This window comes from Falco biarmicus, chromosome 15 (genome assembly GCF_023638135.1).
Source record: "Falco biarmicus isolate bFalBia1 chromosome 15, bFalBia1.pri, whole genome shotgun sequence".
Taxonomy (NCBI): domain Eukaryota; kingdom Metazoa; phylum Chordata; class Aves; order Falconiformes; family Falconidae; genus Falco; species Falco biarmicus.
This window is the reverse complement of record NC_079302.1, coordinates 23,167,255-23,437,969: the sequence shown is the minus strand read 5'-3', so window position 1 is coordinate 23,437,969 and position 270,715 is coordinate 23,167,255. Positions and strand designations below refer to the sequence as shown.

At 50.4% G+C, this 270,715-nt stretch overlaps 12 protein-coding genes and 3 non-coding genes across 44 annotated transcripts; 5 read left to right on the top strand and 10 right to left on the bottom strand.

The window, feature by feature from the left end:
* The first annotated feature begins 5,788 nt into the window (after nt 1–5,788).
* On the top strand, nt 5,789–15,908 carry FHOD1 (formin homology 2 domain containing 1). Of its 3 annotated transcripts, XM_056360996.1 has the most exons (21): nt 5,789–5,944; nt 6,074–6,138; nt 7,513–7,580; nt 7,678–7,783; nt 8,021–8,115; nt 8,534–8,645; nt 8,737–8,831; nt 8,927–9,070; nt 9,190–9,404; nt 9,549–9,659; nt 10,988–11,154; nt 11,416–12,422; nt 12,685–12,837; nt 12,991–13,173; nt 13,424–13,543; nt 13,746–13,907; nt 14,008–14,198; nt 14,279–14,471; nt 14,551–14,704; nt 14,790–14,966; nt 15,485–15,908. In XM_056360996.1, the coding sequence occupies exons 5-21, from the start codon at nt 8,035–8,037 to the stop codon at nt 15,565–15,567; spliced, it is 3,348 nt and encodes a 1,115-aa protein (XP_056216971.1). In that variant the 5' UTR covers nt 5,789–5,944; nt 6,074–6,138; nt 7,513–7,580; nt 7,678–7,783; nt 8,021–8,034; the 3' UTR covers nt 15,568–15,908. The 3 variants fall into 3 exon arrangements, with proteins under 3 accessions (XP_056216971.1, XP_056216968.1, XP_056216969.1); XM_056360993.1 differs by lacking the exons at nt 5,789–5,944; nt 6,074–6,138 and having other exon boundaries at nt 7,553–7,580; nt 12,688–12,837; XM_056360994.1 differs by lacking the exons at nt 5,789–5,944; nt 6,074–6,138; nt 13,746–13,907 and having other exon boundaries at nt 7,553–7,580.
* Nucleotides 15,909–29,079: 13,171 nt separating this feature from the next.
* Nucleotides 29,080–46,483, top strand: HSD11B2 (hydroxysteroid 11-beta dehydrogenase 2). 4 transcript variants are annotated; one of them, XM_056360998.1, is made up of 5 exons: nt 29,080–29,359; nt 43,359–43,571; nt 43,829–44,014; nt 44,518–44,655; nt 45,133–46,482. In XM_056360998.1, the coding sequence occupies exons 1-5, from the start codon at nt 29,089–29,091 to the stop codon at nt 46,086–46,088; spliced, it is 1,764 nt and encodes a 587-aa protein (XP_056216973.1). In that variant the 5' UTR covers nt 29,080–29,088; the 3' UTR covers nt 46,089–46,482. The 4 variants fall into 4 exon arrangements, with proteins under 4 accessions (XP_056216973.1, XP_056216976.1, XP_056216975.1 ...); XM_056361001.1 differs by having other exon boundaries at nt 45,098–45,662; XM_056361000.1 differs by lacking the exon at nt 29,080–29,359 and adding an exon at nt 29,909–30,245 and having other exon boundaries at nt 45,133–46,481.
* A 108-nt stretch (nt 46,484–46,591) lies between these two features.
* On the bottom strand, nt 46,592–83,639 carry ATP6V0D1 (ATPase H+ transporting V0 subunit d1). Its single transcript, XM_056361002.1, has 8 exons — nt 83,443–83,639; nt 73,488–73,659; nt 58,250–58,428; nt 55,070–55,149; nt 50,311–50,388; nt 49,515–49,691; nt 48,563–48,640; nt 46,592–48,023 (listed from the first exon to the last, which is right to left on the bottom strand). Exons 1-8 carry the CDS (start codon nt 83,570–83,572, stop codon nt 47,862–47,864), a joined length of 1,056 nt encoding a protein of 351 aa, XP_056216977.1. The 5' UTR covers nt 83,573–83,639; the 3' UTR covers nt 46,592–47,861.
* Nucleotides 83,640–83,879: 240 nt separating this feature from the next.
* Nucleotides 83,880–88,279, bottom strand: AGRP (agouti related neuropeptide). Of its 2 annotated transcripts, none has more exons than XM_056360917.1 (4): nt 88,081–88,279; nt 85,576–85,766; nt 85,206–85,300; nt 83,880–84,575 (listed from the first exon to the last, which is right to left on the bottom strand). In XM_056360917.1, the coding sequence occupies exons 2-4, from the start codon at nt 85,748–85,750 to the stop codon at nt 84,384–84,386; spliced, it is 462 nt and encodes a 153-aa protein (XP_056216892.1). In that variant the 5' UTR covers nt 85,751–85,766; nt 88,081–88,279; the 3' UTR covers nt 83,880–84,383. The 2 variants fall into 2 exon arrangements, with proteins under 2 accessions (XP_056216892.1, XP_056216891.1); XM_056360916.1 differs by lacking the exon at nt 88,081–88,279 and adding an exon at nt 87,492–87,935.
* A 1,259-nt stretch (nt 88,280–89,538) lies between these two features.
* Nucleotides 89,539–95,392, top strand: LOC130159484 (SNF-related serine/threonine-protein kinase-like). 2 transcript variants are annotated; one of them, XM_056361185.1, is made up of 7 exons: nt 89,539–90,001; nt 90,825–90,993; nt 91,306–91,447; nt 92,954–93,095; nt 93,276–93,488; nt 93,596–93,733; nt 93,877–95,392. In XM_056361185.1, the coding sequence occupies exons 2-7, from the start codon at nt 90,859–90,861 to the stop codon at nt 94,742–94,744; spliced, it is 1,638 nt and encodes a 545-aa protein (XP_056217160.1). In that variant the 5' UTR covers nt 89,539–90,001; nt 90,825–90,858; the 3' UTR covers nt 94,745–95,392. The 2 variants fall into 2 exon arrangements, with proteins under 2 accessions (XP_056217160.1, XP_056217159.1); XM_056361184.1 differs by having other exon boundaries at nt 89,540–90,001; nt 90,825–91,447.
* Nucleotides 95,393–96,402: 1,010 nt separating this feature from the next.
* On the bottom strand, nt 96,403–96,475 carry TRNAK-UUU (transfer RNA lysine (anticodon UUU)). Its single transcript has one exon. It is a non-coding gene; the product is annotated as a tRNA-Lys (tRNA).
* An 871-nt stretch (nt 96,476–97,346) lies between these two features.
* On the top strand, nt 97,347–102,180 carry SETD6 (SET domain containing 6, protein lysine methyltransferase). 5 transcript variants are annotated; one of them, XM_056361099.1, is made up of 9 exons: nt 97,347–97,416; nt 97,513–97,611; nt 97,692–97,836; nt 98,816–98,957; nt 99,247–99,441; nt 99,599–99,722; nt 99,994–100,174; nt 100,388–100,530; nt 101,056–102,180. In XM_056361099.1, the coding sequence occupies exons 1-9, from the start codon at nt 97,390–97,392 to the stop codon at nt 101,365–101,367; spliced, it is 1,368 nt and encodes a 455-aa protein (XP_056217074.1). In that variant the 5' UTR covers nt 97,347–97,389; the 3' UTR covers nt 101,368–102,180. The 5 variants fall into 5 exon arrangements, with proteins under 5 accessions (XP_056217074.1, XP_056217073.1, XP_056217072.1 ...); XM_056361098.1 differs by having other exon boundaries at nt 99,599–99,746; XM_056361097.1 differs by having other exon boundaries at nt 97,357–97,611.
* Nucleotides 102,181–103,782: 1,602 nt separating this feature from the next.
* Nucleotides 103,783–165,352, bottom strand: CNOT1 (CCR4-NOT transcription complex subunit 1). Of its 11 annotated transcripts, none has more exons than XM_056361084.1 (49): nt 165,196–165,352; nt 158,758–159,034; nt 154,441–154,548; nt 153,651–153,749; nt 153,041–153,109; nt 152,891–152,945; nt 152,257–152,460; nt 150,783–150,951; nt 148,604–148,730; nt 148,198–148,308; nt 146,865–147,035; nt 146,225–146,352; nt 145,002–145,242; nt 143,097–143,216; nt 141,997–142,119; nt 141,618–141,769; nt 136,057–136,207; nt 134,503–134,704; nt 133,941–134,087; nt 132,659–132,783; nt 131,514–131,800; nt 130,166–130,244; nt 128,700–128,930; nt 127,270–127,410; nt 126,209–126,388; nt 125,010–125,126; nt 124,497–124,607; nt 123,838–123,915; nt 123,350–123,527; nt 122,725–122,855; nt 121,874–122,170; nt 118,908–119,048; nt 118,705–118,809; nt 117,995–118,114; nt 117,241–117,435; nt 115,381–115,523; nt 114,664–114,772; nt 114,390–114,559; nt 113,044–113,296; nt 110,706–110,954; nt 109,912–110,075; nt 109,517–109,634; nt 108,948–109,049; nt 108,519–108,692; nt 107,050–107,199; nt 105,771–105,951; nt 105,268–105,400; nt 105,030–105,164; nt 103,783–104,885 (listed from the first exon to the last, which is right to left on the bottom strand). In XM_056361084.1, exons 2-49 carry the CDS (start codon nt 158,857–158,859, stop codon nt 104,807–104,809), a joined length of 7,155 nt encoding a protein of 2,384 aa, XP_056217059.1. In that variant the 5' UTR covers nt 158,860–159,034; nt 165,196–165,352; the 3' UTR covers nt 103,783–104,806. The 11 variants fall into 11 exon arrangements, with proteins under 11 accessions (XP_056217059.1, XP_056217065.1, XP_056217061.1 ...); XM_056361090.1 differs by having other exon boundaries at nt 113,065–113,296; XM_056361086.1 differs by having other exon boundaries at nt 117,241–117,432.
* LOC130159545 (small nucleolar RNA SNORA46) lies at nt 125,544–125,680 on the bottom strand. The gene has a single exon (XR_008825786.1). It is a non-coding gene; the product is annotated as a small nucleolar RNA SNORA46 (small nucleolar RNA).
* LOC130159546 (small nucleolar RNA SNORA50) lies at nt 135,594–135,732 on the bottom strand. The gene has a single exon (XR_008825787.1). It is a non-coding gene; the product is annotated as a small nucleolar RNA SNORA50 (small nucleolar RNA).
* Nucleotides 165,353–166,431: 1,079 nt separating the features above from the next.
* SLC38A7 (solute carrier family 38 member 7) lies at nt 166,432–172,901 on the bottom strand. 2 transcript variants are annotated; one of them, XM_056361101.1, is made up of 10 exons: nt 172,463–172,901; nt 172,033–172,231; nt 171,800–171,944; nt 170,986–171,084; nt 170,181–170,238; nt 169,708–169,822; nt 169,334–169,481; nt 169,050–169,249; nt 168,730–168,784; nt 166,432–168,636 (listed from the first exon to the last, which is right to left on the bottom strand). In XM_056361101.1, exons 1-10 carry the CDS (start codon nt 172,727–172,729, stop codon nt 168,534–168,536), a joined length of 1,389 nt encoding a protein of 462 aa, XP_056217076.1. In that variant the 5' UTR covers nt 172,730–172,901; the 3' UTR covers nt 166,432–168,533. The 2 variants fall into 2 exon arrangements, with proteins under 2 accessions (XP_056217076.1, XP_056217078.1); XM_056361103.1 differs by having other exon boundaries at nt 171,800–171,923.
* A 2,013-nt stretch (nt 172,902–174,914) lies between these two features.
* On the bottom strand, nt 174,915–187,547 carry GOT2 (glutamic-oxaloacetic transaminase 2). Of its 2 annotated transcripts, none has more exons than XM_056361077.1 (10): nt 187,392–187,547; nt 181,841–181,997; nt 180,242–180,370; nt 179,815–179,874; nt 179,534–179,695; nt 179,210–179,314; nt 178,143–178,293; nt 177,733–177,898; nt 176,613–176,763; nt 174,915–176,122 (listed from the first exon to the last, which is right to left on the bottom strand). In XM_056361077.1, the coding sequence occupies exons 1-10, from the start codon at nt 187,448–187,450 to the stop codon at nt 176,000–176,002; spliced, it is 1,263 nt and encodes a 420-aa protein (XP_056217052.1). In that variant the 5' UTR covers nt 187,451–187,547; the 3' UTR covers nt 174,915–175,999. The 2 variants fall into 2 exon arrangements, with proteins under 2 accessions (XP_056217052.1, XP_056217053.1); XM_056361078.1 differs by lacking the exon at nt 187,392–187,547 and adding an exon at nt 184,568–184,586.
* A 1,031-nt stretch (nt 187,548–188,578) lies between these two features.
* CALB2 (calbindin 2) lies at nt 188,579–194,849 on the bottom strand. Of its 4 annotated transcripts, none has more exons than XM_056361079.1 (11): nt 194,716–194,849; nt 191,677–191,753; nt 191,395–191,487; nt 191,219–191,299; nt 190,312–190,368; nt 190,137–190,214; nt 189,950–190,005; nt 189,702–189,741; nt 189,544–189,597; nt 189,240–189,315; nt 188,579–188,997 (listed from the first exon to the last, which is right to left on the bottom strand). In XM_056361079.1, the coding sequence occupies exons 1-11, from the start codon at nt 194,804–194,806 to the stop codon at nt 188,849–188,851; spliced, it is 852 nt and encodes a 283-aa protein (XP_056217054.1). In that variant the 5' UTR covers nt 194,807–194,849; the 3' UTR covers nt 188,579–188,848. The 4 variants fall into 4 exon arrangements, with proteins under 4 accessions (XP_056217054.1, XP_056217057.1, XP_056217055.1 ...); XM_056361082.1 differs by having other exon boundaries at nt 188,579–189,000; nt 189,244–189,315; XM_056361080.1 differs by having other exon boundaries at nt 191,395–191,484.
* Nucleotides 194,850–197,396: 2,547 nt separating this feature from the next.
* PNP (purine nucleoside phosphorylase) lies at nt 197,397–213,220 on the bottom strand. Its single transcript, XM_056360561.1, has 6 exons — nt 211,724–213,220; nt 208,256–208,425; nt 207,806–207,909; nt 206,245–206,420; nt 202,584–202,774; nt 197,397–201,684 (listed from the first exon to the last, which is right to left on the bottom strand). The coding sequence occupies exons 1-6, from the start codon at nt 211,744–211,746 to the stop codon at nt 201,467–201,469; spliced, it is 882 nt and encodes a 293-aa protein (XP_056216536.1). The 5' UTR covers nt 211,747–213,220; the 3' UTR covers nt 197,397–201,466.
* A 5,699-nt stretch (nt 213,221–218,919) lies between these two features.
* Nucleotides 218,920–236,645, top strand: CMTR2 (cap methyltransferase 2). Of its 4 annotated transcripts, XR_008825659.1 has the most exons (3): nt 220,871–221,180; nt 222,044–229,706; nt 231,896–236,645. XR_008825659.1 is itself a non-coding variant. In XM_056360560.1 (2 exons), exon 2 carries the CDS (start codon nt 222,063–222,065, stop codon nt 224,361–224,363), a length of 2,301 nt encoding a protein of 766 aa, XP_056216535.1. In that variant the 5' UTR covers nt 218,920–220,698; nt 222,044–222,062; the 3' UTR covers nt 224,364–228,970. The 4 variants fall into 4 exon arrangements, 3 of the variants coding, with proteins under 3 accessions (XP_056216535.1, XP_056216534.1, XP_056216533.1); XM_056360560.1 differs by lacking the exons at nt 220,871–221,180; nt 231,896–236,645 and adding an exon at nt 218,920–220,698 and having other exon boundaries at nt 222,044–228,970; XM_056360559.1 differs by lacking the exons at nt 220,871–221,180; nt 231,896–236,645 and adding an exon at nt 220,713–220,840 and having other exon boundaries at nt 222,044–228,970.
* The last annotated feature ends 34,070 nt before the right edge of the window (nt 236,646–270,715 follow it).

Sequence of the window (270,715 nt, the reverse complement as noted above, 5' to 3'; positions counted from 1 at the left end):
GCACGGAAACTCATGCTGAGCAATTTCCTCAGCCGGGAGGAAGGCAGAGGCTGAAGCTGAAGTGCCTTCTTGTGTGCGTGCCTTGAAGCCCGACCCAGGCTGGGGAGCAGAGGAGACCAGGGACCCTCCCTCCTGGGTGTCTTCTCTTGGCATGATGCTTTCAGAGCACCCTTCACAGGGTGAGAATGGGCTTGTTTTCCTCCTTACGAATGTGGGACCCAGCAGAGCTTTGGCAAGGGTCTGAGTATCTCTGTCTTGCAGCACAGCGGGAGTGCAAGCAAGGGAGGCACGAACCCGGGCAGGCAGGGGGAATGTGCCCTGCCCCGACCTGGACAGGAGAGGTGGGGGCAGCAGGAGGGGGAAACGAGCTCAGCGTGCCTGGCACCAGGCTCGCTGGCCTGCCAGGGGAGGGGGATCACTGCAAGACCTTTGCCTGTACCCAAAAAAACTTCCCTTTTATTCCCCTTTTCATTTTTCTTGGAGCAAAGTGGCAGCGTCTCATGTCATTGCCGTCATGGGATTTTTAGGTGGTGACTAAACGGAGTTTGTTTGGGAGCAACAGCCAAGACATGACAAATGGAGCAAACTCAAATTTCAGACGTGCTCTCCTCCCTGGGCAGGAGCTGGCTCTAACGGGATTGCCAGCCTGGGGTGGTGGCACGGGGGAATGGGGGGCTAGAGGTGGCATTCCCGAGGGCAGGAGCATTGCAAGGAGGTCCTGCACCCAGCAGAGGTGTATTGATCCTGGGATTTCAGGCTCTGTTCTCTGCCTAAGCCAGGCTCTGGATGTTTCTTTCTGTAGTTTCCCTGCATGACCCCTGTTAAAATCACAAGTGAGCAGCTAGGAGCCTGCTCTGGGCTTACGAGCCAGATTCCTGGTTTATATAGGTTATAAACCATGCTGCTTTTATTACACAGAGCTTTCTGAGGCAGCGAAGGCTGTGGTACATCCCAGCCTGACACACTGAGATACTGGCTGGCGTTTCTATGAGCTGATGTATGTGTTCATCAGGACCCTCCTGCAGCAGGATTTACACCCTGTGGAGAGAGACTGGTCTCCCGAACCACCCGGGTCAGTCCAAATTCAGAGCTACCCCAAAGCCACGCAGGCGTCGTTACCCTGGCACCACCAGCTGAAACCTCCTTGGTGCCCTTTGTGCCAGGTAGTACTCAGCTCCATTACTTGCTGTTCTAAAATTAGTAAATGAACAGTCAGATTTTTCCCAAGGAACGGGCTGTAAAAAAATTCAGCTGAGGTTGCCCGGTGCCAGGCTTGTCCTGCCAGGCAGCGTGCCTGGAGCTGCAAAGCACCAAGAGGAAGAGGATGCAATGGCTGGGAGGCAGCTGGACTGGGGGTCCCCACCTTGTCAGAGGACTGAACCGCAGGCACCCAGAGGATGAGCTGCTATGGGGAACCAGCCAGGTCCTGCTTCCCTGGGCACAGCAAAGCTTCTCCCTGAGCCAGGAGCAGCCTAGAGATGATGAGCAGGAGGTTTCTCATGCTGACATTGCTGCCTTGAACAGCCTGTCCTGCCCTGTGACACTGTCGGTGCTTCCTCTCCCCAAGCACAACCCGCTGCTGATGACTTTTTCATGCTGTCCGGAAAGCATGTTTGTGCTTGAAAATACCTTCCTGCTTTGTTTGCTGCTACAGCATTGTTCAGCTCCAGGCCGATACTATCTTCTCCTGCTTTCCAGCATTTTTTGAGTACCCTTGGGTGATGCTCATGCTGGGTGTGGGGGTTTTCTGAACCTCTGCAGGCAGGTTTTGACAGTGCAAACTTTTTTGGCTGACCCTTCAGTCCCCAAAGGCCACTGTGCTCCCTTGCCCCCGGCACTATCTCACCTCTGAATCTAGGGTTTTTTCTAAACAATTGCAAAACCCAGTGGCCTGGAGCTTTGCTTTTCCCTTCCTCCCCTGGAAACCTGGGGAAAAGCAAACAGCTTGTTGGCCTCAGTGCCATAAGCTGTCTGTGAGCTCTTGGGCTTGATAAAGGAAAGCTGCTGGGGTGACCTCGGTGCACACATGAAGTGCACAAGCCCCATCCCACCAGCCCTGTTGCCAAACTGCCTCGAGGGGGGCTTCACTGAGGTTCTTTGCCCCACTTAACCTCTGGCAGGCATGAAAGCAGTCAGATGGGTCCTCAGCAGCACTGCGGTCCCCCCAGCTTAACCGCTTCTCAATTCTGCTGTCTGCTGCTTGCCAGGCTTAGAGCCGAGTGCCTGTGCTCAGCAGCCTCTGGTGCTCCCCAGCACCATCCTTGTGTGGGTCCCTGGGTAGGAGCTGCAGCCAGGTGTTTGTGCTGTGGCTTTGCTGGGACACCAGCTGCTCACTGGGACTGGGGTCCTCCCACTGCCATGGGGCTGTTGGTGAGAAATGAGAGATCTCTTAATGAACAACAAGGGGGACGTGTGCGAGCGAGTGTGCAGTTCTGGGCCAGCTCTGGGTGACCTCCAGAGATCCCTCCTGGCCTGGGTATTTTTTCCCCCCATGATAAGGCAATGGCAGTGCTCCCATCCACTTGCTGCCATCTGTCAGGCAGGAGTGGGCAGGAGGCAGCAACCGAGTGCCCTGGCAATGAACACCCCTCTGAGCCCTGAAACCGAACCGCAGCGAAGGCACTGGTTGCTGACTGGGGTTCCTCTTGTGGCATAGCTCTATAAACCATCAGTCCCCATGTGTTTGGAGCAGGGGGGGGCGGTGAGAAGAGGCTTGAGATGCCGGGCATTTCTGACCCACCAGTGCCTTGTGTTTAACTGCTGAAGCAGAAGCAAATAATGTATTTTTTCTGTAATTTCCCCATAGCCTTCCTAGAAGAGCTTCAGCAACGTTGGGAAATTGTTACCACAGAAAGGGTTAGAGGAGGTTGAAAAGTGTTTCCTCTGCTGGCAGATAAAGCAGCTATTCAGTGCCCAGCCTCGGTGCATCCTCCTGCGTGGGGATGCCGTGATAGGGGTGAGCAGGAAAATGTGATGGGTACTGTGGTGGGTGGCATGAGTTCAGCTGTGGATGGAGGATCTCTCAAACTCAGAGGTGAACATGTCTCCATCACACCCCCATGGTTGCGGGGGGCAGTCCCACTCCGGGGGGAGCCAGCTTTCCCTGGAGTCTTGCTTGCCTGGCACGTGCGTTCTTGCTGAGCTTCAGAGACAGTCACTGCTGATGGGTGTTAGTAGGATCAGGGAGATCCATGTGTTCCCACCTTCCCCATATCTCACGTTTGAGGCATCAGGGTAGATAGTGGCGGGGGTTAACACAGGCAGGGAAAAGCTTTCTGGGCCCTGGGGTCCTTGTCTCTGACTGAGGGTGGCATCAGCATCTACTCCTCAGCAAGACCCCGGAACCTCCCCATGCAGGGGATGAAGGACATCAGTGCTGCTGTGAGGCGGCTGGGGCTCCCGGGAGCCATGGGCGGGAGGTGTGAGCGTGGGATGCTCTCCTCCGTCAGCTCTGCTTTGCCTGCAAGTCCCCATGGCCCGTGAAGCCCAGCTCATTTTAAAATGGTTTTACAGGCAGGAGGCAGATGGATCACAGCTGCCCCGCGGCGGGAGCTGTCAGTGCCCTGTGACCCCAATGTGCCATCCCCAGCAGCACAGCCCCCAGGTCCCGGCTCAGATCCTGCATGGTGTAAACCCCTCATACGAATAACCAGTGTTAAACCCCTCATCCGAATAACCAGAGTAACCCCTGTGCTGGGGCCGTACGTGCTCCCTGGCACAGAAGTGCCACCCTGGGATGTTTGGCAGGGCAGCGCGAGCCTGGGACATCCTGTCTCCATCCCCGGGGGCTCGTGCTCACCAGGGGGGTCACAGCCAAACCCGGGCCCAGTGCTCCGAGCATCCCTCATGGGGAGCGCTGCCAAGCTCACATGGGAAACACAAGGGGTCGAGTCCCAGGGGCTTGACCTCCCCACCAGCTGGGACATGTCACCAGCCCCCTGGTAGGAGCTGGGGGTGTTAACTCCGGCTTGCTGGGGCTCTGGCAGCCCAGAGGAGGCAAAGCTTTTGTGCTGGAGCTGTGAGTTGCTCTTTGCCGTGTTTGAGTGCCCAGGAGGATGTAAGGATGCCCGGGCAGATGCAGGGGTGCCTGGGTACATGCAGATGCCCAGGCGGATGCAGGGATGCTCAGGAAAGCCTGTTCCTGTGGAGGAATTGAGGCTTTTCCCCAGCAAACAAACTCTGCGTGGGGTCAGCATTAGCAACACCCGCTGTGGAGGCAGAGCTGGCAGCCAGGAGTGCTTGCCCGGTGCCAGCAGCCTGTGTTTGGTGCATGTTGCCATGGCCGGCTGGTGTGGCCAGCAACTACTGGAGATAGACAGGATACTAAAAACATTGACAAGGGAGTCCAGCCCAACAGCAGTACCCTGCCAAATTGCCTGTTATCCCGAGGCTTAGTCAGGGTCGTTAATTATTTTAGTGCACGTGGCATTTTTCCTTTGCCCTCTGGTTTTAACATCACGCTCACTGTGAAGTCGTACATGCGAGCTCTTGCACTATGTTCTGACTTGAAGACATGGGGCTTTCATTGAAAGTGACCCCAGTAAGATGCAGGTGCCGTACCCAGTGTTGTTGTGGGTCTCCAGCCTGCTGGAGGATGGCCAGGGCCACGGCACTGAACAGCATCAGTGGTAAAGGCAGAGGAGCTGTGACTGTCCCCACCTGAGCTCCTCAGCCACCGAGTATTTCTGCACTCAGCTCGAAGTTTTTTGCAATTTGGGGCTGAAATTGAGGTAGGTTTTTAGATGGCTGGTGAGTCCCACTTCTCTTCCCCTGTTGCTGTTTTTGCTGCTTGCTTTTTTTTGCATCAGTAGCAGCAATAATAATGGGGGTTTACGCCCAGTCCTCAGCTCCCCAGGTGATTACACAGCACTGCTGTGCAGGTTTGGGAAGGAGCATCAGTTCTTTGGAGGTGAGGTGAGCTGGGGGTGTGGGGGTGTGGGGTGTGGGGGGATGGCTGCAAATGCTTTAGGAACGGTCCAGATGCGCTGGAGTGGCAGGGGTGCTGGCGAGACCAGGCAGGCGCTGCCCTCCCTCTGCCTCTGCACATGCCTGGAGGGTGAACTGCTGGGTCCCATCCAGAGCTCATGCAGGAGACCTGTCTGGGTGCTGTGGGGCACTGCTGGGTCCCAGGTGACTCAGGGGCTTTGCAGCAGCTGTGCCTGGACCACCTTGGGGTGCCGTGCCTACCAGCTGGGGTGCGCCATGGGTGCTGTATGTGGACTTTCAGGGGAGATGCCCTCACCCCAGCCTTGCCTTGGGATGTGCTTTTCCCTGTCCTGCTGGAAGCTGCTACGGGACTGTGGGCTGAGCCAGAGGCTCCATCAGCCAGGGCACATCCCTGTGGGATATGCTCTGGTTTGGGGTGTCCCTGGCCAGCTGGGGGCCTTGGCAGTTCCTACAGACCTAATTGTCACAGACAAAGGTGATTCATCTGCCCAGGCAAAGGCAGCAGGCCTGGGAGGAGGCAGATCCTGCCCTGGGCGCACCCGGCTGACTAAGGGGAGCCCCAGGGAGTGGATCAGCCTCTTGCCGTGGCTCCCACCCAAGGGATGGCTGAGGAGCCCGGCGGCGGTGGGGCCGCCCTCACTCTGCCTTTTCGCAGCCTGAGGCTCCATGTTTCGCCCCAATCTGCTGCCAGGCTTGGGCACAGGGTGCTAGGGCGTCTCGCTACAGGACCAGTGCTTGGGGACAGGGTGGGACCTGCCACCCTGCTCGGGGATGTGGCTGCCTGGTGGGTTTGACATGGGCGGGAGGGTGACCCAGGGATGTAGCAACCTCCAGGAGCTGGGGGGGCTGTGGTGGGCACGGGGGCTCAGCCAGGCTTTCTGCTTCCCCAGCTGGAGGACTGCACACTGCAGGTCTCACCCTCTGGACACTACCTGGACCTTGACTTATCCCTGCTTGAGCAGAAGGATGATCTGGAGGGTTTCTACGAGGAGGTCAGGTGAGGCACGTGGGGTGGCTGAGCCCTCCAGAGATGGGACACAGGGGCCCCACCTGTGTGTGAGCGCAGCAGGCAAGGGGCCGTGGGGGTCCCACTGCAGGTGCTCACACAGCATTTCCCCCACCCTAGGAAGGGGAGACGGCCGACCCTGATCCTGCGCACGCAGCTCTCCGTCCGAGTCCATGCCATCATTGGTGAGTTTGGGCTGCTCCCTCCTCCAGGCTGGTTTAGGTCCAGCAGCTCGGCCCCCCCCAGATGAGGGGGGTCAGCCTCCACAATGAGTTCTGGCCGGGCTTTTTGTGATGGAGAGAGGGAGCAATACGGCTCAGGGCTGCTCCCACCCGATAACCCCTGCCAGAGATGCAGGGGACATGGTCCCCGTGAGGCTGGTGGGGACCCACTGGGTTAATCCCCTCCATCCTCAGATATTGGAGACTTCTGCCTCTTCAGCTGGGAGCCCACCACCCACTGAAGATATTCTGGGTCATTCAAACAAGCTCTAAATATAGCTTTGCAGGATACAAATAGCTCTTGCGCAGCAGAAACTGCTGCCATGGCTTCTGACAGCCTGCTTGGAGGTTCTGCAAGATATTCAGGAGTCTCAAGCCTTTTTTCCCCTTAGCAGGGGGAAAAGAAGTGCTGAGCAGAGCAATGCTGGCCGGGCATCAGCTGGCCGTGCAGGGCTGCAGCCGAGTAATGCAGGAAGGCTGGGGTTGGGGTCATGCTCTTTGCCGGCTGTTCCCAGGCTCCGGCTGAGCCCTGTGCTGCTCTGCTTTCCCTCTCGGCTGCTCTGACAAGCAGATGATAAGCTGGTGGAGGAAGCTGCCAGGACCTTGTGTTTTACAGAGCTCTCATCAGCATGTCTGGAGGGCTCCTTGGACAGCTTGGTTTTGGCTTGTTATAGCTCTAAGCCTGACCCAAATAACTTGTGATGCTCAGTTAACTTGTTTTGGGGATGCAGGAAGTGCTGATTCCCAATGGCTCTGGCCTCTCTGTTTGCTTAGGTGGGGCTTTCCAGCTTCCCATTGCCCCAGTTGCTCTGTGCTGGCTCCTGCCCACAGGCACCATCCCTGTAAGCACATAGTCTCTAGCCTGGTGACTGTCCTTCTGTCCCTGAGCAGCCAGTGTCACACTGCCGTCCTTCATGTCCCCATCCTGCAGCTCTTCCCAAAGCCGTGGGGCTGCTGGGGGCTCTGGGACCATGGCAGGGCTCTGCCCACAGAGGGATGGCTAAAAGTAGCTCAGCCTCCTGCCCGTGTTCCTGTTTCAGTTCTGCACAGGAAACCAAGCGGGATATTTATGTCATTTCTGGGCAGAAAAAAAAAAAAAGCAAAAAAAAAAGTAAATAGGAAAGTGGCAGGGCTGAAATAAGTAGCTGTGGCACTGCAGCTGCTTCCACCTCTGCATGTCGCACAGCCAGGGGCAATGCCAGCATCCTGGGGTGATGGCACCGGGGTTGAGTTGAGATGTGGGGCTTTCCCAGGCAGCTGGGAGCATTTCAGAGCCCCAGGTCAGCAGAGAGCCCTTGTGGGTGAGGCCGTTGTGCCCCATCTCTCCTTCCCTTCCAGAGAAGCTGTACAACTCGCAGGGGCCAGAGCTGCGGCGATCACTCTTCTCCCTCAAGCAGCTCTTCCAGGTATGGTGATGCTGGTGCAGTGGGGGGGGGGCAGGGGGGCTCCCCCAGGGCTGGCTGCCTCCCCACACCAGGGTAACGCCTGGCCTTCGCCCCGCAGGAGGACAAGGACCTGGTGCCGGAGTTCGTGAACCTGGATGGGTTGACGTGCCTGATCAAAGTGGGAGCAGAGGCTGACCAGAACTACCAGAACTACATCCTCCGGGGTTGGTATTTGGGTACAGGGCACCTCTTGTCCCCAGGGAGGAAGGCTGGCACTCAGGAGGGCTAAGCCAGAAAGTTTTCCTGGGCAAGCTTACGGGCAGCTGCCAGAGCTTGCCCTTGGCATGGCGATGCTGTGCGGGGATAGGAAAGCCCTGCCCGCTGCAGCCCTGCCCGCTGCAGCCCTGCCCGCTGCAGCCCTGCCCGCTGCGCTCTGACCCTGCCCGTTCTCTGCCTTGCAGCCCTGAGCCAGATCATGCTCTTTGTGGATGGGATGCAGGGTGTCATCAACCACAACGAGACCATCCAGTGGTTGTACACGCTGTCGGGAAGCCCGGTAAGCCCCTGCTGCCCCTCTGGTCTGCCTGTGCCCCTGCTGCATCCCCCTTCCCCGCCTGGGGCTGTCCCCTCGCACTGTCCCTCAGGGGACTTACCCCACCCTCTGCCTTTGGGCTTGGTGCCCTGGTACCTTTGCATGTGTTGGGTCCTGCTCCCATCCATCTGGAAATCACTCAGGGTCCCCAGAGCTCCCTGTCCTCATGCGCTCCTGGGTGCAGAGCTTGAGTGAGAGGGTCCTGCTCCAGGTCCTTTCCCAGTGCCCCTTAGCCATCAGCATCACAGCTGCAGGCTGGTCCTTAGCCCCATGGCAAAGCCCCCAGCCCCAGGGTATGGGCATGGCCACCCCACAGTGCCGCGGCATCGCGCTGGCAGCCTCCTGCCACTGCTGCCATCCCAGCCGCCATCCCTTGTCCCAGTTCCGCTTGGTGGTGAAGATGGCACTGAAGCTGCTGCTGGTGTTTGTGGAGTACACAGAGCCCAACGCCCTGCTCCTCATTCGCGCCGTCAACACCGTGGACCAGGCGAGAGGTGGGTGCAGCCCCAGCCTCCTGCGAGGTCCCTGCTTGGGGATGGCATGTCCCCCAGCCTGTGTGTCACCTGCATGTGCCGCTTTTCCCAGGCACCTGTCCGTGGTCCAGCCTGATGGCCATCCTGGAACAACGCAATGGGGCTGACACGGAGCTGCTGGTGTTCGCCATGACGCTGATCAACAAGGTCTGGGAGGGTGGCAGGTGTCCCTGTAGTGCCATGCTGGCAGGGCTCAGTGTGGGTCACCCCAGTCCCAGCAGTGTCCATCTGGTCCTGCTCAGACGCTGGCAGCCCTCCCGGACCAGGACACCTTCTACGACGTGACGGACTGCCTGGAGAAGCAGGGCATGGAGCGAGTGGTGCAGCAGTACCTGGGCAGCAAGGGCACTGACCTCGACTTGAAGCAGCAGTTCACGCTCTACGAAGTGAGTGGGGCTCCCGCAGCGTCTGGCCATGTGCCACATCCCATGGCATCAGGGAGAGTGGGTGCATGGGGTGGCAGGGGTGCTGTGCCGGGTGCCATGCCCTCCCTGCCCCTCCACAGAGCGCACTCAAGCTGGAGGATGATGTGGAAGAGCCGCCCTCGGGGGGACGCAAGGAGCGGAGGAGGACAGAAGAGGGCCGGCGTGGGTGGCGATCCCAGGGCAGCTGCACGGAGCCCAGCCCTGGTGCCCCGCCGCTGCCAGGGTCCCCTGGCACCCCAGAGGAGCCCCCCACCCAGGACACCCTGGCTGTCCCTGCGCCAAGCAGCCCAGCAGAGTGAGTGCGGCTGGAGGCAGCCCATGGGGATGCTGTCATGACAGTGGAGGTGCAGCATGAGCAGCACTTGAGTCCATTGCTGGTGCCAGGGTGGAGGGTGGCCCTGTGGGACCTGCTCTCAGCTCATGTCACCTCTTCTTCCAGGCCCTGTCCCAGCACCATCTGCAACAGTGCATCCAGCATACAGCTGGCCCTGGCCTCCCCCCAGGCCAAGAAGGAACAGTCCCCAGGCTCAGGCGAGCGCAGCATCTACAAGTAAGGAGCCAGGAGAGGCTGGGTGCATGGGGGGGGGTCCCCCTGGAGTGGCAGGAGGAGGCTCCCAGGAGCGTGGGGTGCGCCTAGTCCCAGGGGGAAGGAAGGTCTGGGGCTGGAGGGAAGTGTGACAGGGGAGCGGGCAATTGAGAGGGTCTGGCCAGGGGTTCCACAGGGCATCTTTCGGGCATGCATATCTCTGCTCTAGCTCCTCCTCACTCCTCCTCTACCCACGCTTGCCCTCTCCTCTGCCCACTCTTTCTATCTTTCCTTTTGCAGGCTGTGCCAAACTGCCCCTGTCTGGTAAGTGCCTGGTTTCTGCATCTGTGTGCTTCCTCCCAGCGTGGTGCTCTGGTGGGAGCAGGCACTGCCCTGGCCCGCTCGCTGCCCCCTGCACCCATCTCACTGCCCCCATCCCTCGTCTCTTCCCTCCGAACCCTGCCTGGCGGACCCCAGTCTGCTCCCCCATCACCAGCAACCCCCACGGAGTGATGGCACCCTCTGATCCCCGGCTTCTGGGGTGAGGTGTCCCTGCTGGGGGTGGCACAGCCCACCTGGGGGCTGGCAGGGGGCTGGCATTGCCATCCTGGTGGCAGACCAGGTGGCTCTGGTCGGGGGGGATGGTGCCCCGTCTCACCAGCACCCGGTGCTATGCAGGTGGGGACTTGCTGGGGCTCCCCTGGCTCCCCATGAACCCCAGGGCCGTGGGGTAACAGCAGGGCGAGGGTCGCACACTGGAGGGCTGCCAGGCAGGTGTGTGCAGGAGCCACAAGCCCCAGGGGGCTGCCAGCAGTGGGGGCTAACCCCTGTTTTCCCTCAGGCGGGAGGATGCCCCCTCCTTGCATGGGGACAAGCCTATTTTGAGGAAGTTTGAGTAAGTAGAGGCATGCGTGTGTCTCCAGGCATGCGCTTCCTCGGGCTGGTGCCTGGCCAGAGACATCTGGGCTCCGGCCACACAGGGCATGAGGAGCAGGAGGGCCCCCCCCAGTCTGTGCCCCGGTGCCCTCCTGGGTTTTGCAGCTTTTTGGACAAGGGTTGCAGTGAGCACCAGGTCCATTGGGACCAACAGGTGATGGTGGCACCCTGACAGCACGAGCCTTTGGCTCCCATGGGGCTGCCGCATCCTTGTCCCCAAGCCACGGTGGCATCACCTGTCTCTGCAGGGCTCAGAGGAGGTTGAATCCTCCCGGTGCTGTATGCAGTGTGGCCAGTGCAGGGGGTTTCGGTGTTGTGGGGCTGGCTGTGCAGTGTGGCATGGCATGGTTTGCCCATCATCTCTGTCATCCCCATCCCTTCATTGCTCCCAGCCAACACCCGCCCCTGTCTTGCAGAGCTCGCTTCTTGGAGAACCTGGCTGCAGCCCAGAAGGAGAAGATCTCTTCTATGGCCAAGGGACGGCTCGATGTCCTTGGTGATGCTGCGCTGGAGCATCCCACTGTTCCTGCATGGGACAGGGACAGCAGCACCCCTGAGCCCAGGATGGAGCCACCCAGCATAAGTAGGTGCTGCTGGGGTGTGTGTTGCTGGCTCTGGGCTCGTCGGGGTGCCTGGGGTGGGTGTTAGTGGCCCCTCCGTCCCCAGCCCATGCCTGTGATACCCAGAGCCACAGAGGAGCTGGGTGGTACCTGCCTGTGCCAACTCCCTACGCCAGTGTCCGAGCACACCCTGCTGGGGAGCGGGACCCCAACCCTACGTGCAGCCCAGCAGCACCTGCCCCACTCCGAGCAGGCTGTCTCAGCCTCTCCCCCTCTCCCTGCAGGGTCCCGCCTGGCTCAGATGGACACCACTGACTCCTGTGGCACCATCTCCTCCGACACCAAGTTTATGCTGGACATGCTCTACGCCAAGGGCTCCTCGGAGCCGAGGAAGGAGAAGGTCTTCCCTGAGGTCTTGTCATCCCCCATGGTCCAGGGTGAGGTGGAGATGGATGCCAAGGGAGGTGGCAGCCAGGAGCAGGAGGGTGCCTGGCTCCATGGCAGGGCTCCTGATGGGCCTGTGTCCAGTGCCCATGCCAAGCTGGCACGTGCCATGTCTAGCATAGATGCCGAGACCCACACGCAGAAGCTGGAGAACACTGGGATGATGCCCATCAAGAAGGACATGGAGCTGACGTGGGAGCGCCTGGAGGCCAGCCCCGTGCAGCTGAAGATCAAGGACCTGGACTTCACTGATTTGGGGGAAGAAGAAGACTTTGACATCCTGGACATGGGGCCCATGGCCAACGGCTCCTTTCTCCCTCCCAGCATTAAAGCAACAAGTGCTGGAGCATGCATGGCTCCACCTCCACCTCCTGCGATCCCTGGCTGCCCACCACCTCCACCTCCACCTCCTGCGATCCCTGGCTGCCCACCACCTCCACCTCCTGCGATCCCTGGCTGCCCACCACCTCCACCTCCACCTCCTGCGATCCCTGGCTGCCCACCACCTCCACCTCCACCTCCTGCGATCCCTGGCTGCCCACCACCTCCACCTCCACCTCCAGCGGTCCCCGGCTGCCCACCACCTCCACCTCCACCTCCTGCAGTCCCCGGCTGTCCACCCCCACCAGGACTGTCAGGCCCCTCAGCAACAGATGGTCCCTCCCAGGCCAAGAAGAAGAGGACAGTGAAGCTCTTCTGGAAGGAGCTGAAGCAGCTGGATGGCACTGTGGGGCCAGGCAGGTTCGGCCAGGTGACCCTGTGGGCGTCCCTGCAGAACGTTGAAGTCAATGCTGCCAAACTGGAGCATCTCTTTGAGTCACGGTCAAAGGAAGTGTCGACTTCAAAGGTACCAGTGGGCTGGCACCCATCAGCCGAGGGGACTTGAGGGGTGGGAGGAAGGATGTTGGCTCCTGTGGGGACACGCAGCATGCACTGTCACCCCTACCCTATGCTGAGGATGGGTACCTGCAGCCCAGAGCCTTGGTGGGGATGGTGATGGGCAGGTTTGGCTCACCACCAGGTCCCTGATCAGCTCCCCATGTCCATGGTGTTTTCATGAAGGGGAGCCCTTTGCCTGGCTGTCCCCATCCATCCTGCCCTCTTTGCAGAAGGCCATGGATGGGAAGAAGGTGGTGGTGGTGCTGGATCCCAAGAGGAGCAATGCCATCAACATTGGCCTCACGGTGCTGCCACCCGTGCACATCATCAAGACAGCTGTGCTCAACTTTGACGAGTTTGCAGTCAATAAGGAAGGGATTGAGGTGAGCACCACAGAAGCTCGGTTCCTCTGAGGTCCTCATGTGGGTCATTTCCCCTGGTCAGGAGGCCTCCATGCCATGATGCCACTGCCAGCCCTGGGGTGACATGTCCCATGGTGACATGTCTGGAGTCTGACACATCTCTGCCTGCTCTAGAAAATCCTGACCATGGTCCCGACTGAGGAGGAGAAGCAGAAGATCCAGGAGGCCCAACTGGCCAACCCTGATGTGCCCTTGGGCTCTGCAGAGCAGTTTCTGCTCGCCCTGTCTTCCATCAGTGACCTCACGGCCAGGCTCCAGCTCTGGGCCTTCAAGCTGGACTACGAGAGCCTGGAGCAGGTACGGAGCCATGCACCCCCTCTGCCAGCCTCACCAGTGCTGAGCACTGAGTCAAGTGTGTGCCTGGTGGGGACCAGCCATGTCCAAGTACAGGAGGTGCCGTCCTGGCTGGGGACGAGCTGCAGGTCCCCAAGGCAAGCATGGGCTTGGGTTGACCTTGAGGTGGCTGTCCTCATGGGCAAGGGCAAATGCTGAACCTCCCAGGAGAGAGGGTGGCCAAGGAGTCTCACCTGCCTCTCAACTCACCCAGGAGATTGCAGAGCCACTCTTTGATCTGAAGGTGGGCATGGAGCAGCTGGCCAGAAATCACACCTTCAAATGCATCCTGGCCACACTGCTGGCCATGGGCAACTTCCTGAATGGCTCCCAGGTGAGGAGCAGAGCATGGAGGGACGTGGTCTGTGCTGCAAAGGCAGGACCAGCCATGGTGCATGGGTACCCAGGAGGGATTGTGGGAAGCCTGGGGTGGTGCCTGGGGCTGGGTGGTGCTGGTGGGTGCCTAGTGGGTCTGCAGACTGGAGGTCTGCTGGAAGAGGGATGGAGAGGCCCTGCTGAGTCAATTGGGGTTTCAGAGCAAAGGCTTTGAGCTGGGCTACCTGGAGAAAGTCTCAGAAGTGAAGGACACGGTGCACCGGCAGTCCCTGCTCCACCATCTCTGCCAGATGGTAGTAGAGAAGTTCCCAGAAACCACTGACCTCTACTCAGAGATTGCCTCCATCACCCGCTCTGCCAAGGTGAGGCAAGGGAGATGACACCTGGGCAAGGTAAGGGTGTGAGTCCCATGGCTGCCCAGCTCCACCAACATGGCCAAGGGCTGACATCTTGCTCTTCCAGGTTGACTTTGATGAGCTGGCCAACAGCCTGGTGCAGCTGGAGCGGAGGTGCAGGGCCTCCTGGGACAACCTGAAGGTGATTGCCAAGCATGAGACCAAGCCAGTGCTGAAGAGCAAGCTGACAGACTTCCTTAAGGACAGCACCCAGCGCATTATCGTGTTAAAGGTGGTGCACAGGCGCGTCCTCAACAGGTTGGTGGTCTGAGGTTCTGGGGATATGGTGGAAACCCCACAGTCCCATTGGTGGCTCGCCATGACCAACATCCCCACAGGTTTCACTCTTTCCTGCTCTACCTGGGGTACCCGGCGAGCACAGCCCGGGATGTGAAGGTGATGCCCATCTGCAAGCTCCTGCGGGAGTTTGCCCTGGAGTACCGTACCTGCCGGGAGCGTGTCCTGCTGCAACAGAAGAAACGGGCTGCCCACCGTGAGCGCAACAAGACCCGGGGACGGCTCATCACTGAGGTATGGGGATGCTCAGCTGGCTGCCACCAGCAGGTGATGCCCCTCAGGTCCCTGATGCCTGCCTCTCCTCCCACTGCAGACCGAGAAGTTCTCCGGCGTTGCTGAGGTTGCTTCGCCACCCGCCGTGGTGTCCAGTGGCCCCGAGGAGCAGATGGAAGCAGGTCACGAGAGCATGAAGAACCTGCTGACCTCCCCCACAGATGCCCCTGCCCGCCGCAGCCGAGCCAGCCGGGGTAGGAGCTGGGTGGCAGAGACACTCAAGGCATGCCTAGCTGGCTGGACATGGCTGATGCCAGCATCTCTGTTGTCCCCATGCAGGGACAGGGCACACCACCCCGACCCAGGGCTCTCCTGCTCAGGAGGACATTCCCAGCTCCCCAGATGATGCTTCGGATGAAATTATGGACCGGCTTGTGAAATCGGTGACTCACAACACTAACCCCCGGCCCTGCGCCAACAAGGAGCGTAGGAGGTCCCGTGGCAATAGGAAGTCCTGTAAGTCCCACCCCTGTCCCTGTGCCCTGTCCCATCTCTGTCCCCATGCTCTGCCCCTCTACTCTGTCCCACTTCTATGTTCCTGCCTCCCTGCCCTGTCCCATCCCTGCACATCTCTGCCCATACTCTTCCCAGTCCCTGTATTCTGTCCCATCTCAGTGTCTCTGTCCCACCTCCATGGCCCCGTCCCTGTACTCTGTCCTGGTCCCTGCCCAGATGCTTTTTTCCATCTCTGTGTCCCTGTTCCATCTCTGTCTCTGTTCCCATGCTCTGTCCCCATGCCTTGTCCCATCTCTGTCCCGTTGTCCCCGTGCCCTGCCTGGCTCCTTCCCCACTGTTGAGCCCATCAGGCCACAGCAGGATGTCCCCCGAGACCAGACCATGCCACTGCACCCCATTGCACCCCTCCCCTCCCCAGCATGCCAGGGGCCACCATGTCTGGGCAGGCACCTGGTGGGTGGGATCCTGGCAGCCAGTGCTGCCTGTGCTGCCAGTGCCACCCTCTCCTCTCCCCACAGTGCGACGGACGCTGAAGAGCGGGCTCAGCGATGAGCTGGTGCAGGCGCTGGGCCTGGGGCAGGCGCCGGGCATGGAGGTTTGAGGGGGCTGAGGGGGCTCGTGCTGCTCCCCACCGCCAGCAGCCCCCAGGGCAGGACATGGTGGCAGCCCCTGCTGCTCCAGGATTGGTGTGCTCTGCACCCTTGGTCTCACCTTGCTTTTCCCTGCTGGCCTCCAGCTCCTGGAGGTGCAGGCAGCAGGATGGGAGCGATGTCCCAGAGCTGCTCCATGGTGGCCAGGATGAAGGATGCTCAGCACCCGTGCGTGGACACTTGTGGTTCATCTCTACAACAGTATTAGAGGGGTCGAGGGGCTGGACCCAGACCCCCGCTGGGAACTGGGTCTGGCCCGTGGCCGCTGTGGCAATAAAGTGATCTGACACACTGCTGGTGTCCCTTGTCCCTGTGCCTGAGAGGCTGGGGTGATGTGGTACCCACCAGGCCAAGCCAGCATCCCTCCTACTGCATCCCCAGCCCTGTTGCCTGGGGCAGGTGCTCAGCCTGCAGCAGCCAGCCCTGAGGCTTGCAGGCACCGTAGTCATTCCCGGGAACAGTGCGATCCCCTCCGTACAGGGACACCCAGGGGGGACCCTGCCAGAAGGAGTGAGGACTGCTGCTAGGCTCAAGGCTGCACGCTCAAGGGCAGGAGCAGTGGCTGGAGCGCAAGGCCATAGCGTGGTAAAATCAAGAGTATGTGCCCTGTTTGTGACTAATTCTTTAAGAGATCAAAATCACTGGTCCATGACAGTGTCTTCAACCCTACCTGTCCCTTACAAAGCTCTCCTGGGGGATTTCAGCCAGACCTGTCTGGGGTCCGAGGCAGGGCTGCTCCCCTCCTGGAGCAGGTCCAGGGCACAGCAGCCACGTGTCCCTCTGCAAATCTGGCCCTTGCCAGGCTGTGAGCCTGGGAACCAGCTCCCTGTGCTTGTCGGGGACAGGCTGCCTCATGATGTGAAGGCAGCAAGGGCAGAACCTGGCTGCCCCCATGGGCACTGGGAGATGTCCAGGCAGGAACGTGCCACCTCCTGGCCTAGTGTGGCTCACACCATCCCAGGCACAGATTAAAAGCCACCGTGGGCGCTGGTTGCGGTGCTCCCACAGGTGCTAGATGGTGGGTGGGTACTGTTTCTGAGCGTCCCCCTCTGGCAGCTGCAGTGCATTTGGCACCATCACCCATGGTAGAGGCATTTCGGAATGGTGTCACCATCCATCACGGCAGCTCCACCTCGGCACTGCCCCGGCGCTGCCTCCAGCCCCGAATCCCGCGCAGCAGGTCTCTGTGGCTTTCAAGGAATGAAGAAAAACTCCACTGGGCAGGGCAACTTCTTCCTCCTGGCTAACCTCTGCCCAGGGTTGTCCCTCTCCCACAGGGCTGGACACACTGGTGGCCTCGGAGGAGCCAGGCAGCGTCAGCCTGCCCCAGCTTGCGACATGCCTGAGATGTTCCCAGGTGGCTCTGGGGACAGCAAGATACCATGCTAAGAGCTGCAGGTGTCCCAGAGGTGCCCCAAGACGTGGTCTGGCTCTCCTCCCCTCTGGGTGCTTGACTTGGATCTGCACAGAGAGGACAAAGAGGTCGTGACAGGCAATGCTGAGCTGCTCAGATGCACAGCAGAAAGAAGAAAGGGGCAGGAAAGCATCTTCCTGGCTCCCTGCACGTGCCCCAGGTACCCAAAGTGACATTACACAGGTGACAACCCCAGGACTGTTGCTCCTGACGGCTTGCTGGGGGAAACCGAGGCAGGGTGCTGGGAAACGCCACCCCTCCCCTGAGTGGTTTGGCAGCACTTGGGGCAGCCAAGGCCTCTGCCAACCTCTGTTTATTTTTTTCCAGTTGGGTTTTGTCTGCAGCCTTGGTGATATGTCCAGGATTCCCGGTCCAGCCCTGGGCACACGCTGCCCTTGAGTGGGCCTGATGTGCTTGGCTTGGCCACCGCACAAGTGGCTTATGCCAAAAAACCACCTGGCAGGTGTGGCCCCCGCAGGAAGGAGATGGGGCAGTAGGATGCTGGAGGCTCCTTTGAGCATGGAGGCAGGTTCCTGGGCAGTCACAAGAGATTTGCTGGGGACCTGGGGCACACGTAGCCTCGGGGAGCATCAGCAGAGCTGGGCTTGGGGGTACCACGCTTCCAGGAGAATGCTGGCGGGGGATGAGGTGATCCCGCCGGAGCACCCTGTGGTCCCCGGCACCTCCATCCCTGCCTGCAGCCGGGCTCAGCCCCTGCGTGGCTCCTGCCCACGCCAGCCCTGGGGCCACCAGCTGTGTCCTGCTGCCACGAGGGGGCACGGCGGCCACGCACACGGCGAGGCCACCCCAAACGATGCTTCGCTTAGAGTCGTGCCGCTCTCTGGGCGCTCACCGCCGGCCTTCGCTTGGCTGTTCCCCTCCCTGGCACCCGGGGGGCTGCACCCTGCTCCCCCCCGCAGTGACATGTCCCGCCGCTTCCGTGCCTCCGGTGGAAAGACAGCCGTGTCCTTGGTCCAGGCCGTTCATCTGGCTGGCGGGGACAGACTCCTGTCCCCCTGTGCTTGGCTGCCTCTCCGGTGCCTGTCCCTGGCCCCCATCTTGTCCTGGCCCCCTTCCAGGCAGTGGGGAGGAGCAGGGGACAGCAGGGATGAGCCCGGCTACGCTTGCTGTCCCGTTTACCCTCTTCTGTAGCAGCCTGTCAGCAGAGACCCGCTCCCAGAGCCTGCGCTGGCAAACGTCCCCTGCCACCTCCTTTCCACGCTGCCAGCCTTTCCATGGGACTGTCCCAGCGGAGGGTCCTCTTTGCTGCCACGCTCTGAGGTTGGCTCCAGCCTCCTGCCACATGGGCACATCCCCACCACTGTCCCTGAGCTCCAGGGGGTCCACCCTCAGTCCTGGGCTTGTGGTTGCCGTGAAGCCCCACCACCTTGCATGAGAAGCACAGTTCCCCCAAGGACAGCACAACCTCACTTTTATTCACAGTTTGGAACCATCCAGAGCGTTCCTTGCAAGCACTGGTGTGCCCTGGCCACTTTCCAGGAGCATCGTGATCACCTGCTCCCCTCAAAATTCCTCCCACTGTGTCACCTGGAGGACTCCTCCTCTACCTGCCAGCCACAACCCTCTTAAGCAACCTCAGGCTGGCAACATGCTCTGGTTCTGGAACCACCTTCCCCGGCAGGACAGAGGCGTGGGACGGGATCTAGGTCACAGCTGCTGTGACCCACTGCCCTCTCCCCTGAGGGCAGAGGTGGCAGGATGTCACCTGCAGCGTGGCCTAGCCAGCTTTCCTGGCATCTGTCTTGTGGCCAAAGGGGAGCCACATTTCCCCTGTCCCCATCACCCTAACATCAAGGTAGAAGCCCTGTGGCAAGATGGGAGGGCAATGCTGGGCTGGCAATCAAGCCTGGCAGGGGCACCGCACATGGCCCAGGAGATGGGGGATGCAGGGCGTATGGGCATTGGCGGAGCTGGGAGCACTTTGGAGTGTCACCAGTACTTCCCAGCCACCCTGAAGGAGTAAGGTCCCTGCAGCCCAAAAGCAGGTCTTGATTAGAGACCCACGGTGCAGAAAGCCCGGCTGGTGAAGGGGCTGCCAAGGCCACGTGGGTGAGCAGGCACAGTGACCTGGCGTCCTCACTGGGGTGGAAAAGCTCAAGCTCAGGCTGAGGAGCAGCTTCCCAGAAGGTGAAACCTCTCCCGAAGCCTTGAATGCAGCTGAAAGCAGAGCAGTGTTTTGTAAATACCTGGGGATCCTGTGCAACCTGGAAAAAACAAGTCAGAGGCAGGAATTATCCGAAGATGGGGGGATCTGCCAAGAGCCCGATCTGGGGTCAGCGCTCAGCTGGATACTCCGTGCTGCCAGCAACGCGGGCCTATGGAGCAGCTCTGGTACTCCCAAAGGAGCTGCTCCAGCCGCAGCACCCCAGGAGCAGAGAGGTCCTGCCAGGAGCTGGGGAGAGGTTTGGGCTGTGCTCACCATCCAGCCAAGGTGCGTGGAAACCCCCTGCAGATGGAGGGTCAAAGCCTGGGACTCAGGCTGATCCCACCAACGTGGCTTCAGATGCAGGGGGTGATGGGCACAAATTAGCACCTGTGTTTTACAGCAGCGAAATGTAAGGAAAGCCCCCCAAAACAGCCTTCGGTCATGGCCCAAAGTTGGAAAGTCCTGGGGGGGAGAAGGAGGAGAAGATCTCTATGGGTGGCTGTGGCTCAGCCATGGGAATTCCCTCCAGGCTGGGCTTTGGTAGACCCGGTTTCCATGCCCTGGGCTTGGGAAAGGACTACAGGGACATTAAAAGCACTGGGTGCACAAAAGGCTTCCTGAAGCTGAGCCTGACTTAGCTGAATCACAGCCACCTGAGAATCTGCCCTCCCTGGAGAAGAAAGTCACAACGACAGAAAGCAGAAAAGTCCAACCAGAACGAGCAGAACCACACAAGCCCTGTGGGAGCATTATTCCAAATCCAGGTCTCCCCCGGCACACAAGAGTGGATCCCCGCAGAGCCCAGGGGCTCATTCCTTGCATCCCTGCCCAGAGATGGGTGCTAGGCGGTAAATCCACACAGCTGCCACCCCAGTTCACACCTGGTAAAACCTTTCAGAGCTCTGAGCCACTGTTGCCAGTGCTTCTACACGCACGCTCAGTCACCCGGACTCTCATGGGTTCTCGCCAGCCGAGCCCCCATTCAAGCACACAGTGCTCCCACTGCCCATGTCCTGTGGGGAGGGGGCTTTGTTAGGAGGGGGCTTGCTTTGCCCCAGGGTGGACCTTTTAGTATGCTAATTAGGATGGGTCACACACAGCTCCAGGAATTTTCTGTTTGGCTTTATTAACCATTTGGTTCTCCTTGAGCTTATCTCGTTATTTCTTAGCTTGACATATTTATGGTGTCTATTCCTTCTCCCAAGGTCGTGGCTTGGTAACTATTCGTGGGGGTTGATTAATATCCTTTGGTTTTTAAAATTCTTTTCACCTCTTGTTTTTCACTATAGATATTTACATATTTCTTTTAAGTAAATAGTTCTTGCATCAAATCCCCTCTTTGAGACTGTATAAGGGAAGAATTTGTATTTTTCCCTTGTATTAGTCTCATCTTTTCATTGGTTGGCTCACTGAAAACTAAACATCTCCATGTGCACTGAATTATATATAATATATACTCACAAATATTAGAATTCCTACAATCACAATGTAGAATCACTTTCTTTATGTCTGAACCTAAATCTGGTACCCAAGAAGTCAGCCGTTTCCAATTTTCAGCAAAGCCAGTAGAAGTGTCATCCTTTTGTACCTCATGTAAAATTTTAGTTTGTTTCCAAATCTCATGAAGGTCAGTAGATATCCTACTGCTTTGGTCCACTATTTGCCTCATTTTCTGTATTAATTCAAAATATGCATTTTCCTGCCAAGGATCCTTCCAAGGCTGCCTCTTAGGGTTCCTGCACTGTCCTATCACTACAACTGAGCAAAGGGCAGCAATTTTCAGTATCGTTCCTCGCTACAAGGTTAGTATTTCTCCAGATACACTCTGTTACTACTACAGCTCCTATTAGTAGCATATGACAATATAAAATTAATCCTTGAGTACAGCCTAATTCAAGATATGATTTCCCAGAATTCCAAGTACAGTTCATTAAACTTTAGAAAATTTTAATTTGCAGTTCCCGGGTTGCTCAGTGGTCCACTGTTTTGCCACAGGCGCTTTCCTTGCTTGGGTATGATGCACTCGGGAGCCGACTCGTCCCGATGGCACTGCTGTGCAGGCAGTCAGTAGAGCAGCGTACGGTCCTTTCCACTTTTCTTTCAGTGGTTTATCTTTTCAAATTTGGAGGAAATTCGAACCTCCTAGTCGAAACCGACACACTGGCGAATCCAAAGGCAAACAAGCAATTTGAGTCGCATTTCTTAATGACTTCCCTCGCCTGGTTGGTGGTTGATTCCTGGCCATCCTGAAAAGGTGTCTGCTAAAACAGGCAAACACGCTGATTGCACCTCTGTAACTCAGGAAACCTTCTTTGCCAGTGTTCCCCAGGAGCAAGTCCTCTTTCTGTCCAAAGTGCTCCATGAGCATGAATAGCTCCAAACACACACTTAGAATCTGTAGGCACCTTAATCCCTTCTGCTTTTCTGTAGAGGAATTGTAGAGGAATGAAGGCAGGTTAATTAACATTGATAACACACAGCTGTGGGCTGGCTTCAGGGGTGGCGTGTTGGCTGACATGGATAATGTGCAGCTGTGGCTGGTTCCTGCTAAGTAGTTAAATACCTCTGAGGGATATGGAAGAGGAGCACTGGATGAAGGGAGACCTGGAAGAACCAGAGGGAGGAGAGAGAACACCTGGGATGGAGGAGAGGCTGTGGGAGAAGCAGAGAGAAGAAGGGGGCCTGGATGAGGAGAGGCTGGCTGGAAGAGGAGCCGGAGAAGGAAGGATCCAGATGCAGCAGAGGCAAGAAGCAGGGTGGACTGGCCTGAAAGAGGGTGAAGAAACCATCCGAACAGTAGATGAACTTTTGAAACCTTGTGGAGGATAGGTGGCTGTGCTGGGGCAAGGCGCAGGAACTACTTACTGAAGTTAACCTGGTATGGGATGGTAAAAGCCTTGTTGTAGCCAGCCAGTTTTGATAGTGCTGTGACACTTTTCCAATTTCTAATGCTCAGGTCAAAGCCATTACCTCTGCCTCTTGGGGCCGGTGTATTGGGAGCTTCAGCCTGAGCCACCACCACACGTCCTGCCCGTCTTACTCTGTTATGTATAAGCTTCTCCCATCTGCAAACAATTCCATGTCAGGGCTCTCCAAGGGTCTGTCTTTCAAGTCTGGTGTGCTAGCAAAAACTCGCTCAACAGTAATCAAACAGCCACATTGCAGAGGTTCTTGCTTTGGCAGAGGCAGTAGGGTGGCAGGGTTCAGGGACGTCACCAGTTTAAGAGCATCTTGTCCTGGCCACACTGCCTGGTCTCTCGCTGGTGGACTCAGAGATGCAGTGAAGTCCTTCTGGTTCTGGAACGGCTGTTACTGCAAGAGGCACTAGGACAGTTATTGGCTGTCCTAAAGCTGATTTTTGGGCGCTTTTTTTTTTTTTGATGGGCAGTGCTGCAGTGACTCCAGCTCATAGGCAAGCAGGCTAGCCTTTACCTGCTTCATCTAACTGCTTATAAAAGGAAGGGACTGGCCGCTTCCAGTGCCCCAACAGCTGAGATAACACTCCCAGCGCTACCTGCTGCCTTTTGCACATGTAGAGCTGAAAATGTGTAGTCACGTTAGGCAAGCCCAGAGCTGGAGCTGCCATCAACTTCCTTTTTCAACTCATCACAACCTTTCCAACGTTCTGGAGCCTGTTCTAACAGCTCTCCAGGACCCTTTTACAGGGTCATATAAAGGCTTAGCCAGTAGTCCAACATCCAGTGACCATGTTCTGCACCACCTTGCCCTTCCCAAAACCCCTCGCAGCTCTCATTTGGCACTGCTGTCTGGCCAACAGCCTCTTCCCAATCGGTTCCAAGTTCTCCCTGTCACCTTGAAGCCTCAAACCCTAAGCATTGAGCTTTGACCTGAGCTCTTTGTGCTTTCCTCTTTGAAACCCACTGACCTGCAATTCCCAGTAGGCTGACTAGACCAACCATTGGTTCCAAACAGCTCACTCTGTATCGGCTCTGACCAATGTGTCATTGATACACATACACACTGAAGCGGGGTAATCCCAGGGCGTCCACCTTGCCGTGGCTCCGGTTCCTTTGCCAGAACATTACCAGAGCGGGGCTGGTCTTGAAGCCTTATGGGAGCATGATCCAGCACAAAGGCACTTCTCTTCCAGCGGCTGGGCTCTCCCATTCAAAGGTGAAGAGGGTCTGACTCTGCTCAGCAACAGGTATGCAGAAGAAAGCATCTTTCAAATCCAGAACTGAAATAAACGTTTGTCTCTGGCACAGTGGTTAAAAGTGTGTATGGCTTTGGCATCACAGGATGAACATCTACAGTGATCCGATTTATTTCCTTTAAGTCTCAGACCAACCTGTACTCATGAGTCTTGGGTTTCTTTACAGCCGACATAGAAATATTATATTTGGACTGGCACTCTCACAACAGTCCATGTTCTAGCTAGGCAGTAATTACTGATTCCAACCCTTCCATTTTGACAGCGTGTTGTCTTCTTCCTGTCAGTTTTGCCCAGGCTTCAGCTCAATTTTGATAGGAGACACATACTTTGCTTTTCCCTGTTTCTTAGATCCCCAGCCCAAGGGAATTACCTCACTCAATACCATGTCCAGGATGTTGTCTTCAGAAGTTTTTTTTGTAGAGTAAAACTAAAGTTTTCTCTGACAGCAAGCAAATCTGTGCTTTCCAAGCCATAGCAGGTGGGATGCAGAGCTGTACAGACTGCTCAGAGAAAGTTGTGCGAGCCTTCAGTTTGCATAACAAGTCTCGTCCTGGTAGAGGAAGGGGGCATTCTGGCATATATAGAAATCCATGAGATAATTTAGTATTTCCAGTTGTGCATTCCATTGGTTTTAAGAAAGGCTGTGTTGTTTGTTTTCCCAGTGCCCTAGCAATTGGGATTGTCATTTTACTTGAAGGTCCTTTACAACTAGCAATTACCAAATGAGTTGCTCCCCTATCAAAAACTCAATAGCCTCATCCCCCAGCTTCACTGGAACCAGGGGATCAGCTGGAGAAACTTCAGTTTTCTCCCCCGGCACACAAGAGTGGATCCCCGCAGAGCCCAGGGGCTCATTCCTTGCATCCCTGCCCAGAGATGGGTGCTAGGCGGTAAATCCACACAGCTGCCACCCCAGTTCACACCTGGTAAAACCTTTCAGAGCTCTGAGCCACTGTTGCCAGTGCTTCTACACGCACGCTCAGTCACCCGGACTCTCATGGGTTCTCGCCAGCCGAGCCCCCATTCAAGCACACAGTGCTCCCACTGCCCATGTCCTGTGGGGAGGGGGCTTTGTTAGGAGGGGGCTTGCTTTGCCCCAGGGTGGACCTTTTAGTATGCTAATTAGGATGGGTCACACACAGCTCCAGGAATTTTCTGTTTGGCTTTATTAACCATTTGGTTCTCCTTGAGCTTATCTCGTTATTTCTTAGCTTGACATATTTATGGTGTCTATTCCTTCTCCCAAGGTCGTGGCTTGGTAACTATTCGTGGGGGTTGATTAATATCCTTTGGTTTTTAAAATTCTTTTCACCTCTTGTTTTTCACTATAGATATTTACATATTTCTTTTAAGTAAATAGTTCTTGTGTCAGTAGGACACAAATACTTGATGCTGGGAGCAATTAATCACTGTCTTCTGCAAGACACTTTGGGTCAAAATGAGGGTTAATTTCAGGCAGCACAATGGCCTTTGTCACCCCTGAACTGTCTCTGGCCCCAGACAGCAACACACTGCAGTGTCCCACATCTTCACTTCAAAGAAGGATGGACCCACGTCCATCCCTTTGAGGACGTGGTGTGGGAGAGGAGTCCCAGCTGCTTTAGGTAGTGAGGGATGTTTCCAGCATCCCCCTTCCTGTGGGCTTGATGGCCCATGGCAGGTACCCACCATGGTAGGTAGCCAGAAGCGACATCCAAGAGGGTCCCAGACCCATGGTCTCCTCTCCATAAGTGGCTGCTCCTAGAGAAGGGCTGTGCTCCTGGTCTGTGCAAGGAAGCAAGCACCGGTACTAGTCTCCATCAGCGCCCAGACAGACAGAAGTGCCCTGCTGGGCGCTTGCCTGGGTAGTGTTTACTAAGGAGATAATAGCCATGGAAGAAGGACTTGCTGTTTGGAAGATTAAGTACCTATGGGAGCAACGTGGATGAATCACATCCCTCATGGGCTTAGAGCCCCTGGAAATGGCTCATGGCACTTTGAAAACAATGTCGTGTATCTTCTGCAGATGAGATTAGGGAGTGGAACAATTATCTCAAAACCTGTTAGTCATGGGAGGCTCCTCGGAGCTGGAGAAACAGCCTAGGGCAAAGGGAGCACTAGGAAGATGTGGCGTGTGTGTCCCCTACCCGGGGAGCTGTGTAAGCAGCCCCAGAAAGGGTGTGCGAGATGGCTGCGGTAGAACCAGCCCCGCTTCCCCCGACAAAGATGAGCTGTAATTAGCAGAACGGGTACGGAAGAGCTCAAGTAGGTCAAAAGGTAATGGGGCTATCGCCAGCGTTTCCTAACAGCACGGCTGGGACCCACCCTCCTGTGTTGAGCAACAACGGGAAGATGAAGAAGACCAGGTGCTGTCTTCAAGGGAATAGCCCCCAAGGTCACCCTAACTGCACGCCAGCCTTTCTGGGGACACCTGGGGAACAGCCAGGGCTATCAAAGGGTACCAGTGATCCAGTCGCACCCCAGAGGACCTCTTGGTGAAGGCATCCATGGAAAGCCCTAACTGCAGCTGACAGAGCGCATCATGGTTATCCACAGCCCATGCTGGGATGTCCCACAAGAAGGGCATCCCAAGACCATGCATGAAGAGCTCTGGAAGGGATGGATGGATGGACACCCAAGTCAGCTCTCAGGGGCATGCACAAATTCATGTTGCAGTTTGGGAATGGCCACATCTACCCTTCATGAAACGCTGTCGTCAGTATGGACTCCACGTCCTGACTGCCTCCGTAAAGCACCGTATCCCTGACCCCACTCCCTGGCACACCCTGGCAGCTCTGGCACAGCCTGTGCGGCAGTGAATGCTCTCCCTGGAGACCATGGCTTTGGGAAACAACCCTTCTCCAACAGGATTTTTCAAGCCCTGGTGCTGTGACAGGTGGGAATGTTTAACTGGGTTCTCCTCAGAGCCCAAGTGCCCCGAGGTTCTGCCTTGTGGTCACCTCCATCATTTTCACTGAAGTCAGTGGCTCAGTGCCGCAAGAAAGCGGATTCCTGTGGGTGAGCCTGCGGCCATGCTGTCAGGAACATCCCTCCTCCTCTACCTGGCCAGCATTCCCGACATTCCCCTGCCTGGAAGAGCAGGGCTGCGAACCCAGCCGGGTCCCACCACCACACCCCGGCAAAACCACCCCAGCCTGTTTGACGCTGCACTTCAGCAGCGCTGCCATCACTGCTGATGAAATGTGGTTTTCCACCGGTACCAGGAGGGCTGTTTCCAAGAAGGGTGGCACAGACATCTGCTGCCACTGCCACCACCACGGCAGGGCTCGCGGTGGCTGGCAGGGGTGGCTGGCACAGCAGCAGCCCAGCTGGCAGAGCCTGGCTCCTCCGGCATCGGGGAGCAGTGTGGATGCTGGCAAGCAAAAGCTGCTTGCCCTCCACACGGAGGGCACCGAGGGTCAGGCCCACGGCAGGGACACACGAAGGATCACCAAGTACGGAGGCTTGGTGAAATATTAAAGCAGGCGCTTAATAAAGCGAGCCCAGTGGCAGCAATTACCCCATGTAATAAACCTGGAAAGGGGAGGACTTTGCCCCCCCGAGCCGGGGCAGTGCAGGGAGCTCCTGCCGGCACCCGCCGGAGGCGGCAGGGTCCCGGTGCCCGGATGGGGCTTGCCTCGAGCCTTGCCGCAGCAGCCAGGGCAAGCCAGGAGCCAGACCGCCAGCATGGCTCGCCATGCCGCAGCCCCGGAATAACGCTGGGTATGGCTGGCAGCGTGCTGCCCACTCCGGGTGGCAAACAAACAGCGGGGTGCTGCGAAATGGTGGGGGATCACCCAGGGGTCATTGCCCCGCATCACAGGGAGCAGCAGGGCAGGGATTCCCACCATTCCTGCCTGCTCTGGGCACCAGAAGATTGCTGAGTGTGGCTGCCCACTGGCACCGGGGGGGCATGTGGCCCAGCTCCCCCAGCAGACAAGCAGGTACTGGGGGCAGCACCCTGTGAGGGGAGATGCCAATGGAGGGGTGGCCCTGGGGGGAGGCCGTGGCCTGCGCCCCCCCTGTCCCAGTGGGACGTGGGTGCTGGTGGCACTGGGTCTGGCTCTGGCAGTGGGCAGGGGACTCACTCTCCCACACAGCAGGCCTGAACACTGCTGCCTGCCAGGAAGCGCCACACGGCACCGGCACTGAGCCAAGCCGTGCCGGGCCAAACCAAGCCGTGTCAAGCTGTGCTGAGCCGAGCTGAGTCAAGCTGAGCTGTACCTACCCAGGTGGTATGATGTCCTGAGGCGTGCTGGACTGAGCCGAGCCATGCTGTGTCAAGCTGAGCTGTGCTGAACTGAGCTGAGCTGAGCCGAGCTGATCCTGCTGAGGTGACATGACATCCGGAGCCACACTGAACTGAGCCAAGCAGAGATGAGCTGTGTACTTAGATGGCACAATGTCCTGAGCCCTGCTGAACCGAGCCGAACTGTGCTGTGTCAAGCCAGGTTGTGCTGAGCTGTGCTGTGTCAAGCCGTGCTGAACTGAGCTGAGCCAAGCTGAGCTGTGCTCACCCAGGTGGCATGATGTTCTAAGCTGTGCTGAGCTGAGGCAGGCTGCTGATGACATGGCGTCCTGAGCTGTGCTGAACTGAGTCATGCTGAGCCATGCCGAGCCGTGCTGAGCCATGCCGAGCCGTGCTGAGCTAAGCTATGCTGTGCTGAGCTTAGCTATGCTTACCTAGATTACATGGTGTCTTGAGCTGTGCTGAACCAAGCCAAGCTGAGCTGTGCCTACTTGAGCTGTGCCTGCGTAGGTGACATGTCCCGAGCTGAGCTGAGTCACACCTGCCTAGGTGGCACAGTGTCCCGAGCTGCGTTGAGCTGAGCTGACCTGTGCCTGCCTAGGTGGCATGACATCCTGAGCTGCACTGTGCTGAGCTGAGCCATGCTGAGCCGTGCTGAGCTGAGCTCAGCAGAGCCATAGGTGCAGCGCCACAGTGTCCCACTGGGCTCCAATGCCACTGGCCTGAGCCAAGCTCAGCCGGTGAGGAGCTGGTGTGGGTGCCAGCACCTGATGTGGGTGCTGGTGGGGAGCCGGTGGGGAGCCAGTGTAAGTGCTGGTGTGGGAGCAGGTGTGGGAGGTGGTGTTGGTGCCAGTGCGGGTGCTGGTAAGGAGCCGGTGTGGTGCCGGTGTGGGAGCCTGTGTGGGGGCCAGTGTTGGTGCCATCGTGGGTGCCGGTGGCGAGCTAGTGTGGGTGCCGGTGTGGAAGCCGGTGTTGGTGCCGGGGTGGGTGCCGGCAGGGAGCTCATGTGGGTGCTGGTGTGGGAGCCAGCCGGGAGCCAGCGTGAGTGCCGGTGGGGAGCCTGTGTGGGTGCCAGTGTGGCAGCCAGCAGGGAGCCAGTGTGGGTGGCGGTAAGTAGCCAGGGTCGGTGCCAGTGTGGGAGCTGGGGTAAAGGCCGGTGTGGGAGCCGGTGGGGAGCCTCTGTGGGTGCCGGTGTGGGTACCGGTGCCCGGTGCCAGTGCGGGTGCCGGTGCAGGAGCCGGCGAGGAGCCAGTGCCCGGGGCCAGTGCGGGTGCCGGCGCGGAGCCGGTGCGGGTGCCGGTGCAGGAGCCGGCGGGGAGCCGGTGCCCGGTGCCGGTGCGGGAGCCGGTTCGGTCCCGGCGGTGCCCGGTGCCCGATCGTCTTCCATTGGCGGGGGCGGGCGCGGCCCCGCCCCTTTCCCACCGCCGGGGCGGTTATAAAGGGGCGCGGCGGGGCCGGGCGCGGCGGCAGCGGCGGGGCCGGGCCCGGGATGGAGCCGGGGCTGGAGCGCTGGGCGTACGGCGCGCTGTGGGCGGCCTTGGCCGGCAGCCTGGCGCTGCGGGCGGCTCGCCGGGCGCTGGGGCCGGGCCGGGGGCTGGTGCTGCCCCTGGCGCTGCTGGCCGGGCTGCAGAGCCTGTGCCGCGCCTGCCTGCCGCTGCCCCTGGGGCTCGCCCTGGCCGCCGCCGCCGCCTGCCTGCTGCTGTGGCGGGCATCGCCCCGCAGGCTGCTGCCGGTGGCGGGCAGAGCCGTCCTCGTCACAGGTGAGTGCGGGGCCGCACGGCCTCGACGCCCCGACGGCCCCGGTGTGGGGGCGGCGGGGAGCGGGGCGGCCCCCCGGGCCGTGCCCGCGCATCCCTGCTCCAAGCCCCGGCAGGACCGGCCGGGCTGTTGCTGCCCTTGCCCCTGCCCCGGAGCAGGGGGGCTGTGGGGGGATGCATTTGGTCCCTGTGAGCAGCCTCCTGGCTCCAGGACTCCAGTGTTGCCCCCGAGTTGCAGTGTGATGCTTCCTCCAGGAGTGGGGACGTCAGATGGGATGTGGCGGGGCTGGTTCAGGAGCCCCTCGGCTGGCCCAGGGGCTGCCCTCACCTCCCACCTGGAGCCGTTCTGCTCCCTAAAAAGCTTCTCATGGCATCTCTACAGGCTACAGTGAGGCCGAGCACTCCACTTCACCCAGAGCCCTGTCCTGGGAGCTGTGGGGGGCAAGTGGGATTGTGCCCCCTCTTTGTGGGGTCACCCTTGGGAAGTGCTGCCCAGCACAGAGCTCCTCTGTGGGGAAGGCGGCTCTGCAGGGATGTGCTGCTCTCCCAGGCTTTGCCCAGCTAAGCTTGGTGGCTGAATCTCTTTAGGATACCTTGGTATGTAAGTGCATTCCCCTCTCCTTCCTCCTGGCAGTGAGGCTGGAGGATGATGAAGGTAGCTGGGGTCAGCAGGTGCTTTGCTGCGAGATGATGGCAGCAGACATGGCGTGAGGAGGAAGTGCTGGAGCCAGCATGGGTGTTGCTGGGAGGGTGCTGTGGGCTCCACGTGGATGCAGAGGGGAAGGAAACCCATGGGCATGACCTTGGTGGTTCTCCCAAGGACGGGAGCCTGCATCCTGATGGGAACGGCTGGGCTGGCCTTGGCTTGGAGACTCCCAGGCTGGAGGAGGTTTGTGTGTTTCCCAGAAAACTGGATCTTGTGATGGGGCATCCTTGGGAAGGAGAGGTGGGTCCCCCATCCAGCTTCAAGGGCTCTGTGGCACCAGTGGGAAGCGGAGGGAGGCCTCTCCGGAGGAGGAGGAAGCTTGGAGGAGCAAGTCAGTAGATGAATGAATGATTCAACGAAGTGAAGGTCAAAGCTGCAGCGGGGCAGGGCTGCCTGGAGAGGACATGTCTGACAGCCACGTGCTTGCAGGTACCCTGTGGCACACCAGGTCTGGCCAGCCCTGGCTCTGTGGCATTGCCTGTATAATTAGTGAGTCAGTGGGTGGAACAAGGTGTTCTTGCCCTGGTGCATTGATGTGACACCTCTGCAGCTCTGGTGTGTTTGCTCTTGGCTGTAAATACTTTGTGGTTTTACAGGTTTGAGGCACAGCCTGTGGTGCAGGATCAGGGTTTCCTTACTGCTGCTCCAGCAGGTGCCTGCCAAGGGGCAGATGGAGGGCTGCTCTGCCTGGGATGGCATCCCTCACTTGAGTATTTGCATAGTAATTAGCCTGATTCTTTTGCGGATTAATTCCGGACACTTCCTGGCAACTGGGTATTGAGTTGCTGTTGGTGTCTCCTGTGGGAGCAGCCAGGGAGGATCAATGCAGGGGTGAGCTCCTGGAGAAAGGCAGCCTGGCCTTCCTCTTCTTGCCCGTGGGAAGCAAAACACAGCAGAGGGAGAAGTGTGGAGTTGGGTGCTGGGTATCGGTGAAGGTGTGCGAGGTCAGGGACAGGGCTCCTGCCACGCTGAGTGTAACGCTGGACCCTGCAGGCCAACTAAGAAATGCAACACAGTCCCCTCCCGATGGCTGCAGTGGAGCGGCGCAGGTCCCAGCCTGAAAAGCTTTGGGCATTGTTTCCTCTTATATATGCTCCTTGATCACTGGCTTAATCCTGCAGCAGGGAGTTGCACAGGTTCAGTGATGCTTACCTGGAGCAAGGGAATGTGGCTGTGGTGCTGTTGTATCTCCTGGCTGAGGTGTCCCAGGTCTTCCAGCTGCCCGCTCTCCCATGACCCCTGGGAACAACCCCAAGCTGAGCTCTGCATGTGATGCTCCAGCCTCATGTGCTGGTCTGGACATCGCTGGCTAATCAAAACTTAGTTTATGGGAGGGGTTGATGGAAAACTAACTATGCAGCTCGGTGGGAAAGTAGCAGAGCAGATGTGGAGCTGCTGCAGATCAAAGCTGCTGACCCTGCAGTAGCAGCAGGGACTAGAAAGTTACGGTGTTTCCCATCTGTTGTGGGTTTGCATTTCAGGTGTTGCACATGGGGCTGGGGTTTGGCTGGAGCAGGGATGGGCAGCTGCCTGCTGCTGGTGAGGAGTGAGGAATGCTGTGGTCTCCCTGGTGCATCCCCTGGGTTAGCAAAGTAGGTGGCTAGTCCCTGTGGTGCTATATTTATCCATGGCTGTGGCCTTGGGGCTCTTGCTCTGCATCCCAATTGTCTGGCTCCTCCAGGAGTGCTGCTCCAGTGTATGCAGCCTGGCAGGGAGTGAGGAAAGCGTTAATCCTGCCTTCCTAGGGGAGGTCACAGTTGTTTGCAGTGAGGAGAATGCCCTTCTGTGCAGCTGGGCTGGGAGAGGTCAGCCCCAGGAGGACTGGCAGGATGAGGAGGGGAGCAGAGATCAGCTGCTCCAGCCCTGGGCTGGGAGGGGGACAGCAGCCATCTCCACGCTGCCCTCGACGTGCTGTCCTGAGCTTGCCTGTGAGCCCAAACCTGCCTTGAAGACAAGCCCATGGTCTGGCACAGGCTTTGGCCAAGCGTGGGGAGCTGCAGGGACCCTGGGACACGTGGAGTGGGGGCAGGCTGCGTACAGGGGCTGATCCCACACCAGCAAGCTGCAAGGTAGCTGGTACCTGGCATCCCTTGCCACCGGTGTGTGGTCAGGGCGCCCCGGGGTGCTTATGCTGTTGGTGGGTACCTGTGGGCCAGCGGTGCAGACATGTGCTGGTTGCTCACTGGGAGCAGCCTTGCTCCAAGCATCAGGCAGCTGGCTTCTGTGTGTGCGCCCCTTCCTACATCTGAAAATGGTGCTCTTGGGTGTGCTTAGGTGCCTTGGACTCCCCTGAGCTGTGTGAGCAAAGAGGAGGGGTGTTTTCTTGTATCCCCTAGCTCCTTCCTATCAGGAGTCGTTACAAAAAGCAGTCCAGCCTCTGTAGCCTGTGCAAAGGTGATGGTCTGCGAGAGCAGCCTTGGAGGGAGGTGAATGAACTGCCATTTCTCTGCCTCTCTAGGTCCAAGCTGACAGCACTTCATGCCAGGTTGGTTTTGACCTGACTTAATTTAGATGTGAGCCTTGATCATCCTTTGGTCCCTGTGGATGTCTGTGAAATTGGGTGAGTCCACAGAAACTGCCCAGTACAGCTGGGTTTAGTGTCTGGAAGTGGTGGAAGGATGGCTGTGAACATCCCGGGGCTCTGCTGTGCAGCTGGGGTGGTTGTGAGCCCCTTGCTGTTGTGTAGCTCTGTGGTGTGTGACTGCTTGGGGGTCGTTTTTCAGGCAATAGCCAATTACCCAATTTACTACAGATCCTTGAGAAGGACCAAATGCAAACCAGCCTGTAGGTCCTGCCTGCAGGGTTCTGCCAGAGCAGAGGGAAGGTACGAGTTGAGTTGCAAGGTACTGATTCTTCAGCTTGGATGAGAAGTTGAAAACGGTGAATTGTTGCTCTGCCTGTGAAGGTTGCACCTGAATTACACAGCTCTGAAATAACCCAAACCCATAGGGTGGCTGCCTGGGGGAGGAAATCTGGGGGTCTCGCATCCTTGTTCCTCCCTGGTATAGCCTGCAAAGCCAGGAGGCACCTGCAGACCGGTCTGTTTCCTCAACAAATCATCTTTGCGAACAAAACCGGTTGGCAGGTCAGGCTGTTCCAGAGCCAAACCTGCCATGTTCTCCTCCCTTCCCCTTCCTCGCTGCAGGGAAAGTCAGTTTTCCTGGTGAGGCTCTCTTGTTACAATTGCATGCCCCATTAACAATCTGAAATGGGGCAGAGATTCAGATTGTGTTCAAGGTTAACAGAGGTTTTGCAACTTGATCATGGTCGAGTGGAGCTTAGTTTCCCATGGACTCAACAGATGTTGAAGCATCTGGTGACTGCAGCAGGGTGAAATGATTCAATCCAGATGTCAGGACTCTCGCTGTTCTGCCACGAAGGTGAATTGCTTTCCTCTGTAAAACAGCATCACTCCTGTCCAGAATTTGATGTTGTCTTAGACACATTTTCCAGCTGAACTGGGTCATTAAGAGATGTCAGGAGGCTGAGACTTCAGGGCTGTCGAGTAATCCAGGATAGACACTTCTGCTCCAGGGCACGGCTAGAGCACCAGCAGGGCTAGAGCACCAGCACGGCATGCTTGCAGCCTGCATGTGGTGCTGAGCCTTCCAGCAGCCTCATGATAAACAAAGCTTCATGTAAAGACACCATAGCTCCCACAGGCAACTTCCACCCTGCTGCTGGAGCCAGTGCGTCAGCTCAGAGATACCTGTGGTCTTCCCCAGGTTAAATGGAGGCTGAAAATCAGCTTGCTCTCAGGAATTGCTGTTTTCCAGGATCTATTAAAAATTAACAGCAGAGACAACTGCTCTTCCAATCTGAGGCAGGGACAGGACCAAAACCAAACACTCAAACTGGAACCCTGGTGTAAAGCGATACCTTGCGTATTTAAGGGAGGAAAAAAGCAACATTTAACTCTAGTTATAAGGTTTGCTGCTGGTTTCTGGGAGCAGCGGAGGAAACCTGCTTTCTCTGCCTCTCTTTGCAGGGCTGAAGCTCTCCCTGACGTTGTCAGCAGCCCTCCACAGACTTCAGAGTCACCTTCCCCTCACTAGGTTTCTTCAGAAATAGATAACTGCCCCTGATCACCGCAGACGTGTAGATACATACAGTCAGCTTTCTCACTTATTTAATAAATAAGCACTTTCAAAGCCTGCGAAGGACACAGGCTCTTTGGGGTGTTTTTTTAGCACCGTTAACCAAAAATGATGAGCACAGCTAATTAGAAGGAAAAGCATGTAAAGTTGCATGCTGTGGGAGAACAGAGTTGATAGAGAAACCCAAGCTGGCTTGATTAGCACCCGGGGTTATGCGGGGACATGAGAGCAACAAAGCAGAGACTTCCCTGCAGAAATGAGATTGTCAGATGGGAACGGATGCTTCGGGAGAAGTGTAGGCAGTTGCTGCCCTCTAGTCCAATGAACAGCACATCTTTAATGAGGTCTGGGATTGTGTTACCCACTGTTGAGTCTAGCTCCCCTTAAGCCAGGATCTGGTTTCAGAGGAGCCGTGCTGCTTTTACTACTGGTAGCATGGGGGTGGTGGACTTGCCCAGCCAGGCTTTTACTGGAGGGGGAATGGGGTGGGGAGCTGTATTTAAGGTGCCTCCACCAAGCCTGGGCAAGTATTTCCCTTCTCCCTACAGCTGTCTTTCAGTGCTGGTCCAAAACCCCAGCTGGGGGAGGACCTCTGCTTGCCCAGCTGACCTGTGCAGGAGGCTACAGGGCTTTCATACCTCTTCACCTCTTGATGTCCCTCCTGCAGTGTCAGATCTGAGAGACTGCTGTAGAGCCTGCAAGGTGGAAAGTGTCCAAGACCGTTGCCCTCATGCTGTCAGTGTGTTGCCATAGGTATAGTTTGGGACTTTTTGTTGTTAACCTTGCGCAGCACATGCCTGTTACGTCCTCCGGTTCCCCCTGACTGCTACGGTCCATCCACAGTCTCCAATCCCCGTTCTTCTGTCCCAGCCTCTGTGCTTCACAGGCAGCATACCACTTATGCTTCCTTCTCCCCTGGAGAGCTGCCAGCCCCTGAGCTTTATCAGCTTCCCTGTTGGGAGCTGGCTTCGCCATTGCATGTGGTGCTGTCCTGGGATTTGCTGTCTCTAAGGCTGTAATCTTGAAAAGCAGTTTTTGGCTTTACAGGCTTTGTGGTGGCACAGCCTCTTGCTGGGTGGGTGACCCTGGGGAGCCAGACGGTGGGTGCTCCCCAGGCAGGCTGGGGATGGAGAGGAGGGATGGGCTGGTGAGCTGAGGTCCTGGAGGAGGTACCTGCCCAAGGGCTTTGAATGTCTGGCTGCTGCTTTCAAGCCTCCCTCTGTTTCTCCTGGTGGTGATCTTCTAACGTTGTGTGTCTCGGCTTCCACCAGACGTACCCTTGAACAGATTTGTGATCCCTCTCTACCCCGTTTCACCACTCTGGTGGCCATACATTTGGCATAAACCTCATGCTGTGCACATCTGCTTCTCATGACCCTGCCAATGACACTGTGACCAATGCTTGTTCCTTCCCAGGGTCCCAGTTACCAGGTGGGTAACTGGGGTGTGCAGCTGTCCTGTGGTGACTCCTGTCCATGCTTCAGCTGGTGTGCTGGGCTTTGCCTGTGCTGTCCCAAGCCAGTTGGCATGTGTGGGTGCTGCCCTGTGCATCACTGTTCAGCCTGGCTCGGCACAACTATGTCCAAGCACATCAGCCTGGAGGGCTACTTGCTTGTGTTCCGGTAAAATGTGCCAGATTAGTCTTGTGATCCTCAAACTCTGATGAGCTGCAAGTGGAGGGTGAGGAGGGGACAACTTAAATCAGGTGCAGAAGGGGCTGGTGTGGCTTGAGGTGGCCATGGGGTAGGGATCTTAGCCTGGGGGCCTAAGTGGCTATTTCAAAGGCTGTCTTGGCTGAAGAGCAATTGGTGCTCGCTCAGTTGCTAAAAAATAAACCCCCCAAAACACAAACCTGAGCTCTAGGTGGATCAGGAAGCTGCAACAGAAAAGATAGTTGGTGCAACTGCAGAGACCATCTTGATATGGAGATGGGCAGGGCTTGCACCCATTTTTCTGCTTGCCTGAACTTGTGGCATGTGGTGAGACTTTATTCTTGTGACAGGGGGAGTGATGGGATGGCACCTGATAAGCAAAGTGGAATATCATCACCAAAATACCCCAGAGCTGATAAGACTCCATTCAAACAGCTGTAGTTTTGTTGTGGTGCTGCAAGCTCTGAGCTGCTTAATGTGGTGATCCCCTGGGCTTGCTTGGGAGTGACTGCTTTGGTCAGCGCTGCCCCAGCCTGGCTCTGTCCCTGCTGACGCTGCCTGTCCCAGCCCTGTGTGCCTTGTCCACCTCCATGGTGCGGTGGGTGGAGTGGCACCCAGTCTTGGGTGGCAGTTCAGGGTCCTTCCGTGGCTCACCCAACCCACCACATGGCCAGAGGCTCTCCCAGTCCTGTGGTGGCTGCGGTGCTTTGCTGTGCTGGCTAGAGATACCTTCTGTGCGATGTCCTGGGGTGTGGATGGCTAATGGTGGTCCACATAGAAGATCTGGTCTTCCCTTCTGCTGCTTGCGGATGGCTTAGCCCTGCCTGTAGCAGACCTTAGGCATGACCTTCCACCTCTCCTTGCTGGCTCCTGGGGACTGATGCAGTATCATGTGAGATAGATAAGGGTCTTGGCTGGTGTTTCCCCAGCCTGCTGGGGGTCCCTGGGGAGCCCTTGTGTGGCCTGGGGGTGCTTCCCAGCAGGTGCCCAGCTGTGGCTTTGCTCCCACCACCTCGTTCCCCAGAGCATCTTCAGTGCCACATCCCAGCTGTGGCTGGTGGAGCTTTCCAGCTTCCCAGCCTGATTCCCACCCGGCCTCTCCCTAAGAGCCCAGGCAAATGTGTCACCAGTGCCAGTTTGGCATTGGCACTGATCTGGCCAAGCTGTCCCTGGGCCATGGGTGTCCTTCCCAGCAACAGCTCTTGCTGATGGATGGCTTTTGCAGCTCGCCAGCTCCATGTTCCCGGTTCACCGTGTTCCCTCTGAAGGTGATTATTAACCCGGTTATCACCGCAGCTCTTCACAACTTCCTCTTCTCAGCAGACATCCATCCATCCCCGATTAGCCCTGATGTATGGGCTGCACCCTTTTGCAGGCAATGTCCTGGCTGCTGCCTCCTGCCCATCCCTGCCCACAGGACACTCAAATCCTTGACCATGAGAGTCCAGCTGCTCCTTTTGAAGAGAGGATCTCCCCTCAGTGGAGACAGTGGCTGCTGGAAGATGCCGTCCAGCCCCGGGGATGCGGTGAGCGGCTGCTTCTAGGAAATTCCTGTGCCCTTTTTCTGTGAAACCTGAAGCACCACAGCGTTGCTGGGAGGAGAGGCACTTCCTCCACCCTGCCTGTTTGCAAGCCCTGGCTCAGTCCTTGCCAGCAGCACCCCTGTTGTGTCAGGGCTGGGTTATCTGCCGGGCTCTCCTGCACTTGCTGCTCCATCTGAGGAAATCTCTGGTGCTTTTGCATCTGCTGACCCTGCTGGTGCAAGCCCTTAGGCTGAGCTCAGCAGGTCTGGGTGCCAGGCTGCCCTCCTGAGAGCTTAAAGCCTGTGCCAAGGCTGACTGCAAGCTTGTGGATGGATCCTGATCTCCAGCACCTCGCCAGGCACTGGCCTTGTGCAGGGGAAGGTGGCTGAGCTCATTTCTGCCATGTGCGATGTAACAAGCTTCTGGCTTTGTCAGCCCCACTGGTGGTGAGCAGCATCTGCTGCCCTCGGCTTTGGTGGGGAGGGATAAGGCGTCTGCGTGGCTTGTAGTGATAGGGAGGGCTGTGGCTCCCGACACTGATTTATTCTGTGGCTGCTTTTGTGCTGTTGGGGTGCTCAATACTGATGCACCAGTGCCTGCTCCTGAAAAATGGGCTTTAATTCAGGAGTGTATCCACACCGGCCTCAGGGCTCCTCGTCATCTCGGCCCAGCTGCTTTGGGTTGTCTAGGCAGAAAATCAGGTTTTCCCATTTCTCTTTGGTTTGTTAAGTGAAAGATGCCTCCCCAGGTGGAGGTGATGGTGTGTGAGGCTTCAGAAACACTCAGCTAATCCGTTGTAATTCATACCATCTGGCTGTTGTCCCTGGTGTGGTGGGGTGTGTGGTGTGTGTGTCACCCCTGTACCCCTGCAGTGATGGGCATCCCCAGCTCTGCCTTCTGCTGTGGTCTACGGGCCTCCCTGGGGGGCTGAGGGTCTGCCTGGCCCCTGCCCTGACCCTTAGGACCTGCTGGAGGGATACAGATGTGGCACTTCATCCTGGGCTGCAGGAGCTGTCAGCACCCTGGCTCGTAATTTCCCTCTGGCTGCCTACGCTGGCTGCACTAGGGGGGGTGGGGGGGTGTCCTGGGGAGTGGGGAGCAGCACATGCTCCCTTTGGCTCGGGTCCTGCCTGGGGAAGGGGGGTAAGGCTTTGCAGGGATGTCCACCCAGGCCGTTTGGGGTAGGGGGGGTGGGGCTTGCATGTTGTCCCCTTGCTGGGGATTTGGGGATGGGATTTGGCTCATCCCTGAAGGCATCTCCCTGGGTTTAATGCAATTTAATTATTGTATGTAATATATATTAATTAGTTATTACAAATTAATAATGCAAAACTGGGTGCGGAGGACCTGCAGCAGCATCACAGGGCTGCTGCCACCCTGGCCCCATCCACCAGTACCGGGGCATGGGGGCTGCTCCTGGGGGGCTCCATGGGGAGCAGGGACACTCACTGCCAGTGTGGCATGCTGCCCTGTGAGCCACCAGCAGGGGTGTGGTTTCCTGTTGATGGTGATGCCACCGGCTGCAGTGGGGTGGGGGGCTGCTGCTGGCCCTGCTGGCCTGGCAGGACCTCGGCTGTGGGCAGGTGGCTCCTGGGGGGGCTGGACCCAGTGGGCAGCTGTGGCAGCTCAGCTGCCGTGGGCACAGGTGCTCCTGCTGTCCCCACCCTCCCCAGTGCCCTGCCAAGAATTTGTTCCCTCTTGCCTGGGGCTGACATCACCCCTTTATCGCTCCTCACTCCAAACGTGCACGGCATCCAGGAGGTTGGCCGCAGGGCTCTGCTCTTCCCCTGTGGGCTTTTGCTGGGTGCTTTGTCCTGCCTGGACCTGCCCTGTGCAGGGACCCCCTCCCCAAGTCCCTTTTGGGGAGCCCCATCCCTTCCAGTGGCACCATCCCTGCTGCATACTGCTCTGGCCTCACTGCTCAGTGCCACATCATCCATGAGGTCCCCATGGTGCTGCCAGGATGAAGCCAGGATCAGTCCCTGCCATGCCCCCCAGATGCCCAGCTGAGTGTCCCCGCAGCGCAGCCAGACTCAACCCCATCCTGTGCCTGGAGGAGCTGGATCTGAGGTGGCAGCGGCAAATCCTGCTGGGGCCAGAAGGCCGTGTTTAGCTTGGCATCCCAGGCAGGATTTGAGCTTGAGCCTATGGAAACAAGCAGCTCAGCCTGTTAATCCGCTTGGCCTTGGCGCCTCGGCTCCCCTCCACTGACGGGTCCTTCAGCCCAGCGCCATCTCAGGGCTGGGAGGCTGGTGACAATGGTGACAGCTCCATCTTGGTGAGGCATCTCAGAGTGGTGGAACACATAGCTCAAAAGCTCTGTGTGGTGAGAGAGGTGAGGTTGATGTCCTGGGATTTGGGGAGCAGTGGCAGGGCTGTGAGGGGCACATGGGGCACCCAGGTGATGGCCTGCAGAGCTGGGGAGGAAGTGATGCTGCTCTGGGTGCCCAACCCAGTGGCAAGCACCCAGCTGCCTCCAGGCTTGGTGGAAGATGGAACATCCTTGAGGGATGCCCTGCTGCCTGCCCTCGCTGCGTGCCTGGGGAGCAGCCCCTGGGGATGCTGCCGCTCACGCTGCCAGGACTAACCCTGAGGGAGCTCAGTCCTGGGGCAATCCCTCACCAGCTTCCATGCTGGGATCCCAGGCTGGGGTGGCCCTGGAGGGAACAGCTTCTGGGGAGCTGCCACTGTGCTCAGGGCTCTGCGCAGCTGCACAGGGCTTCTTCAGCCAAGCTGTGCTTCTGCCTGCTGAGGTTTTGCAGGTCTGTGCTGCTCTTCTCCCTTTGTACATGGCTCAGGGATGCAGATGTACATAGCTTGTGGTTCAGGCACGCGAAGGTACACAGCTTGGGGGTGAGGATTCACAGCTCAGGTGGGGAAGCGTTGCATCGGGGTGAGCACTGTGGACCTGTGCCACCAGCCCTCCCTCAGGTACTGTGCTGATGGTGGGCACGGGGGCAGGGGGTGCTTGTGGTTTGGCAGCTCCTGGACGGTAGCTCCGCTCAGCAAACTGCAGCATTGATTTTGAGCATGTGTCCGTGCATGGCTGCAGGAGCAGGGTGAATACCTGAGATAGCAAAAAGCCAGCGCCGTGCCACGCCCGACTCACCCGAAAGAAATGTGTCCGCACCAAATCGGGACTGTGGTTTCAGCCAGCGCCGTGTGAGCTCTGCTTTCACCGGCGAGGGGCATCTCCGGGCGGTGAGCACACAGTGCTGCATGGTTGGTCGTCTTTGTCCTCCCTGAGTGGGTGGGAGGGCACCCCAGTGGTGATGCTGGAGGCCAAACCTCTCTGCTTGCTCAAGACAGGTAAAGCCAGGGCTCAGTGTGTCGAAATCCCGGTGGCAGCCGGCATGCTCTGCTCCTGGGGGAGCCGGTGCAGTGGCTGGAGCTTTTGCAGAGTCCCCAGAAATTGCTGCTGACCTGCTGCTCCGGCAAAAGGCCAGCCGGCCCCCAGAGCGGGCATTTGCCCCCGCTTGCTGAGACTGTGGAGCTCTGCCAGATTTTGCAGCCTGGGCTCGGGTGCTGCTCCTGCTGCAGCAGAAACCTCTGGCTGTTGGCCTGGGACCCATGGGGGGACACAATGGGGGGCTTCAAGCTGCCTGCCCTCCTCTACCGTGCTCCCTATGCTGGGCTTCTCCTGTGCTCGGTCCGACCGCGGTCCCTTCTGCCGGCACGGATGCAGAACTGGTTGGCAAGCAGGGAGCCAGGGCGGGGGGAGCTGGCGCCAGCATCTCCTCGTCATCCTCGGAGGGCAGCACGCCCAGGGCCAGCCTCGCCGGGGCCGCACAGACTGACCGGCTCCAGCACTCCCGGTGGGGCCAAGCCAGCGGTGGCGGGTCCCACGCCAGCCCCGGCAGTGCCGATGGCTTGTGTGCTGGTAGCCACGGGGAATGAGCATGGCCCTGGGCAAGCTGCTGTGCTTTGGGGCCACGTGCTATGGCCCCAGAGGTTTTATTGTCCCTCCCTGCACTCTTGGCCATGCCTGAGCATAGCAGCCAGGAAGCTGAGCAGTGCTGGAGACCTTAAATAACACCAGAACATCCTTGCCTCCTGGCCCTGGGCCTCCCGCCAGCCTCCCAGGCAGGTTGTTTTTTGTTGGGTGTTTTTGTGTGTGTGTGTGTGAATAAATTAAAACTTCCGAAACAAATCCTCTGACAGTCCCACTCCTCTAAGGCAAAACAAACCCTGGCTGGCTTGGATGGCATGCGGCTGTGTTTGCTCCCTCCTTGCCAGGCTTGCCTGAAACAAGCCAGCAAACCTGTGTCTCTTGGGTTTTTGGGAAGTTTCCCAGTGTTTTGAGGCTCAGGAGGTGAGACACAGCTTTGTGTTCGGACTGGAAGCTTTTCTTGCTGGCTGGGGTGGGAGCAGTGCAGGTAACTCTGTCCTGGCGGTGACGGTGTGCAGGGCACTGGCTGCGGCATGGTGAGGCTGTGGCCACAAGCACTTTTATTTTTAAACCTTATCTTTATTGCAGTTTTCTCCTGCTGTGTTGGGAAAGGTGAAATGCACCTTATCTGGCTGGCTGTTGGCAGCACGACCTGTTCCCAGGGAGGGGAGAGGTCGATGTGCTGCTCCAGCAGCCCACAGCACATTCAGCATCCCCTATAGCACTGGGGGGATGCCAGGAGTGATGCTGAGCCAGCCCGGCATGCACCCATGATGGGTGCTGGGTGTTGCATGACAAAGTGGGGGGGTCCCTGCAGCCCCTTCCTGCCAGCGGAGCACCTCTGGGGTGTGTTATCACTCTGGCCTCTGGCCAGGGACTTTGCATTTCTGATGCAGCAATAAAGTAAAGCGGAGCTGGGGACCAGAGCGCAGACGCTGAGCCAAGGGTGGTTTAGCTGGCACTGAGAGTTGGAGCTGGCAGCACCCCCATCCTGGCCTGAGGGGGCAGGAGCAGGGAGCTGAGGGGGGCAGCTGGTCTCCGTGTCCACCCCAGCACAGGCAGGAGAGGTGCTGGGAGGGGTCTGGGCTCTCCTAGGGGCCTGCAGAGCAGGTACCAGTGCCCAGGGCCACTGTCGTGTCCATGCTGGGGTGGCTCCAGGTGCTGGATAGGGCCCTTTCTCAGGGATGTCCTAAGGAGCACCCAAGGGTGCTAGGCCGGAGGGTGCAGGGGTGATGGGGCTGTCCCTGCAGCGCTCCCCTGTTAATGGTTAATGTGCCTGGGCAGCCGCAGTGACGTGGGCTCCCTGGAGCTATCGGTGCGGTGCTGCCGGCAGCCCCAGGAACAAGCTGTACCTTGCCACTGCTGTTTGTTTGCATCCTGGCTGCTGTGGTCCACAACACCTGGCTCCTGCCCGGGCCGTCCCCCAGCCACCCCAGCAGTGGCTTTGTGGGTGAGCCGAGATAGAGGAGAGGAGGCTGGGACCATGCATGGCAGCACCCAGTGCTTTCCTGGGCGGGACAGCCCAGCTGGATGCTCCCTTGAAGGATGCGGGTGACAGGAGCAGACCAGGATCCTTCTTTTCCTTCTCTCCCTTTTTAATCTCCTTAGTACTTCAGCCAGGCAAGGGGTTGCTGTGCTTCTTGCCCACCATTTTTGGGAGGCAGCAAACATTTGGGGAAAGGCGTCATCTCCCACGGAGCCTTGTGCCAGCTCCAAATGGTGCCCGATGGAGCTTTTGGAGGCTATTTTGGGGGTTGATGGCTCCCGCTCCACATCGTGGCAGGGCTCTTGGCTGTCCTTGTGACTTGCTGTGCTGGTGGTTTTACCTGTGCCTCGCATCAGAGGCACTCGGGGTGATGAGGTTGCAGATAAGAGTGTTTTCTTCCTGCGTGTGTGACAGAGAGAAAACAGCAGCTCCATGACCTGTGAATGCTCCAAGGCAAGGTCATGTCTCCAGCAGGATGGGAGCTGGAGCTGTGTGATGAGGCAAGGGTGGTCCCGAGGTGGGGGACCAATGTCAGGGGGTGTTTGGTCCCTGGGGATGGAGAGGCAGAGCTAGGGGGATCCCTGAGGGCTGGGGACAGCCAGCCGGTGGCTGTCACCGGGCACTGCAGGGCTCCTCTTGGCTCTTGCAGGCTGTGACTCGGGCTTTGGGCAGGCGACAGCACGGCACCTGGATGCCCTGGGCTTTCAAGTGTTTGCCAGTGTACTGGACCCGCAGGGTCCCGGTGCCCAGGAGCTCCGCAAGAGCTGCTCGCCGAGGCTGACGCTGCTGCAGATGGACCTGACCAAGCCAGAAGACATCCAGCGTGTCCTGCAACACATCCAGGCCAACACCAACAGCACAGGTAGTACCCCCTGGGGACCCCACACAGCTCCCCAGGACCTCAGCTTGCAACTAGTGTGGCAGTGCCAAGTCTCCATGTGCTCCCTGCTGTGGGCTGCATCCCTGCGGCCACCCACACCAACAGCCTCTGCTAACAGGGCTTGTCTCAGGGCACACCAAAATTCCTTTGCGGGACCCCCATGAGCCAGGGAGCAGCTGGGATCCCCAGGGTGGGGGTCCCCCATTCAGGTCCCTTCTTCAAGCATTCCATTCCCACAGGGCTCTGGGGCCTGGTGAACAATGCTGGCTTCAACGACACCATTGCCGATGCCGAGCTCTCGCCGCTGGGCAGGTTTCGCACCTGCATGGAGGTGAACTTCTTCGGCTCGCTGGAGCTCACCAAGGGACTGCTGCCCCTGCTGCGCTCCACCGGTGGCCGCATCGTCACCGTGAGCAGCCCTGCAGGTGAGCAGCCTGCCTTCAGCATGGCCTGCCAGACCCCTGGCACCCCCAGCTCGGCTGTGGGTCCAGCATCCCCATGGTGCGGTGTGGCTCCCACCCCACTGAGCACCTCCGCTTCCCCCGCCAGCTGCATCAGACTGCCACCAGGCACCCTGGGATGAGCCAGTGGCATCGCTGGGCCCTGCAGCAGGCACTCAAGAGATGGGGAGCCATGGGGCTGTATGTGCATCCTGGGGGCAGGCAGGGTGGGCAACCCCAGGGAAGCTGTCTTGTGCCCCCAGTGGGAATGACAACCCCCAGCTTTGACTGGCTGGGGAAGGAAGAGCAGCTGCCTTCCCCGCCCCGCCCCCCCCTTAAAACAATTGCTTTGAAGCAAATTCCAGTTACTTTCTCAGCAAAACAAAAGCTAAGCCCTTTCCTTGTGCAGGGGCCGGGAGCACAGCCCTACATAAGCCCTCCTGGTCCCTGCCTGAGAGCCCACTCACTCATCCTTTCGCTCCTGCAAGGTGACCTGCCCTTCCCCTGCCTGGCAGCCTACGGGGCCTCCAAGGCAGCCCTCAGCCTGCTCATGGACACCTTCCGGAGTGAGCTCCAGCCTTGGGGTGTCAAAGTCAGCCTCATCCTGCCTGGATACTACAAAACAGGTAAGAGGGTCTGTGCCCGCCTTCTGCCTGCACCTGCAGGCAAAGGGCAGGTACGCCTGGGGGCAAAGGTGGAGCAATGGCAGGAGCAGCTGGTGGTGCAGGATGCAGCTTCCGAGCATCCCCAGGCACCTCCTGGGGACGGTGCCCATCCTGTGGCCTTTGGGCTCTGGCTGGTGACGCAGGGTCAGGATCGAGCCCTGCCAGTAGCTCCTCTGCCATGTTAGTGGTAGCACTGTCTCCACTGCAGGGACAGTCCGAGACCTCTGGTTCAGTCCCAAGAGCCACTGTGGTGCTCCCACCACGCCTCTCACACGACAAGTCTGCCAAGGTTTCAGCAGGACCTTCCCAGGAGGCTGGGGGGGACTGGGGGCTGCTGGCACCCATGCCAGGGGGGCTGGAGGAGGGGGGCCACGCAGCTTACGGGGGGGCCGCGTCCTTGCAGGGTCAACGTGCGACCCTGCCTTCTGGAACCTGCAGAAGCAGCGGCTGGTGGCCAGCCTGCCCCGGGAGCTGCTGCAGGCCTACGGCGAGGACTACGTCGAGGAGATCAACCGCCAGTTCATCCAGTTCATGAAGGTGGCAGTGGAGGACCTCAGCGCAGTGGTGAACAGCATCACGGACGGGCTCCTGGCTGCCAACCCAGCTGTGCGCTACTACCCAGGGCAGGGCCTTGGGCTCATGTATTTCATACACCGCTACCTGCCCTATTTTGTCCAAGACTTGTTCCTGAAAGGATTCTTCATCAATCCCAAGCTGCCCCGAGCGCTGAGGCGAGAGCACCACAACGACGTGAAGAAGGCCTGACCTCGGCCCGCATGCGGTCGCGGGGCAGGAGCGAGCCTTCTCCTGGGATTTCCAGGCACACCAGCCCCCGGGCGCGTGCGCAGATGCTGGCATCACCCTCCTGCGCTGCAGGGGAACAATCAGCACTAGACGTTAAAAACCAAATTGCTTTCCAAAATCAGACAGATCTATTTTCTATTGTGCGAGAATCACCATTTTCTAGAGACCTTGGTTTTGTATGTTTTCTAACCGCGCATCCTCCAAGGGGGCCGCCCTTGCCTGACTCAGCAGCTCTGCACCATGGGCTGGGATGTACCTCGGCCATTTCTCAGCTGCCCGACATCCTCCTCACTGCTGTTGGAGCTGTGTTTGGCTCCATCACCTCTTGGCTGGGTCAGACCTGGGACCCTGTGGCCACTGCCATTCCAGCCCCTGCCTCCCTGCTGTTTATGACACTCCACGTGCTTCTGGCAAGCGCAGGAGCAAAGCCCAGGCTGCCAGTGCCGCTGAGCTCTTCACGAGATGAACTACGTGATTGTCACTTTTTAAATAAATCTGTTCTTGACATGCCACCCGCCTCTGGCAATCTGCTTTGGCGGTGCAGTGCTGTAATGCCTGGTCAGGGATGCTGTGCCTGGGGGCCGAGCTGAGCTGAGTCGCCACTGGCACCGCATCAAGCACTGCAGCAGGAGCCTTGTGTGGGGCTGCAGGTGCCACAGGCGGCCCCAGAGAAGAGGTTGGCCAGGAAAAGCTCGCACCCCCTCCCTGCTACTCCCCACCCCTACCCCACAGGCTTCCTCTTGCCCACAGCCCTGCTAGGGTGAGGAGGGAAGGGGTGACGGTGCCCCAGGGGGACAGCCCCCCGCAGGAAGCCCAGATGCAGGGGGACAAGCCATGCAGCTCCCCATCAGCATGGCTCACTCCCCTGGCACCCATCAGCTCATCACCCAGATGCACCCACAGAGCAGGCAGCACCTGCTGTGTGGGCTGGATCCAGGGCCCAAGGGCTGGTAGAAACAAGCGGTCCCAAGTCATGCAGGAGCCACACCAGCACACACCCGCCCCCCGCCCCCCCCCCCAATACCATATTCCCTGTGCTAATAGCTCTTAGGGATGTGGGAACAGGTGCCCAAGTAAGCAGGGAAGAGCATGGTGCAGTAGGCAGATATTTATTGGTGTAGAGAGAAGGGGATCACAGGATAATAAACACTGCAGAGGTGACCACAGCACAAGCTGGGACAGAGCTGCTCTCCGTCGATCCCTCCCAGCAGCAGCAGCACTGAGCATGCGTTTCCCACCAGTGAGGCTTCTTTGCTACCACACTACTGCAGGGCATCTCCCAGACCTTGAGAGCAAGTGGAGCTAGCCTGGCTGCAGAGCAGCAAGGAACAGGGCTGCCACACCATGCCCAGGGCTTAGCTCTCACCCCCTAACCCCAGAGGGGCGGCTGCTCTGCCAGCAGCTGCCCTCTGCACACCTCAGGGTGACCAAGTAGAGCCAGACCCAAGGGCTGCTCTTCCCAACAGCCAGCTGTGCCCACGCGGCTCCGCAGCAGTGCCAGCTTGGACACCCTGCACCAGCCTTGATGTCTGCTCTGGGGTGGTGCAGGGGTCCAGCACCTTCCACAGAGCACAGGACCTTCCTGCCTCTTGCACGGTTGTGACTGTAAACCCCCAAGCCGTGGGTCTTCAGGGGAGGAAGGAGCTCAGCCAGCTTATGGAGCAGTTTCAAGCCGCAAGGCAGGAGGGAGCCTGAGAGCTGCTTCTGAGGACATGGGGAGGCTGTGCTAGTGCAAATGCTGCCAGAGCAGGGAAGAGTGTGCTCCACACACACTCTGGCTCTGCCCTCCTGTTCCCACAGGCTCCGTCCCTGTCCCAGCCAGGGCTGCCCAGTCTCTCCCAGGTCAGGGTTAGCTACAGAGAGATGCAGGGATTGCACAGCAGCATGGGCTACACTACAAATGATAGTCAAACTAAATCTCACAGGAACAACACCGACGAGGAGGTGTGCAGAGCACTGACAGAGAGGATCCCCCAGCCATGGCAGACCTGACGTGTTCCTCCGCAGTGCTGGGAACCCCTCACAGGCAGCAACCCCCCAGCTGGTGCTTGCTCTACGAGCATAAGCGCATACAGCAGATTAGTACAGTAACACAGGGACTATTAGATACACAACAGGAGGTGTCTCTCCTGATACACAGGGCCAAGCCTGTGCCGCTGGTCCCTCCAGATGCCTCACAGTACACACAACTCAAACTTCAGCTTGTGAATAATTTAACTAGCAACTGTACAATTTCCTCATCTGAGCCAGTTCCACAGACGGGACATCCCTGGAGTCTGGAGAAGGGATAACTCAGGGTGTTAGTTAGATAGGGGTCCCTCCGGACTCCAGGGGCAGGAAGGTCAGACAGGAACAGAGCAGGGTTAGAAGATAGGAATGTAGTTGTCAATCTTGGTCCTGTGCCGCTGGGCAATGCACTCTGCGATCCACACAATGTTGCGACATTCCTGCTCCTTCAGCTTCACAAAGGCATAGAAGACTCCAAAGTGGAACTGGTTGAGGAAGGCCAGCTTATTCAGCTTCACCTAGGGAAAGCCCAGAGGAGGACATGTCACTTGTCCACCTCAGATGGGAGGAGCTGGCCAAGTGTGTGGCCTGAAGCAGTGTGGGAGGTCCCATGACTTCCCCAGCAGGCTGGAAGGCCCAGCACAGGTATTCTGTCTGCTCTGCAGGTCCTTGGGACAGCTCTAACCTACAGCACATGGCTGAGGACAGGCTCTAACATTTGAAGGAGGAAATATTTATACCCTCAGGTACTCTGAAAATCCTTCTTTCCCATGTAATTACACTCTGGTTTTGCTACCAACGGACCAGATACCCACCAGCAGCCCCAGACTTGTCTCTCACACTGCTCTAATCTGCCTGGGTGAGAATACGGAATGATCACCATGCTGGGCCCCCCCTTCCCTCGCTGGAGCAAAGGGCTGGCATCCTCTTCCTTCCCCCAAACCCTGTTCATCCACAGCGCCGCTGACAGGGCGGCAGACAAGCTTGCTGCTATACCTGGAGCTCTGCAAATGGCACAGGGAGGTACAGGCAGAGAAGCGTCTCGGGGCTCACTCACCTCATGCTCAAAGAACCTGTCTTCAAGGGTCTTGTCTCCAGGATTGCTACCAGCCCCTTCAAACAGCAGCTTGTACTCCTGCAGGAAGACGTTACAAAAGGATATACCCAAACCTCAAAGCCCTCCAAGCTCAGCAGCGTTTGGGGACTCCGTGTCAAACAGACACCCCAGCCACCACATCAGGTCAACAGAAAACACAGAAAAGCCAAGAGTCTGCCCCATGCACACATGAACATTGCCAATGGGATACTGCTGAGGCTGCACTGCACACACGCTAGCTGAAGGCAATCCCCAGGAAGGCAGAGAAAGCCTTTATTTCATCTGTGAGCTTGTCCAGCCAGAGATCCTACCACCTCTCTGAAACTGTATTGGTGCTTTGAGCCTGCAGGGAAGATGCAGCAGGTACAGACCCCTCCAAGTCAAAACTGGAGTGTTTGGGCCAGGCCCCTGTGCCCACAAACACTGGCACATGCTCCAGCTGCTTCAGTAAGGCAACACTGAGCTGACTCCAAACAGGTCCCCAGCCATGCACAAGGGCAGCTTAAGGAATCCAGACATATCCAACCATGTCCTCCCAGGTCAGTGCCGCCCCTGTGGACTGAACCAGAGCTCAGAACAAACCACTAAGGGCTGGAGATGCAGCACACCACTTCTCGCTGAAGATGTGTTTCCAAGCCCAACCAGCCAAAGACAGACTGCCATTGCTGCCTGTCCCCACAACCCGGGATGGGATGCAGGGCACACACTTCCCTATCACTACTGCAATGACAGCCATGACTAACAAGCTAATGGCATCCTGGCCAAGCAGAGCGCAGGTCCAACAGTAGCAGCAGAAGACCAGCACCCCTCTCCACAGGCTGTCAATCCACAGGTTTTCCCAGACCCCCAAGAAGCTCTGATCCAGAGCAGGTCCTTGCACCAGTCCCCACAGCCCTCACCCCAAAGCACTCACAGGGTAGTAGTCAGCAACGTTTTTGACTTGTTCGTAGTCATCTGCTCTGGCCAGCTGAGCCAGGCCCTCAGGGTAGAGCTTGCCACAGTGTGGGAACAGCTTTGCTCGGTCCTCCTTGGACAGCTCAGTACCAAATGAGTTGATGGTGATAATGAAGGCCCTCCGGTCAGCTTCAAACTGTGGGAGAAGAGCAGTTCACCTTGGGATGCAGCACCTTTGTCAGAGGCCAGCAGGTAACAACACTGCTCTGAGTAGAGCCACATCAGAAGGCAGCATGAGCAAGCTGCCTGGGACACAAACAGCTATCCAGTGTTCAGCCAGGGCAGGCTACACATGCAGGCTCCCAGTACGCCCAGCAGCTGACGCCTGGGAAGCAGTCAGGTGAGGATATCCCCATCCCAGGCACAAGCCAAACCACAGAGCAGAACCCTGCGCAGGTCAAGGAGTCTCTCTCACCTACTGGCCCCATCCCACAGCTAGCCTTGGCACGGAGACAGGCCATGCACTGAACAGCTCTGGTTGTTCTCCTGCTTGTTATCTATGTGAGAGGATGAAGATGTTGCCACGAAGGCGACAGATGTGTCGGCACCTGGCAAGATCAGGACTGGGGAACCAAACCTGTTCAAAGTCATGTGCAGGCAGTGCTTTCCTAGGCCCCCAGTAAACAGGCAGAGCACACATGGGGGTGCTGAAGAATATCTTGAGCGTCCTTAATGCTGGCAGGCAAGCTGGGTCTGAGCACAGAGCAATGAATATCACTGCAATACTGCCCAGCTACAGGGGTTTCCAGACCTACCTCCAGTATTGGGCACATGGCATCTGCTGTGGTACCTCCCAGCACCTTGCAGAACTTGTAGAAGGACTCCAGGTAAGCCTGGAAGAGAGAGGGCAGATGAGCACTCTTCTACACAGCTTCACCTATTGCCCCACAGGGCCATTCAGCAGAGGACAGACAGCAAGCAGAGATGCTCCCAGACACTTTGTAACACAGTACAGGCATTCTCACCCCATGTGAACTTGGATGCCAAGCCCACACAAGGGACAGCACTTCCCCAGGGGCTGGAGACATGAAAGGTTGTGGTTGGGTTTAAGTGACTGCAGGAGCTTACAGCAGGCAAGATCCCCAGGCAGCAAGGTTAAAGTCTATTTTGCTCCTTTGTGTCATCTAACTCAAACGGATTTACTGAAGTCTCATGTGGTTTCTTGACCCTGCTCTGGCCTCCACAAACATGCCAAGCCACACAACTATAGCTGCAAGACCTACACTCAGAAAGCATGGCTGTGTAAGCAGAGGCAAGAGATGAGACAGGACATCTGTGAAGGGAACTAGCCATTCTCTGTAATTCTCTTTTCACACTGCAACCGCTTGGTCTCCATCCCAACCAGAGCACTGGAGAAAACATACAAGGCTAGGCACAGTTACACTGCCTCCAGGAAATGTAATCCTTTGTGGAGATGTACTGTAATCCAGCTGGAAGATGACTGTATCTCCCAGGGGGAGCCTATGAAAGCTGTGCACGGCTAAAAGTGCTGTTCAGCAAAAACTTTCTCAGAAGAAGTCATCATGTGATAAAACACCTCCTTGGACAGAGCGCTGCAACCAGAATCACTTAAAAGCAAAGGAGTAAAATGATGCTGAGACATCACAAATTGCTGCTTTGTCACAACTCCAGGACTGAAGACAGACCAAGAACGCCCGTGTTGGACACCCTCAGCCTCTGCACTAGGAAAGCACCTGCATTACTGCATTCTGTAAATATTTGTTACCACAAAGTGCAAGAGGACACGGCTGGGTAAGCATAACACATCAAAGAAACACAGTCTCCAGCACTTGCCACTCCTGAAACGCAGAAAAGCACAGAGCATCAGTCTGCAGAGCTACCACAAGAACAAGGACACCGGGAGCAGCCTTTGCTTGAGGCTGACAGAAGAGGGAACCTGGACAAGAGGGTCAGTCACTGCCTCTGCTCTTCTCAGAGTTCATGCACAAAACTAAGACTTCAGAAGCAAAAATAGGTGAACTCAAACATCCAGCACTGACTGAGGATCCAGCACCGCAGGCACTATGAAAACACAAAACTGGGTACCTGCCCCTATGAGACACTCTGCAGATGACAGCAATTTATAGAAACTCTCCAGTGTCCCAAAACCCTTATCCCAGAAATGGTGGTGTCTTTACATATAACATTCCTTAATGGACTTTTACTTTCATGAACCCACACATTTATCCCCTGCCTCCTGCTAGCCTCATTTGTCTGTCACGACCAGCCTAAAGGGAAACCTCTGGCCTGTCCATCCACATTAACTTTTCCAACACTACCTGCAGTTACCACCACAGCTCAGATTCACTCCTCTTCCAGGTGAGGAATTTTGGTGGTTGGATCCTGGCTGAATGCCATGTGTTCACCAAAACTGCTCTATCACTCCCCTCCTCAACTGGACACCGGAGAGAAAATATAACAAAAGGCTTGTGCGTCAAGATAAGGACAGGGAGATCACTCAGCAATTACCGTCACTGGCAAAACAGACTTGACTTGGGGAAAATTGGTTTAATTTATTACCATTCACGTCAGAAAAACACTTCCCCCTACCCCTCCCTTATTGCTGGGCTTAACTTAATTCCCCATTTCTCTACCTCTTCCCCTCAAGCAGCACAGAACAGGGAATGGGGGTTACAGTCAGTTCATCACACATTGTCTCTGCCACTCCTGCCGCATACTCTTCCCCTGCTCCAGCGTGGCATCAAGCTGCTTCAGCCTGGCCTCTTCTTGCCACAGGTTCACAAGTCCTGCCAGCAAACCTGGGCTCTCCATGGGGTCACAGCCTCCTTGGGGCACATCCACCTGCTCCAGCATGGGGACCTCCAGGGGCTGCAGGTGGATATCTGCTCCACCATGGACCTCTGTGGGCTACAGGGGGACAGCCTGCCTTGCCATGGGCTTCACCATGGGCTGCAGGAGAATTTCTGCTCTGGTGCCTGGAGCACCTCCTCCCCCTCCTTCTTCACTGACTTTGGTGTCTGCAGGGCTGTTGTTCTCACATAATCTCACTCCTCTCTCTCACTGGTACAGATTTTGTTGGGGTTTTGTTTTGGTTTTTTCCTTCTTAATATGCAATCACAGAGGTGCTGCCACTGTCACTGACTAGCTCAGCCTTGGCCAGCAGCAGGTCTGTCTTGGAGCCGGCTGGCATGGGCTCCATTGGTCATGGGGGAAGCTTCTAGTATCTTCTCACAGATGCCACCTCTGTAGCCCCCCACTACCAAAACCTTGCCGTGCAAACCCACCACAGGAACCCTAACTTTTTTGTAGTTTCCCATACAGAAGTCATTGTACCCAAACCTTTAAACATGTCCTCCTTAGCTGCTTTGCCTTTTCTGCTGTTCATATTCAGAGAGGAGAGGAATGAGACAGTATTAGGACAAACGCACTACAGATATATACAGTACAGTGATATTTGTGCAGTTCTCTCCTACTGCCAGGAACAGAGGACCTTGTAGAGACACACTTGCTTAGGTCAAGATTTCATTCAGTAGTAGAAAGGAACAAGGAGACCCTCGCTGTAAAGGCAGAATTAGGATTGCTTCCTTGCCTCTCCCATACATCACATTTATCCACATTGATTTGTCCAGTCAAAGCTCCTTCAGCTGATTCCCACAAGACAGTGGCCAGCAACGGCCAACAGTCAGCCAGCTTCACTTCAACATTATCTGCTGAAGATGTGGAAAAAAAAGGGAGTAAGCGAAGAAGATGATAATGCCAGCCCGCCTCCATTGCAGGACTCCACTGCTGACTGCCCTCTACACCAAGAGCTGACCACTTACTTTCAATTAATCTCTGCTCCCCATCTTAACCGTATTTCCATTTGAGAACCTTCTCACTTGTTATTGCTAACAAGAAACCTTTGTAATTGCTTTCCTCCTACGAATCCCACTCAAACCTTCTGTCTACATGCTCAGATTCCTTCATAAAACCTCCAGTAGGTCTGGGAGGCAGCACTTCCCATGCAAACTCCTCCCGGACACAGGCACCTATCCCAGGCACCTGCCTGCTGTGTTCCTCAGAGCAGCTCTGTGCAGATTTCAGACCTGATTTTACTTCCTTCATTTGCCTATGCAGACCATTTGCATTATATTATACATTTTCCAGTCCCTGGGGAGAGAAGTGCCTTCAAGCGAGAGCCTGTAAGTGGCAGTTACTTTTTCCACCCTTGGATCCCAGTGATTTGTTACTGACAGAGCCCCTATGTTCCCTGGGGGCTGCTCGTTAGCAAAAGCCAGTCCCAGCACACACCAAGGGACACCAGGCATCTACATTTCAGTTTGGGGGTAAGAAGAGCAGAATGCAAAGCAGAATCAGGCCTCAAAAGGAGACAGGAAAGGATGTGGCAGCTGGGAAGCAAGGAGACACCCCACACCCCATGTGCCCCATGCTCACACTGCTCCCTGCCTTCCCCCACCTGCCTTGTCTCAACAGAGGTCTGCACCCTGCAAGGGTGCTGGTATTTATGCATACAGGCACACCTCCCCCCCGTTACAGCAAAAGACCAGTACATGCCAGAGGCCACACGCAGCTGGGCATGACTGCCGACTCACAGCTCCTTCTCGCCTCCCTTTGTCTTCTTCCCTTCACACCTGACTTGTTCTCTGCCTCTCCAAACAGGCCACGGTTTCCTTGGGAAGCAGAGGTCACACCAACTGCAGGCTGGCTGTGACCAGCCAAAACAGGGTTGGCAGATACAATCTGTATCCCACCCTTAATCCGCAGAGTCGAGATGGAGCGATAGCCACAGCCTGCACATAAACACGTGCTTTGATACTGCCAGCTAAAACCAGACAGGGCCTGCAGAGGAGATGACGGCTCCCCATGCAGGCTCAGGACAGGTTGATCCTTAGCCCCTCCACATCCCTGTGCCGGTAACTCTCCCCAGCCTGCAGGACTCCTCCAGCCTAGCTGCACCTTTCACACTGCTCTACCAAGAGCATCTAACGCCAACCACAGCCACTGAGGGCTTGAGCAGACTATTGGAGCTTCTTCTGAAAGAGCTCAAGACAGAGAGCCAAGCCCTCTGAAGTCCTTCAATCAAGCTTAAGATCTGAATGCAGTTAACTACACATCTAAATTCGTGTGATTAAAAGGAACAGCCTTCTCCTGCCTGTTTGGGGCCTGAGGAAATTTATTCAAAGGCATAACCTCTGAAAATCTCTTGCACAGACTCTTGACACCTCCAAGAAAACCATACTCTGCCTAGCTCTGGTGCCCTGACTGCAGAGCCGAGTGATCAGATGTCAGGACCCTCCAAGAACACTATCTTTACTTTCCAATGTATACAACTAGTTCTTGGTCACATTTACTCTACCACCACTCCAGGGAAGAAAAAAAAGATAGAGAAAGCACAATTATTTTTTAAGTCTACACCAAGAAGAAAATACCCTTTCATCTTTGGTTGAAGAAAGCCAGCCTACGTTGGAGGTCCTGACCCAAAACAGAGCTGTAGTCACACTAGGAGTAAACAGGGAAGTTAACATCTCCTTCCCTTCCCAGAGACTCACTTACCTTATACAGTGTGTTTCGAATTATTTCAATGTTCATTTCATCCAGGTCCTGTTCAGATATGCAGTCTTGGAAGAAAGCAGCTGAAACAGAGCCACAGAGTTAGCATTGCCCTAACCAGACCCATGCCCAGCAATTTCCAGGGTCCTCAACAATACCAGGCAGAAGCACACCCTATGTTGAACTTCTCTCTTCTAGGCCTAGCCCTTATCTTCAGCAGCCACCAAACTGCCATGACTCAAAACCTCAGGCTCCAGCATGGTTCCCCAAGCCACAATCATTCTGGGGGCTTTCACATGAAAATCTTTGTTCACCCCTTAGTCCTATGGTTTGGTTAACAACCTAGTCTCGGCAGAAATTCTCAGCTCTAGCCCCCAGCATCAGTGCCAGAGCAGCCTGTATTTAAAAATAAGCAAAACCCAAACTGTTCCCAGATGCAGGCCTACATGGTACAGCATGGCGGCAGCACTTAAGCATTTGTGAGACAGCAGCTAGTGAGTCCTGAGAAAGCCAGTGCCTCTCCCTCCTCCTCCAATATCTCAGTTGGATTAAGGAGGCATGGGGATGACAGCTCCTCCAGCCCATGATACTCTGTGACTGGAGTCAAGAGCCATTTCCCTTGGTCAGGTCTATCAGTCCCATTTTCCACTTCTTCTAAGGACTTCTATTTCTCTAGCTGGAGGTAAGTAACAGGAGACAGAATGAAGTAGTCTTTTTTGATAGGATGCCCAGCCCTCTGTACCTTGCCAGAGTATCTCTGGGAGGGAGTCTGAGAAATTTTTGCCACCTAAAGAACACAGATTTCAAACCTAACACAGGGTATTGCAAGCTGCAGATAAACACAAGTCTTGTACATCTACTGTAACATAAGGCTGTCGTACCACTCGATTGTTAGAAAAAGCACAATAAAACCCATTGACAGGACTTTTATGACTTTTTCAACTCTCACTCAGCAACCAACTTTGCTGAATTTGCTACATAGAGAAATACGATCTTTCTCAGCTTATGCAGTCCAGCTGCGGGTAAAGGACACTGCACTCATGCTGAGAACTGACCAGTGCTCTCCTTTGTGCAACAAACCATGTACAATGTAGGCTCCCACCTTTGGCATGCCCCACTTTTACAGCACAAGCTCCCTGGCATGGGCAGCAGCCACACTGTGTGTGTAGAGAGTCCTGAATAGGGGTTAACCCCAACCCCCCCCCCAAGGGTTTCTTTGCAACGGCATCAGAGACCAATGCCACGTAGCCAGAGAAGCACTGCTCCCTATGGTTGGCAAAAACGAAAACAGAGTGTGCCAGGACTGGTTTTCACTGCAGGACTCACTGGCTAGCCTAGATAGCTAAGCAGTGGCTACTTCAGAGTAGCAGAGGAATGAGAACACAGCTATTTCAGTTCTTGGCCCTCCAATATCCGAAATTAGGCTAACAGCAAGTCTTATTTTGCCCTGCTAACCTATGAAAGCCATTTGGGGTTAGGCATTCCTACCAAGCCACGTAGCTACTCAAGTACTTTTAGGAGATAGAGCTGCTGTTTCTTTGCGTGTGGTCACTGGAAAGCATGCAAGTTAAACAACTGGAGCCTACATGCCTGCTTGTTTAGGCAACACAGCTACTCCCCACGTTCTCCTGCTGAAGAAACGCCACACTAGATGGTACACAGCCTCAAGGGTATGGCCAGGGCAAAGGTCTGAAGAAGTCAGCCTAGCCAGGGCAGAAGCAGGCAAAACTGACTCATGTACAAGTACATGAACACAAGAGGCAAAGACCCTCAGCTGCCAGCCATGTTCTCCAGAACCACCTCACCACTGTAACAGGACATTTTCACTCCATACACAGGCTAGAAGCTCTAAGGTCTCTAAGAGCAAGTATCTTTGAAACACTCCGTTCTCTCTTATTCCCCAAATGGGAAGGTTCCTGCTTATGTATGAGGAGGATTTTCTTCCTACACATCACCCCTACAGCAGGCTCAGCTCAGCTGTGTGCAGAGCCTCTGTTCTCCTGCTGCGTTGTTGCCCTACCTTGCATCCCGGACCTCTTGAGACTTGTTTTCCCTCCTTTGCTGGGTTCTAACTGGCAAGTCATTTTTCCATGACGACTGCTCCACTTGCCTCATTATCACACAGAGCATTTGCAAAAGCACTTTCCATTCCAAACCCAACTATTTCTATCAAATACAATATGATGATTTAAGAGTGTTTTGTTCTTTCTAGCAACCCTAAAAGAATGATTAATCACTGACTCAGGCATACCTCATTATGTTTTTGCCCACAGTGGCTAAACTAGCAAGTCACCTGTGACTACCTCTCCTACTACTGCAAAAAGATGTATGTCTTTTCTCCAGAACCTCTTCCTATGCCTTTTATCTTTAAGGAACATATCTGTCTGACTAGCTGTTCATAAGACACTTGGGTTTAGCATTATGTGCCTCCTGGTCAAGGCCCTGAGACAGTATACCCCACTGTAGGATCCTGCTACACTACGAGCTTAAAAAGGTTTTTGGAGATTTCTTTTTCTGCTGTTGTTGTTTGGGGGATTTTTGTATATAAAGAGCTTTCCTTGATCTAGAGCTAATTTTATCAGTCTCAGAACAAGACTAGGCATGTGCAGATCTCTATAATTATCTACAAAAACTGCCTACAAGAAGTTGCCCAATGGTCCAACTAAAAGTGCTGGAAATTAAAGTGACTCACTCCAGCAGAGGACCTGATAGACTAAGGAAGTATGTGTGCCATGTGTCTATGACAATTATTAAGAAGATCACATTGTGTAAGACCGCTCCAACTTTCTCCTTCCTTCCTAATTTCAGGTGACTATTCCCCGAAAAGCTAGTAAATGGACAGATCTAGCAGATCAGGTCTAACTATACCTGTACTACCATGACAGCTCAAGGCCTGGCTTACACAATCCAAACACTCCAGCAGTCTGCACTGCCAGTGTCCTGGTTTGGATGTTTGTTGAAAAGAACAGAGAGCTAGCTGGTCCTCCAAAGGAAAAACTAGCAAGGGGCAGGCATAAACCTGAAATCAAGCCCAGCCACCACAGGCAGTAGGGCCACAGCTGTGCATTATCGACCACTTTGTCTTCCAACTAAACTTAGGCTTAGTTGGACCTAGTTAGACTAGGAGAGAAAGGGACATCTGCTCCCCACAAGCTGAGAGGTATTTTGAAAGGCTCCACTCACCCAGGGGAGTGTCCACCAGGATTGCATTGTAGAGCTCCGCAGGCGTCTGAGCAATGTTCACAGCTTCCATCTGCTCGAAACTCCCCAAAGGATGGCACTTGGGCACCAGTTCAGAGATCGAACGCTGGTGCAGAGTCCCAGTGATCAGCAGAATAACATTGTCAATCATGTAGCTGTACCTGGAGGAATGCAAAAGGAAGCCTGTTATAGTAAGAATACAAACCCTAGCACCAGCTGGGCACATATCTTCAGTCTCTGTGAACATCTCTAGAAAGATGTACCCTCCCCACAAAGAATTAGTAAAGCACCTCCTTAACGTTTCCTTCTCATGCCAGCCTAGGAAGGGGGAGGGGGAGGTCAAGCAAAGTCCCAAGCTGTGATTTATGCTACAGCTGAACACCACCACCTGGGCATCTCCATTGGAGTATTAGATTGAAAGGGACTTCTGGATGTCTCTGGCCCAATGTCCTGCTCCGAACATGGCCAGCTCCAGCTGCTCAGGGCTTTGTCCAGCTGAACTCCCAAATTATTTGCAAGGAGGTGAATATCACAACCTCTCTGGGGCTCCGCTTCAGTGTCTGACCACACACACAATGAAAAGTCTTTTGCTAGTCTTTCCCTAACAGCTAATCAGAATTTCAATTTGACTATTTGTCTACTGTCTCTCATCCTAACCCTTCAAATCTCCAAGAGAAGCCTGGCTCCAGCTTCCCCACACGGTAGCTGGGAACATTCGTCCTTCCAGCATTCCCACTGCTCTCCTTGTATTGCTTTACTCTGAGAGAGCAGGAGAAAAAGCGTACATGGTAGGACACCAGCAAAGGGGAATGTGCAGCTAGCCTGACTCAAGCTCAGCTTCAGTGCCAGCAGCACTGCTCCATCTTGCCCAGACTACAGAGAAAGGGTCACGTTTCTGCAGCCCCGCTCCCTTCCAAAACCAACAGGACTGGCAGCTTTGACACAACCTTCACTCACAGCCTCATGAAACTACACACAAGGTTTTTCACACCTCTACCATCAAAAGCTAGAAACGTCTTTGCATGAGTGTATTTGGCCTGGCTGAGCCCTGTAGCAGCCCTCGTGCTGCTGTGCTTATATCAGTAGCTAGAAAGGTGGTGGTAACACACCAGTGCTGTGGCTGCTGCTGAGCAGCGCTGGCACAGCATCAAGGCTGTGTCTCCAGCCTCCCCACCAGCACCAGTAGGGCTGTGGGTGGGCAAGATCTCAGATGGGGACGTAGCCAGGATGGCTGGCCCAAAGTGTCCAATGGCATATTCCATACCGTATGACATCTGCTCAGATATAAAAGCTAAGAGAAAGGAGGAAAGGAGGAGGAAGGGGGGGGGGCATTCGTTATTTATGATGTTTGTCTTCTGCAGCAACCGCTACTGAAGCCCTGCTTCCTGGGAAGTGGCCAAACATCATCTGCCAATGGGAAGTAGAGAATAACATCTTTTGTTTTCCTTCACTTCCATGTGTATGACTTTTGCTACTGTTTAATGAAACTGCCTTTATCTTGACCCACAAGATTTTTTTCTATCTTGTTTTCTTCTTGCCCCATTCTGCTGAGGAGGAGAATGATAAAGCGGCTTGGTGGACACCTGGCATCCAGCCAAGGTCAACCCACCACAATGAGCTTATGTTATGATGTCCCTAACCAAGTTCTCCGCTTGTGTTACCCAGGATTAGCAGATTCAGTCTCTGGCGCTGCACTAATGGGACATTCAATCTGGGTCCATGGCACTCAGCACAAGTTCCACCAACACAAGCCTTTTCTGGCCCTTCTCTCTGTATGTCCATGTTTCTCTTGCACTGAGGAGCCCAGAACTAGCCACAGCACTCCTGGTAAGGCCTCCATCAGTGCCAAGCAGAGTGGAAAGATCACCTCCCAGTTCTCCCAGTCCAGCCAGAAAAGGGAAAGACAGCTGGCCTGAAGACTGGGAACACAGGAAAGGCTAGCAGCCTTCTCCAAGTAGAGGATCCAAGTAAGCAATCAAGGTACCATGTAAATACAAGGAGTTGAGAGGAAAAGTGTCTCCAGCAAGAACAGGAGTGGTGCTCCAGGCACCTTCACCACCAGCTGAGCCATAAAAGCCAACCAAGCTGAGAACCTGAAAAACATCAGGCAAGATGAGGGTTTTTTTCAGTCAGCAGATGCCTTTGCAAATGTCCCTCTGCAGCACAGGGAAGAGGCAGAGATGCTGGAAGAGCAGGATATCTGGGATTTTACACTCCCTTGCTCTCACTATTAGAGCTCTAACTCTAAAAAGTTAGATGATGGAAAAGACCTGAAGAGGCTCCTTGGCAGGAGCTGCTCCAGAACAAATTAAATCAGGCCTGAACCCGAATGGCAGAAGGAGCCATGCACATCAAAGTTGGAGCTCTCTTGAGGTTCAGGCTTCCCGCACGTACTTGAGTACTGAAGGAAGGGAACTTCAGGCCAGTACACTGGGACTGGGGCAAGGGCAGGGACGCCAAGGCTTTGCAAGCATTTATCAGACAGGCACTGGGATGCTGCTGGTCTTTATATTTCTGAGCTATCATGGACATAATGCAGCCCTGTTTCCCTTTGAACCACATCAAAGGCAGGGAAGCAGAGCCAGTTAAAGGCAGATTGCAGTAGTTTTTATTAGATGGGCTTTACTGCCTCTCAAATATACTCAGCGGGTATATACATGAACAAATCCACACCTTAGTTCCTCAAATGTGCTGCTTTTTTCTCCACACTGCAGGGTTGGGTAATGCACCTCCTGGCCCTACCACTTTTGCAGAGAGCTTTTCTGTGTTTGCAGCCTACCTTTCCAGGGACATTCAATCTAGAACCAGTTCAATCAGCACAAGCGTCATGAACTAGCAAACCTCCTTTTGCCCTTTAATCCACAAGGTCATTATCCTCCCTTCTGTTTGTGCACCTCTTACCATGGAGATGATTGCAATCTCCAGGACAGCAAGAAGGGCCTGTTTATGAGAACTGTGGGTAAGTCCCTTGCAGTAAGCAGCTGGTTGCTGGTAAATACAAGCACCTGCACCCTAACACAGATTCACCTCTGTGAGGTCTGCCAGACCAAGGATACAAAAGAGAGTTTCCCAGCTCCACCATCTGCCCTCAAATGTGCAAGTTTGCTTAGTACAACACAGATAGCTTTCAGGAAAGAGGATACACAGGACTGCTCTCACCAAAGCAACAACATTGGACCAGACCAAATTTGTTTCTTCAGCTCAGCCTGCAGTGCAGAGCCCGCAAGGAAATACAGTCATTGCGCAGTATGCTAGCACACCTCTTTCCTATTCCCAGTTTACCACAGATCTTGCTCTCTGCAAGATATTTGTGACTTGCAAGGAGTCTGGCCAAAGTCAACCATACAAGAGGAACTGAGGGAAAAAGTCTGGAGCCCTTTCTGTTCATAGGTCTTCAAAGCACCTTAGCTTCTGGCTTACTGGGGTCACACCAAGCTCATCCATGCCCTCCCAGTCCAGCTCAGCCTGAAAGCCACAGCCAGGTTTGGGGAGAATAACCCAAGTCACACCCTCTTCACGCATGAGATGCTTCTGCTTTCAGACTGATGGTCCCATGAAAGACAACATAGCTGGCTTCCACTGCCTGAGTGCAAAGCATGACTCTTCCTGTTTCATTTATATTCCTTAACTTTCTTGTTTCCTTGTCCTTCAGGAGAAGTCTGGGGAAATGCACAGTCTATAGACCAAATACCAAGGTCTCTAAGGAGGCCCAGCACCAATTATTTAAAAGAGTGTACTTTAAATTGAGACAACTTAAATCTCCTGTCAGAGAAGGATTCATCCCTACAGGAGGAGGAGTTACCATGTGCAAGACAGAGGGGAAACTTCTCATTTAAATTTCCACTGTGACAGCATTTCAAACCTTTATGATAACAAGAGAGCTGCAGCAGGACAAAGGTCTTCTTGTGCCTGCTGAGGCCAGGCAGACACCAGCACCATTACCTAATCCTTCCAGATACTTCCCATTTCCCTCAAGCTAGCCCTGACCACGCTTACTCTCATTCAGTCCCTGCTTCATCCCAGTAAAAGCAGTCATGGCTTAGCCAATGATGACTGCAAGGCAAGTTTTCTAGTGCCAGGGCAGCCAGAAAAGCCTTCTCTCGTCTGTGGAAGGGGCAATGCTTGCTGTCCTGTGCCAGGTCCCAACAAGAATGCATCTGCCTCCATTAGCACAGCTGTACTAAGACCATAGCAGAAGTCCTGGCTACACTGGCATTTCCTCCCAGGCCCAAAGGATTTGATTTATTACAGTGGCAGCAGTTTTTCCTAGGAACCTCCAACTACTCGTTTAATAGAGCAGCTTTTATCATCATTTTTCTCACCTCCTATTAGGTTCTGAACAGCTTCAAATATTTCAATTTTCATGGTTAATTGCATGGTCAGACCCCTCCAAAAGCATTTTAACCTTCACTAGCTCTCAGAGCAGCTAATAAGAGGACCAGACTATGGGACACATCAGAAAACAGGAGTCGATGGTCACCTGCAACACCATGAAGTCTTACTGCAGCCTGCTTTGCACAGAAAAAAGGTTAGGATGTGGGATGCTCTGGTTGGAGACTGGAAACAGGTAGAAGGACTGACAAGCTCCTCACTGAGGATGAACCTCTGCACTAGCTCACTGGGAACACAAACAGCTCTGAGAAGGCACTATGTGGAGGCGCTGTATAAGCTACAGCAAGTGACAGGGGGTGGGAGGGTTTTAATTAATGGCACCTTATGCCAAGCTTCCAATCTTGCCTCCAAAAGACCATGACAAAACTCTGTTGGGCAAGAATGTGGTTTAAGCTCTGCTTCAAGCTGCTACCTGCCCACGCAGGGAGATGGACACAAAAAGAGTGTATGTTCAAGCCAGAGTTTCACATGGACAATTATACAATGCCTTGCTCTTCCTCTCACCCACTGAATTGAGCTGTGGTATATTCCAAAAATTCACACTCACAGAAATACAATTTTAGTTGACACTGAGAAGCATCAGTAACATCTCACGTGAGAGCAGAATTTCTTCAAGGACAAAAAAAAGAGTCTGGAAGCACAGAAATACCATCCACAGCAGGAGAGAGATGATGGTGTATGGCTTCCTGAAGTCCGAGACAAGCGGAGCCAGTTATCTTCACTCCTCCAGCAACACCCAGTTCAGCACAATACACACTGGGTGACACTCACATAGCAAGAATAAGGGGTGGGGGTGGGGGGCCGCGGTGGAATGGGATGACACATGTTCCTTCCACCAGCAGCAGGTCAGAGAGATGGTTCTTACTGCTGGTTTTGGGAGGTGCAGTCTCAGACAGGTACAGCAGAGGCCTCTCAGAGAAAACAGGTGAGCCAGGCCCCAGAAGCTAACTTAGCTAACTTCTGGGGTAGTCATCCACAGACAGCTAGCAAGTAGAACCGAGGAGGAGCAGAGCACACATGCGAAAGCCATGTGCAGGTACTGTGACAACGAATGTTTTCCTCCTGGAGTTACGTAAGTATAGCCACTGATAAATGAGACATGCAAAAAAAGATTGCAATGGCCCACTGAATACTGGGAAAGGCTTTTTAGCAGAGGAGCACATGAAATATATGAAAACTCATCACATGGGGTTCTTACAACTTGGCCTGCAGTCACTCAGGCAGAGCCCTGCAAGGCAGGACCGCCAGGACAGTTAGGGCTTCTCCCTCCCTGGTTTAGGTTTACTAATCTAATCTGATCTAATCATAAAGAGTCATTGTCTTACAGCAGATAGGTTGGTTTTTTTATTGCTTTCTGCTCCAGGATACTAAAGAAACCGTAAACAATACTGCAAGTGGTCACAAAGCGTGACTAATGACGGATGCATTTCTCAGGGATCCTCTGAAAAGCCTTGCCAAACTGTAGCTTAACAGCTGCCGGGCAAGGGGTGATGAGGACAGTCCTCCGTGTCAATAGCAAACAGAGCAGTGGGCTGATGCAGAAGTGCATGGCACGGAAGAACCGGGTTGCAGCTCAGGGTTTTTTCTGGGATGGGTTAATGTATTGCTCAGGCAACTTTAATGCTTTCCAAAACCAGCATTAGACTTCAATTCAGACTAATGCTAGCAAGGTAAAAGTCACTATGTGACTGCATTGGGCAGTTGCTCAGATTATTGTAGAAGCATGTGTTTATTTTGGGATGAAAAAGGGAAATCTCCAGTGGGATCAGAGCAGTGCTCCGAACTCAGCATGAATTCTAGAGACAGCTTTAAATGAAGATGAAGTTGTTTTGACTATAGTCACTTTAGCATCTGCTGCTTCCCTCTCGCAGCTCATCCAGTTCAGGTATTCAGAGGGCTGGTGGGGGAAGTAACCTAAGGAAACAGTTGTGGGCTGGTTGTACTGCTGCTTCCTGGGGTTTGTGCATAAGTACACAGACCCACCTCTATATCCCACTGGGTTCAAGACCTGAGCAAAGGTGCTGGTACACAGAGCCACTTGTCACACCTCTCAAGCTTCAAATACAAGCTAGTCACGGGGCAAAGCAATGCACAGACTTCAAAGCACAAAAGAGCAGTAGCTGATGCTCAGAATAGCACCAACAGCTGAGATGCTTATATCTGGAGTGTCATTTTAAGATCATTAGTAAGTAACTGTACAGCTGTCCTGAACTGGAAAGGAGAGGGATGCTGCACAACAGGAAGACCTCAGTGCCTCACTGAGGCTCCTCTGAGTAATAGACAGTGCATGAACTGAGTCAAATCCTTAAATCAGTTTTTCAGTTCAGACTGGAACATGTCAGACCAGCGGCTTCTGGCCAGGAGCAGTTCTACTCTTCTCTAGCTGAAGCTCAGGCAGTTCAGGGAACAACAGCAAGAGCAAATGCAGCATGTGACAGTCTCCACACAAGTGAGCTGATCTCTTCCTGTCTTTGCACACTGTCTTTCCTAGAGTCACACCAATAAAAAGCCACACCTAAGCAGCAAGTTCGTGAACCTGCCAAAGAGAAAGCTGAGAATTTCATGCTTGCCACCACAAACCAAGGGCACTCAGCCAATAAGTGGGTGCCCTGCTAAACTCAGATAAACGAGACCATTTCACAGCAAAGTTCTAACTTCACAGTACTACAGAGGCCGTGGCAGCCTTTCAAATGCAAGTATCCAGGAATGTTCTCAGCATTAATCTATATTTAGCTGCATCTCCTCATGCTTTTTACCATCTTCTAATGAGTCTAGGTCTCTTGGGATACTGACCTCAATTTTCCAGTGGTATCATCTGGTAACTCATAAGCAGTCATATAGTGTTAGCTGCATTAAAGACTAGTAAGAAAAAGGCTACATGAAATACTTTTAATTTTGAGGCTTTATGAATATGACATCGTGTTCTAAACATGTACAAACCCCTTGAAACACCAGGGAATGTTTTGAACACCTCGCAGCCTCACGCAAGAATCTCTGGTTGCCTAAACTTGATGTCTCAAAGCATGAGAAACACTACGCTGATAGACAAGGCTGAGTCCTGGCACTCTGTGCTGGGCAGACTTCAGCACTAATTACATTTTAAATATTGACCATAAACATCTAATCATGCTGATTTCACACAGACCAGCTGCAAAAGCCAAATTTACATAAACTGTTTGCTTACCTTCTCTACATGTAAAGCACTAAAAGAAAAAAAAAAAAAAAAAACCACCCCAAAAGACTCAAAAAACATTTCAAGGGCACAAGGTAAGAGTAAAGGCTGCAGTGCAATCTCACATTATCCCCAATTGCCCCTAGTAGCTAAGAAAGCTGAATGAGTTTAATGGCCTAAAAGCCTTTACCTGCTTCTCAGTGAATGTGTGATCTGCACTGAGCTAACACGCAGAATATTACTGCGCATACAGACCTGCTGCCAGCAAAAGACAAGCAAAATCATCATCCCACTTGACATATGCAGTAAACCACACAGGGTAGACACAAGATTTAGCTCAGCCTCTAAATACTGTGGTACTTATGCAAAGCTCTATGTAGGTGTTTGTTAGACTTCAAACTAGCATACAGAATGGATCTAGGAGAGGGGACTAGGATCCATGATGTCCCCAAGAAGCCTTCAGAAGCAGTGCCCTTGGCCTTCAGGCCTTCTCTGGGTGGAACTTGTCAGTTAGAGCATTGGGCGAGGCAAGTCAATGGAAAGGTAAAAGGAAAATGAAGGTAGCTAAGATCTAGCACGAGACCTTGATAACAGTGTCAATCAAGGAGTGAACACGTTACATGGGAACAGAAGTGTTCAGTGAACATTCATCCAACTGAAGGCACTGCACACAGGTTATCTTCTGGAAAAGTTGCAGGCACACATAAATTGATCAGAGGAGCACTGATAACCTCCTAACACACTCCCCTATCTGTTTTATGCCTCTAACACATGCTGTTTAGTCTGTAGAGGGAAAGACTGCAAGAAGGAACATGAGGGAAGTGCAAGGACTATTCCTGCAAGCTGCAGAATCACCCGAGGGATTCAACTTTAGACAGAGCTCAAGAAGACAGCTAAGTCCACATACTACCTCTGGATGAAACAGCATGACAGGGGCGATATGTTCTCACCTAATCACCCACAGCTTGCATGCTAGAGCCTGTTCTCAGGGCTGCAGAGTTTCATTAAAGATTTCTCTTAGTGAAACATGGGCTCACATCTGGAGCTCGTAACTCACCTTTTGCTACATCTTTACTGCCATCGATAACATTTTGCTAGCTTTTCCCATCTTTACCATGGCTCACTGTGTTTGTGGGGCACTGCGCTAAGGCCCTCCAAATGAAGAGCAGTGCTGGTCTGTACGAGGTGCCTTATGCTGTTCCAGGTCAAATCCACTGGCCAAATGAAGCGTTTCCCAGGCACATGAGGTTTGGGGAAAAAGCATCTCCTCAATGTAATATACAAGGAAATCCACCTTTCAAAGACTCCCTTTCCAATGAGGGCACCTGCAGTCACACAGTTTTGAAAGTGGACTTCTATGGCCACCACTTAGGCATGCAACCCAGTCCATTTTCATAGACGTTGATTCTGGGAAACTGGTATGAGGTCTGTGCCCTTTGGATATGCAGGAGAACAGACGCAGTTCTGATGCCACCATACAGAGGACACAAGTCTGTGATCATTTCCAGACCATTAGTTACATGCCCTCTTATTTTGAAGATTGCATAATCCCTCCAAGAACTTGGCTTATCAGTTCAACTTTGCACTCCCTGCAAACAGGGAAGCTGTTTGTCAGAAACCTGTGCTCTTCTGCCAAAACTGTCTCTGCCAGAAAAGGCTCATAAACCTTTTATTGCAGGATCCCCAGGAGCCACTACAGTACTTTTTGGTTCCCAATTCCACTTCCACCAAGGAGTCAACAACTAATTGAAAATAGTAGAGCATAGTCTTAACTACAGCAGCATTAGGAAAGATCCTTCAGATTGTTGCATTTGCCCAAATAAACTGCAAGTGTCTAAGTAAAGCATTTGGAGTGTTTTCTTCTGCAAGAAAGGACTTCAGACAGATGCAGTCACATTTTGTAACCTCTGCAGTTATGCCAGGATGCGCACTCCAGTACATTTAGAATAAAGACAGGCAACTTCCTACTCCAGAGCAGAGCTGCTTTTCAGCTCAAGTAGCAATTGAAACAATTTGGCTCTAGAAAAGCCACTGCGGCAAGACTAAGTTTGAACTCAAAGTCATGCAGCAGAAACTAGATCTATCCAGCGCAGGAGAGAGGCTGGGTCAGGGAGAAGGTAATAGAGGGAAGTGTCAGCTAAGAAAAAAAGACATGCACAAGGGGAAAAGGTCTATGCAGTCTCATCAAAAACATGTTGTGTGACCACAAAAACATACTGAAAGCCAAGTTCCCAGCTGCATCCTCAGGGCCAAAAAGAACTCAGTTCCCAGCCCTAGCAGAATGGTAAGGTAAAGAAAAAAGATGACGTAGTCTGTCCTCTGATGACAGGCTGTATCACGGATTTGGAAACCATGTTCAGACCCAGCTCGCCTCAAGACCTCACTGCCACAGCAGACTCAGTTTCTGCAGTTACCAGCAGCTCCCTGACCTGAGCACAAGATGAAACCCTTCTCTGCCCACCAGCTTGCTGCAAGGGCTCAAGGGGCCAAACAGCCAGAGCCCTGCATGTCAGGCTGCTGAGAAGAGACTTTTCAAAGCAGGGAAGAGACTGTGCTGAAGCAAGGGCAAGAGAAAAAAAAAACTGCACGACCACCACACACCCTACCCCACCCCCAGAATAAAAATACAGCTGACAATCCAATCAGGCTACAGTCAGGAGCAACACTACCATAAAGAATCCCATCTAAACCATATACAGGAACACTGAAAAGAAGGACAGACAGGACGTGGCACCATGTCGGGCTAACACAAAGAACAAAGCCTTATACAGAAAGGCAGAGCAGCACATCACCAAGAAGAACCTAAAACCCACTTCCATCCCACAAGTCAATATGTGCTTGTTGAACTCAGGAAGTGGGTTTTGCTGTTTCAAGTACACTTAATACCTGTTTGTTGCTGCCCTACAGAACATCGCTGCATTCCCTCAGCCAGTCAATTGTTTGTGTTGGAGCAGAGATAGTAACAACCAGCTTGTGCCTATCAGCGAGAATCTACTGTGATTGGCTGAAAGGCACAGGGAAGCATGAGCAGTCTCCAGTGAGGAGCTCCATGACAAGATACAGAACTAGCAGGTGTTTTATAGAGATGGTGGCAGGCACAACAAGCTGAGCTTTTCCTTGCTGCAACACACAGTGGCACACACTGCCAGCTACAGCCACCACTTGGAAAAAAAAAAAAATCAAAAGGGAAATCAGCCAACTTCCTCAATATTTTGGTACTAACAATGCAACACTTGCCACAGAAGAGTTCCTGGAGAGGACTGGAGCCAGGAAAGGGTCAGCGTGGTGCCAGGAGAGGAGCACACTAGGACAAAAATCAGTGGCAGCAAATGACTTGGGAAACACAGACCTTGCTTTTTGGGTTGCTGCCTAGCTGCGGTCTTGGGTCAGTTTCGTGTGGTTTTAAACACTGTCCTTTCCCCTAAGCTCAAGGGACAAGTTAACTCCTGGCCCACCTCCACAGGTGACCATCCTTACCTATGGCAGGCTGTGCACCTGGGGCAGGCAGCCACGGGGCTGGAGTGCCACCTCCTGGCAAGTCACAAGCAGCGCTGCCTTGCCTCCCCGGAGCCGGGCACGGAGAGACCACCAGGAACATATCCTCCTGGTGCCCCAGGGCCCCCACACTCTCCCCGTTGCTGCTTCTCCTTCCTGTGGCCTCACCCAGTTCATGGGCCGCTTAGAAGAGGCAAGAGAAATGACACAGCATAATCCCCCGTGGGGACGAACGGCATGGCTTTTGGCAGGGTGGCTCTGGAGCAATCAGAGGGGACAAGGACTACAGCTGCTCCTTATATCAGGCCGCTCCCCAGATCTTTTCAGCAGTGCACCCTGGGTCAAGCTCTGAGCATCCTCCAAAAACTAACAGAACAGTCACCTGTTAATAGACTCAAAGCCACCCCAGAGGTCCAGTAGGACATTCATGAAGGAGAAAGCCTGACTGTGTGGTTTTTAAATGCTTGATCCACCTCCTGGCATCAGCCATCTACATACACCCTGGCCACCCTCAGCAAGATGGTACCCAAGCGCTTAACAGGCCTCAATGGGCCTGTCTTGTGTGAGGTTATCCAGTATTTCTAAGGCCAAAAATGTAAGTACGTTCAAATGCATCTGGCAGCAGTGAGTTTCAGAGCTGCACCGGACACGCTACAAAACATTTCCTTCCAATTTAAGCCAGACACACCTCCTACAATCACACTTGATTTCAAAAATCTCCGTTTACAACTCAGTGCCTCCGTGTCTCTCATGAGAGTCCCAATGAACTCAAGCTTTCTTCCTGCAGAAGCCAGACCTGCTCAAACTTTCCATCTTTCTACCATTTTCTATTTCAATTCAGCCTGTACAGTTTTAGCACATGGACACATTCAGTTGAGCACAATTTCTTCTTCTGACCACCTGGTGCCTCACTTGCCCTGTCTACCAGGACCAGTCTTTACCATTTCCTGCTCAAGTTTCATTAACTACCCTAAAAGAAAGGAGTGGAAACAGTCATGTTCAAAAGCCAAAGACAAATCGCCCTACTACGCCTATCTGTGTGCACAGCCAGAGCAGAAGATAAAGCGGTACAGGCTTGTCCCAGTGTCACCAGGTAGGCAGGATGACACAGTAGCTCTGTGTGCACAGGCACAACATCTCCAGCACTGCCAACATCCTCTGGCCGAACATTTCTATCGGGCTGCCTACATACATGCCTGGGTAAATGAAGGCTATTGGCACAAGTCTGTGCTGCCAGCCTCCTAACAGAGCTGTCCTCCACTCCAGCTATTTGGGATGTGCATTGGGAAGCTTCACACTGTCAGCAGACAGAATCTCTGAAACTTCTGCACCCTGCCCCAAACCAAGACCTACCCATGGGACAGTTTCAGGGAACAAAACACAGCCTGAAAGGCAGCCCCACAAGTCATGTCTAGTCTACACTCTTTTCTACTGGCCCAGTCATTAAGTACGTTAGGATTATCAACAGAAGATATTAAGACCCACCAGGCAAAACCAGCATCCTCTCCAAACTCCCTTCCGTTTCACTGTTCTCATTCTTCCATTTTAACTTGTCTGTAGTGTCATCAGAAGTTATTAAAGCTTCTAATACACTGATAGTGACTCCCACCTTGGACCAGCGGAAGCTGATAACACCTTCTCTATTTCATTAATACTCCGTTGGTATGATGAGTGCACACCCAGAGGAAACTCCTCCATCAGCGGTGCAGCAGCACCACAACACCACACAGCTGAACACTTGGACTCCTTGCTCTGCAAGAGAGTGGAGACATTTCCCCTGCTTCCCCTTTTGCCTCCCTCTAGGCAGCACGCACTGCAGAAAATCTTGTGGGTAAAAAGGAAAAGAGATGAGAGTGAAGACAACTCAAGGAAGAACATTGTGTGCCAAATGGAACCAATATATTCAAGAAGAGAATACACAGTAGGCAAGAGATACAGGTATCTGCATAGAATTATGTTTTGCTATAGAGAACTCATCAAAATCAGAGACAGAAGCAGAACAAGGTCAAAGTTAAATCAAGTTGAGTGCCGAGTATCAGTTTTAAAATTAAGTCATTCCAATAGCTGGCAAGAACCAGCCTCTCAGATTACACGAGAGGTTTAAGGTCTTCTGCACAACAGCTCAAGCTGGATGTAGACACTGGGTAAAGGCCAACAGGACTGGTGTAACAGGAAGCTGGATTTCCACAGCCATTCACAGTTTTCCTACCAAGTCACGCAGTGTGTAGGCAGAGCAGGCATGGTCTGAGAACTTTCAGTTCATCTTTCCCATGCACTGGTTTTCCAAGTGAGACTGTTATGGAACAGCAAAGTTTTAAAGCCTGCAATATACTCATGTGCCCTGCCCAGACTATTGCCTTTAAACATATATGACAGAAGCTAAAAGACCGTTAGTGCTTACTCTGATACTTCCATAGAGACTAGGCACTTCCATAAACCTGTAGGGCAGCAAAGGAAAAGCACCACTGGAGGACAAACGCCAGGCTCAAACAGTACTGATGTTTTTACAAGACGTTTGAGAGAATAGAAGAGATTGCTCCATACAGCTAACATGAGCTAGAAACCGCTTCATCCATTGCGAACACTGCTGCAAAATGAGGATTTAGTAATGTCTTGCTGATGAGTTGTTATGTCTTGCCCTGTATTTGGAGCCAAATATGAAAACTCTGAGTTTCAGTGTCAGGTATATAAGGAAAAATTATTGCTTAGAAAATAGGAAAGGCTTAAGAGACAGGCAGCTCTAGCACAGTGACCCAGAAAATAATAGCTATCAGCCACAAGGTTAGAAAAACAAGATAGTGGTAGTGTCCAGATATAAAAAGGACAGAACAGGAAGGAATGTGGCAGAGAAGCAGGTCTTTAATCAATATTTGCACATGCAGAAAATGCCACAAATAGAACAGAATTTAAAAATCTTTGAATCAGCCACAAAGGCCTTTCTACATCAGCCTGCCTCAATCAAAAATCTCTAGGTGGTAAGCAAGATAACACACAGAACTGCCAAAAATCAAGATTAAACAACACTTGTCAGAGTGCCTGTGATTAGCCCAAGCTCACTGTATCAAATAAACAAATGCTGATTTATTAAGTTCCTACCCAAGAACAGAGTGCAATCTTCTTCTCAGAGATGCAAGTTAAAGTCATGTTCTGCTGAACCAGAAATTCACTTTTGTCCATGAGGTATCTCCTTGATGGTTAGAGAAGGCAGTCATCGGCTATGCAGTTTGCAAAACAAACTAGAGCTTACAGGAAAGTAGACTAAAGAAAGGAAAAAGGGCAATTTTACTTCCATGTTTCAGATGCAAACTAGCACAACTGGCATCGCATTGAGGCTAGCAATTTCATTTCATTACCAACTGAAACAAGAGCAGCACACAGGGAAGCAGCGGGTTGTGCAAAACTGCTAGGAGAACACACCTGAGAGAACACTATGCTATTTCAAGCTTCTCACATCAGTTGAACCTGCTGTGGAAGCGCACACACCCCAGGTCTTTTCATGCTCTGGCAGAGACATGCTGAGGCTGTGGCAGCCCTGTCTTTCCCTGCTGTGCATTCTAGACCCTTCCTTCCCCTAGTGCCAGCATTTGTTGGATCCCGCTGAGCTGCCTAAGAAAAACAAATTAGTCAAATATTAACCCCAAAAGGGAAAAACTGTTCAATTTTTGGCCAGCTCAACTCCCTGAACCAGTCTGTGACAGGGTCAGAGGAAAGCCTACAGCCCCTGGCATGGGACAGCAGGATCACAACAGTCCTGACAAAGGCTGATCGACCTCAGTGGGTCAGAACCAGCATGCAACTGCTGTCAGGCATGTGCACAGCATGCATATATTTTGCAGCAGGATCACATTTTAAAAAAAACCTGTAACACAAGTGACAAGGGTAAGTAACAGCTTTAATAAAGATGGAACCAATTCTGCAAGAAAAGGCAGCTAAGTAGCTGCACCAATGAAGCATACACAGCCTGGGAGCAAAAGCCTTTAACAGTGTAGCAATACTCTGCTGCTGGTTTGAGACCTCCAGATACAACCAAAACAGTTTCATTCCAGAAGCCGCAGAAAACACAGCAGCTGCTGGGCTAAGTGTAGAAGGCTGTTCAGAGAGCCCTCAAGTCAGTAAGAACACCAGTGTTTCAAATGTTGTTCATGAACGGGTGGTACTCACGTGATGAAGTCCAAAAAACTTGCTAGGGGTTCATATGCATGGTTCCTCATGTGACGAAACTCCACCACCATCTTCTCCTTCAGCTTGTCATCTATGACTGAGACAGTGAGTGGGGAGGCTTCGTTGGCCAGGAAGTTTCCATAGTCTGTGCTCTGGAGGTGCAGTTTCAAGTCTAAAAAGGAAAGAAATATTCCACTCTGTTGGGTTTGCGTTGTTATGGGTTTTTTAAAGCACACCCAAGACAGCTGTTGCTCAGCACTTTTTATGGCATTCTCTTCTGTGAAAGATCATTTAGATAAACCCCATGTATTTAGTCATACACTCAGATTTGTGCTCAGTTTTACCATGGACTATCCAAACACTGGAAAAGATCAGTGTTTCAGCATACCAGCCTTGCCCCATCTTAAAGATGAAACCGTAACATTGTCTGTGTAACTGAGCACACACCTGTACCAGCTGTCCACTGTACTTGATCAAGGTGAAAGATTACTATTTTTCTAAGAAGTATTTGCTAGAAATCTAGAAAAAAGAAACAATTTAAGCACTTCCTCTAGCCAAAAGGGCTCTGGTTGCAGGCTTCTCTGAAGCAATCACTGCTGAGAACCTACCTGCACCTACAAGCAAGTTTCCTCAGATACTAGTGATGTGGAGGCATCTGAAAAGCTTTCAAAGCCAAAGACACAAACAGCAATCTTGACATTATAAAAAAAGCTAGGTATTACATCATCAAGTCAGTCCAGCTAATTGCACTGGTAAAGAGAAGTGAGGGACTGGTGAAGAGGAAGGGCTTTTAACTCTGTCTTGTAAGGTAGGCAACCCCTGCCTAGGATGGAGGAACATGCTCAGAAGCCTTCCCCTCCTCCAGTGTCAAGTAGAGGAAACCTTTGTTTCCTCTGCTACCCTTACTGCAGGTCAGGTGCCCAACCAAGCTGCAGTTCTGGCCAACAAGCAACCACAACATGCTGAGCTCTGTGAAGATAAAAGTCCTATCTGAGCCAAAAGCATTTAAGCGTCTCTATGGAAAAACTGAATCCAGAACTGAGGAACGTCATATAATCCTACTCCTGAAAGCACTACTAGTTGCACTGGTACATAATGTTCATCTCTCCTCAGCTTCACCTCAGAAAGCCAGTTAGGTAAGCACCCTCACAAGGATTCAAGACCTTTATGGGCGAAGGAGAGTAGCTGGAAGAGTTTAGTCAAACCAGATGTGAACACATTGTCCAGAGAAAACAAAAAAAAAAAAAACAAAAAAGACATTTCTCCCTGGTTTCTCTGAAGCAGGAGCACTGAGGCTGCCTTTCACTGAACCACGAAGTCCTCAGCATTATGGCGTTAGCATCCACAGCACCGAGGACAGACCAAGGACTCAGCCAAGCTTGAGTTTGATCTTTTGATGTTATACCCACCTACAGGCACAAGCTGGAGAGCATCCTCCGCATCGGGCTGCAAACCAAGCTTGCACTGTACAGTGCAATACTGTCCTCAGCCTGAGGGATGGAAGGGTCAAATGGCTTTCAAGCTGACTTCAGCTCTTCTGGGTATTTCCAAAGGAATCTAGTGAAGATGTTTTTGATCCAGCACTTTTTAATTCCTAAGACTTACCACTGCTAAGTCTCACAGGTAACACAGTGGTTATAGAGACAGGGTGGAAAAGGACAGAGACTTAACAGCACTCAGTTTCTGCCATGTTTATCAGTGGTTTACAGGCGAGTTTGGTGGTACTTTTAGTAAGGAATCCTGGATGCAGCAGAATGAGCTACCATTCTACCAAACATTATCAACTTACACTCACACTTTCGAGGCAGGAAAACATTGGATAACTTGGACAATGGAGTTTTCAACATGAACCTTGCCACAAACACTGGATCATGCCAAAATCCAGAATGCCGCTCACCTCCACACAGCCTGCACAGGACTGTTATTGATGGTAATCACTTCCTAAACCCTGCAAAAAGCCCAGCTCACAGGCAGCACCCGGCACACAAAGAGTTCTCACCCATCTGTTTTGCAATTGCTTGATTTTTGAAAGCTAAGATACAGTTACAGAGGGGAAATCTACCAGAATTACATCTTAACGAGCTTCAGACCCTCTTTTGAAAGCTCTGGGATGATGATCTTTGGAGTCCTAGTGGAAATTAAGTTTCACTATCAGGGCTTTACTCCTTTACTTGTAGCAAGAGGCTAGAGAAAGCATGGAGCAAAGTTCAGCAGCTGCTCAGTGAATATGAGGGAGAGGGTCCTGGTGAGAGTATTACACCCATAAAAAAATCAGACTGTTAGGAGAAGGCACAGGGGACTGCTGTAGCTACATTCATACACCTCTACTTGCAGTCCTCTGTAATTGTGCAGAGCTCCAATGAAAACTAAGCCTGCCCAAAAGGTTGTTTTGCAGCTATACAGGACCTTGGAGAGGAAGCAGCTATTGCAATCCTACCAGGTCGTAAGGAAGCTGCCAGAAATTTCACCTTGTTTCCTCAACTCCCATTCTGCTACTTCAAAACCATCGGCTCCTTTTGGTGTCATCACAACCTGCAACTCTGCTCTTACTTTTGAGACTGCAAGAAGCCACCTTGCTACCAGGTGGCACAAAACAGAGTTTGCAGTACCATCCACTTCCAGGAATTCAGAGCTGCATTGCATTTAGACCAGAGTCACACAAAGCTGCATGCTGTGCCTTGCAGCCTCTGCCTCAAACAGCTCTGAGCAAGCTCCCATGAGCTGCTTGGCTAGAGCATTTTGTCCTGCTTGATGAGGAGGGTGCCCCCCCCAACTCCACAGCACAAGAGCCAACACAACATTATGTTGCAACTGGAATAAGGGCCACATTTATATAACTCTTGGAATTCATTTTTATGGGAAGGCCAGCCACGAACTGTAGGAACTAAACTCTTCTGAATCTCCTAGCATCCAAGCAGACAGAACAGAACAGTATTTTCCAAAAATTGGACTGGATTTATAAACCCTGACTCAATGCATCCTATGGCGTACCAGTGCCTTACATGAGCCTATCCTCCTCCAGCTGCTGGGCCAGTCACTGAGCCCCTACCAAGAGGGTGTGGGAGTTTTTAATAGGACTATTCACATGCCAGGCTTTTCAGTTAAGAACGAACTAATCCCGTGGTTTCACAAATCCCCTGCCAGAAGAGCTGTCCCAGTAGCATGGTGACTAATAAATAGACCCACTGCTGAGCAAGCCCCAAGCTCTCCAAAAGCTCAAGTTCCTATTTCCTAACGCAAGTTCAGACAGAGCTGGAGTTGGCCTCTGGCAGCAATAGCAGCACCTCAGCAGGGGCGGCTGCTAGAGATCCCACACGCTGCATGTCGACAAGACACTGGCTGCTGCGAGTCTTCTACCATGCCTCCTCCCCAGCTGCCTGCTGAAAAGCAGAGATCTGCACCAAGAGCCCAGCAGCACCCGATGAGCTCCTCCAGATGCTAACAGCAGCACACTGCCTCAACCCTGCAACCAGTTTTGAGAGGTACATTTGCCTGTTTCGGCATTTTTTCAAGTGGTTCACACACTTAAAGAAAGTGACTGAGCCAGCATTTGGCAAGGGTGTGCCTGAATTACCACAACTTTTGTTCTCTCTCCTCCCCCGCAAAAGCTAGTAAACTATGGCCAGGTCACAATTCCCAGAAAGCTGCCTCATGCAAGAACACAACAGCCTGTCAGAACAACAGCCTTTTTCTGCTGAGTATTCAAGTAGGGTAGCGCTAGAGATTACAGTGACATGTACTTACAGCCACCTCCTTTCAACACTTGGATCGGGCCCTCTGTTTTTGATGCAGCTGGCTGTACATGAGGCATAAACACGACTGAAGCTTTATTCAACATACCACTGTGCCAACACCTCAACATTTCAGATGACATTTTCTTGTGAGACTTCAGATCCACAGTAATATGACTATTCTCTCCTGCAAGTTTGCTTTGTCATAACAAGGAATCGAGCCTTTACTGTCTTTCAGACAACTGTCAGCTATCAAAGCCCAGCCTGTACACCCTACTCAGAGTGACTCATGGCCCCACCAGCTTGTACTTCCACCCCTTCCTTCTTCAGCATCCTCCCATAACTCCATTGGAGAATTTTGAATCAAGTTAAAGGCTCAAGCACTTCCAGGCAAGGAGAGATCTCTCTTCTTGCACCCAGGCACAGAACTAGCTTTCGCAACTTCCAAGCTGAACTGATGCTTTCACACAATTATCTGCTGTAACCCTGACATCTCACTCCAAAGCACCCGGGGCCATCACCGCATATATAAAAATTAAAGTATCATTTGCCATCTCCCAGGCCTGAGGCAGTAAAGCAGCTGAGGGATTACACAGCAGTCTGCAGATACCTACATCGCCCACATCTCCCTTCAGATGACTGCAGCCATTACCACCTGGCTTGTTGCTGTCTGTTTGGTCTCTTTATAGCCCCCAACCAGACACTCCTGAAGCCGATTCTCTGAAATCTCACCCAAGAAGCACCCAGAGACCCTTCATTCCTTGCAGAATTTAGGACCTTTTCCATGGTTGCATACCACCAGCAGTGATATGCCCCCTTTCCCCTGCTGTCAGGCAGCAAATTCCTCTGGGCCACAGCTAGACACAGAGAAGCATCATCTTTGGCCCCTTCCCCTATCAGTCTCACCTCTAGCTCTTCACCTTGCCATTTGAGATGTCCTCAGCACCAAACAGCAGCCTGTATTTCTAGCCTAGCCTTTCCTGGAGTTGAACTCAACCTCCCCAGAACTTCCAACCCAGCACAGCCAGGTTTTGTTTCCTTAGAAGCCCCTCAACAAGGTAGCCCTCTCCAGATCCTTCCAAAAGGTGAGGTAACCCCTCCTAATCTGCCTGCACCTCCAGTAAGCTTCACCTCTACGTACTGTTCCCCCCCACCCTTCAAGCGCAAGCTGCACTAAGTCAGCTGTAACCTCAGAGGTCCCGCACACTGACAGGACATCAGCCTGGCCCCTAGGCAGCAGTTTAACAGAGAGGCAACGAGTCATTCAGAATCAAAGAGAAACAGAGCAGAAAGCAGTCTCACACTGCAATAGCCGAGAGCAGAGGAAAAACAAGACGAAAGCACTGACAGGCTGCCGAGCAGTAGTACTTGCCAGGAAACCCAGACAGCATCATCTTCTGATGAGGGGCAGGACCCAAACAAGGGCTGAAGCTCCAGCAGCGCTGAGAAGCTGACCTCAGCTGCTGCTTGAAGTTTAGCTAGCAGAAGCTATGAAGCAGGTCTCTGCCCAGTAAAGGAGGCCAGAACAAACACCAAAGAGCCTCTGCTGAACCCTGCAGGAAGCCAGAGACCACAGGGCTTGTTTGCCACCATGATTTAGCAGGCTGTGGAAGTGCCATCTTTCTTCCAATAAATCATGTTTTCCTTGAGCTTGTTTTAATAGGACAGCTGATTTAACCAGTTACAGCCTGTGGTTACACTGGGGGACACAGGACAAAGCACCAAGATTAGCAGGACAGCCTTTTGACTACTGCTCTGTTGCTGCATGAGCAGCCAGCATTCACAGGACAGGAATGGTCTACACCTTCCTTGGGTCTCACTGTTCCCATATGCCCTGCCTTACCTGGCAAGTGAAAGCTCCTGGGGACAGGGCTAGTCCTCCTGCACAGTCCCAGCATGCAAGGGTCAGCTTTTCACAAGGGGCTTCTAGATGTCAGGAGCCAGAGAGCATCATCATCGTGCTTTTGAAAGCTCCCGACCACATTATGGCTTGGTTTCTATATCCACCCAGTTTGGGGTTCAGACTGAACCATTCAGAGTTGAAGATAGATCCAAGCATGTCCACACTTCAGGACCATCAAGTGGCTTCTCCTTGCTTGGTCATACAGCAAAGGAGACGCATAGGAAAGGATCCCCACACACCCAGGAGAACATCATGAGCTTCACCATGGAATGAAGCGCCAAAAGCACTCTTGGAAGTAATCTATAGCCCTCACAGCAATGCAACTTCTCTACACAAGAGAAGGCACGCTGCCCATGTCGTTAAGCTGAAAGAGAAGCCCAGCTCCAGCCTTTAGGGGCCCAAATTCCAGGACCACAGTGATAAAATGGAAGAGAGAAGGGTAGCACAGCTTTTCCCACTCCTCTCAGCGAAAGATGTGGTGAACACCCTGTACATAACACCATAAAGCAAAGGCAGCCTCCAGGGGAAAAAAAAGGACCCTTGGGACCATGAAAACAAAAGCATACACTGCACTTGGCAGAAGCCTGGTACACAGAGGACACGCTCCCCAACATGCATCTGCTGGAGGTAAGAGTCCACAGCCCTGCTTAGGCAGGCCATTGCTTTGGTTCTGTGGTCAGACAACAGGAAGACAGACACACATCACCCTGCAGTGGCTCAAACATGTGCTCAGTATACTTCCAGATATTTCATCACCACTCCTCTGCATGGAGAAAGACAGAAGAGGAGAAAGTGGGGGAGAAGTGCATGTCTTTATATAGAAGAGGCATTTAAGACAGCAAATCTTATCAATCCACTCCTGAGCTGGCTGAAAGCAGCACATCCTTTCTGGGTAGCAAAGACTACACAGAACAGCTCTGGAAATACTCTTCAAGACTCAAAAACAACCAATCAACCTGTCCAGTCGTGGTTTACTCCATGCCATCCACCCTAAATTGAGAGTTTAGTGCTCACTATGTATTGCTACAGATGCATTTGACAGGAAACACAGGTCCAGCACACATGAGGATACCATTCAGGCAGACCACCGTGGACTCCAGCTGGCATGGAGCCAGGCAGTCTAGGGTGACCTACTTGCTTCAAGCTCTCCAATTTCACTGTTGAAGCCTGTGGACCAAACCAAGGAGATGAGAGAACCCCGGTCTTGGAAATCCCTTCTTTCTAAAAGGGGCACATTTATTTTCTTCTGCTAGCCACCCTTTGTCTCCTAAACACATCTTTGGGGGTCAGACAGTTACTCTGCTCTTCCCCAAGCTGATGTGACACACCACCACTACTTTGGGGTTACAAGGACTGAAAACTGAAGAGTTTTCACAGGACAAGTCCACACCAGACCAATACCTGCAGGCTGAGATGCACAAATAAAACACGACAAATTCCTGTGGGGCATGAGACTAGTTCCACATACAGCTTAAGCCAAAGACAGGACACATTCCATCCTCCCATGCGCACACCACTGTTTCCATAAGAGGTACAAGTCCCCAGCTGAGCCAACTGCACGGACAGCAGCACTAGGACCCCCAGAGTGGTGGTGGAAACACACAGCCTCTGAAAAGCCTCTCCCAACAGAGGCCCACACTAACAAGCTTGAGCCAACTACCTGCCACTTCTCAGCTGGCCATTCTGCAGCCTTGTTACCCAGCGAGAAGGCAACACAGCCTGCTGCTGGATTTCACCATACCAATCACATTCATAGCATCAGCAGGTCAGAAAGAAATCTGTTTCTACACTGCTGCCGTGGAAGCAAGAGGAATATTAGCAACAGCAGACTCATGACCACTCACCCAAAGGTCAAGAAATTCCTATTTCTAAAGAAGATGCTTTTGTGGACTTCCCGGGTTCCACATACTTTCTGCAGTACAAAGCAGTGCAGACCAAGAGTAAAGCCTGTCAGTCACTTACATTCCAGGCCCAGCCTGAACTCTGCTGCTTAGAAGCAGCACTACTGTCCAACAGCTCTTTATTCTCCAGAGGTGATACCAGACCTCTAACAGGCTACCACAGCTTTTAGGAGCTAGAGACAGCTCACCACCCTTTTGACAGTAGACATCTGGGTGACTCATAAATTTGGTAAGCCAAGACAGATTCCATTCAAGAACACATCCATGCTCACACCTCTGAAGCAGAGGAAAGCAGCTCCAAGTCCTTCACTGACACCTTGTGTCAGAAGCAGGAATTGGCTGCAACAGAGAGAGCTAAGCATGTTCCAAGCGATACCCAGCACAGGTGTAAGCACACAAGGACCTCTGGCTGAGAAACAACCAGAGCACCAGGACTTTTGGGGCTGAAAGAAGGGATTAAGCATATTATCGTGGAGGGTTTCAAGACAAAACTTAAGCCAAAACAGCACTGTCACCCTGCCCTTGGTCCTTGTCATGTTTTCCTGCCCTTTCTTAAAGCCAGCTCAGGAGCCTGCCTGACCACAGCAAGCCTGTTTGGCTCTGTGTATGATTATCAAGCAGCAAGAGCTGGAATCGGCTTACTTTGTGATCAGACAAGCAGAAATGACGAGGATCATGCAGAAAAGCATGATCTCCTCCTTCCAGCAGCACTAAGCTGTCAGCTCAAGTCCTGAAGCAGAGAATTTAATTCCTTTGTGCTTCCAGACTGATCCAAGCACACCAGAGGGAGCAGCCTTTCAGACCTGGAAGCACAACATCCTCCAAACAATGCCAATACCCGTGACCAGCCAGATACCCGATTCCCAGGGCCAGTCCCAGAACAGCCTGGGTCCTTCGTGACTTCTCCATGGCCAAGGTGAGTATTCACTCCAGGACTGGGACTAACTGCAGAACCAGACTTGCAGGCAGGACACGGTGGCAAAGACAGAACAGAAACAGTGGAGAAGAATGTATGAGTAGTTTATGCCCAGGCACGTATTTTGGCTGCTAATAAGCTAGCCACTGCCTGGATTTAGTGCAGACAAGCATCTGGTTGAGAAAAAATGCATGTTAAAAAGTCCATGGAGCACAGAAAATGAGTACTGTAACAGGAAAATCAGAACTAAAGGGACAGAGAAAAGAAATGGTCTGACCACAGACCTATGTAAGTGATCAAGAACAATGTTCCTTTGAAGCAAAATCCCTCTACAAGGGCACACTAGTCAGGGGCACAGAAAGCAAAGTGGTGGAGGAAGGAGATTGGCAGCGAAATTCGGACAGCCTTCAGACTCTGAATGAAGCTCAAGAAGTAGGACAGCAGCAGCCATCACCAGAGAGCTGTCAGGGACAAGACAGTAACAATACCAAGACATATAGGAACCCCAAACTAACTCATTTCAAACGCATAAAACACCACTCCAAGCTAGGTTTATGCAACTTGGTTCAGAAGGCAAGTAGGGGCTGGGGGGGGCGGAGGAGCAAGCTATTTGGTGCAGAAAGACTCCCTCTTTCAGGCCCCAGGCTCCAAAGCAAGAATGACAGAGACTGCTGCAAGCAAAGAGCTGCAAAGAAGTCTAGCCAAAAAGGGGCTTCAGTCCTAAGTAAAAGCACCCTGGGTATTTTTAAGGTAGAGACTGAGGTACAGGACAGCACTCTGCTCCCATTCTGTTGCTTAGCATTTGAGTGAGCAGCTTCAGGTAACTTCCATCATGGTTCAGCCAGCCATGGATCCCTCTAGGTAGTCAGTATTAATTTAAATCACTCATCAATGATCATCAAGATAAAGCTGATGCATAACTAGCATTTTTAGAAGAAAGCATTATCCAATAATTACCATCCCATTGACCAAAACAACCATCTCTAGATACATATGTTTCCAGCCTGTTTCAACAGAGACTTAGTTTTGATCTTCATGTTTTGCGGTCCAAGTTCTGGATGCCAATGAGTGAAAACTGTTAAGCAGGTCACTGATACAGGAGAAAAAAATTTAGCCTGACAGACCCGCCAGGCTCCCAACAACCGCAGGACATGCACCACAGCTACAGGGCCACCTCAAGAAAGCACTGGGAACTCAAGCTTCCTTAAATGGCTGTATCAACTGTTGCAATCACACGGCCGGGCTGACCGGGAAACTGAGTCAGCTGAGCTCAGAGTGAGCAGCCGGGGGGGACGGAGGACGCGACCAAGTGCCTGCTCAGCTAAGGGGTGAAGAAGGAACAGCGCCTCCAAAACGCCGCTATCGGCTCTTTTCCTCAGTGCCACACAGCCCCTCACCTCCCCCTCACTCTCACGCCGACCGAGTTTCCCCCTCAGCCTGGCGGCCAGGCCTTCCCCTTAATATGGGGGGTCCCCGCCCGCCTCAGAGCGCCGTCGCCACTCACCCTCTAGGCTCTCACACTGCACCAGGTTCACGTAGTCACCTTGCCGGAGCACTCCCGCCTTAAAACCACGTACCAACCCTTCCAGGTAACCGTTATCCACGTTAAAATACAACTCGGGAAAAGACGACATGGCGGCGACAGACAACACGGGTGAACAACCCCCCAGCGCCTCACGTGACCTGCCCGGCGCTCACGTGACGCTACGCGCGCGCCTGTTCCCGCCCCTTTCCCAGCAGGCAGTGCGAGGGCGGGAAGTGCCTCCGGTGGGGGTGGGGCGGGGCTGTGAGGAGCGGAATGGCGGCTGCTGGCAGCGCCGCGCCCCGCAGTAACGCCTCTTCCATCCCCACAACCACACCTTCCCCCAGCAGCAGGCCTGAGGCTGGCCTCCAGCACGCCTGAAAGCCTTTGTGTGGGGTTTGTAGGGCTTTTCACAGTCTCCACGGACACATTTTATCCTCTTAGTGCAGCTGTGGTGGAGGCGGTGGTGGTGGTCTGTGCTGGTTGCAGCCACGCTGCAGGTACTTGGTCACTGATTCCTTGGGGCTGATGGCTTGCAGGTGTAAAGCACCCTGGGGCCACTATGATCGATACTGGCAAAAGAACACAAGTAAAGCCTCCAGCGCAAGTGAAACGTCACATCCTGGAGCACCTTCCAGCCTTGAGATCGCTCACCTAGCCAGGAGGGGCCCTGCAGAAGCTGCTCGGGGGGGAAAAAAGCTCATTTGGTTTGATATGGGGGTCACCCTTGGCTGTTTGGACATGGTGCCCACCTGGATGCAGGAGCCCTGACCTTGCCGCTACCCCTCTTCCCCAAGATCCCAAGCAGACACATGGAATCATTCCCACTCAACAACAGCTGTTGCTAATGGCTGGTTTATTAGAGCTGCAGAGGAGGAGGCAGCATGCGTGGGCAAGGAGCAGGCAGCCCCACGGCACAGGCACTAGTTCTTGCCACAGGGGAAGCTGGTGCTGATTTTCCTGCAATAGCAAAAGGCATTGAAGAAGCGGCAGTAGCAGGTGGCACAGGGGTCGCAGCAGGGGACCTGATGCCCAAGGCAGGACTCCAGCAGGCGGACACAGCGGCGAGGTGAGCGCTCTTCGCGACCTGCAGCTTGCGGTTCTGTGGATGATGCCTGCCAGAAAGAGAGGAAGAGGAGGGAAAGATTTGGTGCTGGACCACTATGCTAGCGATAAAGAACTGCATGGGAGAGAGCCAACAGTGGCTGCTGAAACCTGCTGCTGCCAGCAGTGGAGTGTTCTGTCATGCTCAAGCCCAGGCTCGAGCTGTTGGAGATCACCACTGAGCCCCGTGGGCTCCCTGTGGGTGCCACTGCCTCACCTAGCATGTCTCAAGGCCTTTAGGCACGCATTTATTTTGAAACACAGCTTTGATTTTAGTGAAGGGTGCTGCGCCTTCTGCCTGAACAGAGGCACTGGGGGCCAATCCAGGCAAGTTACAGCACTGCCCAGTGAACTCTGGCTCTGCAGAGGCTTCCTGGGCTGTGCTTGAGGTTAATTAAACAGATTGCAGGAGTCTGGTCCCTCAAACCACTCTCCTTTGAGTGCTGGAGCCCCTCGCAGCTCTGGACAGCCCCAGCCCAGCCCTGGCTGCTCCCTAGCAGGAGATGAACAGGTACTCCCTTCCCAGGCAGCACCATGGTGGGCTCCAAACCACTCCTGGCCCCAGGGGCACAGAGAAGGCTGCTGTGGCCGGAGGCTGCCCACTCTTTCAGGTGTCTGTAGGACAGCTCCAGGAGTGTTACCTGCGGTTCCAGCACACCACCTCTCTGCATGAGGTCACCGTTGGCTTCTTGGACCTCCAGGGCCATCTGCTCAAACCCCAGCCTGGGGAGAGTTCCTGTGAGATACGGAGAGGATGGAGGAGGAAGCTGCTGGGGGGGTCAGCTCTTATTCTGCTACCCATGGATGTATATCCCCAGAAAAAAAAGGCCCCATTCCCTGTGGCTGCCAGGCTGCTTTCGCTAGCCAGCAATAGGAGAAGCTACATAGTTTTAAGGGGATCCCCTGCATCTGACCCTGGACATGGGGTCCCCACTTCAATTTTGGGGCCCTGGACATGCTAGCAAGCAGCTGGTGGGGGACTGCTGGAGAGTGGGGGGCCACAGGACTCACCTGCCGGCTCTGCAGACACCTCCTTGACTTTCCGCAGCAGGCTGGAGTACCGGGCTCTGTCTGCCCCTTCCAGCCCACAGCTCACCTTCTGCAGGTGGCCACAGCTGAGGTCAGCAGTGAGGATGGCCTGGATCCCCTGCAGCAGCCCACAGCACACCAGCAGCACGTTCAGCATGGTCCTGGGGGACAACCTGCGCAGAGGGGTCCTGGCCAATGTCAGCCCGCCCATTGGCAGCCTGGCCCTCGCCTCCACCCCACCACCATCACCCCCGAAGCAGCAACGCATCTGTGAGGGGCAGCCTCAGCCACTGTGCCAGGCTATTTGCTGTCTTGGACTTGAGAGCCTTTCTCGGGCCACCACACATGTGGCAGCTTCATGTGGACCCTCCAGAGCTGTAGGGCACCCTACATGAGGGCACATTCATGATCTCACCGCGGAGAGGGGTGAGCAGCAGAGGACAGACTGAGGCTCGATCTTTTTTGCGGCAGTTCATGGTCTCCCTGCCCCACACACAGCCTTCAGCATCTGCCAGACCATCGCGGTGCTGTGTGTTCACCACCTGCACGTGCACAGATGTGGCTAAAACATCCAACATGGCTCCTGCCAGCCACTTGTGCTCGCAGGGTGTGGAAATGCCACTAGTTTTAAAGATCAGAAGCTAATACTCACTGCCTAGTCTGCATCTGGGCTTGGGCATGCAACCAGGGCCTTGCAGGCAACAGCCAGGACTGGGATCTCACGAGGCCCCTGAGTACTACCACAGAGGCAGCTGTGTACCCAGCAGCAGTTCGCTCTGTGCCCTTTTCCACAGCAGTGCCGAGGGCTGCACAACTCACAGCCCAGCACCTCCCTGCTTCTCGCCCCACTCCTCTGTAACACCTCCCCCTCCCAGTTTCTCCCACAGCTATCCAGCTGCCAGCCCCTGAGCCATGTTTCTGCACACAGCCTTATGGGCAGGTTTGCAACGCATTGGTCAGGAGCAACATTATATGGTTGAAACATGAGAGACCTTCTGCACGTTGCAGCTGGAGCAGCTGCAACAGAAATCTCCCTGAGAGTCCCTGGGAATTTACAAACTGCTTTGCTACAGCTCCTTTTTCAACAAAACAACAGGATTTGGGCATAATAAACAATGTGAGGCTCCGAGAAGATAAAGTGTGACACGGAGGCTGGCAGAGCAAGCAGGTATGGATGAGATTTTGCTTAAGGACCATGGCAATGGGCTGGATGTCACAACCAAGGCCCTTGCAGGGGACTCCAGCCCCTCCGTGCCACCGTTACCTGAAAAACCCGCTGACACTCGACTGTGTGGCTTCTGTGTGGGAAGCGTTTGGATGCTAAGCCCCCTCAGCCTGGGTCGTGGACACCATCATCAAGAGATGTCCCCCCAGTTGGACCAGCCTGCAGTTTTCACCTGCCCCCAGTGCAGTGTTTGCTTCCCCCTCCCTGCTTGTGGGAGGTCCAGCAGAAGGGAGGAAGGTGAAGGTATCATGCTGGGCAGAGAGCGAGGCTGGGCTGGAGGGGGCTTGGTGGGGAAGAGGGCCACACCAGGCACAGTGGGGGGAAGACTGGGCGAGCTGAGCTGGGGCAGAGCAGATGCAGGGCTGGGCTGTGGGCTTTGGGGGCCTCAAAGTTGTAAAAAGTGGGGAGGCTTTTAGGGAGCAAAAGAAAAGGGGCTGGGGAGGGCACCCCCAGTCACTGCCAGCAGCCTAGTCCCATGAAACCCCACGCCTGCTGCTTTGGTAGCCTTGGGGCTCCAGCACCCCAGAGCTGTGCGGGCCACTCCTCACCTCCCCATCCCCACAAAACCTCCCAGCTCTTTGCCAGGAGCGACCCCTCCGCACCGTGGGGAGCCCCACAGCCATGGGTATCATGCCCTGAATGCCCCCAGACCCTTCCCATTGTAAGCACTGACCTCTCCAAGCAGAGAGGGGGCTTGCCGCTCGCTGCTCCACCGAGCTCGCTGGGAGCGCTGCTCCTGCTTTCTGCCTCAGTATCCTCCTCCCCACATGCTTACTGGAACTTATATTGGCTTTTAATTAATTAAGTGCTGTGGCCACATGACTCTGCTAACTACCAGGTAGGTGGGCTTCTCTGGGAACCAGGCTTTGTCTGAAAGGAGAGGCAGCTGGCAGGGCGATGCGCAGGAGGGAGGGCTCCTGCTCTGCACCCTGCACAACTGCGGGGAGGAACAGATCCCCACAGGCCCCAAACTCCCCAGTTTCTGTGTGGCGGTCCCTACCACCCTTCCAGGCCACTTCTCTTTCCAGCTGTGTCTGAGCAGAGCCACTGAGCCTGCAGGCTGGGAACACCTCCTAGTTCCCAGCTAGACAAATACCAGGGCTACAGGCTCCTTGCCAAAGACCGCTGAGCTCTCTGCTGGTTCTCAAATGGAATATTGCCCTCCCCCCCAGCTCCTAACAGGCACCCTGCCATAGCCCAGAACCTCCAGAAGCCCTCCAATGGTTGACCATTTGCCATCTGCTGATTTTTCAGGCTCCCACCTGTGCTAGCTGCATCCCATTGATGTATCCTTTGGAAAACATGTGGTTCCCCGAAGCCAGGCGCTCTCAGACGAGCTCCCTTGTGCGTCCCAGGCTCGACTCCACTGTGGGAAGGGAGGAACCAGCCACTCGGTTCTCCCCAGCCCCTGTGCTGGCTTTCACAGCCACCACATGTGTCTCCTTGAGCTTCTCAGTACAGAGACCTTCAAGGGCCGCTCCAAAACCCAAAGGGAGCTGCAGCCAGCCCGATGCAGCCTCAGTCACAGGGCCAGGCACTGGTGGAGGTGGCACCTCTGCAGTCTCTCACCGGCCAGGGCTGCAGGGGACATGTGTTACAGATGCAGCATCACAGCACACCACATGCCTGTCCTTGCTTTTTCAACTGAGGGCTTCAAAGCAGCATTGGCACATGTACAACAGGCAATTGGCTAAAGGATACAGACCTGCAGCACCCAGCACCCCGTCAGGAGGAGGACCCAGCCCTGACACACATGAACTTTTCATTAGGGGAGAGGAATGGATAGTCAGCCAAAAGAGGTGGTGGGAGATGCTGCTCACAGAGCCTCCACCGTCCCCTCCGGTACTGACGGCAGCAGATCTGAGAGCTGTTTGCTAGAAACCCCAGTGCCAGAAAGGAATCGCCTTTCTCTGTGGATCCCCAAACTCACACACAGGGTGGCTAATTGCCCAGACAGCCAGCGTCCAGGGGCTGCCAGCTCCTGCCTCCAGCCCCCCGCAGACTGCCCGCTACCAGGGCGGCAGCGCAGCCGGGCTCCTCTTGGAAAGGCCTCTGCCCTTGGGTGGCTTCAGCCCCCGGGGAAAGGGGGCGATAAGACACGAGAGGGGTTCAATGGGCTGTGACGTGCGCACCCGGGGAGGCCAATGGCCCGTGCCAGGCAGCTCCTGAGCCCTGTGCCGCCAGGGAGCACCCCCAGCCTCCCAGCAGGTCCCCGGGGGAGTGTGAGCCGCCGCTCCCGGCTGCGGTGGCAGGCCCCTCGGCACCAGCTGATTCCCGGCACAGGGGATGCTTCAGAAGAGGCACAGGACCGGCAAAGGGCTCATCTGCTGTGCTTCTTCTCCGGCCGCTGGAAATGCTCAGCACCCACCCGGGCCCCTCAGTGCACAGGACCCCCCGCTCAGCACCCTGCTGCCTCCTGCGCCCTGTGTGCCCGAGTAAAGCCTCGGCTTGGCCGTCCCCCTCCTGCCACTCCCGAAGCCGGGGGGGTTGCTGCGCGCCCCATCCCGATGGCAGCTCCGTCCTCTCGGCTCCCCCAGCCCCCTGGCCCGTGTTGCTCCCAGCTGCCGCCCCCCAGCCCGGCCCATCAGGGCCCATTTGCAGCCCGCGGGCGGGGGCTGCCGGGCAGGCATTAGCGGTGCCGGGGGCGGCCGCGCCGAGCTCGTTAGCCACCGGCGCACCGCCTGCCTTGTGCGCGGCCCCGCGGCCGGTAACGAGCTAAATGAGGCAGCCGGCCGCTCGCCGGGCCGCTTCCAGGAAAGCGGGCTCACGGCGGGGGGGCGGCCCCAGGGCTGCGCCCCCGGCCCCGGGCGGAGCGGCTCGGCGGAGATCCCCGTGAGCGGGTGCCCCGGGCAGGAGGGCGGCGAGGCGGACGCCCGGCCCACGGCGCGACCCTCGGGAGCCCGGGCGGGGCGGGGGGCTCTTCCTGGAAGCGGGTGGGCGGCTCGTTTAGCTCATTAGCGGCCTCGCCACCGCTGATGCCAGCCCAGCCGCCCCCCCGGGCACTACTGAGCCGCGCAGAAGGCCCAAGCCCGTGGCCGCTCCGGGAGATGCGATGAGCATCGCCCCAGCCTCAGCCCCGGCGGACGGGGCCCTTTAAGGCGCGAGCCCGGAGCCGCCCTGACGTCAGCGGGGCGGGCGCGCCCGGGCAGCCGCAGCCCCGGCGGCCCCAGCTCCGCCGCCCCGGTGAGTGCGGGGGGCCGGGGGGGCCGAGCCCCGTCTGCCGGGGGTATGGGGGTGCTACTGGGGGACCCGTGGTGACGGGGACTAGGGGTGGGGCAAGGGGGTGCCCAGGCAGTGGGAGTGGGAATATGGGGGTGCCCAGGGTGCTGGAGACAGGGGGGCTAGAGATAGGGGGGTGTCCCGGGGGCTAGAGACAGGGGGGGTGCGCTATGGGGGTACCCGGCGTGCCAGGGTATGGAGGGGGGAATACGGGGGTGATGAGGGTGCTGGAGATCTGGAGGAAGGGGTGTGGGGGTGTCCAGGGTGCTGGGGTGTGGAAGTGAGGGTGTTGGGGTGCCCAGAGTGCTGGGGTTACGGGGACCTGGTGGTGGGATATGGGGGAGCCCATGGTGATGGGAAATTGGAGGTGAGGGTGTTGGGGTACCCAGGGTGTTGAGAACCTGGAGGTGGGGTATGGGGATGTCCAGGGTGCTGAGGAGTAAAGGTTGGTGTATGGGGGTGCCCAGGGTGCTGGGGACTGAAAATTAGGGTATTGGAGTGTACAGGGTGCTGGGGACCTGGATGTGGGAGTACTGGGGTACCCTAGGGTGCTGAGGAGTGGATCCCAATAGGAGTATTGGGATGTCTGGGGTGTTGGGGACTGGAGGCCAGGGTACAGATGGGTGCCCCAGTCCTGGGATGCTGGAGACTGCGAGATGGGGTGTCAGGGGTGCCCAGAGTGCTGGAACCCTGATGTCCTCCTGGTGTCCCCAGTGCTGCGGGACTTGATATTTGGGGGTGCCCCATCCCTTACCCCACATTGCTCAGTGGCTCCTCCATACCACAGCGCCTGATGCCTGTCCCTGCCTGACATTGCCACCATGGCTGGGACGCAGGGCTGCGGCGAGGGGAAGATCGCGGGGCTGTATGACCTGGAGCGCACACTGGGCAAGGGCCACTTTGCGGTGGTGAAACTGGCACGGCATGTCTTCACCGGGCAGCGGGTGGCCGTCAAGGTGATTGACAAGAGTAAGCTGGCGGGGGAGGCAGCGGGGCAGCTCCTGCAAGAGGTGCGCTGCATGAAGCTGGTCCAGCACCCCAATGTGGTGCGCCTTTACGAGGTCATCGACACCCATGCCAAGCTCTACCTCATCCTGGAGCTGGGTGACGGTGGGGACATGTTTGACCACATCATGCGACATGAGGGCGGGCTGGCTGAGCCACGGGCCAAGCACTACTTCGCCCAGATCGTCCACGCCATCTCCTACTGCCACAAGCTCCACGTGGTGCATCGCGACCTCAAGCCCGAGAATGTGGTCTTCTTCCAGGAGCAGGGGGTGGTCAAACTCACCGACTTCGGCTTCAGCAACCGCTTCCAGCCTGGCAAGATGCTCACCACCAGCTGTGGTTCACTGGCTTACTCGGCACCTGAGATCCTGCTTGGGGATGAGTATGATGCCCCGGCTGTCGGTAAGGTTGGTGGGGTGCAGCCACAGCTGGCACTTACCCTGGGGACCTGCTGCCCTTGTGTCCCTTGTGGGGAGTGTGGTCCTACCGGCGCTGTACCACCTTGCTTTTGCCCCCTTACACTGGGAGCACCCATGCTCCCCCGGTAGCACTGCTGTCTCTGCGGGGAGCAAGCCTGTCCCTTGGGTGCTTGGCTGCCCAGCTCTGCCCTGGCACAGGGTGGTCCTCCCTGTGGAGGCTGTCCCCACACCCACCCAGATGCCACAGAATGATGGCTCATACCAGGAAGAGGAAAAAGCCCAAGCACGCTGTGAGCCTGATGTGGCATCCTCCAGTGCTCGGGAGGAGCAGCACGAGGGTGCAGCCACCAGTAAGCCAGCACTAGTGGTTATTTGGGGGTGTGATGCCGGAAGGAAACCTGCTGGGGATGCTGCTGTTTGGGCGGAGGAGCTCCCAAAGTTTCCTTTACTCCATCCCCACCCTGAAAAACGCTTCCTCTCTGTGGCTTCCAGCACCCTTCCTCCCCTGGCCGGGTGCAGGGGTCTGGGGAGACCATCCCGGGGCTAGGAGAGCCGGGCTGAGGGCACCAAGAGGCTCTGCTGGGACAGAGGGGACATGGCAGGGAAGCAGGACCTGAGCCAGTTCTGCTGGAATTTGGAGCAGGAGGATTTAGCAAAGCAAAACATGAGAGCTTAAAGGAAAAAGCCCAGCGTTGGCTCAGGGAAAGGTGGCTCCACAGTTGAGAACGGGCATAGCTTGTGGAGCTGGTAGAAGAATAAGCTGGTGGCTCTGCGAAGGGAAATGAAGGGAGAAAACCGTCACAGATGAGACATTTTCAAACACAGGCACTTGGCTTAAGCTGAAGGTATTAACGGGGAGCCCTGGGGCATGCTCAGCATCCTAAAAAAAGCACTTTTGCAGACAGTTTGTGTACTCGTCAGGAGGAGCAGGTGAAGATACTGCTGCTTCTGTCCCTGTCCCTGGGTTAGGGCAGCAGTCCCACTCTGGCTGGTGCCCACGTGGCTACAGGCAGCTGGAGAGCCTGGATGGCGGCTGTGTCCCTGTCCCGTGGCTGTGGTGTCCCCTCCAGCACAGTCTTGTACTGGGGTGGTCACAGTGGGGTCTGTTTGGCAGCTGGGAAGCTGAGTAATGACACGAAATAGTGCCATGGGTGGGTGACCTGGGGGGGAACAGAGCTTGGGGCTGGCCTCCCTGTCCCCACCTGGGAAAGGGGGTAAGACCTCAACTGCTTTGGTGAAGCCCCTTGAGGCCTGCTTGGATGTGGGGATGGAGAAGGTCCTTCCCTGCCTTGGTGGGGCTGTGGTCTCCCCATCTGTGGGGCAGGACCTGAGAACTGTTACTTCCAAGGAGCATCCCAGTGAGCACTGGTCTCTGCCGGATTGGCATTGGGGGCTGGTAGGGTGGGCTCCCCCCCCCAGGGTCCCTGGGGTTGGGGGCTTTCTCCTGGGCCATGGTGATTGCAACCTGAACCATTGCTGCTTCTTGCAGACATCTGGAGCCTGGGGGTCATCCTGTACATGCTGGTGTGTGGTCACCCCCCCTTCCAGGAGGCCAATGACAGCGAGACCCTCACTATGATAATGGACTGCCGCTACACCGTCCCCCCGCACGTCTCTGCACAGTGCGCTGAGTAAGCATCTCTCTCCCCCTGTAACTGGACTCCCCCAGACCCCAACTCACTGTCCCTGGGGGTGGGTGTGCCATCCCTGGGGGATGCCTAGGAGCTGAGGTGGGAAAAGGGAGGAAAAGCAGCTGAATTAGGGGTTCGTGTGCTGCTGCGGGATTGCAGCATCACCCCTTCCCCCCACAGTCTCATCTCCAGGATGCTGCAGCGGGACCCGAAGCAGCGAGCCTCCCTGGAGCAGATCGAGGGCCACGCGTGGCTGCAGGGGGTAGACCCATCCCCCGCCAGCCGCTGCCTGCTGCCCCTCACCTCCCACAAGCGCGTGTCTGGGGAGGAGCACGAAATCATCCTCCAGGCCATGACGTGCGGAAACATTGCGGATCGGGACACCATCCAGGAGTGAGTGATGGGGCAGGATGCCGAGGCAGGAGCCCCTGTGAAGGGCTCTGGGAGTCCCGCTGAGTGCATCCCTTGCACGCTGATGTGGGTCCTTTGGTCCCGCACAGGGCGCTGGAAGCCAACCGCTACAACCACATCACAGCCACGTATTTCCTGCTGGCGGAGAGGATGCTGCGGGAGAAGCAGGAGAAGCAGGGCCACTGCCTCAGCCTTGTCTACAACCTGGCCAAGGAGGTACAAAGCAGGTGAGCCCCTCTGCTGCCCCCTGTCCCCCCAAACCACCCCAGGTCCCCAGTGCAGAGTCCCAGCTGGTCCCTTGTCCCCTTACTTACTACAGTCCTCACGATGCCCGGCGGGGTAGTGACACCTGCATCCCCCCCTTTCTCAGGACCAACTTATCGGACACATTCAGCCCCGTGGGCAGCACCAGCAGCCTCTTGCCCTTCACAGAGGTGCCAGGCAGCCTTGCTGTGGGCTCCCGGCTGCCCCCCCTGCCTGCTGGAGGGGACACAAGTGGCCGGCAGCCCCCCAGGACCCTGCTGAAGGTCCCTGCTGTTGACACCACCATCACCAAGAGCACCCCCGCCCTGCAGCAGATCTGTGAGGAGGAAGAGGAGGAGGAGGAGGAGGAGGAGGGGAGGCCCAGCACCATGGAGAGGAAGAGCAGTTCACTGAACCAGGAGCAGATGCGAGCTTTCCTGCATGCCCGCCGCCGCCCATCTGGCTGCGGGGAGGTGTGGGGGCCAGGGGCCGAGCTGGGGAGCTGGGGCGGGCGCTCGGGGGTGGCCTGGGCTGGGAAGGGAGCGAGCGGGGGCTGGGGTCCCCCAGCACTTCGGGGGACCGGAGCCAAGCCCCCTAGGAGGGAGGACATAGAGCCTAGGGGCTCCTTGGCAGAGCCCCCCAGGGAAAAGGGAGCCATCCTGTCCCCCCGGAGTGGCTGTGCTGAGCTTCCCGAGGTGCTGGGGGCAGAGACAACAACCCCTGCTGCCCTCCCAAGCCCTGCAGACAAGTCCCCAGGGCAGGGGGCACCCAGCAGCCCAGCCCAGCGGTCAGGGGAGAGCTCGGACCTGGGGGGCATCGAGGGGGGCGCAGAGAGCGTGATCAAGCTGGACCCAGGCAAAAGCAAGGGGGGCAGCCTGCGGGACAGGCTCCTGCAGTTCCCGCTCTGTGAGAAAGCCCTGGCCTTCAAAATCCGGCCGGGCTCCAAGGAAAGCCTCCTCTCGCTGGGGCAGTTCAACTGCTGCCACGTCATTTAAGCCCCTGGGGCGGGGGTCCGGCCCCACCGCAGGGGCAGGGAGCATGCCTGCTCTGCGTTTGGTCTGCCTGTGACCTGCAGAGCAGTAGCTGTGGGGCTGGCGGGGGGCACGGTGCCCCTGCTTTGTCACCTGCGGTGGCCACCCTGCTAGCATCCGCCCCTGGCGCCCGCCGTGCCGGACCCCCCAGGACGGGGCTGCCCGGGGGGCGAGGTGAGCTGGGTCTGTCCCGAGTGCTGGGGCAGCCCCATGGACCACGACACATTTTTTTAACTACTAGAAATAATTTTTTTAAATAGTCTATTTTAATGTAATTAAATAGAGATTGCTATATCCCCCCCACCCCCTCCCCGTGACAGCGGCTCCCCCAGCCCCGCAGCCCGCGTGGCCCCAGGACCAGGCTGTCCTGCCCGTGGCGGCTGTGGGGCAATCGCTTGCCTGCCTGCAGCCCCCCTGCCGCCGTCCCCCCCCCGACCGGGGCCAGGCACAGGCTGTCCCCTGGGCCTCCCCCCACAAATAAGCTTCCTATTTATTATCGCTTTGTTTTCTTGCTGGCAAGAAATGAGTGACGACTGAGGCGCGCACGCGGAAGGGATTGGAGCTGCTGGGAAGCAAAGTTAATCGGGCCAATAAAACGCACTCGTGGGTTGATACGGGTGCCGTGTCTCTTGCTGCGAAGCCACCACGGCTGCCCTGCAGCCCCGCGCGGGCCTGGCACCAGTGATGGCTGCCCCAGGCGGGCAGCAGCGGGGTCGATCTGGGGGTGCACCGTGGGCGTGGGGTGCAGCGGGCACAGGCTTTCCCTCCCCAGGGCTGGTGCTGGGCCGGCTGCTGCAGTTTAACCGCAGCCGGTGCCTCAGCCCCGCGCCGCCGCTTGCTCGTTGCTTGCCTGCCCCGGTGCAACGGGGGAGAGAAGCAGAAGGGTAAAAGCGAGGCAACTCATGGGCCGAGGTAGAGCCAGTTTAAGGGGAAAAGCAAAAGCTGCGCACATGGGCAAAGCGAAGCGAGGGATTCGTTCACCCCTGCCCACTGGCCAGCCGGGCTCCATCACACGTAACAGGGGCTGGGGAAGACAAACGCCATCGCTCTGAAGGTTCTCCCCTTCCTTGTTCCTCCAGCTTAACTGAGCAGGGCATCACATGGTACGGAACAGCCCTTTGGCCCGTTCGGGCCAGGTGTCCCAGCCATGCCCCCTCCCCATTTCCCGTGCCCCCCTCAGGAACCCGAGAGGGCCCGACTCGGTGTGAGCTACCGAGAAAATGAACCATCCCAGCCGAAACCGGGACACTGATGATGTGCCTGTCCCTGGGAGGAGGGGAGCCACTGTACCCGCCCACCCCCCCCCAGCCCCCAAGAGCTAGGCTTGGGGCGGGGGAGGGAGGGAAGGGGGGCGGCTGCAGCTGTGCCTCGAGGGGAGCGAGGCTTTGGGGGCTCCGTAGGGCACAGGGCCCCCTCTCTGCGGCAATGGGTGGCTGGAATACGCGAGTGGTGCCGTGTGGGTGTCAGATGGGATGGAACCGGCCCCAGAAAGATCCCTGGGGATGGGATGGTGCGGAAAAGAAACAGGGGGTGGGGGGTGGGTAGGGGGCTGTCTGGCAGCAGGGAGAGGGGCTGCTGCCGCCCGCGGGAGACCCTGCCGTGCTGCTAAAGGATAACGCCTTCGCCTGAACAGGGGCTTGAACCCTGGACCCTCAGATTAAAAGTCTGATGCTCTCCCAGCTGAGCTATCCAGGCTCCCGCCCGGGGGGGGCGGGACGCTCCGCACGGACCCCGCGGACCCCCCCTCGCTGGGGCACGGGGGGACAACGCGGGACACACCCGGCCCGCCCCGAGGGACCCACCGCAGCGGGGGGCGGCCTTGCAAGACAGGGACCCCCGGGACCCCCGCCCTGCCCCGGCGCGTACCAGCACCGGGTGCGGAGGCTGCTGGGGCCTCTTCAGGCGCCTCTTGCGCTAATTGGCTTCATCAAGAGCCACCAGTGAGGCACCTGCCCGCCCTCCGCCAGGGTTAGTTACCGGGGGGCAGAGGGGTGACCCCGCGCTGCGGGAAGGGTCTGGGCGGGAGGTCAGAGCTCGGCACATGCGGGTGGGGGGTGCCGACTGAAAAAAGCTTAATGATCCTGATTAATTAGAACCCGCTGCTTTTAACCCGCGCCTGGCGGCGCGACCCCGCCGGCGCCCCACAGCTGCCACAGAGGCACCGGAGCCCGCCGAGGCGGCTGCAGCAGGACCCTGCTGGGGACACCCGGGCTTTGGGGAAATGCCCCCGGAGGCGGCCGCGGGGTGGAAAAGGGGCCGGGAGCTCAGAGAGAGGCCCCCAGGCCCTGCCAAAGGTCATTTGCTGGTGCCTGGATCCCCCCCCGGAGAGGCCCTACAAGCCCCTCCGAGTGTCACAGAGAGGGACTCTGAGGCCCCCCCGACCCCGCAGAGAGGGGCTGAGAGGCCCCCCAAGGCTCCCGGCCCCACAGAGATGACCCAGACCCCACAAGAGGGCTTGGACCCCCCCAGCGAGGAGCTCAGAGCCCCCCAGACAGGGAGGGGCTGGACGAGGCACCCAGTGCCCCCCCTTCTGCCACCCCCACCGGGGGGCGGAGCCGAGCCCCGCCCCGCCCACCCCCACGTAGGGGGCACCACGTGTCCGCAGCGCCATGGCGTCGGTGCCCAAGAGGCCCAAGGTGCCGCGGCGGCGGGGTGGGAGGGACACGGGACACCCCGATCCGGGCTCGGGGCTCCGGGGGCACCCCCGCTTCACCCCGGCTTCTCACCCGCAGGCGGCTGCCGGAGGCAGCGCCCGGGGACAGCGCAGCGCCGATCCGCTCTCCGGCTTCCTGGCGTGGTGCGGGCGGGCCGGCGTGCAGCTCAGCCCCAAGGTGAGGCAGCCGGTGGGGAGGGGGGGACCGGGCCCACCCCAACAGCCCCCTGACTGTCCCCGCTGCCCTCTCGCCCCCAGGTGCGCCTGAGCCGGGCGGGCGCGGTGGCGGGGTACGGGATGCTGGCGGCGGCCGAGCTGCAGGCCGGGGAGGTGCTGTGCAGCGTCCCGCGCGCCGCGCTGCTCTCCCAGCACACCAGCGCCATCCGCGGGCTGCTGCGCGACGGTGAGGCGGCCCGGGGCGGGCGGGGGGCGGGGCTGTCGGGCACCAGGGGGAAGGGGGGGGCTGGGGACCCCGCGGCCGCTCTGCAGCATCTGCGACCTTGGAGGGAGCGCCCGGCGGTGCCCTCGCCCCGTGCGGGGAAGGATCGGCTCCTGCCCCCCCCCCCCCCCCCTCCCCGTGCGGGGAAGGATCGGCTCCTGCCCCCCCCCCCCCCTCCCCGTGCGGGGAAGGATCGGCTCCTGCCCCCCCCCCCCGTGCGGGGAAGGATCGGCTCCTGCCCCCCCCCCCCGTGCGGGGAAGGATCGGCTCCTGCCCCCCCCCCCCCCGTGCGGGGAAGGATCGGCTCCTGCCCCCCCCCCCCCTCCCCGTGCGGGGAAGGATCGGCTCCTGCCCCCCCCCCCCCCGTGCGGGGAAGGATCGGCTCCTGCCCCCCCCCCCCCGTGCGGGGAAGGATCGGCTCCTGCCCCCCCCCCCCCCGTGCGAGGAAGGATCGGCTCCTGCCCCCCCCCCCCCCCCCCCCCCGTGCGGGGAAGGATCGGCTCCTGCCCCCCCCCCCCCCCCCCCCCGTGCGGGGAAGGATCGGCTCCTGCCCCCCCCCCCCCCCCCCCCGTGCGGGGAAGGATCGGCTCCTGCCCCCCCCCCCCCCCCTCCCCGTGCGGGGAAGGATCGGCTCCTGCCCCCCCCCCCCCCCCCGTGCGGGGAAGGATCGGCTCCTGCCCCCCCCCCCGTGCGGGGAAGGATCGGCTCCTGCCCCCCCCCCGTGCGGGGAAGGATCGGCTCCTGCCCTGCTTCCTTCGGGGCGAGGACAGGGGCAGGGGCCTGGGCGGCTTCAGTGCTGCTGCAGCCCGGGGCAAACCGGAGCAAGGGCAGAACTTGGCCGCGCTGCCCCAGGCCGAGGCCAGGGGACGAGGCTGGTGGTGTCGGCCTTCGGAAGACGCGTACCTCGGCTCACTTACACTTTCCCCACGCGCTGGTTGCTCAGCCCAGGAGTCCCTGCAGAGCCAGTCAGGCTGGGTGCCGCTCCTGCTGGCCCTGCTGCACGAGTACACAGCCAGCAGCTCTCCCTGGCAGCCGTACTTCTCCCTCTGGCAGGACTTCAGGAGCCTGGATCACCCCATGTTCTGGTAAGGTGAAGGCCATCCAGGCTGGGGGGTGGCCCCGTTTGACAGCTGAATGTGGTGGCACAGACTGGGGGGCCCGGGGGTAGGTAGGGATGATCCCACCCCTCTGTTCTCACCCTGTGCTGCTGATGGCAGGAGCCTGAGGGACGCTCTCAGGCACCACTCGGGTTGGAGCCAGCTACAGGCTGGGGCTGTTGGGAGCACCAGGAAGCAGGGAGGCTGAAGAAGGGAGCTTACAGACCCCTGCGCCCCAGGGCACAGAGGGATGACCCTGCTGGTTTCCTTGCCACAGGCCTGAAGAAGAGCGAACAAGACTCCTGCAGGGCACAGGCATCCCAGAAGCTGTGGACAAGGACCTGGCTAACATCCACCTGGAGTACAGCTCCATCATCCTGCCCTTCATGAAGGCCCACCCGAAAATCTTTGACCCCAAGCTGCACACGCTAGAGCTGTACAAGGAGCTGGTGGCTTTTGTCATGGCCTACAGGTAAGGAGCAAGGACTTTGCTTTGGCAAGGAGCAGGATCACGGGACAGGTTACAGGCTGTGTTAGGGTAGCAGTTGCACAAGAACACGAGGAAAAGGTAAAGCTGGTCCTGTGCCACAGAGCGTCCAGCTGCCTGGTCTTCATCTCCCCCATCTTAGCTTTCAGGAACCTTTGGAAGAGGAAGATGAGGATGAGAAGGGGCCCAACCCTCCGATGATGGTGCCTGTAGCAGATATTTTGAACCATGTGGCCAACCACAACGCCAACCTGGAATACTCTCCCGTGAGTGCAAAGCCACTGGGCCAGGTATCATCACGGTCACATTCCTCAGCACCACAAGGCCTTCGGGAGTGGTGCACAGCAAGGCACCAGCACTGCTCACCTGCTTTGTCTGGTCTCAACCTCATTAATACGAAGCTGTTTTGCTGAACATACTTCCCTGGTGCCTGCTTGGCTTTAGCTGGGGAGAGCTTAATCTGAGCCTCTTAGAAACCTCTTTTCCAAGCATTAGCACCACTGCAGCTCTAAGCCCCTCTTCTCTCCCTGCTTGCAGCAATGTTTACGAATGGTTACCACACAGCCCATCAGCAAAGGACAAGAGATCTTCAACACCTACGGGCAGATGGCCAACTGGCAGCTCCTGCACATGTATGGCTTCGCAGAGCCGTACCCTGGCAACAGCAACGACACAGCTGACATCCAGATGGTGACAGTTCGCAAGGCAGCACTGCAGCGTGAGTGACTGTAGCCACTCTCGGAAAGGCTGGGGCAGGGATCTCTGTTCAGTAGTCACGTAATGAAACAGGGATGGAGAAGAATGTGAAAAATAAGCCTGTTGTACAGTGTGCTGGGGTTACATCCTGGGTTGCTGCCTGCCATCTGCCCTTCCCTGGTCACCCACCCCCACAACCCGAGTTGGGCTGGCAGCTCTGCTGTCTTCAAAACAGGTGCCAGCAGCGAGGCACAGCAGCAGCTGGTCGCAGAGCAGTGGGACTTCTTGTGCCAGCTGGAGATGGTGGGGGAGGAAGGTGCCTTTGTACTCGGCTGGGATGAGGTGCTGACAGAGGAAGAGCTGTCCACAACCCTGAAGGTAAGCACTGCAAGTGGTGGAAGAGCTAGGCAAGGAAGAGCACAGGCTACGTGTACTGCAGCGGTGCAAACCAGCACGTGGAATGGCTCAAGTGAAGGAGGACAAGCATGCGAAGGCATTTTGGTACCAACACTCCTGTGTGAAAAGCAGTGGGGTGGGGTGGCGGATGCCCAGCTCCCAGGCTTCAGGTACTTCCTTTCCTGACCCAGCCACCCGCAGGTAATTACAGACCAGGCTGGAACAGCTCCATGGCTACTGCTGTTCTAGAGAGCTGCTGCACCTCTGCAGGCAGCAGCCAAATGTCCTTTTAAGACTGTTGCCAACACACAGGTTTGCTGTCTGAAGGCTCTTCTAACCCCCAGGTCACTTGCAATGAGGTGTCTACACCAGTTTTGCACACTCATGTTTAGTGCAGCTGAGCAAGAACACACCTGCTCCGTGCAGCTCCAAGCCCACACTTCTGTAGAGAAGAGAGCCCGATGTACTGGCACTGCCAGTGACTTGTCTCTGCCTGCGTCATTACAGGTGCTGTGCATGTCAGAAGAAGAATTTAAGGAGTATAAGGAACAAGACGGCTGGGAGGACAACAGTGAGGAAGAAGAAAACTCCACCCTTTCAAACGAGGCTCTCTCCAGACTTAAAACCCCTTGCAAGAAGCTCCTTTATGACAGCGTGTTGCTGACCCTGGAGTCCTACGGGTCAGACTTGAAAGCAGAGCAGGACTTGCTAAATAACAAAGAGGCTTATGAGAAACTGAGTCGAAGGGAGCAGCAAGCGTTGCATGTGCGCTATGGACAGAAAAGGATCTTGCATCAGCTGCTAGAGCTGGTACACTAGAAACCTCGCTGCCCCTGGAAACAAACTGCCTGGAACTGTGCTTGGGAAAGGAAGGCCAGCCTTGGGCAGTCTCCTCTGCAGCTCTGAGAGCAGATGGTGAGATTGAATATAGGCCCACTTGTCCCTCCTACGGCATCTGGCTTTTCAGCTACCTCTACATAAACAAAAGTATCTTCCACCGCACAGAAGTGGTTTGGGGTGGCCTTATCTTACAATGAGCACTCTGGAGCACAACTACCGCCTTCTTCTAGACAACTTAAGAAAACCCAGGCCTCCGCAGGGCTGTTTTAGGAACACAGACATATGTTATCAGAACAGCAAGTGGGTTCCCTCATTTAGCATCAGAAATGTCAGGCAAGAACTGCTCCTTAATCAGATGAAGAGGGCAGAAATGCAGCTGGTGGCTCTCACCTTACAGAGGTGCAGAGTAAACACCTGGCAGGCAGAGATGCTGACAGTATAGGTGAAGAGTTCAGTGCTGAGTTAATACTGCGCATTTGAAAGAGTACAAGCCCATCCATCTGGGTTTCATGGAGGCTCGGTAGAGCAAGGTATTTCCTTTTCCCTCTCTAAAAGGCAGTTCTGTATGGGCTCGAGTACTCTTTAACAGAGCATGTCACAGTTCTGCAGCTGTTGTAGGCCAAGCATTTGATACATGTGCTTCAGTGGATACAGTTCTCCCCTGAGCTCAGGCACTGCTCTGCATCGTGTTTATATTACTGTTTTTCCCCTCAGCAGTTTTTGCGTGACAGAACACTGGAGGTTTGCAGGCCAAGCTATATTTAATAAAGAGAATGTTTCTTACCCAGCCAACACTGTCTGCTTCAACAGGGTGCAAAGCCCCATGTGAGAGGAGAGAATCTTTGCTGCTGCAGTTAGAAGTAGTGCAAAGCAGCAAAACCCAGGCTGTACTCATGGAGGTAAAGGTCAGCTACAGCCCCACCAGCGCTACTGGGGGCCAGGGTGGTGCAACAGTACCTACGGTAGCTTTTTTAGTTCCCCTTTTTACAGTGGTGTAATGCAGTGGCTGTTCAGAGTCCAGCCTGCCATCTTGGCACTTCCCTCCCTACAGCAGACTAGATTTCAAACTAGGCACACTGGTTCAAAAGGTTAGTCTTTGTTCCTTAAACATGAAGTGCATTATACCAGGGCCTCTGCTGGCAAGGACACCAGTTATCCCTGGGGAACTGACACCAGCACCATTTACTTGGACAGTACCAGCTGCAGGTTCCTCACCTGCCAAGAGAGGATACAATGTGTAGTGGCTTCCATCATACCAGCCCAGCTTGCGTTACTGGGATCTTGGCCAAGTGCTGTCCACCTTCCACCCCCTCTTTACAGCAGTCTAACAGTTTTTAAAGCCTAAAGGGATCCAGTCATGTACAGCAGCGTTAGTACAGAACCAGAGACACCTTTGAGCTTCCAGTCCTTAGGACAAGTCAATAAGCTCTGCATATGGTTTGTTAGTTAGATGGCAGAAAAAAAATCCCATGGCATCTGGACTAGATGAAGAAAAACCTGGTTGCTGGTCATTCTCTGTATCCTAACCCAATACAGGAGGAAGAGTAAGCTGGAGTTGCCAACACCAGGACCAAAAACTTCCAACTTCAAAAGGCTCGGCCTTCAGTACAACTGCTGGCCTGCCAAAGAAATGGCAGGGAACTGCAGGAGCTGGCAAAGGACTACTGCTTGACTGAAAAACGCTGCCTAGAAACAGGTCACAAACAGAGGATTCCCTGTGAGCCGCAGTCCACTGGCACAGCTGGCTCCATGGTCCCTCAAAACTAGTTTTTGCTTTGTGCAGCAAAACCACAGCCAGGTACACAATCCCTTAAACCTGAGTGGGAAATCCTGACCTCCTCATCCATAGAACAGCAGTCAACTAGCTTCAACAAACTAGTACTGCTTCTAAAAAGCAAGCAGTGAAGCTTTATTTCCTAGTATTTTGCTAGGTTGCAAGGCAGAGGCTAAAGGATTTTGCAGTATTGGCCACACTGAAGCCACAGACCAACTTCGCAGATACCAACACCCTTCAGCAAGGATCTGTGCAAGGCATTATCACAGCAGGGTACAAATTGTTAAGAATTAAGCTGATCTGCTGTCTGCTCTGTATCCCTCCACTGCAAGCAATTTCCTTTCTAGCACAAGTTTGTCAGACAAACTCTGCTCATGAACTTGCAACTGTGGTATTTCAGTCTCCACAGAGTTGTCCTTCTGCACATCAAAGCAAAACCCTACCTAGTCATAGTAATTCTCCCCTCTAACCTCAAGCTAGAAAACAAACCCCGTTGCTTGCAATAGGCAGTGCCCAAAACATGCTGGAAAACTCCTGGTTTGGGATGAGTGGAACACTTTAAAAGACATGAACTGGCCAGGCAGGATGGAACTGGAGAGAATAAGCACAGTGGCACGTGCTGCATGTCATGACTTTAATGTGTAACTACAGTATGCATACATACAAGAAGTGGGAGAACTAAAGCCCAAGAACTAGAAAGGCTACAAAATACAACACATGGACCAATACTTTACAAAACATTCAAAATCCTTACAAAATGGGCTGTATTGGTCCTTTGGGTTTTTTCTTTTGTTTTTTTTTCTTTTGGTTTTTTTATTTTTTTTTTTTTACAAACTTATACTGTGTGGTCACAGGGTGGGGGGTGGGTGGGAAAAGGTCTAGATTTTACCCCCCACCTTCCAAAATTTGCAAGTGTCAAAAAAAAAAAAAGCTATAGGCCTGGTCTCTGGTTTCTTTACTAAAAACAGCTGGCCCTCTCCCAAAGGGCCTGAGGTGTGTCTTCTCCAACAGAAAGGAGGCATTCTGACTGCCACTCCACTTGCTGTCTGTCAGCACCCGATGAGGGTAGGGGAAAAGCAACACTGCACCTTAACCCCTCCCTCACCCCTCCCATACTCCATAGTATTCCCATATTCCGAACACATCCATCTTTTTTTTTTTTTGTAAAACAACTTAAGTGATTTAAAGGTCCCCCATCCACATAAAGAAAAATAAGTTACATATAATATTATAACTGGCTTTTCAATATTCTTTGGGAGTCTGGGAATGTCAGGACAAGGAGGTCTGCCCCAGACAAGTGCTTGGCATCAGCAGCTGCCCCTTTATTACAAGCTGGACAGGCACCAGTTACCCACCTGCCTTTTACACAGTTTGCACAAACCCAAAAGTCCAGACAAACGTTTCTGTTCCTTGTATTTACACTAGTTCAAAATGATATTCACAGCATCTTCTGAATTTTGGCCAAAAGTCAAAAATTTGTTTCGAACTTTGGAACGTGCCCACATAAGACTTTCACCCAGGGTCTGTTGCGTCTACCCAATCAAGGGGGCTGGGAAGGTCAGGAGGAGCCTTACAGAGTCTTCTGTCAGCCGATGGGATAAGGACCTCCTGGCTGGCACACTTACAATGCAAGATGCAGCTCATCTAACTGGCACCAGTCCCTTCCATTACTTGCTGGGCCTGCTTCTGCCCCATGCAGCACTGTGCAACTGACTGGAACAACCTGAACACAGAAGCAAAGCAGCGTTAGGTGCATTTAGGGCAGCAAATGGCACTTCCACTATGAAGCACCAAAAACTCAGGGTGCAACTCCGGCCCTGCTTCAGATACACTGCTTTAGTGATTTTTGTGGTGAAGTTATACTCACTTCTCTATTTCTGGAGCGCAGTGAACAAACTCATGGTTCCAGAATTTAAATGCTGGATTTTTTATCAGCTCAATGAAAGTAATAAGGAGACCCCAGGGATGAGGCCTATTTACAATCAGTCGTTCCAAGAGAACCCTGAAATCCAAAAGTAATGACAGTTACAGCTCAAAGACCTGAAATACACAAGGAAGGAAAGCAAAAAGCTGAACGCTGGCAAGTTAAATGCCTTCCCTCTCACCTAGTGATCTGCTCCTGGATAGCCTCAGTGTTGGCCTCTGCAAACAGGTACAGCATGGTGCAACTGAAGTAGTGGGTGTGACTGTTGGGGTATCGCAGCTGATTGGCAATTGCATTCAGGAAAAGGTACCGGCCTGCAGAAAAGGAACAGTGGGTACGTATGGTTTCCCTTACACACAAAAAGGGATAAAGAAGGAACAGTGTTTAAGATAAAGGTTTGCAAGCCTGGCTTGTGAAGGTACAAGAAACAAAGCCAACTGAAAATATGAAAAAGCCTTATCTAAACTGATGGAGCAGTAAGAATTAAATTCCTCTTCATTAATTTCTTATTCCCCTGAATAGCTTGAACATAAGATTTTATAATGCTCTTGTATTTGGAGTTTAATATTCTAACGTAGCATTACTTATTCCTGTGAGTTCACTAGCAGCTATGTGAAATGATCCTCTGTATTTCTCAGAGCTCAAACAGACCATCTGCACAGACCAGAAATGTTTCCAGCTCACCTTCAGTGTCCAGGTCTACTGCCAAATTCTGGAAGATGTCCATGTGAGCTGAATGTGTAATAGTGCTCATAGAGGGTGTGCTGCCTTTGTTGTGAATGTGCGCAATAGCTTGAGTACCTACGTAGAGCACCAGTGCATTAATCAGCTGGATGTTGTAGCGGTTGCCAGGTTCGTTTGATACCTAATAGCAAGGATAGGAAAAACATTAGCATTCTATACTCCTTCAGCAATCAAAGGTACAGCATGTACAACAACAGCATCCAAATATCTTCTTGATTACACAGAAGACACCAGTCAGACATCTGCAAACTCAATTTCACATTTACCCTTCTGTAATACAGCAGCTGTAAATATATATGCATCAGCAAAGCACTGACAGACCCAACAGACAATTTTTGTACTCCCTACCTCAAAGAAACAAACATCAGGTGAAGGCAATCTGAATTCACCAGCAGTGCCAGGGGCTGGCTGAAGTGCACAGCACCTGTGGGAATGCTTCAGTCTGAGCAATTCTCTGAGAAAGTCCAGCTTCAGTCCTGAAGTCTGCTGCAAGCCAAGCCATGTGATGTATGAAATGTGGCTGGCCAACAATTCTGAATTGAGCTTTAGACAATTTGTCTTTTGCCTTTTTTTTTTTTTAACCCCTAAAGCATTAGCATGCAGATGCATAGATTTCTCTAACAATGAATCCATTTGGAGTCAAAAAGTTAATCAGATGCTAAAGAACAGCAGTCAAATTCAATAAAACCCGTTCAATCTCAGACAATGCAGGGGTAAACAGTGCTGAAGTCATGTGATGGAAGCCACAAGACTCTACATCGCCCAATGGTTGAGGACAAAAAAGAGGCAAGCCTGACGCAATCAGCTCTGACTTTTCTGACATTGTTCACTAATGACTACCAAGGTTGTGCACTGCAGAAATGTGAACAGAAGAGTCAAAGTTTTAGATAACCTTACATTTTCACTATAAGCATTTGGCAGTTCATGAAGATAACACCAACTGCTTTTAAATTAGATCATTTTAGGGTCACTAAAGTAAACATTCCTTTTTCCTTAAATTCCACCTGGTTGAAACTACTTAACACACTTAGTCATCCTGCCAAGGAGCAGCAGCAGAATTATTCAGAGAAGTATGCATTTTCACAGGCTCTTCGACTGCCTGGAACACATCCCTGCTACACACCAACAAAACTCCTTCAACAAAGGAAGGCAACATAGCTAGTGAGACCTTTTTTCCTACACCATTTAAATTCAGCATCCTCAGAAACCAGCCACTCACTTGTAGGTTACTGCGCAAGTCAGACAAAAAAGTGACTGGAGAACGGGTTTTGAGATAGGAATCCAAGTCTTTCTTGAACTGTGGGGGCATCACTCCAGTGAAATTCGTGAGTATTCGTGGAGCGATATTAATCTCACTTAACATGTCCACCTGTGGAGAGAAAACCCAGTCAGCTAAGCCATAAGCAATCTCTGAAGGAACAAAATGCAAGAGCAGATCTGTAAGTGATATTACATCAACTACTGCTGTCAACCACTTTTTCCTACCAGCAATGAAAAGGAAACACTAGACTTTTGCAGAAATCAGAAGAAACTTGGTCTCTAATGTGCAAACTTAATAACTATCTCACAGAACTGAGACTAGAGGATAAAAGAGTTCAAGGGCAAAGGCCATAGGGGAATTCAGTCATCACCTTTGACATCTCCTATCTACACTCAAGACAGTTTTGTAGTTTTAAAGGATGAACATCCATGCACTGAATGAGTATTGCAGCTTCACTGCCATCACCCTGCAGAGCTCAGGCAAGAAAGAGTAGTAAGACAATGCTTTAGCAGTGTGAGAAAGTTTTGCTTCTAATCGTTCCTCAATTAGGAGGCTGGCATATGCCCAAAGATTTAATTAGATAATGTTAACACTTCTTAAAGTCTCATCATGTTATGCCAAATGCTTGCTTCAGAATGGTGGTTTATCTCCTTATTTGCAAGATAAGATGGTGTCTGTGTTTCTCCTCAAAAACTGTTTACAATACTTTGATACCAGCTCTTCAACGATTAGTTAACCGAACACAATCATCACGCATCCTGCGGAACAGGAACTGTACAATTCGGCACGCGCTGAATAAAACTGAGACAAGAACCATTGGCTGAACTTTCAAAGAGCAAAGCCACAAAGACAGCTTAAGAGTGTTTTTCAGTAACAAATGAGACTAAAATGATAAAGATGCCCTTGCTCCAGCACCGCATGCCAGTCAGATCTAGGGACACCATCAAGTCAGTATCCCTTTGGAAAAAGAAAAGCCCTCTGGTTTTCCCTGTGCAAGAGCTGGGTTCTCAAAGCAGTTCTCATGTAACACTAGCCCTGACAGCCTGTCCTTCCAGGTTGAACCCGCACAGACTCTGTAAGCAAGCCAAGCAAGTATGGGTGCCAACAAAGCCATACAGACCAGAAGCAAGCTCTGTGCTTCCAACTGCCACAAAACCCATACGGGACAAGGACTGTATCCTGCTCTGTATGGAATACATCAAACAGCATTATGAACACAACTGAAATCTACCTGCTTTAAAAAAAAAAGCTAATGCTTCTGCTAGCTGCTGTGTCACTTAAGTTTTGAGTTACCTGTTAAGTTTTGAATGGTTGCATTAATCCAAGTATCAGTTAAACTGCTCCCAAAATTGCAGTCTCTGCCAAAAAACTGGATAAGGAGTATTTGGAGCATTAAAGTTTCCCATTATCAAACTCATAAGTTCTACCTTTAGATTGGGGGTGAAAGGGTCTGGAAGCCTCATGTTCCGTGGGAAGGCACTCAGGATCAGATTCCTTAGCTGAATACAGTTAGGTGGGATCACATCACAGAACCCATAGTGGTAGTCACAAAGAAATTCTGGGAAATCATGCAACAAGACCAGCAACACTCGCAGAGTGCCCTGTGAAATAAAATATAATATAAAATGAATGTGTTAACTAGAAACTGCCCAGAAGCTTGCAAAGCCACCTTCTATGTCACAGGATTAGTTTCTTCCTGTTAATGTTAATCTGGGAAGGTAGCCCGTTTCTGTCCCACACCAGATTTGCATTTAACTTAAGATATAAAACCAGTAAATCCCACTTTGCTACCAGAACACCACTACTTGCAGACAACTTTGGTTGGAAGTACCATATATTGGCTGACTTATTTTTACCTTGTAAAGAATTTGCATAGGTTTGGTGAGTTCCACATTTCTAAGGAAAGGAGCCAAGTACTTGAAAAGATCAATCAATAACTGGGCATACATAGGCCAACCCTGTCAAGAAATAAACAGCAGGTGGAAAACATGCAATGAAGAGCAGTTATCTTGGCTTCAAAACTATAATTAGATTAGTCTTCATATAAACCTGGATCAAAGTTATGTCCTACTGCTAGCTCTAGCAGCAAGTGCAGCACAGCTCACATCACAGGCTTTAGCTGCATATCGCATCCTATAGGTGTTTCCAGAACACTCAACATGCTATACCAGGTTGACAGTATTTAGTCTAGACTACAGCTCTTCCACACTTCGACAAAGGCATGTTTATTAAATTCAATTCACCTTATAACCCATAGTTTATTGACACAAAGACTCTGCTCCATGCAGTTAGGTTACTGTGAATACGGAAAACAAAAACAGAACAGCCATGCTACTAGTGCACTTCTAGAGATGTGAAACAGCACCACACCAGATAAGCATCCGTGTGAGCTTTTTAACTCAGAAGAGATAAACTGCAGCCACACCTTCTGCTGTGGTGTATGTGCCAGCATTCTTGCAATAAATATCCGATGGGAGATCAGTTCCAGCCAGGCATAAACAAAACCTGGAGCTTTTGTAGGCCTCAGGATGTGAAATGTGTTACTGAAAGAAAAGTTAGAGCAGGTTAGAAGTGCACAGCAATAAGATTGCTTTTCGTAACATTGAGGGAAAACATACACGGCCCCCAAAAGCAAGGCATTTTAGCATCTTGGTTTTACCAGTCATCTTCCTTAACAAAAGGAAGTGGACAGTCTATAGGAGAACCAGTTATTCCAAATGTGATTAAGCCACCACAAAGGAACAGTCTGACAGCCTTTAGGTGAAAACCCTTGATCCTACTGGGAAAGGATGAGCATTGTGGCCAATCTCAAATACATACCAGAAAGCGGTGAGTGTTTGGAAGTTGATGGTCTCCAGCACATGCTCAGGAGCATTTAATTCCAACAGCAACATGATGAAAATGCGATGGTAAGGAAGCTGCTGAAACTCACTCTGCCGAACATCATGGTCTTGCAGAAGAACTCCCACCACAATACCAAGAACCTAAAGAGATCAAGGCACTTCAGCAGTGACAGCAAGAACTGCTTTGCAAGTCAGCCTACAGGTAATACTTTTACCATCAGTAAAAGAAAATCAGTAGATTCTAACAAGAACCAAAAATTCTAGTTACGGGAAGCATTCCATAAATTAATATTATAATCTATATCAGCAACTCCCAGCCAGTGTAATTTTCTCCCCCCGTCCCACAGATCACAGTCAGAATGACTGACTAGGCAGCATTAGAAGGTTTTAAGTAATTAAGACCATACAGCCATAAACCAAGTAGCTTAAAGAGTACAGGCAAGGCCCTCACAAAATCAAGGCAGACACCCAGGAATCACCAGTGTTAAACCACACTTTCTAATGCCTCAAAACAACAGCAGTTGACTTTTTCATTTCAAAACACAAAGGTGAATTTCAGGAGTGTTTGATATTAAATCCTTGTGAACAGGAAAGCCACTTGGCATCCTGATGCTCCACTCAACAGTTTATCATTTCAGTAAACCAACCCATTAAAAGCCTCATCTGGTTCTTCAGCAGCAGCCTGTATTGAAGTCTACATTGCACAGCTCTCAGCAAAGGCACACCCGCTTATTCACTTGAAATGCAACAAGTACAAAAAGGGCTCCCAACCTTATTCAGGAGGTTGATCTTTGTAACTGTGTTGGTGGCCTCCCCAGAGTGCTTCACTAGCAGTGCAATAAGTCGCACAAAGGCATCCAGATTGTGGTAGCACTTGGCTCTAATCATAGTGGGGTTGGCAGCAGGATTATGCTGTTGCTCAGCCTGAGCACGATAGCTGATTTCAACACACATTTCGGTGCAAAGGCGGAAAAAGCGGGTGATGAGGTCATCTGTCTTCAGGATTCCTTGCTGGTGCATCTACCCAGGAAAGGAAAAAAAAAACCTCAGAACTGTAACCACAGAAAGTTTATTTTACAACTTATTTCAAACAACGCATACTCTATAAAGCGCCCACCTTGCCTGGCACAATTTTTAGCACACTTTCAAGAGATGAGTAGCAAGATCTCTGCGCTACTTTTCCACAAGATTAATATTTTCAAAGTAGCTTGAGGATGACAACACAATTTTAGTACATTTACTCCCAAACAGTCTTTTGATCCTACTTCTTTTCAAGCATCAGCATAGCTGAGGAGGCTGTTTTGGTATTAGTTCTGCCACCACCACTCCACCTTGCATGAAGGACAGCAAGAGGCAGAAGCAGTTCAGTTTGTCGGGCCTTTTGGAGCCCACACAGCGGGTACAAGCTCTGGGAAGGGCAGACCTTGTGCTACTAGCTCAGAACCATCACTACTTTGCAGCAACATTCTGTAGAAGCCAACTGCATCTGAATGGTAAATTCTCCTTACAGGAACATCGCATGCACAGAAAGACTCTGTGGGCTTTTTTGTTTTGCATTGGGGTAGTATTTTTCATAATATACATACAAAAAGAGACCTACTTTCATTTATTATCCACAGTATGAAAGCCATCAAAATGAAACCAATTACAGTGCAGGAAACCTCTGGGTTTTGAAAAAGCATGTAACTTCTAAACTCCTGCACAGACATTAAACTATATAAACACCATGATCGCTAACTCTTTGGTAACTTCCAGCAGTTCTGGACAAATGTTTGGTTTTTTTTTAAAGTAATACATTTAACTGCCTTCAAAGTTCTATGCTCCTTGTCCTAAAGACCAGTGGAAAGAAAGCAATGCTTAATTCAAGCAACCAAAATTACAATCACTTAAGTTCAGTAATAAAACCTTTTTAATACAGTTGTTACAAAATACTCCTTTAAAACCCATGGCTAAAACCTGTACAGAAAAAACCAACACAAACCACTGCACTTTGATATATTTCAATTGCTATTTCAAATTGATCAAATGTGAACAAAAAGGTAAGCAAACAAGTGTGGTAAACGTGAATCAATGTCAAAAGTGCATTGAGTATGAGTGTACTACACCAAAGTACACTTTCTAAGAATACTTTAAGGTATCAAAAAAAAAGTAAGGGCACGTGAAGCGGTAAGTTACTTTTTTAAAAAAAGTGGGTTTAACACAAGACCTGTTAACATCATTCAAAAAGATGCTGTACAGTAGAAACCTAACCAAAACAAAGATGGCTACAAGCCAGTACACAAGGACACTAAAGTTGCATGAAAAATCACTGCATCAGTCAAGATCTTTATGCATACTTTGTAGCTTGAACTTCTTTTCCTTAGTAGCTGCAAAATCTGTAGCATCTCTGTGGTATTAACACAGGTATTTTAAGAGAACACAATACAAATAGACTAAATCAGCAGCTTCCTTGCAGCCACAGTCAAGAAGCTGCCAGAAACACAGTTTGAGGAAGATGACTGCAGATTCAAGAGTTTGTTGCCACACATGCTGGGCTACTAAGGGCATCTCTCTTCTCAATCATACTTGAAGGCAGACATGTGCTGTTTGTAACCCCTGTTAAGGTGCCCTGAAGCACTGGAAGCTGTTTAAATCTAGACACCACTTTAGCTAATAAAGTTGCCAGTTTTTCTTCATTCTAATGGTTCCAGTTAGAAAAAGGATTCCATTGCTCACATGGTCCAAAACAATTCACCCACATCTCTAAGACATTTCCTCCTGTAGGCTGTCAAGAGCTTTTACTGTTACCCGTAAGGAGCACCACTAGTCAAGCTTCATTACATAGAGCATGTCAGAACTATTCCCAACAGTGCGCTCAGCTGAAGTTCTCTTCCCACCAAACCTATCCCAAAACTCATGATCTGAACTGACAGCTTGTTCCTACAGTAGCTGAAGAACATGATTTGGTGAAGGATAAGGGTTTCTACAGAACTTTACCATCAAAACCAGACAAAATTTTGTTAGTCAACTGCTATACACCTGTAAGTTTCAAAAGGATGCCTAACATGGGTTATAACACTGCTTTAAAAATGGAGGGCATCACACCCTACTTATGTTGAATAAAAAGCACCTTTCTTTCCAAAAGCTCTACCTGTCCAACAAACGCAGAGAATGCTTTGGTACTGTCACGGCCCGCTGCAGCGGAATGGTAGAGGTTCACCCACTCCCTCAGGAGGTATTCTGCCTTCTCCCTCAGACCTGGAGGATCATCATACTCAGAGGCTTGAGAAATTCCTGAATGCATCATGAAATTGGGACCTCCATGAGCACGATCAATCATTGCTTCATAGTTTGACCGGACCACTTCCATCAGCTGAGGTAATCTAATGCAAGAAACCAGAGCAAGAGCTGGGTTAGAATTTCTCCTCCCCGTGCTGGAAGCTCAGTCAACACAGCTGAAAGCAAGCAAATTATTTCTTATGCTAAATCTTCCTATCTTCCAGTCCTCACCAGAAAAGCAGAAGTTAGTCATGAAAGCAGATGCATTTATGATGAAAGAAGGAACACTGAAATCACACCAACTTTGAAGTTCCACTCCAATTCATGCAGTAAATGTGCTGCAACAAAGTATCACAAGTACTGGAAACAGCTTCACTTTGCAGACTTCGGAAGCCCTAAAATGCTCCCAGACAGTGAGACGCCAGTGCTGAACAGCCTGACTTGGGGCACTAGATTTTGCTGCAGTGAAATTCAAGTCATACAGCAACGACAGTCTACCCACACCAACTGCAGACAAAAGGAATTCAGTTTTGGGACCTCCCACTAGCAGTTGTGTTGGTAGTGGCAGCCGCTGCCACCACCACCAGCCAGCTGCTGGTTGCTCTCACAGTAATCCAGGAGTTCTCCAAGCTCCAATCCACGTCTTTCTCAAATCCAGCAGCAGCTGCTTCCACCCTATTACTAAGAGGCCTGCAAGTCCCATAGGTATTGCCAGATGCTGTCACATTTGCTACCCAATTATCTGCTCATGGATACACAAACCATGTGAGATCGGTGGATGATTGCTTCTAAACAAAATTGTCTAAAAAAACCAGGAAGGATTGTCTAATTTGATGAATTGCTTTTGATTAAGATTTTAACACCTAGATAGTTACAATTTAAACAGGTAAGAATACTGCCTAAATTTCAGATAAAGTAGGAACTCAAGCAAGCTTCTCACATGGTACCATGGTATTTTTGGAGCACAGTGCAAAGATTTTCCTGCTAAAGCATTCAGTTTGCCATTATACTGCAACTGCCTGTATTTTGGCATAAAATCAGCATCATTACATCAGAGTGACAGTTTAAACTTACACAGGATTGCAGCCCTAAAGTTTAACACTGTATGATTGAATGATGTGAGACATTGCCTATATAAAGTTCTAATCATAAGTGAGCACGAGAGAAGTAATATATTGCACAGTATTTCAATCTCACCCTTCCGGGGCGTTTCCTCTGGAATGAGCATTAATCCTCATGAGTGTCTCAATGGTGTGAAACAGATCTGCCTCTGTTACGTGAGCAACACTTCTCTCATCCACCAACAGGATCTTTACCAACTGCATGGCAAATGCCACAGCCATGTAGTTCAAACCATTCTCCATTGACTGTCAACATGAAAAAGGCAATTAAAAATGAAAGTTCAACCACGAGTCTTACAGTGGACTGACCGTAACTTTTCTCCAAAGAGCAGGATCTCTGTTCTCTTTACCTGAGCCAAGTGAAGGTCATACTGCTGCATGTTAACAAGGTGATTGCGGATTAGCAGCTCCACAGCTTCCACGTTGTACTTATATTCATCTCTGCATTCAATCAGGCACCTGAAGGATTGAACTTCTTTTAAAAAGTGTACTTAAACACAATTGAAGTGAAGCAACTTAAATCTAACACTTAAGAAACTGCCATTCACTGTGATTCATCACTTAGCTCCAACAGATGCTTCTTGTAGAGCATTCTCTAAGGTAATGTTTTTGTTCAGAACAGTCATCAGCCTCAAGCATTTGTTGCCCTGCACAACTGGTCCAACAGCCCTTCAAGATTGATGTTGATGAAGATTCAGTTGATGAAGTATAAGAAGCCTTTCTTCTAAGGACAAAGTGGCACGTCTGCCTAGATGAAGCACTAGCGCTTCTGCTGCAGGCATATGCCATGTCATATCATTTGTGACAGCCTATAGAGACATTCTCTATAAAGTGAGGAAGAGACTCCCAGATCATCTCTAATGCCTAATTCCACTAAAGATACCCATCATGTTCTAGGATGAAGCAGCATTATCAGAAGATCTAGTTGCTTTTGACAAGAGCTAGTTATTTTGTCTGTCCAAACTGAAGCAATGCAAAATATTAACTGGCAAGTGATTCAGAGTAACACAGTAACTCCCCAAAGGTGATGAAAGCTACTTCAATATTCCTGTTGTCTCATAACTGACCTAGTAATCTGTTTATTACACCATGGAGATCCATATGCACGGCCATCCTGCAGAGCCTTCAGCACAAGCAGATGACACTCACGATAGCGAAGCAGAAGGTCAGCATCTGCCCCACTGGTGGCATCCAGTAAGCCCTCTACAGCCTAGAACAGATGCAACCTGTTAGCAGAGGAAAAAACAAGTCCTCTTCCAAATCTTCTGCAAATTACATCAGCAAGAGTTAACACCAGAAGACTCAGCAGACATGCAAAAACCAAATCAGTTATCATGCTCTTTGGTAAGTCTGTGTGGGATTTTACCAGCTACTATGGCACCTACACATTCACTGTACACAGCTGTCCTACCACAATCAAGCCTATGGTCTCTCTACACCCCACTGGCTTTATATACACACACCAAACTGTATGAAAGACTGCATTCGTTCATGCTTCCGTAAGTCAGTGCCTCCTCACAAGCAATTCTGCATACGAGTCATGAAAAACTACATGAAAGAAAATTTACAGACCTGCCAGAGGTCAGCTATCAGGTTCTTTAGAAAAAGAGCTGCAGCACTCAGATGCATCTGTACTGGTCTATAGCAAAAGGGAAGGAGTCTTGCAGTGGCAGTCCAATTTACCTAGTCAAGTCCTCATCAGGCCTGGATCCTTTAACAGCACTATCTGTCAAGAACAAAGACTTTCCTTCTAGCTTTCAGCTACTTTTGTTTTGCCACTGTTCTTGGATCCTTCCACTATACTCAAATGGATTTTTCTCCGCATCTGTCACTACACTCTGCACTACTACACAGGCACTGACACCAGCTAAGCTCACAGAGCCTGCTGTAACACTCCCCACCTGGTATAGTCTATAGTTCTGGCTGGGATGGAGTTAATTTTCTTCGTAGCAGCCCATATGGTGCTGAGCTTTGGATGTGCGCTGAAACAGTGTTTGACAACACACCAGCATTTCACTAGTTGCTGAACAGCACTTGCACAGCATTAAGACTTTCTTTCCTGCTCTGCCTCCCCCACCAGTGGGTAGGCTGGGGAATCAGCAAGAGGTTGGGAAGCAGCACAGCCAGGACAGCTGACCCAAACAATAAAGGAATATTCCGTATCATATGACATCATGCTCAGCAATAAAAGCTCAGGGAAAGGAGGATGAAAGGGGCATTCATAGTAATGTTTGCCTTCCCAAGCAAATGCTGAAGCCCTGCTTTCTAAGCACTGGCTAGACACCTGCATGCTGATGGGAAGCAGTGATTTTGGTTTATTTTTTTAATTTATTTGTGCACAGAGCTTTTGCTTTCCATAGCAAACTATCAGAATCTGAATGAACAAGTCATCTTGCTTTCCCTCTTCTTTTCTCCCTGTCCTGCAGGAAAGCAAAATGAGCAAGGAGCTGGATGGATGCTTGGCTATTGGCCAGGGTCAACCCACCATGCATACTAATTTATCAGTTACTGCAAAATATAATCCCCAGGTGTGCCACTAAATCCAGGACTACGCTCAAAACTATCTACCTACAAGGGCAGTTCAAACATTGTCTTAGCCTACAAGTCATCCTGAAATCAAAGACCATTCTGGAGTGCAACAGCTCTCTACTTGCCACATCTGAACAAAACTCCCCTAAGCCCTAGGATTCTCTACCTGCTTTCTTCCACAGCAGCGTGGCCACCAGGAGTAGGATAAACCAAGTGAACAACACAGCCCTCTAATTTTATTTACCGAATTTCCAAAGATAGCAGTTGTACAGTATTGTTCACCGAGCAAGTTCCACAGGATGCATGAAGATACACAGTCACCAGCAAGACAATCCACGAACCAGATGAGAAATAAACTCTAGGCAAGTTGTTACAGGAGAAGAGTTGTTAACACTCACCTTCTGCAGTAGTCCAAGTGCAGCAATAGCATCACGGGAGTTACGAGCCACCACCACTGCCTCCAAGAGGCTGCGCAACGCTTGAGCTTGAGGATTCATGGCCAGGGTGTGTGGAATGGACTGCAGGTGCTGCTCCAGTTCTGTCATACATTTGTCATAGATTTGTGCTACATCATCTGTAGCCCAAGCTTGCTGCTTAAGAGAAAGTGGGAATGAACGATTTTTGCAAGGATTACATTTGTGAAACTCCAATACTGATTGGCTCTTCTGCTTCAGAAATCATAGCATCTGGAATTTAAACTTCTACAGTACTGTGGTTATTTAAGCTGGCATTTTAAATACACAAATATGAGCCGATTAAGCTATGGAAGTAACCAGCAAGCAATTCCTGCAGTCCTTAAGACCAAGTATGCATACAAAAACCTGTTCATTGTCTCAAAATCCATGCTTGCCATCCACAATCTTCCTGCAGAAGTAATCTGAGATTTGAATAAAATGTTTCGGTGCTGCTAGAGCTACACATAGGAATTATAACTTGCAGATCTCATCCCAGTTTGGGTTACAAATCCCCAAGGACTCGATATAAGCGGTGTTGCCATTAGTTTGACATTGAAATGAACACAACTTTCAATCACTATTCCCAAGCAATACAAATGTTTGATTCTTACTAGTTTTCTAGCAAAGGATGAGAGTTCCGCCACATTCACCAAAAGTGCTATAGTACTCTCAAGCAGATTAATTCAGAAATCTCTACCTTCATAGGCTGAGCCAAGAATCCTGTAGGCTGAGTTAAGTCATTGGTAGGCAAGAAGCCAGGGACATTGCGTGCAAACTCTTCATAAACAGCCAGCTGTTTTGGGTCCACACCTCCAACCTTTGCAAGGAAAAGAACATTAAGTTCGTTAAGCACTGTGGCAGTCAGAAATGAGGGCAGTTTATGTAACAGGTAACTTGCTCAGTCACATTCTTTGAAACAGAGGCCTAGACATCAAGAAGTTTGAATCAGCTGATGTGCACTGAGGTTCTCCCTCCTGCCACACTTCCTAATAGGTGGCTTTTGCTCTACAACTGCAACGCACATTCCCAGAAACAGGAATAACTGAATAATGGCTTCATGCATGTCTGATGCACAAGAGAAGTACTCTGAGAGCACATGGTATATCCTTTAAGAAAAGAAAATATAAAGGAGACAAGACAACAAAACAGACCAGTCGCCTTTCAGTGAAAGGAACAGCACAGAACAAGGGAGAGGACTTCTAATGTCCTCAAGCAATTGCAGAAAACTATATCAACACCCATTTTGGAAAACCATATTCATGCATTTCATGACTAATCAAGCTAACAGCAGTTGCACTGTTAGACAAAACTAACAATATAGGGGATTGCTCAGCTGAAGCTGCGCCATCCACTTAGCAGAAGGTGGAGAAGAGCAGCATCAGAACGAAGCTCAGTTAATATCCTCACCTTTAACCTGATCTGTTCCGGCATCCGCTCAGCCTGGTAAGTTAACACAACAGGATCACAGTACCGACGACCTTCTTGTCTAGCATGTTTTCTGAGCTCAAATTCCTGGGGAAAACACCCAAAAACCACACTGAATTTTAGACTGAGTCTGGATGTATATGAGCACTTATAATACATTTAAAACACAGCAGTCCCATACTTACAGTTGCCAGCCTCTTATCCATCTCGGGGCCTGCCTTTTCCACAGCAGTCTTCTGGATAAAGCAGCATGCTAGCTCACAGTTATCCTGTGCTAACTGGGCAGCTGCCTGTTCCATCATGTCCCTCTGTTGTGGGGAGGCTGCCTATTGAAAACCACAACAAACAGTGAAGGCTGTACGTTTTCCCAGTATATCACCGGCCTTAAAATCAGCACCACTGCCTCTACAGAACATCAGCAATAAAAAAAAGAATGCTCTTAGTAATGTGCTCTCTTTGCATGGAACATACAACAATAAATTTAATTTTGCATAGCTTTGAATAAAACATGTAGGCAAGATGACAGTGAAGACTCTCAACAACGAACAAAACAGCTGGAGATTCTCCATCTTCTCCACCAACCTATCTCCAGGCATAGAAATAAAGCCCTGCTTTAGACCGATGCACATACAACAGATGCTGATGCAGGAAAAGCAAGCCTCTCATCACAGTGTAAAAGTTTCTCCACTTCCTAGGTTGTAATCAGAAGATATAAAGGTGCATCAATAATTATGCAAAACAGTAGTCCTAGGCCTTTTTCAGCAGGTTCCCTTTCTGGTTCAAGTTTTCTGCTTTATGAGTACCCTGAACAGACAGACTTACTTTCCAGGGTGCAAAGCAGCAACTCCCACTGGAAATGGAATACACATATGAAGGCAAACATTCCAATCTACCCCTCTTTCATTAATTCCTGAGTACTACACTACTTCTCTCAAATAAAATAGTTACCCCACTTCATACAGTAAGCCAGTCGTCAAGTTTTTAGATGTCTTGTACAGCATTCTGCAACTCATTGTTTCTACAACTACCCCTCAAGAAAACTTCCTTCAATTACAACTGATCCTGTATCAATGCTGTACATCTTCAGGAATACAAGAAAAACTACTATTGTGTTAGATTTTCAGAGCATTTACGACATTTTGCAAACACCGCAATACACAGCACTAAGTCTTCCACAAAACTGGAATAACTGTTGCTTAGGCACGTTCTTCAGTGGTACATCATACCTTGGTCGATAGGCACAGCTGGAACACCAGTCTGTGTTCACCCTGCCTCCACAACTCAGGTGTCACATCTCTACCTTCTCGTACCACCCAAAAGGTAACCTGCATTTCTCCCACTACCTCCCTACATGAACCGTAGTAATTATCTGATGAACCACAGCAAGACTGTATACCAAAGGGGCACCTGTGCCCCTTTTATTAAACAGAGGATAACGATGCTTTCTCTTACAGTTATTAGCTTGACATCCAAACTCTGAATCATAATTAGCACAGCCAAGAGTGGTCACTGGCTCAGCTCACACATTCACAAAGCAGCACTACAACTGTTCACTCCCATCCTTGTGTTTAAGACTGACAGAACAAGATGTATTTGTATGCTTTTCCTGCTCTTCATCTCTGTAATCAAGTTACTTTAAGTTCTGTATACGAAGGGTCAACAGCAGCTGAGGCCTGGGGGTTACACCATGGTCCTACCCATCCCATACATGCAGATGCAGTTCTTGCTCACATTTTGTGCTCCCTTTGGACCATTAAATCCTGCCCTTGAGCCAGCTACCATGCAAGAGAAACCCCAATGCAAAAGGGCCTTTGCACTATTGCTCGCCACCGATGGGAAATGATGACAGGCAACAGGTAGGCACTCCTTAATTTTTTTTTTTAATTCCTGAAAGGACAGCCTTGTGTCAGTTGCCAACATTGACGGTAAGCACAGGAAGTAGTCTGGGTAGCAGCCGCTGTTCTGCCCAGCAGTTTGTGAATTGTTCTACTTAATCAAGAAGGGAAAGCTACCACTTTAGCTGAAACTTTGTTCGCTAAGAGACTGTATTTCACCTGGCTGAGCCCTGTAGCAGCCCTTGTGCTGCTGTGCTTGTATCAGTAGCTAGAAAGGTGGTGGTAACACACCAGTGCTGTGGCTGCTGCTGAGCAGCGCTGGCACAGCATCAAGGCTGTGTCTCCAGCCTCCCCACCAGCACCAGTAGGGCTGTGGGCGGGCAAAATCTTGGGGATGATGACACACAGACTGACAGGACAGGGACATAACCAGGATGGCTGGCCCAAAGTGTCCAATGGCATATTCCATACCATACGACATCTGCTCTGATATAAAAGCTAGGAGAAAGGAGGAGGAAGGGGAGGCATTTGTTATTTATGACATTTGTCTTCTGGAGCAACTGCTACACATCCTGAGAAGCAGGGCTTCAGTAAGTGGTCGAATATCACCTGCCGATGGGAAGTAGTTTTTTTGGGTTGTGTGTGTGACTTTTGCTACCTTTTAATGAAATTGTCTTTTTCTTGACCCACAAGTTGGATTTTTTTTCCATCTTATTTTCTCTCCCCTGTTCTGCTGAGGATGGTTGTGATAGAGCAGTTTGCTAGGCACCTGGTGTCCAGCCAAGGTCAACCCACCAGAGACCTGAAAACAGCCTCTAGAAAACTCAATGAATTCAGAAACTGAACAGTAGTCTCAACTATGTAACTGCTAGCAAGTAAAATAAAATCTGCCTGAAGCATGCATGCTGAACCAATCCAAGACATCACCACAAAGACCCAGAATCAATTCATTCCTCACCACTCTAGCTTTCCTACCTCAAAACCCACAGAAAGATAAGCACTCGAAGGCTTTCATGATGTGATCAAACTGGAGATAATGTCAGGGCAAAATAAAAAAGGTAGTCAACAAGTTTGTGTGCAACATAGTAAGATCCACCTTACAAGCTTAAGTATTTGACATAAAGCTGTAATCTCAGCACAGTTTTTTCACTGTAATTCTGCAAGACTCATGAGACTTTTGTCCACTAAACTAACCTTCATGCTAGTTAAGCTATGTAATTAATCAACAAGTCAACAGTGTGGAGCACTTATTTGCTAATGCTGGATGTCTACAGTCCTAGAAGCTAGAAATAAGCTTCAGATGATGCGACTCTTACCCTCAGCGCAGTAGCAAAACTATTTTTCAAGTTGGTAGCTATGCTCATCAGCAAAGGTTCCCTGCAGGTAATCATGGCCATCCCAGCAGTCAGGTTCCGCATCATATGGTGTGCAGCCACACGCATTCGTGACTCCTCTGAATCCAGTGCAAAATCCTTCCTGACTATCTGCTCACAAGTAGTCATGGCAATCTTAATGGATCGATCGACCACCGGATGGACAAGCTCTTGCACTGCTCGCTCGATCGCCTGCCGCACACACTGCTTCAACTGCGGGTGGGCTTGAAACAGTGGAATCTGGAGGAGGAGTAGGGAAAGTTAAGTGAGAATAAAGTAAACTAGAATCCCATCTACCCTAGACATTTACACTTTCTGAACAATTAAGCTTACTGTTACAGCTCGACTACAGCGCAGTACTCCTGCATTCCATGTGCAGCCATCACAACGTTTGGTAATTCTGAAACTGAGACACGACCATTTTTCTTCCAAAGTCTCAGCTGAACACAATGGACAGACTAACTTAGGAGCTAAGCTGCTGACTGGAGTACAGAAGCTCCTTATAAACTTAAGTCCCAATAGCAACTATCCCAACTGACACTTATTGCCAGAAATTAATTGGTTACTCATGTCACAGTGAAGATCACTTGACCATCTAACATTCCTAATGCAATGACTAATGACCCCTGAAGTCCTCCATTTGATTACTTGTTAGCATTCACTCTCCCCATTGCTTTTGAGAAGTGGCTCTTCAGTAACTTCAACTTATAAAATGCTGCTCCCACCAGCTGAGATCTGTGCCAACACTGGTGGCAAGAATTCTTTTAGCAAACCAAACCAGGTCTAAAACTTACCGTTGGATTTAAGGTAATATGTGGAGCCAACCCTCCTAAAGAATAGACATTGATGTCGTGATAACTGTACTGGGGCTGTGGAGGAACCGTGGCTGTACAAGTGGTGCTGGTAGCTGGAGTTGTAGAAGCAGCTGTGGAATACAAGAGTGTTTGTATTGAACCATTACTGAAAAGCAAATACTTACACTGGAAGCATATAACTGTCACTTAAACCAGCAAGTGACCAAGAAACAAAGGTTTTGCAGTCTGATCATGAAGCCTCCTAGGCTTATCAAGCCATTTTTATTCTCTTTTCCCAATGATTAGTACCAAACCAGCCTCAGAGATGTGTGTTATGACACAGTTTAGCCCCCGATGTCTTGTTAATAGATCATCCTGCTTCACTCCCTTTTAAGTAGCAGCTACACACAGCATATGTAGATTTAGCTCTCTGGATGGCTTCCATTCCTGTCCCATCTCCAAACTCGGTACACCTACTTCTACTACAAAATTATTCAAGTGCTCCCAAGCATTCAGCAATGTTAACAACAGTGTATGTAGCTTCACATTCTTCTTTGCAATAGCATAACCCATCTTACTTGAACTTCTGTAGTGTGGGTCTGGATTTTATATGAAATGGACTTACTAGTTGTTGTGATGGGTGGCAGCTCTTCTGACTGCTTCACATCCTTCTTTGGAGCAGACAGCTGTTCATCCAGATTTTTCAGACGATCCTTATCTTTCAGGAGACTTCCAGGTTTCAGCTCATTGATGTCTAGTGCAAGATTCTTGCAGAGCACCTCAATCTCAAACTTCAGATTCAGCTGCACAACAATTCTAGTTTAGGTTATGTGACAAGGAAAATACCCGAAACATTTACTGGGCCACTGGATTCCCAAGCTTCCCATTCTTAACCCCATGCCTTTTAGAGACTTTAATAGTGACTAAGGATTAGACAAGTATCTTGCATGCTGACCTCACACAAGAAAAGTTCCATCCAAGTTCTATCAAATTAAGCAATGCCCAATTCTCCCCATAAGTAGTGAAATTTGGTCTTTCGCAACATCCTTCTTGACTGGTATGTCAGGAAAATCTCATATTCAGTAGGTATAGAAAAGAAAAATAGAAGTTTACTTTTAGATCGTGTTCTTGATGTAGCTCAGCTAAAACATTCATAATGGCCATTGTCCATGGGTTTGGAGGCCTGAAGACCTACAAGAGAAAGAGGAAAGCAGTATTATATAGACTTCTTGAACCATCTAGATAACTTATGACTGGAAAATTTTGAAAGATGAACAGCTATGTGTGCATACAGCTGTGGAAAAGTTTGTACAGCTGCAATTAGGGTTAAAATGACTATTGTTTGACTGGAAATGGATTAGGAAGCTAGCTGACCATTGAACTGGAAACACAATGACCTGGTCCTTTCAAGAGATCAGTTCTGTCAAGAGGAACTGACAAGAGCTGATCAAAGAGGAGTAGGGGGAATTTAAAAGAAATAGTGAAGAATATATCCTAGCACATCTTCAGTAGCACCCTTTCCTTTTCTCAACAGAGTTCTGATCGGGGATACCACAGCACAGTTCAGCTGACACCACCTATTTAGACTGCAAAAATGCATGGGCCATGTACTTTTCCCAAAACCTCACTCCCTCACTTTTAAGTCCTTACACCCCTTTTCATTCCCTCCATGAAATTAATTCAATTTTCAATTTGTGAAAAAAGCTAATTACTTTCTGCAATACTGATTTTGCCACTTTTTGCTGACAGAAGTTATTGTTCAAGTCACTTACCACACTCCTGACACTGGATTCTAAGACTTTGGCAACAAATGGAACTACATAAAGCAATTCCTGCTGTCCCTTAACGTATGCTTCCAGTAGTAGCGATTTCACATCCAAATCCTGAAAAATACCATCAACAATTGAAAAGGGGAAGAGGATGGAGAAAACAGCAAGCACACTACAAAAATTCTACTTACACACTATTTCCTTATTGGACATAAAGGCCAGGTTAAGCCAAGAGAGTCCTTGAATTTTACTGACTGCTAAGCAGCAGTTACTTTCTGAACAAATATTTACAGATATACAATTTTACAAGAGACGTTTATTTTGGCAAGAATTACTAACTCTTCTCATATAAAAAAATATTTAGAAGCCTTAAATTAATGACCAACTGTGGAATCATACTTTGTAGTTCGCACACAAAGAGGCACCAGTAAGGGATAAAATTTCCCAAACATCCTATGCTACCTCATAACAGCATACCAATTCATGCTCAACAAATCTGTAAGGACAGAAGCTCACCGTGTGCAAGATAGGCTTATTTTTAGCCAGCGTAATCATTCCCAGCCAGTGGCCAAGGTTCTTTAACAAGGAACGGTCTGAGAAGTTGGCTGCAGCTTTATCTGATGTCAGTAGTACCTAATGAAAAAAAACAAGAAAAGCAACTCAAGCAACAGCTAGAAGATAATGAGACTGAAAACCAAATCCAACAACTGATCTGAATGAAGACTGTAAGTTTTAGAACATTAAGTTCTGAGCTTCAGTCACATTAGATAGTCTCAAGAGCAGCCTTCACTAGAAGGCAGCGACCTGTAACAATTTCAAAACGCCTTTCTCTCAAGACTATTAAAAAGAAAAAGAGGATTAAACTTTCCCAGACCTTACCACTTATTCTGTCAAAACTGTTATGACTACTCACTTAGTGAAGTATAACTTGCAAAGGCAATATTCCTCTTAATGCTTCATCACAGACCTGAAGGCAACAGTTTGCACTTCTTGGGAAACACTCAACTCTCATTTCAAGACTTAAATTGTGTCCAAGTATTCTGCTGTGAGTTCTGTTCCTGTTTCAGAGTAGCATCAGCTGAACAGAGCAAGGTCAGCTGTGCTATAAAGAGCCAGGAGATTCTTTTGCACTATAGCGTAACCCATGGTGGTCAGGAAATTCCACCAATAGGTTTAAAAATAGTGCTTGACAAACCTGTTTCATCTACTCATCTCTTCTGGGCTACCACTTCTCCCTCCTCCTCCTCCCCTTCACATTTCCTTAGACCTCTAGTAAATTTTGGTTGTCACACACCCACTTTCTAAACCATCCCCTTCTCTTCATTCTTCTTTGAACAACAAAACAGCAGAGTGTGGTCTTCTTATCTACATATTTTCCCTGCACAAAAAGAACTAGACCATAAGCAATTTCCCCCTAGGTTATAATTTGCAAGCTTCACACAGATTTAAGAGTCCACCTACATATATGAATTCAAATGCAGATTTGCCCTCTCATTACACAATCTGAATTAAGTCTTTGGCACACTCCTAACTGAAAGTTGAAAAACCCTAGTATTCATGAAGGTAACCTGTTAGCTTAGTTGTATTCTAGCAAGTAGATTTTTGAATGATATTCTGTATTTGAAGATCAGCAATACAGTAAGCAAACAGCATGAGAACAGCACACTCCTGAATCTTTAAAGCTACCTAAGTATTAGAAAACTTGCACTACTCACCTTGATATTTCTGTAGGTTTCATTCAAAACCATTTTATTAAACTCCGGATTCTTAAGTGTGTCAAGGAAGTTTGAATATAAGCTGTGGAAATTAGGCTCAATACTGACTCTCTTCATCACAAGATACTGTGACACCCAAGGCATGAACTCTTCTTTCACCGTTTCCTTCAATTCTTCAACCTATCTCCAACCAAAGAAAAAAGTATGCACAGAAGACATGAGAAGATGACCAAGAATTTCTGAGGTCAGCTCTGACAGCCACAGTCATGGTCAGTTAATCGCTTTTAACACTAACATAGGGGTTTTTTTTGTTTAAAAAAGAAATCCTCTGAAATCAGTGTCTCTTTATCCAAGTATCTTGTCAACCAGTAAGGACTTAATCATAACAAAAAAAATCAGCAAGGCATAAGAGTTTACCTTTCCCCTACTTCTCAGCTTTTTACCAGCTGAGTGCAAAATAAGTATCAGTACCTTACATGAACGCCATCTGTCCACAAGGCAGATAGCACAGGTGGCAGCAGTACTGCCAATTTCCACTAGTTCAGAAAAAACTCCCTGAATTTCAGCTTGAAATATAGAAGTCCATCAGCATAACCTTGCACTATTAAATGATACCCAGCCCATTTGTGATGTGAATGTTCAAACGTGCATTAATTTTTCTCAGAAACTTGCAGTAATATTTTCCAGTTCTTTCAAATGAAAAAACACATCAGAAAGGACTGTCCAGCAATTATGCTAGGCATCTGCTAGAAGTGCTTTCCTGAAAGCAAAGTGTTATGGACATACTTCAGTACAAAGGATCTGGCTATACAGAAGCAAGGAAAGTTGCAGGAGAAAGCAAGATTAAAACCAAGTATATTTTATCCACCTCTTCTTTCCCTGAAAAATTGTATCTCCAAACAGGTTGAGGCAGAAAGTGTTGAAAGCTACTACTTCTTTACAGTGTGCACCCTCCTAATTTTTAGCAAGTTGGAATTTTTGTAGAAACATCATCACCCACCACTTTAGAATGGATTTCCGGAAGTAAAAAATTTATCTCACTGCTGTTCTTCCATACTTGCCTTCTGTGTCATATTTGACTGGGACAGATTATTGAAGATGAAAGCAATTTTTTCCTGGACATTTTCTGGAGGTTCCACAATTCTCTCAGTTTGATCTGTTGCTACTAACAGCGTATCAATGTTGGTAGTATTAATGGAAGGCTGGAAGAAAAACAAGTAGTTAAGAATAGATAGTATCCAGAGGGAACGTAAGAAGAAACTTTTGCTCTGTTCTGTCAAGCAAAAAAAGAACTGAGCTTTATCAGCTGACATCTACTGTCTCAGATTCATTTTCAGCAGCACTCTAATGGAGCCAAGTGGTTGGGCTTTTTTTCATTCCACAAACTGTGATCAATACTCAGCAGAGGAATGCTGCTGTACAAAAACCACTCCAGCTTACATTCATATATAATAGCTGCCACTGCAATGGCACACATTAGCCTAACAGCCCGCATATGCATACACTCTTAGCCTGGAGAAAAATCACCATACAATTATGAGCAGTACTGCATCCAGCAGTGAGCCTCCAGGAGCACTTCAGTGCTGATCTGGGAAGGAGAAATCCCAGAGGTTTGTTACTGTGAGAGCACACCAACTGCAAGTCAACAGGATGTGATCCATGTCCCTACAGCTGCAGGTCTGAACCCAATGGTTTTAGCACCTGGTATGTTGCAATTAAGGGGAAAGGGGATACAGATTTAAACATCAATTATGACTTGAGCTTAAAGCAGGAAAAATATAACCACCTCAATTATGTCATCTACATGGCAATCAGGCACACTGAACTGTGTCCCACTTCACAGCACTTTCAGCTACCTTTGGCTTTTACCTCCTTTAGTTTGAAGAGCTGCTTTTAAGAGAACCATACAGAAACAGTACCAGGAAGCAAGACAGGCTTGACTTTACGGTACATCAGTTATCACACAGTAACAGCTCTACACATCCTCAGCATACACATGGGATCAAGTGTGGCCCAACACTTTCTGTGAAGTAGCCAATACCATCAATCTGCCAACCCTGTAATAACTCTGACTAGCAGTTCAGAGATCTGTTTACCCAAGTGACAAAAGATTTAAACAACTTAATGCAGTTAGAACTGCTAGGACAAATGTCATTTAGTGTGCAGTAAGTGTTCAAGCCCCAAGAGTCCTATTGCAAGTCATTAATAGAAATGACAGTTCCGTAATTGTCCTAGTAATTAAAGCCTTAATAAACATATTTCTGCTTGACGGCATAGTAATTCTATAGTTTATACTCCCTCTACGAAAGTGCTGGTCATATTTTAGAAGGTTCTATACTTTACACAAAATACAGATCACAGTCTGAAAACCTGTAGTATAGAAATTAAATCGAATTTTGTCTATACACACTCAGTCCAGACCAATGACTCAATCTAGAGAAGCAACTCCTTTGCTTCTCCAGTAAGAGCACGACAGTGACAGAACGCTTACTGGCACATCTTTCTTGAAGCTGACTCCAGTTGGTCGGGTGATTGTAATGGTTTTTGCAACAGTGGTGGTGGTTGAGGTGGTTACTATAGTGCTGACTTGGCCAGCAAGAGGAGCTTTTGCTGGAACCTGGGCCTGGGCTTGAGCCTGGGCAAGTGCAATACTTCCAGGGGTGGTGATTGAACCCTGCATCTTCACAGGAGGATCTCTGGATTGCTGTCCATATTCTATGTACTAGAACAGGGTGAACAAGCACATACATAAGTTTACACGCAACAACAGAACTACAGGTTGAATTTTAGCATGAGCAGTATACAGGTTTGCCAACAAACTTGAAAAATACCTGACACTAATGCTGTTAAGGGAATCTGCAAACCACAATTGCGTACCCTTATAAAGCACATCTTGTCACTACTTACTTTCTTACTGGAGAGGAGCCTCAGGCTCTACCTCTGACCTCAATAGGTTTATGCCAAGCATCAAGAGACATGACATCCTTAAAATTTTACAGAGAGCTACCCAAAACCCCCCATCCCTGCAGGCCTGGGATAGCAGAGCAGAAGAGGGGAAAGAGCCCGAGAACTGCGTATCAAGTAACTGGCTACAATGCAGGTAAGAAGTCTTGCCCAAGGACTCCTACAGCCACATAGAAACAGTGAAGTCTGAAGTTCAGAATTAATAAGCAAAACCATAGTTCTGAAACTGCCAACTTCAAAATTTTACATCTTCTAAACTAGCTGCACAGTAGAAAATGGGTTTCTTCCCTGCTGTAATACATTTACCCAGAAACTGGTAACATTAGACAACATGCTGTCATTTAACAGATACAATCTGAAACCTGTTAGTGTAACTGAGACTGCTACTGGACTTTGCAGCTTTGGGTAGGTGGCCTACCTACCTTAAGAGCTGAACATTTTTCATCATTTACATGATGCTCTCAAGCTCTGCCACTCCCATTAGCTTTTCTGCACTTCTACCAATGAAAGCAATCAACACTGCTTTGGACTACAGGGTATTCCTATTATCCTGACCAGACCTTCAGAAGCAAAATCTCTCTCACCTTTTTCTGGATTATTTTAGCAGGCAGGTCTGAGTAAGAAACTGTATTAACCCAGCTGAATGCCCTCCATTTTAGAGGAAAACTCCAAATCCTTAAGGGACTGGAATATGAATCCACTGAAGCACTTCAAAACCTTTGTGCATAGCCTTGTGCACTGGCTGATAACACTTATATTCAGGCAGCTATTTCAACATAAGGAACCCAAACAGATTTGTGGAAACAGAAGAGGTACCAGATAACCACCTTCACCTGCCCACTCTATCCCACAGCAAAACCTTTAAAAGGCATTTGATTTGGTGGATGTACACTGCCTAAAATTGTGACAGGTGACTTTTTCCAAAGGAAAACAGGAATTTGCTCAAAAGAATTTAAAATCATAGAAAGCTAGTGTGCTAATGTGAACACTCACCTCCTGTAAATGATGTGGGAACTGTATAAAGTGACTAATAGAAGCCAAGTGCTGACAATACTGGGGATAGTCCTTCAATCTGTCAAACAAAATACACATTAGTCAGAACCACAAGCCCAGATCAGAAACAGTATTAGAGAGAAATACAAATAACACTGATATGTCATTCCCATACAGAATCACAGAATTACTTCTGGACTCCTTACAGCAGTTGTACTACAAACAAAGCATTTTCCACAAAGTACTTTTTGTTGCAAAACTCATTTGAAATTAACAGCAAAATAAAAGGTTTATTTGCAGTAACTCATCCTACATCTCTTATACTTCTGACTGAGCACAAGATTGCATTTATATTCTGTATTTGCAGTAAGATTATTGGGTAAGTAATTTGTAGTTTGGCTCAGTGCATTTTAAACAACAAACCAGAGTGCCCCTAACACCCAAGACAGAAGCTTCTTCACCTACGCACACCAATTGTTATAGTTCTACTTACGAACGCTAGATGCTACCACTGATTGACAGTAAAATCTTTATGTTCCACTTAAAATGGTTCTTAAGAAGAGTAAGATGGTGGCTAGGACTCAAGTATGTCAGCCTTAAGTGTCTTCCATGAATGACGCAAGCAACAGCTTTTATTACAGATTAAATACTGCAGGGCAGATGAATGTTGAAAGGAGAATAAGGACAGAAGATAATGTGCTCCTTGCTTATGAGTCCACACATTTCTAGTCATTAAATAATTCCAAGAAGCTTTATAACACCTTTCAAGTTCAACTATCTTCCCCCAGAACAAAGCCTTTTCTGACAGGTGTATAATCCTGCCTACTATAGCAGCCTGCCTTGAGAGTTTCCTTTACCTGCAATCTATTACAAGCTTTGAGAAAGCTTTTCTTGAGACACTTTTTGCTATTCTTGAGATTTGTGTACAACCAAAGTCCTAGAGCTTAGTTCCTAGCCAGTCTTTCAGTAATGAATCACATAAATAGCACTTCAGTAGAAAGCACCTGTAACTACATTCACCCCATTTCTAACAAGCTAACAACTTCATCTAACAACCCATCACCAAATTGTTTTTATAAACAAAGTCCACCAAGTAGTTTCAGCATCCCAGTTTGTCCCACGTTTATGCAGGTACTGCACTGAACATTCTGATTTAAATTAAGTCACCCTTTAACTAACACATTAGCATATTTTGTTTCAGCTCATCATATCTTTAAAGTAATCCTGACATTGAGACCTGTAAATATCAAACACATATAAGCAATCTTGTACTGCATAATCAGAGCAGGTTCAAGGTTATCAAGACATTACAGGCACTGCTACAAGTATTACCAAAACCCACACTCACCTATTTTTAAATCTATCTAGTGCAGCAATACCAAAATAGTACATTTTGGATGCAAAAGGCTTTCGTAAGGCTTCAAGAACATAGCGTAGGGCCAGGCCCAATGCCATATAAGTAACCAGTCCTTTCTCTATTATCCCACCGAAGAGGCAGGCTGTTATGTGCAGCTCTTTATCTGGGTACTGGGGAAAGAAACGGTATTCCTCAAACAAGTTCCTCAGCATACAGTTAAACACTTCTCGTTCCCGTTTAATGTTGGAGTCCTTAAACCTCTGCAGCATTTCCAAGACCTACAAAGAAATTGGAAATTGTTACTAACAGATTTGCTTTGTTTCAGCCCTTCCACACCTTCAGGTTTCAACAGTGCTTGTAACTAAGGTAAACTGCACTCCCACAAGCTAGACTGCAAAATAACTGCTTCAAGAAAACCTCTTTTCAGCCAGAAGACACTACATTACCACAATAAGCTTCTACCTCAGACTTTAGCTTTTTTCCCTTTAAGTAACTGTCTTCACATAAAACTTTGTGACCGCCTACTCCATTGCTTTAAAATTAGAAAAATGAAAATTAATGTTCAGTGTCTTCCATAATTTATAACCACATAAATCTATTAAATTATATTTGAAGTACTTCAAAGAGCAAGAACATCAGAGTGATAATTACTCTCATAGAGACTAACCAAAATAATTATCAAAGCTCAGAAGGTAGAACTTAGGATACCTTTATATATTTGGATGTTGTAGTAATTTTTAGATACTTGAAAAGCAAATATATTCATTATAAGAATAATTTATATAGACTGTTGAAAAACATACTTTAGCACTTATTTTGAACGCAAAAGCTTCCACTCCACATTGAACTCTTCCCACTCAGCATCATTTTAGGAGTGTTAATTAGACATCTTTAGATGAAGACTTTAGTCTTCAGTCCACAGAAGTCAAAAGTTGAATGTAATGATCAAAAGCAAGTTTAATGTGAAAGCACGCTGTCTTAGAAATACACCATTTCAACCATGCAAAAAACCCAATGCTGCCAGCATCTACCACTAGCCCTTTGTTATTTTCCAGTAAAACATGAAGGAATAATTGCTACTAACTTTATAGCAAGTCTTTGGACAGGTGATGCAACTGCTACAGAACAGAACTCACCTCATCTACAGACATGGTCGGATGTGGTGGATGGTTGTAAATACGCTGAAAGTAGCTGTTTGCCTCATCATCTATTTCTTTGCTAAAGTGCTGATTAGCCTCTGGCCACACCTGAGATAAGTCAGCTGTTAAAGGGAAGAGGTATCATGCTCAGAACAACTTCAGGCAGTCAGGATTTGCACCTAGTCCTTTTCAGCTCTTCCACCAATCTACACAGAACCTGCTAGTTCTCCTGAAAAGCAGGGTATTGATCCTTTCCAGTAGACAGGAATTGTTATTTTAAAAGAAAAATATCTCTGTTTTCCATACATAGTACTTATGTAAAAGAACTTAATTCTAAGATAGAATTAACTCCTGCTGTTGTATTCCTAGAACCCACTGCATCCCTAGCTAACCTCAACTGACACTTAAACTAAATGAATGCAAAACGGACTGGAATAAATAAAGCATGATACACAACACTAACATGCAGACAAACTTTCACACAAGCTTTCAGGCCAGCCAGTGAGCTTCAAGCAAGTTTATACTGAGTGTTCAAGCCCAAAAATATTAACCAATGGTCACCACAGCCGCCTGCACTGTGTATCTGTCAAGATCAGGAACTTTGCTTTTATAGAGGAGCTGTGAAAGGAGACATATGTACCAACAGCAGCATGGAAGGTTTAGCATATGGCTATGATTCCTAAAGGCAAGATGTGATTGCTTCAACATTTCATTGTGAGCATACTTCAGAGACATAAACGAGTTAAGTATAAATAGCTCAGTGTTAAGAACCAAATTACTTGTTCCAAAAACCACCTTCCCACCAACTTTTGTTAAGTCTTATTTGCATCCAGTGTTGCAGTCTAATTCGCTGCTTTACCTGTCAAATTCTTTGCTGCAACAGGACCTTACCGAGGTAGCTTTGCTTAACCATGTCACAAACAAAACAAAAAACCCTCTTACCCGATGCATACAATTCTCCATAAGGAGCAGGATGACACTTTTGTTGACAACACAGCACAACAAAAAAGGACACCAACACTGTTCATGCAGATCTGTAACGTCACATTTTTACACTAACAGGTTTTTTTTAAAAAAAAAAAGCCACCCCCACTCCCCCAGCCACTCGGAAAGCTTTTAGTATAGAAGTTTAGAAGCACCTTTTTCAGACTAATGCCATCATACAAGAGTCTTATTTCTTACATTTACCACCTACAGATCTAAGCCTCCCTTGAAATAAATGCAGATTAACTGCAGACCACAGTCACACTTCACAGGCACAGACAACACTACCACTTACAAGGTTTCATCTTACTCTGCTGGAATGTAGGCTGGTTCAGTCCAGACGTGCTCAGCTTCCTTTGCACGAATGGGTCATTGTTCACCGCAGGAAGGCCCAGGGCTCCAGTTCCTATGCCAGTCAGGCTACCCGTAGTAAGACCACCTACTGAAGATCAAACCCGTAGTAAGACCACCCACTGAAGATCAAACTGATCATCTCAGTTGCACCCTTCACAGGATGCACTTAACACTCCCAGCACTCAATTTCCAAGAACTGAGCTATATAGCTTCATAACTGCCTAATACCAAGCAGTTTTATCTCAAGTGATTCTTAATCTGTCCCAACCTAACATAACGCTGCTAAAATCTTTCAGAACACTCACCCTCTTGACTCTCAAACTTTTTACCTACTGCAGTTGCAACATTCTGCACTGCTATTTCAGCAGGAACCTAGAAGCAAGGACTGTTTAATTCCCCGCCACATGACACAGCTGTTTGTCCAGTATTCCCAGTGATGGCAGTAACACTGCCTTAGCTCCGATACATCAAAAATACAAACCACTCCATGTGGATAGCAGTACCTGGAAGCTGTGAAGAGAGTCCTCCAATGCCACTGAAACCTGTTGTCTGGTTTTGGGTGGAAAGAGGGGGGAATGCTTTTGCTGGTGACTGAGGAGTGCTGAATGCAGAGCCCAGGTTTGGAGGGAAGCCTTGCATGCTCTGGGTATGAGGAGCAGCCGAGCCACCTAGACTAAGAGATGCCATTCCTGCAAGCGAGTCGATCTGAATGAAGAAAGGAAGATTATACACAGATATCCATAAACCATGATCAAGCTGATTTTTGGCAGGTTTTGTATAAAGAAGCTACATATCAAAATATTCCTGAAAAGAGCTTTTGTGGAGTTACTTTAAATTCTGAAGTCATCCAGATCACCCCAGATTAGTTTGTCTACAGAATGCGATTTCACTTTTTCTTCTACGATCCCCAAAATCCTATTCTACCAGAGGTTTTAGAGAAAGGCTGATTATTCTATAGTCTCTAGTTAAGTGTTACACAACAGTAAGTGCTTGTAAGCAGCACAGATTTTTATGCTAGTTTATGCTCTGCAGTCTGCGACCTCAGACCCCACCTCAAGACTTAAAAGTTATTTAGTACCAAGCTCACAGAGTATCTTTAACTGTCTACAGGATGCCATTATGCCCGCTTTTCACAGGTAAATGCCTGAAAGCAGTCTTCGATAAAAAGCATTAAGATCTGGGTGATGAGGAGGAGGGAAGGCACAACACTGCCTGACAGAGCAGTAACTTAAGAGCTCCTGATGAGGAACAGCAGAAAACTGCTATCTGCCCAAAAGACAGCATGACTACAGACTAACATCTGCTGCTCTATTTGTTCACATCGGTTATTTGCAGCAGGTTGCCAAGATATTTGGTACATGTGACAAGCAACTTCAATAAAGCAACAATTTACAAGGAAACTGCTCTCTGTATTTAGTTCATGAACCTACTCATGTTTCAGACATTCTTAAATGCTAAACTGCCACTATTTCATGTGAAAAAAACTTGTCACCACTTTTAAATCTGCCATTGAATGTAATTGCTAGAAGCAAAACCTGTCTGTAATGGGTTGCTCCCAGAGGAGGAAGGGATGATGAGTGACAGGGAGCAACTTAAATGTACCTTGTTTTTAAGAGCATTCAGTTGAGAGCTGAAGAGCCCCAGTTCTAACAAAGTCCTTACACTCTAGCACAGCACTGTTGCTTGGCCCGTGAGGCTACAAACAAGACAGATCAGGTTCAAAGACAGTGCTTAATTCTCAAAAGTCTTAGTAAATTTTAGCACTTTAAAAGAAACCCTCAGTTATTTTAAATAAACCAAATCTCTAACCCTCTTCAGTGCTCCCATCCTGCTATCCTTCAGTTACTTCTTACCAACATTTGTGAAATTAAAGACATTTCTGAACTACAAACCTCAGGCTTTATTCTGTAGTTACAGGTTATCTAGACATGCAAGCATAAAACTAAGGGAGCCAGATGATGTTTTACTGAGTCCTGCTGAAAAAGCTCAAACAGTGCAGCAGAACTAATGTTAAATCAACAGTAACTCCTAAAAAACGCAGCACGTTTTTTGTCTACCTGTACAGGAGAGATGGCATCCAAGCTACTAGCACTGGGTGGGCGTCCTTTTGGCATGACTCCAGGTGGTGGCTGTCTAGCCTTGTTCATGACATTACTGCAGTTAGCTACCATGGTGAGGATCGTCTCTGACAGCTCCTGAGAAACACTCCTAGAACAGAGAAGCAGGCTAGTGAGCCATATAACATGCGTGAAACTAAGGCCCCTATCTTACATGGTCTTCCTAGAGAAACTGGGGCCACATTTCACAAATAGAAGCTGTAAAACAACTCCAGCAGAAGGTACATTTTGTTATTTGCAAAACTTAGAGCACATCCCAAAAGAAATGAAAACAGAAAAATTTAACCTGTAGTTCTAAAAATTAGTCTCCAATAGTATACTCCTTTGTTTTCAGTAATTCAAGTAGTGCTTCACAGTTACCCCAGCAAGTAATGACTTATAGAAATCTGGGATATGCATCTACATCACTAACGGTCCTTGGAACAACAGACTACCTACAACAGTCTTTGTATGCTGTCATCCACATTTTGGGCTATATACAGCTCAGCCTCATAAATTAACACACACAATCACTGATGCTAACAATCCCTCATTCAAATCTGCTCCTCAGGGCTCCTTCCTGTCCTCAAGACTTCACTCATTATTATTCCCACTCTGAATCTTGTTACACATGAGGTCTCTCCAAAAGGGGAGATATAACAAGACTAAAGCTTGGGCTACACACTCAAAGGACAAAAAAGGATGAGAGGTAAATACCACCACCTGCTTCACTAAAACTCATCTGTCTGTGCACTGAAAGACATGCTTCACACACTAACATTAAACCAAAACAGAGACAGCAAACCTAACTATTCAAGATTATAATAATCAAAAGCCAACTGAAAACTGAAACTTAGGCACAAAGTCATTGCACAATCAAGAGCAGCTTGTACCTCTTTCCAAAGTATTCCATGTCTGACTGCCAGGTTCCGAAACTGGAAGGAAAGCCAGCTCTGCTGCTGACATACCTAACCACAAACATATTAACACAACACTAACATTTTCCTTTTGGAAAATACAGCCAATTATTAACAGCGTGCCTGAACTTTTTAGTTCTACCTTCTTGGGGAAGACAGCTAAAGCAGCAGATACCTTCCTGTAATGGGGCAGCTATACCAATACAGCTTTGTTGTTTTGTTAAAATGAGGAATCTCCACACAAGGCTAACTCGATTTTCACAAGCTTTTACTGCACAGCTGTTGGCATGAGGTGAAAAAGACAGAAGAACAATCCTGACAATTAAGGCAGGAAAAAAAAGTGCAGATCAGCCTTTAGCATTACAGGCTACACAGAGATAAGGGCTTCCAGTTGTTCTCCAAAGACAGTGATCCACTATGTAGTGTGGATAAAAGCTCACCCGTGACAGATGGGGGGTGGGGGAGATAGTATGGGTGAGCAGGTTTCCATACAGGGCAACAAACATTTTATCAACCATTTCCAGGGCCTCGTGTCAAAGGCCTTAGAAGCAATGGGCTTGGGGGCATGTATCAAAAAGCAATCAGAAACTTAACACCCAAAGGGACTTCTGTTTTGGAAAAGTGCAACCAGACCTGAAGACCACACTCTGAGCACGGAACACTGTAGGTTCAGTATCTACAACATGTACTTGCTTACACTGCAATGCCAGAGTCTCAGAAATATCAACATTTAAATGTATGTATGACCAATTAGCAGGCAGCAGAGTTTTTTTCCTTGATGCAGGAGGCATTCCAAGATCATACAGTGCTGCCCTAACTAGGAAATGGGACTAAGGACCTAAGAGCCAAGTTCACACATTGTTACCACCCTCAGTCTTCTGCCCTCCCCTTTTGTAGCAGTTAAGACTTGCAGTCTTCATGCTTAAATACTGTAGCACACTTCAGCAAAACAAACTGCAACCTGCTGTAGATAGATAATATGTCAGCCCACAACAAAGACTAATTACAGTGCTAGAATTTTGTATTTATGGTGACCAGTTACGTCACTTGTGCTTTGGAGCAATCCACTAACACTACGTCCCACCACCTAGAGAGACTGAAGGTTAACTTTGTTATCATACCAAAAGATATACTGCTGTATCAAGTACAAAACTGCAGGTTTTCACAAAAAAACTGCATTTGAGGCAAAGGTTATGAAGAAGTAGGTGGGCATGAACTGGTTGAATGGTCGCAAAGAGTTGTGGTCAACGGCTCGATGTCCAAGTGGAGACCAGTGACAAGTGGCATTCCTCAGGGGTCAGTACTGGGACTGGTGCTGTTCAATACCTTTGTTGGTAGCATGAACAGTGGGATCAAGTGCACCCTCAACTAGTCTGCTGATGACACAACGTACATGGTGCAGTTGACACGCTGAAGGGAAGGGATGCCATCCAGAGGCATCTTGACAGGACTGAGATGTGGGCTCTAGTGAACCTCACAAGGTTCAACAAGGCCAAGTACAAGGTGGTGTGTGTGGGTTGGGGCAACCCCCAGAATCAATACAGGCTGGGTGGAGAATGGATTAAGAGCAGTCCTGAGCAGAAGAGCTTGGGGATGCTAGCAGACTGAAAGCTCAACAATGTGCACTTGCAGCCCAGAAAGCTGACCAAATCCTGGGCTGCTTGCAAAGCAGTATGACCAGCAGGTCAAGGGAGGCAATTCTCCCCCTCTGCTCTGCTCTCATGAGATCCCACCTGGAATACTGCATCCAGCTCTGGAGCCCCCAACATAAGAAGGACATGGACCTGTTGAATTGAGTCCAGAGGAAGCCACAAAGATGATCAGAGGGCTGGAACACCTCTCCTGTGAAGACAGGCTGAGGGTGTTGGGGTTGTTAAGCCTGGAGAAGAGAAGGCTCCAAGGAGACCTCATAGCAGCTTTCCAGTATTTAAAGGGGGCCTACAAGAAAGCTGGAGAGGAGCTTTTTACAAGGGCATGTAGTGACAGGACAGGGGGAAATGGCTCTAAACTGGAAAAAATTAGCTATTAGGAAGAAATTCTTCACTGTGAAGGTGGTGAGGCACTGGCAGAGGTTTTCCAGAGCAGCTGTGGATGCCCCATCCCTGGAAGTGTTCAAGGCCAGAGTGCATGGGGCTTGGAACAACCTGGGCTGGGGGTTGGAACTAGATGTCTTTAAGGTCCCTTCCAACCCAAACTGTTCTACGATTTATGATTCTATGGTAACAAGCTCTTAAAGAAAATGTCAGTATTTTCAAGTTCTATGTAAAAATATATTCAGGCATCTATCCTAATCAGTGCTATTCCCAGAAAAGAGCTATGGGATAACTACAGTAAGGTGAACTTTGGAACATAATAAGGAGGAAAAGCCAAAAACCACAGGCAGCCAGCTCTAGAGGAAAAACCGTCAGCTTAAGGGAAGCCCCAGCTTGCTGACATAAAAGTTCACCTCTTCCATAAATTTTTTTAACCCATTTTTACAGAGCAGGGAAAGGCCTTTTCATTCCCCTAGGCACAGGTAGCCAGAAGCCTCTTCCGTTCTTCAAGCAGGGACTGAGAAAGAGTGACCATGCCTCCAGCTGACACGCTTGACCTATGCTGGACACAGCTGCATGGGGAGAGGCACTGCTTGCTGCCCCTCTCAACTCACTGCAGCTCAAGAAGCAGCCTTCTCATAAGCAGTTTGTTACCAAATCACATGCTTGGTCAGCCTGTGGTGCCTGCAACCACTCTGAATTCATTTTAAGAACACAGTAATAAAAGGAGCACTTATTTCTTTTTGAAGCCTCACTGCTACACAATGCCACAACTGCGGTGCCCACCAGTGACAAACAAGCTGCACCAAAAATGAAGTGTCTCAAAACATGCAGGGTCCTGGTGGCTAAAAAAAAGTGTCTCCCATTTTGTGTCCAGGGACAAGAAATAATTACAGCCTAATTAAAGAGCAGGGTCCTAAATCAACAGATTTAAGAAACAGCAGACTTCAGCTTGTGAAGTCAAACTACCCTTCCAGGCGTATTTAATATTTACTGCGATTTTCCTTCGTGACTGAAACTTAAGCTAATCAAAGCAATTGCTTCATGAAAGAAAGCCAAGCATTTTCTTTTTAAAGCTCAAAGAGAATAAGTAATGGAAAATGACTGCAAGTAGGTCACATTCTTGCATAAAAGGGAATACAAGTAGCTATAAAAAGAAACCAAAAACAGAGAGAATTGTGCCAGTAGAGAACTAGTGGCTTTTGGAATTAATTAAATAAATATTGGTAACACATTAAGATTCAGAACACAGTGACATTAGATGCAAGTCAAGCCTACAGTTAACTATTAAACCTCTGAAATCTGGACACAGTAGCAATGCAAAATAATGAATGTAATTTAATTTGTGAACTATAGCCTCAGAAGACGCACTTTGAGTTGAAAAATAACAGCCATCTTTTCAGCCCAAGAAGTGTGCTAGACCATTATATTTCAACAGCATTTCGAAGTTTAATTGCACAGGTCCCAGCAGAAGTCAGGAGAATCCTTTCTCTCAAAATATAGGTACCTCAAATTCCCTCCCAGTTCAAATACCCATCATGACAATTCTATGTCAATACTCACTTCCTAGCATCTACATGACAGCCACAAACCATCCTGGACACCTTTAAAGATGTTGTGTCTTTCACAACAACACTGGTGAAGCTAAGGGACACAATATAGGCCTTCAATCAGGTAATGTGCAGACACACCAGCCTCTTTTGGTGTCAAAATTGAATACTCAAAACTAGCACTGTCTCCAGCTTTCAGTCTCTCTGGCACATACACCATGCTATGCTACACTTAGTTATCTTTGAAATACTGCTGTCAAAAGCAGTTAAATACCATCTTGATCTGACAGCACAGAGAAGTGACACCACAAATATTTAACAACATTCAGTCATTTTTAAGAAAATGTGAACACAGTACTTAAAAACTCATTTGTCCTTTCTGTTGTCTACCTGTCTCCTCTAGCAAATGAAACTGCTCCCTAGGACCCACACTTTTCTTCTGGACTTCAGCTAAGCAATCTGATCTGCAAGAGGCTATTTTCCACCCTTACACTACTTTGAGACTGTCTCAAATGAAGACAACATAAGTTGCACATCTAGTTTCAGTCCCAGTTACATTACAATCACCACTTACCACTTCAGCACACAAGGACTGCATTAGCCCCTTCTGCTAGGGTAGTAATCACACAGAGCCATTTGCCTAACACAATCACAAAAGCCTTTATGCAGTCACTGTTTTCCAAGATGCTGTCCCACTCTGTAGTTACACCTGTATTCCTTTCTGTGCAAATTACAGCCCTGTATTTAGTCATTAACAACCCAGGATCTCACCAAGCAGCCATCCCCCAGTTACCAAGATCACCTCACTTGTTTAATTATAAAGACAAGAACACTCAAGCTCTTGTGACCTAACTTCAGAAGCTTCAGTGCAAAATTAAACCTACTACTGAATCCACCCCTGCAAGCTTATATACTTTTGTTAACCCCATTCTCCCTGTGAAATTCCAAACCAGCTGTGACCATGTGCCAGCAAACAAGTTGCAAACAGATTACACATTCAGCATAAGCAATATAATCCTTACCCAGCACAAGCTTGCAGACATGCCAACATAGTCGCCAAGGTTTCTGGAGGAAGCTGAGCACTTTTGGGCTGATCTTTTTCTGGAGCAAGGCCACCCAGGATAGAGGGACATCTTCTCTTTAAGAAGGTCATACAGGCCTGGATGAAAGGCTCCTGAGGAAAAAATGTTATCTTAATCTCCCAAACTGCATCCAAGCCACTATTTCAAACTTGGCAATTGCACTGTGGAAACAACTGCGCTAAGCTATTATAGTTCAGTGAAAATGTACTATCAGACCATAGACACTTTCCACAACTTTAAAACTACTTATAAAATTTATGAAGTGACTTAAGTTAGTCACTGATAGAGTGCAGAAATAGAAAGAAAAATCCTGCTTTACCCCATGCTCCCGAATTTTATCTGTGAGCCATTTGTCAAGTTTGAGGTATTCCCGTCGAGAGGCAAGTGCAGCAAGGTCAATAACAAAGGCAAATGGAGTACCATTTAGCAGCATTGACAAGGCCTAAAGAAAAAAAATAATCAGAAGACTAGTAGTGAAGACACAAATATACCCTTTCTCCTTTCTTTTCCTTCTTATCCCCATATACTTTTTAGTACAGAAGTCTTGCGATCACATGCTGCTATGCTTTCTCTGTCAACGAAAAGACTGGTACTATGAGCTTCACTCACTTACAGCTTGCCCGTGAGACAAATAAGCAAGAGCTCTCATTTGAAATCATGACCCTATCTTCTTTGAAGCGACCTTGTGCTGACAGTTTTAAATTCCTCTATATGAAAACCCACCAGCAAATGGCTGAGAGCTACCAAGTCGGTATCACAGCAAAATTAATCACCAGGGTCCAGCACCTCCCTGCAAAGAGACCTCAACCCCTTCAGAGCCACTCTGAATACATTTGCTCTAAGTGTTCATCTTTGAGCACAGGAACTGCTACAACAAAACTGACTTCAAGCAGCAGTTTGCGCTCTTGCGCTTTGGAGACACCCAATTATTCTGCATCTAACTTTAGGAAGCAATAAAGTCCTCAAAGAATCTTCTACATTCCCATTTCAATGGTATTCAAGTTTAAAATAGTCAAAGCCCTTCCTGGATTTACAGTCCATTCCCATAGCAAGCAGTCCTATTATACTCCTTCCCAAGTTACTTGTCAGCTAAGCCATGATAACCAGCCCTACTATGAATGCCAAGGAGAACCGCCTTTAGTTCACAACTGGAGAGGTAGAAAGCATCTGTAGTCAGACACCACAACTCAGCTGAAGAGCACTGGTTTTTCAATTTTTATTTTTTTTTTTTTTGCGGGGGGGGGAGGTTGTTTTTTTTAAAATGAGGTACAGCAGCAACAAATGAATTCAGACATGCTTAAACAAAGTAATCCTGACTAAATTAGCCACATCTAAATTAAGCTTGGCCTTTGTTAAAAGATAAGCGAATCTGCATAAGACACCAGAGAGAAAATAACAGCAGTACTTTGAAAAACTCACCTTCAAGTCTTGCGCCACATCAAGAATACGTGACAATTTTGCCTGGTCATACTGCTCCCCTCTCATGTACCATTCTGCCATTGCATGCATGATAAGCTGACGAATTGAAGGAGACTGACCCTGAGAAGAATTAAATTAGGATAATTAGGATTTTACTTCATGCCTCTAGGACAGGGGTCCTCAAACTATGGCCCACAGGCTGGATATGGCCCCCCAGGGTCCTCAATTTGGCCCCCAGTATTTACAGAAGCCCCCCTGCCCCCACCCGGGGGGTTGGGGGGGTGGGGCGGGGAGGGGAACCAAGCAGCCATAAATGACCTCCTGCCACTTCATCCATGTGCTGGCCCCGTTTAAAAAGTTTGAGGACCGCTGCTCTAGGAAAAGGATCAACCATGTGAACATTAAATAGGATATTTGACCTCTAAAGCTTAACATGCAAACATATTTACTCTAACTTCAGAACTTGACTTCTGAGTTGGGTTTTTTGTGCAATAAACTATCCAGGAACTACAACTGAAAGATGTAGGATGACTATGAAAAGGATGTACATCTCTGTCTCTTTCCTACCACTGTACAGGTCTAGTTCCTCTCAACTGTACAGAAACTGCTCTTGGAACGTGCAAATTTACAAAATGTTATGCCTGATGTGATGTCTTGAAGTGAGACCTGAAATGTCACACCTTAACATGGAAAACACAGTATCTAGCTCTTTGCTCACACAGGGGCAATTTTAAACTACAACACATTAAGATTTTGATGACAGCAAGGTTTTTGCTTAAAGACTCCCTCAGCTGGGGAAGTGAAATATCCTCAAGTTGTGGATCAGCACCATGATGGCTGCCACGTGACATTCTGTACTTTATTCTGAAGCCTGCCCTGTGGAAAAGTCACATATTCTGCCAGTTCAATACCGTATGCAGAAAGCGTATCACTTCTATCCCCCCATTCTTCAATTTAAAGACTTTTGTCAGGGGAAAAAAACCCCCAAACATTCATAGTACTTCAGCTAGAAAACAGCCATAATTTTGCAGTGAATGTAGACCGAGACTTAAGAGGTAAAGCTTCTTATCAACTCTACTGTATTTGAACAAGGCAAGATATTTCCTAATGCATTCTCCTACCCCAGAGACTTCCTCTGCTGTTAAGTTTCCTCTTATGACTCTTACTTGCTTAACTACCAGTGGACACAATGACAAAGGCCATACCAAAAGGGCAATACATAAAAGCCTACCTGTTTGTCCACTGAAAGCATGGGATTTGCACGCATAATTACCCTGTCTCTGCATGGAAGCTCTCTGTGTAAAGGGTAGCAGCCAGTCCCAAGTTTTCAGAAAACACCCTAGAGGCTCCTAAAACTTACACTGTAAGTAGCTTCTTTATACATGGAATAGTTTCTATCTTTTAGCAGAGTACTTTGGTTTAAACCGCCTCATCTCTTACTGCTTCAGGTTTCTACACTTCAAAAAGTGTAAATTTGAGAGTTTGGGGAGGGGGGTGGCGTCTACTGTTCTGAGAGTGGAGGGGGTTGTTACTGTTGTGAGCGTTTGGTGTTCTTTTGTTTTCAAAAAAAAAAATAAAAATCAAACTTTGGTTAAAACTGGAAGGAAAAAAAAACAAGTCAAGTTTGACTTTGGTCTCTCTACTTCTCCAGGAATATTTTCTCAGTGAACATGATTTCTTTGCTCTGAATATATTTCCACAAAGAAAATCAAATCACAACAGTTTGCTTCAAGACAGGGATGAGATAACTCATACTATTTCCGATAAGCCACTGCTAATTTACCCCTTTGGTTTTAAATTACCCAGTTCATAAACCAATATAAGCATTGTTTTAACTGTTCAACCCACTTAACAAGCTTTCAGTTCCATGAACAAACTACAGGCACACTTATTAAAAATACTTACCTGCCCATGCCATGCATAGTGCAAAATGATAGCAGAGTTGGGATGGTTGCCAAGGAAAATTGGCATGAGCGTGGAGATGAGTTCATGGCGCAAGGTATGCCAGGACGTGTTGATCTGCAGTAAGGCCAATACCAACATATCTGGGCAATGCTTGATAGGAAAACTGAAGAGCTGCTTGACCTGCTCATACTGTCCCACTTCTGCCAGTCGTAACAGAGATTCAATCAAATCCAGGCTCTTCCTAACAAAAGGAAAAAAACCAAATAGAAACAACCCCCCAGAAGTTACAAAGTAGTTGGCTTACAGGATCCTGGATTCACACATTTTGCAGCAACAACTGAAAGACTACATATAGAGCAATGCCTACTGCAAACAACCGGTCCCCGCAGCTCTTACCACATACAATTAAGCCTACAAGACCATTACAACTTTTTTTTTTAAAAAAACACCATTTAAGAGCTTTTTCTGATTTTGTTAGGGAAGAGAGAGAATTGAAAGCTGATGCTGGAAAAAATCAGCTTGAGGTGGGTCACTTTGATAACTTGGCTTGAAACATACTTCCAGAAATGGAATACACCTTTCAAAACACCTGAGGTTCCCACCTGTGAAACTTAGTGAATATATTCTACTTGTTTTGTCTGCCTTACAGACAAGTAATCATTGCCACCTCCCCCAATTTACCCATTATCCTCTCCATCTTCCCATTCACTATTTTGGGCCATACAGTGGAAATAGAAGTAAATACCTTCACTGAAATCAGCTACAGAGCTGCATCAGAAGGGGTGTAAAGGTCAGCTTGAAGTCAAACTAGTCAGCTTTATGCAATAACGCAGCAATAGCTGTATAAATTTACTATTTAAATCCCAGGATTCCTTTCATACAAGTAGAGGAAGTTTTTCTAAGGTCATCCTGGGAAAGATAAATTTAAATTCATACCTCCAAGCTCACAGTATCTGCCAAAATACATCAGCAGAAATTCTCCAGACAACCAGAAGACTCCAATAAAAGCAAGAACTGGCAGTACCTTTTCAGGTATTATGGAAGTACACAGGATTTTCTGATATGAGAGTTTTCACTGATCAAACACGGAACAAATACTAATGGCTGATCTATTGGGATGTACACACAGCTACAAAGAAATCTGGTTGCATAAAGACAAAGCCACATTTGACTATACAAGCAAGTTAACTCTAGGTACAAAAAGAAGTTGAGAGCAGGTTTACCATGTAGCAATTTCTCGATTGTCATCCTCCGGTGGTGCTTTCAGGATGTCTGTGGCAACAGTATGACAAGGGTAGTCAGCAAAACAGAAGATGTCAGGGTTTATGAGGGAATGTTGAATGAAAGAGAGCTGGAATAAAAGACATTAGAAGTAGTTTAGATATTTGGAGTTTGAGGTTCCTTCCACTTTATTAACTGCCACATTTCTGAGAATGACATAAATCAAAGCCAAGATGAGCCAAGATTTACTATCAATGTGTTTTACATAACTGATCATCTCACACATTTCCTCCCTGGATTTCCAGAAGTGACAGACACACACATGCTGAGGGTACTTGTTTGCACAAAGCTGTAGCCTTTTTGTGCAACCAGGTAAAAACAGTTCTACAGTCAGCTGCATCACCCATCAGAACTCTGCCAAAACCAGGTGTTGCCACACACATACAGCAAGTGACCATCTCCTCCCAAACAATGCAGACCCCGTTCAATTAACAGACTGTACTTCAACATACCCGAGGCCTGTGCCTTACAGGCCAAGTTCTCAAGTGGGACTTGTCTAAAAATTCATGTCACAAATCCACATTTGGAATTCAAGAAATTCAGGAAATTTGCAAGATGCAACAGAAATGCTGGTAAACCTACCTGGCCCTCCGCGTGCTTCCAAGGTCTGTATATGGCATTAACTGGAAAAACTTCCATGCCCAGCCCTCTCTGGATGCCAAACACTACAATATGCAGGCCCTTGCTGTCACGAATCTGAAATCCCGGATGGTCCAATTCATAGGTTACTACTTTGAAGTCCAGGCTAGGATTCTGCAATCAGAAAACCAAGAGTAGTCATCCATCAACATTACTATCTTCAGTACTGTCTTGTAAGAACCCCTATTCATCAGTATTTTAACCAGCTTCACATTCACCTGACTTGTAGTTGAAAGCAAGGTTTTTGTTTTAACAGAACCAGGATTTAGACAGCTGTGTGAACTTGATGCAAGTTAATGTTTGAAACTAGCCTGTGAGACTGCACTTCCCCCAGCACTACAGGCAGTAGCTATCTATCCTTCCAAACATTTGACTAACAAGCCTTCAAAAACAAAAAAAAAACACCCCAACACATAGCTCCTTTCTTAGCATGCTGACTCAATTCTTTTGTAGGCTTCCATACAACTTCCAACAGAAGGCAGAAGGGTCTGACCTGCTGGCAAGAACAACTTGCTTTTCCTTTTGTAAAATGTACACTGCAAGTACTTGCAAAGCATCTATTAGACTTGCAGATATTTCACAAGGATGAGGGAGCTTGGAGGGAACTATGGGCCACCATGGAACACAGACCACTCATTTCAGAGATAGCTGAGCAAAGGTAGTTATGTGTTCCAAGGCTTATAAAAACAACACAGTGAGTCCTGCACAGATTAGAAGGAACATATAAGAAAAAAAATCACCCAATATAAGGCAGGCAAAAGAAACTGTACTCATGTTTCACTGAGTTAATTACAAAAATTGCTGCTTTAAGTGGTGGAAAGATTTTCCATTTCTGAAGCATCATCATATGCAAAAAGCATTTCGTTTTGGAATCAATAGCTACAAAAATATTTTGTTTAATTTTCATCATTAATGCCTACAGTGAGCAGCTTTTCAAAACAAGGTGCCTGACGCACAAAACTTTCCACTGTCAGAAATAATTTCAAACACAAAAATGCTCAGAGAACGAATGCTGGAGTATGTGGGAGCAGTGTGGAATAAAACCTCAAGTTGCACCCAAGTTAGCCATTCAGGCAGCTTTTAATTCCCACAATTCCTCAGAATTTTCTTGTTCATGAGGAAAAACACTAATCATTTAAGTATAGCAGTGCTATCACTTTAGTGAGATTCAAAGCCATTCAGACTGCTAGGAGCTTAAAAAGATTAATACACTCATTGAGATATGCTCTTCTTCCAGATACTCCACATAAAAGACCACGACACTCACGAAACTTACCAGCTCTTTAAGAACATCAATTAAGACCTCCACATTCCAGGTATGGGCTTGTGCTCCATCACTTTTATCTTTCCCGTCACTCCAAATCCCACTGCCAGGAGCCGAAATAGACTGCAAGTTAAATACACTCAATCAAATACTAGTTAAAAATAAAGCAGCCTCAAAAGCCACTAGCTACAGAACTAGCTACACCAAGCAGAAGTTCAGACCAGTAGACCAGTCAGACCAGTAATGACACCAGTTGCACACTTTGAGAATCCTTCATTCAGGAGTGTACTACAGAATTTACAGCAGAGTAAGTGTTGAAAGATAAACACAATTCTTAAATTACGACAGGCTAGCATTTCAACTCCTTATTTTCTGCCAATTAAAACATATCTAATGCCCACCCCGGTAGGCCACTCACTTGTAATGGAATACCATCCGTCAACCCCGAATGAGTTCGAGCCATCATCCCCAAAACCCTGGCAACCTGGGCAGCCGTGACTTCCCGAACACCAAACTGCATGATTATGTTGCGACATTCTTCGACACTAAGATGCAACAGAACAGAGAGATCTTAATACAAAAACAGGCTTCACTGTGGCACAAGATAAGACAGAGACCAAAACAAGAACTGAGACTACAGCTGGGACAGCACACAGATTGCTGGGAGAAACTAACTGCAGACTGTAAAATATGACCATTCACTCAACTTCAGTTATGTTCATCAAATGATCCAACATAACAAAGTTCCAGGACAAGCAAGAGAAATCCAGTAGAAAGCGCATGCAATTATTTCCATGAAACATACTGTGCCACCTATTCAGTTCAAAGCTAGATCTACTTAAGCAACAGTGAGAGACATTTCACAGGCTACGCTCTGTCAAAGTAAAAGCACAGGGTAAGTTTAGCACTGTTCTCTGTTAAAAGCACTTCCACATATTGACCTGTGATACAGAGCTTCAAAGACTGACATTTTCTGCCAGCTAAAAGTGAATAAAGGCCTTGACAATGCACATTTCAAAACGATGACGTGCACTGTTCAAAAGGTGAAAGTATGCCTTTTAGCCTGATGCAAGCCACAGTGTCTCTGATTAAGGTCACCAGCAAAAACATTCAAGGAGCCAAAAGAGCAAAGAATGAGCATATGCTTAAGTTTCAATTTTAGAACTGAAGGCCTGTTTTGCAGTTTTCCCTTTCATTTTGTTAACACTTCATAATTAGGCAAACAAGATTTATACAGCATCAGTATAGATATAAACGATGTTTTATTAACAGGCACATCTTAACAGAGGGAATAACTTTCAGTATCTTCCAACACATTTATATTGTGCATCTCCTTACTCCACTGTTGAAACAGAAACTTGTGTTAGCATCTTTGATATTTGATCACCTCCCCAAAGTAGTCAACAGTCTTCTTTTAAAATACAGAATTGTTTACTTCTCTTAGCTTATGCTTAATACATCTTCTTTTTAAAAAAGAACCAACACATTAGGTTCATACTGAGGGCTAAAGAATAAGGCCTGCCTCAAAACCAGCCACATGCTTGCAGGCTCCTGTAACACTATCCTAAATCCTTAAAAACTGCATTCAAAAACTGAGCTGGATTTGTGCAGGTAAGTGCAGACAGCAAATAAACAGCAAGAAGCAACTTTAATATATGCAAATGTATTCCTCAACAGACAGCTTCTGACTCAAGTCTAGCTTCATCTTCCACTCTGCTAGTAACTATTTCAATTCACACAAGTGTATAAACAAATAGCCCATGTAATACAGTACTTGTGCTGGGTGCTATAAGCAAGATCTTTAGTCTGCTGCTCCCCCAACCCCATACAGCTCTACAGCTGACAGCCCGTTCACGTGGCTCCAGCAAGTCGAGTTAACAGAGCTGCCCATCTAACATTTCAGAGTAGGGGCAGTGAGCAAGCATATGGAACACTGCTGAAGACGTGGGTAATGCATGTCTATGAATGCATACACAAACCCAGGATGCGTTTAAGACAGCTGTATTTTTACCAAAACAAGCCTAAGCAGGCGATGACTGACACAGCTGTTAAAGTACTTCAACAATTCACTATCATAATTTCTAGAAATTATCTCAAATACACTGTGTACCACACCAATCTAAACCCAATGCAACAAAAAGAAAGCTACTGCTGGTCAATTCTCTTGAAGTGAGACTATTACCTTCAGTTCTTCTGTAGCCTATTTCATGTGAACAGTGAGCTAACAGGAGTCTGTCACAAGAGCAAAGTTCTTCCAATAACAGAGTAGGATGTAGCTGGAATTTATGCCTACCTAGCCAATTTGGTTTTGCTTAAAAAAAAAAAAAAAGGGTGGTGGTCAAATACTTATACACCCTTCACAAGGAATTTGAAAAGCTTTAGTTAACACTTCTTACCATGATAACATCCTATACCATCTCAACAGACATGCTATACACAACAGAAGAAAGCAAAATACAAAACCGGAATCAGAACAAATGACCTTATAATATTTAACGAGGTTCTAGTTATTTTAGTACTTTCAAGTGTTCTTAACCTTTTGCCTCAAGAAAATGACTGCCACCCAAAATGCTTGAAAATTACATTTTCCTACAAACCTTGTACAAAAGCCATAACCAACTTCTTGCATGAAATCTGCCAAAGAACTCTCCATCATGGTTTTGGCTATCCCTCCAGAATCAGGCAGGATCCTGTCCATTAGAATGTCCCGTTTTTCAGGGTATAGAAGTGGTGCAAGCACCACAGGGCAACGCTCCTGGGGAAAATCTAAAGGCAAGAGTAAACAGAATTGTCAAAAACCACAGAATACCAGTTGTACGCAAGCAACTATTCAAAATAACATGACTGCTGGGCTGGAGTTTCCCTGCTGCTGTAGAAATCAAGAGGCTAATCGTGTGACAGCCCTCCACCCCACCTCCCAGTCCTCCATTGGCACTTGGATAATGCTAGCAAACAAGAATGTGGAATAGACTAGGTTCATACAGGTTTACTGCAGCTGCCCAAACAGACTAACAGCTGTGCTAGTGGTAAGTTTAAAACTAAACTGTCACTAACAGTCATCCAAAAAAAAGCACAGAGCAGGAAACAATACAGCAGTACCACAAAATCCTCTCCTCCAACTCAGGAAGCATTAAGAAACCAAGGATCTGCTATTGAGTCTAAGTAGTCTAGCAAATCTAAACCAGGCACCTGGGGCATGGAACAAAAGCATACTCCCTTCTTCCTTCCAGGGAAGCAAAGTTTAAGAGAGACACAGTGTGTGGACGGAGTTCTGCTCACAGTGGAAAGCAGCAAAGACACCTCATGGGCAGGCTTTCCTGAGAAAACATTATCTTTAAGATGATGCATAATGTCTCCGTACCCCCTGAGGGCCATTCAGAGAAGAGTTCCCAATATGAACTAAGTAGTTATACTTAAACATTGTTCTTGTATAAAAGGTGCTTTCCTCTAGGTCAGCACAGAACCAAGGAATTGGTTGAGTTAAATTCAGTTAGCTTTGAGAACAAATCCTCCTTACTCTGATGGGTTTACAGCAAACACTGTTTTGGAGGAGACTACCATAATGATGACATTCCCTGCCGTCACACAAGGACCACGGTAGTTTTCAGGCAACGAACTGGCATTTGATCCAAAAGAACTTCCCTTGCTGTGCTAGTGTTTCCTCATAGAACTGCAGCGCATATCAACAACCCAGTGCTTAAAAGCTAGTAAAGAGTTCAAGTTTTTCAATGACAGTGCACCGAGTTGCTTTAGTTAAATCCACAAATATGACCCTACGCAAGCAAGCATACACAGACTAATAATAACCCCTAACTTTATACTCATTTATCACAACTTCTCACAAAACCCAAACACAAGACTGTGTTACTGCTCATTCAAGAAAAAACAGTATATTATGGCCTAGTGCCAGAACAGTGGTATTTTTCTGCCGTTTAGGATTACAAAAATTTGCTGAGTCCTACCTCACCAAGCTCCCCACCAATTCATCAGCAGTCTGCACTGATAGTAAGTTAGGAAAATCCACTTCAGAGTCTGCGTTTAGACAGGCTTCCTGAACACCACCACACTTACCTCTACGTAATGTTTTGAGGAAAGCTTCAATCTGTTCCTGTCCTACCCCAAAGGCTCCCTTCTGCCCAAAAAGGAGATGGGAGAGCAGAAGGTGCAGGACCTCTATTGCAATATCTTGGAAGCCACCTTCTTGATTTCCACTGACGTCCGCGTCAATGTAAGAGCGCAAAAGATCCGGGAGTTTCTGTTTGATAAACTGGGCAGCTTTTGAAAACAAAAGAGGCTGGAGTCAAAACCTGACATTTCTTTTTAAATATGAACATTCTTTTTAGCTAGGTACCATTCCCTTAGTCAGTTTACCACAAGCCACAACAGTTCAGACTTAAACAGAAATCTCATAATCCATAGTCAGTACTCAAATTTATGGACCTCTAGAAGATAAGATACCAAACTACCTCAATTTGATTCATTATCTACCAAGTCATTCATGGAAGGGACCTTCAACTTCATATAAGAAAAGAATACTGTGCTACCTACTGCCCCTCTGAAAACTGTGCTAGACTTCATTGGCACCATTAATTGCAAGGTCTTGTATTACTCTGGTCATACAGGTACACCTCTATCCATCTAGAAAGCCCACTGCTTAAAAAGAAAAAAAGTGTGCCTGCTGCAGTACTATGGAAGCTTCACTTACCAAAACCTCGTAGATCTGAGCTGAAAGAGTTCAGTAAAGCGAGACCAAAAATCACCTACAAACAAGAGCAAACATCATAGTGAGGGAACATCGTCCTTTCTAACAAGCTTACTAAAAAAATCTTTATTTTTGAAATAAGCTTTCACCTACCTCTTGAACTTTACTTAATTTGATGACTTTACTCAATTGGGCAAATAAATGGGGTGAAGGCTTTAGACTCTGAAACGGGTAAGAAGAGTTAAATAGAAGCTGTTAAGGGATTAGTCTCATTGGTAATGTGGCAAGCTATCTAGAGTCTGTTTGCAGGTCTGGAATATTAGTAACTATTCTGCTGTAGGTTAACACAAAGCTACACAAACATCTTTGGAACTATTTTTGGATACATCTAAATTAAATGTTTCTTCTGCCTGTCCCACTTTCATTATTAAACCACTATCATGGCTTTCATACTGAATTCAACAGGAGTGCCGGTAATTTATTTTGGTTCTGGCTGCCACAAACAAGCCATAAAGTACTACCATTAGGTTAAGCTTTAAAATTAGTTTGCAGTCATTCTGAGTGATCAAATAACTTCCTCACTTTAACAAAAAAACCCAACCCCCCCAACTTCTGGGGAAGCTCAGTTTTTGAAGCCTTTAATACACCCAATCTTAGCCATAAAAAACGCCCAGGAAAAATGCAAGGGAAAACCAGCTGGCTTCCTACAGACCAACGCACTGCAGTTTCTGACACTGGGATCCCCTGCAAGAAGCATACAAACCTTCTGATAGTGCAAAGGATTGTCAATGGCGTAGGACAGCGTCGAGATAAAGTTTGGTTTTGTAATCAGCGACGCACACTCCTGGATCAGAAATTGAGTCTGAAAAGAACAAGGTAACTTGAACACTCATTGTTTTGCAACAGGAAAATAAACCAAAACTCTGTCCACTGTGTGCAGTAAATGTGAACAAAGATAAGGTGCTTAAGTCTTTTAAGTGCCCAAATTCTCATTAACATTAACTATCTTCATTCAAGTTTTTATCAGGTTTCATTTGGGTATTCTTTTAATATTTAGAAAGCAATCAAGTATTCTCTATCATATGTGCAAAGTTTTGTTTTCTGTAAGCATCCTCACACATTGCAACAGACAATCTAAGAACACGTCATTGCTGTTTATGAGCAAAAAAGTCTGTGGCAAAATTGCTTAAGGATGAAAACACTCTTGAGAATAGACATAGCCAGCACCAGAAGTGTTAGTGGGTCTGGACAAAGTTTTAAAAGACAAAGAAAGACTTTCAAAATAGAGCACTGTGTGTGGTAGAAAGAGCAATTGTACTGAAGCTATCTGTTTTTCCAGATCAAGCAATTATAATGAGTCAGATATCCACAATTTGTTGTCTTTTGACTTCAGGACTGGCAAAAGGTGCTTGCAATTGAATGGCCATATACCAGAAGAGAGTTTGCTTGAAGCTACTACCTCTCACCTGCCTCTGTGCTTAAAACAGGTCAATCCCTACTGCAGATTTTTAACAACGAAAACTAGTAAGTAGATGCCTCAGTGCAAACCATACCTGATGAAAATCTTTGCCACTGCTTTTACCATCGCCACTGAAATCCACGTGCGAGAATAGACAGCGTAGTAAATGCCTGTCTGCCTCGGGACCGTGCCTATTCACAATCTGGAAAAAAAATAAATCCAAAAACCTTCTTGGTAGCAAATAGTCATTACAGAGCAAGATCTGAATCTAATACCATGGATACAGCAGTACTTCTGGGGGTTAAGTCATCTACAATTTTAGCTATTAAGAATGTTCCTTTTTAATCAGTAACCTAGAAACTAAGTCATTAACCATATTTGCAAATGTAAAGTATAAACCAAGAGAGAAAGAATCTAGACATGTCAGTGACACAAGCCACACATTTCATGGGTAGTATTTTTAAAAAGCTATGTAAAAAGGGGTTTTCAAGTCACCTAGAAGATGATTTCAAGTTGCTCTGCCGCTAAAGCTGCCCAGAATCCACACAGTGCCACAGCCTCACTTCTCCCCACAGCTACAGTGCTTAACTCTGCAAGAGTACAGCCCTGGGACAGCTTGCACCTCTGTGCTATGCCTATGTAGCAGGAATTCATCCCAGCGACAAGCCATCATACAGCACCTTCACTGATCTTGCAGGCAGCTTCTACGTTGTCTACTGGTCCTAACTGTCATTATTCCAGTGTTTGTTAAGACACAAGGGCATACTATACAGGAAGTTTTTTCTGCCATCTAAAGAAAAAAAGATCATCTCAAAATTGCTTATTAGCAAGATTTAAACTCAAATAGCATATGCTGAACACCTGCAGCTGAAACCTTTTATCAAGTCTTTCCCCTGTCATTAGAGCTCATTCAACTGAATTCTACAGCTCAGTCATAGGTGATCTGCATTTGTGAATTTGCAATACCTATCACTCATTACTAAATCTTAACAACAATATTAAACTTAAGTCAAATGATAGGGGATTCTAACAAAAATGTAACTCTTGGCTACATCCCAGCTCATCAGCTTGCTGTCTGAAATACCTTCAGGTTGTTTCAGCACTTACTCTTTCCTTTAAACCTCATCTAACTGGACATCATTATTTGTTTTTGGTAAAATCCATACTGGCAGAAATTTGAAGTCCATTAATAACCAATAGCTTGCCTCTTTTGTTCACATAGTAGTAGCTAACATCAAATCCAACCTTCACCTTTTGGCAGAAGTTTTGCCATTGTTTCCCCATTTCTCACTGCAGGACGGACAACGTGCCAGTACAAACCAGCAGCTCTGCCTAAGCTCTGACTGCCTCCACCAAGCTGACAGCTTCCCTGTGTCTTAAATATCCTTGTTTGCCAGTAGTTTCTTTGTCCAAAAAGACAAACAGCATTGCTTTAGGCTGCATCCACTCTGGTTCTGCTGTTCCTGATCATTCTCATTTCAATTTTTCTACCATTACATGACACCATGCTTCCCTTTCCTTCACAGCCTGCTAATGCCAGTGGCTGTCAAGTTTTGATCTGCTGGAAAGAAACATTCAACTCTGATATAGCTCTGCTCCTTGACCAGAGGGCTAGAATATACATGCTCATGGTATGTCAGTGCAGAGTAAATAGCCTGCTCCAGTTCTGTTGACAGCACTGTTTTCATAGGCAGCCATCCCCCCATGATTAGGTAGCAAGATGCTCAAACTGGTGCAAAAGGCAGTGAAACTGAATTGACAGCTAGTTCTACTAGTTAGCTCAGGCTTCAGAAAACAGGCAATTCATTGAAGCAATCCCAATATGTAGATTTAGATATGGTAACAAGACTGGCATGAAGCTGGACCCATCTCCTAGGGTGCTACTTGTTGCCATGACCAAGATGAATTCATCAAAGCAGATGGACACAGGTATGTACTTAAAGCCATCGACACAACTTCTCTGCATCTGAATTAGATTGCTTCCTTGCACACAAGTAACTTCAAAAGGTAAATCATTTGAAAATTTAACATATGGGGAGGAGGGGATGAGAAGGCTAGAAGTGTAGCGTAACATCTTTCAACTTTAACTGCATTCACATAAGAGCTTTTCTAGGGAGCAGGGAATGAGAATTGCTTGTTTTCCTGTAGAAAGAGTAGAAACAAAGCTTTGTATTGGCAGCCTTCATAAAAATTTACAGGACAGTCTACCCAATCATAAAATACCCTGTAAAGACTTTTTTTTTCTTACCACGAGGGTGATCAAGCACTGACACAGGCTGCCCTGAGAGGTTGTGGAGTCTCCATCCATATTGGTACTCAAAAGCTGTCTGGACACATTCCTGGGTAACCACCTTTAGGGGACCCTGTTTGAGCAGGAGGCTGGACCAGATGACATCCAAAGGTCCCTTCCAACCTCAACCACTCTGTGATTCAGGATAAAAGTTTGAGCCACCCATATTTAGATTTATCATACAGAGAATAGGTGGATTTTGTTTAGGCAAACACAGGCTTAGATTGAAAATAACTCCGGTTTTTGGGATCCAGAAAGTTTTGTTTTCCTAGATGAATGCCGGCAAAGCCCTTCCCTCCTCTCCAACCAGGTTCCCCTTACCACAGAGTTCAGGAAAAGGAGACCATGAAAACTCACTTCAGAGGATGCCATTCTTTAGAATTTGTCTGACAAATGCACAGGAGATTTGGTGGCTTTTTTTTTAAAACATATATTCTATTTTTTTAAAGCAGTCTTAAAAGCATCACCTATGTTAAACTGACTACTGAAAATATGTTTAAGCAGAAATTAGTTCAAATTTACCATGTTATGCTCTTAAGCTATGTACGTAAATACAAGTGTAATTTTGATTAGTTGGGACAAGAACAACTCCAAATACAGTTTTCCACATACTCAGTATACTTAGATATAAGCTTTGTAACATTGAGTGAACCACACCAAAAATTTATACCAAGCAGTGTACCGAGAGACAAAGAGTTAAAGCATGCACATATAATCTCTCAACAATCTAAGGAAAAACTGTACCAGCAACTACAACAGTGAAGTTCATACCAGGAAGTTAAAAAAAAAGACAAGTGATCATGGGCATTTTTGGCATTTAGTCTTGAAATCCTAGATCTGTCTTATCACCAAACACACAAAGCAGCCGTTTCCAGTCTCTCACCACAGTGAGTCTAAGAGGCCTGCCATAAAGCATAAGGAACTATCTGTCCCCGTTTTAGAGATCTATCTTCCAACTGCATGGCACATCAACTTTATCTTCTCCCAAATCAAAGAAATGTTTATTAACCTTTACATAAGTGTTGCTCATGACAGACCTGCAAGTCATGCCTCAGTCACACCTTGCTGCAAGAAACATCTACGGAAATGACAGTGATCAAAAGGACAACACAACCTCAGACGAACCCTCTGCAAGTAGTAAACTTGCAAAACGACAAGAACCTTACAAAAGCTACAAGAAATGTATTCCACCTCCATGGCTTATGAGATCATTTTAATGTGTGAATTTCAGCAGCAAATACTATTGAAATCACCCTCTCTCACCTCAAGGCAAGTAGTGAGCGCACTTTTAAAGTCAGCTGTTACCAGAAACTCACCCTGCTTAAGCCCTCCAGCCTCCTAATCGGATTCAAATCACTGCAGGACTGCACTAGTGCAAGAAAAAACCCCAACATCTAACTGGCCCAGCTGTCTGCTGGGAACTGAACTAAACCAGTTTCTAGAACTGGCTCAGTAACATTCACTTCCTCCTAAGAACTCCTCGGCAGATAATGCTTTTCAGTCCATCCTGCTAGTCAGAGCTATTTTTAAAAGAGTCAGTTAAACCAGAATTCTTGCCCAGATCTTCGGTATTTGGGTTTCAATCTGCAGTTACTTTGCCTGCCTTCTGAAAACCCAGGGCCAAGGAAGTCAGCTTGGCTTTACCACCAAGCCACATTTCAGCAAATGAGATGAAGAGGAAAAATCTTCTATATGAGGCAAGTGAAAGCATTCAGATGTGTACTCAGGTTTTCAGCGCAACAACTCTGAACAGTAAATGTATAATGTTTCCCTCCTTCTCCCAATCAGTGTTCTACAGGATGTCCACAAGTTGAAAGATATAACCTGAAGGAGTCTGGAAAGCTTTGCATACCACTCTTCAAGAGCAGCAGTGAAATCCTAATATACAGCTACAAAGTTAATACTGGCCTCAGCTCTGAGCTGCTGTATTCCATGACCTGACAGATGAAACCAACAGGAGTATCAAGACACAAGCTGCGATTCTCAACACCGCAGGGAACAGAGTAAGGCACATGAAAGCACTGTGGAGCACAATTCAAATGGTAAGGAAGAAAACCTCCATCTGACACTAGCATATTTTTATTTCCAAAGTTTATTTTGTAGCATCATTAGTTTACTTACATGCTGTATTTCCTGCTGGCTGGCTCGGTAGTTTTTCTTGGTTAAATTGTCCACCAGGTAGCTGATTTGAGACAAGGCCAGCGAGAGCGAGTCAAGATTCATTGCTGGTCGGGGCGGAAGCAGGCGGCCGAGCCCGGCGCAAAATCACCATTATTCCCCTTTAGTCACCTCAGAGACAGGTTAATTTTTTTTCCCCCAATTAGCCTGTATCTGGTTCTGTGTTACTTTCTTCAGCTCTTCTTTCTCAGTTGTCTTCCTCTGTTCTGAAACATGGCACCTGAAAGACAGTATTACATTAGATTTGTTAAATTTCTGTAGCAACTTCACAGCTCCATTCTAGGCACTGCTGTTAACTTGCTATGAAACACTACCAATTAATTTAAAAGTTTTTTGAATTTTTTCTTTTAATTTTTTTTTTTAAATATCTTTAAGCTCAAGTTTATGTGGCGTTAAAAATGATTAGTGGTTTCTTTTTCTACTTCCACCAGAACACTACAGGGTACAAAGTCGAATCTTAGAGGAATTCAACATTATGCCTCTGAGCTTTTATTATTTTTTTTCCCCCCTTACAAGGCAACTTGGTAAAACGAGGAAAAAAATAAAAGTTTAACAAAGACATTGATAATATGGACATATTCGATAGCTTAACTTACATAAACCATTTGACATAACTACATGCACAAGTAAAAAGTACTATTAAGTTTTCACAACACTAGCTTAGTTGTTTTCACAGTGTCCAACCACATTTATCCATTTCTGCATTTTGTCAGTCTGAAAGAGCCAGCTAACAGCTCACTCAGAAGAATAACTACGCCTTCAGCACTGTGAGAAAGAAGAAAATCAGATGCATAATGAATTAGATACCACACAGCAACAATCCGAGGTCAGATTCATTCAAAGCATCAATCACAAGTTTATAAAAAAAAAGTGCTTTTTAACCATCTCTGCAATATTTTGCTTCACTGCCATTAAATTTGTATTGCACTCAACCAAGCACACCAAAACAAGCAATTGTGAATGAGCAACACACACAAAGAACTGCAATAAACTAACCCTAACATTTGGCTTATACTGAAACAGCTTTCCAGCGAGCTACAACAGCAGAGCTTGCCAGCTTAATAAATTTCTATGACAACACAAAACTTGGCACTTGACATCTCATCTGTTAAATTACAGATTGCCAATGTGATAAAATTGCATCCCAAAGCAAGTCCTACACAACCAACAGTCTGAGGAGTCTCAAAGGAAATCGTAAGCTGCTCTGAGAAGCAGCACTGTAATTTATCAGAGGTAGAATCAAGCTGGAGATTTTGTTTTGAAGCTCTACTTGATCAAGACACCAAGGTCAACAGGCTTTGCGCCAAGAGTCTGAAGATTCCCTTTTTCAGACTAAAAACTACTGCCTTACTGTCTTGGCTATAAGGCCAGAACCATGAGTATGGGATTTCTCCTGATCGAGATGAATTGTACAGGTGATGCATTAACTTGGCACACACAACGCTCAGAGCAAATCTGTTCAGAAAGCAACCCTGCAGCAACACGGCTTGACATGTTGGCTGTCCTTCTGCAAGAACTGAACAGGAACAGCACCGAGGCAAGCTGAGAAGGCTCTGCTGGGTACAGCTAGAACTCTTCCCCCATCTCCCTTTTACAAAGGTTTTCACTCACTTAGAACTACAGGTTATTAAACATTGCCAACACTTTAAAACATCGAACAACTCCTATCAAGGCAACGAAGATCATTCTGCTCCTCAGAAAAGTTTACTGGATTAAATAAAAATGTGGGTAAACTATTTGTAAGGAAAGTCAAATCATCAACAGACTTTCAGTATGCCACAGAAAACCCTGTGTACTCCTATAAGCTATGTAAGCTCTTACTTGCATAAGAAAACTTACATCTCATGAAACAAAAATTTTCAAGCGGTAATATTGAAAGCATTCCTCAATGACAAGGCAGTTGTGCTCTGAGAAAAATTCAGAGCATGTTTAAAACTGCAGCAGTTTAAAATTGCAGAAAACTTCCATTTCTTTTTTGTGCATCTGACAAGCTGTGATTCACTAGCTTTATGCGCAGGTTTAAAAGCCCCCTGACTGTGAAACAGCTCTGAACTAAGGAAGACAGGCACGAAAGGTAACAAGTTTTCTTGGTAGCCCAGTACCTCTGGGTTTTGGTTTTCTTTTTTAAAAAACTCTATTCCTCTTTTGGAATAATCCAGAAAGCATCACTGGGCTTGGGAAGCACACACTTCCCAAGACACTCTTACTGGCAAGGTTTAACATACCGAACCACTACAAAGCTTCTGAAAAACATTTGTTAAAAATAATCAGACAGATCACCATGCCACAGTACCTACACAAGCCACAGCAAGCAGCTACCAGGGGAAATTCAGTCCCTGTCAGAGCACCAGATTTCAGCAGCCAGTTTGAAGAACTCGTGGCCTGGTTGAACTCAGGACTTGAGAAAAGACACAAACCAAAAATGACCACATTGGAGTTCTAAGACAATAACAAGTTTTAGAGTTTGACTTCTAGGCCCCTAGGAAGAAAAAAAAGGTTTATCTGGGTGTTGTTCCTCAGACCAATACAAACAGCACAGCAAATGCACTTACTTCACCCCAAAATCAAGCTTTTCTGTACTGGAACTCTTAGAGTTGGGCTCAGTCATAAATCTGATCCTCCCTGCTGCCACGCAGCATCCTGCAGAACACTGACAGTGACCATCCCACCCGACTAATAGCATCCCCGTTTTCTCCCCAGAAAAGCAGGGACTGCCACCTTGCGTGCTTTAACTGAGGGAAGCACAACAAGCTTTACCACTTCCTAACTGCAGAATCTGGTAGTGCCACCAGAGAACCCAAGCTAGAGTCAAAATGGAATTCTTCCCTTTCGAAGAAGAACAGCAGCCTGAGCAGACACTGCAGCTCAAGGACAGAACACAATAGCTGAAGGAAGCAGCTTCCTATTTATGTTCTAAATACATAGTTTGCACATTATGTATCCTGATGCACAGAAAAAAACCTGACAGCTCTCGCAAGCACCATTAATAGCATTTCACAGGTTCAAATAACACAACCTAACTTACAACAGTATACAAAATTTAAGTACTTAAGGGAGCTCTGCCCAGAAAGCAGAAATGCACAGGTACCTCTCTCATCATTCAATGTAGGGCTAAAATTCAATTACTACCACACTGATTAAGAAAGCTATGAATGCTATGCAACACAGACTTTATTTTTAGATGCATATATTCTTAGTGGGAATGAATCTCCCTACACCGGCCTCAACAATTCAAGAAGCTTTCAGCCCATGGGGCAAGCCTGCCATCTTTACAGGTTCCGAGAAGTCAGGCCTCAGCCAGAGTTTACAAAAAAATGTTAAGATTTGCTGACAAAATTAACTACTTACAATTACAGATCCTACGATACAGTTACAGATTAAACCATGAGACACAGGACTCAGGAGGTCTTACCATGTTACCATTTTATATTATGCAACACAGCTGATTTTTAAAAGGCAGAAAATATTACCAAAATCTACAGTATTACACAGCCTTGAGACTTTCTAAGACCATCAGCAAAACATTTGGCATCTATTTCAGTAGATTCTTTTCAACAGCAGAGTTCTATTGGGTTATCAAAACATAAATACAATGAAGTTTTAGGCAAAAATTCAAAGCCCACAAAATCGAGAGGCCCAATATGTAACATCTGACAAAAATACTCCCTACTAACCTGAAGCAGATCACTAGGAGTAACTAAGCCTTGCTGCTGAAGATTACAAACCTGAAATCTTCCACAAATCTGCAAGCAGCCTTACAAAGAAAGTAATTTCAAAATTACTTGAAGCTGAACTGTGGATATTATTTTTTTTTTTTTTTTAGTATTTTACAGAGGTAACTACTCCCACTGGGTTTCGAGAGCTGTAAAGATTTTAGGCCATGTGTACTGCATGTGGAGGATACAACAGCTAGAGTGAAAAACAGCAAAATGTTTGCTCATTAGGTTAACTCCTGTCAGAAAACATCATAGAAAACATACTAAAAGTGCCACTGTTAAACCTGTTCTTCAGAACACAGTCTCTTACCCACTTCTCAAACCCATGAGCAAAAGAACATAAGGAAGAGCAGCACACCTCTCAGAAGGCCCCCATGAGAAGTGCTCCAAGGGGAAAAGGAGGTTTTGAATCATACTATGGTCCAGTCAGATTTCAGAATGTCTACCATTTTGAAATCAACAGAGTGAAAACCCTTACAGTGTAAGTCACATTAATAGTAAAATAAGCTCCTGATTAATTCAACCAGTTCAAATTTATATGTTTACACATAGAAAAGCCACCTGAACTTTCCACCTACTGGAAAACTGCACACAATTACTGTAAACCAGAAGCCACAATGATGATTAGAGACAGTAGCTTCAGTTTAGAGAGAGCAGCTGAACTAAGCACACGTGTTTGTTCCCATATGCTAAGGCCAGTTAAATTTCAGGTTTGGAATGTACCTCAAATGTATCAGGCATGCATCAATCATGACACCACCAGTACAGATGTATTCACATTTCAACTAGGATGGACTACAAAAAAAATGCAAGAAACTCTTACTTCCCACTTTCAGTCAAACACCGCAGGACAATTTCTGTTGGGGGGAAGTGAATGAAATACAGGGACTTGTTCTCAAGGGCTTCATTCTGCTTTCCCATCCAAAACATGTTTTGTAACAGTTTAATGATATTTCAAAGGGCAAAGGAGAACTGCAATATTCATATAGAAGAGATGGTTACAGAACAAAAGAAAAATCTGGCTAAAATCACAGTGTCCTCAACCCTGATTCTCAGCGATAAGAATTCCCATCACGATTTAATGATGACCCATCACAGGGTCACAAAACATCCCTGTTCACTTTACCCAAGTTACATTTGTACAGTTTCTCTTCCACTTACTCAACTGAACACCAACAGTACCCACTTCAGCATCAATCAAAATGAACTAAATATCAAGGAGCGCTATGCTAAAAGCATAAACAGTACTAGGTGTTTCTCTAATGAGGAGAGACAGGTAGATAGCAAGCTTGCTACGAGTTTGGTTTGGAGACACCAGGCCAAGAGGATCAGCCGTTAACAGCAAACTCAAAAGCAAAAGGGCAGAAAAAATAAGACACTAACAAGTCTACAAAGTGCAAACAAGCCTATTACCAACTAAATTTGTTTCCTGTTTATAAGACAGTCACCTCACCTGGACACATCCTGCCTATAATTTTTGTCAATGGCAGTGTAGTTACCTTAGAAACAGGAAACACTTAAGCTGTGTGTGCAAGAGTGACTTGTCAAGTGTCATACCTGTTTTGTTACCAGCTTAAAAAAGAAAGATCCACCGAGAACAGATGGCATGCTTCCTTCCAGCAAGTGAGATTTGGAAACAGTCAGTCTAAGCGTAAGACTTATCAACAGACCAAAGCACTGTATTTTTTAGTATTATCTCACTTCTGCTGTAAACAGTCCAAGCTGTTTGTGGTTTGTTGGAATGAAACTATGAGTGCTGACTAGCCTTACTGTATGAAGTGAACATGGTACTTCTCCAAGTTAAGAGAACAATTGCGAAGGAGCTATTTCTAACAATACAGCATCTGTCAAAACAGCCAACTGTTGCTATTTCTAGTTTCGAAATAAGCAAGTCCATTTTACTGGGCAGCGTGTTCTTCACTGGAGGACAGCGCTGAGAAGCATTCTTCCATGTAGTCTGCAAGAAGGTAATACCACTGGATTATTTACTACAACTCATTTGTTATAGGTTACTTGTTTCTTTTGGGCAAGTCACAACAAGGCCTTCTGAAGGGGCCACCGAGCCAAGCACTGGGCTAGGCCCGGCACCAGCCGCTTCCCGAGTCTCTCAGAGCTCCACCTATCACCATCAACGCTACAAAACCGGACGAGGAAGAGAAGCGAGAACAGCTCGGGAGCTGAGGGCTGCCGCGCCGCCTCGGAGCGATCAGCGGGCAGCCAGCCGCCTCAGAGCTTCCCCCTGCACCCACCGCCGCCGCCGGCAACCCGCGGCCCTGCAAACACCCGCGGCTCCCGCCCCAAGCCGCCACCGACGCGCACAGCGCGGGCCGGCCTGAGGCGAAGCCCCTCAAACTTTGCCGGGCTGCTCCTCCCGCCGAGCGGACGCCAGCTGAAGAGGCAGGCAGCGGCGAAGGGGAGCGGGCCGGGGAAGCGGCGCAGCCAGGGGCAGGCTGCGGGGCCCCACAGCCCGGCCCACACGCACCGCGGGAACACCGTGCCGGGCGGGCTCCCTCTGCCGGGCCCACCACCGGGCACCACCGGGCCCCGCCGCGGCCTACACCGCCGGGCCCGCGACCCCCGCCGCCCCGGGACCCCCACACCCCCACCCGCAGGGCGGCCGGAAAGCCAACCGAGGCGGCGCTGGGCACGGCAAAGCGACACTCACCTCAGGGGGTGTAGGGAGGCCGAAGCGGGACGCCGGGCTGTGGCCGCTTACGCTTTTATCCTCTCGCCTCCGCCGTTTCGCTACAAAATGGCGGACGGGGTCGCGCGCTCACGTCGCGGCCTTTCCCCTCCCCCGTCCCCTCGCGGCACGCCAGCGGGAGGGGGGCAGCGGGGGCGCGAGTGGGCGGGGCGCCGGCTGAATGGCACGCCCCCTCGCCTGGCGCATCCCCAATCAGAGCGCGGGGCAGCGCGCCTCTTGCCCAATCAGCGCAGCGCGACCTCTGAGGGACGTTCGCCCGTCCTCCCCCCGCCCTAGCCCGGCCCTCCGCGAGGCGCCACAGCTGCGAGCCTATTGGCCGAGACCGAACGGAGGCGTTCTTCCTACTGTTTTGGCCAATCAGTGCTTGCAGGCCTCTCGAGCTACGCATGCGCATGCCGACCAATGAGCGCGGGGCGCTGCGCTGAGGCGGGGAAGTGGCGGTGAGTGCCACGGTGCGCCCCTCCCCGAATGGTACCGCCCCAAGGATCGCGCCCCCCTCCCCGCGGTGGTACTGGCTGAGGCACTGAAGCGCGTCCCCCCGCGCTACCTTGGTACGGCCCGGGAGATTCCGCTCCTCGCGGCCCCCGTCCCGTCCCCCCCCCCCGGCAGTGCGGTGGTACGGCCGTACGGCCCAGGGCGCGCATCATGGCGGCGGGAGGATAGGCCGGGCCTCCCACAGAGCATCAGATGCGCTGCAGCGTCGCAGCCCTCCCCCTCCAGGCCACCGCGGGGGCCATTCTGCCCTTCTGGCAAAATCCCCCCGCCGTTTGCACGCTCCCGGCTTGCCGGCCGCCATCCCCGAAACCGGTTGAGGCCCACAGCTCCCCGGGGCCGCCCCTCCGGAAGCCCAGAACGGCCCCTTCCCGCCCGCCTCCCGGCGCTGGGGTCAGCCCCGCGGTGCCAACACCGGGCTCGGGACCACCAGGCCCTCCCCTGGCAGCCCACGGGCCCGGCTAGGAGGGGACCCCGTGGTGCGAGGGCCTGCGGGAGGCCATAAGGCCCCGCCTCTGGCTGGGGGACCCCACCCCACCCCCACCCCACAGCCACCAGCGGATCAGCACTGAAAGCCACACTGGTCCCACACTGGCCCCCCCAAAGCTTGGAGAGCTGGGATGGTGGTCTCGGGACACGGCTTCATCCCTGCATCCTGCCTCGGAGCATCTTCCTCCCCCAGCTCCACAAAAACCACCTCATGCCTGCCTGGCACACGCACCACAATGTCACTTTTATTGAGTCGAGGTCCCTCCGCTTTCTGCACATATAAAATAAATTTAAAAAGGCCAGTGTTTGTAAACAGTCGGGAGTGGTAAGGCAAACAGAAACGGCCACAGCACCTCTGTACCCACCCTGCCCTCAGCCATGCAGACCCTCCTGGGGGGACCAAGGCTCCCCAGGTGACAACCAAAGACATGGGACACCCTGTCTGCATCCAATTGAGCCGTGGGACCTCCTCATGCCCATCACACTTGGGAAAGCCAGAGCTACAAAACCCACCAGGTACCAAACCCCTCCCATCTTGATGGGGAGCAGGCACTGAAAGGCATCTCAGCATTGGCATCTGCTGAGCCTCCAGCATCTCTGCTGAGCTCCACGGGAGGTGGCTCTGTGCTCCCTGCATCCAGGAGTGGTCTTCAGGGGCGGGGGGGGTGAGGGGGTGAGCATCCTCTTCTTTATGCCAAAGGGTCCCCCAAGCCCCAGCGCCTGCTCTGAGGCAGGAGGGGGGTGAAGGGGCTCAGGAGGCAGCCAGGGCCATACGAGTGGGGAGTTTGCTGGAGCCTGCTTTTGTCAAAAGTTGAGGGCATGGAGGCTGGAGGTACCCTGAGGGAGGTCCTTCACAGGGTCCCTCAAACATTCATGCTACACTTGGGGCTTTTCTTCCTCCTTCTCCACTTGGGTCTCCCCATCTCATCCCATGGAGCAGCGAGGGGGGCTGCTTTTACATGCAGCAAGCATGGGTAGAGAGAGACCAAATGTTTCCACATGGGGAAGTGCCCACGTGCTGTCCTCCCACCCACAGCCATTGGCTGCAGTGGGAGAAAGCCACAGTGAGAAGTACAGAAGCATGCCACGATTCACCTTCCCACCATGCCAGCCTGGGCTGCTGCCCGAAGATGCAGGAGGAGTGAAGCTGGGTTTTGCACAAAGCTGGGCTGGACCTTCTCCACAGATGCAGCAATAGATATGCGTGAATTCCTCCCTCCCCGGGGTTTTAGAAGCCAAAGGAGGAACAAGGAAACTCAAAGACTGAACAAGAGCAGTTTGCTGCTGAGGTTTAACTTCCCCCAGCTGCAGATTTGGCTGGGGGAACTGCTCAAGCCAATGAAAGCAGAAGTGAAACTCCCAGACAGGCAACGGAGGGACAGCCCAGAGCAACACCAGCCACAAAGTGTAAACGACCAAGGAAACAATATAAAACGGATAAATACTGACTGCTTTATCCCCAAAGCATCCCTTAAAATCTCTATCTGGCCCAGTCCCATTCCGTGAAAGAACAGGATCTGAAATTTGTAGAAGAGCTGTGCTTTAGCATAGTGTCTCCAGGAGGTCACTGTAGCCACAGCACTTCTCTAGTGAGTGAGCAACTCCTGGCAAGGAAAACATTGCATAGGCACATCCCTACCCTGGGGTCACCCTGATCCTCAGAAATAAATTAAAAAAAAAACACAACAAAAAACAGGCTGAAGGCAATGGTCCCACTTCGTAACAGAAAGTGCAGCCCAGGCGGAGGGAGATGTAAGAGTAAAGGCAGGAGACAGGCGATGTAAGCCACAGGAGAGCAGAGTTCAAACCAAACCAAACACTGACACAGAAGAGGACTATGGGGATGTCACCCTGTCTAATAAACATGATTACCGGTTCCCTTTATGCAAGACGCACTGTCTCCCTGCAATGTTAGGAGAGGAAGGAGTTTAAGCTATGGAGAAGAGCTCCATCAGCACGGGGGTACGTGGATGAGCAGCATGCCTTCACAAACCCCAACCGTGACCCCTTAGTGATGTCTAAGGTAGCGATGTGTGCCCCAGAGGGGCAGAAAGGGCTTGACCTGGACTACAGGTCCCCTTGTAGTGATGCTCTGGCTTCACCAGGGAGTCAGGGCTGAGAGGAGAAGCCTGACTGCCTGGTGCGTTAAGACAATGAGATACAAACCACCACAGGGCTCTTTCAGCCAAGGCCTGGATAACAACACTCCTCTTGGATCTTCCCAACATGCCAATGTGTTTTCTCCCTGCTTCCCTTTGGTCCTAGGGGAAACCTGCACCCCCTTGGCAGCAACAGTGTGGTCCAGCCTGGAGGAGGAGTCAGGCTGTGAGATCCACGAAGATGGCATTGGCAGTGGTCTGTCCAAAGATGAAGGCTCCAAGGGTGACCATGAACACCCCATAGCTGACCTGGGCCCACCAGCTGCGGATGCAGGAGGACAGGGCGCGTTTATAGGGGATCTTCGCCCCGATATCCACAGGGGAGGTGGGGAGAGAGGAAGCATGTTTCAGTTACCTGATTGCCCTGGTTTCTTGGATCTCAGAGAGCTTGGCTTGAATCAGGCAGAGTCCTGAAAGGCAGGGGAGGCAAATTAGACCCCAATGAGGACTGTCCTCTGGGGACTCAGCAGACACCCCACAAACCAGGGAGCCATACTCCCCGTTATGGAGCAGAGAGTGCAGCCAAAATAGTTGGGCTGCTGACCGACCTCAAGCCACACTTTTGTCCTTCTCTAAAGACCTCCTGGTTCCTGCGTCTCCATCCCACTCCCCCCCTCTTTGAGACAGAAGGCCAGGAGACCTCCGTCGGCCCCTGAGCATCCTGGAATGTCCTACCTGGGAAGACAAAGATGAAGCAGGCGGCCAAGCCCCCAATGACAGAGATGACTTTGCCAATGTCAGGGATGAAGAGAGCCAGGAGAAGGGTCAAGAGGAACCAGCTGATGGTCTGAAGCAGGCGCCTCCTCCTCTCCCGAACCACGTCCTCCTCCACCGTCACTCCAGTGTAGCGGAGCCAGAGACCTTCCAAGACAGCCCTGCAGGCACAGATCCAGGGCAGGGGGGTTTCCCTGCGCTGTCCCTCCTTCCCATACCAGCCCTTGCCTTCTCCCAGCACTCACCGGCCACAGAAGTGCAGGATGGGGTAGGATGTCAGCACACAGAGGATGATGAAGGCCCGGGCGAGGGCAACAGGGACGTCATTGGAGGGGTAGGACAGCAAGACATCCTGCTCCACGCCGGCTCCAAAGGTCAGGAAGCCACAGACACCTGCCAGGAAGGGAACAGTCAGTGGGGAACAGAGACAAGCCTCCTGCACGTGTATTTGAGGGACGGGACTTGGATGGATATGGCACAGGGCGCATCGCAGGGGGAGTTAGATTGACTCCCCTCCCTTCCCACTCGGTCTTTCTGCTGACCAGAGGGTCCCTGTACTCTAGAAGCTCACAGCCCCTCCAAGGACTGTGCCATTCTCACGCAGCATCCCCTCGCTTACCAGTGCCCGTGTAGACAAAAAGAGCTATCACCATGGCCGCTGTCACCACCGCTCCCCAGGTCTTCACCTCTGGCTGCTTCATGCTGTTAAAGACGGGCACGCTGCTCACATGGCACTGCCGGGGACACAGAGAGAGAGCAGGGACATGCGATGGCCTGAGCCAGAGTCACAGGGAGGCACGTGGAATCCCACTTGTGATATCCCCGGGTTTGTTGAGATATTGCATTCTCCCCAGGTTTGTTGCTGGGGGTGGGGGACAGGCTGCCCTGCACTTCCCAGCTAGGGTAAAATTGATCCATCTCCATCCAGGGGTGGTGAGATGTTAAACTGGCTTCAGCCCCCGCACAAAGCCGTGCAGCAAGCACATGGGGAAAGTTTTGGCCAATTGCCCAGGGGAGCATCCCTGCACCATGCTGGTCCCCAACCCAGGCGGCCACAGAATGGGAAGGGGAGCACCCAGCTCATGACCTTACCTGGAACCCAAAGCAGATGGTGGGCACAGCATTGAAGACAGCTGTCCAGGTGGAGGGGCTGGCAGGAGAGAAACACCCACCAGTCAGATCAGGGCGCCCCCGCCCCCCCCCCCCCCCCAGTGCCTTGGGGGAGGACGAGCTGGGGGTGCTCCGTGATGGGCTTGCTCCTCTGCTGTTACTGCGTCCCCCACCCAGGGCAACGCCTTTGCATGGAGCATGCTTTTCCTGAGACCCCAGCACTCCCTGAGGACTAGGGCTTTTCACTGAGACAGAACTAGCCCAAACTGAAGACTTAAAAAAACCCAAAACATCAGTAAAAAAATAAGGATCTGCTTAGGCAATGCCAAAAACTGGTCTAAACCTTGCTCTGTCCTAAAATTCCCACTACCCACAACGGGTCCAGAAACATCCCCACACAGCACAGGCACTGTGCTGGCCAACGAAATAACCAAAAGCATCCTAAAATAGATACAGCCTTTGTTGCTGGGCGAGCAGAAGCACTGCATGGGGAACTCTGGGCCTGGATGTATCAGAGCTAAAAGTCCATCAGTGCTCCTCAACACTTGTGATGGAGCCACATGGACCTCCCAGAGGTCTTTTTCCTCTCCTTCACCACCTGCCCCTCTGAAACATGCAGAGATATAGCCACTTGGGAGCTTCTGGCAGCACCACGCAGCATCCCCAGACCCAGGGATGGGACTGGTGAAGGATCTGTCCCCAGCCTTTGCAGCCCTCAGTACCACACCCCTGCTTGCCTCTGCAGTGCTGCGATGGTCACTGTCAACATCACGTCTCTTGCACTCACCTGGTGGGGATCTCCACAGGCACCAACTCCTTGTCAGGCCAGATGTACTTGATGATAATGACTGCTGTGACATACCAGGTGCCGATCACACTTAGGGAGCTGCAAGAGGGGACAGGAGGCCATCAGTGTGCTGCCTCCCCACTCCACGGAGGGTGTCCTCCCAGCCTCTCCAGCCCCATCCTCCTCCCTGCACAGCCCAAGCCACCCCACTCCTCTCCATCAGGACTACCCCTGATCTCCCTTCCCATGGGAACATGCCAGGCACTGTCACCCACTGTCCCCAGAACAGATGCCGATGCAATCCTGCTCCGCTCAGGGGCTGTCCCATGCCGCTGTGAGCGGCAAATCTGCCAGCAAGGGGACGCGCTGAGTTTGGGCAGGAGGAAGAGGTGAACATTAAAGAAGTGACACTCTTCGGTAGCCCTGGCCCAGCTCCAGCAGCCAGCTTACGCCAAGGTGCCTGGTGGGGCAGGGCTGGCCCGCAGACCACCTGGTCTGGGGACCCTTACGGGCTGTCCTTTCTGCTGGATGGCCAACTCCAAAGACAGGGGACAACAGAGTTGAAAGCAGCTCTTCCCGCTTCCTCCAGCAAGTAGAAAGGAGGGACACAAGCCCTGGAGTACGACACTGTGGCCTCACCTTGTTCAGCAGCTCCTCTGCTTCCCGGATGGGGAAACTGAGGCACAGACAGCAGAGGGGGAGATGTCCAACCCCTTCAGCAGGCAGATACAGCACTAGAACCATGGCATTTCCACTCCCCATCCCGAGACTGTGGGTGCTGGCTGGCCCACACCCGAGGACTCTCCCCACCCACCTGGCATATTTTTGGAAGCCGATCTCCTTGGGGATGGAGAGGGGCAGAATAAGGAGGAAGGCGGTGATGCTGATGGTGAACTTGCGGTCTGTGTACCAGTGGCTGCTTCCAGCTTCCTCGGGCTCTGTCACCAGAGCAGCAATGACTGTGGGGACAGCCGAAGTGGTCAGGTTGTTCCCTTCCAGCCGAAGGAACAGCAACTGGTTAATTTTTTCCCTTGTGGACACACTTACTCTTGTCCTCCTGGTCTCCAATGATGATGAGGAAAGCGATGCAGGTGCCAAAGGTGTAGACGGCGATGGCAACCTCACACAGCACACCAGGCACCTTCCCGCAGACAGCCCACACAACCTCCTGGTAGGTCCGTTCGTTGCTGGCCTGCGAGCAGTATGCCAGGATGACCAAGCCTCCGATGATGAAGATCAACATGCACTGAGGTGGGGAAGGGACAGGGAGGGGACACTGAGGCAACAGTGCAACAAGGTCCCCAAAGCCACCCCGGGCGGCCACCCCTGAACACACTGAGCATCTCTGGTGCACCTCACCCAAGAGGGCTTCTGCCCAGGAGCTGGTCCTCCCCAAGCCCCTTCTGGGGCTCCATACATCTCCCCCACGCCCCCTCCCAGGGTGGGACAGGGGACTGACCCTTCTGCACCCTCTCACCATTTGCAGCGCAATGCCCGCAGCCACGCCACCAGCCATGTTGAAGGCGGCAGGGAAATTGAGCAGCCCAGCCCCAAGGGCAGCATTGACCACGATGAAGACGGCTCCCAAAGCCGACGTGGCCCCCAGACTGTTTCCCTGGCTCTCTCCGCTCTTCGGCACCGTCTCCACACTGGGGCTCTGCAGGAGCCTGGCCCGTTCCCCAGCATCAGCGCTCCACTCCCAGTCCTTGTAGTCACTGTTGATGCTCCCGGTCCCCTGAGCCATTGTCCCTCCTGGGCTGGCGCATGCCACTGTCCACGTCCCACTAGCACTCCTGCACCAGGCTGAGCTGGCCGCCTCGAGGAGGGTCCTCTGCCAGCGCTGGCTCCATCAGGCAGGGGGGCAGCAAATGCACAAGGCTGGGATGGCAGCAGCACGGGGGTGAGGCACTTCACTGCTCATAGAAGAGGATGAAGAAGGACACGGTTAGTGTTAATTATGGTATAATTAACAAGGGACAATCTGGGCATTGGATAGAGCCACAGAAGATATGAGTTCCCTGGGTCTTGGCTTGGGGGTGACAGCACGCAGGTGTCCTCAGGCCAGCAGAGATGCAGCAGGAGAACTCACCTCTTGCCCCCCACATCCAGGGCAAGGACACTGCTGTGGTCGGATGGGGCCTGAGCCCCGGCCACAGGGCTGGGGAGCGGCGGCCTCACGGCAGGACTCGCCTTTCTGTGGGCACGAGCCCCAGCGTCAGGCCTTGCTTCCTGATCTGCAGCCCTAAATCCTGCAAACTCTGCAAACACCGCTGAGCCCAGTGCTCCAGTAAAGGTCAAGGCTGGGCTCAGCAGAATGACCCCAGGCACGCAGCAGGAACACCGTGTCACTGGGAAAAGCAGGACTGGCCCTTTCCAGTACACCCACAGGGTGACCACCAGCACCAGATGTCTCAGAAGCTTTTGGACTTTGAGGACCTGATGTTTCCAGCCCTGCAGCCCTTGCAGGCTGGACAGCCCAGTGCCTCTGATCTGAAGGAGATCAACCCTCACAGCCTGGCAGGGACCTGCACACTAAAGGGAAACCTCCTCTTTCCAAGGGAAACCTCTTTTTCTGCTAAGCGGTGTCTGCAGAGGCTACTCCTGGCCAGCCCCCCTTCGCTTCTCGGCCTTTTACACCCCACGCTCCTGCCGTGAATCCCCTCCAAAGGTTTCTGCGGGATGGGATAAACCCTGCGGGCCTGCGCGGGGGAGGGGGCAGCCCACTCCCCGGGGGTAGGGGCGCCGGGGGGCCAGGCCCCAGCTCCCCAGGCCGTGCCTTCACCCCACGCAAAGCCCCCGTGCTGGTGACAACCGGCCACCCTGAGCGCAGACGTTCCCCAGCCCCCCGCGGCCCCCCAGCCCTCCGGCCCCGCGTGGTCCCCGGCGGCACCCCACGCCCGCCCCACCGAGGCCCGCAGAGCGTGGCAGCCACCCCGCCATGGCGGTGGGTGCCCTCGGCGACACAACACGGCCCCAGCGGGTCGTTGTGCCCCCCCCCCCCGCCCCGGTGCCCCCCGCCCCGCTCACCGGGCGGTGGGAGCCCGCTCGGCCCCAGCCGCGGCCCCAGCCGCGCTCCGCAGCGGCGCAGCCCCGCACCGCGCCGCCCGCTGCACGCCGGGGCTTGTAGTCCGCCCCCGGCCCGCCCCGCCCCCGGGAGAGCGCGTCCGCCCCGGGACAGCCCAGCCCGCCGCCACCCGCGGGGAGAGCGGGCAGGCAGCCCCCGGGCTCGGCTGTCACTGTAACCCAGAGGGGGCTGACGCCAGGGGAAGGGGGGCGGCTCTCGAGCCGTGCGGGGCCCGGGGGGCACCGCGGGACAGCGCCCGGCGCCGCGGGGCAGCACCGGCAGCCGGGCGAAAGCGCTTTATTGCGCAAACGGGAGCAGGCGGCGGCGGCGGGCGCGGGGCCGGGCCGGCACCCTCGGGCAAGTGCGAACCGGCCGCCGGGAGCAGCGTCAGCCCCCGCAGCCTGCGGGCCCGGAGGGACACACGGCTGCTCCGCCAAACGCCCCACTACGGCTGCCACGGGGACCGGCGGGGAAGGATGGAGGAGGCTCGTGCAGCCCCACGGGTGATCGACCGCGCCCCCCGCCCCGCCCGAGGAAGGGCCCTGGGCTGAGCCACTGGGATGCTCCGCCGTGCCGCAGTGGCCGAGCTGGGGGAAGGGGGGGACGGACAAAGGACCCTTGGGGGAACTCGCCCACCCCCAGCGACACCCACATCTCAGGTCGCTGCCACGGGCTGCCTCAGCCCGCACACCCCGCCGCCCTCGGGACACACAGGTGGGAGCTGCCCCCTCCCCACGCAGGTTCTCGGATCAGGGTTGTGCTGGCCATACATGATGCCCTGTGCCGGAACATCCCCCAGAGGGAACATTCGGTGCACAGAAGGGACTGGATCCACCCGCACAAGGGACAGGATGAAGTTCCCAGCTTGACACAGCCATGCACCAGTTTATTTGGATTAAAAACCATAGTCCGGTGAGTCACAGGGCCTCAAGGACACCCAGTTTAGGAGGACAGAATGTCTCTCAAGTTGCCAGTTCTCAGACCGCCTTCAGGATCTTTCCCTCCTGCTTTCTGGCAGCACCAGAAATTTGGCTGCATAGAGCAGATGAAAGGGAGACCCTGCACACCCCCACTGAGAGGGGACACAGCAGGGCCCACCACTCGGCTCATGGCTTTGGGACACACAAAGCCTCTCCCGTGCAAGGAGGGTGCTGGGGGGGGAACAGGGCCAAGCTGCTGGGCTTGTGACAGGAATGGGGAGAGGCACAGACCAACAGAGAGCAGCTTTCAGAGAACATTCTTATTGGGGGGGAGTGAGAAATTGCTTCACCTCAGGATACAGGAGTGAAGTCAGAACCAGGCAGGTTTAGAGGAGGGACGCTGGTCTGCCCCACACAGCAATGCCACTGTGAACTACACCTGAAAGGAGATTCCCAGATGGAAAGAGCGAAGCCAACAATGGAGCAGATTTTCTTAGCAGTGATAAGTCCTCAGAGCTGGCTGCCAGAGGGCAGCTTGGCACTGCCTAGCCCCAGGCTAGGAGGATGGAGCCTGCTGGAAGCAAGGACCAGCTGACAAGGTCAGAGGAGTGCACCTGAGTAGCCTCCCCCTTGGCCCACCCAGCTCTTCACCTGCTGCTGCTTGGGCCAGTGGCCAACAGCCTCCCAAAGCCCTCTCATGGAGGAATGAGTGTGGGGAAGCCTTTGGTGCCTACGCCGGTAGGATGGCAGTGCTAAGCATTTGATTCCTCCAGCACAGATGGGTGCTGGGGCTGACGGATGAAGGATGGACAGCAGGGGAGAATGGCTTGACGAGCAGGAGCCAGCAATGATGCCCTGCTCCGCAGCGCAGGGCAGATTTGACTAGGCTTCTACAATAACTCATCTACAAGATACATTCAGCAGCGGCGTCAAGTGCTGTGGTTGAACGTATTCTGCTTGTTTCCTTTCCTTCCCCATCTTTGACTGGTGAGGAAGGGAAAGCCACCAGCTCCAGAGCACACCTTTGTCTTTACTTTGTGACCTGATGGATGGCATGAGCCAGGTAACCCACATTGCCAGATGTAACTCCCGCCACAGAGATTCGTCCATCCTTTGTCATATAGATGGAGAACTCCTTGGTCAGCCGCTCCACCTGCGGTGAAGGAGCAGAGTTTAAACAACAGGCCAACCTCTACACTGTTAGCAGAGTGCAAATTTGCCCAACTTTTCAGAACTGAAAGCAAACTGGGTGCCAGCAGACACAGCATCCCACTACCCGCAGAGCCAGCAGTGCACCCTAGGAGCCAAGAGAGACACTGCTCAGCTCTCAGGCAACACACAAACACTGCAGGTGTTCAGCTAAGAGTCACCTCACTTGAGCTGACCTTTAAGGTCACCTCAGAGCAGCACCAAATGACTGCTTCCTTTGACAGATTAGCAAGCTACATTTGCTTTCAACCTCCACAAGCACAGCAGGGAACAGAGCAAGACCTGGGTCTCCAGGATGCTCCAGCACTGAGGGCGTGGAGGATGCTCCTCCTGGAGGAACAACTGCTTATAAAGGCTCATTTTGGCACCTGCAGTCAAGATATTATTGACAGGGACCACAATCAACACCTTGAGACTGGAGGAACTGTGTTTACCTGCTCTGGTTTCAGCCCTGTGAAGCAGAACATGCCGATCTGATCAGTGATGTGCTGCCAGCTGTGGGAGGATCCCTCTTTCTTGAGGTTGGACACCAGCTGAGTCCGCATGCTTATGATCCGGTCGGCCATGCCCTTCACCTCCACAAGCCTGAAAAGCCAACACAGGAACCGCTCAGAGCAGGGCTGGGATGCACTGACACTGCTGCCCCCTGCAACTACCAGGAATCAATTCTCTCAGGCTGGAAGGGCCTCATTCAGGGATGCAGATGAGCACAAACCAGGGAGCATGAATCTGTAGCTCCAGCTGGGGACCTGCTTTTTTTCTCCTGGTACCTGAAGTTGACTGCTACCTACTTATTCCATAGCTGTTGGACGCCACTACCAGAGCATAGGCATCTCTCATTTCTGAAAGCCAAAGGTCAGTAGGAGGCCTCATGGCAGCACTGCCTAAACCTAGATAAAATAAATCTGCAGATAAACAAAGAGCGCAGGGGTACCTCCCAGTGCAGGCAGACGTCCCCTGCTCTAAGGCAGCACAACTAGGAGACATCTCTGCTGGGCCCTGGCTCAGGCACAAGCATCAGCTTGCCAAAGGAGCACAGCTCCCGGCGAGGCCACAGCACGCTGCCAGCCTTTGTTCTGCCAGGCCAGCTGCCGGCAGGGACTCGACACCGAGGGGCTGGGAGAACAGCACAGGCTGATGCCAGGAAGCAGGCTTAGGGCACAAGGGTTACATTCCTGGCTCTTATTCTCAGGGGGCTTACACTTACCCCGTGTGAGACATACTACAAGGATACAACGCCTCAGTCAATCATTCCCATTCGTTGGACAGGCAGCTTCAGCAGCCTTCAGTCCTAGGGGAGCTTTATCCCCTCCTTTACAGCATTTTCTGCCTTGGTAACACAAGCGATACCCACCTGTGTCAGCCTGGGCTGATACCAGCTGATACCAAGACACGAGCAGGGATTTCTCCAGAGGAAAGGGGTGGCACACAGTTCTGACTGTACTCCTGAAGCTAAGAGCGGCCCGTGACAGCAGCAGGCAGCAAGCACAGCACAGGGCTGCCACAAAGACACCTCACACCTCATCGTCATGAGCATTGGGAGTTCCCCCTTACCACTCCTTCCGCAGGTCAGGGGTGTTCAGGATGATAGAGGCAATGCGGGCTCCGTTCAGGGGTGGGTTGGAGTACATGGGGCGGATGAGGATCTTCAGCTGTGACTCGACCCTCTTGGCTTCCTCTGCATCACTGCAGATCACCGTGAAGGCGCCTGCACGCTCTCCTGAAAGAGGGGCAATCAGGTCTCAGCCTCTGCCCTCGGGCTAGGGCAGGACTTATCCAAATGCCACGTAGCTTTAGTGGAGCCCTGTTCCCCAGAAGGGTCTCCACCAGCCCCCAGTGGGTTATCTCCTGCCCCCCAGGCAGTACCGCAGGCAGCAGAAAGACACGGGCTGCTAAACCCCAGAGGCAGCAGAGTCCCTCCAGCAGCCTGGACGAAACCATTTCCACATCACCCGCCTACTCACCGTACAGCCCCATGTTCTTGGCATAGGACTGCGACAAGACAACGTTGATACCCTGGTCGATGAAATACCGCACAGCCCAGGCATCCCGGTTGATGTCCCCGCTGGCAAAGCCCTGGTAGGCCATGTCAAAGTACACGAGGAGATTTCGTTTCTGCCAGCAAAGAGGGGAAGAGTGTCACAGGAGCTGCGCACCCCTCCAGGGAGCAGGGCAGCAGGCTGAAAAGAGCCATGCAGGCAGCAGCCTGCTCAATTGCAACTGTTCTCCTCCAGAAGTAGAGCCATGGAAAGGCAGCTCAGAAACCACAGCTACCCTCCACACATCAAAACAGCAGGTAAAGACCCTCCCCATACATTTATGGGATGTGCAGTCTGGCCCAGGAGGCAGAGTTGGATTCAGCAGTAATAAATTCTTCTATTTCAGCCTCTCCTCTGTCTTCAGTTTTCAGGAAAACCACCTGGGAACTCTCTAGGCAGGCACCAGCCCTTCCAACACCTCCAGGCAGACAATCCAGCTGCACTGCCCAGGTCAGGAGGCCCACAGCCATCAGCAGGCCCCAGAAGCTTCTCTGCTATCGACCAGCTCTCAGGACGCTATTAAAGCCAGGCATCCCCAAGCCAAATTTAACTACCTACAGCTTGTGGGGGAGCAGCAGGGAGGAGGAAGAGGAGAAGGATGAAGGTAGAACTGCCCCTGTCCGTTTCCAGCTGAAGCTTGTGAGGAGACACCAGGCACGTGAAAGATCATCTAGCATTTTTTATACACCAGCACTGGGAGCCCCCCCTTCCAGCTATCACAGCTCATTCTTTCAACCCTGCTGCTCCTTCCTTTCAGGTCTCCCTACCCCAGCTTCCTGGGAAGGTGCCAGGAGAAAGTCTGATGGTCAGCTAGAAGCTTTAGGGGTGCATTTGTCTGGCTCCCATCTTCAGTACAGGACTACGACACCCATCCAGGCTTCAGGGAAGGGAGTAACCTTTAGCGCAGTGAAGGCCAGATGCCACCCATGAAAGCCCAGAGACGAGGTTTTCTCAGGAACAGCACTGTACCCCTGCAACACTCTGCTGCTCACCTTCACTGTAGCTGCCAGCTCCTTCCATTGTTCCTGGCGGGGATCCACCCCGGTGGGGTTGTGAGCACAAGCATGCAAGAGGATGATGCTCTTCTCTGGAATTTTCTAAGGAAGATGTTACAGAGGAAGCGTTATTAGTAACATCTGCGCACTCTCCTCAGAAGCTGAGATGAGACTCCTGCCCTCACAGCTTAGATAAGCTCTGCAAGGCTTCTAGCCTTGATTTGGTGCCTTAAGGCATCATATTTAGGCTAAAGCAAGAAGGTCACTCATGTCCCCGCATCACCTTCCTGCTTCCAGGCATTTTCATGGCAGGCAACTCACAGAAATGTCATCCATGGCTCCAGAGAAGTCAAGGCTGCATGTCTTGGGGTCATAGTAGCGGTAAGCCTGAAGCTGCAGGCCAGCATCACGGAAAATGGGTGTATGATTGCCCCAGGATGGTTTGGGTAGATACACATCACGGCTAGACTTGAAGAACCGTTGCTGATCAAGAGAAAGAGAGTATTCGAACAGGTTAAACAGATTCAAGCACTCTGAAAACCCCAAATACTCATCTCTGGTCAAAATATGTCCTTTCCTTCCTCCACCAGCCAAAGGCTCACCAAAAAGTTGGCTCCAATTCGCAGAGATCCAGTTCCAGAAATACCCTGCACAGTGACATACTGCAAGGGAAGAAACAAAAACATGAGTCTGAGCAGCCATGGTATGATACAGGGAAAGCTAAGTCACTGCATCAGCATTGGCACAAGCACACCAGAACAGGAGCATGGGGCTGGAGGGGACTGCATGGGTCAGCAACTCCAGCTCTGCAGGGCAGCGAGTGCGACCCCGGCAAGGTCAGATCCCCTCCTTGGAAAGGGCTGTTTCACCCCAGCCCTCAGAGGGAAGCAGTTATCCTTGGGCCCAGCTAGCCCACAACTCAAGAGGCACAAGTACTTCTGCCAGTTCTTCCACTTTTGCTGGGCACCCACGTACCAACCGTGCGTCAGATGGCACTGCCCACCCCCCGCTTCCCAGCCTGCTCCTTACCCGACCGCTCTTGAAAGCCTCGCTGTTTTCACCCAGAGCCAGTTCTGCAGACGCCCGGGTGAAATCCGCTAGCCCCGCAATGGGCAAGTACTCCTTGTCCATCTTCTTGGATGCTATCATGGCCTCCGCCTGGGAAGGAGACCACACGTTCAGCAAGGCAGGCATCACCATGGGGAGGATGGTGGACAGCTCAAGGCCACTTTGTGTTTGCTCACTCAAAAGGGACAAAGGCTGGTTTACAGGAGTTTCCCTCCAGAGCTCGGTGCTCATTCCAAGCAAGGGGCAGCAGTGAACGTTTCAGATGAAATCCCAGCGGCCACCAGAGCCCACAGTGGGTGCCAGCATCGATATAGCAGAGCCAGGGAACTGGTGCCAAAGGAAAGCACTGCTCCAGCCCATTACAAGTCAGTGTCGCTGCACAAGAACAGATGTTTCTTTGCCCAAGTGGGCACTGCCCTGCAGGAAGACGAGACCTGACTGTCACTGAAAGGCAGAGACTGTCCCTACATGGGAGACATCCCAAAACCAGGTGGGCTAGCGAGCCCTTTGCAAGCCCTCATCATGCTGGGAGCGTTACTGAACTAGGCGGAGCAGGTTAAAAAAAAGATTAAAATAAAATCCAGAAGCCCCAGGTGATTTTGAAAGCAGCCTGTCTGAAAGCTAGCTCACCCAACCCTTAAACACAGCACCCCCCAGTTTTGGTATTCTCTTACTTTTGAACAGACCCACCATCAGAAATCAGTCCAAGTCGTTACCTAACACTGGATCAGAGAGTGGAAGCAAGAACAGCAGACAAGGAGCCATGGTCAGGAAAAATACGGCAAAGGAGACACACGGATCCCTCTGGGAACCCTATCCATGCTCCCGGAGCAGTGGGACAGACCCTGGCAGCATTCACATACCACCAGGAAACTTCCTGCAACGCTACCCAGGCTCCCCGGTTGTGATCCGTGCTAACACAGGGAAAGCGAGGGCAAGAGATGGTTTTAAACCCCACACTGATGAGAAACATGGACAATGTGTCCTCCCTGCGCCAAGGAGACTAGCCAGTCAATGTGTGTCAGCTGGCAGCTATTTAACAGCCTATTTCTACCCTTACAGCCCTGGAGGGCTCCGTAATCCCCTCAAGGGCAGTGTCCACATCCAGCTCCTTGGACTGGAGTTTTAGACTGGCTTATGGAGAAACTGGTAACAATGGCTTAGCAGAATTTCTAAGACTAATCCATTAAGGGGACAATGTCAGCTCTTTCCTCCCATGTGGGCTGGCCCAGGGAACACCAGCCTATTCAAGAAACACCTTGAAGTTCAGAGGACAGCTGGCTTGGAGAGCTTGTGAAAGTCAGCAACAAATTAAATTTACCTGGATGGGAACAGGACACGCATTCCTCATGTTACCCCCTACTACTTAACAGTTCTGTTGTGTCTCAAAAGCATTAGTACTGCCAAGAGAGACATCCGGAATACAGTTGTGCTTCATTAGAGACAAAGCTTATTCTAAAGACCAAGAGGAAACCTTGCTTAGAGGCCTTCCCCTCCCTGACACCCCAGGGTGCCCAACACCTGGGTCCAGCCCTGCCCAGCAGCCAGCACCAGGCTCACCTTGCGAACACAGTTCAGGACGTATGGCTTCCCGTTGTCATCTCGGTATGCTCCCACACCCAGGTTCATCTTCTTGGAGTTGGTGTCGCGCTTGAAAGCTTCTGTCACCCCCAGGATGGGGTCGGGGGGACCCATCTCCACGTGGGACCACCATGAGCTGAAGGGGGGAAAAAAAAGAAGCTAAACATTAGGTTTGAAAACTGCGCAGAGACGTGAACCAACATGGCTGGAGAGAAAACCGCAAGGGAAATCCTGTCTTTCAACCACTGGAAAAGGTACAAGCAGCACTAACAGAATTATCCAGGGGAAAAAGGACACAACTCCTTTACGCTCCATGATCTGACACTGCATCGTACATTACAGAACGGGCAAAGGGCATCAGTTCACTGTGGCTGAAAACAACCAACTCCCTCCAAGTAAGCCATTAACATATGGAAATGGTTTGCCTGTTGTGCTGATAGTAAAGGCCCCTTGGAACAGAAGCCACCTTATGCTCTGGGCCAGTGCTGTCCCTCCACAGCCTACAGGCAAGAGGGTGTAGGTGAGCCCCCTCCCGGGAACCTTGGCCAGACCCAGACAACTGCACAAAGCATGAACACAGAACCTCTTCCAAATTCCTGGAAGGGCTCTTCTGCATGAAAACTGACCCGCTTTTCCCACAACGCTGGCTGACCTCACAAAGGTATTTCCCTTCCCTAGCCTACAAACTCTGCCTCACTCGAAAAGCAATGTTGTAGCCAAATGCTGTTTTCCTGGAAATTGCAGAGGATGTTTTCTTCCCAGTGTGACAAGTGACAAGCTCTTGATGCAAAGGTTCCTTCCCTTGCTGTCAAGCACAAAACCTCCCTCTGTCAGAAGGAGCTGTGTGCCCCATTCCCTCAAGCCACCTGCCTCTGCCCTGTTGGCAGGACACCCTGAAGACATAGAGGCTCTCTTAATGTCAAGGGCAGACAAGACCATACTATAAAAAGAAACACATTACTCTCTTTGGCCACAGCCTCTGCCCAGTCCCACGTCCAGGCTTTGCAGTTCTGCAGATCATGGAATCATTGAATGGTTTAGGTTGGAAAAGACCTTTAAGATCATCAAGTCCAACTGTTAACCCAGCACTGCCAAGTCCAACACTAAACCACATTTCTAAGCACCGCATCTACACGTCTTTTAAAAACCTCCGGGGACAGTGACTCAACCACTTGCCTGTCCCAATGCTTGACCACCCTTTCGGTGACAAAATTTTTCCTAATATCCAATCTAAACCTCCCCTGGTGCAACCTAAGGCCGTTTCCTCCTGTCCTACTGCTTGTTACTTGGGAGAAGAGACCAACCGCCACCTCGCTACAACCTCCCTTCTGGTAGTTGCAGAGAGCAATAAGGTCTCCTTTAGCGCAAGCGAAGCAGTGTGGTGGTTTTTAACGTGCCAACGTGCCCGGCAGAGGGCTACGGCTGTAACAGCCCCCTCCCGAAGGCAGGATTACTGAAGACAAGGACTCCAAGCAGCTCTGAGCATCCTGACTCACAGCATCACGCAAGCGCCCACCCAGATCCCCTAGCTGGGTGTGGGACAAAGCATGCAGCACAGGGCTTGTTTCCTCCAGGGCAGGAGTCAGTCTCAATTGCTAAAGGAGAAGCACACAGTGAGATGGCTGCCACGTATCAGCTTTACAAGCTTTGCAGCCCAGGGAGGGCAACCTTACCTGAAGATAACAACCTTTTCTAATTTGGAAATGCCACCCTGGGGCTGGATCCTGCCCCAGGCAATGCAAGCAGCCTGGAGCCACCCCAAAAGCCAGCCAGAACCCCTGCAGAGCACTCAGTGTGGTGACAGCTGCCTTCAGCTGTGAGGTACGAGGGCCAGGAGGGTTAAGGAAGCTCTAACGCTTAACGTGATCAGCAGAACTCACAAAATCATCTTCCCCCTCCGCTCTCTCCCTGTTTTGGGTCCATTTAGACCCAAGTTTATTCGATACATCCTTTGCACTATCACCTGTATGAAGATTGCATCTCCTGGAACCCCAAACATTGTTTGCCCTCTTCAGACTTTACTCTTCCCATCAGTACAGCTTTTCCAAATAAAAAGCCTCCATTTCTCCTCCTGGCAGGCTCTGTGGAAAAAAGTGCAGCAAACACATACGAGATAGAGCCAACTGGGCTAGTTTAAAATTGGAAGATGTGTTTAGCATTTTCTGGACCACTAACAAGTCTTAATTACCTCTCCAGTTAAGTACAGGATCAACTTAGAAAAACAGATGAGTCAGTGATGCCAGCAAGACCTGCCCTCCACAGAGGGATCCTGGCTGCAGCTGGCAGGGATGGAGTGACCGGTGCAGCCAGCCTGAGCAGGACACACCGAGGGGCTGTCAGGGCACAAACCCACCGCAGGTTCAGGCAGCACACAGCGCTGCTTTGGAAAACCTCTCCCAACGCCTTCCCAGCAACAGAGAGGCAGGGGAATAGAGAAACACACTCTGCACAGGAGCGTCCGCAGGTCCCTCCACAGCTCACCTGGTCCAGGATTATTTTGGTATCGAGGGCTACGGACGCCCAGCCATCTAATTCTAAGGAGCTGCTGCTTCAGGGACAGTGACAGCACCTTCCTTCTGCCGGGCTTTTCACCAAGCAGCTTACTGTTTGGGGTATTTAGGGCCCAATCCTGCAGACACTTAAGCAGGTCACTGGGCTCTAACATACTACGCTGCTGCAATTAATGCTGATCCTGCAGGCGTTTACCTAAGCTGTAGCACTCCGGAGAGTTAAGCACGTTTGTTCTGAGCTGGTCTTTCTATCGGCTTAAAGCAGCGAAGGGTAGGTTTAGGACTGATTTTCCTGTTCTCAGCCTGGAGGTTTTCAGGTGAAGGCCAAAGGAAGACTCCTCTGTCGTTTCCAGGGAGGTGAGCTTGCAGGGAGACAGGAGAAAAAAGGCCAGGCTGAGTTCACATCAGGATGCCCAAGAAATCAAAGAGGCAAAGCTTTCTAGACAGGGATTTGGGAAAAGAGATCTACTAGAGATCTGAGGCCACATGTCCCAACACACCACTACCCCTACGTTACCATAATGTTGTCATCTCTGCACTGCATTATATTTTATTTTGAGCAATTAACAAGAGCATTGCTCTTGAATAAAGGGCAAAGTTATAAACTGCACATCAACTCTGCCAGGCTGGAGGCATTTCAGTGTGGAAAACTAGATGAAGGCAAGTTTAAGCTGGTGTTGAACTACCTGAGGGATACCTGACGTAAGCCAAAGCAAGCACATTCTCCGGCTATATGACCTGAACACAGGTGGCCCGAGTCAGAGTTTAGATGCTGATCAGAGCCCATATTCAAGTAGTTTCCGTCCTCTTCAGCTAGGCTGGTCTCCCGAGCCCATTTAACACACAGCTGCAAGTGCAGTGTGACAGACGGGACAGAGGGCAGGAAAATGCACCTGGAACCGTGTAAATCAGCAACACCTTTCAAAAACGTATGTGGAACTTGTGGCCTGAGCTGCAGAGACCTAGGAGCATGCTTACGGACTCAAGCCAAGCCCAAAAAGCAGGTTTTCCTCTAGGCAAGCAAGCCATTTACAAGTCCAATGAAGGTTTCCATTGTGAAGAGACCAGTCCATGTTCCCTGAGGCAGAGCCACATAAAATACTGGATTTCAAAACCTCTGCCAAAGCCCCTGCGGCAGTTCTGCAAGCCAAGGCAGAGCGGAGGGGCCAGGAGGGGCCAAAGGCGCTGCTGTCCGGATACCACAGCTAAAGCAAATATTTGCATAAGAACAATGCCAGCAGGCTGCTGACTACCACCATCCTTTCAAGCCTAAACCTTAACTGCCCCAGTCAGCAGCAGTAAGCTTCCCACCAAGAAAAGCATTTAAAATAGCTGTCTCCTGATACATCAGAGCAGCAGGCTGTTATCGTCTTAATTACCATTTGTGTGTCAAGGCAACATTTTAACCATTTCTTATCTCTTTAGCTCTGTGCTGATTTCAGAAAGACCATTCTGGGCACTGAGCAATGGTAACAGCACCACGTGAAGTTGCTTAAGATTAAGGAAACAAACTGCTAGTCACTGCTTGGCAACCCCTGCGGTGGGATAAGGAGCCACTCATGGGAACAGCCCGGGCTGTGCAGGAAGGCTCTTTCCTTACAAAGGGGATGGTCTCTTTTAGGTGACCTCAATTCAGTTTGGTAATTTGTGGTTTGCTGTGTAACAAGCTTGAGAAAAACAAAGCCAGTGGGCTGGCATACCTACCACAGGCCTGCTACAGGCCGAGGGCACAAAGCACGAGTTCCTGGCAGCTGCTGGTCTGAACCTGCCCAAGAAGAGCCAGAGGGGCGGCCTCGGAAGCAGCAGGGACCGGGAGCGTTTGTCTCAAGGCAGCGAAGGGCCGTGCTGGACAGAACGCGGTTAATCAATATCTAATACGTCTTCTTTATCTGCTGGAATGGGGAAATAAAAAACCCCACTGCTCTCCTGTTCTGACAAGGGCCGGGAGCCGTTCCTTAAAGCTTCCAAGGCAGCGTGGGCCGGGAGTCGCAGGGCTCTGGAGGGCGGCGAGGCCGTACCCGCCCGGCTCCGCTTCCCAGCCCACCGCCGTGGCTCCCGGCCATCCTCCGTGGAGCTGTCGGGGGGGCTTCGCAGGGCCCGGGCTGCACCTGCACCCCGCGGCCCACCCTGCGCTGGCCTCCGACAGCCGGACCCAGAGCTGCCGGCCTCGCAGCCACTCCGGGGGCACCGGGCTTCACAGGCCTGAAGGTCCCGCATGGCTCCGGCACGGCGGCCCCGTGCCAGGGTGCAGGGCTGGCCGCACGGCGCCGGGGGCCCTGCTGGCCCCGCTACACAGGGCAGGCCAGGCGGCACGACCCCTGCCCCGTTTCGCAGGGCAACTGGTCCCCCCGGCCGCATTGCACAAGGCACCCCGGACCCGTTTCACAGCATATGCAGTCCTTCGTGCCCTGCTGCACGGTGCACGCCACCAGCAGCACCCCGGCTCCACTGCACCGTGCACAGGGTCCTACCGGCCACGCTGCACGGTGCGCACCGCCAGCAGCACCATGCCCTCGTTTCTCGGTGCACAGGGTCCCGCCAGCCCCACTGCACGGTGGACATGGTCCCGCCAGCGCCGCTGCACGGTGCGCACCGCCAGCAGCACTCCGGCCCGGCTGCACGGCACACAGGGCCCCGCCGCACACCCCCGAGCACGCCGGCCCGGCTGCACGGTACCGGCGGCGCACGTGCCCACGCGCCCTCCACGGCGGTCCCTCAAGGGCAGGCCGGGGGCGCCGGGTCCGGCCGCAGCCAATGGGAGAGCGGAGAAGCACCGCGCGACCCCCGCCGCACAGCGCTCCCCAGCCAATCCGCGCACCGTTCCCCCGGCAACCCCCTTCCCCAGCGCCGCGTCACCCGCGGCCCCTACGGGCGCCACCGAGGGACCCGCTTCCTCCCGGCGAAGGGCCCGCGGCCCCCCGGCTCGCAGCGCCGCCCGGCACCCGACTCGGCAGCGGCGAAGCCCCTCCGCCAGCAGAGAAGGGCAGCCCCGAGGGGCCGAGCCGCCCCTCAGCCCTCACCTGGCGCGGGCGGCGAGACGCGGGGCAGCGAGGAGCCGGCGTGTGTGCAGCAGAGCCATGGCGGCGGCGAGCGGGCTGGCGGGCGGGCACCTCACACCACGGCCCCGCGCCCCGCCCCGCGCATGCGCCGCCCCGCGCCCGCCGCCGCCCCCTGGCGGACGGGGAGGGCCGCTGCAGCCGCCCGCCCCGTCCTGCGCCGCGCTGGGACACGGAGGGCTCGGCTGGGACGCGGTGGGACGCGCGGGGCCGTACTGGGCTGTGCTGTGCTACGGGGGACTCAGGACACGGTGGGTTTGTACCGGGCTGTACGGGGCCATCTTGTACCTGGCTAGCCATACTAGGCCATACAGGACTGTACTGCACCATACTGGGCTGCACTGGGATAAGGAGGACTGGACTAGGATGCAGTGGGCCACACTGGGCTGTACTGGGCCAGACTGGACTATACAGGACTGGACTGTGCTCTGCTGGGCTGCACTGGACTATACAGGACAGGACTGTACTGCACTATACTGGACTGCACTGGGTTGTACTGGACTATACTGGGCTGCACTGGGATGTGGAGGACTGGACTGGGATGCAGTGGGCCACACCAGGCTGTACTGGGCCAGACTGGACTATACAGGACTGGACTGTGCTCTACTTGGCTGCACTGGACTATATGGGACTGGACTGCGCTCTACTGGGCTGCACTGGACTATACAGGACTGGGCTGTACTGGGCTATAGTGGGATATGGAGGGCTCAACTAGGATGCCGTGGGCTGCACTGGGCTGTACTGGGATACAAAGGACTTAGCTAGGATGTGGTGGGCTGTATGAGGCCATACAAGACTGTTCTGTGCCATACTGGGCTGTACTGGGTTGCACTGCGCCATATGGGGACATATAGAACTGTACTGAGACGTACAGGACTGCACTGCACCATACTGGGCTGTATAGGGTTGTACTGGGCCCTACTGGGCGGTGGAGGGCTGTGCTTGGCCATTCAGGACTATACTGCACCATACTGGGCTATACAGGTCTGAACTGGGCCATACTGGGGTACTGGGAGGTGTGCTGTCCTGGAGGTCACCAAGCCTGTGCTCTGCTCCCCAGGGACACCCCCACCCCCCATTCTATAGGGGCTTCCCAAAAGCTCCAGCTCTCCCCCCAGCCAGGCCCCCCAACAGGACGGGGAAACAGGGGCTCCAGTCTAGCAGTACTTGAATTTATTTGTAAACTATTCTTTGGTAAACAATAACAACTCAAAAAGAGACCAATCAAATGAAAATGCTCCCCCCCAAAAAAAACCCCAACCTAACACCAACTTAAATCAGCCAGGTGGGTGGGGTAAAAAATAAAATAAGGGCTTTTCCCCCTCCGAAGTGGGATTTTAATGACCTACAGCAGATCCAAGGGGCGCTGGGGGAGCGCTGGCGGGGGGGCAGTAGTGGGTGCTCCCCCCTTGTGCTTGTTTTCAGGGAGGAGGAGTGTGGGGTGGCGTGGGGGGTCCTACATGGGGGGCTCGTTGCAGAGCACGATCTCCAGCTCCTTGCGGTACAGTTTGCCCCCATCGGAGAGGTTCATGATGCTCTTCCTGTAGTTGGTGAGCTGCTGGATGTTCATCTCCTGCAAGGTGGGGGTGGGGTGAGGGGGTGGGGCTAGGCACCCCCTTTCTCCCTGGGGAGCACCCCCAGGCTGGGAACCCCCCCCAGCTCCGGTCCCACAGGGACACGGGCTTGGCACCTGGACCAGCATCTCTCCATGTCCCCGGGGAGTGTGGATGCAGCAGATGGAAGATGCTGCTGGGAGAGGGGAGGAGGGGCAGGGGGGGTCCAGGGGGGGGGGCACCTGGGCTCTGCCCCCACTTACTTTCTTATTTTTTTCATACAGGTCCTTCAAAAGCGCGTCCAGCTCGTTCTCGTCAATGAAGCCGCTCCCGTCCTGCATAGCACGAGTGGGACATCAGCGGGGGAAGGACACGAGCCCCCCTGGGCATGGGTGTGGGGGGCACCCCCAAACCCTTACCCAGCACAGCCAGGGGTAAACCCAGTGCTCGCACCCCAGGTCAGAGCGGGGAATTGACCCTCCCCAAAACGCCTGGGTCTGGACTTTTTTTTTTTGGCCAGGTTATATTTGTTTGGGGCAGTTCCCACGGAGGCGGCTCCCTACCTTGTCATAGAAGGCGAAGATGGCATTGAACTCCTCCGAGGACAGCTTCATCCCCTGGGCAGCAGCAAGCGACACTGTGGCGTGAGGGGGGGGCACAGAGGCGCAAGCAGGGAATGGGAACGTTTTGGGGGGTTATTTAATTATTATTTTTATTTTACCTGAAACTTCAGAAGGAAGTTTTCTTGCACAGGCAAAAGTCTGAAAAACAAGAAGGGCAGGGATGAGCAGGAAGCAGCTGGGAAAAGACGCTATTTTTAAACCAAAATGACTTTTTGCTCAGAAATGTGAGCAAATTAAAGAGAAAAAACCGTTTTCTGGGAAGGTGGAGCAGAGTCCAGGAAGAGTCTGAGTGTTTCAGGCCACCTCTCCCTCCCCAGCACCTCCTTCTCACCGCCCATGACCTTACCGGGACATCTCCGAGAGGCCCAGCTTTCCGTCACCGTTCAAGTCGAACATCCGCAGCTGCCAGGACACAAGCAGCACCCAGTCACCCACCGCCTCCTCCCCTCCCTCCCTCCCACTTGCCGTGGGGTGCCAAGACCCCGGGGCGGGGGCAACCTGCCGTGCCGGCACCAGCCCCAGGTCCCACTTACGATGGTCTGTGTGTACTCCTGCAGCTTGGGCTCATCGTAGGGCCGGTTTGCCTTCTTCAGCAGGTCTGACAAGAAGCCCTGGAAGGAGGGGACATTGCTGGCTGACCCTGGCCCCCCCAGCGGGGGTGCCCCCCCAGCAGGGCCCACCTCAGCCCACCCCGTGCCCACAGCCCACCTTGAGCTCGTTGGCTTCGATGTAGCCGCTTCGGTCCGTGTCGTACCTGCGCCAAGCCTGCGGAGCAGCCGCCCAGCGTTAGGGTGGGCTTGTGTCCCGTGTTTCCCCCCCTGCTGACACGTGTGCGCCCCGTAACCCCCCCGGAGCATCCCTCACCACCCTGGCAGGGATGGGGTCACCTCACGGCTCCGGTCCTGAATCGTGGTGGCCTCACTGGTGCCACACGCTCTCCCTTGGGGCTGGCTGCTTGTGTTCAGCCCCATGCCACGAGCTCAGGTGCTATTATCCTCACTCTGGCATGCAAGGCCGGGCTTTAATATTTGATTGCATCCCCCAATTAAACAATAGTCCCTGTTTACCCCCCCACCATGCCATGGGGTGCTCCTCTTTCAGCCATCACCTCCACGCTGGTGGGTCCTTGCCAAGCACAAGCTCTCCCCGACCGCGGGATGCTGCACATCCCCCTCCACCCCCAGCCACATGTCGGTCCCCATCAGCGATTTCTCTCCTGTTATGCGGACAGGTTCACCCCATGCATGACAAGGTTTTTGGGGTGGCCCAGAGCAGTGCTGTCTGCTTCAGCACATCCTTTGGGCACTAAGGACCAACCACCGCGGAGGGGGAATTTACAGAAATGGCTCCAAATCCCACAGCTCACCTCACCTGGAGACTGGGACAAGGCACCCGGCTGCCCTAAGAGGTGCCCAAGGGGGGCTGAGGACTAGGAAAACTCACACCACACTCCCACTCACCCCCAAACCAGCACCACTTGCTGAGTTAAAGCCAAGAGTCTGGGGCAGACCAGGGAGGTGTGGGCGATGCCAGCTCCCAGTTGTTTCTCCATGGTGGAGCCAGGCACCGGGGAATGAATCCCGTGGGGAGCCCCAGCACAGCCAGCCCTGCTCACCTCCATGAACTCCGAGCTGGAGCCTACGTGCTGGCGGAAACACAGCAGGAAATTCTCCTCCGTGGGCAGGATCTGGGCTAGCTGCAGGGAACACGGGCATCATCGGGGTGAACATGAGCATCATTGGGGGGAGGACTGCAAGCATCCCGGGGGTCTGCAGGTCCAGCACCACTCACCTCTGCCATCTCGATTTTCCCATCTGCATTTTTGTCATACTTGTGCATGAATTCCTTCATTTTGTCACCTAAGTTGTCATTCTTTGAGTCCTGCTGGCAAAGAGAGGGGATGGGAGCATCTGCCTCGGTCCCTGCGCTGGTGTTCCCCCAGCTTCCCGCCCGGAGATGCCCCGACCCTACCCGTCAGTGCCGTTCCCAAAGGAGATGGGGCTGATGTGAGACTGAACTTTGGGGCAGGAGGGAATGGGGGAAGGAAGGAGCAAAACCAGGAGCGGCCCTTACCACACCCGCCCCCTTCCTTGCGCTTTCCAGCTCCTGGAAGAAGTTTTCCAGCTCTTTGCCTTCAATGTAGCCATTCCCTAGGGAAGGAAAAAGACACAATATGACCCCCCTGATGTCAGAAGGCAGGAGGCAAGGGAGGGATCTCCTGGGGGACATAGCGCCTGTCCCCCTCTGCACAGGGACATGGCTCCGAGATGACTGTGGCAGCAAAGAAACACCAGCCGACGCGGAGTGTTGCACAAACCCAGTGGTGCCTGAATTTGCAGGGAGCCTGGGGGGACATAGCCCTGGACTTGTACCCTGCACCCACTTGTAGGGCACAGGGGACTTGGTCCCCATCCCATCCTGGGGATGCATTTTCTGCATCTGATGCTTTAACCGGGGGGTTTAATTCAACCTCTGAGCACCCCCAGACCAGGACTGTCTCCTCTTGACGCATTGCGAGGGCCAGTGAGGGCAAATGTGGAGCAGAGGCAAAGCTCCTGGCACAGCCTCAGCCCCGGGGTGGGCTCAGCTCAGCGCCGGGACCCCAGGTGACTGGGGGCTCAGAAAGGTCCCTGTGCATGTACCCGCTGCCCCTCGCTGCTGGGATCTGTGCTGGGATGTGGCACCCGGGTACCCACGGCCCTGGCTGCCCGCGGGATGCTTGGCGGCAGCACAGCTCAGCCAGGCCCCAGCCGTGCATCGCTCCCGCGGCACCTGCCCGCGGTGGGTCCGGGTGGTGACTGGCATGCCTCGAAGCAGCAGGGTGACGCCACGGCTGGGGGTGCTGTGGCTCTGCCGTGCTACCAGGCAAGGTGTCACCTCCCTGCCAGAAATCCTCCCTCCCACCAACATCTGGGCACAGCTGGGCAACGCTGCCCTTTCCTCTGGAGTGCCTGATGGAGGGATAACCAGGGCTCTTCCTTGGGGGCATCCCCCCGCAACCCCTCCCTACACCGCCTTCAGCACCATCACCTGCAGGCCCCCCAACAGCATCTTCTCCCCATTGCAATTGTGGTGGCTGGGAATAACCCACCCACATCCCAGATGGAAGCGCCTGGGGAGGTCCCAGGGCACCTTCCTCTATGGCAGCTGCATCCTGACGGATGAGCAGCATCCCTCCCAGGAGGGGAGAGGGGGCTGGGGTGATGTCGGGGTGCTGGTGTGAGCTGCTGAACTTGGCCTTCCATGCCTTTCTCATGGGCTTTGCTCTTACAGGAAACACCCCAAGCTCCCTTGAATTCAGCTAGGGGGGAAAAAAAACCACATCAGGAAGAGTTTTGAGCCGTGAAAAAGAATAATGACAAGACAAGCCATGGCCGGCAGCTTGGTTTCCCCCAAGCAGCAGCTTGGCCAGGTCTGAGCTGTGTCTGCAGGGGAGCAGGGTGCAGAGCGGCATGGAAAATCCCCTCCGGAGAGCCACAGCCAGCCTGTGCAGCTGTACCTTGGAGCCGCCCTGCGCCGCGGAGCCACAGGACAGCAGTGGCTGGCAAGGCAAGGGCATCAAAGACACCCAAGGGGAAGCGGGTGAACGCCCCGTCAGAGGGGTTTAAGCGCAGGGAAGAGCTTTGGTGAGACAGCCCTGTCCACAGGGGGATGAACCCAGGGTCCCTCCATCACCCTGTGCCCATCGGCAGAGGGGAGCGGCCAGGGCTGTCACAGCCCCCACCCAGCGTTGCTGAGCATCATCCTTGTCATGGCCACCATCTCCCTGGACACCCAAGTCCCTCCTCTCTTGGGCACCAGCCGTGCCACAGCCTGATGGCCTTGCCCTGCCTGGGGGCCACAGGCCAAGCTGGATCCATGCCTGCTTTGATGTTTCAGAGGTGATGGAGCACACCCAAAGGCGCAGCAGGAGGCAGCCAGGACACCCCCACAAGGAGCTGCCCACTCCCACTGGGGTGCCACTGTGCCACCAGTGCCAGCTCCAGCAGGGACAGGGACAGGACAGCCGTGCTCATGTCCCTGGGGCTGTAGGGCTGCGGGGGGGCCCCGAGGGTGCAGCTGGGAGGGCACCCAGCGCAGGCTGCGCTCTGGCTCCAGCAGTACAGCCGGGGATGCTGCGTCATGCAGCTCCCACAGGGGTTTTGGTGTCCCCAAACCTCCCCCCGGGGACAGGAGACCCAAGAAAGGCAAGAGCTTTCCCCCAGCTGCTCTTCGTTGCGCCACCGCAACCAAAATGAACTATTTTCCCACCAAAGCGATGCTGCTTTTTGCATTTCTCCCCCTTTTTGGGGCTGGCAGTGACAAGGACCAGGGGCAACATGCCCAGCTGTGGCTCCATGGGGGAGTGACATCCCTGCTGGGGGCTGCTGCCACAGCACAGCATCCCCGGGAGGAGATTTTGCAGGGCTGGGGAGCAGGTGGGGTGCACCGAGCACTCCAGCCATGGAGGGGTCATTCCTCACCGTGCTGCAGGCAAGGGACACCCCCCGCTGTCACCCCCCACCTCCAGGGCAAGGCAGTGGCCCTGGGGCCAGGCTGGTGGCTGTGCTGTCCTCTGCCCTTCCAAGTGACCTCTGTGCCAGACATGGGGTCCCGTGGAGACAGGGGGGGATGGAGGGGGCTGGTGGTGGGCGAAGGGCAAGGGTTTCCCGGGAGGGGACACCCGGCGGGGGGGCGGGGCACAGGACCCCTCGGGCAGCACCCAGAGGTGCCACCAGCCCTGAGCGATCCCCAGCTCTCGGGGGACCCGGCACCAGGGGGGTCCGTGCGGAGGGGACCCGGGACACTTTCCACGGGCGGGGGGCTCCCGGCGGGGTCCGCTGCTGGGGGTTTCCATCCTCATCCGACGGTGGGTTCCTGGGGGAGCCGATCGCCGCCACCAGCCCGGAGCTCCACTCGACGGGGCTGCGCCCCGGGGGCTCCCCGCCGCCCCGGGGGCTCCCCCGTTCCCCGGGCTGCAGCGGCTCAGCGTGCCCCCCCCGGGGCTGCCCGCGGCGGGGTGCCCGACCGCTCTCCATCGCCCCCCTCCCGCCCCGGTGCCCTGCCCGATGCCCTCCCCGCCGGGTTTGGGGCTGGCCGGTGGCGGCGGGTCCCCGGTACCCCGGGACTGACCGTCCGTGTCGAAGTGTCGCCAGACATCGAGGAACTGGGAGGCGGTGAGCTCAGCCAGGTGGAGGTGCGGGGCCTGCTGCGGGCCGGCCATCTCGCTCTCCCGCTCCCGCCGCCGCCGCCGCCGCCGCCGCTGCCGCCGCCTTTTATAGCCGCAGCCGCCCGTCGCCGCCAGGGGGCGCCGCTGCCCCGGGACACCGGCCGGGGCGAGGGGACCGCGGGGCCGGGGGGGACAGGGGGGTACGGGGGGGACAGGGGCACCGGGATACCGGGAGAGCGGGGATGGACAGGGACAGCGGCACCGGGGGGGGGGGGGGGAGGGGGCTGGGGAGGGGGGGACAGAGGGACAGTGGCACCGGGTGGGACGCGGACACCGGGATACTGGGACGGAGGCACCGCAGGGGCGACCGGGGCGGGGGGGCAGAGATACCGGGACAGCAGCACCAGTGGGGGGGAACAGGGACACCGAGACACCGGCTGGGCACGGGGTGCGGCAGTGGGACATCGGCACCGCGGGGACAAGGACACCGGGACACCGAGATACCGGCACCATGGGGGACACAGGGGGGACGGACACCGGGATACCGGCACCGGGGGGGACACACAGGGACACCGGCACACCCGGACTGGCATGGGCAGCACTGGGCACTGTGGGTCGCAGCCTGTGCCCTACCACTTGTCCCTACCTTGTCACCTACCCCTGCTCTACGTCACCTGCCCTGCACAACGTCACCCCTGCCCGATGTCATCTGCCCTGTCTGATGTCACCTGCCCCTGCCCCACCACCTCCCCGTGCCACCTATCCCTGCCCTATGTCACCTACCCACACACCCCATCACTTACCCCTGCCCCATGTCACCTGCCCTGCCTAACGTCACCTATCCCTGTCCTGACACCTAGCCCTGCCTTGTCACCCTGCCCTGGCCTGCCACCTCCTCCTGCCTGTCACTGCATCCCTTCCCCAAGACCCTGCATCCCATCCTGTGTCACCCAGCCCTCATACACATCACCCAGCCCAACCCCTGTCACCATGTTCCTGCCCCGCGTCACCACATCCGTGCACCTTGTCACTGTCCCCCTGACAGCAGCTTCACCGCTCAGGAGCTGCAGGTCCTGGCAGGAGGAGCAGGGTGGAGGCCAGGCCCCAGGCCACTGCCACCGAGGGACCTGCGATGGCCACAGTGGGGCTGTCACCTGTGGCCCATGGCTGGGGTAAGGACACAAAACCCAGACACTACACCCGTCTTTTGGAGGAAAACCCAAGGGACCCCTGGGTCAAGGCTTTGCCATCCCTGCTGGAGGGGGACAGCCTGGAGGGGCAGGAGCCCAAAATGGGAAGTTTCTCACCCCGGCTCCCTTTGCTGCCTGCCTGCTCATCAATGGATTTTCTTTTCCCAAGTTTTCCCAAACGGCAGGGAAATTTCCAGGCCCAAACAAACAGCCACATGTCAGGTTTGTCACCGGCTCCGGCTCAGCTTGCCCAGGGGAAGCGTTGCCATGGCTACGGGAAAAAAAAATATAATTCAGCTCCAGCGAGAAGGCTCAGCGGATAGAAGTGCTTAATTAAAGATGAGAAGGCAGCAGGGAAGTTTAGACGGGTGCAGAGCAGGGACGTAGCTGGCGGCAGGCAGCTACCAGGGGGCTACCCATCGTGCCCGGGGCTGGTGCCTCTGGGTTTTGTCTCTTGGCTGAGAGAAAGTGTGTGTGGGGTGCAAGGGAAGCAGGCTGGGGGAGCTCGGTGCAGGGGACATGGCCTCAAGAGGGCTTTAATGCCAGGGAAGCTGGGGGAGGGCAGGATGCTGGGCTCCCGGCATGGGAAGGACGATGCTGTGCCAGCATCACATGAGGAGGCTGTGCTGGGACACAGCAGCAGGATGGCTGTCCCTCCTCCCCGCTGCACAAGGCGGCCTTCAGGTGCACAGACACAGACGGCCATCCTAGGTATTCAGTTCACACTTCCTGGGGTCTGGCATGGAGATGAGTCCCCAGAACAGCTTCCTTTTCCCATTATTGGGGCACAATTTCCCCAGCACAGCCCACTGCTTCACTGTCCCACTCCCTCCAGAACAAAGCTTTCCCAGGGGCTGAGAAGGGACACTCGCTGCCTGCGCAGTCTGGGGTTAGGGACGCACCCCCGGGCTGGGGCAGGAGAGGCACAGGCGAGTGTCAGGTCCCTGTCACTGGTCCATCATTCGCACAGCAGGGAGCAGAGCCGCAGCTCATGCAGGGATGGCAGCAGCCCCTCACAGTCACACTGCCCCAGGACACCCTCCTCTCTACTGATGAGGACCCGAGGGTGCTCCAAGTCAGCACCTGGGAGCAAAACATGGGCCCCGGCAGCGCCCTGAACCCACTCCCTGCCATCTCTGGGGAAATGCTGCCTCTGCAAAGCACCCAGTGGGGCAAGAACGGCTTGTTAGTCCATCAAGGGGTTTGCTAAGATTAAGAACAAGAGTTTCAGAGAAGGCTGTGAAGTTTCAGCCAAGATCAGCAAGTGGGGACTGTGCTGCTCTTCAAAGCCATCCCCCAGCATGGGTGTCTGGGCAGAGCTGGGGCAGGAGGGGACTTACCCTCTGCAGGAGAAAAGGCTGGATGGTTCCTTCCAGCTTTCACCTATGTCCCGGCTCTTAAACAGATTCCCATCTAAAAGTGCCATCAGATTTTGGAAATAACAGACCATCACGCTGCATATAGAGTCAGGCTTTAATTCAGCGACAAACCAGGATCAGCCCACTGATGCACCTGCACCACATCACTCCCCCTTGCTCCACATATTCAGTGGGGCAGGAAGAGATTAATTCTTCCCAGCAGCGAAGACCTAAAGCTTTTGGAAAAAAACCATGAACACTATCATAGCAGAAACCCCTTAATTCAACTGCCGGTTTTCAGTAAAGAGAAATGTCTGAGGGAATGTTGATAACTTGAAGGCAAAGCATATGTTCAGCTGCTGAGCCGAGACAGAGAACACATTTTTTAAAAAGCTTTCTGGTTTACTTTTATGTAGAAAAGAGTGCAAACAGCAAATCTCATGTAAAAGAAAGTCTGGGAAACCAAGCCTTGCAAAGGAAACAGAATGGGTCACACCACCAGGTGTTTTGGGGGAGGCTGCAGGGTTGTTTCTGAGACAACAGCAGAGATCTCTACTTACAAACTCATGATATGGTCCATCCAAGGGTTATATCAAGATTTCTTTTCTTGACATCACACTTGCATGTGAATGATGTGTGAGGGTGTCAATATAACACCTCCATCTTCTCCGGGGACTAGAAGCAGTGGGACCCCATGGTCTGAAGAGTTTTCTCTGGGCTGATGAGCAAGGAAAAGAGCTGGCGCAAAGGATGGGCCAGACTGGCTTGTGAACCCATGGCTGTGAGAGAATGAAAGAGCAGCTGTGCCACCTCTGTCCCACACTAGCACAGGTCCTCCCTGCGTGCCCTTGCCATGGGGATGGCAGCTGAGTTCACTGCTAACCACGGCACTGAGTGTGCCAGGAGCAGTCATGCAATTTGGCATTCTTTTTCCACTTGCCATTTTTTTAGCTTTTCATTTGTCTTCCAGATTATCCCTGCAACCACAGTTTCAGACAGAGATAAGAGGCGCAGTTCAGGAATGAAAGCAAGCTGAGGTTGTCTTACAGTCTATTCATTTCAGCCATGGATGCTCCCAGAAAGCACCAAGAACACTAAATAAAAGCATCAAGGAAACCACGTCCTGCCTCCAGCACAGGCTGCTGCACTGGCACCACCACAGCCCATCGCACCTTTCAGCTGCGCAGAAGTTAGCTGAGACCCTTTTGTTCTTGTTTCCCCCCTGCCTTGCCCCGAGAGTTGCTCAGCCTAGTGGGGTCAGCACAAAATACCTGTGCAAAGTGCCCAGATGTCCACAACCAGTTTTATTTTCTCCCAGTTCCTTCCTTACACAAAACCCTGAAGCTGGATTAAAAGTATTTCCAAAACCAGACAAACCCACTCGCTCTTGTATTCCCCCTCTCTCCCAAAGCCTGAGCAAGATTCTTTCCAAAGTGCCCAGGGCATCTTCCCTCCTGTCATTTACAGAGACAATAATCAGGATGTTCATGCCAAGTTGGAGCCATCCAAGTCAACCTTGGGCAGCAGGAATAAGAGCCCCCCCACTGTTTAAGGGTCCAAATGCTATTTAGAAAAATATTTCTTTAAGAACAGACACAATTAGCCAAAGATTTAGTTCCGTGGTGACTTGCAGATTCAGTTTTATGTTGTTTTTCAGTTGTACTCAGATACAAGTGCTTGGCACAGGTTTCACCCTCTGCCCGTGGCACAGCTGGAGAGAGGAGCAGACCCAGCCTAGCAGAAGCAGGTGCTGCTGCCAGGCTCCTCAGCACCCTGAGCCTGGCCTGAGAAGTACCAGCGCACCAGCAGGTTTTGTGGATGCCTCCCTTCACGTTGCAGTCCAACCTGAGTCCAATTAGTGACTGGAGTCTGCTGAAATCCCAGCCTGAGCTGCTCTGGCTGCTCACTAGCTACAGCTAGCTGCACAGCTGGCTTCCACTCAGCTGAGAGACTTTGTATACACCAAGCATTAGACAAATGCAAAGCACCATTTTCTAGGCATTTTCTTTTTCTCTCTGCCCTGTAACAAGCCCATACAGGGAGAAGCCTGAAAAGGGAGCAGGTAGAAGTGGTTCCTTCTTGTTCTGCACATCTGCCACTTTTCACATTTCACTGCTTTGCTGCCACTGTTGACAAGCACTTCACCCCTGGCTAGATCTGAAAAGGCAACAGCCTTGTGGGAAAAGGAGCTGGAATCTTCCCCTCTGCGTATCACCACCCTGAGACTGTCTTGACAGCCAGACCCACCAAATGGAAAAAGCTGGGATCTCTGAGGGCTCCCCCAAGTGCCAGGAGCTGCTGAACAAGCAATTCTGCCAGAGCACAGGCAACAAATCCTCCTCCTCCAGGAGGTCCTTGAGACCAGGCTGGGTAAATATTTGTCGGGACTGACCACAAGTAAATGTGCCCAGGAGAAGAGAAGGGGACAGGGTGGTCACTCCTACACTTGAAGTGCTACGGTTTCATGGAAAACATGCACAGCACAACTCTGTTCTTCCTGGTGGCAAGATCTGCACCATTAGCACAGCAGTTGAGACCAGCAACTCCAGCATGAAGGGCTTCAAGCAAATACCCATCCAGAAAACACTCACCAGGCCACAACGTCATTTTGCACCCAGAGCTGAAGAAATGCCACGGAAGGCTGAAGGCTGCGACGGAGGGCGAGCATCAAGAATAAACAACTGATCAGCTAAATTTAGGAAGGCAGACTGGGAGCTCTCCATCACCAGTTGGGTGTCTTCAGTTCAGACCACCATGTCAACCGAAAACATTTAGCTGTGACAGTGATGTGCTTTAAAAGAACTTGAAGATAAATGAATGGAAAAAGGTTACCTAATAATTACAGTCACTGTTTCACATCCAGCTGCGTTCTCTGCTCAGCTTGACCTTTGGGAAACAATGAATAACAGACCATTCTGGTGAATATTCACCCCTCCTTGACAGACCATCAGCATGCTCATGAAAGAGAGCATGATGGCCTCTCCCCTTTACCCTTTACTCATTGCTAGGCTCTACTTCTTCATGTAAGAGAACCAGGAAAGTCACAAAAATATCATACTTGTTCCAAAATAATTTCCACTGTAATTTCACATCACTAACCTCCACAAACCATTGGTGCTCTAATATCTGCTGCAGGGACTGCAGCAGAGCAAAGCTGGGCTGAAACACCGAGTCAAACGGATATCTCTGTCTTGGGACACCAAGAGGTAACTGGGTCTCCAGTGCAAGTGGCTCAAGCTGCTGATCTCTGAGATCAGAGAACCAGAAGGAACAAAATCAGGCAGAGCTGGACCTGGATCCTGTTTCCAGCTTGGCCACTTGTGCATGGACAAGTCACGCCATCTGAGCTGCTCTTTCACCCACTATTAAATAGAGCAACAGTGATTCAAGGCTGAAAACAGAGCAGGGAGGTGCAAGGGGGTGCTGGGGGGCATGCCGCATCACAGCAAACAGCTCCCGAGCTCTGTGGCTGTGTGCAAAGAGAGGGCTTTCTGGGACACCTGGGATGGTAAGGGAACACAACCCCATGCATGGGGTTGCAGGGGTTTTCCGAGCTGTAAAGCCAATCACAATTCACCTGCTCTGCAGCATTGCTTGTTCCAGACAGGTCTCATCTTTAGTCCAGCCCATTTTACACAGCCAGGTCCTCACCCAAAACTCAGGCTTTTTGTGGACTTCCACTGGGCTTCAGATGAGGCCCTACCAAAACATGCCCAGCAGGCACTGAGCCCTGCGACCAGCTCTCCACCTGGCCCATGGCCTGGGGGCTCAGTGCAGTAGGGGAGCAGAGACTCAGAGCTGGAGGGTGCTGTGCTGAGAGAGGCAGCACCACTGGTGAGAAACACCGAACACTGCAGCAAAATGAGGGGGAGCTGGAGCTCAGAGTACCAAGGGGCTCATTGCTGACATATGGGTTTGGGAATCTGCCAGAGGTCAGACCCTGTCTAAGTGCCAGAAAGCTGTTTTGGTCACTGGCTACTAACAAGGGGATCGTTCTAGCAAAATTCAAAAGCAAACCTCTGTACGTAACCAGCTAAAGCACCGGGACAAAGATCAAAAGGTCTATTCAAAATCAGAAGAGCAGAAGGGGACAGCCTCAACAACAGCTCTCCCCCAGCACCCGCTAGTGCTCACTCGTTATTGTATGAATGATAAATGGCTGGAGGTCATGCAGAGTTTGTGCTTTCCCGCAGTTTGCCAAGGAGGTGTGTGACTAGTTTCTGCAGGACTTCAGCCCGGACCACCGAGATGCGCAGGACTTCCTCGTGGTTGGCTTTTTCTTGACTGTTGTAGCTCATCACCACTTTGTTGGTGATGAGGGAGATCCCAAGGACTCGGAGGCCACAATGCCTGGCTACGATTACTTCTGGGACAGTGCTCATGCCTATGGCAGGGGAGAAAGGACCAGGATGAGTCATCAGGATTTACACCAAAACAAGATCTCTCTAAGGCTGCAAACCATGATCCTATCTTCGATGCATGCCCTTGTCTCATTCCCCCCTCAACTCTATTTCTGAGCTGTGCAATAGTTACAGGCTGTGATATTTGTGAGGCTGCAATAGCTATAGCACTACAGTTACAACTCTGCTCAGCACAATAAACATCCCACATCTGATTCCTGTGTGTGATTTCTCTCTCTCCCCAAGACGTGTCAGACTGCTTGCAGCCTTGCTAAGAGACACTGGTGTGCTGTGTCATTTGGCTCTTCTCCTTGGCTAAAAAAGCTGCTGCAAAGAAAAATGGCTTTGTGGGGAGCTGAGCTCCTTTCCTCACACACAGTAAATCTGTAGATGCTAACGAACAGAATTCCATGAGCCAGGGATCAAGCTGGAGGAATCATATGGATCATGACTCTTACTTTCCTCATATGCAGTTGGGAAGGTATCCATAATTACCATCTCTAAACAATCCAGACTCTTACTGCCTATGGTCTCAGAATAAAAAATTTCAAAAACAATAAAAAAATGAAAAGGACTTCACTTCTGATTGGGCCCCAATCAGCCCTGCTGAAGTCGAGCCATCTGAGCATGGGACATTTGCGTTTGGGAAACAAACACGTTGTGCCAGGATCCCTGTCCTGGGCAGCCACAAGCACAGAGACTTTCTGCAGACCCATCCTAGGAGCTGCACTAAGCCACCGCAGAGCTAAGCAGAAATATACAGAGCTCTTTTCTTCAGGCCCAGGAGACTCAAAGAGTCAAAGACTGAAGAAAGTCAGCCTTGAGCAGGACTCTTTAATCCATGTGCCCAATCAACCCTACCAGCCCAGCCTGGGCAGCTTACCTACAGCATCTGCTCCCAGCGCCTGCAGCACGCGGCACTCAGCAATGGTTTCATAGCAGGGACCAGCCAGCAAACAGTACACTCCTTCTCGGATGAAGCTCAGAAAGCCCAGCTCCTGCGCACTGTCCATTGCCAGGCCGAGCAGATCTTGTTCATAAGCATCTGACATGCAGGGAAACCTCACTCCAAACCTGCAAGGCAGTAAAGGGCACAGCCATGCTGATATTGCTGCCGCTACCTTCCCTCCATCAGAGTTCAGGGATGTTCATCCTCTGGACAAAAGGGAAGTGTTATGGGCAGACTGTCACGGATGCAGTCCGTGATGCAGTCCAATAATTCTTGCATTGTGACATTTCTGCTAGAAACCCTCAGCACACAGGTTACAGCTGTTGGAAGGTCCGGCACTGCCTTCCTACCACACAAACCCTTCTGGAACAGTCTTTCCAAGGACTCCTGTCTCTAGGGAGCACTGATGGCCAGTTCTCTCTCTCCCCAGTAGCTGCCCACAGTGACTTTCAAACATGATCCATCAGACAGCTGATGCCTTTGGCTTCTCCTGCACAACAGCCTGCAGACAGGCTCCCTGCAGCACCCAGAGGCCACCCTGGTGAGGCAGGTCGAGGGAGCATCAGTTACTACATTTAAGGCTCATTGCAGCAGGCAGCTACTAACCAGGCTCACGGCCAGGGATGCCCTGTACCACAGCATCAAGGGGTGTCCTATACCCGCACCAACACCCACATGCTTGAAACAGGAACAGAGTGGGGTGCACTGGAAAAATCACATGAGATTTGAGTCTTTTCCCTTTACTGTCTATGTGAGACCAGTTTGAAGGGCCTCAAGGAATGACTGTTTTTGGAAGGCAGATGAACAAAGCTTGCTAGTCAGAAAATACAACCCAGGAAAGAGCATCCACTTCTGCACTTGGTTCCTGGCACAGCAAGACCACACCAAACACAAGCTCGGACATGTTTCTAGGACAGAAGTACAATTCAGTGGCTCGTTTGAGATGCCCCAGTAGGTTCTGCCTGCCCCTCTGCTGCCTGTCCAGAGCATGCACACATCCTATAGGTCTTATATTGCATCTGCCAGCCCAAGAGAATGGGTATTGGATACTCAGCAGAGTGTCAGATGGTATTAGATGTCCATGTTAAGGCAAGGGCATCCCATTCTAGGTGTTCTCCCTTGCAGGGAAATGGGGAGAGCAGCACACATTGGAGCTCCAGGGCCATATTTTAGGTAGCCTCCACCTTCTGCTTCAAGGCTGGGTCTCTTGCTTGCTTATCTTGTCTTAAGATAACAGCTCAGTTCTGTTCCTGACTGAGGGAATCCTACTATTGACTCAGGAGAGCAGAAGCAGATGGCAAAGACTGGTACACTGCCACTGAGGAAATCTGGAAAATAAACTCTCAGCCATGTTCACCAACGCAGTTCAGTAGGACAGGATAAGTTCCCTCATCTAGGCTATTAAAGCTCCTGCTTGTTTACACGTTCTTCCAGCTGAATGTTTAGGGTGGTAGGTGGCTTGTGTTTATAAACATTAAATATTATATAAATAAAAAACAAGCTTTCCCATCTGGTTTAAGGTAATCAGTATTCATCACCATGAAAATTGCTTCTCTTTCCTGAAGGATGGCCAGCAATGCAGAAGCCAACCTCTAATTTATTAAATTCAGTCCTCAGATTCTTGCAGTATATTCCTTTTTCACATCACTTCATTGCCTCTAGTCTTACTCTGTTGTGCTTAGGTATATCCTTTCTGGTGACTGAGCTGGACTGGATTTTAGGAGGAGTTTGTTCAGCTAAAGCTCTGCAGTACTTTGAGAGCTGATTCATACAGACCTTTTGCCCATTTTGATGCCTTGGTCAGCAGTACAAAAGTCACCTCCCAGAGCACTGCAGTCTTCACCAGGAAGCTGCTTTTGGGAGGCAATGAGACAGCTATGCTGCCTTTGAATGCTGTCCAGATGGAGTTACTGTTTGATTGGCATTTTTCCTCCTGTTCCAGAGCAAGTATGCAAGTCCAGAGCGCTTTAAACACTCCTCCATATGGCTTCGGTGCTTTTTAACCATTCTTTCCTTCAACCCACACCAACCTCTATGAAGATTTAAAGATATTCTGCCTCAGGTGGGTACTGTCCTCTTGCCATTTGAATTGCAGAAGAGTTTATTTCCCCCGAGACAGTTGCTAACACCTTTCAGATTTCTTCAGAAGCAGAGGCCAGGCCTGGCGTCACATCAGGAAAGAACCAACAGTAACTGGAAGCCAGGCAGCCCAACTTACTCTCACACCAGAACTTTCTTTTGGAAGGATCTCCAGACAGTGCAGACACCTGTCCTGCAAACATCCTTTTTTCAAGATGAAGGTTCCAAGCCAACAACAGATTTCACCATCCTGTCATCTAAACTCACTCTTGTTCACAAGCTAGCACCTCCTTCACCACCTCTCTATTGCCTGTCCTCTGGCCTCACAGACCTGGCTTTCATCTGGCTTCCCTCCTGCCAGCTCAAGTAGGAAATAACTCTTGCTACTGTTATCCCCTCATCACAATCCAGCCTCTTTCTTTCCCACCATAAGGCTCCTGGTAGTTCTGAATCTTTACTGCTTCCATGTTGACTTTCCGGACATTTGACGTGCTCTCCTCTGCTCACCCTGAATCTCCAATGGATGTGTCCTCACACTCTTTTTATCTCCATCAGAGAGTCAAGGGACTTTTTTTTTGTAAACACTGGTCCATCCGGCATGTCCCCTTCTCAGTGCTCTGACCTTGCTGGTGCTGGTTGCCTTTCACCCTACCAGTCTGATGGTGCCTGGGAAGGCTTTTAGGATCACAGATCCATTTGTGTTGGAAGGAACCCTGAGGTCATCTAAATCCAACCTCCTGCTCAAAGCAACTCTATGTCTGGTGGCAACTAGGGGTGAGGGTGTGTTACAAGCCTATCTGTGCACCATCCATAAGGTAAAGATTCCGCTACAGAGCTGGTATAGGAAGCCTGATTTCCCAGCTCAGCTAGCAGACCTTGTAGATCTAGAGGTCTCCCAAGAAGCTTCCAAGACAACCACCTCTCATCAGGCTGATGCCTTCATTGAATACATGATGCACCCATACAAAGTGAATACAAAGGCACCCCAGTTTAATGGGCTGGATACAAGGGTGGTTATCGGGAGATGTAGAGGCTTTATCTTTGCTCCACTGTCAACTTACTGCCTGGCCTCTTTGTATCAGTTCCATCACACCAGAAACAGCTGTTGAAAGATGCAGGCTGGAGACACTGCATCTCACCACATTGCTCAAATAAGAGGAACTAGCAGAGAGAAAGACTGACAAGAACAGACAGCAGCAGGTCTCTTTAGCAGATGGTATGGTTGGCCATGTTAGGAGAAGGATCAGAAGCCTACTTTTATACAGCAAAACCTTCTGCAGGTTTGCGTGTAAATTCCTTATAGGCTTGTAAGAGTAAGCAACAGCCAAGGAAGGGTGCTTGGGGAAGGCAGGGCAGGTGGCACAGTGCGCACAGCTTTGCTTTAACTTTTCCCTCGTGGGTACCTGGAGTCAAACTCTACCTTTCAGTAAATATTTGCCATCAGGTGCAACTGGCAGGCCCAGCCTGTGGCTGGGGGAAGAAAGGGTTAATTGCTAACATGGAGCTGATGCCTTACCTCTCATCATTTGGCCCACGCAGTGGATTATGCCCTCCCAAGCCAAACATGCTGATGTGATCTCTTATGAACATGATGTCCCCCACTTGGAAGTGGGGATTCAGTCCCCCAGCAGCATTTGTGACAATCAAGATCTCCACCCCCAGGAGAAAGAAGACCCTGATGGGAAAGGTGACCTGCAAGAGCCAAAGGCATATGTACAATGAGTATCTCAATTAGTAGACAGCTACTACTGCTACACTTGTAGTATTGCAATTTGTGGACAGCTTACATGATACAGAGAAGGGTCTGTATGAGGCTACAAGGAGTTGAAACAACTTTTTCTCCATTTTTAAATATTCCTCTAATTAAAATAGAATTTAAATGTTTTTAAAACGTATTAAAACCTAATCTTGAAATAAATACCATTAAAATCCAAACCCACATTTCCTACAGTTGCACTAAGGTCAAATAAATGCGGTACAAAGAATATGCAGATAATTTTTCCTCGCTGTCAGGGTCTTGCAGAGATCAAACTACTGTGCTGATTGAAGTAACTACCTACGCACATGGACTTGGAGAGTAATTGATAAACCAGTTTTTTTACAGTAATGCTGCATTTTACTGAAGCAGAGAGGTTATTTTATTACTTTCATTTTATTCACGTTAGTTCACTTCATTGACCTACTTATCCAAAGTTAAGGAACAAACGGAAACTAGAAAAAAATTTAAAAGTTTAATTTTGAGAAGTCAAGAAGGAATTGGGATGATATTTGCTACCTCTAAAATGCTGAAGAAGCTGTGAGCAGAAAATTTCCTGCCTATGGACATAATATCTTAAAGAAATGAGTTAATTTTAGTTTAATAGGAAAACATGTCTGGATAAACCTAGTTTTTCTATTAAGTTTATCAAGACATGTTTGTCTATCAAGTGCATTTAAAATAGTTTGTTTTTTCTACAAGAAGTTGAGCAGTGCCAAGTATTACACAAATAAAATCTCTAAGCTGTCAAAATAAAAAAAAAACCACAACACTATCAGGCAGTATATAAATATTATTGGTCTTTTCAAACTGAAAAGTATATATGTGCATGTTAGGTAATATTAACACAAATAATAACATACTTCCATATGTTAACTGGGAAGGTATACCAAGTTACATTAGCCAATGAATTCTTTGAGGGCCAAAAAAAAAAGCTGTAAACTATACAAATGCAAAAGAAGATTAGAATAGATTATTGTTATCACTCAAAGTTTCCTGGTTGCTGATTTAAATAATGATTAAAATGACCAAGTTAAAAGCATGTAAATTAATCTGCCTTGTATGATACACTATTTTCCCCTGTGAGTACAGCAGGACTAGCCACTTTGCATGGCTGCACAGCATCAGCTTCACCTACCAGAAGCTGACTACCTCTTGGTTTGAGCTCCCAGTTTTATTTTTTGGAGAGAAATCTGATATCTAAGCAAGATTCATTGCAAGAGCTAACTCCTGCAGCTGGATATTAAAGCAAGTGGTCAATTTTGCATCTTTTACAACATACCTCACCTTACGTGAATGATTTTTCTTAAGGAGAACTCACCGCGCTGGTAGTGTGTCCTTCATAATAGTGGAAACGTCCCTGCATACACACGCAGGGCTGCCCGTTCAGCTCTCCAAACACCAATCTGCCAACATGCCCTGCAACTGGAAATTAGTAGAGTGTCATTTTAGTTACAGGTTTCAAGGTCTTCGACTTCAGAGGGATTTGTCCATTGATGATTATGCATTACAGTGGGACCAAGCACTGTGAAACCGAGAGCTGAGTCAATTAAATATCATAGCACAGAATTATGTATTATTTTTTTTGGAGGTTTTGTTTGTTTGTTTGGGTTTTTTTATTATTATTTTTTACTGTGAACACACATTACACCACTGTTGGACTGATTTGCAGACCAACACGGGTGGTGCACGCTGCCTTGAGTTATCTCTCCGCAAGGCTCTGTGGCAGGCTGCTGATGGATGGGATGCTGACACCCTGGGTTGTGCCAACCTGTGCTCCGTGGGAAGTGAGGGATGTCCTCATACAGAAAGACTGTCTTGTTGTCCAATGCATCGGCCAGACCTCCCAGTCCTGATCCACAGATGATGGCAGTCTTCGGGCGCTGGACAGAATGGGCACGTAACCAATCTGCTGTTTCCTTATACACCTCATAGCTATTTCTGCAGAAGGAGAACAGGCCAGTGAGGCTATCAACCCATCCAAAAAACAAGCTTCAAAGGACAAAAGTCCTGAAAAGCTGCAAAGAAAAAGAAATTTCATTCAGACTAAAATAATAAAAGCTTCGCTGTTATTATCAATGTTTCCCTTATAATGTCATGTATTTTACTCCTGGCCACAGGCAAATAACTTGAATCCTCTTTGCTGGTTTCATTCTATAGTGGAAGAATGGCCAATGATATCCAGATCACAGAAGTGTCACAAGGCATAACCAGCTCCTATTTCTGGTGGGCTCTGATCTCTCCTGAGTTAAAGGAATGCAAAAGCACAGTTAGACTGAGAAATTGCAACCTATATGTGTGTGTGCCTGGGGATGTCCAGCCTCTGATGGGGGAATCCAAGAGGATGGAAGTCCAAGGCCACCCATATGGCACAGCTGGGATGCTGTGCTGCCAAGGGAGTAGACACTGTCCTCTGCAATAGGTAGACTAGCGGGACAGGGGGCAAACATCATCTACAGAGATGGATAAGGCAATCTCCATAGGTGCTGAGTGCTATCAGCTCCAAGTGCTTCCTTCTGGGGCTGGTACACATCTTAAACATCCACCTTCTCAATACCTTGTGGTTTCATTACAGAAGGCTAAAAATGGAGATTTTTTTAATCCTCCTCTCTCCCACAGGGTGGGCAGTGGGTCACATCTGCAGTCTAGTTCTAGGCAAGAGGCCCAATGACATCAGTCTACACCAAAACAACTGAAAACAGGAATTTGGGCTCCTAGGTTTATGCTGTTTGATTTAAGAGGGGAACTGCTCAAACACCTTGGCAAAAAAAATGTCTTATCCAGCTCTGAGGCACATTGCCAGAAGGTGGGATAGAAGCTGGCATTACACTGCCTTTTGTGCGTCTGTCTCACAGAAGGGAAAGTACTTCAGTTTTTAGGCCTGTCAGTCCAGTATTCATCAGATGCATTAATCGCAGTTTTGGAACAAAATCAATAGAAGAATAATCCCATAATCCTATTTCCAATAGGACAATACAGATACTTTCTGAAAGTAAATACCAAGGTTGATTGGAAACTCTCCTCAAAAGGGTACCAACAGTATTTCTTGATAGCGACTCAATCATTACCTTTGATGAGTAAAATTAATGACTGCATGTGGTATAGGACTGGGTCACGGAGTGACCTAACACAGGTAGGGGCAGCAGGTTCTCTATGTGAAACATTGATCTGCTTATTAAGGGGTGAGAGAATCCGACATTGTGGGGTTGAAGATGATGTAAAATTGACTGGAGATGCTGACAAGCAGTCACTGTTTGCTTCATGAATATGTTAGGTTTGGTTTTTTTAAATCAAGCCTCTTATTTCCAGAGGTGCAAGCCTTAGTCATGTCATGATTCTGCTGTCTGAAGCCTTCAAGAACATACAGCAAAGCTTTCAAAGTGGTGCTGCACACTCCAGTATGTCTCAGACCAGCAATGAAGAGGACCTGACAGCGTACAACTGGTTCCTCTAACTGAAATAACAAAATACTCAAATAAAGGATCTCAATTCGGTTTTTTTTCCTTTATACTGACAAGGTAGGTAGTTATTGCACAGGTATCTTCTGTGAGCTTTTTCATCTCCTAGCGTCTAGCTCCTGCTATGAGTCCTGTCCAATGTCTGGTACATCAAACTTACATTCCTAGTTACAAACTAGGATGTCGAAAATACCTGAGCCTGTCATAAACCTGCAATCCCATAAGAATTAACTTCTATGTGCATGAATTAAAATGAAGACTCATACTTAGCTGCAATACTTTTCAAAGGAAAAGTCTGGAAATGAGAAAGTTATTTACCATAACATAGTGTTGAATTTTCCCGGTTTTCCTGAAACAAGCACAACTATGGAAGTGATGTTAACAAAGCCTATCCCCGATTATATTATCCCTTGTTCCCAGACAAAAGCTTTACAAGTGCTTTACATACATTAATGAACGATTTCTCCCAATTTCTCTGTTGAATAACAGTAATCCTAGAGGGAACCATGAGAATTTAAACATAATATCCAAGCTTTGGACGTACCTGTGACAGGCATAAGAAAAGAATGAGGTCACCAGGATCTGCTCTTCCTCTTGACCATTAATCCCCGTTTTTTAATTATTAAAAAAAAATAAGTCCTTGCAAAATAGCATTAAAGAATGAATATTATTGCTATATCCCCAGAATGTTAGGAGTGGGGGATGAATCCCATTCATTGTCTGCTGAAGACATTGGGATTGACTGAGCTATGCTGAGATTCAGGGAATTTTTTTTCCTTCTAAACAGAAGATGTTAAAATATTTCTTATGCAAAAAATTAGAGCTCCTGTGCTGTGTAACTCCTTGCCTGAAAGGAGCTTCAACGTGTGTGCAGGGGCCTTGCAGAGCCCTCTCCATCCCAAAGGCTTTGGACAGGTCAGAGCTGTCCCCAGTGCCGAGAGCACAATGATGCCAAAATTCATCTGCAGTGCCCTGCTTGTGATATTAAGTTTTCAGAAATCTTCTAGACACACAGCATCAAAGAGGACTGGCAGGCACAGATAATTTCTGAATGCAAAGGAGATACCTGCTTAGTGGGAGTGGAAGGGGAATTTGACCGGTGGGTCACCAAATGTGATGTCTGGCATGGAACTGCATGAGCCTGAGGTCTGTGCGAGCTTTTTGACAGCCTGAATATAAGTAGCACAAAGCCTCCTATAGCTACTCTGTCTCCAACGAGACACGCCTAATAATAGTGCTCAGTAGCATTGCTCTGGATTAAATCACAGGATCAGCTAAAAGCACAATCCTTTTTATTGTGATTGCTGTCATCCACTGGAGAAACATGTCTGCAGCAAAACACAGGACTGCCACTGATGACAGATCTTTTATGGCATGAAAAAAGCCTACCCTCATTGTGCTTCTAGGTTGATTGAAAGCAAATCCATCTGCAAAGCAGGCATATCCCAATAAACAAATAAAGTGTTACATTTTAGAGGGGCATACCACCATACATTTTTGCAGTGTATGGTTCTCCACACCACAGTATCTGCCTCTTCTGGCCCATAACTCTCCCAAGGTCATCTGCTCATTGCCATATTTCATAATACCAGCACCTGACAGAGGCAGATGGCCAGATTCCTCTTCAATAATAAGATGTTTACTTCTGAGCAGCCGTTGTCTGACATTTATGGAGTGCCCAGTAAGAAGAAGAGGAAAACAAGGCAAGGAAGAAGTGATGCAATTTTGCTAGCCCCTTCCAGCTTGAATGTCTGTGCACCCCCTACTATACAGCACCTTACCTGTCTTCCTCAGCATAGGCCATCCTCCTCCTCTCTGGTTAACCAAAAGAAGGGGATGGTTGCTGGAAATGGAGCTGCAGGATACTATTTGACGGAAGAGCAGAGGCCCATTGAAGCTGCAGAAGCTGCTGTCTCCGGCAGCAAGTCAGGGACGTGTCTCTCAGCTTCTATCTTGCCTTCCCCTGAGCATCTTTAATCCCCAAGTAGGAGGGGCATGTTCAGGACATCTGCTTTTCTGGTCTCACCACCCATGACACATATGCTCTAGAGCTCTACAGAAAGCTTACACACATGCACACAGGCTTTCTAATGCAGGTTAAGCCTAGAAAGTTCACATGCGCGTGCACAACTTTTCAGCAGCCACTCAGAGGAGAGCAGCTGATGACGGACCTGCATAGATTTGCACACTCCTGCATCAATTGGGAACACGCTAGCAGCTGGAGTCACCTGCCTCTTTGCAATTCAAACCCCTGGGAGCATGGCATGAGCTCACTGGGAGCATGCAGACTCTGCGAGATGACCTGTATCACCTACTACTGCAACGAGACATTTCCATATCTCATATAATTATCTTGCCATTCTTTCATGGCAACAAGGAGCAATGTCCATTAGCTCCCTCCAGGCTTTCTTTTTTGCTCACATTTAATTGCCTCACCCATCTCAAAAGGAAATACTGCTTTGAGATATGCTAAACCTCTGTTCAGCTGATTACATTATGGAAGACAGGGGTGGGGGGGTGCAGAAATCAGGGCCCCCACCATCTGCACCTCTAATTTTAAGCTTTGTTTTATATGGAAATAAAGCTTAAGACAACCTTGTCATATATACGGGTCTGTCCATGCAACAATGTCTGATACCAACAATTGATGTAAACCACATTTTACAGAGCCATAGGTATTTCCAAGATAACTGAATGCCAAAAAAATTCAAGAAGGTTGGTGATGAGTAGAGAAGAGACCTAACATGCCCCAGGTAAAAGGCTACAGCTACAAAATGTACTCACAATTTAATAGATCCAGAAGGAACACATGGGGCTAGAATTTATAAATACACCAAGAAGGGAGAAAACAGCTTCAATCAGAAATTGTCAATTCCTAGACAAATCAGCCAGACATTGAAAAAATTAGAAAATTGGGAAGAACTGGTTTCAGATCTCATAATATTTCTTATTACTTCCATTCACATTTGGTGTTTGGTCTTGAAGAGCCCACATCAAACATCCTCTTGGTTGCCCCAGAAACCTCTCTCCGAGAACTTCAAAGTCAAACAAGGTAATAAACACCACAAGAAAAACCTGGGCATTTTTAAAGAGATACACTTCATGTTGAAAGCAGAAACCCACTGTCCTCCAATGTCAGCACAGGCTGGGAGTCTGTAACAACCAGCAGTATTTAAACATCAAATTCTGTTGACAACTGGTATTTGTTGAAAGGTACAATTGGCACTGAAGAAAGAGAAAATGGATCTGAACAGAAGCTGTAAGTGCCCTTTCCCCCCCCCCCCAAGTTCTTGACAGTCTCCCTTCCCTTCTCGTATTCACGCTTCAACTTCTTATTTACTGTCTCTTACAAAACCTAAAATGACACTTCTACAAAGATCAGTAGGCAGAAGGGCTGTCACTTCAGGAACCAGTGGTACATTGCTGCACTGGCATAGTGCATCTTGCTCTCAGTTTGCTGGGGGCAGTAGTAAAACAACATTAAGGGTCTAATATTGCTCTATCAATCATTTTCCCTTCCATGCCCCGTCTCTCCTTCTGTTTTTACCATGTTTCCCCCTCCTTTTTCAGACATACTGCCTTTTTGTTATTCTCTCTTATTCTCATCTCTCTGAACCTTAGTAATCTCTGTCTCTACTTGGTCTGTGTACATTCTCCTTTTTCTTCAGTGTTATTTTTCTATATAAGACACAGTAGGATAATAGCAGAGATGGTTTTAGGTAGATTTAACTGCATCAGACACTGTGCCCAAAGAGGCCCCACGCTGCTTGCCTTTCCATGTGAGCCAATGTGCTAAAGGACTCCACAAGTCACTGCCACCCCAAGCAACACCTGCCTAAAGCCAGGGTCTTCAAGCCACTTCTCACCTCCCTCAAGTCTTTTTGCCCCCTGGAAAGTCACACTTCTCTTGCCAGCACTCAGGACTTCTCTGAAAGCCATTATTTGCTCCCATTAATTAAAACAATACAGCAATGTTAGGCCCTTAATGTTGATTTTCCATAGAGTTCTTTGGTGTCAGCAGAGTTCTGATGCCCCTCAGATATGTTCCCTTGTTTAGCCTTAATCTGTTTACATTCATTAATCTGATTCTTTTTTGCAAAGCAGACAAGAGAGATCAGACAGCCCAAGAGCTCTTCCCAATTTGTTTTCATCTAAGACAACCTCCTCCCTAGTTTGGATTTACATGGAAAACAGGATTATCGAAAAGGGACCATTCTATCTATCTTCCTGCAGTGTCTGTTATTTAACAGCAACAAAATTTACTTGAGTTTTAACCTGTAATGCCACATTGCCTGGACTAGATAAAGGCTCACCCTACCAGAAAAAATTAATTTAAGCACTGAGGGCATTCATGCTGATAACACTGTAGAGAGTAGTCTGAAGGAGATCTATCTAAAAAAAAATAAGTTATTGAATAGATTACATAATCTTTAAGTAAGATTATTGACAGTCTCCCATGCTGAAAAAACAACCCCTCAGTCATCTCTTACTCTTTCTGTATGCATCTGCAGCAAATCATTATCTGTAATCCTTATCTTACTGATTTGGGTGTCATTCAAGTCCTGTTTCTGTTGCTAGAACTTCAACTGCTACATGATGCAAATAGAATTACCTGAAATAACTTTATAACAACACTTTACATTCCTACAACAAGTTCTGTCTAAAGAAGCATTGTGAAATTTTTTGCAAGCATTTAATCAAAACATTTAATTAATGCTTTAGGGTAAGTCTCCCACTTCCCTGTGTGCTCACATTATCACAGCATCAAATTATCTTGTCTTCTCACGTGTACTACACATCACCCTTTTGGGAAAGATATCTGAGCTGCAGAAAGATTAGCAGGGTGTCTACACAGTGGGGACAGCTTAAGCCAGCCTACTCCAGGAAAAAGCATCCCCCCAAAAGTCTTACAGGCACTACCCTGCCCTCGTGGGTGCAGTACTTGCCTTTACCTCTGCCTGTGTGGCATTTTTTCCCGATTCTCTCATACTTAGAAAAGCCAGGACTCTGCCTCAGTGTTTTGGAGGAAGGTGAAATGGATAAGGCCTGGAAAGGTTTTGCTTTTCTGCTGATTGCCTACAGTGCAGGCTCCACGTTGGATTAAAAAATTACTAAGTGTGCTCTAAGAACTAATTGGGGTTTTTGCAGCAATTTGGAAACTCATAGTTTGGGAAACTCATAATTTGTTTGTATGCTGGCTATCCTAGACAGCCACAGAAGCATTACTAGCCACAAGGAAGGTAAATAAAATCAATTTATGTACCAGAAAAGTTACTCCCCTACAGATCACTAACAGAAATCTCTAGGAAGATTTGCCTTAAGTGATGTGCATGCTGCTTGTTGTACATCTTCAGGAAAGAGACCTCCAACTATAATGAATGCAGAAAAGGGATGACCAGGGTAACAGAAAACCAGACGTTCAAAAAGCTTGTCATGGTTAGCTGATCATAATGGCAACCAAGCAATGCTCTGATGACAGCCTGAAAATGTTGCCATGGAGCCAGGAGACACACAGAAACTTAAGACAGGCACCAGGGAGCTAGGGAGATGCATGTTCAGTTAGGCTTGGCATCAGAAAACAAGCTTCTAGCTACTCAACCTGTGAACAGCTCTCCTGTAAGGGCAGCAGGGAAAAAACGCTTTTAGGGTAGAGGCCAGTTAATGGCAGGGGTCACATGATGTCCTGGGAAGGACATGGCAGGGAAGCAGAGACAGCATTTGCAAATTGTATGCCAGCTCTGTAAAAACTCAGCACCTTTCTAAGGCTCAGGCAGAAAGAGAAAGCTACTTGACCTAATCCATGAACAACAAATGATTGCACAGAAATCAGGAAAGGTGCAGAGATGTCCTAAGACCAGCCAACATTTCCATCTTCCAGCTCTAGGACAGGTGTCAAGGGCTAATGGATAAGGCTGGGGTTGTGGCCATGGGAGCTTGTGGAAACAAAACACTTGTGTCAAGGAACTCAGCAGAGACAGGGTATAAAGAAAAGGATCACTTGGGGATTTGAAGGAAAGGAGTTGTACTTCCTGAAGGGATAGAAATGGCACAACTGGGGATCAGTGGTACATCAGGCTTGGGATGAATGGATGGGCTGTTTGCTGAGAAAGTACTTTGAGACAGGCCAGAGAATGCAGGGGAAAGTGTAGTGGAAGGCTGCAACAACATATTAGTGAGGGTAAGTGAAAAAGAAACCATGGATCCTGGTGGACTGGAGGCTACAAGAGGCCAGTTACTCCTCTGGCCTACAATAAACACAAATAACTTGGAAAAAAATAAATAACTAAAAATTATAAGGAAGAAAGAAGAAAAGCTTCCAGATCTGTCACAGAAGGAAATAATTCTGAAGTAGTTAAACAGTACTACAAAGCTATAAGTATCACTAGTGATTCTTGAAAATAGTCCCCTATTCCACACAGGTAAACACAGTTCATATCCTGGCATCATAGCCAGCCATTGGCCTAGAGCTCCAAGTATGCTTCTCCATACTCTGAGAATATGACTTTTCCCTGGGAAGGACACTTACCCATATCTAGACCACACAGGACCAAAGTTAAAATTCTATTCCATGATCTGGTTTTCTCTCAATAACTAATAATACCATCACCCAGCAGAGCTCGAGGCCAGACCTTTCACTGATCTCCAGAACCATGTTCCCATTTCCTCAAAACCCCTCTTTGGAAAACTCTGCTTTCTGGAGGTCAGTAGGTGAGCATGCTACCACTTGTAGCCATAGTCCGTCTGGGTGTATTTATCCCGTTCCAACAGCATCAGTGCTTCCTCATCTCATTTGTGGTGCAACAATGCCATGATATTGAATATTCTATAGATTCTCTTTTCCATTTCAGTGATTTGTTCATTTGTTGGTTTTGGTTTTTTTTTTTCCCAAAGAAGCAAAGGTTAAACAACTTAGGTGATTTTACTAATTCTCTATGTTAGAGATTTTTTACCAAAGTCTCTTAACCCACTTCCACTGTAGTAGACTGTGGCTGCAACTCCTCCGCTGCGGAAAGTGAAATGCAAACCTGTTTCCCTTTGAACTACAAGCCAGAAGCAGAACAAAAGCCCTTACGAACTAGTTTCCCAGGTCACTTGAAGCCACTTCATTAAGGGCAACCAGTCTTCCCAGCATCATGCACCACAGACCCATTTCTTGATATAGCCGAGATCCACAAGACACGTAAAACAAAAAACAGCCCCAGATGGAGCTCAAACAGTACAAAAGAGCAATGGCTTCTTAACAGTCCCACTGCAGAAGAGGGCTCAGCTACATGTGCAGCTGGTTCTAGGCGAATCAGCAGCATCAACCTCACTGTCCCATTTGGATGGCTGCCTCATCCTGGCACAGGCTCAGGTTACCCAGATAATAACATAACCCCAGCATGGAAGTCACAGCTGAACCCTTAAGAAGCTCCATGGTGACCTTTCAGTTTTAATCCAAAGTATTCCTCTACAACTGCCTACAAGGAGCTTTAAAAACACACCGGCATAGCAAGACCTATAGGTAAGTAGGCAAGATCTTCTGGAAATCTCAAGAAGGCTGAAGCTAGGTGTCTGTGCAACTGATGGGCCTTTGCAAATTCCTGTGGGGAAACTAAAAGCATCACTGTAAACCCTTCCTTCACCTTTGGTATTTGGTCTGCACTTAAAGAACAAGAGAAGTGCACTGTTACCTACCTGTCTTCAAGAGACCAATGCTACCTCCCCAGTTTAAAAAGGTCTTGCACCCTGCACAGTGACAGCTAAAAACATTGTGAGATCTGATACAAAATTACATGGTTTTGGGTCCGATCTTTAGAAGCAAGGTGAGAACTACTGGGTATCCTGTAAAATTACAAAGTTTCTTCCAGGGCTCATCATTACCCTCCCAGCAGCTTTCCTGCACATCCAGTATGATTACAAGAGCTCCCAATTGCTCTGACAAGACTCTCCAGCTCCATCACACAGCATTCTTATACTACACATGTGTTTTGCTATATTAACAACAACAAAAAAAAATAAATCGAGAGGCATAGCCAAGACTGCTTTGTTCTTAGACATTTAACTTCCAATGTCTAACTGTGCAATGTTCCTTTAAAGACAGATGCTTCTGTTCAGGGTTTCTGGTATCAGAACTAGGCACACACCTTATGACCTGAAAGGGAGAAGATCAGTTATCTATCAGCTGATAGACTAGCTCCACAACAGCAGGACTAATACAGAAAAAAATGCTATGTTCCCATTTTGAGTGTCTCACACGGACAGAAAAAAGATTATTTAGCTTAAGACAGAAGTATCTGCTTGAACTTCTGCTCTAACCTAAAAATATTTAGGAAACCTTAAGACAAAACTAAAGCTCACAAGCCAAGTTAAAGGTCTAATTCCAGAAAAACAATCATGTTTTTCTTTAGTATACTATTCAATTACTTTGTTTTAGCTAACAATCTTGCAGTGTTGCATGGTCAGTGATGACCTGTCCTCCCCTGTATTTTGGGAGAGCTTTACCTTCAGTAGACCAGGAGACTGTGGCACTGAGAAGCTATACACTATAGTAAAAGCCTAGCAGGGTGTGATAGAAAAGGTAAGAGTCCTGCATACACATTACTTCCCTCACATGCTCAGTTGTAGTTGTCCTCTTACTAATGTTAACCAAACATTTTAAGAACCTAAGAACATGTGAAAAGGTGATTTAAGTACTTAAGAACAGATTAATAAGTATGAACTTTTAAACTCAATAAATGAAATACCATATTGTCCACAACACCCAGTCAGCACAAGACTTACAGCTAGTGTGTAAGTACACAGGAATAACAAAAGGAAGACAACCAAAACATCACAACATTACTAGATATATTGGAAAGAAAACAAATGCTAAAGGAAAGCTCTATTCAGATTTTTACTACAAACACAACAAGAAAACATTTCAGACCATAACACATCCTTGCCACTCCCGTTAAACCAAACAACAAAAAAATGTTTAGCAGTAGCATTACTACATGACCTGCACAGAGACTACAGCAGCTACTGAAAAACCCATAACACCCTCAGCTACCAACCTCACTGACCACTTACCAGCTTTAAATAATTTGCCTTAGCTTTCCCTCCCACCTTTAAGTAGCCAAAGATGTTGATTGATTGGAAAGTGATTTTCAAATAGGCCAATCAAAGGGTGATGAGGTATTGCAGAGATACATATAAACCTTCCATCCACATCCAAGCTTTTTCATATTAGAAAAAAACTTCTTTTGGGTGTAGTAGACACTAAGTATTTTTTTGTTATACTCCTTCTTGGAGCAAACATGGTGCTTTTAGTTTTGAAAAATGTATTCTCTTTTTTCAAGGGATTTAAAGAAAAAGCTTTAGTTCTATATTTATGTTTTCAGAGAGCATTTTTTATAGCTAAAGCTCTTTCCATTTTATAAAAATGTTGATTTTAGAAAAAAAGCCACAGCTTAAAAAAGGGAGGGGGGGGGAGAGGCTGTGTGTTTATAGTTTTAGGCATCCAGTCACAATGTAAACATCTAAGCTTTCTCATGTACTTGGAGCAAGAGAAAAGGTCGTTTACTTATATGCTGTTATTATATCCTTCAGACAGATGTGTTGACATTTTTTGCCAGTTACTGAGCTTCTAGCAAGATTTTCCCTAGTTAAATCAGTTCTAGACTCTCTTGTATTTACAGTACTGAATTACTGTGTTAAAAGTATTTCTGGTTTAGGGCTGGATTGAGCTTCATCAAGGAGAAATATTTGAGTGCAAAAGTCAATAGCAGCAAGCCCTGTATTAAAGGGAAAGGATTTCTGCAAACTCCTGCTACATCCCCAGCTGTCTGTTCCCAAATGCGCTGGCAAGTGCCTCATTTCCTAACCTGCATATTAAAAAAATCCCTACAACATTTTAAAATCTCGAGAGCAGCTTGTAACCTCAGCCTGCTGTTGTAAGGAATCTGCCTTGACCTCCCCGCTCTGCCTGGAGTTCACACGCTGTTTGCTGTCTAGTGGGTGCACGTGTGTTCCCGGGGACGCTGCAATGGCTGCTCCATGCCGCTCATTATTGCTGCATTAATATTTCAAGGCTTTTGCTTTCTGCGAAGCCCAGTGGAGCATCAGGAGTCTCCTGGGGATTTGCCAAGGGCAGTGAAGCAGGCTGTTGTGTGCAAGAGTCTTCCCAAGTATTTGCCTGCGGGTGCGGGAGGCCGAGGCGGGCTGTGGCAGCGCACGGGGGCTGGCCTGGGCCGGGGGCTGGTCTGGGCCCGGGGCTGGCCCGGCGAGGGGCCGCAGGAGGGGACAGGGCAGCGCCGGCAGGTGATGGCGCTGGCTCTGCTCCTCGCCCGGCTCCGCAGGGCACCCGTCCCAGGCCCTCAGGTGAGAGGGCGCGGGGTGCCGAGCTCCAGCCCTCTCCCTCCCGTGGGCTGCTAGCAGATCCCACCGAAGCCTTCCTCCCGCTTTTCCTCTGAGTAACTCATAAGCATCACCACGTAGCAAGTACCAGCTGTAGAACTCCGATGTATGTTTCTTATGTGAGGGGGCGGCTCCTCCGCTCCCCTCCTGCAGAAGCCGGCCGGCTCAGGCGAGCGGCGTATTCCGGTGCGCAGCAGCCCCCTGGTCGCTCCCGGGCCGAAATGGCCTCTAACAGGCGCCCGGCCTCCTCCGGAGCGGCCTCCCCCGAGGGACGCGCGACCTCCTTCCTCCGCAGCCTCTCCCGCTGGTAACGGAGCCGTGGGCGGCTCTCCGGGCCTTGCCCTGCGGAAACTCCCCTCCACGTTTATTTAAAATACAAGTAAGTGTCGCCGCTCCTGGCGCGGGGGCAGCCGCGCTGAGGAGAGGCAGGGCGGCGCGGAGCGGCGAGGCGGCGGGGCCGGGCGGCGGAGCGAGGGGGCCGGGCCTGCCTCTCTTCCTGCCGCGCCGCCGCAGCCCACAGGGTAAGAGTGAGGGGGCTCCTCTAGGCCGCGCGGAAGCCGGGGCCTCGCGTGGCGAGCGGGCGGCGCGGGGAGACGCCTCGGCCGGCAGCGGCTCTGCGAGCGGCCGGGGTGGCTGGGAGCCGGCTGGGCCGCGCTGGGGAGCGGGGGGAGAGCGGGTTTTCCCGGGGCGCTGTGGCCCTGCGGGTATGTGCGGGCCAGGCGGCTGAGAGGGCCGGCCCGAGGCGTCTGGGCCGCCAGCCTTCCCCCGGTGTGGGGCGTGTGGGGGGCCCAGCGCCGCAGTAGCCTTGAATCGAGTCCAGGCCAATGGGGAGTGGAAATAACTACAAAGAAGAAAAAGCAGGTGATGGTGTGTGTCCTTGTCATGCTTTGGGTGGTAGGCTTGTGGAAGGATTTGTTGGTGTGAGCTGTAGTGAAGATGCCGTGCTGACAGTTGGTATTTACAAATGAAATAAAACGGGTTTAGGACACAGTGGTCTCCTGTGTTTACCTCAGTTTTCCTCTTCTTCCCAGCACGTGTTGTGAGAAAGGCCTAGATTAAAGCCAAAAATATGTCTGCATAAAGGAAAGTGAAACTAAATATGCTTATTGAGAGGCAGGTGAATTGGGGAAATGAAAGATGAAACTTCCCCTTGTGTGTATATGACCACGGGCCTCTCCTTGGAGGGCAGATGGTTGGGAGAGGAGACAGCCAAGGTCATGGGGCTCTGGCGTGAAATGCTATGTGGATTCAAGGGGAAGAGTAACGTGTTGAATTCAGCTGTTCTTTGTCTTGTTTGCTTCCAAAGTTTCTTAACTCTTTCAATTTTAATCCAGTATTTTTTCACACTGAGCTGTTTTTGTAGCACCTAAGTTCATTGTATTTTGCTTCAGAGGGAATGGGATGGTTAAAATGATAACGCTGAGGGATTTCCTGTCTCTCGTGGTAATTTTGATTAAATTATTTTGCTTAAATGAACATCTTAGTTTTGAATAGATTACTGGCTGATTTCTGGTTAGCAAGCTTTGCCTTGTGTGCTTTGTGCTGTGCACTGGAGCAGATGGCAGCAGACTTGTCAGCTTTGCGTAAAGTGTGCTTGTGTTAGTCTGCCTTTACCCACTGAAAGCACAACACTTTGTGCTATTTCCTTTTTTATAAAAGCTTTGCCTATTGATATACATGTATAATTGGAGTGACACTGCTTCTTTTCACGTGCTGTTCTCCAGGTTGTGAATCAATTCAAGAATGAACAAATGTAAGAAGCCTTATGTTGACAAGGCTCCAAACCTTGAAAAGTTCAGTCCTGAAATTCTTTCTGAAATTGAGGCGCTCTTTGCAAAGAAGTTTACTTACACTAAGCCAGTGAATAATGAATGGCAGCTACCGGATCCCAGTGATGCTTTTACATGCGATCATGAGGAATTGAACTCACTCCTGGCTCTGAAGGACTCTATGAATGAAGTGAAGAATCAACTGAGTGATAAGAACCTGGATGAATGGCATCAGCACACCTCATTTACCAATAAAGCAGGGAAAATAATTCCTCATGTCAAGAAATCTGTGAATGCTGAGCTGTGTACCCAGGCATGGTGCAAATTTCATGAGATCCTGTGCAGCTTTCCTCTTCTCCCTGAAGAAGCTCTTCAGGATGGAGAGCTGAATTCTGTCCACCTCTGTGAAGCACCTGGAGCTTTTATAGCCAGCCTCAATCACTACTTGAAATCCCACCATGTCCCTTGTGACTGGAATTGGGTAGCCAACACTCTAAACCCATATCATGAAGCAAATGACACCCTTATGATGATCATGGATGACCGTCTTATAGCAAATACATTGCCTTGGTGGTACTTTGGCCCAGATAACACTGGTGATGTAACGACATTGAAACATCTAACAGGACTTCAGAACTTTGTAAGTAATATGGCCACAGTTCACTTAGTAACTGCTGATGGCAGCTTTGATTGCCAGGGAAATCCAGGTGAACAGGAGGCTCTTGTCTCACCCCTTCATTACTGTGAAACAGTCACTGCGTTAATGATCCTGGGCACTGGAGGATCCTTTGTTTTGAAGATGTTCACGCTGTTTGAACACTGTTCTACCAATCTGCTCTTTCTGCTGAACTGCTCTTTTGAGGAGGTCCATGTCTTTAAGCCAGCCACTAGCAAAGCTGGAAACTCCGAGGCCTATGTGATTTGTCTTCGCTATATGGGCAGAGAAAGTATTCATCCGCTGCTTTCTAAGATGATACAGAACTTTGGAACAGAAATGGTCAACAAAGCACTTTTCCCCCTGCGTATGCTACCAGAATCTTTTCTTAAAATACATGAAGAGTGTTGCATTTTCTTCCACAAGTGCCAGGTAGAGACTATCTCTGAGAACATCCATCTATTTGAGCACTTGGAAGAAGCAGAGCAGACGAAACTGAACACGTTAAGAGATTGTGCAGTAGAGTTCTTCATGCAAAGATTTCACATGAAACCCATTGCCAGAAACAACTGGCTTGTCAAGAAATCTCAGACTGGCTGTAGCATGAATGCAAAATGGTTTGGGCAAAGAAACAAGTATTTTAGTACATACAATGAAAGGAAGATGCTTGAAACCCTTACGTGGAATGATAAAGTGGCAAAGGGCTATTTTAATCACTGGGCTGAAGAACATAGTTTAAATAACGCTGGTAAAATGTGTATCTTGGAAGGATCATCTTCTAACCTTGAGTGTAGCTTGTGGTACGTTTTGGAAGGAAAAAGGCTGCCGGTGGTAAAATGTTCTCTATTTTGTGATGGCCAAGTCCTGGAAAATCTTAATGAAGCTATGAACGAATTGGTGGGGGGGAGGCTGAAAAGCAGACATATGCTGCAGACTTGTCACTCGTGTGAACCTCTTCCTGGGGAACTGATCCTGGCAGAAGTGTATGATCTCTCCAGGTGTCATCAGGAAGTCCTAAATGAAAGATGTAGTGAGAAGTTCAAGTGCCTTGTGGTAGACTTTCCATCCCTCTGTGATACTGAAAGCCAACCTGGTATGGAAATAAGCCTCCTGGACTCGGCCACACTGCTGACTTTCAGCTTCTCTTTACTTTATGATGGAGAACCAAAGTACCAGCAGCAGCTTTTGGAGTGTGTCCTGTGTTCGTTGAATCATCTTACAATGGGAGATGCATTGATTTTGCCTATTCTCTCTTGTTTCACACGCTTCACGGCCAGCCTGGTCTTTATACTGCACTGTTGTTTCAGATGTATCACATTTGCTTGTCCAACCTCTTGTGAACCTCTAAGAACTAGTGCGGCTTTGCTGTGCGTTGGTTACAGAGGTGTCCCAAATCCAGTTGTTGAATATCTGCAGCATCTGAATAAACTAATAAGCTCTTTACTAGACACAGACTCTCCGCAGCAGGTTTTGCAGTTTGTGCCTATGGAGGTTCTCCTCCAGGGCAAGCTGTTGGAGTTCTTGTGGGATTTAAACACAGCCATTGCAAAGAGACAACTCCACTTGATTGTGCAAGCTAAGCAGCAGCAAATGACTAGCAATATTTCACTTAAAGCATAGACTTGAGCAAGTTGCCACTGCTAGACCTTGCTTCACAGGCAGGTAGAAGGTGTTAAAAACATTATTAATGGGAAGGTAATGTTACTGTAAAACCCTGGTGTGACATTGCTAGTGTTGGGAGGGTGTTTTGAGCTGCCAGTCCCATTTAGACCATATTGACCTGCGGCACATAAACCTGAGGCTTAATCTCAGGCTTGGGAGACTTGGGGGGTGGGGGGCAGTGACTGAAGTGGAGAAACTGCTCCTCTGTCACAGCTCTCCCTGAGCAAATTTCTTTGTGTACCACCTAGGTCAGAACCATGGTCTTCCAGTGAGAAGACCGGGTTTAGACCTGTTGTGTCAAGCCAGGTGATGGGGAACCCTCTTTGTGTGACATTAGCCCTCTTCTGTGGAGCAAAATATAGGAGTTCTGACACACCTGTATACTTTTCCAGGGTTTGTAGAAGCTGAAACATGAAGTTTGGGCCAGTGGTGTTCAAGCCTGTAGTAAGGCTCAAGGGATGAGGGTCTTGTAAGCAGACAGCTGTCTTTTAAAGGCTGGGTTAAAAATGGCTGCCTGTAAGCAGTAGCAGAGGTGTCCTGTGAATGGTGCTCTTTGCTTTTAATTTCATTTAAACAAAGAGCAGCAAACTGTGTATGGTTTTTGACAGGTGGTTGTGTGGCTTTGTCTCCCCATTGATGAACAGGCTGTTATAATGTTATTTTTATGTGGCTTATGGGTCCTCCTTAAAATAATTGGAGACTCCTGAGTGAAAGTGAAGACTTGCATCTGTATGGCAGCAGCTATTAATGAGGAACTACAAATCTTTTCTCAGATAAAAAACATGATCATGCACAAATTTGTGTATCAAGAAGTGCTCTGTGTGCCGCTGGAGGAGCTTTAAGCTGAAGAAATGTGACTTTCTTTAGAAAAGTGAATAAAATTTCAGGTTGCTACCCGGAAGGATAAAAAAGATTAAATTGGTACTGTTCCTTTAAGGGAGTCAGATTTTATTTTCCATATTGCTCCTTTGTGAGCTAAATTTTGAGGCCTAACTTGTGTAGGTGAACATTTAGTTTTAAGCCTGTAGTATATGTGGAAAAACCTGCTCAGAGGGAGAAAACATGTTTAAAGGGAAAATGACTTTGCTGTTGATATGTGCAAGATCTCATAGAAAAAGGTGGAAAGAGTGGAGTTAGTAAGAAGGTAAATGTAGTCTGCTGATGAATTACCAGTCACCTGCTGGAGGCACTTCTAATTATATAATGTGGGAGCTTGAAGGGTAATTGATTACTGGTGAGGGATTAAAAGCACTGCTGAAAAACTGTTTTGTCTGGAGATGCTGCACATTTAATAGGCTTCTTTGCCACATTGTTCAGGGCACAGTTCAATGTGTTTTAACAGTTCATTTTTTTTATTTAACTTGATAGATGAATCAGGTGGTGGCTCAGGGCTGACGAATGCATAACGTTTTCTAAAAATCTTGCTTTTTACACTTGCACATAAATAGAAGCAGCCTAAACAAAGACTTCTGGGATTGGTCATTGTCCATGTAATTTATTTAAATGCACTTGCTCTTTTTGCTGTGAGCTGAGTCATGCTTCCTCCTTTAGACCAGGAAGGAAGGGAACAGAGGCTACAGACTTGGGAGAGAGATGCAGTAAGAGCTTCTCTAAATCATTTTTTGAACCTGTGAAGTCAAGAGTGCAAGCAGGGCCACAGATGTATTTTACTGAAGAATAAAAAAGAAATGCTGAAAAACAAAATAAGGAAGGGGGGAAGTATTGTAGAAGAATGGATGATAACAGTATCAAAAATCACCTGTGAAAGCCTTCTTTATCTGAAACAAAAAGCAGGATAAAGATATTGTCCACCAAAGACACCTCTGTGTTTCTGCCACTATTTCAGAGGTGATTAATCGTTCTGAAACTCCCACTGAGCTGAAGCATTTGAAAAGAGGTCTCTGAAAGCAGGGGTAAATGAGGTAATTAAGGGCATGGATGTACTTACACTGTGATACTCTGCCATACAGGCCTGAGTAGCAAGAAGCATCTCATCTAGTAGGTACTTAAATAACTTGTTTTTGTCTACTAACATTAGTCTCATATTTTTAAGTTATTATCTTGTATGTAAAGTAAAATCCTGAGGTGACTGACAGACCGTGAGAGAAAATGCGTTTATTTTTTCAAGCATTCCTTGGTCTGTTCTGTGTGTCTGACAAACTGTGCAGCTTCCTTGAGATTCCTCCCATCCTGTTGTTCCCCGTATCATCAGCCAGGTGCCCTTTTTTCATGAACTTTTAGAATAAATACTTCAGATGGTCACAGACCTTTGGGGGGAGTTAGGACTGTGTACATCAGTATGCTCTAGACTGAGCTGGTGGGGAAATGCAATCCATCTGTTTGGAAGGACACCCCAAAACTGTGTGCAAGCCCTTCTGTGGAAAGCCAGGTCTCTAAATGGAAGGAAATCCAATGTCCTGTGGATCCTGATGCCCAATTTGCTCTGGAGCTTTTTTGTTGGCAGGCTTGGGGAGATGACAGGAGAAATGCCTTAATGGCAGCTGCTCCTTGTGTTAAAAAGGATGGATGTGATTTAGAGAGTCTTTTTATTATTATTGTCTTAATGGCAGGAGTTTCAAAGTTAGGAATGACACTTGTCTTTAATTGTGAGAATCTAACATTGTTCTAGTTGCCTTTAGACCAAAGATTTCTGTGAGAAGTGACAATTTCTGGTGAGACTTTCGGAATATGTAAGAATGCATGGGAAGAATGTATGAACCATTGTGGAGGGGGTCTGATGACTCCTGCCTTAGTCGTGGCTGTCAAGTTTTGGCCAATTTGATTTTATGTTTAGGTGACACCCAATTAAGTGTCTCAGTATCCTGGCTGCTTGAAGATGAACTGGGTATTGGTTTTCATCATTGGGAGCTTAAGGTTTCACAGAGGGGGAATTAGAGGGGGTGGAGAGAATAAGTTGGTTATCCTGTGATGGAGATTCATGCAAACTTGAGGTGAAAGTTTTGTAGCCCTGCTATCACAGGTTTCCAATGAAGGACCAATATTTAGGCCCAATGATTAGCTATGAGCTACATTATTTTACTGAAACTTCTTGGATTTTTTTTTTTTTAAAGTCAGCATAACATTTTGAAATCAGTTGCATGAGGGTTGAATGAATTGGGTATTCCATTAAGTGAAAATGCTGTTGTGTTTTTTTTTAAAGTTGAGTTCCTTTAAAGTTAAGAGAAGTGCTGCTTATTTTTACTAATTTTATATTGTATTTAGAATAATTTGGATGTGCACAAACTATATGTTCTTGCCGCTGACTTGCCAATGTAATTTCTACAAAACATAATGAGATTTATATTATGAAATCTGGCAGTCTATTAAAATGGTACTAAGTGATGTCTATTCGTCTTAATTAAGCTAGATGTATTAAATTACTAGTTGTAAAAGTAGAATATGTAGCAGAATTGTATTCTATTAGGAAACTTGGCATTTAATGGGAGGGGATTAAGATTGCTTATGTAGAAAGGAGGAGAAAAGAAAAACACCATTCAATTTCGGGCCACTGAGCTGGGTGCTTTAGGGTGAAGAATAACATCAAATCCTTGATTCACTGGAAGCAAGGGTTGGCCAGTAAGCAGAAGCCTCAGAGCCTCCTGTTACCATCCCTACAAACTGACTTTTGACATCCTTTTAAATTGCAGTCTATTTAATTCTTAGTAGTGAAATGGGGGAAATCCTGTGTAACTTGTTTTACCATTTTGGGTGGTATGAAATGGTGTTTACTTGTCCCCATTTCTCATTTTTAAACAAGAGCCTCTAAATTTCACCTCATAGTCTTTGAGAATCAGTCTCTCTTCTTAGCACTTTAGTGGATGAAATCTGAGATGAAAATTTCCTTGCTGAAGTCGAGTAATGGTTTCTCCATGTCATTTTTGCAAATATTTTCATGAATGCCATGCTGATATCCTTAGTTCCGGTTCTTGGTGTGGTTCAGTCACTTGACAGAGATCAAATGGAGCTGTTTATGCCAGAAGAGTTCTCAGCCTGTGGCTGTTCTTGCTTGCTTTTTAAGTGATAATTTGGATTGCCATTGAGCCCTCTCTTGTAACCCTTTATGGGTTGGAGCTGATTGCAAGTCTTAAGAATGAAATTTGCTAAAAGAATTAGCCAGTGGCTGTAGACGCTTAGGCTTGTAACAAGCAGAACCTTTAGGGGACATTTAAATGCGGGAAACTTTTCCAGGAGAGGCTCAGAACTTGCAGCTGATGGGATTTGCTAGCCTTTCCTTGCTAAAAATTCTTTAAAAAAGACTTTGAGGCATAACCACCTAAACAAACAGTTCAGCAGTTGTGTGTGCCTTGTGCATGTTCATGCTTGCATGTGTGGTAACCCCCAGGGTTGTACAGCTGTGAAGTTTTTTTTGTTTTGTAACTGATTCATGTGTGCTTTTGTTTTTAAGGTTGTTTGTATTTTTCTAAGTAGATGAAAGTATCTTGGTTTACATGGCTATTGCTTCTTTTCATTTGGTCTGCAACTGAGTGTTAAAAGATCTTTTTTTAAAAAGAAAGGAAAATAAATATTATTTGGAGAAAATAAAGTATTTTGTTTTAGGTTTTAAATGTCGCTATTATGTGTTTCTTTGCCAAACATGGAACAAAACAATGAAGTGCAGTAGGGAGAAGTCCGGGGCGGTTTAATGTTTCACTGGTTTTGAGCCACAGTTTCCTCATACTGCCATTTGCATCCATCCTTAATGAGCAAAGGATGCAGGGGCATTGGAGCGGCCTGCAACGGTGAGGGTGGTGTTTGATTCTCACATTCTTTAACTGCCTTTACCTTTGCAGTTTACCAGCTCAAAGAGAGACTCCAGTTGTAGATGTGGTCAAAGCAGTGTGTAGGAGGCCTGCACAGTGATCCCTTGGCCTTGTCACTAAGCCTAACAATCTATGTCTCCTTGTGTGGTTGCTGTAACCTACTTTAACAGCAGGGATTTTGTCCTAAGGATCTTCAGTTTCTCCTGCTGTGACAGCCACTCTAGTAGTACAAGGCTGTTATATGCTGTACTTGTGTCTGCGAAGTCTATTATTAATCCTTATCCAAATGTTTTCATTCTAAGTGCTTGCCTTCACTGAATGGTATTATTAAGAAAAAGCTGTGTGCCTTATTCCTCAGGGCTGGCTCTGCTGTACTGACAAGGGTTCCAGCTGATTGTCTTTGGTTTGGCTAGCCGATTTGTCTTGAGACTGCTTGCTAACCAATTTTGATTGCAGTTATGAATGCTAACAGTTTTTTATTGCTTTTCTCTTTGCAAGTGAACTCAAAATTGGCTGGGGAAGATAATGCTGTGTCCTAGAGGTATGATGTAAGAAATTTATACTATTCTGACACCTTAATTTCTAGGTAGTAGATGTTTGTTGAGGAAGTGTTTAAACTAGAAGTGGCGTTGAATATATGCTGAAATACAGGGCAGTGTTGTTTTGCTTGACTTTAGTGAAGTTCTAGGCTGTAAGCAATACCTGTCAACGTCAAAATGTAGTTCAAGACTTTGGAAGTGAATAGTCTTTGAAATGGGGACTGGGTTGGCAGAGCCCAATAGAAGGACTGTCAGATTTGTTTTGGCGGAAATATTATTTAATATGGTTTTACTGAATTATAGGGAAATGTGAATGCTCAGAACTGTATTTGAACTTAAAGCAGTTCTATGAAATATTTGCATTCCCTATATAACAGTATAAAAACAGTGCCTAAACCCACATGAAATGGCAGATTGTAAAGTAAAGGGAAAATGTGGATGTCTTAATTTTGCTGCTAGAGACCTTAAAAACTGCATATGTGATTTCTTCAGTCCTTTAAGTCAATTGATACACTACATTACGTTGATTATATACCCTATTTGAATTTTGATAGAACTTAATATGCTGGCATGCCTGCCAGTTTTTGAATTGAAATAGTGTTGCAAGCTAAGCCAAATCACTAAGGACAAAGCAAACTGGAGCTCTCCCTGGCTGATTAGATCTTTAGCAAATTCTTTCTGTGGTCAGGTCCTCAGTGTCCCCCAGTGAGACTGGGGATATGACGTTTTACCTGTGATACAACTCATACTGAACTAGGGCACCATGGTTAGTGGCCCCTTTTATTAAAACAATAATATGAAATCTTTTTTTTAAAATAGTGTTTTTCCTCCATAGGAAACATGAACACATTTATTAAAATGCATGTTCACAGTACTTTACTAAATGAAGATGATTGCCACTTGTTAAAAAGATTGATTTATCTAAATTGGGGAATAGCAGGGAGAAGTGACTGTCACTTGGAGAATTGATTTGTCTAGATTGGCAGATAGCAGGGAGAAAGCAAATCAATATTCAAATCTTATTTGTTGCCAGAGCTGGAGATCATTATCTGTATAGCTAAGAGATGAATGGATGAATGCTGCCAGATATAAATGAAAGCTCATGCGGAGTACCCCTAGGTCCTAAGCTGTCGGGTATCTTGTGCCTCAAAACAATGACCCAGTAGCCAGTTGGTAATAAAACCTCAATTAAGACTAAGGAGTGAAGGGACTGTGGTGAAGTGCCTTAATTTAAGTCTCTAGAGAGTTAAGGTGATTAAAAGACTTGCTTTGTAATCAGTTGACTGCCCCAGGTTGATGGCAGAGCACAAATCTACACCATGGAGTTGACACGTAATGAAATCTGTCCTGGAGTCACAATTAAACTCAACTCCAAGGTGGCTGCTGAATAGCTACATGTTCCCTCAAATAATGATGCTGTCTGGCAGATGAGAGTGCGGCTGTGGGGCAGGACTGCTGCTGCCTGGGACATCTGAATTGTGGGAGCTGTCTGAGCAGCTGGGGCTCCCTGCTTTCGTTACTGCCACGATGCTGATGGTACCCAGCTATGCAGCTTGAGTAAACCATGCCGCAGGCTGTGCAGAGGGTATATAGAGCCCTGTGTGGAGTAGATCGGTAGCACAGGTTGTGTTTGGGATTAGTGTGCCTAGGACTGGGATGGCTATAGGATTCCCAGCTGGTAGAAATGGTGACGTTCAGCAGTGGAGGCTTGCTGTCACACCTGAGAAACACACAGCAGCCCTGTGTCTCTGAGAACTGGCACTGAGGGTTAGCACAAACTGAAGGGGACCTGGATCCAACTAACATTTTGGGAGTGAGAGGAGAGCTAGTTCAAAAACTGACCTCTGCTCTGTGGGAACACTGGAAAGGCTAGCTGTCAACTAGGGTGAGCTTGTACTTTGCGTGGAAATACTGAACTAGACTGGGTGTTTAATAACAGTCAGTGCTATGGCCTTAGCTATAAATCACAAAGTAATTGATTTTAGGGTGTTAATGAAATTTAGATTTAGAGAGAAGTACAGCTATGCCTAAGATGCACAGTTAACAGCACTGGCACTGAATAAAACCTAAATTGGCTTTGTTTCCGTTATGAAGGAGGGTAGTATAAGCCCATAAATTAATAGTCAAGTGGTTTGGCTTTTAATTATGGGACTGCTTTTGTGAATGTTCTGTACTTAAATATGTCTTTCAGACTTGGAAAACTGTTTAAAGCTCTGGATATTGTCCAACTTTAAATTCTCGCACCTTCCACATGAAGTGAGTATCACAGCTCTCGGAAAACAGACCAGATTCTAACTGTACTTGCTCAGACTTCTGGGGGGAGTCGATAGGAAGCAGATTAGCCTCAAATGTGAAATGCAGTCTGACTGGTGTCTTAGTGGGTCCTCCTGTCTTAGAGGGGGCAGACAGGACAGCCATTGCTCCTTGGGCTGGGTGCTGGGACAGCAGGGTTTGCTAAAGTGGGACTGGAACAGAAGTTACAGGCCTCTTCTGAGTCCTCTAGTGTCATCCTGAATAAAAACCGTGACAAGTTTAAGGGACATCAGAACACATTTGGGTCTAAGCACATGTAGTGGCTGAGAATACCTATTAGTTTCAGTAACTGACTTGGCTTGTCATGTCATTGTTTGCCGTTTTGAAGTGACCTGAACTGTTTCCTGAAGGAAACAGTGACAGCAGCAGTCTCAGGAGCCTGAGTGGAAGTAATGAAGTGGTAATTAGCAATTAATAAAATGTGGCGGAGCTTACAATTTTAATAACTGCTGCACTGGCCTAGAGGTCTGGTGCTGGAGTGAAGTAGTCCCTTGGAAATCTCCAACTCTGAAGCTTAATTATGATTTCCTTTAGACGCTATCTGCTCTTAGAGCCAACTTGTATATTTATTTTTCCCCCTGAAGGTAGATGAGGCTTTAAGGGCTCTGCTTCTGTGCTTTTTCAGGGCAGAGATTAAATGGAAGCTAGGATTAAGATAAGGAGACTGAGATGGCCTCTGTGACTGATGTATCATGCAGAGACTGGGAGGGCATGGTTCTGTTAAAATAGCCAGCTGGGTCTTGGAAAAGTGTTTGGATATAGGAGGAGCTGGGTAAAAATGTGGACAGAGCCTGCTCTGTATTTTGCCCAGGGTTTTTGTCTTGTTTCCAGTGGGAGTACAAACGGAGACTGTGCTGTCTGTCTGCTCTTCTTTTCACCTTCCTTCTTCGAGCCTTTCTGAGCCATGTCTGGCAGATGTCAAGTTCTTACAGATACTATGATAATGAAAGGCAAGGATTGCTAAGTAACCCTCCTGACCTGAAGTTACCACTGGGTTACTAACAGCAGGCAAACCCTGGAGTCGGAGACCAGTGACTGTCTCCTGAGGAACAAGGATGCCTGTAGTGGTGGTGATGCGCGGTGGCGAAGCTGCTTGCTCCTGGGATCTGTGGTATTGCTTTGCTTTACCAGTCACGTGCTGGTTTATGCCTTGCTGGGTGCTGTAAGGTCAGCTCAGGTCAGAAGCCATCACCACTTCTTGCCTTCCTAAAGATGAGCCTGAAAAATAGTCAGATGACGAAAACCAATAGCCAAACATCACCTGCCTTCCCCTCAGCCCCTCCGCGACGTTAATCATCAATGGCAGGACCTAACAGCGAGTCAGGTTAGGCTGAATTCTGGTTTTTGTTTTCAGCTATAGGAATGCCCTATGGACTCGAACAGAGCAAAACACCTTTCAAGCAGCAAAGGTGATAAAATGGGACATGGGAATTTTGGAAGATGTAAGTGGGACTTTAGATGTCACTTGTTTCCACTGAAGGGTTGTATTAAGGATTCAAGTTTGTCTTGTGTACATCGGTTTTAATTAATAGAGCAGATGCACCAACAATGCATCTGGAAATGAAATGCAGGAGAAAAGAAGAGGCAGCTGGTCCTAGTGGATGTAAATATTTGCTTTTTGGGAAGTGAAGCTCTGCAGAAACTTCAGGGACTCTTAATTCAAATTCAGAAGCCTTTTTTATTTTGCCTGTGGAGATATATGGAGCAGAAGAAATTAACCATAATGCTTTGCTTGGTTCTAGTGCATGTGATGTAAGAAGCGTAAGTTTTTGGAGTAGGGCCAACCCATGAATATCTTGGTTCCTGCTGAGATATTAAGGCCTGGCCTCTGTTAGTGCAAGATGCATTGATGTCAGAGGAGCTGACTCTATATCAAGAAGCCTTCCCAGGCGTCTGCAGTATGGTCTTGGGTTATGAGCATGGACAAATTGATACACTAATTTTTGACCTGCTATAGCAGAGCGGGTGCAGTGATGCTACTTAACTAGGGTCTTATTGGGAAACCAAGTGGAAGAGGTATGTACGTATGAAAGCCTCTGTTGAGCAGGTGTGGCAGGCATGGATATGGTCTCTGGTCTTCATGTGAAGCCGAGGGTTAAAAAAAAAGCAAAGCGTGAGTTAGGGCTTCACGTGTTTTGGTGGGACCCTTCACAGTTCTGCTGTGTTATTTTTGAGGACTCTGCTTGAACTGCAGAAGAACAGTCTTTCTGTTTTGGGCTTTTTGGGGAGTCCCTGGCTGTCTTGTGTTATCACTTGGAGAGCTTTTTGTTCTGTTTTGGTTTTTTTGATTAGTGCCTGAAACTGCTAACAAGAATTGGAAAACACAAGCCTAGAAGCACAACATACCACAACAAGTGTAGAATGTAAAAAGCAGAACAAACCAAACCCACTGTTAAAACAAGCCGTGACTGGAAAGCAATGGTGCCCATCCCCGAACTGGCAGTGCTGGAGAAGGCAGGCAAGAAGGGGGAGGGGTTGATCCCAGAGCAGTATTTTCTACTTGGTGAAGCAGGCAATGGGGATGGGAAGGATTCCTCTAAGCAGGGAAGTGGTAGCACAAATGTTGTTAATGCTTATCGCAGGCCGTCTGAGGGTAAGACAGCCTTCCTTGCTCTGCCGTTTTGTTTGAAATAGGATGTCTGGATGCCTTGCACCCCACCTTGCATGCATCTATGATGGTCTCATATTTTGTATCTTGATGCTGAGAATGCTACATAGCAGAGGGAGCACCTCAAAATGGCAGTACAGCGCAGAGGTGAGCTGGATCTGGATCAAGGTGAAGCTCCTCTGTCCTTAAAACTTTTATGAAAGGAAGCTTGCAGGTGTCAGCAGTGCTGCTGCTGAGGGGATTGGGTTTTCCAGACCTGGGGAGCAGGTTATTCCCCTGCTTATACTGTCTTTGCGTTGTGAAAGCTTGTGTACAGTAATGCTTTGCTGTCCATCGCTTCTGTTTCAGAGCTCTACTGTCAGTCCCTACTCTGGTTACTATTGTCATTGTCCTGTTCTCCTTCATTTTTCATCCTTAATTGACCTTGGCGAGCAGCAGGCATCTGAAGGTGATGATGAAAATTTAATGGATTGGAAGAGGCAGCAGGACCACTGGCAGTGAAAGATTTGTCAGGTGTTCAGTCTTGTAGGTGATGCGGCTGAGATCTTCCAGAATGGTGATCTGTTGGAAGATGAGTCAGATTCAAGGCGTCATGAAGTTTAATTTTGCATTATAAAGGGCTTTTCCGCTCTAAACTTAAAGCAAGCAAACAAGCAGTTGTTTCTTGGTATTCCAAAAGCAAGTGGAATCTCCTTTACTACTTCTGTCTTTTACCAGGTGTTGAATTGGCAGCTGACAACCCCAGTGGTCTTGCTTCTGTTCCTCAGTTTTCCATGTTGCGCGTGCTATCCTTCTGTATTTAGGTTGTGTGCATTTTTGAAGTGCCTGCACACATTCCTCTCTATCCTGCTGTTTCTTACAGGAAAAACTGAGTTGCAGACAGCCACACTTTCAGGATCACATCCTCGGCAGGTAATGGGATATGCCGTGGTCTGACTGTATGAGGAATTATTGCAGAACCAGAGGTTAGGGCTGGGGAGACAAAATGTTTGAACAGCGATGAAGAGAAGGATGCAAAGCCCCTTGGTTAGTGGAGTAATTATCTGTTGTTGAGGATTTCTGGAAAATAGAAGAGTTGTTATGTTTGTGTCTGACTTTTTTTATTCCCTTGCTACAGCTAGGGCCACTCTGTGTGCTGTTCCTTTCTAGTCTTGACCTTTTTTCTGGAGTTGCCCTACCTAGTTTTTGAGCTCCTTGACAATAAGGTAGTTTACGGTGAAAACTAGATGTCTTCATCCGAGGTCATACGGCTGCCATGTGCAGGCTGTGTCTGCCTGAATCAGGGGATGGAGCACAATCCAGGCAGTAAAGCAGGGATCTGAGTGGATAATGAGAGTTCCAAATGCCTGGAGCTGCCAGGCGCCTGGGCACGTGAAGGTCTCGAGAAGGGGGACTTCTGGAGTTTGGGGCAATGAAAAATGTGCCCATGGGCTCAGTGCGGGGGCCATGGCAGGTGGGATGAGGAATGGAGAAGGGGTTTGTATAAATGCTGACCTGTAGCCGCCAGCTTCTAGTGGCACCGTAAAATCTTGAGGGCTTGATCTATACCTTAGGTGACTGAAGATCAGGTAAACCTGTTGCCTGATGTTTAAATGCTGGGGTAACCTTGCTCTGTAGGGGACACAGGAAGCTTTGGAGGCAATGCTGTGACAACGGGAGTGCTGTAAAGCAACAAGAGGCGGCAGTTTGTCGAATTACACCATCAGATGTGGCCGACCTTTGTGGCGAAGGGAATCGCTGTGGCACAGGGCAGAGGGCCTGGAAATCTGTATCCTGGGTGGCTTGTTGGGGGAGACGGACATTTTGTCGAGGACTTGACATGCCTGCTTCCCAGTGAGCTTTGGAATACAGCTCTCAAAGCTGGCTGTATTCAGATGGAGCTGTGCTTCAGAGCTGCGCTTCAAAACCTTGTGGAGAACGTACCCGCAGGGGGGACTGTAATTGCCATGTATTTTGACCATAATGATATGGGGGAAAGAACAGGGGCAGCTGTAAGCAATAAATGAGATGTTACGTCTGATGAGTCCCAGGTCTGATTTTTCCTGGGTGTTAGGTCTGCTGTGGAAGGCAGGGGGGAGGGAGTGGGAGCCTGGGTCTCCTCAGCTGTGTGGGTGACCCATTTTTTTGATTCTGGCTCAGTGATGGGATGCTTGTTAGCGAGCGGGAATCGAGAAGGGAGACCTGGGCCAAGCTCTTTGCGAGCAGAGCTGTGCTGAGCTCTGTGCCTTTGCACCAAAAGATAATTTGCCTCCCAGTGCCGGAGGGCTGAGTAAATGCTCCCCGTGGAAGGGAAACAGTTTCCTCAGTCTCCCCCCAACCTTTCCTTTTTTCTTAAGGGAAGAGAGCAGATCCTAATGAAGGTGGGATCACTGGCAGAAAAAGCGAGTTGCGTGGCATTTTTTTCAAGACTCTGATTATCTATGAAATCGGAAAAGGGGAAGGTTAGGGTGACTGAGCTTTGGATTTAGCTTCCCCTGTGGCTGTGACAAGCCCATGAGCAGTTGCCCATCCTACCATACATGCCTGAGCAGCACAGCCCACTCTAGCACCTGTCAGTGAGTGTGCTGGATCAGGAGGGAGCTCCTCTTCCCCAGGTTCCCCAGGTGGAAAAGAGATGGTGTGCCATCCTCACCCTGCCTTGGAGCAATGGCCCTTGGGAAAGGGGTGGTCTTGGTCTGTGTCTGGCCAGAAGGGTGGGATATTTACCTTGTGACACAGAGGCACCTCGAGGGCAAGACAAAATACTAAGTACTTTTTTTGGCAAATGTTAATTCTCATTCTGATTTCATGCTGTCTGAACTGTGTGGTAGAATCCTGACTGTTCTTCCCACCTGTCCATTACAGACTCATGTTTTGATGGCTCTTGTCACAAATAGCATGGTAAAAATCTTGCTTATTTTCTCTGCCTTTTTTCCCCTTTGAGAAGTCTCCTTGACTTTTTGCAGCTGTCCTGACACTTCCCCCTATCATTACTGGGAAGCAACATGGCAATTAGAGCTGGCCACCCCCGGCAGGAGGTGTGCTCCACTGACTTTTAAGGAGTTTGCAGCTGTACTTTGTGCTCATCTCCAAAGCTTTTCTGTTCTCCCTGTGCAATGGATTTTAATGTTATGGCAGTCCGAGTACAGTAATATCTGTACAGATGCGAGAAGTTCGAGGTCACAGATTGGTTTCATGAAGCCTTAATTCTTTTAATCTTCTTTGGAAGGTGTATTGCCCTACGTTTGCCCTCTTCTGCCTTCTTTCCTGTCAAAGGATAGCTGTCACCTTTACATCACCGGTGAGAGAGGTGGTTAAAGCCACCTGTCGCTCAAATACTGACTAGATAACAGGCGTCTTTTTCTTGGAGCATTAGCCCCTAATAGTTGTAGTAGCAGAGGGTCTGCCTCCTCTGCAGGGGTGGGGGATCCAAGTGCCGCCAACCCTTGGCTGTGCCCTAGCTTCATCAACCTGCTTGGCAAGTGGCTTTCTTCTCCAGGCTTTCCCTTGTCCCCTGCTCAGGCTCTGGAGCTGTGCAGCTGCTGCAAGCCAAGTAGCTGTGGGAATCCGGCTGGTCAAAGGCAGCAGGGCTTGATCTAATAAGGAAGGAAGATTTTTGTGGTCTAACTGCTCTTGCTGCAGTTGCTTTCATTACCATTTCAGAAGACTAACCGAATGCTAGGGTTCAGTCAGACCTGGAGGTTTGCTGTAGGTACTAAAGAAGGGGGGTTTAGAAGCCAATGCCTTATCCTATGGGCAGCCTTAATGCTGTTTCCTTGATAACTTGTAGGAGGTATTTTATTTTGGGGTTTGTGTAAGGTGGTATAAAGCAATCCCATGCAGCTGGAACCTAGAGGTAAAGCTGTTTATTTCAGGGCTTTGAAGATCTCTACTGCAGCGATAGCTGTCTTGCTGCTGCAGTGGTTGGCTTTATTTTGCTTCGGAACAACTGAAAAGTGTTCCTTTCATTTCCTTTTCCCTTAGGTAAGAGAATTCCTGGAAGTCTGTTGATGGGGTTAAGGAATGGCTTCATCTTCCCCACCCACCCCCCCCACCCACCCCCCCCCCGCCATGTTCTGAGTACAGCCCCCTGAAAGCTGGGCTTTGGAAGACTGAGTGCTGACCTGACCATGCTGAGAGGGCTCCTGACAGCAGGGCTGGGCTGTAGGTACTAGAGGGAGATGCTGGATGTCTTAGTGGGCTGACTTTTTTTTTTTTTGGAGGGTGCTGTACTCTGTGTATCACCTGCTAGTAAGCTGTTGTCTGTTGGCAGGGCTGATGGCCCATCACTCTGTGTTCTCAGAGATGAGCCCGCAGGAGTCCCTTGCTAGGTGCTTTGCTACAGAGAGCTTTGTCGTCTTGACGGTGTTTGACTTTTTGCAGACGATGCTTAAATCTGCCAATTGATGATATTTAACACTCTCTTCCACAAGAGCCTTCCAGCAGTGATACATCTTAAACTTCGGATTTCCCTTCAAAGAATTGTTTACCAAAAGCTTCTGTATTTCTGTCGCACTTCGCCAGATGCCACCATTGAATCTCTGCTTCTGTTGCTTTGGGCTTTTACATGTTGACTTTAATTAGGATACATGCTTTTCTGGCCAGGGGCTGATAGGCAGCTCTCTGGTGACCAGATTCAGGAGAAAACCAGAGTGTTTACTGTACTGCTTCTTGTACTCGAAGGAGGAATCCTTTAGCCCAGGTATCTTTGGACACGTCTTTTGGAAGTGGGATACCAGGCCCCAGATTCCAGCAGTTTGTGCCGGCTTACTAATTGTTCTGTTTCTGTCCTGCTTCTGGCCCCGTAATTTGCAGAGACAAAGTGATGCTGTGTGATGCACAGAGGTTCAGGGCAGGGTTATCTGTTCCTTCAGGACAAGATCTGCTGATTCAGCTCAGTATTTTAAGCGGGCATCTCGTGCAAGACAGAGCTGAATGAATCCTCCTAGCAAGAGCTGTTAGCAAGGATGGATGAGCTGTTCATTCACAGCCACCTAAACACTGAAGGAAATTAGATTTGTATATTTAAAATTGTTTTCTTAACCAGTGTTTACACTTTTCGGGTTTCAAGGGTTAAAATACTTCTGGCGGCTTGGGTCAGTATATGGGGATTTAACAGTGCTCTAGATTAACCAGTCAAATGAGTTAAACTGCATTTAGCTCATTGCCTGGCTGTGAGTAGTTGAGCCAGCCCTGTGCTGAAGGTATCTAGAGCTTGTCTGGTGTTCACAGGGGAGCTTTGAAATTTTCTCAAGGGTGTGGTTGGTCTACAAGTGCCCGCTTTCCTGACCAGAAGGTAGGAGGCACTTTGGAAGTAGCCCCTTTGGATGGAGACCACAGACTCCTACTTTTCTGTCCTGGCCTTCAGACAGTGGTTTTCATAGTGGTCCCATCTTTCAGCTCAGGTCTGCTTTTTGTCAGGAGGCTGCAGCTTTGTTTTGCTAAGGCTGAGTGAATGAAGGCATCATGTCCTGCAGATCTGTAGGAGAGATATCTCTCTAGCAAGGTACAGGACAACCTTAAAAGTACAGAAAGCTAAACCTCCCATGAGTTGCTTCATGGGAGTGCAACACGGAGAGCTTTTTGTCTGGATTGCGTCCCTGCTGCTATTAGCTTCAGGATCAAGTGCTTCCAGCATTGCATCTTCTTCCCTGTCCTCAGCAGATCTTTGTTTCAGGGTTTGGCCCTGCTGTTTTGTGAGTTGTTCTAGGCTTGGTTATCAAGTGTCAGGGTAGACTCTTGTTCTTGCACGATGTTACTGCAGTGGCTGGGTGAGTCACATGTGGACGAGTCCCAAGTGCAGGCATGTGGAGGTGACAAGTCCTCGTTATTCTGCCCTGACTCCTGAAAGAAAGAAACCCCTTAAGTCTCCTGAATTTGGGCGGAAAGGAGTGATGGAAAGCAGTTGCATACTTAATTTTCAGGGATTGGTGCAAGAATGATCTTTTGCTCTGTTCCCTCAACTAAAATGTTCTGCAGCTGTATGAACAGGCACGTAGCAGCTCTGGTTTTGCCTTGCTTTTTTTGCAGTGAATGCTTCTTGTATTTAATCTCCTGAGCTGTTATAAGCAATCTTCCTGCAAGCAAGAAACTTGTGAGTGGCTGAGCTGAGATTTCCAGGTTCCTAATCAGAGGAAAGGCTGTTCCAGCCAAATCTGACTTGGGCTCCTGATTGCATCCTGATAGAAAAGGTTTTTCAGCCAGTGGAAAAAAACCAGAGTTGCTATTTTATCGAGTGTTAGGCATTCATTAGCTGAGCAATTCTTTGAGCTTAGTACGTGTTATAACTCTGCTTTTCTGAGCCCATGAGCTGGGTTTGCTTATGGCTGGCCTGCCTCTTGGGAACGTTACCTGCATTCTGACTTTCTCCCTTGTGGGGCTTGGGTGTTTTGGGAACCCTTTTCCTTCTTCCCTTTTCATCAAGCGCATTTACCACATGCTCTGTCATGGGTGGTTTGGGGACTCTGGCCTCTGCGGTTTGCTGGCTGAGACACTTTGGGCTTGTATAAGTGACTGTCTGTCTGAATGTCCATCTCTGACTTCTTATATTTGTATTCAGGTGATGGGCCAGGAAGTGGAACAGACATCAGGGCTTCACAATTGACCCCCTCCTACCACTTCAGGGAATTCCAGGGGGCTTTGGGAGACCAGACCTTGCCGTTCCTGTAACATGGTAACTGTGGCTGAGGCTGGGATGTGCTCTTTCTGTGTTAATGCTACACTGACCACCTCTAGTTTTTCCAGGAAAGAGAAGAAACGCTAAAAGATGTAGCACAACATACCAAAAAAACCCAAAACAAACCAAAAGAAAAAAGAAATCAAACTCTTCCTCCTAACTTCATTAAAAGAGCTAGTTCAGCAAGAACTGCTGAAGTGCTGACCTCTCCTCACTGGCACAAGTCTGGGAGCCTGTAACCTCACGTACTTACTGAGCAGGTCCAGGGCAGACATTAGCACTTCAGAGTGCCTTATCTGCTTGGGGCAGATCAGTCTGCACCAGTTCGCTGCAATATTTAAAGGCAAGTCATACCGACTCACCTTGCAGTAGCAACAGGGCTGAAGTAAGTACCCTTTCAAAAAATCATTGTTGCTATCACGTTTTAGGATAAAGGTGTACATGTTCGCTCCCCATGTATACTGATGACCACAGGGATGACTTTTGTACCAGCATCACCTGCCTCCCTACTGCAGGGAGCACAGAGCTGCTGGTCTTCGTGATGGTAAAACTGCTGCTTTACTTTTTGGGAGTGTGTTGGACCATCCAACCCATACTACGTCTCCTGCCTGCTAGTTAAAGATCTAGTAGTTCCTTAAAACAGTGGCACTTACTGTTCTTTCACTGACTATATGTCCTTAGTTTTGAGAACCTTGCTTCTTCCATCTTAATATTCAGCTTCTCTGACAGGTATGTAACCAGGGGCTTCTCTGCCTGCTGTTCCCCAGCAGCACCCCATGTACAGAGAAACGTGCTAGTGTTTATGGCATGGCATGGGTGACTGGCTGCCTTGGCGCTGTTGGCTTGCAAGGGACCATGAAGAAGAGGTGGGTGTCTTATGACATGTGCAGGACCGAAGATAACGGCTGCTAAAAAGGGTTGCTTTTATTTCCATGGGATTATTGCTCTGTTGCTCATCTTCTGGCACTTGTATGTGCAAGGCAGATAACCTCAATGTCTTTCAGCTGTACACTGGCTTTCCTTTTTGGTATGAAGTGGATGGCATTTTGGTCAGAAGGTAGTTCAACAGATGGCTGATTAAACCAAAAAACACCCCTGAAAAGGAGACTTTTTCTTCTTTTCAAGGAGTCAAGGACTTTGAAGGCGTGTACAGCTGAGGTTAACTTCCAGAACAAGGGCTGCAGAATCACAACACACAGTATTGCTTGGAGCCTGTGCTGTAGCTGAGCGCAAATGCGTTTCTGGTGACTGTAAAAGCAGGTAAAGGCTTGTGTGACCCAGAGAAGTGGGGAACCTCCATCCTGGAGATGTAAACTGCTGGACACATCCCCGCACAATCTGTTCTAACTTTGAAATTGTTAATTTTTTTTTTGGGGGGGGGGGTCGGACCAGAGGCATCCAGAGTCCTTTCCACCTGTATTTTTCTGTGGTTCTGTGCCTGATCCCAGTGACCTGCGTGGTTTGCTCTATGAGGAGTGGAAGAAAGAGAAAAAAGCATTATAAAACATGTAGAAATGGAGCAATATTTCTGTCTGCTGCAAGCTCTGCCGGGGAGCAGATGCTAGCTGCCTTTTTTCTTCTGGATGAATTTATTTTACTGCAAAGACAACTGCTGTTGCTGTGGCGTTGCCAGATGGAGCTGTACATAGACTTGGGGCAAGTGGGAATGTTGAGGGGAGCATTTGGGAGGGCAGCGAGTCCCTGCTGGTAGCAGCACTTGCCCTGCCAGGGGACCAAGCAGGGCTTTGGGAGGGGGTGCTGGGGAGTTCCTTGTATTGCTTCCCTGCAGGAGCAGCTGTGACAGGCTTACCTGGATGATGACCTTAATGAGAGAAGGTTTCTTGTGGGGCATGCATCCCCACGAGAGGCTGCACTTGAGATCTGACCTTTGTTTTCCTTTCATGCCGGGTGTTTCTAGGCCTTGAAATGTTGCTGTGGGCTCAGATGGACAGTTAAGGCAAGGAGGGATTAGTTCCCAGGGACAGGGGTGTGTAGTAAGAGTTGGGCTCTCAAAAAAACAAACAAGCTTTGTGGGCCGAGGCTAGCAGGACTAATGATGGGCATTTCTGGAGGGTTTTGCACCTTCAGAGCTCTTGGCAAGTGTCAGCCAGTTTGTCTGCTGCCCTGTAACTGCTGCTCACTGGGAAGGAGAAATCCTGCTCTCCCAAGTGAATGCTCCTCCCCAGCTGCTTTTCAGCTGACTTTGCCAGCAAGACTAGAACAAGGGCTGCCCTTCCGTGCAGGGACTGTGGGTAGCACGGAGATGCAGCCCAGCAAGCTTGACAGTGAGGAGGTGCTGGTCTGACCTCCTCAGGGCCCCCTCTCGAGTTCAGGGCAGGGAGGGACCAGTGCACCCACTGAGGCAGAAAAGCTTCTGAGCTGTGGAGAGGAGCAAAGCTGAGCCCGGGGACCGAAGCTGCCGTTACAGACTCCAATGGCCTACCTGAAGGGAAGTTTGCTGTCTGAGCTGCTGCCTGTGCTCGGGCAGGGAGGCCTGGCAAAGCAGCAAAGCAGGGAGCTGCGTTCTGTCAGCAGCTGGAGCCTTTCAGAGTCAGCCTGCAAAGCTGCCACTGCCTTTGCTGATGCAGAAGTGTTGCTCACAAGCTGGCTGCCTGACCAGTCTCATTGCTGGGCTGGTTACCCAGACCTGCTCCTCGTGGAGATGCATCAGTTCTCCTTGCTGCCCAGCTATTCCTTGTGAAGGCTCGGTGTAGCTAGCTTTGTTAATCCCAGATGTATCTTTCATGAATTATCATTTGTAAAAGGAGTTCTCAGTGCTGGGGAGAGCAGCCAGGAAAGAAAAAGTTTCCAAAGAGGGTTAGAAATTTCTGTCTTCTAGTCCTAGGGAAATGAAACTGAAGCCATCTTCTGGTGTGTAGCCCAGCAAGTTCTTGTGAGCCTGTCTGGGAGAAATTAGCACCTAGTTAAAAAGGTGGGAGTGGCAGCCAGGGAGGAGGGTTACAAGAAGGCATCTGCCTTGAGGCTGTGCTAAAGGGAAACTGTAGGTCCTTGTTTCTCAGCAGTTCAGCTGAGGGATGCCTCTAGGAAGAAGGTCCTGGTGCCAGGGCATAATTTTCCTTGCCCTGTTCTTTTTGTCTTTAGTGACAGAGGGTGCCGAGGGCTGAAGGTACCAGCTGGATGCTCAGTGCCCTTCCATTTCCCTCTGCAAGGGTTTTGGGTGGGTGAGAGAGGCAGGCAGCTGTGACCCGGCTGCAGATGTGCTGGGCACGTCAGCCCGCAGCAAACGTGGAGTTTGACACCTTGTGCCTCCTATGGGACAAGACCCTGCTTGTAAGCAGTTGCTGGAGAAAAGCTGGTGCATAATCAACTTCTACCGTAATTGTCCTGTGCAGTATCATCTGCATCTCGGTTCTATCCACAGAGCTGAGATGCTGGTTTCCCTGCCTTTCAGGACTGCTACAGGTGCGTGTTTTCAAGATCTGTTGGTCTAGCCAGCATGCTGTAAGGGTATGGGTAACAAGGTTTGTCAGTAATGCTTCTTGTGCCTATCTTTGACCAGTCTAACTTGGTATCATTTTCTACTAAGAAAGCTTACTCTGTATGCTGCTCAGGCATTAGAGAGAGGAGAGAGAAGCCTCTCCATAGTATTCGCAGCACTGTTGAATGGGAGCTGTTTGCTGGCCCTTGTGACTTTGTGTTTTCCCGAGGAAGTATTGCTGGACTTGCCTGGCGGGTAGAAAAGTTGAGTCCCTGTGAGATCAAACAGCTTGCCTGGACCCTGGCAGAGCTGTAATTAGACAAGTGCAAATTTGTGACCTTCAGTGTCATCCTTGGTCTGTCTTATGTGCTGCTTCTGGCATGGGGGGTGGGGGGGTGGGGTGGGTGGGGGCAGGGGGGGAATTATTTTTTTCTGTCTATAGGACAGAGGAAAGGGTGGTGGCTTGGTTAAGGCAGTTGGGAAGGTTTCTTCTTTGTGGCCTGGTTGCCCTGGGAGTCCACATGCTGCTTTGTAAGGGAAGGTTGCAAGGATGTCTTCCACCTTGAAAGGCAGGATGGTGGATACACATACCTTCTCTTACTCTCATGGTTATAGAACGTCACCTGGGTGTGCTGAAGCTTCCTAGAACACTTGAATACCTGAACTACAGGCTGTGAGATTCCTGCAGGCCGTGCTGGGGCCCCCGGCTTGTGTGCTGGGGCCTGGAGGCAGAGACGTGCTGGAAAGGCTTTGGGCATCGCAGCTGTTTCAGCCAGCACCCCAGTCCTCACTGCTTGCAGGAGCTGGAGGGTTCCCAGGCACGGCACAGTCCTTGTGTGTTGTCTTTCCTGATTGCAGGTTAATTTCTTCCTGACCAAAGGAGCCCTTATTTACCAAAATTTCATCTGCTGCTGCTGTTTATTGCCCCTGAAATCCTCCTCCTCTCCTGCTGTCCTTGCTGCCCTTCCAAGAGCAGCCAGTTGTGTTCCTGCTGTGGTGGGGAGAGGGATGGAGTCAGGAATGGGGTCAGCGGTTGGCAGCTGACAGCTTCTTTTTGTGTTTCCATCTGTTCTTTCTCTTCCCTTTTAATGAGATCAGGTGCCAGAGTGCACTGGGAAGACTTTCCAGTGTGAGAGGAAGGCACACAGGGTGTGCTGGGGTCTTTGCTTTTGTCCTTGGCAGAGAGGCTGCTCGCATCCAGCCTGCACCATCTTGAGCTGCTCCTATAACGCACGTGGTGACGGGGAACACGCTCTGCAGTGAGCCTGATAGCTCCGGGTTGGGGGGGTCTGTCCTGCAACTCTGAGCCTCGATTGAAACTTGGAGCTGCTTGTGCTGATGGCTGCAGAGGTGCAAACCTGCCTGTTCCTGGACCCACTGGGGTGCCTGTCTCTTGATTGTGTTGTCCTTCTATTTTTTTGTGATGTGGCTGCTGCCTTGTCTTCTAAAATGCCAGCTGTTTCAGATGATAGCAGTGGCTTGACAGGTGCATTTTTTCAGGCCCCTGGTGCTCCCTACACAGACCTGTCAGCTTTTCTGATCGCCCCCTCTAATGAGTGGCTCCACTCCTTTGTGTTTTGGAGGGGCTTCCCCCCTGCTTTTGGGGCCATATGCTTATTACAGAGCTGGTCTCTGAGTAGGAAGGCTCTTCTCGAGGAGGATCTGCAGGGGCTGCTTTTGCTGCTGGCTCTTTGATTCATGAGAGCTCTTGGGACGTGCGAAGGGTGGGAAGAGGTTCAAAGGAAGAGCCTGGGGAGCTCATTTCAGCAGTTCAGCTTCAACAGTCTCTATGTGGAAAATGAAAACCTGCCCTTGTGCTGCCACTGCCAAAATGTGATGTGCTGGGAGTCAGCACGGAGACCTTGATCCCCTAAAAGCTGTAGAGTCTGACAGCGCCTCCGTGGCAGAGACCAGAGGCTCTTTTAAGGGATGCACTAGGTGCCCTGTTTAAAAATCAGAAAGCCCTGGCCCGGGTTCCAGTGCAGGGCAGCCTCTGCGTGGTTGCTTGTTAACAAAACTCTGTGTCTTTTTGGCAAAAGACTTTCTGCTACAAATGCAGTCAAATATTTGTCTAAGCAAAAGGTAACCCAGCAGTACCTTCCTGAGCAAACCGGCAATTGCTTTGGGATTTTGCTTGAGTTCAAAGTGTGCCTTTGTGGTTGTGTTGGGCCTGTTGAAGGCAACTGCCCAGAGCAGGTGAAGCCACATTCAGCTTTGCTTTTATTTCCTTGGTGCCTGCTTCAGGTTAACTTCCTTGCACAGCAGCGGTGGCGCCTGCCGAGTGCCCCAGCACCTCTTAGCGCAGCCCTGTGTGCTGCAGGGAGCTGCACCAGCTGGCCTGGCAGCAGCCAGGAGATGAGCTTGTCCCTTCAACGCTTCACAAGTGATAAATAAAAGAAGCTACTCCTTTCACAGCACCGCTTCTGAGCACCCGATGGTGCTTTGTAGCTGCTGTGATGGTGCCAGGTGCTCCTGTGGGCTCAGGCTGAAACATGTGTCATGGGCTGGGATTGTCCCTTCCCTGTGTCCCACTGTTGTCTAATTTTCCTTCTCGCTTGCTTCAGATCACAGAAGCAGGTGCTGGTGTTTGAAAGTGCCTTGCAGGAGAGGTTAGGATCAGCTGGGGCTGTGGATGACCAGCTTGCTGTGAAGCCGAGGAGAGCAGTCCTACTGCAAATGGAACTGCCAAGTGGTGCCAGAAGCTGCAAATGCCAACCAAGCTGTTGTGGACTGGGCTAAGGCCGTGTGGGTTTTTTCTTGGCCTGGAGAAGTTGGAGGAAGGACAGTCTGTGGCATTTAACGTGGTCTCTGGAGCCGACCATGGGAGGATCTTGCTGGGCAGTGGGTGCTTGGGTACTGCCATGGTTTTAAATGCACGTGATGCCAAGTAGTAGAGAGCTGCCATGTGCTTAGGCTCTGAAGGAGGTTGGGTATGTCGGGTGGAGGAGAGGAGGGGCTGGTAGTCCCCAGCCTGTGGTGCCCCGCAGTATGGGGTGGGATGGGAGATGCCCTGGCAGGACCCTGCTAGCTGAGGAGAAGAGCTGGGTGTGAGGGAGGAGGGACTGCTCCTGCTCTGCATCTGTGACAGACCACTAAGCTCTGCTCCTACAGTGTGGTGGTACTGCAGCATGGTTCTGTCCTCGGTATCGTGGGGGCTTAGGTGGTTCTTAGCTGCCAGAGGAAACAGGAGGCCAAGAGAGCTGGGGTTAAGGCAGCGACAGCCCCAGGAACAACTACTTGACCAGTCCTGTAACTGCATAGATATGGGTGTCCTTGACAGCTGTACCCTTTCTTGTCTAGGTTGAGATGTTGTGCCGATACCTTCAGAGTCAGGTCTGAACCTCTGTTGGGAATCTATCCATCCTTCTGTGGCACTGTCTTCTGGCAGTCACAGCCTTGGATACTGCCTTGTTGACTTCCATGTCAGAGATTCCCCTTGAACTGTGATTAACTTCTTGAGGCTTGTAAATTTTCTTCTGCATGTGTTACCAAAATCTCAGAATGAAGAACTTATCATCACCAATGTGATGTAGATAAGCAGACACTTCTTTATTAACGGCCGGGTGCGTGAGTGAGTCTTCTCACGATCAAGGCACACCAAGTTTCAAAATCAGACACCATATATAAAACCTATTCATGAATATTCATTAAGTATCATGCATAATCATTATATTTCCCGAAAATCATTAACATATTCACCTCCCATGTCTGATTCTGCGCAGTAAAGGTTAGAAAGGTCCAGAAATGGGTCTGGGGTACGATTTGGGTAGGTGGTATATGAGTCGGTGGTCGCGATCTCCCCCTGCCAGAATTACCTTTCACTAAAGTTCACGGTTTCTTGGCAGGTAACTACAAGCTGTTCCAGTCGACTCTTCCCAGTTCCCATTAATCCTATATTCTGACATTTCAATACACTTTCTACATACGGAAGACTAGTTAACTACAAAAAAACCTTTCAAACCCTAAATTTATTACCTAAGTTTTAAACACTGATTCTAGACCATTCTTCTGGCCTTGGTACGGGACTGTACAAAGGATTTCATAACAGCTTTTACTGTGCAACTATGTTTCATTAAAATATATTTTTTATCCCTCTATATTTCTATTAAAATTATTTTATAAAATCAAATAAAGTCATCAATCTTAACTTATTAACAAATCTGTAACACATGTACACAAAGACAGCTGTCTGAATTAAAGGGTATCATAGTATTAAGGAAAAAGAAAAGCTAGGAGGCATCACACTTGTTAGGGCCAAAGATTTTGCTTTGTTTTAAAAAGCAATGGGAGGAGAACAACTTACTCTTCAAATAACTGCACAGTTTATGTCTCAAAAACGCAGGCATTTGAAATGCTGTCTTGATTCAGAAAAGAAGTAGAGAAGCAGTTCAGAGTTTGGAAGTGAGATGTAAACTAAACAACGTGAGAAAACGAAATGGGTTCCCAGCATGGGTATAAAAAGGGGGACAGCAAACCCAGGGTTGTGCGTTCAGGTCTGTGCTACCAAAACCAAAATGAAATCATTGTTCTCTCCTACAGTGTGGGACTGCATTGCTCAGAAGGTGGCAGGGGGAACATGGACAAAAGGAGTCACCTTGATTTTCCTTCTTTCTCAGCAGGAAACAAATACGAAGCCTGTTCTGGCTCAGGAAGACTGAGCTGCCTATTTGGGACTTCATCAGGTTGCAGTGGGTAAGTGATCTGACTGCAGTTATTTGTTAGAGGATGTTTTGATAGCATCTAAAATGATTGAGTGTTGCAGTCAGTCCTTTCTTGAACCGAGCGCTGGAGTTCTTCCTCCATGGGTTAAAATGGGGGTAGTGAAGGCTCCTTCTGCACCCCCTCGTATAAGCTGCCTGTGGCAGCACTTCCCCCCCTCTCCCTGGATCCTCACTGCAGCTCTTTGCCTTTGCTGCAGCTCTGTGTCCTCTGCAAGACACCAGGTGTGTCCAGTTATTCTGTGGGTTTGATGGCGTGGGTGCAGCAGTGATGACAGGAAAGATGCTTCTGATGTGCTTGTTTCAGACCCTGCGCAGGGGTTTTGGTTTTGGTGTTCAGAAGCTGGAGAGTGCCTGTGCTGTCAGGGTTGACCTCGGAGCCCGCAGCAGGGCTTCTGGGGGGTGCTGGCTGACGGTGCTCTGTGTCCTTCTAACGCTGCAGCAGAGGAGAGGTTAATAATGCAACATGCCTGCTCGTTGCCCGTGGCTGTGGGCTCCTTTGTTTCTGCAGGAGGAGAAGAGCTATGTAAACAGTGTTTCCCCGGGGATGGGGGGAAGGATTTTCAGCCTGGGTAGAGCAGCTCCCTGCATGAACTAAGTTCTCTGTGCCTCTAAAAGAGAGCAGGGCCACCAGCCTGGTTTGGTCAGACCCTGCTAGGACGGAGCTCGCTTGTGCGCTGCGCTGTGCACGAGTGTGATCCCCTGTCTGCTTCCTTGGGACTAGCTGCAGCCTGTGCTGCTGGGCATGTGTCTGTCAGGAGCGCAGGCAGCCAGCTGGGAGCCAAGTGTGAACCGGGAGGGATGGCTCCCAGCTGAACTGGATGGTGGCAGCTGGATGCTGTGAAGGAGAGCAGAGGTGAGCTGCTGGGGCAGGGGGGGTGTTGGCAGGGGAGGAGGGGCTTGGTCCCTGCTGGAGCAGAGCTGGCTGTGTAGGACCCCAGGAACAGAACGGAGAGGGGGCAGTGATATAAACCCTGTACCCCCAAGTCCATGGTCGTGAGCTTGGATGGTGCTGTGATTTTCAGCCTCTGGGCTCTTTCTGAAAGTGTGCGTCTCCCCCAGGGGAGGTGGCTAAGCCCTGTCCCGGGGAAGAAGCCTGGAAGAGACTTGGTTGTCCTTCCCCTTCCCTGTCTCAGCTCCGCCTGTGTGTCTGGGCGTCCAGCTCTGTGACAGGGGTGGTCTGCCTTACATTTCCATCTCCAAGCATGGCGAAGCCCAGAACTGGGTCAGAAAGTGGTGGCTGCAGTCTTCTACATCCTGCAGGGCATCCTGAACCATGTGTGTAGGCTTGCCAAGTGTGGGCACCCATACCGACTGTAACTTCAGGTCTGTGGCTGTTTGAAAATGGCAGCTTGGCAGGGCTGTCTGCTGTCTGTAGCCATCAGGAGCCGTGGCTCTGGTGAAAAAGCTGCAAGACAAGCTGGCTGTGGCCTCCCTCTTGTCGTCTGCCAGCAGGCTGGCTGACAGCACACACCAGCCGTGCCATCTCCCCAGCCTGCTCTCTGGGAATGCAGTGTATTCCTATCCCTCAAAGTCCCTGTGAGCTAGAAAAAAAGAATAGTCTGCACTGTTCACCTTCCCTGCCATCAGAAATGAAGCAGCTTTGGCACAACGTGTGTGTTTTGCAAAATGCTGGAGCACCCCAAGGGCTTTGCGTGCAAAATGCGAGCGAATCAAATCAAGCTGCCTTTTGCAGAGAGCGTGGGTCCCTTCTGCTGGATCACCAGGGTCTCTGCAGCTCCCCTTGCACAGGGCTGCATCAGCTCTTCCCTGCTGCCTGCCAGGGTTTTTGTCTGGGTGTTTAAAGGCCCTGGCAAAGGGAGTTTGCCTCCCCTGGGGCTGGGAGTGGGTTGTGCAAGGGGGACCCATGCTCTCCCTCCAGTGACAGGCACTGCAGGGAGGCTGAAGAGCCTGTCTGAGCTGGGGCCCTCTGGGTGCTGTGCTTCTCTAGCCTGGGTGGCTGGAAGTAGCTCCTGCAGACCATCTTGGCGTGCTCTTGCCGAGCGATGACCTCTTCAGTGCAAATTCAGTAATTTGGAATTTCCACAGCGACAAGCTGTGCTGCTGTGTGTGCGCTGGTGTAGTTGCCCTCCAGTTGATGGGTGTGGGTATGTCCAGCCCAGGGTCTGGCAACAGCAGATAGATTTGCCTCCATTACATGTGAGAGTTGGGATGTGGGAAGAGGAGCAAAGGAGAAAAAGGCTTTGAAGTCAAGGTGTATGCATTAAAAAAAGAAAGAAACAAACAAAAAGCCCCCCAAAACTGAGCATGTTTCTCTCTGTCCAGCATGCTTGAACTCCCCTGTCCCAGGCTTCTCTTGTACTGTGAACTCTGCTTTACTTTAGGTTGAACCTGTCTAAGAGAAAAAATAAACTGGCTAAACTTTGTGCAGAAATCTCTAAGATCCTGATGGGTCTTAACCTATATGAGAAAATAGAGTGAACTAACCCTATTGCAATGTCCACGTGGTAAAATGGGGGTGAGCAAGCTGACCTGGGATCAGAGGCTGACGAAGGAAAGCGCTGGCTGGGAAGAATGGTGGGTCCTGCCTTCCCTGCTTCCCTGCCCTGCGTTTGCCTCTGCCAAGTAATGACTGGCTCATCTCGGTGGCAGTGCAGGGAGCACAGGCTAAAAGTGAAGTGGCCCACCGGTAGCGTGTAACTCTGAGATCAAAGTCCGGAGGGAGGAGGGTGAGCCCTGGCTGTGCTCGTGCTGAAGGCACCGGAGGGTGATGTGCTGCACATTGGGGTGCCTTTTTATTGCATGCCTTTGTGTTTTGTTTCTCAGTCCTTGGAAAAGACTGTGCTGAGGATCAGACGTGGCCCCGTGTCCCTTTCCTGTACCAGGCTGAGCCTTGCCTGAAGGGCTGCAGTTACCCAGGCTTGCAATGCTCGTGTTCCCAGGTGCAGTGCGATAATGGCTGTGGGCCTTCTGAGGTCCAGTTATTTGGGCAGAAGCCTTTTTGAGAAGGAAGTATGGGGAAGGTTAATATACAACACAAATTCTTTTTGGATGATTATTTCACACTCTGTGATCCCATGGCATATGCCCAAGGCTCAGGCTTTGAGGTGTCCTGCTTGGCTTCTTGATGAAATACCAGCGATGCCTACTCTGAAGTGGGAATAAGTCTCCAACTGTCTGATTTGGAAGTGCTCTTGTTTGCCATCTTATGCAGCTTCATGTTTCCACTGTGGTCTCACCAGCCAAAGAAGCAGTTCTGTTCTCCTAGCTGGAGGAGCCTCTGTGTCCTTGAAAGGAATGTGAGGGATTCAGACAACACTCAGCAAGCAGTGACCTCCCTCGAGCCCTGTGTCAGACCCTGCACAAGGGCAGGGCAGAGGCGCCCAGGTGAAGTGCATCTGTCTGAATGGACCACCGGTGTGCCTGGTGCCTGAGCTCCTCAGCGAGGGCGTAAGGGCACCTGTGGGCTCTGTCAAGAGTTGAGAGCTGTGTGTGATGCTGTGCTTAGCAGGGTTTGCTGGCTGCGGTGCTTCCCCGAGGACAGGTCAGTTGTGCTGGTTTGTGCCCGGGTGTGAGCCTGTGCCGAGAGCCCTGCCGCAGGCGGGCTGTGAGGGGCGCGGTGGCAGTGCACCAGGTTTGCTGCTTGAGCTGGGGTCTAAGTTATCCCAAAGTGAGTAGGCCAGAAGAGCAGCTGGTCCCTTCTGAGGGCAGTGCTGGCACCTCTGTGGGTTGTGTGGCTTGATTTTTAGGATCTGTTGTCATAGTGGGTGTTTCCAGATGGCGTGTGGCTCTTTGATGATGAGTCTGGAGTGCTGGCTTGCTTTCTTAGCCCTGGGGGAAACCCTGTGGGTCCTGCCATGAATTTCTCTAAGGGCTGCTGCCGTGTTTTGGGCTGAGACGGGCAGGGCTGTGGCTGTGCTGAAGCTGGGAGGGTGTGTTGGAGGCAGCGTGGCTGCATGCTTGCTGTGGGCGTTGCACGCGTTCCCTGAGCTGCTGTTGGTGCTTGGAGAGCAGGCTGTGCTAGCCAGGCACCTGCAGTGCCTGTGCCCAGCAAGTGCAGGGAAGCGCGGCTGGTTCCAGTTGCCCTGGGGCAGGGGTAAGTGGGAGCTCCCTGCTGAAGCCGTGAGCTGGTGTGGTAGCTGGGCACAGCTGGGCTCCTGTTTGTGGGTCCCCCTGGGCTGGCAGAGGCTGGGTGGGAGCCGGCTGGGTGCTGAGCATCCCTGCAGCCCTCTGCTGTGCCTCTCCGCGTCCCTGCCGTTGCCACGGTGACATTGGCCACTGCCCCTGCCGTTGACACGGTGGCATCGGCCACTATCCCTGCATTGGCCACTGTCCCCGTTGAAGTGGCAGCCAGGACAAGGGGCTGGCTGTCAGCGCCGACCGGGAGTGCGCGGGTGTCCCTGCGGCCCCGCCGGTGAGGTGGCGGGTGGCTTTCGGTGCCGGGGCCACCTGCGGGTGGGAGGGCTTGGGAGCGGGGCTGGGGGCAGCTCGGAGCGGGGACACAGAGGCAGGGCTGTGCCTGGGCCGGGGTGACACCGCTCCTGCCAAACGCCTCCCGGCAGGAGGTTGTGCCCATCTTCCGGCGGGGTCTGTGTCCCTGCAAGGAAGCTGCTTGTGGGGGGGAGGGTTTGGGGGATGTGGCTGCCTGTGGAGGGAGGGGGGGGCTCCTGAGGCACCTGGAGGCTGCAGACATCCCTTGTCAGGCACCGGCAGTTGGAGCCCCTTCTCCTCCCCTCCCGAGCCGGACGGGGAGCGAGCTTTGCTCCCCGAAAGAAAACTCGGTTCTTACTTGCTTCCCATTCCCACGGGGTGTCGGTGTGCCTGCATCCGGACTGGGTTAACCGTGGAGGGGGTGGAAGCTGCCTGCTTAGCTGCTGCTGCTCTCACCCTCCTCATCTTGCTTTTTCCCTGTGTTGCCCTGTCTGTAAATGAGGGGTGAGATGAGTTGTTCTTGCTCTGTCTACAAAATGCTGTGAAGGCTCGCGATGAAAAATTGGACAGATGGCCCAGGTAGAAGTGACTGCAAAGCTAACTGCTTTCCTTGCATTTTAAATCCATAGGTGACTTTCTGAGAAAAAGCAATTTGTGTATACATCTAGAGAAAATGCAGAGGCTAGAGTGCTCCAGGAGGGAGCAGATGATTCTTAACAGGTTGTCCAGCCTCACCCCTTCACTGAAGGATGAGCAGTAACTTGGTGGTGAAGCCAAAGCTTGCTATGTAACACCTTGGGGTTGCAGCCAGTGCTGTAGTATTACAGCAGCAATCCAGAAAATGCAGAATATTTACTCTTCTGGCAGCCAGTAATGTGTGTGTGTGCTGGAGAAGCAGGCAGAAGGCTGGAGCCAGCCCAGGCCGGCTTGGGGGGTTGTGTTTCTGCTTTTGGTTGTTTCCCTGCTTCCACTTCGGTGTCTTCAAACTGAGTTAATGTTTATGCTCTCCCAGAGGTAGAAACTCCTGTGTGACAACTGGGCATGAATATATGTAACTTTTCACTGAGGAAGTTTTGAAGACTGAGATTCTAACACCACTTTGGGTTGGATTAAGGCTCGTAGGAGCATTTTGGACAACTTGGCTGATGCCCGAGCTCTCAGGGCCCTGGCAGGTGAAGGCAGCTGGTGGGTACGTGAACACCGTGCAGCCTGTGCTGTGCGCTGCGAGTCGATGGTGCAGAAACAAGGGGAGTGAGTGGTGTTTAGGGCTGCTGGCAGTGTCCCTTGCTCCATCTTGGTGTGCACTTAAAGGGTGGATTAACAAATTCTTGCAGATCAGCAGAATGCAGGTTACTGGTCTTATGCTTTTTCACACTGCCCAGGGAAGAGTCACTGTTCCTGGAAGTATTGAAAAAGCACATAGACGTGGTGCTTAGGGACATGGTTTAGTGGTGGACTTGGCAATGTTAGGTTTATGGTTGGGCTCAATCCAAAGGGTCTTTTCCAACCTGAATGATTCTATGAATTGCGGTCCAGGTGCCAGAAGAAGAGTAAATAAAGAGGGAGTTGCAAATCTGCAAAGCTAGGGTAGCCGAGATCAAGTGCTGGGTGAGGCTAGGGAAAGGAACAATAGTACTGTAAATACTTCAGGCAGGAACCAGAGTTACTGTAAATGATAGTACGTGAGGCTAGGGAATCTCCAGCAGACCCTTGGAAGTGAGCTTGGTTGCTCTAGTGTCAGCTGGCAGCTGAAGTTTATTGAAAGAAATAACAGGAAGGTATAACATGATGCTCCTATTAATTATCTCGGCTATGGTAGAGCTTTTGTAATAAATTGCAGGATGGCAGAATCAAAGTGGTAAAATAGAGGGGGACTGGAATATAAAGGTGACAGGTGAGGCTTCCTGCATAGCAAGGCTTGATTTAGAAAGCACTCAACCACTTAGCAGCAGGCTGGAGGGGCAAAAGAGTAGTCTTGGAAAATCTGCTTCTCCTTTCCTGGCTTCCTTGAGATGCTGTTTATATGGTAATTATAGGTAAGCAGGTGATTTCTAAGCAAGAAATGTGATGATGCTACTTAAGCCTGAACAGGGCAAGATGGTTTAACTGAACAAAATTGTTCAATAGCATCCTGATTCTCACTTTTAACGGATCTCCTTGTCTTGCTCTTGCAGCAAAGTGTAATAGAAAAGCAAATTAAGCAGTTACTCCAGAGAGAGATGGTTTATCTTTGCGGAAGGAAGAAGAGGATTTATTGTGTATGCCAAAGCAAGACTGAGCCACCAGTCTGTGCTCCTACCAGAAAGGCTGGGTGTAGTGTGTTGTAGCGCAGCGTGCGGGTCCATCCCCAGCCTCTGCCTGGAGAGCAATCGGCCGGCATCAGACCGGCTCAGAGGCTGGTGCTGTTGCTGCAGCACGAGTGACGTGGGGTCCTTCGAAACAGGAGCACTGGCACATGGCATGGTGACAGCTGCAGGATCTGTATGGACAGAGCTGTGCCTTTCCGTCAAACTGCCCTTTTTCTCCTTGTGGGCATTAAGGATTTTGCTGTTTGTTCTTAATTTCCTGTATTGTTTGAGCACAGTATCATCAGAGAGTGGTTCAGTTTCATTTATAGAGGGAAGCTGTTGGACATGCACACAAAGGGATTTGGATGCTTTAGGGCCATATCTAAGTGCTCTCATCAAAGTGTTCCTCGGCACAGCTTTTGCCAAGCTCACGGGTGCTGAAGGGCCACTCTGTGCCTGCGTTGGTTGAGCTTTCTGACTTTTCAAGACATGAACCCCTGCCTTGTGCCTGCAGATACTTTGGCTGTATGGCCCTAGCCCGTATCGTGAGCCAGGCAGTGTTCAGAGGTTAATACTGCTGCCCTGAGGAGAAGAGGTGCTTTTATTTATCTTTAATGTAGCTCATGGCCAAAACACTCGCCTGGGAGCAGGATGATCCTGTGCAGACCCTTCTTTTCTGCCTAACCTGAATCAAGGAATCTCTGTAGTAGCTGTGAGCCCACATCATGAAACAGATCCTTTTCTGTCACCTTGAAGATTATCCTGGTCTTTTTAATTTTTTCTCCAGAGGCTCCTTATGTGCTGCACATGAGTCATTAGCTAAAAGACTTTGTAATCCAGGGAGCAGAGCCCCCCCAGCCAAGGGTTTTCCTTAGCTCTCAAGCATCCTAGCTGCTAGCCTGCAGATCAAGCTTTTTCTCACTTGCTTTCTGGAGGCAGCATTGCTAGGAGATGTGGAAGTGACCTTGTCTGGGCTGACAAGCAGGGCTGAGGAATGGGTTTGGCCCCCTCCATCTCACTGGGAAGGCGGAAAGGTTTGGGCTGGAAAACCAGAGGACTTCAATGGCAGGGACGCAGCTGAGTGTGGGAGCAGGGTGGTTGGGTTTGAGAGCAGGCTGAGATGCCAGCATTGGATGCTGAGGTGCTTGCAGGCTTTGCACAGGTTCCATGTTGCTTCTGCCATGCAGCTCCATGAAGGCACTTTGCAGCTAGTGGTTTCCCTTGCTAAGCACCTGCGGCTGCTTTGTCAAGTCCTCTGAGTGTGAAGCCTGGCTCCAGCTGTGCTACTTGCCTGCAGCAGGCAGGAGTCACTTCTGTGCTGAGCCGGGGAGGCTCTGGCATTGCTTCTGAGGTGAGGGAGTGGTGGGCAGGAGCACGTGGTGGCAGCCCTGTGAGTGCATCTGAGGCCAAGCATGAGAGCCCTGATGGGTCTCACCTTGACGTCTGTCTTGAAGTTCTGCCTTCTGAGGCAGGAAGCATCACGCAGTGTCTGGTTCCTTTTCTTTGGAGCGCTTCTGTCTTGGAGCCTGGAGCGCACCGGGGTGTCATATCTGAGGCTGCTTTGCCTGAGCTCTGCAGTTCCTGCTCAGATTTGTGGCTGGACACCATGTGGGAGACGTGTTGGAGTGAGTTGCCACAAACTAGCTGGCTGGAGAGCCAGCTTTTATCTTCCCTGACCGGACTGTAAAGCCCCAGATAATGTATGTTGGTTTTCCAGCGGAGGGTTCCTGGTTCCCTGCCGAGCAGATGTGCTGATTTGGTTTGCTTGTGGCCGCGAGTCTCATGGGAAGCGTTTGTTTATGCCGTATGCTGCGCTGAAAATGCGTGAAGCTCCCTGGCAGCCGAGATGGCCTTGTAAGTTGGATGTCCTCGGCTGGCGTGTGTGTAGATGTGTGCATGGTTAATTGGAACAAGCTCATTAGGTGGCTACTCACCAGGTGCAACAACAGAGGACACCCCAAAGGCATTGTTGGAGCTGTGGCAACACGGTGATTTGCCTGTGTTCTTTTGCGTTGATGTGCCTGGGGTCCTCCCCAGGCAAGCAAAATAGGAATTAAGTTCTTGCTTTGTAAGTCAGCGTGGAGGTTTTTCTGTACTCCTTAAAGAAATGAGTAGCTTGTCTGCAGCGTCTGGATGAATTTACTTGAAGCTCGTAGAACATTAACAAATGCTGCTCTAAGGGGTACTTTGTAATATGGCCGCACTGCTTCCCTGTGAGGCGAGATGTTTAAGGAATAATGCGCTGCAGTGATTTGCAAGGCTGTAACTTTATCAAGGCATTTGGGCAGAGCAGCGAGCAAGCTGGCCAGTTGCGATACTGTGGAAGCTGAAGGCAGAACGCAGAGTCTCCACTCGAGAGCTGTAAAACCCCCAAAGCCACAAATGCTTGAGCATGCGTCAGCTCCCTTGGTGTGGGGGTCGTTAAGGGGGTAACCCCCCCTCCCCCCCCTTATGGGGTCAGTGGACCTTTCCCGACATGCTGCTTGCAGGGTACGATGCTGCTGATCTCAGGCGCTTCTGGGCACAGCACCCGGAGCCTTGCAGTGCGCTGTGCCCCTGCGCTGGAGCGGGAGGAACTCGGCAGCAGAGAAACGAGCAGACTGTAGCTAATGTCAAGCTCTGAGGTCTTTGTTTCCTGGAGATGCTGGCAAAATCTTCCTGCTCTGCCTGGCAAGGCTGTGACAGTTGAGGAGGGAGCAGGAGGGGGTGGGATCTGTGAGTTTTTGCTTAATTTCAGGATGTCAAAAAATGTTAGGGTAGAGCTGGGTCTTTCAAGTCCCATAAAATAAGTGGGCAAATCCATCCGTCCCTTGGTCCAGTTAGCCAGAAAGGGAGGGGAAATGATTTCTAGTCCAAAGTAGTGCTTAGTAAGTGCTGTACATACCTCTCTTTGATTTTTGTCGGTGCTTGAGACCTGCTTTCTGGGGGTGTTTTCTCCTCTTTCCCTTTCTTGCACCCGCACTTTTTGAGATGCAGATGGAGAGGTTGTCAGCAGGCTGGTGGTAGAAGAAGAACGGCCCGTGGACCTGTTGACCCATGCGGCCTGCAGGATGAGGATGCTGGAGAAGAGCTGCCATGAGGATAGCCTTAAGTGGCCCTGCTTTCACATACGTTGCGTTTATATTTGAGCTAATTGCTCATGCAGCTTGAATGGTTTCATGCTTTTCTTTCTGCTGTTACAGCTTCGAACGCCTGTAGGGAGCCTTGAGTTTGGGTGTTAATAAGTGAAAAAAGGGGCCCTCGTTCTCCATGGAGAAAGGCTCTTGGTCACTGTGGCAATTTCATGCCTGGAAGGAGTCCTATTTGCTGGATCATTTTTGTAACTTAACCAAATTAGCTTTGAGAAACCATAGTTGATAATCAGAGTACTGAGCTCTATGCTCCATTAGTTAAAACCATCACCAACCTCCTTGCACAAAGGGTGGGCGTTCGGTTTGCAAAGTAGGAGAGCGGTCTGATTTTGATGCTCGGGGCAGCAGCGATCCCCGGCTTTAAGGTTGTTCCTAATACTCTGAGCGCTTAGTAGGGTCAGGTGCAGAGTCGCATTGGGTCAGCTGCTTTTGCAAAATGAAGCAGTGAAGTGACATTTCTCTTTTGTTCCCACCGAAAAACTTTTGAAGAGTAATAAAGGACAGTTTGGGCATTAATTGAGATATGGATAAAAATTCCAGTAAATAGTTCCAAAATAGATGGAAGTTGCGGGGAGAAGGTGAGAAATGCCAGCAGGCTCTGATGTGTGCATGTGGCTTGTGGGACTGCGCCCACAGCAAAAGGCTGTTTTGGCTCAGGGAATGTTTGTTGTGGGGTTTTACTTCTATAAATCTTAACTCTTCTGCTTAAACATGGTCTAATTATGAGACAGGGTGGGGATGCCGGCTGCTCTCCAGTTATGAAGGATGCCACAGCCTGGAGACACAGCTGTCTCCTTTGGGTCTGCCATGAAGGGGATTCTGGATTTTCAAAGTCCTGTTGTTGTTCCTTCCAGGTCAACTGAGGCATGGCCACTGGAAAGCCCTGCTGGTTCATGGGGTCCTCCAGGATGGCTGGTGGATTCCCAAGGCAAGTGGTAGTGCCTCGTAATCCGAAGCTAGTCAGAGAGACGGAGAAGCCTGCAGCTGTAAGTACCTGCTGCGGCCAGGTAGGAGCTGTGTAAGGCTGGGAACTGCCCCTGCGTCCTTCCTCTACCTGCCCCTCCTGTTGTCTGGCCGCACTGTGAAGCTGGACACCACCTCCCCGTCTCTCTGCTGCCATGCTTCTGTTGGAGGTGGCGATCATGGTGCAGTAGGGGATGGACTGTGTGCTGCTTCAGGGCAAGCCCAGAGTCTGTCTGGATGTGCCACCGGAGGCAATTTAAATGGACGTACCGGGCATTGCACCGGGATAGCTGAAGCATGAACGTGTGCTTCGTTCTGTCCCCTTTGTGTGGGCAGCAATGTTTTGTCACGTCGGGATGCTTGCCAGCGCTGCTCTGACCATACCTGCCCTCCAGGCAGCTGTGCATGTGGTGGGCTGCTCAAACTCTGCCCAAAGGCTTTGAGAGGTATGGCTGGTCCCAGATGGAACAGGTTCCAAAGCAGTTGTTCTGTCCCGTATCCCGTGTGGAGCACAGACCCAGCGCTGCAGACAGCAGCGGAGTCAGGGCAATTCCTCCTTCCCATCCTCAGACGGCCCTTTTGCTGACCAGAGCTCACCTGACTGAAGGCGACCTGGTGCTGAGGCTCTGTCAAGGAGATCTCTCTGCATACTTCTGTGGAGGGGTCTCGGAGGCCAGAACAGAGAAAACAAGTGCTAATTCAAAAGAGATAACTAAAACTTGGAACCATTCCTCTCCACCTCGGTCTTGGCACAACACTGCTTCTCTGCTTTCCTCTGACTCACCCAGCAGTGACGTCTCCACGTGTGTGGTGGTTGTGAGCGTTGTGCAAGGATGGAGTTAGGGGGTTGCTGGTAACTCCTCCCGACTTTCTTCAAAGGTCACTGGCTCAATCCAGCAAAACTAAAGAGGAAACAAATGCCCGAAGAGCAAAATCCCCCAACGTGTCACATCAAATCACGAAGGAGAAGCTAATGGGACAGAGCCACTTGGTTGGAGCATGTGTATTCTGCTCTCTATCATTAATTTACTGATGTTAAATATTTCAGCGGGTAATTATGGGACTTCCAGGACTATCCTAGTGGCTGTGACCACAAATTATTCATCAGTGGTTCTTGAACAAGAAAAGCCTTTCTGAATGAAGGCATTTCTGTAGCTCTTGCTGGTGTTTTGCATTTCAGCTGACTCCCTCTGCCTTCCTGAAGGAGATGACTCTTAGCACCAAGCAGGGGCTGGCCAGCACTCGGGAGATGCGGCGGCCCCAGATTACCCAGCTTCTCGACGTGAGCGAAGCCTCCTGTCATAAGGTAGCCTTTTCTTGCCCTTTTCCTTGCTGTTTGACGTGACATTTGAAGTGGGCCTATGCTTGTGACAGGCTTGCCTCCAGCTTAGCTAAATACCTTGGCGGCTAAGTCCTGTTGTCGTTTCAAACTGCTGCTGGTGGTGGTGGAGTTCCTTCTGCTGGAGGAAAGGTGAAACGTTTTCCCCCAGTGAGCTGTTGAAGTCCTGGCCTGCACTAAGCCCATATAAATCACCTCTGCTGAAGTTGGTGGCTTTTGCCGGAGACGAGCTACTGTGGCTGAAGCATGATACTGGAGGAAGGCTGGGGCGGGACACAAGGATGCAAGCTTGCAATTTCCCACCCTCCTGCTGAAATAGGCAGCCCTTGGTTTGGTGTAGTCTCTGTCAAACGCTTGGGGTCATCGGATGGCCTCAATGGTGGCAGTGTTGGCCTTTGAGGGCTGAGGGCCTAAGGTAACTGCTCAAGGTGTAGCTCAAGCAATTGCATGAATGCTTTGGGTTGGAACGACGAGTGGGACCCGTACAGGGTGTTAGATTTTGCAGGCTGCCAGGTACACAGGGGAATGGCGCTGGGCAGAGGGGAGCGGGTGTGCTTTATCTGGATCAGTGTTTGCTTACATGTATGTTGAAAGCTGCTCTTCTTACACATCTGCTTAGTATAACGCACGTTCCAAATGGGTAGGTGACTGAGGTAGGCTGTTGAGTGGAAAACTGCCAGCAAGAGACCTGTAACAAATTGGTTGGGGATTGCCCTAGACAGCACGTGAGGTTGGGAACGCCTCAGACGAGCGCGCACAGAACTGGCCGTGTGCTGTGGCCGCTGGCTTCAGCACGACCCTGACTCCTGTGCAGAAGCAGGAGACGTGCCTGTGTCTTGTGGGTGCGAAGAGTTCAGCTGGAAGGGGGGAGACAAAGCAGGGAGGGATTTTCTCCAAGTAATGCCTCTGCGCTGTAGGCGTTTGCTGTTTCTGTGTGTCGTCAGACACGCTTCTGTAGTGGTATTAACTGACGTGGCAATAATGGACTGTAATGAAGCATCCGTTGAAAGCTTGTGGGAAAAGGAGATACCAAGTCCAGCCTTACTCAAGTTGCGCAGTAGTGCTGGGGAAGGAGCTGAACCTTACACCTCATCTGTTGCTTTCTTAACGACGGTGTTCCTTTTTGGCCTGTCTTCTCTTCCTCATGGTTTCTAGGCTGTGTATCAAAAAAGAGATTTGAGGATGGGTTGGACTTGGTCACTCTGTCTCAGAGCAAAGATAATCCCCAAACTGTTTCCCATGGAGTCTCCTGTAAATTCTTGGCTTTGACTTGCTGCACGAGTGCTTACGGCTCTTGCAGTAAGTGCTCTGGAGCGGTGTGACCGTGTTACCTCCGGCAGAGCCTTGGGCTAAGTGCTGCCTTGCCTTTTGGAGCAGGAAACCTGGAGAAACGGCCAGCAAGACAGCTGCTCACTTGAGCCTGCTCAGTGCGGCCCAGAAACTTTTGATCTGCTCAGAACACAGGTGGGTGAGCTGCCGTTCCCCTGGCGTGAGCTGGGCAGGCGTACTCACCGAGAGACTGTACTTCACTGGCAACCGATGTAGTATTCTCTGATTGATGAATCTTTCTCCCAGCGGCTGAAACTCTTTGTTGCATCTGCAGTTCTCGGCACCTTCCCCGAAACAGCGCTCGTTCCAGCCTTTCCCATCAGAGGTGGTATTCCAGAGCTATGTCCCCTATGAGGTCTATGAAGTGCCACTGATTCTGAGGAACGTGGACAAGGTAAGTGCTGGGATGTGGAAGTTTAACCCTGTGCTGGAACTGGAGAGCAGTGTTCACGCGGTGCACAGCACAGCCAGTCACCTGCTGCAGCACAGCGCATCTGGAGTAAAAGGTCTCGTGACCTTTATTTTGCAAGATGGTGGAAATCTTGCCATGCTGAGGTTTCTCCCTGTGATTTTGGCTGTGTGTTGGTAGTACCTAACTGAAAGGAGCTTTTCTAGTCACCATCCTTCCCCCTGAAAGCCCTGGATGGCTGGGAATGTTGAGGGCTGTACAGTTCTTCCCTGCCCTCGTGCTTTCCCTCGAGTGTGCACCGCGTCCTGGTGGCTCCGTGGTTAATCTTGGTTTCCACAGGGCACCTCTGCCTCTGGGTGAGCTGCACAGAGAGCTGAACGGGCTGTCAGAGCGCAGGGGTTGAGTCTTCTCTGCTTTATGCTGGAGTAAGTTATAATTAGTGGTAACAGCGCTTCAGGAAAGGTGTTTTGAAACAGCAGTGGAAACAGACTGATGTAGCAGAAGCAGTGGGAGGCCTTTAGGTGCCGCTTCAGGCTCCTGCTAAGCTTAATTGGGTTCTGCTCAGGTTTTTCTGAGGCAACGTGACGCTCTGCTTCCCCTTTGGAGAGCCACAGCACGTTCAGAGTCGAGTGCCCTCAGAGGTCTCCACCTTTGCTTGAAAAACCTGATCATTTTGAGATTTCCCAAGGAAGTTGCAAATTGGAAAAGTTGGAAAATGTCAGCAGTTTTGTTCCACTGTAAAGAGGAAAGTTGAGACCTTTTGAATTTCAGTTGAGGAAACATTTGCTGGAATGAGGCATGTGCCAAGAGCAAGCTGGTGGGAAAAGGCAGAGGGAGGAAAGGAGCTGAGCTCGGTGTTCTCAACCTGCGCGTTTTCCTACACGCAAGGGTTTCTCTTGATACGTAGCAGTAAGTGCACTGGCAGCAGAGAAAGGTCAGGAAGAGAGGTGTAATTAAGGATACTCTTCTGTAACGAAGAGTAAGAGGTATGCGTGAGGGGAGGGTGGGATGGGAAGATGGAAATGTGCACAAGAGCCGGTGAATTCCCCCCAGATTTCCAGATTTACCTGCTGGAGTGGACAAACAGGTGGAAAACAAAAAAAAGCTGCCAAGGCATATTGCGGGTGGAAGGACAGCGGGAGAAGTCCAAGTATCTCCTGAGAGAACAGGTTTTGACAGGGATGTAGGTGAAAAGGGAAGACCCTTTGGCTAGGAAGGATGCGTGTGTGGTCCCTCAGTTATTCCTGGAGAGTACTGCACCATTCCTGGTCTGGCATTTAACTTGGGAACATGGGTGAGATGTGGCATGGGTGCCTGCACCCAGGGAATGCCACTGGTGTGGTCTGCACTGGGTTTTGGGCACCCCTTGCTGTAGGTATCTTCTTCCCCAATTAAAATGTGCCTCAGTTTCTCTCTTCCTACTCTCTGCTCCATTCCCACTGAGTCTTTTGGCTTCAGCTGCTCCATTATCCATGCAGCACTTCAAAATGGTTATCTTTGCCAAGTACCAGCCAACAGGCAAACAGTTGATTTGCTCTGTTCATGCTTCCTCAGGTGGAAAAGAACATCTGCATAACATTTCTGCCCTTCCCAGTAAGGAATAATAAACTTGTCCAGCTGCACCTTGGGGTTTACGTGCCCTGTAAAGGGGGAGGCAGTGTGTGAATGTGGGTTTTTTCCAAACCAGACTAGTTTTGAAGCCGGTAAGACCTCAGCCATTGGAGAGCGTGGGTGTAAAAGTAAGATCAGCTCTAAGGAAAATCCTTGGTATGTTTTAAATACAGAAAGGTAGAGATGATAATCCTGAGAGGGTGTTCTATTCTAATTTTGTTGGCTTTTGGCAATGTCCTGGAGAAGGGCAGCATTGTGCTCTGTCTCAGAGTTTTCGCGCTGGTTTCCCAGATTCTTCTGAATCTTATACTGCATGGCAGCCTGAAGTTTTTTGCCCCCTAAAAATCCAGCTGACAGCAAAATGTATTCCAAATAGAGGCTCTGTAATCGTGCAACTACAGAAGTGCTTCGCTATATACTTACTGCTCTTACCTGTGTTGTACAATTGCTTTTCTGTCTTCAGGTTGTTCCTCAGCACCCTCAGGTGTTCTGGGTGGCTTTTGCTGAAGGTCTTAGCCACATGTGCTCCTCTCCTAAGGGACTTGGTGACCAAACTGCTTGTGTGCACTGTGAAACTGGCTCCTGGAACCCACTGCCTCAGGACCCTGTTGGGTTCCAAGGGCGTTTGGAGAGTTCAGGACTGCCTTGGCCACGGGTTACCGGGCTCGGGTGGGTGGTGCAGAATGAGTCTCAATTTTTTCCAAGCCTCCTGTGGGTTTGTTGTTTGTCAGTGAAGCTGCCCGTGAGTCCAAATCACCTGCTTTAGACTTTGAGATTTGGTGCTCAGGGATCACTCTCGATGTGCTTGAGAAATGCCTGCGTGCTGTCTGTGTGCTGGTGGTGCCCCAGAGGGCAGAACCGTGCAGCAGGGTGCCTGCAGGGACTGCTGGGGGTGGGCAGGGATCCCCAGGGATCTGGCTTGCCTGCGCTGGCAGCTGCCTGGCTAATGTCACAGGCAGCAGAAGCCTCTGGAGAGCAGAGGTTGGCTTTTAAAACTGAGACTCCAGCGCCAGTCAGTGCCGGTCATGTATCTTGAGGCAGAAGATGCCTTTGGAGCCCATAGTCGATAGGCACAGCCTGGGGGGTCGCCTGGCTTTCCATCACTTTGGCAAGTTGCCGGCTCTCATCCGCTGCATCAGCCTTTCCTTGTAGCATATTGTGCTTCTCCCTTGCTTCTTTACAGCTCCCTGTGAATTTTCCTAGCCATCCTCAGTTTGTGGGGTTGTCTCTTTGTCTTCCCATGTTCCTCCTTTTGCTCTTCAGGCCTGCTTTTATTCCCAGTGAGGCCACAATATGTGTGGTCTCCTCCTCTTGCTGGTCTGCCCGCATGACTGTAGCACTGCAGCTTGAGTGCCCTGCTCAAACCCAGCGTGTTAAAGTGCATTTCTTCCTTCCCCCAGGATTAACATGTACTGTTTTGCCTTCAGAAAACACAGTCCCCTTCTAGCGGCATGACTGCCTGGGTGTGTATGGGCAGAAGCCGGCAGGTTCTTTGGGCTTGTTGAATACACGGGTGGCTTGATTCAGATATTATATCTCGGTGCTGCTGGTGTCTTCCCTGGTTGGCCCTTCCTTCATTGCCCTGCTACCTCTGGCCTCGAGCTATTTTGCCCAGGCAGAAGGGATTAATGTTGACTCTTGTGTATTATGTGCACGTACCTCCAGAGCTAAAAGTGCTTTGGAAAGGTGGTGAAGGAAGGCTGTTGGCAGGTCTCTTCTCCTCCTGTTTCCACAAGCTGCAAAATCATACTTTCTTACCTTTTCTGCAGGTTCCTCAGCTGCTGAAGGTCACCTTGGAGAGGTCACCTTATTTCAAGTTGATCAGCCACCATGCTGTGTGCCGCAAAGTACCACCTGGCATGCTTGCATCTTTCCGCATTGTTTTCACCCCCGATGAGAACAAGGTGAGACTGGAGGTCCCAAGAGACGGGTGCCTTCAGCGGGAGGCGAACCTGTGGGGCTGGGTTCAGAACAGGGCGTCTGCTGTGGGGTTTGCGGCACTGCTAATATCTGTCCGTTGCTGTGTGATTATGGGTTTGCTCTGGTAATTATAAATACAAGAGCCTATTTAAAATTGACCTGTTGTTTGGAGGACGCGAAGTTGAGCCTGATCAGAGTGAGGACCACCACCTTTGAAAACTGGAGTCACTGGAATGTGTATCACGTTGGACACAGCAGTGAGACAGTGGAACGTTCTGTCTGAAGCCGGCACTTGCCTTGCACACGGGTTATAGCCCGTGCCGTGCTGCGAGGTTTGCTCTAGGCTGTGGTCAGGCAGCCTGCGGCTGGTCACATCCTGGCTGGCAGCACCATGCGATGCCACCGCAGCAGGGACTGACGAGCTGTGCGTTCCCTCCCTGTGCTTTCCTGGGCGTTTGCAGGGGAAGGTGCACGTGGGACAGTAGGAAAATGGCTGGGAGGGGTGTTGATGTTTAGCCATCCCACCTCTCTACTCAGTGTTAGGGGCTTAATTATGATGGGAAATACTAGAGGAGTGAATAGATGCAGAGAGCTTTCCTCTTTCCCATCTGGCAACCAGTTCCCTGCCTCACCCTGGGCTGGAGCGAAGGTGATGGTTTTTCATAGCCCCTGTGTTCCAGCCTTGCCGCTGTGCTGCCCCTGTGGATACTTGCCTGCCTGTGCTCCAGCTGTGATTCTAGGGGAGAAGATGTGCTCGTGGCGGGGAGCCAGCCTGGCACAGCCGCACTGAGCTCTAGATGTCTTTAATCAGCAGGGGGCCGGTGTGCTGCAGATGACAGAGACATCTGGAGCACACCCAGGCATTGAAGGGGCAGGTAGAATCTGCAGGCAGACACTTACCCCGGAGCCTTTGGGCAGTCACGCTGGTGTGGCTGTGCCTGCGTGCATGTGGCTGTGGTTGCTGTGTCAGCTGGCACCTATTCCCTGCCCCGTGTGCCATGCTTTTGCTCGGAGTTTGAACATCGGTGCTGTGGCTCTGGCAAGCCTGGCATGGTGCCGTGATGTGAAGGGGCGACGGTGTTGTCTGGAGGCTTGTTAATGCAGAAGGGTTTAGCACATGGCATGGAAGGAAGGAAGCATTGCAGGGGCATACAGCCAGGCTGACTCTTTCCAGCAGCACTCTGCTACCTCTTGGCACGGTTCTTTGTGTGACTGTGTGGGCAAGGCGAGGTTAGGGGATAGCTCTGAGCCAGCTGATGCTTCTGCGCCAGGCCAGAGGCGCAGGATCCCTTTGGGCACAGCTGTTCTCTCATCTTGCGTTCGCTGCTTAGATTTAGTTTAATGCCCTGTCCTATCCTCAAACAGCGTGGCTGTAGCAAACTAAAGAGGAAATGCCCTGTGATCCCTGGCTCCCCGAGCTTGTGAAATGATCTGCTCCTTTGGGGAGGGACTGAGAAATGGTTTTACATCATTCGTACGGAAGGTAACAATGATGTTGGCCTAGGGCAGTTCTCCATACTGCCCAAGTGACATAAGAGCTTAATCTCACTGAGGTAGGCTTTGCAGAGGACGCTGCTTCCTTTAAAATGTGATTTATTAGTATGAATTAGCATTCATTTTGGGTGTGGAAGTAAATTGGTTCCCATGAAGGGCAAATTGCTGCTCTTCAACTAGAGAGAAGCAGCAGAGCAACAGATGAACATCACCACAAATAGAAGTAGGGTGAGAGAACCCCCAGGAGCACTCATGTCCAGTGCTTTGTCCCTTGTCTTGCCCTTGAACTGGTGAGTGTGTGGCATTAGGGAGCTGTGCCAGCGAGGTCCTCTGCACAGCTTCAGTGATACTGTGGTGGTTTCTGCCGAACTGGGTTTTGTGCTCCTTGCAGGGCATCGGGGGAGGGATGTGTGCTGCTTGGTGAGGAGCACATGGGGATTGTACAGCAGAACCAGAATTTTGTACAAACGGAACGTTTTGTCTCATACTTGATGGAGCGTGAGTCAGCGAAGTGCCAGAGTGCTGTAGCTGAGCTAGAAATGCATCCACAGCGTGGTCAGGAGGCGCAGAGCACCTTGCAAAGCCCTTGGCCAAGAGGCAGGCTTTGGGAAATGGTTCTGTAAAGCCACCTGCGCTGGGCTTGCAGTTGCTTGCCGGCAGAGTATCTGTGTGTTAGTTGTGGAAGGCTCAGGAGTGCTGCCTTTGAACAACCTCTGCATCTCTGATGCTGCACGATCCACAGGGTAACCCAGTGAACTGGGATGCGGGTCTTCCTGGTGGGGAGTTGGTTTGTATAATTCTCTTGCTTTGAATCTGTTCTTCCCTGGGGTAAGTCTGACTTGAGTGACTTCACTCCTGATTCAAAGGAGTACAGTTGTAGCCAAGCCGTAAGCACTAGGGCCACGTGAGCTGTTGGTGGCTGAAATGCCGTGTACCACGTAGCCCTTTCTTGGAAAATGAACAGTTTTCTGCTGTCTGGCAGTCATTTTGGGATGTGCCACGTGATTGGACTGTCAGAAAATAAACAAACAGCTGACGTGTCTCTTGGTTTATTGGCACTTGTGTTATAAATGAAATGCTAATTTTTCTGCTGGGCAGCGTTTCCACTTAGTTACTCTTGCTGCTTCTGATTTGCACATTTCTGTTTTGTGGCTCCAGTTGTACAGCGTGGGTGTTCTCGTGCCAGCCCACGTTCCCGCGTGTCCTTGTGTTATGGTCTGACAGTCTCTGCTGAACCATTGTGACACTGACTGGCAGATAAACAACAGACAGAAACACTTGCATTTGTGTGTCCTTCAGGCTTATTAATAGTTTATTGTAAAGGAAGAAGGAAGTAAGAAGCATATAAAACCAGCACAGCTTATTCTGTTTTGCCCTCTTGCTCTTTTCACTGTAGCCATACATTATTTTCAGGCAATGCCAGCTCAGTCTGTGAGGTTTGTGAAATTCATTACTGATGCTCGGTGGAGACTGAATTAATGCTCATTGATTAATATGAAATACGACAGGACAGTGAGTTACTGCATTACTGAAATTAAGTCCTTTAAAATTCAGCGCAGCCCTGTTAGATGCTTTGTAGCGCCCAGAAGCTATTCCAAGTATACTTTCAAGATGGCTCGTGTGGGGAGGAAAGGGGCAGAAGACCAAGGCAAATGGCCCGGTGATAAATGAACCTGGAGCTAAGCGACTCATTTCAGAGTGCTGTGAACCGGCAGCTGAGGGGGGCAGGCGCAGGGGCACCCCCTTCTCCTGCAACTGTATCTTCATCCTCCAGTCCCTCCTCTCTTGTCACGGCCCTTATTTTTCAGCCTTTGGTATCAGGGTTTCAGCGGGAGCTTTCCCTGCTTGGCTTGCCATGTGACCTCATGCTACAAGGATCTTTTCTGTGCAAGTCGTCTGCTGCAAGGAATTCAGTGAAGGATTTAGGATGGGTTATGCAGGAAATCTGACATCTGAGTGTGGTGTTGTGGGCAGCTAAGGTTGATATCGCTGTGGCAGTATTACCGTTAGCCCCTGAGTTTGCAGAGAGCCTGAAACAACATCAGAGACGAGCAGCTGCTTCAGTTCCAGCGGGTGCCAGTTCAGATGCCAGTGGCAATACCTGGAAGGCCAGAGCTTGTAACTTACTGCTTGTCAAAGGGGAGTGAGAGAAGGGGAACCATCGTACAACTGTCTGTGTCATCCTTGCAATGGAGAGGGGAGTTGTATGAAGGATGAAGTCATGTTTTCATGAAAATCTGTAGCCTGAAGCTGTGTCTAAACACAAGAAACTTTAGAGCATAGATGGGTTGCAGCCCCTCTGTCATCCAGGCACGTTTATTTAGAAACGTGGTCTTAAACAGTCTGCTAAGGGTTTGTAGTTGCAAAGCAGAACAAGATTTTGAACTGGTCTCAACAGTTGC

Bases quoted from the DNA above. Each gene is read 5' to 3' on its own strand.
- FHOD1 (XM_056360996.1), top strand. From the start codon at position 8,035: ATGCTCTTTGTGGATGGGATGCAGGGTGTCATCAACCACAACGAGACC. The intron at 8,116-8,533 runs GTAAGCCCCTGC...CCCTTGTCCCAG, and splicing joins ACACGCTGTCGGGAAGCCCG to TTCCGCTTGGTGGTGAAGAT. The intron at 9,071-9,189 runs GTGAGTGGGGCT...GCCCCTCCACAG, and splicing joins AGCAGTTCACGCTCTACGAA to AGCGCACTCAAGCTGGAGGA.
- HSD11B2 (XM_056360998.1), top strand. From the start codon at position 29,089: ATGGAGCCGGGGCTGGAGCGCTGGGCGTACGGCGCGCTGTGGGCGGCC. The intron at 44,015-44,517 runs GTGAGCAGCCTG...CGCTCCTGCAAG, and splicing joins CACCGTGAGCAGCCCTGCAG to GTGACCTGCCCTTCCCCTGC. The intron at 44,656-45,132 runs GTAAGAGGGTCT...TGGAACCTGCAG, and splicing joins GCCTGGATACTACAAAACAG to AAGCAGCGGCTGGTGGCCAG.
- ATP6V0D1 (XM_056361002.1), bottom strand. From the start codon at position 83,572: ATGTCGTCTTTTCCCGAGTTGTATTTTAACGTGGATAACGGTTACCTG. The intron at 50,389-55,069 runs GTAAGTGAGTCT...TCTCTCTTCCAG, and splicing joins TTCGAAACACACTGTATAAG to GCTTACCTGGAGTCCTTCTA. The intron at 48,024-48,562 runs GTGAGTGAGCCC...GGCTTTCCCTAG, and splicing joins ACAGGTTCTTTGAGCATGAG to GTGAAGCTGAATAAGCTGGC.
- AGRP (XM_056360917.1), bottom strand. From the start codon at position 85,750: ATGCTGAACGTGCTGCTGGTGTGCTGTGGGCTGCTGCAGGGGATCCAG. The intron at 85,301-85,575 runs GTGAGTCCTGTG...CGTATCTCACAG, and splicing joins GGTGTCTGCAGAGCCGGCAG to GAACTCTCCCCAGGCTGGGG. The intron at 84,576-85,205 runs GTAACACTCCTG...TCTTTCTGGCAG, and splicing joins GTGGTGTGCTGGAACCGCAG to GCATCATCCACAGAACCGCA.
- LOC130159484 (XM_056361184.1), top strand. From the start codon at position 90,859: ATGGCTGGGACGCAGGGCTGCGGCGAGGGGAAGATCGCGGGGCTGTAT. The intron at 93,096-93,275 runs GTAAGCATCTCT...TTCCCCCCACAG, and splicing joins GTCTCTGCACAGTGCGCTGA to TCTCATCTCCAGGATGCTGC. The intron at 93,734-93,876 runs GTGAGCCCCTCT...CCCCTTTCTCAG, and splicing joins GCCAAGGAGGTACAAAGCAG to GACCAACTTATCGGACACAT.
- SETD6 (XM_056361096.1), top strand. From the start codon at position 97,390: ATGGCGTCGGTGCCCAAGAGGCCCAAGGTGCCGCGGCGGCGGGGTGGG. The intron at 97,612-97,691 runs GTGAGGCAGCCG...TCTCGCCCCCAG, and splicing joins GCGTGCAGCTCAGCCCCAAG to GTGCGCCTGAGCCGGGCGGG. The intron at 100,175-100,387 runs GTGAGTGACTGT...TCTTCAAAACAG, and splicing joins TCGCAAGGCAGCACTGCAGC to GTGCCAGCAGCGAGGCACAG.
- CNOT1 (XM_056361084.1), bottom strand. From the start codon at position 158,859: ATGAATCTTGACTCGCTCTCGCTGGCCTTGTCTCAAATCAGCTACCTG. The intron at 152,946-153,040 runs GTAGGTGAAAGC...TCTTGTTTGTAG, and splicing joins AATTAAGTAAAGTTCAAGAG to GTGATTTTTGGTCTCGCTTT. The intron at 128,931-130,165 runs GTGAGTGTTCAC...ACCCTGTTCTAG, and splicing joins TCCCACATCATTTACAGGAG to TACATAGAATATGGACAGCA.
- SLC38A7 (XM_056361101.1), bottom strand. From the start codon at position 172,729: ATGGCTCAGGGGACCGGGAGCATCAACAGTGACTACAAGGACTGGGAG. The intron at 172,232-172,462 runs GTGAGAGGGTGC...TCCCCACCTCAG, and splicing joins CGGGCATTGCGCTGCAAATG to TGCATGTTGATCTTCATCAT. The intron at 169,250-169,333 runs GTGAGTGCTGGG...CTGTGCCTGCAG, and splicing joins ATCCTGCACTTCTGTGGCCG to GGCTGTCTTGGAAGGTCTCT.
- GOT2 (XM_056361077.1), bottom strand. From the start codon at position 187,450: ATGGCTCTGCTGCACACACGCCGGCTCCTCGCTGCCCCGCGTCTCGCC. The intron at 178,294-179,209 runs GTGAGCAGCAGA...CTTTGCTGGCAG, and splicing joins AGCTGGCAGCTACAGTGAAG to AAACGAAATCTCCTCGTGTA. The intron at 176,764-177,732 runs GTAAGGGGGAAC...TTGGCTTTTCAG, and splicing joins CCTGACCTGCGGAAGGAGTG to GCTTGTGGAGGTGAAGGGCA.
- CALB2 (XM_056361079.1), bottom strand. From the start codon at position 194,806: ATGGCCGGCCCGCAGCAGGCCCCGCACCTCCACCTGGCTGAGCTCACC. The intron at 190,006-190,136 runs GTAAGTGGGACC...GTGTCCTGGCAG, and splicing joins AGGAGTACACACAGACCATC to CTGCGGATGTTCGACTTGAA. The intron at 189,316-189,543 runs GTAGGGAGCCGC...CGTGCTATGCAG, and splicing joins TCTTCGCCTTCTATGACAAG to GACGGGAGCGGCTTCATTGA.
- PNP (XM_056360561.1), bottom strand. From the start codon at position 211,746: ATGGCCTATGCTGAGGAAGACAG. The intron at 208,426-211,723 runs GTAAGGTGCTGT...CTCCTTCTGCAG, and splicing joins GCCTATGCTGAGGAAGACAG to AAATAGCTATGAGGTGTATA. The intron at 206,421-207,805 runs GTGAGTTCTCCT...TGGCTCTTGCAG, and splicing joins AAGGACACACTACCAGCGCG to GTCACCTTTCCCATCAGGGT.
- CMTR2 (XM_056360560.1), top strand. From the start codon at position 222,063: ATGAACAAATGTAAGAAGCCTTATGTTGACAAGGCTCCAAACCTTGAA.